This window comes from Antennarius striatus, chromosome 12, assembly GCF_040054535.1.
Source record: "Antennarius striatus isolate MH-2024 chromosome 12, ASM4005453v1, whole genome shotgun sequence".
NCBI lineage: Eukaryota > Metazoa > Chordata > Actinopteri > Lophiiformes > Antennariidae > Antennarius > Antennarius striatus.
The window spans coordinates 7,115,004-7,403,361 of NC_090787.1; the positions used below are offsets into that span (position 1 = coordinate 7,115,004).

The 288,358-nt window shown below is 38.5% G+C and overlaps 9 protein-coding genes across 14 annotated transcripts; 8 read left to right on the forward strand and 1 right to left on the reverse strand.

Moving 5' to 3' along the window:
- The first annotated feature begins 543 nt into the window (after positions 1-543).
- Positions 544-26,848, forward strand: epb41l5 (erythrocyte membrane protein band 4.1 like 5). Of its 3 annotated transcripts, none has more exons than XM_068328505.1 (26): positions 544-717; positions 1,866-2,077; positions 6,316-6,420; positions 7,751-7,793; positions 7,911-7,989; positions 8,426-8,470; positions 9,144-9,196; positions 10,816-10,936; positions 11,087-11,174; positions 11,334-11,422; positions 11,528-11,597; positions 13,034-13,203; positions 13,827-13,933; positions 14,176-14,194; positions 15,083-15,128; positions 15,398-15,516; positions 20,920-21,071; positions 21,348-21,442; positions 21,614-21,751; positions 22,087-22,154; positions 22,756-22,875; positions 23,334-23,406; positions 23,519-23,599; positions 24,088-24,150; positions 24,474-24,613; positions 24,934-26,848. In XM_068328505.1, exons 2-26 carry the CDS (start codon positions 1,898-1,900, stop codon positions 25,001-25,003), a joined length of 2,334 nt encoding a protein of 777 aa, XP_068184606.1. In that variant the 5' UTR covers positions 544-717; positions 1,866-1,897; the 3' UTR covers positions 25,004-26,848. The 3 variants fall into 3 exon arrangements, with proteins under 3 accessions (XP_068184606.1, XP_068184604.1, XP_068184607.1); XM_068328503.1 differs by having other exon boundaries at positions 21,345-21,442; positions 24,934-26,847; XM_068328506.1 differs by lacking the exon at positions 24,474-24,613 and having other exon boundaries at positions 21,345-21,442.
- Positions 26,849-28,085: 1,237 nt separating this feature from the next.
- LOC137604626 (UDP-glucuronosyltransferase-like) lies at positions 28,086-31,214 on the forward strand. Its single transcript, XM_068328507.1, has 5 exons — positions 28,086-28,988; positions 29,264-29,395; positions 29,664-29,751; positions 29,860-30,079; positions 30,240-31,214. Exons 1-5 carry the CDS (start codon positions 28,137-28,139, stop codon positions 30,520-30,522), a joined length of 1,575 nt encoding a protein of 524 aa, XP_068184608.1. The 5' UTR covers positions 28,086-28,136; the 3' UTR covers positions 30,523-31,214.
- A 129-nt stretch (positions 31,215-31,343) lies between these two features.
- rabl3 (RAB, member of RAS oncogene family-like 3) lies at positions 31,344-34,390 on the reverse strand. The gene is made up of 8 exons (XM_068328508.1): positions 34,311-34,390; positions 33,668-33,759; positions 33,355-33,484; positions 33,165-33,279; positions 32,904-33,054; positions 32,517-32,588; positions 32,142-32,180; positions 31,344-31,965 (listed from the first exon to the last, which is right to left on the reverse strand). Exons 1-8 carry the CDS (start codon positions 34,354-34,356, stop codon positions 31,909-31,911), a joined length of 702 nt encoding a protein of 233 aa, XP_068184609.1. The 5' UTR covers positions 34,357-34,390; the 3' UTR covers positions 31,344-31,908.
- A 1,220-nt stretch (positions 34,391-35,610) lies between these two features.
- Positions 35,611-42,902, forward strand: gtf2e1 (general transcription factor IIE, polypeptide 1, alpha). 2 transcript variants are annotated; one of them, XM_068329392.1, is made up of 6 exons: positions 35,611-35,760; positions 35,987-36,310; positions 36,483-36,640; positions 39,605-39,800; positions 40,497-40,735; positions 41,425-42,902. In XM_068329392.1, exons 2-6 carry the CDS (start codon positions 36,021-36,023, stop codon positions 41,874-41,876), a joined length of 1,335 nt encoding a protein of 444 aa, XP_068185493.1. In that variant the 5' UTR covers positions 35,611-35,760; positions 35,987-36,020; the 3' UTR covers positions 41,877-42,902. The 2 variants fall into 2 exon arrangements, with proteins under 2 accessions (XP_068185493.1, XP_068185492.1); XM_068329391.1 differs by having other exon boundaries at positions 36,015-36,310.
- A 19,288-nt stretch (positions 42,903-62,190) lies between these two features.
- Positions 62,191-173,028, forward strand: stxbp5l (syntaxin binding protein 5L). Its single transcript, XM_068329410.1, has 30 exons — positions 62,191-62,358; positions 83,267-83,364; positions 117,437-117,518; positions 123,795-123,895; positions 128,192-128,326; positions 132,490-132,553; positions 134,653-134,736; positions 136,660-136,783; positions 138,504-138,579; positions 138,821-138,975; positions 139,126-139,198; positions 140,173-140,320; positions 140,655-140,722; positions 141,212-141,252; positions 142,382-142,596; positions 142,728-142,903; positions 142,980-143,105; positions 145,961-146,112; positions 148,437-148,505; positions 149,719-149,784; positions 154,866-154,970; positions 158,582-158,635; positions 161,427-161,606; positions 166,234-166,335; positions 167,545-167,784; positions 169,761-170,124; positions 170,892-171,057; positions 171,478-171,589; positions 171,756-171,976; positions 172,481-173,028. The coding sequence occupies exons 1-30, from the start codon at positions 62,191-62,193 to the stop codon at positions 172,520-172,522; spliced, it is 3,807 nt and encodes a 1,268-aa protein (XP_068185511.1). The 3' UTR covers positions 172,523-173,028.
- Positions 173,029-175,963: 2,935 nt separating this feature from the next.
- poglut2 (protein O-glucosyltransferase 2) lies at positions 175,964-189,836 on the forward strand. 2 transcript variants are annotated; one of them, XR_011037745.1, is made up of 11 exons: positions 175,964-176,399; positions 181,184-181,389; positions 181,490-181,695; positions 183,688-183,765; positions 185,218-185,390; positions 186,027-186,264; positions 186,771-186,980; positions 187,106-187,195; positions 187,411-187,515; positions 188,700-188,778; positions 189,723-189,836. XR_011037745.1 is itself a non-coding variant. In XM_068330096.1 (10 exons), exons 1-10 carry the CDS (start codon positions 176,218-176,220, stop codon positions 188,715-188,717), a joined length of 1,506 nt encoding a protein of 501 aa, XP_068186197.1. In that variant the 5' UTR covers positions 175,964-176,217; the 3' UTR covers positions 188,718-188,837. The 2 variants fall into 2 exon arrangements, 1 of the variants encoding a protein (XP_068186197.1); XM_068330096.1 differs by lacking the exon at positions 189,723-189,836 and having other exon boundaries at positions 188,700-188,837.
- Positions 189,374-191,301, forward strand: tex30 (testis expressed 30). The gene is made up of 5 exons (XM_068330098.1): positions 189,374-189,399; positions 189,787-189,959; positions 190,054-190,102; positions 190,298-190,512; positions 191,135-191,301. Exons 2-5 carry the CDS (start codon positions 189,837-189,839, stop codon positions 191,294-191,296), a joined length of 549 nt encoding a protein of 182 aa, XP_068186199.1. The 5' UTR covers positions 189,374-189,399; positions 189,787-189,836; the 3' UTR covers positions 191,297-191,301.
- Positions 191,302-192,185: 884 nt separating this feature from the next.
- Positions 192,186-197,401, forward strand: nepro (nucleolus and neural progenitor protein). Its single transcript, XM_068330097.1, has 9 exons — positions 192,186-192,285; positions 192,444-192,598; positions 192,676-192,764; positions 193,979-194,107; positions 194,443-194,520; positions 194,658-194,953; positions 195,201-195,259; positions 195,376-195,587; positions 195,791-197,401. Exons 1-9 carry the CDS (start codon positions 192,204-192,206, stop codon positions 196,128-196,130), a joined length of 1,440 nt encoding a protein of 479 aa, XP_068186198.1. The 5' UTR covers positions 192,186-192,203; the 3' UTR covers positions 196,131-197,401.
- A 3,019-nt stretch (positions 197,402-200,420) lies between these two features.
- Positions 200,421-213,208, forward strand: ralba (v-ral simian leukemia viral oncogene homolog Ba (ras related)). Of its 2 annotated transcripts, none has more exons than XM_068329384.1 (5): positions 200,421-200,542; positions 209,656-209,851; positions 210,042-210,250; positions 211,328-211,505; positions 211,623-213,208. In XM_068329384.1, the coding sequence occupies exons 2-5, from the start codon at positions 209,738-209,740 to the stop codon at positions 211,743-211,745; spliced, it is 624 nt and encodes a 207-aa protein (XP_068185485.1). In that variant the 5' UTR covers positions 200,421-200,542; positions 209,656-209,737; the 3' UTR covers positions 211,746-213,208. The 2 variants fall into 2 exon arrangements, with proteins under 2 accessions (XP_068185485.1, XP_068185486.1); XM_068329385.1 differs by lacking the exon at positions 200,421-200,542 and adding an exon at positions 200,545-200,665.
- The last annotated feature ends 75,150 nt before the right edge of the window (positions 213,209-288,358 follow it).

The window sequence follows — 288,358 nt, forward strand, 5'->3', positions numbered from 1 at the left end:
CCTCATGTATAAGACAATACCTGAAATTACACTTGAAATCTTTCAGAATACTATCTGACAAGAGCAAAAAACCTCAGTGCTCACTGCTTCTGTCCTTGTTGGTACCATAAATCCCCATGTCTTATTACCAAACACACCACCAGGAGGGGCTGCTGTCAAATAATGGATGACAGCGTTTATTTACAGTTGGATTCAGAAAATGAATGAAGTTAATAAGTGAACAGTGGAAGTGAATACTGGAAATTGCCATAAAAACAATTTATGACAGCTGAGTCATTTGTTTTAATTCATGCATTGAATTTATAACAGCAGACTGGTGCATTAACAAATGACGAAAAAATAAAGTAATAGTTTTTTGTTGTTTTTTTTATAAAAAGTTAACATCGCTACAGTTATGTGTTGGTATTTTTGAATGAAAGGAAATCTACAGAAAACATTCAAATATCCACAGCCGCTCCAAGAAGACGCGCTGTCACTTTAAAAATGCTAATCAAGTTTTTTTGTAGGGATTTATCGTTACGTCACATCCGGAGTAGAGCTTTGCCTCCTACTTTTTGTGTGACCTGGGAGAGAAAATTATCCCGTTAAGGTAGCAAGGTCGAAAAAACGTGGGAACAAGAACAAATTACATACAATGGGACTGTAAGATGTTGCTGTTTTGTTGTCTACGATGCAAACGGACACGTTTTCATCGTGAACTCATACGAGGAGGTTTGTGTAAGTACCCGTTCATCCAGTCCACCGCTTATCCACAAGTGGTTGCGGAGCAAGTGTATCCAGCTTCGGTGCTGGAGGGCGACGTTTGTTTTGTTGCACGAGATACGCTTGTGTGGTCGGAGTTTAAGTTATTAGCGCTGTTGATTGCAAACAACCAAACGCCACAAACAAGTATGTCAAAGCAAGCGGTCACCTGTTGATGCTGCTTACACTAATTTCTTCAGGCCCGAAATGTGAATAAATGTTATACGACCACTTGATTTGCTTTATGTCGATAACACTATTCCAGCTGATGATTTTTGACAATTCTTATATTTCATACTTTTTAATGAGTTTTTGGCATCGCGGTCCTGCAATATAATTTGTGTCTCCCTTTTATGATCAGTAATAACAATATAAGCGAGCAAAAACATGTGTTCACTTTGTCAAACTTGCTAACATGGTGCTATCTTAATCTAAAACAATGTTATCCCCACTGAAGACGTTTCTATCGGTCTATTGGCGTTAGATGCTAAACAAATATATTTGACAAGAGGTTAATGATACAAGACATCTTTTTACTTCGAAGTTGTACGTTTTTTGTATGAATGACATTATACTGAAAGAGTCGCTTCTCGTTTGCAGTTAATTAAGACAAACAAATTTACTACATACCGGTTTAATATTAAATCAAAATAACGCAGGTTTAGGGTATACCACATGTTTTAGATGCTGCAACCTGACATTTGTATTGTTGTGTTTCCATTAAAACTTATATTGAAACTTGTAACATGAACTGTCAGTCTGGTGATTGTATAGGTTGTAGCCAAAATATTAAATTATTATCTTTGACCAAAAGTAAAAACATGTCTGGACATGTCGTTTGGTTCCAGATTATGTCCAGATGGATTGAATTTAACATTGTCACGACACTACTTTGTGGTGGACAATTAGTCGCTTACCACCTTAATTTACAACAATCTAATTAAACCAGTGTGACACAATGACACTTTATAAAACAGGAACACACTCAGTATCTCCTGTTCAGTGTTATCAGCAATTGTCTCAACACAAGAAGCCCTCCTTTATGTGTATATGTATTGAAAACACAGAAGGAAACTCAAATGTGTAATATCTTCCTTTTTTTTCTTTTTTTTTTCCCCCCACAGGTATGGTAGTGTGACCGTCCCTCTCCCTCATCATGCTAAGTTTCCTGCGCAGGACGCTGGGGCGACGCTCCATTCGGAAACATGCAGAGAAAACCCGGTTACGAGAGGCCCAGCGTGCCACGACGCACATCCCCGCCGCTGGGGATGCAAAGTCTATCATCACCTGCCGTGTATCTTTACTGGACGGGACAGACGTCAGTGTTGACTTGCCGGTAAGGAGGCTTTATAAAGAATTTCAGGCCTTGTGTTCTCAGTTGACCACAATAGGTTCACTACCATCCAGAAGCTTATTTATTCAGTTTATTTTTTTCTTTCCAGACATGTAACACCAGTACGACTCCAAATTGTAGTTGTAGGCTTTCATGATCAAGGAGAGGGGAACAATCTTGGCAGAGCTTTTGCACTCTGGGCTTCTTTGTCTCCCCATGTGCTCCAAGGCAGTGCACTTCTCTGATTTCATTAAGAGAGTTAATGCTTCACAAATGAGTTATCCTTTTTGCTAATTGTTGACAAAATGTTTAAATGTGTTAACCATTTCCTATCGTGTTGACCTGCTTAGATTAAAGCTGAAATCTGAAAGCGCAAGAGATACAGTAGTGACAGTTGTGTGCCTGTGTCAGTGGAGCAGTCCTTTTGAGCCTTGTTTGTATGTGTGAGTGGGAGGATGTTGCTGATCACCTGTAAATCCATGATCCTCTCTGGAGAACATACCTAATCACATGACCAAATCACATGACATGTTGACCTCATAGATAAGAGCAGAACTCCTCTGTCCCCTTTCCAGTCCCCACTCTCCGTTACCTTCCGTCTTTTTCTTGGTTTTTTTTATCAGTGATGTCGCTGAATAAATGGAGGTTAAAACCATTAGAAATTCTGTTACAGACTTATAACATACCATGTGACCATGTGTGGCTTTCTTTAGCTAGTGACAGTAACAGGCTCTACCCTGCATTAAAGCATCACATCTCCCAGAAATACAGTGTACTGGTAGTTATTTTTTACAGCTTTTGCTGTCTTTCATAGATCTTTATGTCATCTTTGCTTTTGTTCAGACCACAGATTTATGGAACTTGTGTATTCATTCTGTGTTGACGCTCAGCATTCCAGAGATCTAAGTTTGGTATCAAACTGTCCTGTACAGCTCAACCTTATCTCGTGCTATTCAGTGTTATCTTGAAATCTAGCCATGTGAGTAAATGCATCATGGGGGAAAGATGTTGAGGAGTATTTCCAATAGTTAAAAGTCCAAAACCTTCTATTAAAATAATTTTGTGAGATTCATTGCAGAGGTAAAACCATGAAGCTCAGACAAGGTGAATGACAACAAGAAATCCTTACTAAACTTATTGAGCATCATATGTATATTCAGTTCAGTGTATCTCAAGAGGGGTGTTACATCACTTATTGTTGAGTGTGAGTCCCTCCAAAGCATTAAAATGTAATCTATCACATCAGTTCACTACTGGGTGCATAAAGAGGTTGGACTTGAATTGTCCTTCAGTCTTAGTTGTTAGAATCAGTTCTCTCTTTCTCCCTCTCTCTCACACACACACTTTTCTTAAGGTGTTTTCACTGGTGTTTTGTTTTCGGTACTCCTTCTCGAATTACGTCCACCAAAAAGGTAATATCTTTTTTTGCGTTCATCTGTTATCAATTTATTTATTACATGTTATTTATTACACAGCTGAAATGTTTTGAAGACTGTGTGTGTTCAGCTGGGTTTATAAATGCATTCCAGCAAGCCCTGGACTTCTGATAAGTTCCCCCTTCACTCAGACTGCCAACTGTCTTTGGAAATTCTTAAATGCTTTGTCTCATAGATCCATTTCTTTCATGATCACATTACTGACAGAATGTCATCACAACTGTGGAAGAACAAACGTAAACGTACATCTGGCTTTCAGTGGTTGAATATAGTAAAGAATATATATTTTTTGTAATCCATATTAATAATTCAGCGTTTTATTTAAATGTTATCAAAATGTGCTGTAAATCTGGTTGAGTTTTGTCAGAGTTAATCAGATACAATGTCAAATGTTATGTCAATGATTTTCATTACACAAGTGGATGTGTTGACAAATACTCTACTGCCTGCTAAAACAACACTCAGTGGTTCAGAATATTTATGGAACATGTCTTTTGTCAATAAAGTTTTATTAATGTCATGTGTATATGCATGTTGTAGATTTTAGAATTTAGACTGGATGAATGTTGATTCTTTGTTAAGTTTGGTGTGAAGTGTTCCTGAATACTCAAGTGGCTAGAGAACACGGAAAGCTGAACTTTTTGTGAGGAACATTGAACAAAGATAACCCCTTTCAGAGTGGAGAGAAAAACTGAGAGTGTTTCTTTGTTTCAGCCACACTTATCATTTAGTTCAACAGTCTCAGAGAAAAAGCTAAAGTTGGCAGTCTTTCTTCACTTTTAAGGATCACATGTGGTGTAAAACCCTGTACGAACAACAGAGTTGGAACACTGATATTTGTAAAACACATCTTGGCTTTCAATTAAAGAGACTATACGCTGTCAGATTTTTGGGCAACCCACTAGGTAGATTGTTTTTCCTTTTCAACTAGGCCGCTGTAAATAGACAACCGCAATCTAAAGCTGAAAAAGGCTCACTCACATGTTTACTGGCTTTCCAACTGTGTGTGCCCCTAGTATGCAAAGCCACCCATAGTTGTCTCCTAGGGATACCTCTGTCTGGCGGTATCCATGTCCATGCACAATTTCACACAGCCTTATGATTCACATTCCTCTCTTTTAAATGTTTTTCCCTGTTTTTCCTCCTTTTCTTTCTTTCCCCAACTCCCGACCCCACAGCCACCCACAAGGTCGCCTCCTCCTCTAACTTCCTTTTCTCTTGCCGTAGATTTGTTGGAAATGACACGCAGTCTATCAGACAGCTTTTCCCAAATACCCACCCTTGTTTAACTTTGTTTGTTAAACTCTTGCTGGTTACTGTTTCTGAGGAATTTGTGTTCAAACACAAATATACGTATAACATTCATGCCAAAAACATTATTATGGAATAGTTGGGTGTGTGAAAAAAAATCCATCTGACTGCATACATTTCCCTCTGCCAGTAAAATCACCTAGTCCCATGAACACTTTAGAAGCCGTGAATCATGCTTGTATACTCACAGCAAGACAGACAGACTGCTAACACACACACACACACACACACACACACACACACACACACACACACACACACACACACACACACACACACACACACAATGAGTCCATTGTGCTTTCTCCCGGGGTACTGTAGGGGTGCTGTATCCCTTGTCAACTATGCCAGCTAGCAAGGGACCAACCCCCCTGAGTTACCCAGCCTTTTTGTAAGTTTTTTGTAAGAAGCATCATGACCCTTTCAAAAACTATATTTGACTTCCATCTTGCATTTTGTGATTCTCCAACATGTTTTGACGCTTATGAGAAAATGGAGATGGGTACAAATGTTCTGAAGTTCAAGGGAAAACATGATAGAAATTAATTTGTGCTCTCACTTGAAGTTATGTTTAGGTCTGCTGGTGTAAGAGCAGTAAACATGTTACTGATTCATCAATGAACAAAGTGGAGCAAAAGGTGTCTGCAGCTGACACCTTGCCTTGGCATACATCTTTTTTCTCCGCAGTGAAGGGCTCACAGAGCTAATCACATGATGCAACCAGCCACCCCACTTCCCTCAGCCCCATTCTGCATCTGGGGCACTTCAAATCTTGTTACTATGGCAACCTTTTGGCTGTGCGTCATGGTGGGGTTTGGAAGTTGGGTGCCTATGTGTGAAAGCACATGTGAGAAAAAGATCTCACAGTTTGAGACAGGAAGGCAGGCAGTAACTGGTACAGCTTAAGCACAGATTTCAAACATCTGTCAAAAGCTCTATTCCTGATCCATACATGTGCAGTGAAGCCAGGCAAAATAAACCATCAGAAGAGTTTTTACTGTTTCATTTATAAGGGAGATGTGAGCTTTTGGCCCTGTCAGTGTCTTTAGATCATTTGATAGCATACTTTTAATACTTGATCAACATCTCCTCAAATGCATGACTAATAAGTACAGTTATAGAAAATTAATTTGCAAAACCTTTTGTTGAACAAGGTGTTATCCATTTGCTGGTTGCAGTTTCTTGAATGTAAGTTATTTGGTGTGTTTTTTTGTGAATTTATGCATTCTTTATTCCCAGACACGACAAACAGAGATGTCAGTATACCCTAAACAGCACTTCTTACAGTTTTGATGACTGAATTTTTTTAGAAGGCCTAAATGATAGCAAGAGTGAAGAACCTTTCTCCAAATTAAGAATCCAAAATCTCCAACATGAGAAACACAGGCATGATGTTTATTAGTTTACAACAAGGTGTTTGCTTTGTGCCTCTTGGCAAGAACATTAATCAATCAGAAAGCTTAATCCTTTGTTTGTTTGTGTTTCCTGGATCAGAAAAAAGCCAAAGGAGAGGAGCTGTTTGACCAGATTATGTATCACCTGGACATCGTAGAGAAAGACTACTTTGGACTGCGCTTCATGGACTCGGCCCAAGTGCCGGTAAGACTGGAGAGATATACTCCACTAATCTCACACAGACAATCATCTCTTCTTACTTTTAAGTGCTATAGAGTGGGATGCAACCACTCCAGTATGTGGTGTTGGTCTGATATTGCCTGTTTCAAGGGATTCTGAACATCAGCTTCACTGCTGAAATTAGGAGCATGTGTTAGATTAATACATAACAGTTTATGGGGTTTTGAAAACCAGCCAAGCAATAACTGGTGTTTTTGAGGATTCAAACATGAGGCACCCCGAGAAGTATTGTTCACATTGTGCTCTGTTAAAATGACAAACAGGTCAAGGCCCCAAGTGATGCTGGACTCCCCAGCCTGCTGAGTGTCACTCACACCCTTCAGCTCACTGCAACTTTTCAATAAGTAATGATGATGTGACAGGAGACGGAATGTAAACACTGTTGTGCTTTGACAAAAAAGTAACATGAGTCAGTCCCTATTTTTGATATTGCTTAATGTGTTGATTTTGGTGGGTTTTTTTATGTTTCATGATTTTTTTTTCTTTTCTCAACTGAAAAAATATAACCAAACAAAACTAGGACTACCCTGCCATATAGAAAAACACAACATTGTTCTTGTGTTTGTTGTCACCACTATCTGTAACCAGCTATACGTCCTGTACTGGGGATACTGGTTGTTGTTTTACTTTTCATCTTTTCAGGCCACCTTCTTTGTTACAACCTTAAGATTTCCTTTCTAACCACCATTCACACATTTGAAGGAAGGCTGGAGGAAAGGGACTTCTCCCTTCCAGTGAATGGGCTAAAGGGATTGGTTATGGGACTCTGAGACAAGTCGTTGTGAGTCATTGATCAACGGATGACTCTGTCCCTTCAACCTGATAGTCTGTGAAGGCCATGGGAAGAGTTATAGAGAGAGCTGGTGGGGGGAACGATGGAACTGAAGGGAGAGGCACAGAGGAAAAGGGTGGAAGTAGTTAGGGTGGGGGTTCTAATAAGGAATGTGGGGGAGAGGAGACTAGAGGGAGCTGTGAGTTCCTGTGTTATCTCCCTGTCTTTCTCTCTTACTTACACATGCACACACACACACGCGCGCGCGCACACACACACACACACACACACACACTCTCCTTGACATTTTTCATGCCTCACAGAGCCTGAACTTCCAAGAAGAATTCTAGTGTGTCTGTGTGTGTGTCTGTGTGTGTGCCTGGCCTCCCAGCATTCTGCTTTTCATTAATTTATCTGTATGTTTAACCTATTAACAGTCATTCAGATGATCTTGGCTTTTATTGATCACTTGATGTTGTCGAAGCCTGTTTTTTAATTGTTAAAGCGTTTCTTTTACTCCAGCATTGGCTCGATGTCACAAAAAGCATCAAAAAGCAAGTGAAAAGTAAGCACACAGAGACCCACCCATGGTCCTATTCTTTTTTTTTTTCCAAGAATGCATTCTCACTTCCTACATATCACATTATTTCAAAACATTCTGACACATTTATTGGTGTTTCAGTTGGCCCACCATACTGCCTTCATATGAGAGTCAAGTTCTACTCCTCTGAACCCAACAACCTGCACGAGGAGCTCACCAGGTGAGCTGAGCCACAGACATCAGCATGGCTTCTGGTGTCGTTTATTTCCTTTCATATCTCAAAGGAAAGTCTGGGTTGTGTCTTATCCAGGAACATATATGCAGTATAGTGTGTGTGTGTGTGTGTGTGTGTGTGTGTGTGTGTGTGTGTGTGTGTGTGTGTGTGTGTGTGTGCGCGCGTGCGTGGGTAAGCGAGCAAGCTCAAACGTTAGATGTTTGCTTTTTTTAAAGCTAACATATGTTCAGTTCCCGTGGGGTTACTTAACCTTATTCAGATACATCAGTTTCTACCAAAAGCATTTTAGGAGGAACCTCTTGTAGGGATTAGATAATGTCAGTGGTCCGTGCTGCCTGATTGCCTTGGATTGTTATTTCTATGTTGCATCACATAAAACTGCCAAATTTGATTCCTATTTTAAAACTGCTTTTTGTTCCAGATACCTTTTTGTTTTACAGTTGAAGCAAGACATCCTCAGTGGCAAGTAAGTCTTTACCTCTGCGTTAGTATGTTTGCATTTTATTTTTTTATAACTGAAGAACTACTGTAGGAAAGCAGTCTTAAAAGTTAACATTAAAAACAATCAGCAGTGAACGGTTTTACTGCTGCACGTGCCCTGCGAGAAAATGGTGGTAGAAACCTTTAAAACAGGCAAGCCTGATGTAAATACTAGGAGATGGCCAAACCTCCTGTGAAGAATCTGTCACGTAGCCCTCAATGGCAGTCATCAGTCATCGTTGACCCAATTTACCATTTTAAAACATTCTTTTTCAGCATCTTTTATTATAAAAATGGAGCATCTCTAGCTTGTTATTTAACGTGTTACTTCACACAACTAAGATTCAGGCGCTTGAAGAATGCCCAGTACTTTGTTGGCGCTCTTTATCAGTGCTTCTACCTTTACACATGTCATTTGTTGTGTATGCTACATGGTACAGTAAGAGGCTTATAGGATTACATGGTGAGCAGAATAGAATTATTAACGGTAGTCAGTAAATGCACTGGAAATAACTGGAAGTCTTTACCACATTGAAAAGTTTTTTTTCTTTGCTGCTTATATGAGAACATAAATGAGGAGGAACAAAGAGGCCTTTGTGACGTATGTAAGAAAGTAATCACAGTGTTTAGCTATGGCTAACTCGTATCTGTATTTTCAGACTAGAATGTCCATTTGAGACTGCAGTGGAGTTGGCAGCCTTCTCGCTACAAGGTAAGGAGCCCAAGCAGACACAAACAAATACTGCTGATCTGGATCTTTGTCACCTCCGTTTCTTTGTCCTGTGCTCTGTAGAGGACCTGTGGAGCAAAACTATTTGGGAACCTGATTCACTCTAATACCAAGAAACTTGGAGATTTTCAATCAGCAGTGGCTAATTCCTTTCGTTTAAAGCCATTTTCTGTTGGTGTGCATACTAAATCTGTTTTACTCTCCCACACATCCAACAGACATTGCTCCCAGCCACTACCTTCCTTTGCCCTGGTGAACCCAAAAAATAATGTCCTCACATCTCAGGGGATTTATGAAGCATTTAATCTCATGCCATGTTTGCAATAATAGTCCAAAACAAACAGCGAGTCTATCATTTAGAAATGATTAACATAACATCAAAAATGTAATGTCACACTCTCCCACTCCACTATACACTGTTTTACAAAATGCCAATCCACTTACTTTGGATACAGTTTGGTAGAAGACTTTTTAAATTCAATCCATTTCTCATCCTATGAGTTTCTGCCTCATCTAGTTTTGTTAAAGTCATGACATCTGTGCAACTGTAGGAATATTGAACCTGATTCTTGACTGTATGTGCATAAAGTTCTGAGTATGCCAGTTCCTATGTAAAGGTGCATGGCAAAGAGCCAAAACCTTTTCAGACCATGCATATTTGGAATTCTGGCATTTAGATATGAAAGAATTAAATAATTTTTGCTTTGGTGGGACAGAGATGGAGTCATTAGAGACATTTGTGGAATGAGATTGCGTGCACAAACCCATCGACAGAAACACACACAGTCACTCTGGGGTAAATGCCAGCTCATTAGTGCTCCATCCTCTTCAGAGGCCCCCTAATCCAGCACCCCTTCTCTCTTCTCTCTGTCCTTCAGCGGAGCTTTTTCTTTCATTTTCCCTTTCCTCCCGTTAAGAATTATATTGTTGGTCTCCTGGGAAAGGGATTGGATAAGATTACCTTTTCTCTCCTCCAGATCCCGAGGCTTTGCTTACTGCTGGACTTGCTAAACTAAAGTCTAAGTTTGTTCTCTCTAACAAATCACTATGAATTAATCAGAACCAGGGCGTATCAGTGTCCATCCTGTTTCTATACAGTACCAGAGATTTGATTTGTGCATTTGTCCACCGAGCTGATTTTTATCTGGTGAAGAGTTTTGCAATTTTTTTGTTGCTAGGATCTTCTTTCACTCGCATATTTTATCTTGGTAAAATCTATGACCTCTTGCATGAAGGGTGATTATATAACCCTCAGGCCTTAAGATAATGCTCCACATGGCTGTGTGTGCTGTGACATGGGGAGAGCATTTTTTATTTTGTCTATTGGAATTATTGACGACCACACCATCACTTCTCCTGAAGGTTTTAAAGGTCAACATTTAATGAAACTTTAGTCCTAAAGTGGGATTAAGAATTTTATTAGTCTTTATTTTGACTCTTACCATAAAGTGCCAGTTCATGATACTTCATCAGTGTCATTCAGTCCACATCAGCATCCCCTCAACAAATCCATTTTGTGAACATATTTTGCGTGTGACTAGATTATCATATGTGTTTGTTTTTATTTTTTATTTATTTATTGTTATTATTTATTTTTTCAGCTGAGTTAGGTGACTGTGACCCATTAGACCATACTCTGGAACTGGTGACAGAGTTTCGCTTCATCCCTAACCAGACAGAAGACGTGGAGCTGGCGATATTCAATGCATGGAAAGAGTGCAGGTAAACATAAATATCCCATAAAAGTAAATTGATGTGATCTAGTTTGTAGTCTGTGATGTGACGGCTCGTGCTGGGACAGTTCAAGATGCCATCTCAAAAATAAATATTAAATCATGTTTTGTTTTTCTTCCTTTCCATCATCTCCTTCAGAGGTCAGACACCAGCCCAAGCTGAAATTAACTACCTGAATAAAGCCAAGTGGCTAGAAATGTATGGGGTGGACATGCACATGGTCAAGGTAAAGATACTTGATCGGTCTTGCCAATTTTTATTATAAACCTGGATCCAATATGCCAAAGTTAGGAAGAAGGAAAAAGTTTGTAGTACTGACTCCTTGGATGTGTCTTGTTTTGTCTCTTTTTGTTTTTCAAACTTTCTTTTCCTGTGTGCCCTGCAGGCAAGAGATGGTAATGAATACAGTTTGGGTTTGACACCCACTGGAGTTCTGGTGTTTGAAGGACAGACCAAGATCGGACTCTTCTTCTGGCATGTTAACAGTACTTATTGACAGTAACAGTATTTATTGAAACACCTTTAAATTGTATATAATCTGAATTTTGTTGGTATTCTTTTTTTTTTTAATGATTGTAGGCCCAAGATAACTTGTCTGGATTTCAAGAAGAGTAAACTGACTCTTGTGGTTGTGGAGGATGATGAACAGGTGAGCCCAAATAGTCACTTACACACCATGTAGTGGAATGTTGACAATGCAAAACATGCACCCAATGGTCGATAGATATCCTTCTTTTTGAACACTAGGCCAGGTCTGTGTTTTCACACAGGAACATTGTCAGATTCTTATTGTCAGATTGTTGCTTTCATAATACACAATTGCTGTTCTCCAGGGAATACAGTGCTGGTCATATTTAAAAAAACAACAAAAGACAAAATGAAGAGAAAAGGTAAACAGCAGCATAAAGAACCTGAATGAGAGAAATTTAATATGAAAGGGCTGATGCAGTGAGTGTTTAGACAGTCATGGACACAATGTGCTGTTGCATTTATTTCGGTATTCTGTATGTCACCTTTTGATATTTACAATGTCAGGTAGAAGGTGCAAACCAGTTCTTTGAAATTACTGAAAATAAATTGTCCAAACAAGAAATATCCTTCTGAAAACCCTTGTTTGAAGTGGTGCCTAAGCCCAGAAAGAGGTCTGTTTCAAATCAAAATGAAACAAGACTGGTATTGTACTACCCGGAGGCTACTGTATATGAGAGCCTGTTTATGTCCATCCTGGAGCTCTTTGAGCAAGGTTAATAAAGAAGCCTACCCCCGCTGGTATTTCTGGTATGCGCTGTTCTCCTACACACACAAACACAGTGTTCTCCCCTCCCAACTCTGTCCTAAACAGATAAATGCTGCATGTTTGTCCAGTCACCACAGACAACCCCATTCTGCATCCAAAGACTGGTGGACAGGTGGAATGTCAGTTTAAGCATGAATGGTGTTACTGAGCTTGTATGAGCTTTGTGCATTTGTTGAAGATCCTTTGGGAAGAGGAAAGGACCCAAATGGATCCAAGATTTTCTCTACATTTTCCCATCTTGGTCAGATCTTGTTTTACACAAACCAGGACACACTTTTGTAGAGAATTGAATTTTATTCATTTAAATATCCAGGCTTTTACTATGTGCTTTGAATTTATGGCTTGACATAATTCTGTCCATGGATAGTGAATTGTCTTCTATGTCCGTTTGTGGTGTGCAGAGTTGGTTTTCAGTGAGCTCGTCAAGTATCCTCTTTTTGACGGGATGTGTTTCATAACACTTCTGTTAAGAAAAATATGTAGGCTATGACAAATACCTGATGAGCCATGAAAAGAGGGAAACGTGGAAAAAAAAAGAATTTGACTGGCTTCTTTGGAACTTTCAGTCAGCTATGGTACCCGGCAGACTTTCATATCAGCCTGAACAAGAAATCAGATTAATGAGGCGGCACCTGCACACAGTGTAGTACAGTCATTCATTCTTCACATTCTTGTCTGCTTCCATCAGCAGAATGAACACATGGGCTTTGTTTTAGTGAACATACATTGGTCAGGACTGTATATAGTACATGTCGGCCTGAAAACTTATTGTGACCTTCCCTCCCCAGGGCAAAGAACAAGAGCATACCTTTGTGTTTAAGATGGACCACCCCAAAGCTTGTAAGCACCTCTGGAAGTGTGCTGTAGAGCACCATGCTTTCTTTAGGCTGAGAGGACCAGTGCAGAAGAATTCTACAAGCTCTGGATTCATACGCATGGGCTCACGCTTCAGATTCAGGTAACGGGTGGATGTACTGGTAGAGGAGATGGTTAAGGAAGCTTTTTAACAAGACATTTAAAATTTGAGTGCTGGGAGACAAACGATCACCTGGGTTCTGGGTGCAACGTGAACCTTGTTCATTTGTACTAATTCAACACATTCAGAGCACACTAAAATTTACAAAGTATCCATCAAGGAGCCACAAAGTTAAATAGCACATGTTTGTATCGGAACATCAACAGAGATAATTCTATATTGATTTATAGTATTCTCTGGACAATACGACAAATCTGTTTGTGTAGTTCTCAGATACTTACATTGGTACAAGACTGTCTGTGTGTGTGTGTACACATTACAGGAGCTAGCTAGATGTCTACCGTGTAATGTTCAAACATTAGCCAGTTGTGTAAGCTTTCCAGGCAGTGTTGGTTTAGCACAGAGGTGACAGGGTTTGTTGTTAATAGAAGGCTATCACTGGATGGATCCAGGGTTCACCAGGGTCGTCTCTTAGTCATTAAATAGATGTCTTTTTTTTAAATGTATGCTAGGGTTGCTGAAGCCTATCCCTATGACACGCTTTAGCCTGCTTTCATAACTATCGACCAACAGAATGTCATGCTTACATTTGTTTATGTGACCAGTGGAAAGACAGAGTACCAGACAACCAAAGCCAGTAAAGCAAGGCGGACCGCGTCCTTTGAGAGAAGACCCAGTCGACGTTACTCCAGAAGAACCATGCAGAACAGAGGTGAGGTGACACGCAGTTAAACACCTGCACAGCACATAATGTGAGTATACAGAATTTACACATAAAGATAAGTGCTATTAATAGAAAAATGTACAGATGCAAGCCCACATATACATAATATTTACACACATTATGACATGGCATCATCCTTGCCGTCAGAAACTGAATTATCTTAATGATAATGGGCATGTACTGAAGAATCTGTACACAACTCTTACTGTGTGTTCTCTGTGTTTTTACAGGACCGTTCAATCCCCACGAGTGAGTCCACTGATTCTTACAGAATGTGATTGTTTCACTGAATGATTAAATAACATCATCGTCTCATAGATGTACAAGTTAAATGTTTGGGTAATCACATCCACATCAGTTGATCTGTGTGGAAATGTTATTTTATGACAAATAATGAGAGGGTTTTTAGTGGAAATTCTGTCTAAATTATATTTCACTTAATCACATGTTCAGTTCGTATCATAGGGTCAGCCCTGTGGGGTGTGGTCAGTGCTATTCACATTTCAACGACCGCAGTTGACACCCGTCTAGCTCCTCAACTATGGTTGATGGGGGTGCCAGGCAGTGTCAGAGGGGGGTCGTTGAAATGCGAGTTTCACCGAGTCTTTGTATACTAATTAGGGTCATTAGCCCGAGACACATCACCTAGGTTAATCTGCTGAGACATTCTTTTTGGGAGTTTACAATCAGGTCCACAGGGTAAATGAACTGAGACAAGACCAGCCACCTTCAGGACTGAAGAAGCCTCTTGGATGAGAGGCAAAACGTTTTCAAGAAACTTTCTTAAAGTCCAGCGGATTGATTTAAACAGCTTCGGATCCGTTACAGAGGCAGGCTTTTGCTATAGGAGAATGAATTTAGGCTTAAGACATGATGCCAGTGGTGGTTTAAATCTGTCACGGGACAGCTGATTAAACACAGTCCTGTGACTTTTCATCTGAATGGGTAATTCTACCCTGACAGTGCAAATCCTTTTGAAACAATTAAATATTGGTAACGTGTTGTGATAATTTTAGCAAATTTTTATGTCTGCACTCACCAAAAGGTTAGTTGATGTGTCAGTGAATCTGCAGGGTTCTTTGAGGGGCTTTAACATGTAGTCTTTGAATGAAAATCTCAGTGTTTATATTTTCTCAGGGTTGTTTCCTCGGGCAATGGAGTCAGCTCCAACAAAGAAAATAAGGTGAGCCTCACAACCACTTTGTGTATGTAAACTGTTCATAGAACCAAAATGGATGGCACAGACAACACAACGTTTGAAGCGAGATTAGATTCAATGTATCTAATAAGAATCAGCGCACAGGAATTTTTATGATGTCATACAAGTGGAAATATTAAAAATTAACGTTTAACCATACCATTTTGAATATTAATATTTTGATATGCTGAATTTTTTCCAATCTCATCCTCTCTTCCTGGACCATTTCCACCCGCTCTGTTTTCCCCCTACAGGGTGCTTTCAGTCGAGGTGCCTGGTCAGCTATGCCTGCTGTTAGCCCGGTAGCGGCTTCTGCCTGTGGACCAATAGAAATCGAAGCCCTACCCAGAAGTCCTGGAGGGGAAAAGAGAAGGTTTGTACCTAGATGAAAGGAATGTTATGCCTGGTTCAAAGTCATCTTTGAGTTACTGTTGTTTATTTTTTTTATTTCATTTAAAAAGAAGATTAAAATACACCTTTTTTTAATGTAACACCGTCAGTTCGTTGTGTTCAGAGATAACCAGGAAAAAAAGATCAAATGAGGAAATGTTTGGGGTGAGCTGCTTGATCCCTGTTGAGTACCTAAAGGTGTGGGTACATAGCTAAAAAGGTTTTTCATTCATCCTGTCTCTCGATGATGCCAAGGGGGATGAGGAAGTATTTTGTGTGTACAGTATTTTTTATTTGTGGCTATGTCCATTACATACTTGGCTGTTCATATTTTTCATAATCTCATTCTGTCTGTGAGTATACATCAAACATGAGTCATCTAGGCTAACATGATTTGACCTACCTTTAGGTTCAATGCAGAGTATTTACTTACATTCAGTCAATCCTTTCTGTAGAGCGCTTCTCAATTGCAATGTGAAGTATGTTTCAATTTAAAAGGAAATGTATATACAGTATGGATAAACCTGTAATGTTCCCCTGTGTTCCAGTATTAACATGTACTGAGTGCAAATTGGTCTTGTCTGGAGGCAGACCAGGTAGGTACAATCCAAAGCTGAATGTTCTCTCTCTGGTCTGGCCTTAACCAATCATTCGCTGTGCAGTGGCGGACTCTCTGATCATGGCTTGTAAACGGGTTTTCTTTGCAACGGAATCATCTCCTCTGATTTGTTGTCAAGCTACTTCTGATGAGCATGAACTCCCAACCTATCCATCCGGGAAATGATTTGCTGGTTTTTGGTGTCTGGCTTCTATGAACTTGGCTTTGGATCTGCTCTGTTTGGTGCATAGTAGTGTGTAGACATATTTACTTTCATTTATTTCCATGCATTCTGATAACCAAATGATCCTCTGTAAACCTCCTTTATCCTAGATATTAGGATTTTTTGTGCTATTTAGTTGACATGACAGACATACACTTTATTATAATACAGCTATCAGAAGACAGAATATCCAGTTCCAAAGGCAGAATTATCAAGAATTCAGAAAAAAAATGTTTGGGTTTTTTTTTTTTTAATCAGTCCTGATAGAAAAGGTTCTTGTGCTTGTTATCAGCACCACATTACACATGGATGATCTGACTTCTTGTTTATGTGTAAACCCATGGTAACGGTTCACAATTGACACAGAGGGTATGAGGAGAGCACATTGAGCAGGGCTGCTCTGACACTAATACCTCTGAGTAATTCCTGCTGCTCTTCCCTTTCTCCTCCCACCTACCTTTCCTGAAATACAATACTGTAGTTCTGTTGGTATTTGCATGGAGCTGTATATCCCTCAGCAGCTCTCCTGATAACATGAGCATGAGTTGTCTATCATTCCTCAAATGTTACTAAGCCAAGAGGTGATTCTATGCTGCGTACGATTAAGCTTTTTTTTTTTTTTAAACAATCAAAATTCCCATGGTAAATGTAATCCTATTCTTTCACCCCGTTTAAAGATACTGTGCATCTCTCCCCCTCTCTCTGACCCTTGCCTCTCCTTCCTGGAAGCTTTGGTCCCTATTAAGTAGAATTATCATGAGTGTAGATAACTACAAAAACCATTCCCTTGCCCTTAATTCATCACATTTTATTGGCCATTGCTAACAGGAGAGTATGTGGAAAATGTAAAAGGTCAGTCAGTTCATTTGCTGTCAGTCTGCACAAATATCATACAGTAAGCCACAGTTTTACAGTAGCAAATAGAAAGGGAATGCTCCGTGGTGTCTTCCGATCCCAGCGGAGCGGTCATAGCGAATAAAGCCTTCCATCTCCAGGACGCCCCCCGTTGAATGTGTAAACACAAGATTTGACATAAGCCATCAGACCTCCGTCACTAGAAGTGCAGAGGAATGTCACCAACAATCCGGAGACATGCAGTCCACTTCACTTAACTCAAGTGTTAATGTCACAACACACTGGTGCACAGTGTAGATGGAAGTGGCATGGTTCAATGTCTTGAGACTCCATGGCTCATCACAGCCAGGACTGCCTTACAGTATTCATTTATCCTGTCTTTTTAATGTGAACCAGCTAAGATGTAGCTGAAAGAGTCTCATACTTTTGAGAAGAAATTATATTAAATTATATCTAATGAGTTAAACAGACAAAATCAGAAATGCCTATCTTTCATCTCACCTATACAGTATATTAATAGATCTTATTGAGAATTTTTCTTGGGAGTTGCTGAGATCTGAAGATTATGGCTGCAGAGGTTTGTTAACTTGAAGCCCCCTGCAAAATATATTTGAGAAACCCAACAACAATGTCTGTTTGGAGGAATCTTAGTTTAGTAGTTCATTGACAGTAGTTCATTGCCGCTCAGCAAAAGAGGATCCCATTAATCCATCTATTAATGCACAGCAAGAAGTTGCTAAATTAAACACTTCACAAAAAAGGTTTTTGGATTAACTTGAGTCTTAATTCTTGAAATCCAATATTTTATATTCAGCACTACAAACACATCTGATGTTTAGGCGACAACTTTATGGCCTATTGCTGCAAATCTCTACACCTTGAAAAACAAAAAAGGAGAACAATCTACGTGAATAAATAAAATCACAGTTCAGAGAAGAAAGAAGTATTTGTACTTTTCAGGTTTATTTCCTTCAGTCTCAGATGTTTCTTTGCATCCTTTTCCTTTTTCCAGTGTACCTCTCCGCACACATTTTCTCTGTCCACGTTTACCCTTCTCCACCTTCTGTCTCACGTTTAGTTTACCAAGACTCTCACTCACTTCCCATTTGTTTACCCCCCTCCTCCCCCTCACCTTACCCACATTTACCCTGTTCTCCCCAGGTCTCCTCCTCCCTCCATCCTTCTTCATGTCTTGCCAAAGTTTCCCATCAGGAAATGGACAGACCGGGGCAACTGACAGCGGTCTCCTCTGTATTGACATGAACTGGATGCCACACTAATAAATGGGATTTGCTCGGCAGTGACTCGTCCATACGAAACATCTGATGGTTTTGGTAGTGATTGTGCCACATGGAATGACACATGCTCTTCGAATGCAAAGATTCCTTATTAACTGAAACATTCCGTAACACAAAGCTCCCACATTGTGATATGTTTGATCTGGAAGCACACAGAGAAGCTCTTAAAGTCAAACTCTTGCTTTTCCTTGCTCTGTCTTTCGCTGGGGTGAAACTGACTGCCAGGTTTAAGATGGTATCGATTCGAGTCTTAGGAATGCATCTGCCCTCTTGACCCTGCAAGGAAACAATAAGCCCCATAGTTCCTTTAAGGTTTTATTAAGTCTTGTATTTCTACTATCATACCCTTGAAAATGTTTTTATATTTCAAGAATTTCTGTAATTAAGTTTGAATTCTATCAAATGATTTTATATATTTAATCTGCCCTGCACATGTCATAGATCTGCTGCTGTTTGTTTTTTTAAAATATTGATTTCAATATATTTCTCAACTGTAGACATTTGTCTTGGAGGTTGTTCACCTGGTTTAGCAGTAGCAGGGAAATCGAATGCTTCTGCTCAGACAAAATCAGTTTCCAAAATATCCTAAATCTGTTCCGTGCTTCTTGTTTGTGAAGTCAATGTTAGAAATGCTGGAGGACCCATATTTATTTATTTTTTCATTTGTCCCTGTTTCCAGTGTTATGCTAGTCTGAACATAATCTGGTCTCAAAGGAAATCGATACCGACCGTCTCATTTAAATTCTTGCGAGTAAATCAATTCATCTTGATTCTTTTAAAATGTTCAACGCTTAATCAGAAATGTGTACTGTTGATCTGAATGAAGAGCACTGTAACTATTTTGTTAATGCAACTGCACTGGTGTTTGGATGGTAATGTCTGATTCCCATTATCAAGTTAATGAAGAATGACGTGCAAGAGAAGGTATATTCACCTCGAACTGCACTGTGCAGCTGTTTCACGCACAGCTCAACCAATGAAGATGACTGCTTAGTGAAATGTTTACAACACGACAGACAAGAGGATGTACTGTATATCTGTCTGAATTGTATTTCCACAATCACTTCAACGAATAAAGAGACGATTACTTTTGACACAGATGTTTGTTAGTCAATGGACTTTACGTAGCGGCCTTCACGTAATTTGATTGCTGCTGTTATCACACACTTCTCTTTTTCAGTACACAAAGTAAACAAATCATTTGTGGGTTTTCGTGGGAATAGTAGGCAGTTGTGTTTACCACCTGAACAACAAAAACTTAAGATAAGACAGCTGGGTTTGTTGGAAAGACTATGTGCTGGTTTTGTGTATCTGCTGTATTTTTCTGTCTTGTGCTCATATTTATTGCCCACACAAGGTCTGAATACATTTTCACCTTGTCCTTTATGGATTAACTATCATGTAGGAGTGTTTATAGACATTTGGTGTGTCAGTCCTCGGGCAAAACACAGTTTTCTTTGTCAAGTCTTTGTGTGTCTGTTGTGCTTAAGCTCCCTCTCTCCAGACACTGCAGAGTAATATATACTTCTCCTGTTTCACTGTGTCTTCAGGCTAGAGATATATGGGGTAACTACCAGGCTGCTGAAAGAGCTCCTTCTAAAGTCCGTGTATCAAATGTTCTTGCTTCGGGTCATCTCAAATTCAGAGGATATTACACTACATTACAAAGTTATTGCATTTGAAGACGTAAATGCTTTCTCTCTTGAAGAGACTTTTAGAAAAATGCTTTTCCTTTCAGTGCTTCTCTCTTGTAATCTTGATAACACGCACCACCTGCTTATATACTTCTATGTGTTCCTCGTAGGAAAAAAAACTTGGATGCAGTCGATCAATACTTTCCAAACCCTATGTAGCACCCTTGAACCTATTTGATTTATTTTACTCAGAGGCTTTATCCAATAGTTATTTCACTTATTACTTTTCATAAAGAAGTTATTTTTTCCTTCTGCGAATATTTTTATGTCCCTGACAAATAAGATATGTAGAGCTCCTCTTGTTCGTCCACCCATCTCTCCTTCCATATGTGGCCACGTACATTCATTCCTATCTTAAGGATGTGCACGTGATAAATTTTTTCCTCAAGTTGCTACCTTTGAAATTTTTAAACAAATTGGAACTCTGGAGTGTTCTGCAGTTTGTATCCTCCAATGCAAATTTTATAGTTACACTTTCTTTTAATTACAATGATTCAAGAGAAAAATCTGTTAAATTTTGTCTTAATTTAAAAAAAAAAAAAAAATTTAAGTTAAACTGTGATAAAATGTCATCACAGGTCAGTTTTCAGCCCGAGTCCATTTGATTGGTGCTCCAGGTGTGTTATACTGAATTATTTTGAATATCTTGTGTTAAATTTTTAAACAAAATAATTTCAACCCCTGTCTTAATCTGCCCATCTCCTTTTTTTTTTTCTAGTATGCACGTAGTTGCTGATCTGATGGAGACTTGCATTGACGATGTCCTCAGGGCTCCTGTAGTTTCCACAGTGAAGGCTACAGAGGAGGCCGGACCCAGCAGCGCTTCCACTGCCCCCAGTGTCAGCGGGGACAATCCTCTCAGCCTCAGTGGTGAGGCTACACAAAATCAGTTCGAGAGAGATTAAGTATAATTAATTTAAGAAAGTCTAGGAGTCTTATTATATCTTTTATATGAGATTACTACTACTGAAATATTTCTGTAATCTTTTAGAATCATCTAACTTGCCTTAAGTGGGTCAAAAGCGCCTGAGCTGCTTCAGTGGCCTGTGTTCCAAATAGTTATGTCTGTATTGTGTAATAACAGAAAGCTTAAACACGGTTGAGTATGTGTGTATTTAAGATTAAATATTTTTCCCCCCCCAGAAGCAGCGGCTCGTCTGAAGCAGCTAGCATTGGACAGCACTCCTCTTCTTCCTACACCAAGAAACAACATCAATGTCAACATGGTGTTGAACAATCAGGTCGCTCTTGTGATCATTTGGAAATTTCTGCTTACTCCAAACTTTCCTTTTGTTGCTCTCTAGGTGTAGACATGTTGAACTTGTTCCAGTCAGCAGATGTTTCTTTTTAACTGCAGTTATGTATGTTTTGTGTGTGGGACATTTATGACCCATCCTACTCTGCACATGCAGGAGGATGTGGTGAAGCTCACAGAGAAGTGTGGGCTCAGCAGCGCAGGCAGCAGCAGCCCAGTTGTCACTCCACTGCGCACCCCAGAGGATCTGAAGAGTAACATCCTGAAGGCAGAAGCTGAGGCTGCTGTCCTCAAGGTGAACTGAAAAAAGGAGCAAACTTTGGGGGGGGGAAAAGTCATAACCACTAAAGAGAATTACGAATTTTCTGTATTATAAATGACGGCCCTCCCCTGAAAGGACTTGTCAGGATTTCTGACTGTGAGACCTCCTGAATATCAGTTTAGGTTTGCTTGAACTGTGGCTTTAAGTGTCTGTCTTGCAGCAGAATGAAATCATCTCATGGGACACATCTGTGTCAATATCATATCTGCAATGATATTGTGGATCAAATGTGATAGAGATGCATGGTTATATCAGTTCCCTTATTCTTCTGTTTGTTTATCCTTTCATCCCTCCGTCTCCTTCTGCAGGGACCTTTGGAAGAACACGTCATTGTGGTTGGAGATAAAAACTGTAACCTGCAGGATGCATCTGCAAGGTGCAACCACACACTGTCATTAGTCATTACAAAGTCCTTTACAGAATAATAAAAAGGAAATCCTCCTTAAACTGAACTTATTAAATGCTGAGGATTCCTAAGAAAACATCGATATTGTGTATTTCAAGGCTTCATGATTAATAAGCATTTCAGCATAAACACCCTCCCAATCCAGTCACAGGAGAAAAAGCCATCGTTACTCATTCACTATTGTCTTGGGCCTTTCCCCCCTATCATCCTCAGCTTCCTGAGTCATGCTAGAAGCACACTCTCTCAGGCAGTGCACCTTGTAGCCAGAGCTGATTAACTACCTGATTATTCATAGGTCACGACATTATATCAACTGCAGTTAATCCTTCAAACCAAGGTGTCACTGATTGATGAATTGTCGTCACTGCCTTTCACCAGTCATTGACTTAGAATTTGAGGGAAGAAGGAATGTGTCTGCTTTCTTTTCTAATCTAATCAAATGGGTTTGACTTTACTTTTTAATTTTTATATCACTTTGTTTCATGGTTTTTCGAATAGTTTGTGCAGAACACACACATTACATGTAGAAATAACAAACACCAGACACTAAGCATGTGCTGTCTGTTCCCAGGTTAAAAGTGCGTTCAGGACGAATGGGCAGTAACTCATCCCTGTCCGTTAGTCGTCCTGACGTCCAAGAACCTTGGGATCTACTCAAACCAGCATCACAGGTCTTATCGGCAGGGACCAGGTTGGTCTGTCATGTGACTTGCCTTTAATGTTCTGTGTGTAGTCATTGTTCACACCATGGTACTTCAGGAAAACCAGGGAGAGAAAGAAGGTACCACAGGAGACTTTGTAGACTTTGCTGACATCTGCTGGTATGTTTGAGAAAATTTGTATGAAGGAAGGGTGTGTTAATCAAATGACTCCACGTCTGCCTGGATACTGCTGTATTCCTCATAAGACGTGTTTTAGTAGGATGGCGTATAAACACAAATTAATACAGAGGCTGGACGATTTAAAGTTACATCAGCTGTTGTTGGCTGAACATAACCAAATAATTTTAGTTTGCGCTGTTTCTACAGTAGAAGAAATCTTTAGTAATTGAAACATGTAGTACATATTGTACATGGGGGGGCAGTTTGAGGAATCTGAAATTTTGAATTTTACCCTCTGTTCATGTCTTTGGCGTGATCTGTTCCTCAGTGCTGAGAAGATATCCGAAGATTCAAACACCAAGACTCCTTCTGAGTCCACCAGCGAAGCCAATGCACCAACGGTAATGTGACAATCAATGGTTTATTACTTATTTTTTATTTGTTATGTATAAATAATACATACATGTAAAGCGTTGAATGTTATTTTAAAATAACAAGTATAATGACATGTAGGTGAAAGCAGAGGAAGGTGACCTGCAGACCTCTGCCCCCCTTTCTGACAACCTGATTGACTTCACGGACCCAACTCCCGTTGTAAGTATCAGTCAATCCATACGGAAAACTTCAATGATTTGTGATCATATTTCATACATTTACCATAAATCAGCACAATTACACCTGATTCCACTGTGTTACATTTTAAACCGCAACGCCAAGGAGTGAGTATTCCCCTGCCGGTGTAGTTTTGTACAGTCTGTCATCTCTGCGTCATTACAGTGTCACCCTGATGTCCACCCATATAGAGTGGATTCTTTGCTAACGATAGATACATCTGCTATCATATAGCTACCTATGGTCTGCCAGTCTTAAGGCTAGAATTTAGTTTAATGACAGTAACATTTCTAAACGTTAAGTTCTCACAAAGAGAAGATGTGACAATAACTAAACCAAAAATGAAATTGAATCAGATACATCAGTGATGTAATTATGTGGTTAGCAGGACACTAGACTTGCAGTCATGAATCACTGTGATCTGTGTAGAAAATCCTGCGTCAGTGACAACTTTTGTGATTGTCTTCCAGCTACCCCCAGTGCAGCAGCCCAAAGCTGTCATCACACCCCGCTGGATCATCCCTACGACTGCAGTGAGTGATCAGCCTCTTCTCTTCAGCTGTCTGTCTGTCTGCCTGGATTCTCAGTCAGTCTGACGATTTTTAGGTGTCTCTGATAATCGGGGATGAGATGTTCCTCAAATCTGCACACAAATTCGCTCGGAGTTGTATGTTCATTAAATATTGTGTAATTAAAGACAGTGGGCAACAAAGAGTAGCAGCGCTCCTGACTTCATTACATGCAGAGTTTACAATGATCGTAAAGGCTTTCTTATAGCTGCTAATGACTTTGTGTGATATAAAGGTTCTGCAGAGACTGACACCCCCCCCTTTTCCCTCACCCCCTCCTAATGCAGCCTCCTGGCGTCTTTACTAACGGCCTGCTCGAACTTGACCCCCCTGCTAAGGCCAACGCTCTTCTTCCTGCAGACGGGGCTTCAGTTCTCATCCCAGCTCCCTCCCACCTCGCTCCCACCCGTAACGCCGTGTCCAACAGGTAAGCGCACCTCAAGCCTGTTTTAAAATGCAGGTTTGGTTGCGTGCTGCCCCCTCCAGGAAAATGCCTCCTTTATCTTCAATGCCTATCTGGGCTGATTAGTTGATCCCTGCTTGTGGTTAGAACTTGCTTCCTTTGACACATCCGTAACATTATCCTTCATATTAACACGCAACAGTAGAATATTTTGTTTTTAAATCACTATAATTCCTGACCAACATGCTCATAACTTTTCCGTCAACATGAAAGTGAGCGGTTTCACTTTCCATTCAATGCTGTCGCAGTGGATTTCCATCTTCCATCTCTCCTGCCTTCTGCAGCTCTGTGGATCAGCAGCCGGCCTCAGAGGACGGAGCCAAACCAAAAGGTCTCCTGACCACTGAGCTCTGATGGAGAACCGAGGAGCAGCCATCACAGCGGTAATCTGTCTGGCCGCTGTCCCGCCTCACCTCCTCCTCACCACCACCACCACCAACCAACAAGCTGGGCCAGTCATGCTGAACCCTGAGTGCTGTGAGGGAAGTGCAACCATAGAAGAAGGCATCTTCATGAAACTGATTGGAATAAGTTTTTTAAAAATCTAGTTAATTAAAACCCACATTTAGCCTCGGCGTTAACATTTGAGGATCAATTGATTCCCAAGTCAGCTATCGGTGACGTTCCCGTCAGCCAAACCTTAGAAGCATCGTCTCCTTGGAGATGACAAGAGTGTTATGTTACGCGGCACCGAGGTTGGTTTTACATGGTAGACGCTTCACCAGTGATGGTTAGTTTGGTTTCATGGACTCTTTTATCACTGGATCCTTATAGCTCTGAGCTCATCGCTGCGCTGACAGGTCACAAAGCAGGTAGAGCTGAAGTCCACTGAAGCGAGACCCGGTTAGGATCCTGTGTTGTTGTCGTATCACACTGCAACCTTATGTCCTCCTCTTAATGAAGACTTTGCATGAGTCTTGTCAGCAATCACTGGATGAAAACTTCACTGGAATATCTTTGACACTGGACCTTGGAGGATTTTTTTTTGCAATGGATGATAGAAGAGAAAATTTTAATTATCCTGCTCTTACTTCTTTTTGTCTTTGGGGACTTCTAATTTTTTTTGCAGGACTTTAAAACTTCATGTTTTGTAGCGGCATCATTTTGTAGCAGCATCATGTGATCACAAGCACTAAGGAGAGAATATTCAGCATTCCCACACTCTGACTGTGACTAAATCAAAGATGATGACATCATGTGTTTTATTTGTGTCTAGAATGTGATATGGACTTGTTTTAACTTGTACACACTGCCTCCTCCTGTGGCTTTTTTTTTTTTTTTTTTTTACAATGACGTGAACTTAAACTGCATTAGCGATGAAACTGTGACAAGTTAAAACTAGATGTGACTGAATTATTGTTAATGTTTTAAGTGAACGGCAATCCCTGGAGACTAACGTCATTCCCTGTGTTTTAGGATGAACTCTGTATTCCTTTTAGAAGTGTTGTAGCCATTCCGCCTGATGGAAATGAATGTATTCAAACAGTCCCATTAAGAATGCTGGAGAGTTTTACAACCTGTTAAAGTCACATTTTTGTACATTTGAAATTGAAGCCTGATTCTCCTTTTCTGAGGTGGTAATGAAGTCCATCAGTGTTTCATGTCGGTACCTCACACATCGGACCGTTTCGCTGCGATGCTGGCTTTCATTCCGTGCCTTGAACAAGGGAATCCGACTGTTTCACAGCGGCTTCTTAGTAGCGATGATTATTTAAGATACGATTCGGTGTAATATTTCAAAGATGACATGTTGTCCAAAAGTGGGCTCCTTTCAAATATACATGATTGTCAGTGTCGTGGCATGAAGTAGATTCATATATATTTTTGAACATTATGTTGACAGTATTGTTACTACAGTCTGACAAGCAGGGAACGTATGACTGATCAGATTTACTGTAAAAATGATAGCATCATGAACTTTTAGTTCTTCTGGAATATCTGACGATGACTCAGTAAAAATCTGCTTCAGTAGGATACATGGTTTGTCATTTATTTTTTACTGATGTCCTATTAGTCCTATTTACCCATTACATCAAATGTATATCTGGTCGAGCAACACTTGTTTTTAAAGCAGTTGATGTTTTCACTGTTTGGGGATCAAGGGAACAACGTGCATCGCATTTTGACTCGTGGTGTTGCAGAGAAACTTAACATTTATCATGTTGTGACTGAAAAGGTATTGGGTGCACCAAAAAAAAAAAAAAAGTCCACTTGACATAACTCAGCAAAGGAAGATTCCAATTCCATATAAAGGACTCAAGAACACGGTATGTAAAACGAAGAAATTTGCTTCTACTCTGAATTTCAACTTTTAAACATATAAAACTTACTTGTAAATGTGCTGAGAATAAAAAAAATACTCCATTACATGACAAAAAGGACATAGAATGAAAAGAAAACTGATCAAATATACAAAGATTAGACTTTGTTAATTCCACTTGGAACAGTTCCATAAAGCAAGTTCTGCATTGTCACACTGGAGACACCATTGCTGGTAGATTAAATATTAGGCCAAGCATTGGTTATAATGTAATCAGAGTTGCTGAAGAATAAGAACAACAGTGCTCATTGAGGTTCACCACCTGGGTCATCGTAATCCTACACAGGATGACCAAATGTAATGAATAAATGAGTATTCACTCACAGAGAAGACAAAGTGCAAAGGTAATCAATGCAGTTCCAGAAGGTAATGATAAATGAGAAGTTGGAAGACGTTTACGTATTTCTCACTGAACATCTCTAACCTGTCTCAACTCCCAAAAATAGCTGCAACTGTCTCATCTTGCAGCACAGAGATTAGACATTTATATGTTCTGATTTTCCACTAATAATGTTTCACCACAAAATTCTATAACCTGCATTTGTTCCAAAGGAGTTTGTAAACTGTATAGATAAAATTTAAAAATCTGCACTAGTTGAATTAATTTCAGTCAACATACAGCAACTTTCACAGAATGTAGGCAATTTCATTTTTGCTTATTGTACCTGAGCTATACACAACCCACAGACACAACTAGGGGCCTAAAAAGCATACGTAGGACTGTGGGGAGTTGCTTAGTTCTCTTATTACTCAATGAATCAATGAAAGGATCATGATAATATGCACACTCATATAGAGAAGTTACTGGCATTGAAATTGTTGTGCTGTTATTTTGTATAATATTTTTTAAATTTATTTATCACTTGCAAAAATATTGAACAATATATCAATCAAGATATAATAGAAACGAAACAAAAAGGGAAAAGAAAATCAATGAAGTCTGGTGAGAAAATAATTGATTAGAGGCAAACTGAATAGGAGGACTTCTGGTGTCCCATTGAACTTTTCACCCTGTCTCTCCTTTGGGGTTGTGTTAGAAGATCCCACCCACATGCAAAACTTTAACTACCTCAAAATTTAACCAAACATGCTAGAATAAGAGGCACAGTGTAACAAGAGCTACCACTGGCATCTACAGCAACCCTACTGACAACACAGACAGGGGGCATGAACCGGAGGGGGTGCTTTCCTATTCTGGGGGTGGTAGTGTGGCTGTTTTGCTGTAGCCTGGGGTCCGTTCAGGGTGGAAAGATACTGGTTCTGCCTGCAGATGGGAGCCACTGGCTCAGCATGAAGATACTGGTCGAAGAGCTCAGCCACAGGGGCCATGAAGTGTTGGTGTTGGTGCCTGAAAACAGCCTGTTGATGAACGGCTCCCAAAACCACAAGACGGAGATCTACCAAGTGCCGTTCACTAAAGCTGAACTGGATGAAAATATGAATAGAGTGAAGAAAAGAGTGTTCCTCAAGTCATCATCCATATTTGTGGATGCAACGACATTTTTTATATTTACTTCTCTGCAGGTGAAAGGTTGTGAGAGTTTATTGAACAACCAGCCTGTAATGAGTCGACTGAGGGGAGAGGGCTTTGATGTTGTGCTTACAGACCCCTTCCTTCCCTGTGGTCCAGTTCTGGCTCATATCCTTTCTCTTCCACTTGTTAATTTCTTACGTGGATTGCCATGTGGCCTGGATTTAAAAGCAAATCAGTGTCCGTTTCCTCCGTCCTATGTTCCTGTTTATTACTCTGGCAATACAAACATCATGACTTTCCCACAGAGAGTCAAAAACGTAGTCATGTCTGTTGTGGAGTCCTACATGTGCAGAGAATTCTACTTCCAGTTTGATGATTTGGTCAGTAGGCATTTAGGGGACATTTTAACATATAAGGAACTTCTCAGTCATGGTGCTTTCTGGCTGCTTAGATATGACTTTGTGTTTGAGTGGCCCAATCCAGTCATGCCAAACACAGCTTTCATTGGAGGAATCAACTGTGTGAAGAATGATCCTCTGCCAGCAGTGAGTATTAACAGAATGTCTGCAACAGTAACTATAAGGATATGCTGAAAAATTGGTTTTCTGTAAATTACATACATTTCCAGTACTTTTTTCAGTGTATCAAAATAATTTCTAACTACATTTAAATGCTCACTTTTTATTTTTTTACCATGCTATGTTTTAGCTTTAGACAATGGTCATGTATGATCAATTACATTCTTTACGTGTGAATTGCAGAACTGCATGTTGAAATAAACAGTTATAAATCAATAGTTCTATGTTTTCCCAAATTTCAGGAATTGGAGGAGTTTATAGATGACTCGGGGGAGGATGGCTTCATTGTTTTTACCCTGGGCTCAATGGTGCCCAGCATGCCTGATCAGATGGCGAAACAATTCTTTGATGCCTTTCAACAAATACCTCAAAGGGTAATATGAGATTATCATTATGAGATTAAAATATTTCACTTGTTCAGTCCAATAAAATGTATCACTTTTTGAACAGAACCTGACTATTTTTGATAAAATACAACTGTTTCTACATTCAAAAGGTTGGCGATCATTTATGGGCTATTCTGTGTATGTGCTAAACTCTAGTCAGTAAGAGGAGAACGTCTTGTGTTGCTGGGAATATCCTAAACCTTCACTTCATCAGGTAATCCATTGTACATCAAACACTAAAAGGTGTGTGTTCCAGGTTGTGTGGCGATACACCGGAGTACCACTGGAAGAACCATCAAAGAACATCAGACTTCTGAAATGGTTACCTCAGAACGACCTCCTAGGTATGTTTGTCCAGGTAAATGGATGAGTTGCTATAATTTCATTAACCAGAGAAATAAAATCGATTAAAGTTTAACCGACTCTTGGTTTGTGATTCGTATGTTTCTCAGCTCACCCCAAAGCTAAAGTCTTCATCACACATGGAGGTACCCACGGCATCTATGAGAGCATCTGTAACACTGTACCCATGTTGATGTTTCCACTGTTTGGAGATCAAGGAGACAACGCACAACGCATGGTGTCCCACGGTGTTGCAGAGAAACTCAGTATTCATGATGTGACAACAGAAAAACTTTTGACTTCACTAAATAAAATCATCCACAACAAAAGGCAAGACAGAAATCACCAACATGTCTGCTTAAGCAAATTTAAGTTGTCCCATGAATTTTCTATTCAAACAATAAAAACTGTCATGCATTATTAATCACCAAAATACTGTAGAATGTAAGTATTCTCAAAAAATAACTTTTTTCACAATTTCTGATCCCAGTTACAAAGAGAAGATGGTGGAGCTGTCTCAGAAACACCTGGACCGTCCCGTTGAGCCTTTGGACCTGGCTGTTTTCTGGACCGAGTTTGTCATGAGACACAAAGGAGCAGCACATCTAAGAGTAGCTGCACATGAGCTGAACTGGGTTCAGTACCATTCCCTGGATGTTTTAGGTTTTTTTTTCATCCTTCTCCTAGCCGTTTTGTGGCTGACACTCAAATGCTGTTTGCTTTGCAAACAAAGATGTTTCAGAAATGGGGCCACAAAGAAAAAGAGAGAGTAGTGTCAGTGAGATTCTTCTTTGTTCTAGGTTGTGAGGTGTAGTCCCTCACGTCTTACAGACCCTGTGTGATGACTCAGATATCTTTAACACATGAAGCATGAAAAGGAGAATGGCAGAATGTTTTTTAAACATTGCAAAATTCTTTCAGTCTTTATACTCTTCTCAAGTCAAACCAGATGTACAATTTACGACTCCCAGGTCTTTACCTCTAAATGACCCCTCTTTCAAAAATTTCCCCACTGTGGGACAATAAAGGTTTATCTTATCTTATTCCCACAGGTGAAGGTGAATTGTCCCCCATTAACTCTAAATCGGACTCTATTCAGGGTGTTGTAATAACTATCTTGACCATTTCTCGCAAACTGTCACACAAAGATCTCATGCTTATACAAAATATTTCACTCATAGAGGCCATAAATAAATCTGGACATGCCTTCCTTAAATGATCTAAATTAGAAAATTGAGCTCCAGATGAAAAAATTCAGTTCAAGTCTATTGTAGACCAAAAGTGTGAACTGGTAGCTAAAGTGGTGCCAGTTCACCGCCTGAGTACTGTTGAGGTGCCCTTGAGCAAGACACCGGCCCCACAAGCTGCTCTTGGGGTCCTGTTACATGAATGCCCTTCACTCTACCATCTCTACATTAATTACAGGCCTACAGGCCCACTGTGTGTTTATGTGTGCATTCCAGTCTGTGTGTGTTTAACATATCAAATGAAAAAAGAATTTCCCAATGGTGATTTATAAAAGGAACTTAAAACTTAAATAAGGCCTGAAATTTGACAGAGATAGGAGAGGCTTGTCAAGTAACTAAGATCCACATCAAGTGTTTGAACAAATTTATGCAAAATCAACATCAATCACACAACAGAAATGTTGAAAATGTATTTATGAAAGTGTTATCTCTCTGTTTAACACTGCTCAGTCATTCTGATGCTCTATTCACAGGGAAACAGGAAATTACCTAACAAGATGCTTCAAAGTGTAACTAATTTCACCTTGAAAGGTGATGTTTTAAATCAAAATATGTAAATGTCTTCACAATGGTCCACTTCTTTCACTCCACAATGAAGAATGTGATGCAGGGATTGGAGAATGTTGTATCAGCCACCACTCAGAGGCCAGATGTATTCTCAATGAACATGCATAACATCATCCTCACTTACTGTCCTCATGAAAGTGCTCAATTACTTTTTGCAAAATACCTGTGCTATTATGGGGATATTCATCAGAATTAGTTTGTTTTTGTGACACAGGCTGAAGTGTTAGGATATTGGAGGATGAAAAAATGTTCGAAGACAAAGTATTTAATATGGGTGGTACGGAAAGCCTGTGGTTATGTGGGACTAGCTTAATGGTGCTATGGTCACCCAACAGATGACTGATGTCAGTCATAGTGTAAACTTTTGAAGTTGAACCGTTTTCTGTCTGTGAAGCCCGTCATCTGCAGAGGAAGTAAGAAAATGTGACATTTTAATGGAATGGTTAAATTTAAAATCTTAGCTTTGTTCAGGTATGACTAAATTCTTATTATGAAATTTACCAAAATAATAATGACACTGAGATTTGCAGATGCTATTTGATGACACAAATAATGCTAGAAATTAAAACATTACTCACCTGACTTGGATCTCTTGTGAAATATCTTTTCTCTATTACCTAAAGACACAAGTTGTGATTGGCAAATTGAAGTCATTACCAATGGAACATTGACATTCTTGTCTATGTTAAAGGAATAACATTGCACCACGAGGTCTGACTTCACATCAGTAAATTTAAGATTGTACAAAGCAAGAATACACAATTTAAATTGAATTTATAGTTTCTGTCACAAATATCCCTTCATATCATGTTATTAAATAGTTACTATGTATTATGTTTCAAAAACTAATTGAACAGTAACCAGCCTCACTTCACATTGTTGACGTTTGTACAGTTTATCTGTATATCAGAAAGAGAATGATAAATCACATAACAGAACTTCGTATCACTCACCTTGTCAAAAAATCTGCTAAGCTTCACTGCATTTGATGTGCCTGCGGCGAGGTATCTTGGGTTGGTGCAGTCCTGCCAAAATAAAACTTCCTTTTTTAAAGGGAAAACTTAAAAGTGATAACATATTAAACTCCAACTGTTGATTCATTCTGTTCCCCAAATGCCCTTATTTTAATGCCAGATGTGGCATTTTCCATTCAACCACTGCAGCTGTCTGGTCCTAGTTGAACAATGTTTTATAGAGTTTTTATATGATTTTGGGGTCAATTAAACTGTTAACACAAACTGTTAATAGATCCCCAGATTCATCACTGTAAAGTAGTCAATGTTAGAAAGACAGTTGAATGCAATGAAGTCAGAACAAGTCAGAAGGAACAAGTTACTGACCAGATTGATCTCCTCTGCATTAAAGTCTTCAGACAGGAAAGCTGTCCGAGTGAGAACTTCGTTGCGTTTGTTCTCCGGGATCTGGTCAAACTTTGTACCTATCAGCAGCAAAGGAACTGGGTTCTCAGCAAACTGCTCCCTATCATAGTCACTGAAGAAAAGAGAAAAATATGGCTGATCTCTACAATTTCACGGTACAGTTTATGTGGTACGCTGTGTGCATGTGTTTCATTTTACATGTGTAAAAACACATCTGCTTACCCATTTGAAACAATAACTCCTGTTGGAGAGGAATCCTTATTTAAAGCTTCTAATGACCAGCGGTATAGATTCTGAGAGGACTTCTTATTTGTCAAATCGTGCACCAACATAATTCCTACCACAAAAACAAAACGTGACCTCATTAATAGCAGCTCTAATTATTTTACAGATTAAATAAAATTATCTTTACCATTAACTGAATTGTAGAAGACAGCTCTGGTGCTTTTAACACTACTGGCACTGCCAACCGATCCTCCTACATCCCATAGTTCAATATAGTAAGCTTTCTCCTCTGGGGTTCCTTCCTTATAATCTTGGACCTGCAGATGAAAAGTTATTTTGAATATTTTTTTTTTAAAGCTCACACTCATTTGTATAATGTACAACATTAAATGAATTCTAATGACATTAACATTTCAAATTACAAATTCCATCACTTGAATGTTTCATTTCCTACAGGAGGCTTTTATTTTCTTTTGTTGTGAGGCCTTAATGCTGCTTACCCTCACATCTACTGAGCAACCAACAGTCCATGATGGATTTCCTAAAACCTGATTCTGACAGAGCAGATGGACCAAAGAAGACTTCCCCACCCCTGCAATGAAAAAGAATGGTGGGCAGACAAGGGACAGATCTAAGTGGATTAATATAAACACAAATAAATTGGTCTAATTAAAGTATCTCCCCTACACAAGGGGATGTATTTTATGTTGTCCATCATATTTGCCTTTCAGTCACGTTCAGTGTTGATATAACACTGCTGACAACAACAAAACAATCACGTGGTTCACTTTTACATGAGAAAAACACCCACTGTAAAACACATCAGTGTCACTTCTAAAAAAACATATACTCTGCATGACATTTGTAAATACGTATCCTAAACAGGCTGCTGGTCATTATTGTTTGAATTAACGAATATCTTTTCTTTAAAATGTAAGTTTTAGAACTGATAGTTCCAAAATCAAACAGTCTTCTAGCATGAATTAAGTCGCTGCTTTTCGTTTACAATCATCTGTTCCACTTTTAAACGGAAAAGTGACGCTGAAACGACAAGCATGAATGTACAGAGAGCCGCTGCTACAGCTTCGATCTAGACATAATGTCATTAAGAATTTTATATGTGAAAAACAGCATTTGACTTACCAGAATCTCCTAAAACTAGGACTTTTACTCTGTCCAGAGAAGCCATGTTTTGCTGTCAGTATTTCCGGTATCGTCTGTCAGTTTAGCAGTTTCCGTGACATCACCCGCAGTTCGAGGCGGGACTTCCGGTGAAATCATTGGTTGGTTGGTTGGTTCGTCAAGAAAAACCCTGCAAGCCTTCTCACTTGCCACCAGAGGTCGCTTCAACCTAACAAAACCTACCAGCCATCGAACGCCACCATGGTCTGTTTTCTGTAGGTACAGCTTGTTTGACTGACATTACTGTAAATATCAAGCTGACGTTTAGGTCTATAATTTAGTCAAATTATCATTTATTAACATAGTATTCATATAATTATGTTACAAATGCTAAAAAAAATTATTCCAAAAATATTTATGTTTAAATACATCTTTCATTTGGTTAGAATCATGTGGAGGCCTGATGAAGCCTTGATAACTGGACTGCAGTATTGGAATTTTCTTTGTTGACTTTGAAGTCAATTTTGTTTAGTAGACAGACAGACAGACAGACAGACAGATAGATACAAACTCATTTAGATATCATTATAGTGAAGTGTGGTAGAAATAATAATCATCTGCATATCTACGGGTTTGTGCCATCTTAATTGTAATCACATTATCAACGGTATAGCGTTCCAATAAGCCATCCCAAATGAATGAATCAAGTACAATCAAGCACTCAACGGTTGAAGCGTGTTATCTCTTGCTTGTCTGGAGCTCAAGCTTTTAGTGATTAAAGTTGCCTACATATTGATTTATATGTGAATCCTGCCTCCAAAGTTTCTTCACCCTATACTAGATTTTACAATTTCTCTCCGCAGCTGACTAAAGCAGCTTTCCAAACATGTCGTAAGGGATTTCTATGGAGTGGGGCATGCTTTGGCCCTCTTTAAATTGAAAGATAATTGACTGGTGCTATAGATTTTGGTCAGAGGCATTGCGTTTAAGGTCAATTTTGTTATAGGTGTATGCTGTAAATTCTAAGAAAAGTATAAGGGAAGTAATTCAGATTTTCTTTTGTATGTCTGATGTTTTTTGTTTGTTTTATTTTTTGAGCCAGCTGTAATACAATTTTTATGGCAGTGTCGCCCCGGAAGTAATCAAGAAGTAACGTCATATACGTTTGTCTGATCTGATTGGTTACTAAAAATAAACGTAGACTACAAACGCAATATCATTGGTCTATATCCCAATCAATCAATTGTATTTCGTTCCTATTGGCTATTGTCCACCAGAACGCAACAATACTTTTAGATTTTATTTCCGGTATTTAGTGTAACTCATCGAGCATGCCAGTTAACTGAATGGTTTAAAGATTGACAATGTTGTTATAGAGTTTGTTTGTATTCGTTCGGAGCCTGCGTTGTCTGAAATGACTTAGAGAGCGGTAGCTTTAGCGTACGGGTGGAACAGCGTTTGGGAGCACCGGGTAAGTGTGCTATTAACTTAATTGGCTAACGCTAGCGATTTTATTGTAACTCACTTTGCCCAGTTTACCCCGAGTAACACCAAGAAGCTGTAAGAAAATACCGTTGTATGAGTAAGACGTTACGAGTTTTTAAAAAAAAAAATTATATTAGCAAAACCGTATCCATACCAATAATTAGACTGCAATCAATTTGTTGTAGTAATGCTGAAACTGACGTTTCTTCAAGCTATGACACCACGCAGTTCTCTCTACAGCTGAAGATGATAGAGCCAGAGCTGCTAACCGAGGTTCCTGCAGCACTGAAACGGCTTGCCAAACAGGTGGTGAGGGGATTCTATGGAGTGGAACATGCTCTGGCCCTGGATGTGTTGATCCGAAATCCATGTGTACGTGAGGAGGACATGTTAGAGTTGCTCAAGTTCGACCGCAAACAACTGCGCTCCGTTCTCAATACCCTGAAGGCAGACAAGTTCGTCAAGTGCCGCATGAGAGTGGAGACTGCCCCTGATGGCAAGACAACACGGCACAATTACTACTTCATCAACTACAGGTGGATATAATTTCATTGCATTCCATATGAAACATGTTAGACACAGTAGTACACATAATATTATATCCATAGTAAAGGGTGCTGTTTGATTTGGCCATGTGTGCATGCATCATTAATCCTCCATGCAAGTGTGCAGCATGTTATCAAGCCTTGTTGATGTTTTATTTTTTAGGGTACTGGTCAATGTGGTCAAGTATAAATTGGATCACATGCGACGGCGCATTGAGACGGATGAACGAGACTCTACCAGTCGTGCCTCCTTCAAGTGTCCGCTCTGTCTCCTCACCTTCACTGATCTAGAGGCCAACCAGCTGTTTGACCCCACCAGTGGTAAGCATTGGGAAAATATGCTACTTGTGTACAGTTCTGTGCCCAATTCATGGTGATGCTCTTCTCTGACAGTGACGATATTAGCTTAGTGCAGTTGTATTTTTTATTTTTTTTAGACAGGAGTGGATTGGAGATGAATGAAAGAGCAAGTTAAATTGTGATGAACTTGAAGATATGCAAAAATAATCCTAAAAGTTTTGAAGAATAATAATGTCATTTATATGTATTTACCGTAACCCAGTGGGTTGGCAACGTTTAAGCCATTTGTAACTGGTTTCCATAGAAAAGTAAGGACTGGCAGCTGCAAATGCTTTTTTGACATCTAAAAAGAAGATAACACTATTGTTTTTTACCTTTACACGTTGTGTAAACAATTAGTGTGTTGTGTATGAAATCCATGAAGTGCTACAGAGACAATGAAATTTTGTTTACATAGTGAACACATTTTGAACTCTTCCAACACAGTGTGTTTTTTACTATTATTGTAAATCTCTTTCAAATTAAATAAAAAGCTCAACTTAAATTATTCATGTAACAAACAGAAAATACAGTGAGCCCTCATCTTTGGGCTGTTTGAACGTCTAGTGGAGCCTTGACCTCAATTTAAAAAAATAACGAAAAAAAACTCACTATTTCACTGAACAATGAAAAATAAAGATTTAAAAAATATCAACATAAATATTAATTTTAAAGGGACTTCGGCTCCTACCAGCTTTTGCTAAGTGTGATGCATATTTTGAGTGATGAAAAATAAAAAAACTGAATTTTATTTTAAATTTTCTAGATGACAATAACCTCCCATTATAAAACTACAATAAAAAAATGAACTAACACAAAATGCACTTTGATTGAATATCTACATTTTAGTTTCCCAAGCCACACAGGCAGCTGCAGCATGAGGATGAAAGAGCCTCATGCAGCTTCAGAGCTGACAGGTTGCCAACCCCTGCCATAGCCAGTAGAGCTGATGTTTAGTAGATTAAAGTAGTAGATTAAAGTAGAAGATGACCAGAAATCTTTACTTGATGATTAAGTAGCCATACAGTGCAGTAATTTATTCCCTGCTCTCAAATGACTTCCATTGGGCTTTAATGCCATGGTTTATTCTGAGACCATGTTAATTGTGAGGGTTTTAGTTATAAAGAGTATCCGTTCAGATTTGGGGGCAGAGCAGCCATACCCGCAAGAAGAAAAAAATGAATAGAACACTGATCTAACAGCTGTTTCTGTGTTAGTCTTCATTGGTTTGAAGTATCCACAGATTAGTATTTTTTGCATTTACTCTTTTTTTTTTCTTCCTAGGGTTGCTTCTGTAGTGGTGCAATTCTGTGTTTCCTTTTGTTGCTCTTTTGTATTCTGTTCCAGTACCCCATTTCTCATCAGGAGGCCCTGGTACACTAACAACTGACAGGGGCCTTTTGACCTGGTTAATGTCTGAGTCAGTGTGATACATAATTTAATCTCTTACAGCTTATTTCAAAATAAATGCAGAAAAACAAGCACATGTCTATATTTTGGAGACTAAATGCTACAGAAACCCGATCTGAGGAAAGAAAAAAATTCATGTTATTGATAATCGGTGTAAATTAGATGTTGCAAAAGCTTCCATGTGAGTTGTCCATCTTGTTAATTCCATTATATTTGTTTTTTGTGTCACTTAAGTATGTCAACTAGTATGAAAGCTTGCTGTAAATTTATAAACACTGCATCCTGACAAAGACAAAAAGAAAACCTTGAGGTCATATAATGTGGGAGTCTGATGGATGAGTTGCATGTCTAGTGTCAGCTCAGCTTAACCTCACTGGGATGGGAAATGACACTAATGCTGGTTTTCCAGCTCATTCTGAGCCACAAATGAGAGGTTGAAACCTTCTAATGTATAATTGCCATACTTTGCGGTGTAAATGTACCATATTCCCTTTTAGGACATGCATTTGTTTGACTCATTACTAAATTGGCATAGAGAATGTGAACAATACACCCTGAACCTTTTTGTGGTTGTTTTTGCTGTCTATGTCTTCTATTCATGAGTTGCTACCCTCTTTCTCAGAAGGTTCTGTGTTTTACTCAAAATACATGCGCGTAAACTATAAAGTTAAAAGTTTGACCCACTGAGCTAAATTTGATAATTTTTATGCCTTTTTATATATTCTAAGCAGCACCAATTATTCATTTCCAAATGGTGTAGTTTAAAAAAACAAACAAAAGAAAAACGTGAAAAGAAATCTTCTACTTCATACCAGAATAGTCTATATGTATATTTCCAGACACATTCTTTCCATCCGCCTCTCACTCAAACGGACACAAAGCAGACATACGGTCTGCGTAATGCCGGAACAGTTCACATTTCTGAAGCTGAAATAAACCAGAGTAGCAGATGGCTGACCATGTCTTGGTAGGACTGGTAGGAGACAGTTCACAGAAGGTGCATTGTTCTAGACAACATTTCTTGTGACACAAGTTTAACATAATACCTGATATTAATTAATGCCTGATTATTCATTTGAACATTGAAACTCAGTAATGTGAAACATTGCATGTAAGGAGATTAATTGCTTCAAAGTGCTGGCATCGAATGGGTTAAGTAGCCCTTTTCAATATCAGAATCCCTCTGAATGGAACTTTGCATTGAGGGATAAAAGGACTGGTTACACACGCACAATGTTAATCACCAAAATGAACGTGGTGTAGGAGGCTATGCAAACCCCAGTAAAATACTATTTTTGTGGCTCATCTTTTTAATTTTTTTTACTGTTGGTGATATTGAGTCCTCGTCTCATGTTCATGCAAGCATGACAGAGTCCCACGCATACAGTAACTGTACTGACTGCATTCATTTCTTCAAGTGTTTTTTTTTTTTAAAAGTTAGGTTAAAAAAAGGGAAAAGGCATGTCCTGAGAACGGTTCCATAACTACAGATATGATATCCCTTCATATTTATCTGTGTTTTTGCGTAACCCACAGGTATGTTCCTCTGTACCTACTGTCAGACAGAGGTAGTGGAGGATGAGTCCGTCTGTCCAGATGCCAGGACACTGGTGGCACGCTTCAACGAGCAGATCGAACCCATCTATGCGCTGCTGCGTGAAACTGAAGATGTTAACCTGTCCCATGACCTGCTGGAGCCTGAGCCTGCTGAGATTCCTGCCCTCAAACAGAGGTCAGATTCTGACAGAAATATCCTCTTTATCATTCAGACTGTGTTGCATCACTACAAGATTGGTCAAAATTGAGATGTGATCTGATTGACTTTTTTTTTTTTTTTTTTTAAAAATGTCTGAAATACCAATACTGTGGAACGGTTCCACTGACACTGGACAAGATCTTAGATTAACCTCATAGCTGTTTGTACCACAGTAGAATTCTTATCTATTAAGCCTCTGTAATGATCCAGTGTTTTAGCTTGAATCATTATATACAGTGAGCCCTTGCACATTCACAAAACCTCGCGACTTCACCTCATTGCAGATTTTTGGTAGGTAGTCACGTGATACCGTATACGCATTCCATTGGCTGACGGCGTCCGGAAGTGCGCTACGTTCCGTAAGTCTCGGAACATAATGCACTTCCATGAGACACAAAAGTGATTTAAACACTCGATAAAAGTGTGAGAAAAGGAAATACAGATAGAAGGTGGTTTATTATCATTATGGTAAGGTTCACAAACGTTTAAATTACCGTAAATAATAAGATAATTCATCGCTCCATCGCAGAATTCTTTATTCACGTGTGGTTCTTGGAGCGCATTAACTGCGAGTAGCGAGGGCGTACTGTAATCTCAATGTTTGTTGTTGTACTGATACTTTACCAGCTGTTACCAGCTTTTCTTTTTTTTCCATGACTCTTTTTTTTCTAGTCGTGAACGGAATGCAGCATCTGGTGGAATTGCTGCAAGCGGCCCACACCGTGAGGCCTGGTCGAACACAAGCTCGTCCTACGCGGACCTGTACACCCAGAATGTGGTCATCAGTATGGAGGAGCCTGAAGACCAACACAAGCAGGGCGGTGACGTCAAGACGCCCAAGGAGAGGCCTCTGTGGTTGACACACAGTACCGTGCAGGGTGCTTACAGTGAGCCCGACGTCCTCAAGAACCGTAAGCCAACACCTTCTCATTAAGCGATGACCAATCAATACTTACTTTTCGTATTATACTCAGGCAAAATATGTTTCCATAATTCATTTAGACTCAATATATCCATGTTTCTCACAAATAATTGATAATTGGTCTGAAAGCAATTAGAAATGTTGTTGCTTTTCAGTGGTTTGCTGTTAATCTCTCAACAGCTAACACGACAAATCTTATTGCAAATACAGATTGGGCCATTAGCTATTCAAGTTCTGTAATTACATTAACAGCAACACAAAAGGACTTTGTTGGAGTGGTCCTTCACTGAGCTGTTGTGATGTTGTTTCTCTCCCAAGGCCACGAAATAATCAAGCCTGGTCACACTCGCATTCAACTATAATTGTTTAATTGAAATAATCAGAGGCTTCATTAGTGTATGCCTGGATTAGAAAACCCATTTCTTTGGAAACTGCATGAATTACACCTTATCAACGTTCTGTGTCTGAGGTGCCTCGTGGAGCCTAAAAAAAACATGATGTCCAGAGCTGTCATGGTTTTGTTTAAGACACTGACCACCAATAAGTAACTCCTGATGTGTCCATGACCTGTGAGCCGAGACATGAAAAAATTTGGAAACATATTTTCATTATAAATGTATAGAATGTATAGGAATTACATTTCAGATGTCAATTTTTTCTTTTGTTTGTTTTTCCCAGATGAAGATGTTATTTCTGGAGCTCAGGATGGAGCTACTGGGCTTGGTCAGTCAGATGAAAATGAGGAAGTGATGCGTGCCCTGCTCATCCATGAGAAGAGGGCTGCAGCAGGTGGAGGTGGAGGTGGAGTGAGCGCCGCCACCAGGGGGCTCGCCTCCACCTCTGGTAACGCCAGCGACTCTGACAGCGACACCAGCGAATCAGATGATGACTCTCCCTCAAACCCCCTGACTGCCACAGCTGCTCATCATCGGACCAACGAGGAGATGGATGAAGAGGACGATGACGAGTTTGAAGAGGTCGGGGACGAGCCAATGGTCATGGTTGGTGGCCGGCCTTGCTCATACCGAGAGGTCAGCCAGAAGCCAGAGCTCGTGGAGCAGATGTCTGCACAGGAGAAGGAAGCTTACATCGAAATGGGACAAAATCTGTTCCAAGACATGTACTACTGATCAATCTGTTTCTGTGTTCATACATTTACACACAAATCATACAACAGTTTTACCTGTTGCCGCTGAGCTCCAGGATTTATCCTGTGCTGTCTAAATATTTGCGAACACTTCTCAAGAAGAAAACAAGTATTTAATTCCCACTTGATGCCCTGGCATAAGAACTTTTGACAGTGTTGACTGAGTGACCTCACCTGCAGTATTCTGCCCTGAGTATTTATATTATCTGTCACCAAACTAACTGGGGTCAGCAATTTGAATTTGCCAAGTTTTCTAATTAGAAGGTTTGATTTTCATGTCAGGTGTATGTTCTTGTTTTATGTTGGCCAATCATGTTTTATCTATGTTCTTCACTCATATGGGTCTCTCCTTCATCGGATGGGACAAACATGCTTCAGAGTTAACCAGTACAGCTGTTTATACACAACTTTATGTTCTATGCTCCCTGGCTATTTTCTTTCACTTATGCATATAAACTGCATTGACTTGTATTGGGCTGTGAGCGCTGCCAGTCGGCTATTGAGTTCATAGCTGTTCTGTGGTTTGAACGTAAGCAGTGTGTGATACTGGAGAACTGAAGCTGCTGCTGCTTTTACTGCTCTGTCTTCACTGTTTCCTGAAGACAGACCGGCTTGTTTGGTAAAATACTTGTTTTTAAAAAAAGAATGTCAAGATTTGAATGATCACCTCAAATACAAGGAATGTAGTTTACGATACAGCATTGGTCATTAACTACTTGTAGTAAAACAATATAAATTTGCGTGGATGTACATTATGAATATTTGGGATGAATGCATGTACAAGTATTATTCGCTTTCAGTTTGCGAATTTCAGTATGGAGTAATTAGACTTAAAAAAGTGTACCACAGTATTCCATATGTTGGTTTCATATATGTTAACGGTACAACACAATTACTAAAAGGAAATAAAATACTGTAGCTGGTAAGAGTGAGGCCTATTGATGCAACAAGCTAATGTAAACATCTAACATTAAAATAATAACTTTGCAAAGAGTACATTAGTATGAGTAGAAATGTGAAGGTTCATTTCTTTACCTCTAATATTTATTGCAGCTTCAGTTTGCTTTTATCTTTTAACTATAAAATTTTCAGTTTGAGGTGTCTTGACTGCAAATATATTGGAGGAGGAATTTAAGACGGGGTGATTGTAATAACTACCCACTGGTCCTAAATTTTTATGTAAATTATCATATACATAATTCATTGTAACTACTAGCTGGAATCGCTGACGTGTGTCCAAGTTATTAATGAAACTCGGGTCACAAAGAGGGGAGTATTAGAACGTACCTTTATATTGAGAACAAACCTTATCCTCTAACTCTAGATTTTCTGATAACAACTTATTGCATCGTTTGTCTTAAGCTTGTTAGAAATATACGTATTTTCCCTTTGTTGTCAGCAATGTATTGTCAAAATTTACCTGAAAGAACACGTCTTTACCTTACAGTGTACTTTCCTAACACACACACTGCGTTTCTCACTCATCCAAATGATCACAATCAGGTGATTTAGTCACTTCCATGGCCAGGTGTATGAAATCAAGCACTGAGACATGCAGTCTGCTTTACAAAGAATCAGTCGCTCTCAGGAGCTCAGTGAATCCCAGCATGGAACTGAGAGGATGCCACCTGTGCAACAAATCCACTTGTGACATTTCCGCACGCCTCGACATTCCAGTCAGCTGTATTATAAGAAAGCGGAAGTGTGGGAACGACAGCGACTCAGCCACGAAGTAGTCGGCCATGTAAACCGATGGAGAAGAGGGGTCTGTGGTGTGGGCCGGGATTGGACACCTTAGTTCCAGTAAAAGGAACTCCGAATGCTTCAGCATACCAAGACATTTTGGACAATTCCATGCTCCCAACTTCGTGGGAACAGTTTGGAGCTGGTCCCTTCCTTTTTCAACATAACAGTGAACCAGGTAGGAAAGCAAGTCCATAAAGACATGGATGACCGAGTCTGGTGTGGATGAACTTGACTGGCCTAGAGAGTCCTGATCTCAACCCTATATAACATCTTTGGGATGAATTAGAGCAGAAAGTAAGAGCCAGGCCTTCTCGTCCAACATCAGTGTGTGACCTTAAAAGAAGAATTTCCATAAACACAAACCGTGGACAAACTTTCTAGAAGAGTTAAAGCTGTTGCAGCTTCAACGGGCGGACCGATGTAATATTTAAAACTATGAATTAGGAATGGGATGTCACTTACCGTGCGTTGATATGCGAAACACTTCTGGCAGTATAGTGTATATCTTTGGGTACACAAGTGATACCTTCAAAATACCATGTTTCAGGGCTGACTTGCAATCTGCTTATCTGTGCTCCACAGGAGAAAGTCATTAGTGACGTGTCTGCACTCTGAGGGCTTTTTAGTTCCCTGGTGTTTTATTTATTGCTTCCACTTCAGTTTTATACATTAAGCGGTGTTTCATATGATAATTGTGCACCTGGAAGCTGCTTCAGTGCTCAACCTCAGATAGGCAGCTCCCATCATCCCTGAGGGTGTGCAGCGCCAGAGACTGGTAAGATAAGAACACATGTTTAGGGATGAACATCATACAAATTTCATCATGTACGAGGGCATACTGTATGTTTCTCGTGCTCTCATTGTGAGTTAAATTCTGTAACCCCTTCTGTCTTAAACAAGCAAACATACACATTTTTAATTCCATTTATTTCTGACCTACAGACCTGTTATAAGTCTGGTGGTCTCTCAGCTTTGACAGACATCAGAGGCAGGAGGCTGAGCTCTGCTGCTACTGTCTCCATAATCCACTGGTACACTGTGGAGCAGCAGCTGCGTCTGAGTGATACAGAGTGCACAGCTGACTGGCTGTGTTTGTCATTTTCTTTCAAATAAACTATTATATTATCTATGAACATCACTAACTAAGAGTATATATTGAATGTTATGCATATACTACTGGCTCTGGGAGACCACAAGGGTCTGTGGGTGTAAAGGATTTAAAGTTGAAGTAGTGACATAAACCTGACATTTACAGGAAACAGGCCTTTTATATAAAAGGTTAAATGCTACACCTGTTATGAGGCTCACTGTAGTGAACCATGGTACTTGAATCATTTTAATATGATCCTATAAGGGGGAAAAAAATAGCAAGTTCCCCAACATCATGAAACAATTTTAAAGTCCCATGCCACGTACTTGTTGAACCATCAGCTATAGGTGGAGTTATTGTCTATATTCCATTCATTACATTGCAGTTTTGTTTGTCACTTCAACATGTTTTAAAATTCTTTCCAACAGTTTATTGCCTGGAGCATGAGTGCGGACAGCATTTCTAATGAAAATGTGCTCATTAGATACACAGCTTCCCATTTGCATATGTGGCCTACAGGTTGGGTTCATGTTGTGTCCATGAAATGGCTTTTCCTGAGTCTGAATGTCAGCCCTGCAGACTGATGGATTTCATTACATTAAGTCTGCATCAACCCTGGGTTATTATAATATAAAAGGTTGTGATATATATGAGTCCATCCTATACTGCCTGTGAATTAATTCAAACATTATCCTCTGGCAGGACAGCAACTCATAGGAGATATGCAATAGCTAGATCATGTGCCTCATTCCAAAAAAAAAAAAAAGAATTTAATGTTCAGTAGAAACGGACGTGCAGCATTAAAATTCAAAACTTCAGGTTTATCTTTGTGTCTGCTACAGTATCTCTAGCAATTCTATTCAAAATGACTTTGATGTTACAACACCTGTACATTTCTATCGATGCAGCATTCAATCAAATAACTGTGCAATTCAGAATTAAGAGCCAGCACATCTACTGAGCATTTGATCCGGCATTTACAGTATGGTCTTATACTCTTGCTCTCCGGGCAGGCTTTTCTAATACGCACTCAGATACTACTGCAAATGGGCATGCAGGCAAGCAGTGGTTGGTGAATGTTGTGGAGCATCTAACATCTGTCTCGCCATATTTTATTGGACCATCCCTTAATTCACGTACTTGTAACAGCCCTATGAAGTCATTTGAGTGGTGCTTGTACTTATCCATACTTTTTCAGCCAAAAGACAAAGGAGGTGTTTTGCATTCGTTTCATTTGACAAAGAAAGTCTTGCTCATCAATTATTACCTTACTTTACGCTAGAAGTAGTCCATATTTCTCCACGTCAGACAGCTTAAATCTCTGATCTACCAGTTTTGCTCCATAAGTTGCTCTATGACAACTTATGGTCTCTCCAACCGTTTGACTGCTGCTCTCATCCGTGTAGCCATTCATCTTGTGTATAATTGACAATAATTGATTTGGTTCTTTCCCATATTGCACCGTAACCTCATTGAATCACGTTCATTTTCCCTCGCTCTCCACCCTTCCTGATATTTCATTAAAAACATTTCTCCTGAAAGTGGATTACAGCTGGGTGCTGAATCTGCTCCACATCTGCTGTGTAGCAGTGGCTGATGTGTAGTTAAGTTACTGCTCCAGAGGCGCATGATGAATTAAAAACGGTAGGGGGTTCATTCTATAGAAACACCTGTGGGTTGAAGCTTAAGTTTCATGTGATACTAATTTTTTTCTCTTTAGAAGATGGCATATGGCATTTTTAGTCAGGTATACTCACTCATATGTAACAAACATTAAGGACACTCTGGCAATGTTACATGATACTCCATGTTACAAGACAGCAACGGGGACCTGGATGAAAAAAAAATGCAGAAAAGATGAAACATGTCTAACATTTGCTGAACCAAAAAAAAAAAAAAAGTGGACGATACCGCATTCTTTTATGTGACTGTAGACCATCCTGTTCATCTTGTTGAAAGATGGCACTGGTGATAGGTACACCAAAACCTGTGTAATGGCAACCAAAAGGAAAAAAAAAAAATCCACTGGGCGTATCGGATTCAGATGAAAATGTCAAGCACTGCAGTGGATCTTGGTGATGTCTGACACCTCTAGGGTAACCCTACAAGCCCATAGGTCCCTTTTAAGTTGGAGGATGGACACCTGTAGGGCACAGCCTCAAAGGTCAGGATAAAAACAGGACCTGGCCTCATTAAAACCTTCCCTACCCATCAGAAGAGCTCAATTAAAAACCTCACCTCATGCAGTGCCATTGATCTGCTAAGGCAAACCTGAGTGTGGGGAGATGGGCTGGGTGACGAAAGGTGAACAGATCTCTGCACGGAATCCACAAAGCTGCAATAAATCAAGGGACATTGAAGATCAAGTATGGCACGATCGGGGTTGCTCAAAGATTTTTATGCTTCACATGACATTTTGCATGTTTCTTCTTCCTACATTAAGGTTTGCTGATCATGACAGAAATGCACACGTCATACAAAAAGTGCACCTGACAAAACGTGGATGTGAGCTCACGAGAATAACGTAACAGAGACTGGTTGCAAGGTGTCAGGGGTGACTCTCAAAGGCAGGTTGTAGCGACTGAAGCATCAGCAGGTGATTTCATTAGGATTGATTGTTTCAAGGTGTCTATGTCACTCCTCATCCGGTGAGTCTCAAAGATTAACAACTTACTGATCGATCGTGTTTGTCTGTCGTTCCACGTGTAATTATCTTTCATCAGCGACTTTGAAACCTAAGAGCTCTGAAGTGGATACAATAACTCTGACTCCACTGATTCCTCTATTATGTGTGTTTGCAAAACCATCACAAAGATTTTTTTGTTTGGTTTGGATTTTTTCTTTTAATCACAAACAAATTTCTTTTTAATGCTTTATTCCTGTAAACAAATTTATTTAGACAGTAACATTGCTGTAATTACTGGAAAGCATCGTGGCCATAAAAACAATTACAAAGCACTTTAAAACCATCCAGAATGGTAAAAAATAAAAAAAATAGTAATTCATAATAATGTGCATGACTGTCGACACTCAGCTGTCAGAGGAAGTCTCTGCAACAATAAAAAAGTTATTATTTGCGACAATTTCAATTTTATTCAGAGTATGAGTTTGATCTATTTGCACGTTTTGTTTATGTAATATAATCCACTGGTTATGTGGCACTTTGCTTTCCATTACACATTCAGGCTTTCTTTCAGGATGAATATCTGCAAGATCAAAATACTCAATGTTCTATTACAGTCATTTGATTATAAACAAAATGATTTTGGTTCATCTTTATTTGAACCAAAATTTATTGCAATCCATCCAGGAGTTGCAGATGAAACAATGATATACTGTATGTATTTACACAACAAAAACAACAGCTGCCTCCTTTATGGAAATTAAAATTTGAAAGTTGGAAACTATTTTTGTACAGTTTGCCTCATCCCTATGTACCACAGGAACAAAAAAATCTGCACAACTTTATGAATAAACCCCAGCATATAGGTCATACCTACAGTTCATGGGAATTATTCAACACTGAGTTAATCTCTTGCTGCTGAGTCCCTGCAGCAGCAACATGTACAAACATTTGCTTTTATTTAGAAGCTGTTAACCTTTTGTGGGATCCATTACACATCCATTTGACATCGAATGACCACATTATTTATTCATGAGGTTTGCCACACCATTGTCACCAGCCTTGGACAGAAACAATGTGGGCCTCTTTCTGTATGATATTGTCATCAATCATGTCTGTCCTGTGAAGCTGTGCTACAGCAACAGTTTGTTTTCATCCTAACCAGAGTAGAATGTAAGGATTACTTTTTGTTTCGTCTCTGTAGTGAACATGAGGGATTTTTTTTAGTTTAATTTCCTGCCCTCGCTACTATTTGTCTTAATGTGTCACAGCTCCTGTGTTTCTAGAAAAGCAAACCTTGATTGAATTGATTGACAGGGTTACAACAACGAGTAACCCTTCAGGACCTCTGATCATTTCTTGCTCCGTGGGGACTTGTGACTAGTACCCCTTCCTTTTAAAAAAATTGCTTTCAGCTCTGTTCACAAGCTACCCAGAAGACAAAATTTAAAAAAAAGAAGCTTTTTTTTCTATTACACTGTAGCTGGTAAATACATGTATTAAGCTGCCCTATTCCACTTTCACCATTTCAAACTAATCTTGGTGCTGCCTTGATAATCAGTCTGATTTTGCATTCTGTTTTGAAAATTGTTCCACAGTAAAGCCACTGACCTTTCTGCAGAAATACCTTTTCCTTTGCTGGTTTAATAAAACTCACAAAACCAATTCCCCCATTCTCATTGGTTATTTTTATTCCACTTAAACTCGAGACATCAGTGTTATTCGCAATTACAGAAACTCCCTCTGTCTTTTCCACTACCTCTCATCAGGGAAGAAGACAAACAGAGGAAAAATGACATAAGTCCCTCAACAGGAAGTTCTCCTTTTAACTTCTTGTGTTCCAATGTTGGACCTTTCTCTAGTCCAAATATTCTGCTGTGTACAACTATTGCTAAGTTAGATTGTTGCCACATACTGTATTTATCATCATTATCATCATCAAGACAGAAATGTGCAGAAGATTAATGGGAAGAAGGTTTCATGTTTTATCCTTGCATTATTTTTCCAACACATGCAATACTCTAGGGATAATGCATCCATCTATCATGGGGGCTTTACTCTCTCATTCACTGAGTTAGAACATAAATTGTGTTTGTCCCATTTCCTGAGAGACAGTAAGCTCTGAATGACTGAGCTCGAGTTGGAAGTAAAAATTTTGACAGTTTTTGTAAAAAAAATTTTTTTAAAAAGTGAGCAATTGATTTTGAATAAATCAGCTGACTTTATTAATGAGCAAAGTGATGCACTAACATGCAGGTGTGTTTGTGTGTACGCATGTCAGTCTCAAACAGGCTACAGCTGTTAGTCCTGACAGATTTCAGCTGTGTAATCAAAAAAAAAAGGGGGGGGGGGGGGCGAAGATTGCAAGTGAGTTTTGAGTGTAAAGAAAAAGTTTTTCCACAAGATGAAGGTGATGATTTACATACAGGACAAGACAAATGAATCAGTTGTAAGTAAAGGTCCAGTCAAAACGTGATGATTAATTCATGGATCTGAAGGACCGAATGTCTGCAGTGAGCATAGGACAGGAATTGAGGGAAAAAGGAGGTGATTTATGCTCGTCAGCGAAATTTTTTTTATGTAGATGAGTACGCAACTGCTAATTCTTGATTGTCTTCTCTGCCCAGAAAATGTTGGCATTTCAGTCCATAGCCAGAGGATAAAGTATCTCATTTGTCTTTCACTTTAATATTTCTTTTTCATTGTCTGCTCCAACTCTGGCTCACACTTCCTCCTCCTTCAGCACCCTCCAGGCCCGACGGGAAGAGTCCCACGAGTCTGCGTGTTGATTCCACCCCCTAATTATTAACTGTTGTCCAACAGAAGGACTTGTTTCTACGCCACCACACAACATTCTTGGCGTCGCTTCCTGGCAAAATGAAACTTTCAGGTTCTCTTGGACGTGTAACTAATTTGTCATTCAGTGTGTTTCCATTGATGAATGGCTGCACTGTGTTTTTGTCCGTTCATATAAAGGTCCCATATTATGCTTTTTTTTAATTCATGTCATTCAGCTGCCAGATGTCCAACTACACTATTTGAAATGTTTTACCCCAAAGTGATCGGTTATTCAATCTTTGATTGAAAATGGTTAAAAACACTTCCGTTCTGAAATGCTCGGTGTTAATGGGGTGTGCCTGCGAGCTCTCTGTCACCACCCCCTCCCCCCTCTGAGCTGCCTCTATCATCACCTCCCTCCACCTCGCATTCATGTCCGTTTTTATGTGCGCCCACATTACAGATCGATCGTCACAGTCTGGAACTTTTTTAACTTTCAGTAACTTCGCTGCTACATATTTTGCTCTAATTCTTCTCGTGTTTTCCACTCTTGTTTTTCATTACATAGCGGTTGATTTTTTGGCGCTTCGCGTTGAACTGCATTCTCAGTCTGTTGAACAAAGACTCGTTGCTCATGTAAACACGATGAGACCGGCCGGTCAGATCATTAAAGTTGTGTTTTACAACAACCTTCATGGGCAATGAGAGATCCTGGATAACACGGGAGCTAAGCCAACGTAAACTAATGAAACATGAGATTTTACTGGTAAGAACAAGTTCTTCTCTTGTATTCTCGTGTGTGTGTGTGTGTGTGTGTGTGTGTGTGTGTGTGTGTGTGTGTGTGTGTGTGTGTGTGTGTGTGTGGATACATGCAGCTCTCCAATCTCTTACAAGAGCTAAAGCTGCTTTCATTTACCAAAAAACAGACAATTGTTCCGAATTAGTAATTAATGTGCAACTGGTTATGTGTTCACTGTGATGCTGGGGATAGCCTTGGGTGGACAAACACACACACACACACACACACACACACACACACACACACACACACACACACACACGCACACGCACACGCACACCTGATTGAAGCAGAGCTAACTAGTTAGCCAAATGCTAGCTGACTTCAACAGCTTGTTAGAAACTTTCAGTGTGTAGCTCTGAGCCACGTCGTTACCACACACCGCTACCATAGCCTGATTGAACTCCCCCTCAGGGATGACCACCCATATCCGGGTAGACAATCAAATATGACTCAGGATAGGTCAATTACGCCCCGCTTGTGATGTCACACATGGCGCTTTATGAATCCGATCGTTCATCCATGTTCAGGAAGGGTCGTATCATGAATGTTAACAAGTTATGTCCATTCAAGTTTCTATTATTGTTCAAGCTTTTCCTCCATGAGTTCAGGTTTTATTCCATCAGAAAAAGAACAGCAAAACATCTGTTGCATGGCCTCCCCATGGCAAAACCTAAGTAACTTAAATAAATCCTGCATCAGCTGAGCAGCAGTAAATGTCTGCTTGGCCAACGCTGGCTGTGCTGCAGGTCTAATGGGACTACAGATAGACAGGCTGCACCAGACGGCCATATGGACGAATCTAGCAGACCCTGAGGACACGGTGTTAGTTTATTACTGACAACATGGACAGCTACTCTATTCATCCAGCAGAAATCATTCAACAGGCAAGCAGCTCTACTGGCTTTAAGATGTTTTACGTTCTTATACCTTGATTGCGTGAATTTTCATCGGGCTTCTCCAAATCAATACTGTGTTTTTTTAAACTCTTTCTGAAATGATAAACATTTTTATGAGGTTTGTTTTTAATAGTTTATGGTATGTGAGCATCTGAAAGTAAATTTGCTGTTAGAATGTGAAATGTTTGTACTCCCAATAAAGGAGCAGCTAATTACTGAAACTTTGAAACGCTTGTTCTAACTCATTATAATAAGATTTCCAAACTTTTCCCAATATATCCCACCAAAACTTTTTGAGTGTATTTTATTTTATTTTTTGCTTGAACAACGTCACCAATCTTGTCCAAACAACTGGGTGATGAAAATGTAGAGTTTGATGACAGGATTATTATTATTATCTGTTTTTGGTACATTTATATCTACATAACCACATTAGGTAATAAAAATAAAAACTCCAACCCCTCAAACTCAACCTGCATAGCACGCGCCTGTTGCTCTTTTGCAATATTGAGACGTCTTTATACCAGATTAACCCTTTTCCAGCTTTGGTGTCTTTGTAAAATCTGCTCCAGTCGTGGAGCCCAGAATTAATTTCTTTAGGAAATGTAAAAGAGCTAAAAATGAAATGTCATCCACAAAGGAAGTTTCAGTTGTACCATCATAAGGGTTTAGCATGTCAAAAAGGTCCATGCAACCTTTTTCTCCCCTAAAAATGTGTCACATACTCAAATCATCGTCATGTAAGCCAATGTCTTTGATCTGCTAACTGATTTATTCTATGCTTTTGAGAAATGATTGGCTGTATAGTGAGGTGATGATACTGGATCAAGGTCACAGCTGGTAATTTCCTCCCCACTGATTCAGTTTATGGTGCTGTAGTCAAGGTTGCAACTGTAAAAATCCAATATGCGACCCACAATATGCCATATTGGATGCAATAAATACTTCGACAGCAATGTGAAGATGAAGCTGCACATTCATAACAGCATTCACAAGTTTCTGGCTGTTAGAAACCAGCCTTCTGTCTTGATGCATAAATAAGACAGAGAGGTAAGCATGACACTGTTTCTATTTTACCTAGATGTCCAGGTGAATTACAGGAATGACTGCGTTATTATTTTAATGTTTAAATTGTTTGGGCTTTGACCAAATACAGGCTATACTACAAGCTAGTTTATACTAAATAATAGTAGATAAAGCAGCTGATAGCATTTCAGAATCTATTTTCTATAGATGCTATAGGGTTAAATAATATCAAACACAGGAATATAACATTTTCAGTATTAATTTAGTTATTTCCATATGTACTTTGCAGACAGTGCCTCCCTGCAAGAAAAGACGAACACAGCGGTGGTGCTACTCTGGTAAAGGAACAGGAGGAGGGCAGATCGATGAATCATTGCCTTTTTCTTTCAAGCCATTTGACTGATGTAGCTAGCATTAAGAGTAGATGACTTTTAAAAAATTTTTTTTATCATGGCAATGATTTATGTCTCTGTATTTATACATTTGATCTGGAGTTGTCTTAAATAACTCAAAAACAACATTTCTGCATATAATGGGATTAAATAATGGAATTTGAAAATCTGTCAAATCATATCCACAAACTGTTGATATTTTTTATCATGTATAGTAACAGATACAAAGAACCACTTTGCCAAATAAAGATAACTTGTTTAGACTATTATCACCAAATTAGCTGCTAAAGGGGTCAGTTATCCACAGTGGTCGTCTGGTTTGATTGGTTTGAAAGAAGATTTCTATTTATATTTCCTTTTAGGTTTTTGTCTGAGGCAACGTTCATGCCAATGCAGACTGAAGTCTTGCGTTCCCTTCCAGTTACAATAAGATGTTATTTTTCATTACAACCCTTGAAACTTTTTTTCCCCTTTATTCCATTTGCCATCTTCAATAACTGTGATAATGAAAGTTAAAACAGCAATAGCATTTTCCAGAAAATTAAGACGTTCCCACAAATGAATTGTGATTATTTCACGCAGACTTTGACAGCTTTTAATAAGTCTATTCTATTCTACAGCACTGATGACTTTACAGTTGTGATTTCTTGTTTCGCACTGATGGCTTCAAAGCTGTAACCTTAATAAATGGCACTGATGACCTGCAGTGGATTTTTAAACTTAATCTTTAACCACAGATTGAGACCACTGTCTGACTGACATGATTATCAGAAGGTGGTTGAAGACACAGGGAGGGATTTTTTTCCATGACAACCAAGCGGCTGTACCCTTATTTCCCTTATTTTGAGTATATACGACTCAATTGACCTGTGCCACAGAGTAACACAATATATTTGTCTTCTAAGATCTGTGCAGAAGGGATGTTTTGTTGCTGTACATGTTCTGTATTGATTTATCTAATAAAGAATATATAAATCAATACTGGTAATGCACCGCAGAACAACACAAACACATCAGTCTGTTCTTCTATTTAACCTTCCTTTCCTTTTATTTAATGCTTATAAATTTAATACATGAATATTTATACAGCAAATAACATAAGACATTCATTTTCTGCTTGTGCAGCAAATACTCTGATGCAGGCAGACAAAGTAATAAGAAAATAAGAAAATGTTGGGTTTTTTCCGTATATAGTGAGGAGGAAATGTCATCAGGTCCTGGGGCTCGCTGTGACTCTTACTATCTCTACCACTAAAGGTTTTGGTTTGCCTGGGGATGCGAGTAACTGTTCCACACTGGATTATTGTGCAAAGCATGCAGACCACACTCTGCAACAGCAAACATGTTGTTATCAGATCGGACACAAGAAATAGATCTCAACTCCAAAGAAGGAAAGTGGTCATTATGCGTCTTTGTCTTTTTCATCGATAATGAATCCTGAAAATCAGATGTGCCTTTTTTCAGCTCATTTATATGGAAATGAACACTCCCTGAAGGTTCATTCTCCCTCACAGGGCCCAGACTTCCTCCACCTTGACTCAATTACCAGTGGTCTCACAGACAGGAATGAATTCTTAATTGGAAATCGATTAAAAAAAATAACTTTTTATGGCTTCGTTTTGCTTCTAAACTCTACTCCTGTGAGCTTTTTATCAAATCACCCCGCAGGTATTAATTGGGCCGAAGTGACTGAACAGATTGGTGGGTGGTCTGCGTCAGTGTTAATCAGCTCAGTGGGGGTTTGCGCTGAGAAGCGTCCATGGAGTACATGCAGAGTATTATAAAAGTTAAAGCTGGAGTGTTTCAGAATTAGAATTAATGTGCTTGTTTGCAAAAGATCTTTTTTTTTAAATCAACATTTCATATTTCACAAGATGTTGTTTGTGTTTGTGTATAATACACAAACACAAACAACAAGCTGGTTATCCTCCTCTAATGGGCTCTAGTCATTAGTAGAATCAGTCTCCTGAACCCTGCATGCAGACAGGAGAGCTTCACTGGAATTATCTCAAATTAGTGCATTTTAAAATTATATGTGCAAAATATAATCAAGGGAAAGATTTATTTTCGAACACTAGTAGAATGAAATTTACAAATCTAAAATGAAGCCAAGTCACACCTTCTGTGCAGCACACTTGTCATTTAATAAATGTTATGGTTTTCAACAAAATGACCATAAAAATGTTCAGGAATTGTTATTTCCTTATTACTCCTTTGCTTTTCCTTTCTTTTTCACCACATGTGCAAACAGTGAGGTCTACAACAGATTTGTTTTTGTTTTGTCTTTTCAGGGTTTTAGAATTACTTTGAGATTGTGGATTTGTGTCACCTGTATTTTATCTGCCTTCCCTCTCTGGTGTATTTGGTCCATGTGCTTCGCCATTTCAGTTGTTTGTTTCCTGCCTTTACTTCTTTTGTTTTTACATGTTTCCGCCTGGATTCCCTGTGGCTCCCCAGTTTGTTCTTATTTTGTGAATTTCCCCAAAGGTTTGCTGTTTGATTCTATTTCTTATTGCTCGGGCTTCAGTTTTGTCTTTTAATCTCCAGTTTTTATTCTACTTGCTGTTATGGATTTTGCGTCCTTTTAGAACCATTGGAACCAAAGCAGCTTCGTAGTTTATTTTAATTATGGAGTGGATTTGCTAAAATCCAAGAAAAATTCTGGACTTCTTCTATAGTGGTGACTGGCTACTATCTTGTGATATTTCCCAGTAAAAGGTGTACCATATCCACTTGGTTTTACTTTGTAGCATGAATTATTACAGATCCAGAGAACTACATTTTATATCCTCTGCATCAAAATGGTCGAATGACCTATCTACCGGTGAGAAAACACTCATAAAGATAGTGTGTGGGGTGTGGGTAGGTTCAGCCCGCAAGGAGACCACTTCAAAACACTGCATCAGAAGTGGAAGACATATTGACAATGCATCCACTTAAATGCTTTCTTTATTTCAGAATTATTGTGGCTTTAATATACGTTGTAAGCTATTTCTCATTAAACATGACAATGTCTTAATAACCATAACTGTACTTTTATGTATAGTTCTGTTCTAGATTACTAATTTGTAATTGAAAACATTATGCATTTATGACTATGATAAATTTCTATCCCCAAACTACTAAATGCTGTGTGAATTTGACTTAAGTTTCATCTACACAGTATTAAAATGCTGCATACAAGTTAAGGCATCAATAATTTAAAGTCACAACCTGTGATTCAAATGTCAACCCTCCCCCCCCCATGAAAAATTTAAAACATAGGACACCTGCTATCACTCCCAAAATAATTAATACATCTTTTAATGCATGGATAGGTAAATTATTCATATTTTATTCTGTTTAATGCTGCCATTAACCAGCAAACAACTCATATTTTTTAACTGTAGCAAGAAGTCAGATAAACAATGTTGACTAATACTCAACTGTTCAAAAAGTGACTAGGATTTTTCATCAGCAGTGAATAACTGCGTTGTGTTCTGAGAGTATTTACTGACACAATCTCTCTAAACTAATATCTGCATGTGAATGCTAAATCTGGAGCTAATATACAGGGTAGTTTGCATCGATATTGATTTCCATTTGTAGTTTGCTTGTGAGTAGACATGAGTAGACATTTAGCAGGCCTTGGTTGCATTCAGGTAAAAAAAAGATGTGATGAGAAAATGAGAAGAGAGGCACTGGTCCTGGTATCGGCCAACAAAGATTTAATTTTCTAGTAATCTGCTATTATGGTGATGAAGTTTGATAACAGTCTTCATTGTAACACAAGTGATTTGATGAAGAGAACACTCAGGTCAACACACAACACCTGAAAAAAATCAACTCTCCCTGATTCTCCTTGACTTCCTCTCCTTTGACTGAGCTCTAACCGACTAATGTCTGCTACAGCTGTCCTGTGTCCGTTCTTGCATTTCTAGTGGCTAAATGGGCTGTTAACACTGAGTTGGTGCTTGGAGGAGGACTTCTTAGCCAAGATAACCTTCATGCAGCTTTTCCATGCTTCTATGCCTCAAAATGTTTGCTGTTGCCCCGGTGGCTGAATTGTCATTAGAGGGGAGCTGATAGGTTCTGAGAGGTGGCTTTGTGCTTCAGGACCCAAAGAATGCAAGGCAGCCCTACTCTGTCATTTTGAATCACCCAGCAACCAGGCCTTAATCAATAGCATATTTACCACTCTAGTTCACCTAGGTGTGTGTGTGCGTGTGTGTGTGTGCGTGCGTGCGTGCGTGCATGTGAGACGTATTACTCGTATTGTAAGGCCAATAAATCCTTTTGCAGAGTCACATTGTGGGAACTCACCTTTCTTTTGGGGACAAAATGCAAACTGCCATAAAGTGAATCATCAACTTTAAGGAGATTTATAGTCAGGGAGCTGAACATAAGTCAGTGTAATATCCTCTGTGTTGATGGAAACATGACTGCGTGCGATCACAAATGCCTCCTGTGCTAAAATCATTGAGATGGACTTTCATTTGCTCTTGAGAAATATGGCACCACAGCAAATCATTTCTGAGATGAAGCTCACTGAGCACACAGGACCCACAATTCAATGATAAAGAAGTTGAATGTTGAACTATTGTTCAGTTTTGCCTTTCTTCTTTAAAATACAGTGAGTTATCATCGTCACAACAGCCCTTAAAATCTGCATAAAATGTTTGATTCCATTCATTTAAGCGAGAGAAAACATTAGAGACGTGGAGAGGAGACATTTTCAAATGGAGGATCACAATCAAACAAAGAAAATTGAAATAATTGCACAGCATTTACATCAGTGGTTTGGATTTTTACTCACACAAAAGACTAAATATCTTGTTTTTCATTCAATGAATGCCATAAAGTATATCTGGAACTTAATTAGCTAGCAGCCTAATTACCATGCATCATCCAAAACACAGCTCTCTGTGGGTGCATGTTTGTACTGAACACCATTGGTTTTGAAGCCAACAAAATATCAGGCACTTTTTCTGCATTAATGCCTGTTCACAGAAGGTGGAACAGTAAATATAGCAGACAAACATACACAAACATATACCACCTCTTTGCACATCCTCGACGCATAATATTACATTTTAATGATATCACTACTTCTGATGACACTAGTGAGGTAGAAGCTTTGTCTAGCATCCTTAACAGCTACAACCTACTAGTGTAAGTGAGGATGTAGATAATTCAGGTTCAATTGATCAACACTTATGTGTCCGGAACCTTTAAAGGACAATAACGGTGATTTTTCTATTTCACTTTATTTTATCTGCACTTGGAGCACAGCTTGTTTGGTCCATTTCCAGATGCATCCTTTGTGTCTAACTGCCCAGCAGGGATCTATCCATTAACATTTAAAGCTGAGCTTAGGGGACTTCTTTAGTACAAGTGAATGAAAAAGTACTCCAGTTTTTTCCTGTTTAAGCAGGAATAAAGCCACCCTCCATTACAATTTGCATTTACATTGTCTTTTTCCAATTCATGTGTGTGACATTCAGCTAGTTTCCCTTGGTGCTCGAATTCAAGGTCTTTTTCATTCATTTCCTGTACAATCAAAGTGCTCTTTTAACACTGATGGATCGCACTATTTTTAAAAAAAATTACATCTATTTTGGAAGAATTGGAGGGGGGGCGAGGGGGGGTGAAGTGATAATGAGAAACCCACCGCACAGAAAGATCCAAAACGTTCTTCAAGCCAGTGCAGTTCTTGGGTTGTACTGTGAAGTGTAGAGTCCAGCTCGCACATGGGATAGCATTTGCAAGACAACACAAAACATGTACAGTAATCTAAAAAAAAAACTAAAAAAAACAACAACTTTAAATCAAAGATTGAAAAAAGGACAGGCCAAGCGTGGTCTGCTCTGACTCCCTAACTTTGGATCTTGCTATCCAAAGTTAGGGAGCAGAGACGATGAAAAATCTTTCTCAATTGTTGGTCTTCACCATCCAAATGAGGTAATAATTGTTGTAACTGTCCTGGTTTTTTTTTTTTTTTATATACTTAAAATCTTCATTCAAACATGATTAATTTTTCATAAGCTGCATTTTTTCACAGTATTCGTATCATGTCGGTTTTACAACTTTAACTGATTATGCTTAAATGCTTTTTGGGATCGGCACCTGAAGTGGACAAACTTTTTAGAGCTGCTTTTGCTGGTAAATCCAGGGCCAGTCAATGATTTACTCGTTAATCAATTTAACTTTGCAACAATTAAATTAGGAAATAAGTAGTGAATGACACTTATTCTGAAGCAATTCTCTTTTGACTTGGTTGAAGGGTTATTTAGCTAATTTTCATAATGTAAAATGGACAACAATCAATGGTTGCCTAGAAGGTGGAAAGCAATTTACACTTTTGAAAATGGTTTGTGGTAATGTAAAGTATATTTCCTTGGTAGGGTATGGTCAGAAATGAACAGTACACTTCAATTTTTCAATCCATTAATGCATGGTTAGGAAATACTCAGCGAAAATGTTCTAATTAGCTGAAACCATTGTTATTAGCAAGACATTTTGACAGCCACATTAGGATCAATCTCTCAGTTGCTCATCAACAGTCTCCTAATGAGTGAAAAGACAGAACCAGTGTTTTCTCATACAGTCTCTTACAGTCAAGTTTGTTAATATTCATTTCTTCATTATTTCAGAATTCATAAATGCAAGTCTATATCAAACGCCATGTATATACCTAGGTATTATCTACCTGAAGTTGAATTCAGTGTGTAAAATGTGGGGACCTATGGACCTTTGCCCTCAACAAATCTATAGTTTTCAGCACATTTCTAGCAAGAGTGGACATAAATATGTGCGTAATGAAATGCTGACCGACCTTAAAAATGTTGTAAAAGTTTATGAAATCAAAAGAACAAACTTTAAAAAAAACAAAACTAAAGGAGAGCACAGTAGAGTGCAAAACTCTGCCTAAGTCAATCCCTATTTTACTGAACTTTTAATTGAACTAAATTTAGAAAAATCTAAATTTCAACAAGATTTATGCAAAACTAAAATTGCTGTCCTGGTTTAAAATTAATCGTTTATCTACCTCTTTTTAGATTTACTCATTCATGCATTTTTCTCTTACTTCTGCCATTCTACCTAGACTCATAAAGATCCATTCATTGAATAAATGTTTCAAAGTCCTATTTCACAAGTGAATTGAAAGAAATTCAATGTGCCTCTGCTTCCAGATACATTGCTAAATGGCATAAGCCCTACTCCTTCAGCCAGTTTCATGCCAGTCCATTGAGTACTTAATGCATAATTGACACAGTCACCTTTTGCCTTATCTTGCAATGTACAAAACCATCCTGAATATTTTCAGTTATCTATATCCACACCAGACTTTAATAAGTTCTTCTTCACTGCGCCTAACCCGTCTGCTAAGTTCCATCAAAACTTGAAAGACATTTTATGGGTAATAAATGGAAACAGTGGGGGGGCAGGAGAAAAAATTTCATTTTTGATGAAAGAAAGGAGAAAAATAATCCTGGATCTGCCACATTATCTGGATTCACTTCAAAATTTAATTAGTTTTCCTCTGCCACATACCCAATCCTCAGTTTTAGGAACATCTGTCAAGTGTTTTTTTTCTTTTTAAATCATCCTGTAAACTGACAGACCAGAAAGCTTTAGATTATGACAACTGTACTTCCTTGACGGAGTAAATAATAATAATAATAATAATAAATATGGAACCATAGAAGGCTTCACACAGTATGACATCATTAAATAACCAACTGTAATAATATAAATGGTAAAAAAAAAAATTAAAAACAAGTACAATTTGTTCTTGAAAAGCCATTCAATAAAGGTTTTAGAAGAGATTTCAAGGAAGATACTGAGCTTTTCTTCTGAAATCCCCAGGTAACGCACAAAAGTGTGAAATCCCTCTAAAATTCAATGTATTTTAAAAAGTTTAAGTATGACCTTCTGATGCTTCCAAGACTCCTTATGACTGCGCCTGTGGTGTGAGGATTTCAAGTATGCTTTGGTTGGTACGTCATTTACGTGACATTACATTTACCACAACCATGTGAGAAGAATGCGCTAAAACGTCCTTTTTATGTCATTATTGTGAGACATTTCCCAGACTCATGCTTCCCATGGTGTGGAGCGTCCAGCCAATCAGCGGACAGAGAGCGCGGGGAGGCGAGAAGTGGGCGGGGCCGGTGGGTTATGATTCTCAGCACCGCGGACAGCTCCCGTCTCCTGTCTGCAGGGAACCGACGCGGAAACAGCTCCTGTTCCACAGAGCGACTCCCATCCGCCCGCGGATCAACCTCCAGCTACTTTCAACCCCCTCGGCCACATTTCTTCTCCCCGATGCTTGAGTTCGTTTCTCCGACCTGACTGAGGAGTTAACTGCGTCGCCTCTGCGTCTTCAGTCGACGCCCCCCCCACTCACACCTCTCTCATCCTCTTCCTGGTACTGCCAACCACAGCGCTCTCAAAGTGGTTTTTGGAGGAGTGGATTGCCCCAAGTTCATTTCCAGCTGACCACTTCTGTCTGAAACATCGTTGCTCGGCGTCTCCGATCATGTCGGGGTGTGGGGCTTCCCTTGGATCCCGGGAGTGGATGATACTTTAGGATGCAGAAGGAGGATGAAACAGTTTCAGCATCCGTCGGTGCATCGCTCTGATAGGAGATAGGCGACCTGTCTCTGCAACATTGGCAACGTCCTTAAATCAAAGACTCAAACGCATTTTTTTTTTGTTTTTTTGTTAGTGGAACCCAGCCAGACAGCAAGATGAGGTGCCTCTGTGACTTTTTAAATTGCACATAAGAGGTATTCAAAGAGCCTTTTGCACTGTTACCGCCGCAGGAAGCGACATTTTTGTTTCTTGGGCCGCTTGAACGAGTTGGGATCCTGCATCCGAGAGGAAACCAGAACCAGAGCAAAGGAAGCAGAGCGGTGTTCCCCCTCTTCCGTTTACCCTGAAACCAAAGCACGCTAGAAAAATGAAGAAGTTTCGGAAGGTGCTGGACGGTTTAACCACCTCCTCACCGGGGGGGACTATGGGCTCTCCGTCGTGCGGCAGCGCGGCCGGGACTCCCACCGCGGCGCCAACCCCCAAGGAGATCGACATCCAGGAGACGCTAGTGTCGGAAAACTTTCAGCTTTGTAAGGTGGGTGGAAATTGTTTTACTCAAGCTCTGTGCAGCCACGAAGGACGGAGGTCACACTCAGAATCACAGAGTAACTGGATTTCACACAGGGATGTGCGTCCGCGCTCTTGTGTCGGCATGAATGAATGAATGAATGAATGAATGAATGAAGGAATGAATGGGGGTGGCAAAAGTTGAATTTTAGACGTCGCTCAGCTGCGTTTTGGTGGTGTGATTGTGTAGGAAGTTCAGCTCCTCGTTTCCAATTCCAAGAGTGGAGGTGATGTTAGAGAGAACAACGGGAGGATCACAGCTCAGCTTTCACGGACGCTTCTGGCTCCCATCAGCTTTTTTTTTTTTTTTTTTTTAAATTGTTCCAGGGTTTGACAACAGATTATTGCAGTTATTCCACTATTCATCCATTGTTCATCGACACACAGCCCCAACAGACACGTTTGCATGTGTGTGAGTGTGCGTGTGTGTGTGTGTGTGTGTGTTTTGGGTAGACTCCAGCTCCCAGTATGTGCAGTATTTGCGCCCAGTCATCAGCATGCTGCACAGGCTGCAGTAGCCTACACACATGTGATATAAACAATCCACAGAAAGTCGATGAATAGCAGCCTCTCCGTTGCATCAGCCAGCAGACACTGATGGTGTAGAAAGGATGACATAACTGGTGTCCCTCCCTTGCATAAAAAAAAAAGTGCCCAGCGAGCCAGCAAAGGGACCCTGCAGTACTGTCCTAGCCGATGTGCTTTTCACCAAAGAAGAAGGGACAATGAGGGAGGGATGTGAATGGAGGGTGGTGGAGATATTTATAGCAGCCTCTGCCAACCATTGCAGCCCTTCTCTGGATACATTTTGGGGACAGACTGCGGTGATTACGCTTCATTCTTAAAGAAACTGGGTGAATTTTGTATTAGTCAGTGAATAATTTATTGAGAACTGAAGGAAACCTGGTTCTTTATGGAGCTATATTGTCATTGGACAGAATGGCACTGTTGGGGTGGGTGTTTTTTCACATCTGTACAGAGAGGACTGGGGGAGGAGATGGAGAAGGGTGGTTGATTCACAAGCTGAAAAGGATGGTGCAGAGCACCCCTCGGCAGGAGGGTTAGGAAGGCAGACAGGGAGGAGAAAGTGCTGGAAAAGAACAGCATGACTGCTTGGTTCCATGCAGGAGGCTGCGCTTCCTTCAGCGAGAGGCTAAATGCGTGGTTGTTATTGAGCACCTTGAATCGACCGAACCGCACATGAAAAAGCCTCAAGTGCATGAATATTCCCTCTATTTCCACTATCATCACAAAGAGAGGAAGGAAGATGATGTACTGTAGTTTGACCGGTTATATTAGTATTTACTCTGAGAGGTTGTACGCCATAACGTATTGCATCATTCTATTTTGGACAGTATGTCCATCACATTTGCTAAATGATATGGAGAATCATGAAGTTGCCCTGTAATAATCTGGGACAGTGTAATAATCTGCACATTTTTAAGAAACTGGTCAAAAACTACAAAATATTATCAAGAAGCTTTTTAAGAAGTTGATATGCTGTTAGATGAAAGATTGTGTCAGATGTCCTGTTGTCATCTCAGTAATCAAATGAAGATAAAGATGTGCACACAGGATACCAGTGAGTAATGTCATTGTTATGTGCATTGTTTTTTTCATTTATGTACATACGGAACATGATTTCATACTGATTGAAAGTAAACTTATATAAAAAAGATTCAAAAGCATGCAATCTGAATGCGAATCAAAACACACATTTCCCCTGGTTGGTCAAGAACACACAAATTATTCATTTTCATTTCCATTTCACTGCATCAAACATTATTAAAGAGGATCTTCACTTTCTGACGGAGATAAAAATATGTGAGTCGGTGCAGTAACCGTGGGAGGCCTTGGCATCTTGGCTAGCTTCTCAAAGTTAGTCATGACTTCTGTCCTCCCTGCTCAATGTGGGAAGATGCAATAACTCATTTTTGCCTTACGTAGTCATCGTAGCGCCTGGTGGCAGAGGTGCTGGAACAAGGTTTCGGTGAAATCTCACTCAGGCTGAGGGAGAAAAAGAGAGGACTGGAAGACACCCAGGTGGCCTCATTGAATGCATCACTTCATTTCAGTTCACAGCGAAATGAGTTAATTTTGTGTTGGATAGGAAACACCCAAGATGAGAGGGAGAGAGATTGGATTGAATTCCAATGTGTTGGTTCGTGATTCAATTACTTGAAGTGAATGATGCAGTAAGAAGGTATTTATGATGGTGATAAATCACTTTACTTAGAATCCACATGCTAATCTTCAACCTAAACCTATTATTCTTATAGCATATGTAGATGTGTATTAAGAAAGAAAAGTTATGGCTGTACTCGGTGCACCATGTATCGTTTCATATCTGGTATTATGACGTAACGGAACTAAAGAACCAGGCAGAAGGAAGGCAGGAGAGTAAATGCTAGTTGATGCCATTCTGACAGCTTTATGCATTTACTGTGTTGCATTCCCCACAAAGCTCACCGACAGCTTTCAGGTTTATGGAACTGTTGCAGCACTTCTCCTTCAGGTTTTTTTCCCCCTGGGAACTCAACCAATTCTATAAATATATCTAAAGCTTTTTCTCCGTCATAGCTATCCATGATGTGTTGGGTCTGCTTCCAATAACGATAAAATTATTCCAACAAAAAGATCTTCAAATGTTTATGTCACTCAAATAAACCACATAAGGTGATGTAAGACACACCAAACATGGACAGACCCAAAACTCCAAAATCTCTTTATTAGAAACCAAAACTGTTGACAATAAACTGTCTTCAACTTCCTGTGTAAGCTTGACCCAAAATATCGTATTACCAGCATTTGAACCAGTTTGGGATAAATTTCCCAGTTTGGGATAAATAAAGTATATCTAACCAGACCCAAAATCGGATTTTTTTGATATCACTGCTAATACTCATCTTTGTATTCTGACATCAGTGTGGCTAAATCTGCACCTTATCATCACATTTGCAACATGCATGCTGCATCCCAATTGATAAATTAGTATTACAGACATTAATTTCTTGCACTGATTGCTGTGCCAGCAGTAGTGTGGTGATAATCCATCTTTTTAAGCGGAGAGCAAGAAGCCAGAAACAGGATTTGATTGAAGCATCTTCCCACTTATCTATTGAATTTGCTTACTCCTGTCTCCCAGTAGTCATTGCAGTGATCACCAATATTTGGCTTCATCTACTCTGGCTGGTCATTAATGAATAATGATTAAAAAAGGAGTACATTCAGTGAGAGAAAAGCCAAGTGAATCTTTATATGACCATTGACACTGTTACTATATTGGCAGGTATCATAGAGGAGGGTGGCATACAAAAGTGACCCAAAACTGAATTGATAAGATTAAATTCCATTCAATTTGTGCTTTTCACACAATCCTGAAAAACATAAAACATATCCTAGTCAGATATGAGATTTAGATCAGTTTGACCTGCAGCGTGAATGAAGCCCACAAAATTTATTACGTTATTGATTTAGGACTTCTATCAAGTTATTGGCCAGTAATTATGTTTTCGGTCTATTACATTTTTAAAAATTGGCTAATTTATGACAATATCAGCTGTTATTACCTTATCGGCTTCTTCAAGGTCAAATTGTTAGCTGAGAACAAGAGCAACCCACAAGGGGGCATGGCTATAAAAATGAACAAATTAATAAATGGAAGAAAATGTAGCACAAAAGAACAAACCTTGATTTTTGCTGCAACACATTGTCAGGATCAGGACTTGGTGTAAACAGCTTGGATTCTGTCCATTGCAGCTGTTACAAGCTACTGCTGATGGTGGTGTAATGATGCATGCTTCATTTCTGACTTCACTCATATGCATGCAATGTGTAAATACTGTTGATGACCAGGTGTTTCTCTTCACGCTACATCTAAAATGGATATTTACAGCATAGTTTCCACTTGTGTATCTAGAGAAGAGAAGGAGGTAGATCCTAAAGTATGTATGACCTACTAAACACTGCAGCAGCCATAGACCTTAGTCAGCAAGCAGCCAAATCCATGCCCGGGATCATTTAAGGTTTTTCTGGAGGTAATATTGATTCCTACAGTGAGGACACAAAATAACACATAAATCTCACTATTCAATTATGGCTACTGGCCTTTATTAGCTTTGGTTAAGAGTGATTTCCACTTAGGTTATTAGTTTCTTTCTTTTCAACACAAGGCCCTCCTGTGGTAAAAACGCTTTAGACGAGTAATTGAGAGGTGTATTTCAAACAGCTACTGTTTATGCTGTCCCGTTGTGTTCTCATCAGAGCTTGCCTGGGGATTTGTCATTTATCATTAGCTTGCATGTACTTTGTGTGAAAGAGTAATTTTAAGTTCAGGCCCGTGATTAGAATCAAGAAAGCACTGAACATGGATTTACCTTCATGCCAGTCACTGGCTGTAGTGTCGTACAGGAAAGTCGTTTGTGATCTCACACTAAATCTTACCTCCACCCCTGTCACTGGCTTTCGCACTTGGCAAAATACGTTGCACTGTGCATTAGCACTCTGCATTAGCATATTGGTGTGCATGTGTTTCAATTGGAGGAAAATTAAAACCATGTACATCTCTTCTGGGTGTGGACGGGGACCTCACGTGTTTGGATCAAATACAGGGGGAGTTGACAAAAACTGCTAAAATATAAATCGGGGCCCTTTCTCCAGGTACTAAAAAAAAAAACTATAGCTGCATATTAGATGTTTTTGAATAAAGTGTAATTTACATTCTTACATCACACTGTTACACTTGTAACTATAATAATGGTAATAATGGGTTAGATTTATACAGTATATCCCTTTTCTAGACGCCAAAAGTCGCTTTTACAGTGGACCCATTATTCCTTCACTCCTCAATCATACTTGGTCATGGTAGACTACATGTGTAGCCACAGCTACCCTGGGTCCCACTGAAGGTTATACCTTTAGCACCGTTGAGCTCATTGTTTTGGAACACATGGGTGGTGAGTAGGTTGATTTTCTTCTGCGACAGATAGTAAACTCAACTCAGTGGACATCACCTTCTGAATAACAACCGGCAGACAAACAGGTTGCGACTGACCAAAAGTGCATCAAGTGGCTTAAGAGACATTTGTCCTTGGATATGGTGAAGAGCAAACGTGTTTTCATCAGGTGGGCACACAAACAAGAGTTTAATGTTCTTAAATATGTAAATGGCATAACAAGATCATAAATGATAAAAAAAATAGGCTAACAAGATTGCAATCAAATTAAATCCTAAATCATGTTGGTGTTGCGTTATTTACCCTCTCTCCATAACTGACACTCATAATGAAGGTTTAAAAAAAAGTACTGTGCTATATAGTGGTGTTCATTATAACCGTAACAAAAGGGGGCATTGTGAGCATACAGAGGAATGAAATAATCTGACATGTTGTCAAAAACAATTTTGATTTCGCACCTTGCAAAGAGTGCCAGGGCTTCTGCACTTAATTATATATTGTACATGTCTAAAAATAGAAGCTCTTCACAGTTGGAAAACCTTCAACAGACAAATGTTTGATGCTAATTATTCAGGGTCATTTGCATAGTGGGAAGTCTTTACCTCAGTGGCCCCCCATTTATTTTCCAAGTAGTGTTTCTTTTTTCTTTTCTTTTCTCTAATGTTGAGCACTGAGTGCCACATTTCAATCAACTGAAAATGGAAATTTCCATACTAATTGAATCCTACACTTTAAAACTGATGTAGATTTACAGTGAAACCTGAATAGTATATTTCTTTATTAAATGCACTACATTAGTGCCGTGATGTACAAAACAGTTCGGTCTGGGAGAAATAAGATACAATTGCAGTGGAGAATGCCACTGTTAACATAAATGTACAATAAACTAAATAGCAGATCTATTCAAAGATTAAAAGTAAAAGTATTTACAGTACGTGGGAACTAATAGCTGAAAGAGACACGCTACAAACTGCTCATTCTTTTAGCATGGATGTCTACAAGTGTGTCAATAATTTTACATTTTTGTATATGTGCCAATTTTTTAAATTGCTATTATTTAGCAATCTTTAAGGGTAGCTGCGGCTCGGGAGACTTGTTAGGAGATTAGACGTTCAGAGTTATGCTCTTGAAAATTCTGGAAAAAGCTGAATGAAAAGCAATGCTGGCCAAGCATTAAATTACAATTGGAAATACAGTCTAGCATAAAAAACATGAGGCAATGGTCAAAACGGACTCATAGAATCAAAGGTCAAGTGAGCCTTGACCTATATTCCACAACACAGGAGCAGCAACATTATAAATGAAAACACACCCAACTCCTCTTGAAGAATATCAGACTTAACCACGCAAATCAGACTCCTGATATAGAGGCAATGTTTCCTAAAAATACTGATGAAGAATTCTAACAGCATTGAGAATGGTGTGTAACGGCTAAATGTCACCAACTCTCCTGGAGGTGCTAGCGAGGTGCGATCAGTGGTGGCTGATGACGCATGAGCTCAGAGGCTACAAGACATCAAACACTGTGTAGTCTTATAGATCTCATGTGCAACCTGACTTCCTAAGATTTGAGTGTGGCTTCAGGATCCATCTTCCACATTGTTGTGAAGGTAGCCATGCACCCTAGCTCTGTGTAAATAAATACACGCTACCGTATTGACATATTACCTAGACACATAGACATGTCCTGGCAGATAGCAATGTACAGTATGTAGTATGCAGAGCTGAAAGTAATAATTCAGGAATAGCTTTTTTTTTTTTTTTTTTTAGAATTTTTTTATCCATTTTCATCCACAAAAATTACTTATATTTGATAAGCTTAAAAACAGAGTAATGAGTATTCCTGTATAGGCTCTATGATCTGTGGCTGGATCTCTGCAGCACTGTAATCAGATTAGCCCTTGCAATCAGACACAGAAAATTTGGCGGAAATTTTATAATAACCATGTGAAGCTATTTTTAAGTGAATAAATTGATGTGCTGCTCTAATGGTGGGCTCAGAGCTCTGCAGTTGGAAAATTACATCTGAGTTGAGTTTGGTTTTAATGGGTTTGTCATACATTTAGATCTTTGGACCTTTGGAACATCATGAGTCCAGTTTTTAGTCTACTGAGTTATGTCATAATTATTGTACTTAGTTGCAGCAAAATCATGGCTCAAATGAGATCTTGCAAAGAAATTGATTGTGCCTCAAATAATTGTATTATAATCAGATACTTGCAAGATTACCTGCAATGACAATCAGTGCTGCTGTTCCATTTGATCAGGTGCGCACACCTTACTGATTTGTTTTTAAAACTCATGGTTGACGTTTAAAGTTCCTGAGTGTCTCCTTCCCCTGACAGCATGATATATGGGCTTGTAGAGATGGCATCTCCTCACCAGAGATGCTGCAAGACCTCAGTGGGTGTGATGATTCAGTGGGTTGACTTCCAGCTAGTCTCACATTACCATGTGTCAACTGACTGTCAGAAGCCACAGTGTGGGATCAATTAAGGAGGAGCTGATGTCAAGCTGAAGGAGATAATGGTGGAAAAGCAAGAGAAGAGCATGTTCAGTAAACTGTATACAAGCCAGACAGGAGAGGATGGCATTGTGTTCAGGATGCTCTATCCATCATTTTTTATGTTTGCATCTGCGTCACTCACTTTCTGTAGACGTTGTGTGAAAGAAATGTCATAAACACATTACAGGAATATGAAACAAGAGCAGTTCCTGGCTGTTTGACACAAGTAATAAAACAAAGCATGTGTCCTGATCAAAAGAACAACTTTAGAACTCACTGAAACAGAATCAGAATCATCAGAAGATGCAGTGCAAACATGACCGATTATAATTTATTGCATTTTAGGTTATTTCTTTCTCTGCATGTTTGAGTGTGAGTGGGCTGTTTCAATGCTGAGTCCATTCTTCATGAAGGTGATTGCCTTCCTCACTTCATGCTTTGCAAATAAAAGAGTGAGCTTTTTTTCATTTCACTTGGTTTTGCATTACTGCACTTTCGTGAAGTCTCTTTTCATTTTGTAGTGCTTGGTCAAGCAAATCCGATCTTCTTTGTTATCATGGCTCCTTGTATGAAGAAAGATTCCGATCAAATTTACTTTGACAGGTTATTTTATCTAAGTTCAAGTTACAGTCATGGATCCTATCAATGGCAACCACTCGACGCAACTTTCCAAAAGAAGTCTCTTTTCAAAAGAAAGTTGCGTCCTAAGGCTGTATCTTTGAACATTTTGATTTGTCTTACACATGGCTCCTTGTTTCCATTGCTACACACACACACACACACACACATATATACATACATACATATACAGTACATAAATACTGTATATATACATACTGTATACATATATACATATACATACATATATACAGTGTATATATATATACACACATACTGTATACATATATACATGTACATACATATATACATATACATACACATATATACATATAGTATACATACAGTATATACATATACATACATATACACATATACACACACACATATATATATACATATATATATACATATATATATACAGTATATATATATATATATATATATATATATATATACACACATATACATCACGTCGTTTTAGACAACACAATATTTCCCTAAGCAAAAGGCCAGTCATAAATTGTTGATGCGACCTATTCAAGAGGCATGACAGACTATATGTTTGTCTCTGGCCAATCAGGGCTCACCATCTTTCACAACCTACAACAGGAATGTAAATAAAAGAGCGATGTCGACCGTGTTGCGTTTCAGAAAAAATAGAAAAAATGACCATGACCTTTCCCCAGCTTCAGTCACACGGTGCAGCCAAAATAACATAATTCATGTTTGTTTGGCCATTTTTACAAACGAGGATTTTCTGCTGCTCTAATGTGAAATTCAGACAGGAGGGAAAGAAAGGATCATGTTCACATTTTTGTCTAGATTTTCGAGTAATTTTATTCAAATTGTCCAGTGTCTGTTGTTTTTCTATCCTTTAATGTTTGTGTGGCCATTTGCAGAGAGACATGTCTATCATGCATGCATGTTCACACATGTAATGCTTTTCAATTTCACTACACTGAACAAAAACATTGCAAATACAATATTTAAGTTTATGACAAAGATGACTTAGTGAAAAGAGTAAAGAATGTAACAAAGAATAACAGTCCTTCAAACCTTTAAGCCAATATGAAGTTTTCCCTGCCTTTTTGAGCGCCCAGTGGCTCCTCTTTTTCTAAGTGCTTGACTGCATCTCCTGAGTGTTTTTCTAAAATAAAAGTAGCGTGTATAAAAACCAGTATTTTTATTTTTGACATTTTTTTACGCATGCATTGACTTCTGATATTTGGTGTGAACATTTAACTTGTGCATCTTTCATGATTATTTACACATTTCAGTAAAGTAATAAAAAAAACACAATTGTTGCTTTTTAAAAGTGGAAGATTTTTCATTCATGACAAAAATGTGAATAAAGTAATTTGTAACTACATATTGTGTTGTTCAATATGACATAACAGGATTCTGACCAATCTTTTCTCAAAGATGACAAAGAAATATTTTGGCACATTAGCTCCTGATCATTTTAATATTATGAATATATTTTACGTTATTTTACTCATATTGAAACAGGTTATAATGATAAGTGTCTAACAAACAACCCATTTTTAAAATCAATGGAGTGTGACCAAAGTTTCATCTCAGTGATCATGATGTGGGTGGGGGGATGTCGCGTGTTATATTACAGTGTAATGTAGTGACACATGAGCATTTTTGCTCGGTTATAGTTTTTAGCATGATACTGATGCCGTGACCGACTTTCTGACACGCCTGCTGCTGGGCTCAAGGGTTAAACCACATATACAGTTCATCCACACATAGCTGGTTTCTGGCCCCATGGCTGCATGAAAGCATGACATGAATCCCATGACATACAATAACCTCCACATACACACAACCCAGAAACGTCCCCTTTGCCGTTACATAATACATAGAAATGATGTACAGTATGTGTGGCTGTTCAGCCCACACTTTCATTTGAAGAGACACATGCTTCACACCAATCATATTTGACCCTTAATAGATTTATGTTAAATGCTGCTGGATATATGCTATGCAGCTATCTAAGCAGTATCGTCATGTTCAGTCTGATACGCCTGCAAAAGTTACCGCAAGGCCGTACTTTGAAGCAATATAAATGCATAATGCTCACAGACATAAGCGCATACATACATACTGGAGAAAGATTACAAGTTTACTGCAGCTCCCATAGAAACGAGTTCATGACAGTCAGTGGAGGAGGGTTAGGTTTAGGGTTAGGGGTAGCTTATCCAGGCGCTTTGCTTTCACACGCATCCTACCTTTGTGTGTGTGTGTGTGTGTTTATACATGCATGTGTCATGTAGCATGCCCATGAAGACAGACCTTATTAGATCAGTCTCAGACTCGGTCAGGAAATGGAAATGCCTTGCCCCTTCGGATTTCAGCATGATCAAGATTCACACCCCATAAACTTTGAACCAAACTGAAAAAAAAAAAACATGGAGAAGTTTGGAAATCGTATCCATGAAAAATATTATCAAAATATCTCACATTTTGTCTTCCCACCAGAAACCATTCTTGCATTTCTCATCAAATGCTTTTGTTTAAATTTCAAACAGTCATTCTGTGATGAAACAGGGTGGGAGATTTTCTGTCAGTGGAACAAGTTTGTTTTGCTGGTACTTATTCATTTTCAGGTCATATTCTGCCAAATTGCATCTCACCACTCAGTTCATCTGAGTTTAAAGCGTTAAAGCTGTTTAAACTGCGTCATGTTAATTTATGATAAATAATTTACTGTACGTCAAATGTGATTGTCTCAAATTACAGAAACACTCTGTGTGTGAGAGTATTTATCTTCCACATGCACAAGGTAACACCATGCCAAAACAACTTTCACATATTAAACCTGCTGCACACATAGAAATATCATCATCATCATCAGCGGTGCATTTTAGCACCTTTTAGCTCTGTTTTTGTTGTTCAGATTACATCTTTAATGTTTTCTTCAATCTCACAGTTTTATACATGTTTTTCTCCTGTGGCGGCAATTTTGAGTAAAAGACTAACCTACAGTATAGTACTTTCCCAATCAGTATTAATGTCTGAAAAAGTTAGCTTTAACTTTTTTAAAATAGAGTAGCATATAGCATCTAATGAGTAAGATATGAGATTAGATTTACATTACGTCACTGTGAACAACACTGGTAATAATTTGCCCCTGTGCAACTCTGGCAAAAATGCAAGATTTAAAAAGTGATAGAATAGATGAAATAGAACTGATAAAATATACATCAAAACAAGGGCTAAATGTGTCACTAATGAAAAGAAAAACACATTATAAGATAAAAACAGTAATGTGCTTATACTGCTCCATTTGTTTTAAACTGAAGGTTGTGATTTATCTACTCCCAAAGTGTGTGTGTGTGTGTGTGTGTGTGTGTGTGTGTGTGTGTGTGTGTGTGTGTGTGTGTGTGTGTGTGTATCTGAGTTCAAGTATCTACTAGCCTCAGGGTATTTTCTGTTTCTGAAGTGAGATGTCTGCACTTAAGACTCTGCAATCTCCTCTTTGAGGGAAGGAGTTTGAGGATGGAGCTGGCAGGGTGAGAGGGATTGGCACCCCTTGTGCTGAGCATCTGATACATGTCAAGTATTGTCAATGTCCATTGCAGCAAAGTATGTTATATCAATGTACTGCAACATGTGAAAAGAAAGGTAAATACTTCTTATTAATGAATAGCGCTATGAAGAAGGTAGAATGGTGGAAGTGGACATGTAGGGGCTGTTTATTAGTCTGAAATGGTTTTGTTCAATATTCTGGTCATTATTGCCAGGTTAGACCTGTATTTTCTGTCTGATGGCAGGACGGAAGTCAAACAGGTGATGAGAGTATGATGGATCAAATGATATGATGGGAATGGTGCAGACAATATGACATGTGGACATTAGGTTAAGAAACTTCAATATATGGTATGCAGTCGTAACCAAGATGATATCACTGTCAGCTCATTACACTATCAATAATAACTAACACAGGGGGAAGAGATTTCCTAATGCCTCTAAAAGTGAATTAATCGAGTATTTATTGATGTCGGAGGAGCAAAAAGAGATCAGAGAAATATTGATAATTGCACTTGCATTCATCAAATAATATTTGCATTGCTTTGTCGACTGTTTGTGTAAACACTGAACAATTTATTAAGACACGAGAGTAATAGAAGAACGATAATCAAACGCAGTAATCTGCAACAGGAAGATCTTTCAGCTAATGATGTAACAAATCGCTTCTGAACCCATGCGATATCCTGCACACAGCAGTGAACCTTGCCTATATGTTATAGTTGATTTTTTTGATAAACCATTAACTTTTTGAAATCGGGGCTGTATAGTGGCCCAATGTGGTCATTCATTTTAAAAATATGTTTACATATACAGAAAGCTAAATTTATGTTACCATAAAAAGGTAATTAAATAATGGGTACAATTTGAAAACTATGTATTGAAATTTATATTGCTTACCACAGCTGTTGTACGCCTTTTCAGGTTCCATTACCAGCCCTTTCAGTTCTGCTGTCTGATGTCAGATATATAAGGAATAATAGGATCTTGCTGTGTTGTATAAAACTGAGTTTCAACTCTTGTTCACACACAGGAACCCCTCATCTTGTCCCCCACCCCTCCCCCAGTCATATTCTCTCCTACCCACATTCAGATTTGCCTGTTTTTTTATTTTAGGCTGCTCCGGACTAGATCAAAGGAATTTTTGAGCAACCTCAAAATATCTTACTTCAAACACTGAAGGAGGAAGCCTCGTGTATCTTTGTTTGTCTGATGGGTGCCCCGACTGTGAAAAGTCTCTAAATTTGAACTGATGTATTTGGATGTAATAGTCTGCTTTTTGCTACTCTTTGCTGTCTCTTATTTTGAAATCTTGCCTTAAGGGACAGGAGCTATATGATGTGATATGATGTGTATGCACGAGGAAAACAAACAATATGTTCACATACTAATGTATGGGTCACAAACATTGACAAACACATCCAATGCTTCAGGAAAGAGGTTTTATTGTTGTCATCATTGTGTGTTATTGTGTAGCCATAAATCAAGAAAGATATGAAAAATGTGTACAGACAGGGGATAGAAGACAATGGTTCTCTGTATTCATTCTGTTCACATGAACATGTACATTACTTGCCTCCTCTTATTTACACAACATGACATTATATATCCCCTAACATCAGCAATTTCATTGTTTGAAGCCATCTGTCTATCTCCAGATCTCTACATGTCAATGTAAAAGATGCTAGTATGAGGGCCTATAGAAATTGTTTGAAATGGGCATTCTTTATGTACATGGAAAGAATAATGTACAAACCTCAAAACACCAATTAAATTGTGATAGCATATCTGGCACACAGTCCCGGGACACCATCAACACCCCACAGCTGGCTTAAACCAAAAGGAGTCTCTGTTTGAATCCCCAAAAACTGTTAATATAACCAGAGATTTTTAGTTTTGCAACATTCTTATTTCAACATCACAAAAAGCTTTTAAAAAGCCCCAGGTTTTAGATGTGTGAGGGTATCCAGCCAGGAGTCAATAGTGAAAGTGACACTGAAGGTAGCGCATATATAAACATCAATATTGAGCACATCCACAGTTATATAAAAAGATATGTTTGGAGGGACAAAGTCTCTCTATCCTCGTCAAGTTGAAAATGGTCTCCTTTACTCGTGAAGGAGCAAAATTGTGTCGGTGTGCTCATTGGAGTGGAGTTATCTGAAGAAATGACAACCTCATTAGCTTAAGCCGTCAGTGCTTTATAGCTTCCGATTTTAGAATTTGCCACTATTATCGTAAAAAGTACTGAATTTTTACTGAGATTAAAAGCTATAAGAAATATGTTATTCATCTTTTTTTGTGTTTCATCAGTCCATGTGCTATCCTGATTCGTATCTTGGCTGTCCACGCTACTACTGTCGCTGTACATTATTTATCACTTGTCAGAGCTCTTGCTTCCAACCTCATGTTACAAGTGGCCTCTTATTCTTGCTGTATCTGTCCGATGCTTCCCCAGCGATTTTGCTGTTGTGTCAATAAATGATTCCAAGCACCATCTCGTCTTTACAGTTTGAATGGTGCATTAATCATGCGTTCCAGCTCAAGAATGTTTGCAGTGGTTCCTGCAGTCATCATGTAATATATGTAGCACACAACATGAACATAGCTCTCGATTTAACATCCACTGAATCTGTCTGTGGCATCAAAACACAGAATCTAAATTCTAATTTATTTTTTCAAATGCCTTGAACGCGTGATATTATTTCTCAATGGTTGTTTCTCAGTTTACCACTCTGAGTCGTTTGTTCCTCCAACGTTAGTGGTTCTATTTTAGTCTTTACATGACTTTACTGTTTTCCCTTCTCTCTATCCAACTCTGTTCTGTCGAATTCCCCCGTCAGCAGGATTTTTTATTGAGGTGCCCAAAATCAGACAACTTGTTTTTTTAAAGATTTTTCGCCCACTTGACATTTAAGCTGTGAGTTTGCACCACAATCAGTGTACTAACAAGAGAAAAAAACAAAAGCAGCTTGCTCTCTCTCTCTCTCTCTCTCTCTCTCTCTCTCTCTCTCTCTCTCTCTCTCTCTCTCTCTCTCTCTCTCTCTCTCTCTCTCTCTCAGCCTGCATTAACATTAACCTCTGTGACATTTAATGTATAAACACAATAAGCATGATCTGCAGGATTGTCCTGATATGAAGAGATATGGATGTCTTCAAATCTGATCATCTAACACGTATATGATCTCACATTACAGTTAGTTCTAGAGAAACGAACATCCGACATACGAACGTTCGTAGATACGAACAACCGCGCCACCATGCCAGACCAATGCAGTTCCCCTTTTCTGCGGCTGCTAACGCTGAGCAGTGTAAAATGAACACTCCATAGATTAAGATTACACGTCATGTCAAAATAACTCAGCAAATTTAAGACAAAGTGAACAGGTTGCTCTGAAGTCGGAGTTCATGCGGCGCTTATGAACAACCTCCTGGAACAAATTGTGTTTGTAGGTTGAGGACTACTGTATTCGTTTTTCAGTACAGCCATGACTCACTACACCAGCATTGGGGCTTTTTTCCAAATTACCAAAAAAAAAAAAAAAAAGCCAATAAAAAAATTCAGTTAATATAACCTAATTGGAAAAAATGATAATTAGCGCTGGTTGGAGGGATGCAGCCTGCTACCTGGACATTTTGTTCACCAGTCTCATGCTATTAAGAAAGCAGAGAGGTAGACTGTTCACAAAAGGATTTGTTTGTCTTAGGGCTCATCAAATCTATGTATTTGACATTGCTCATAAGCCGTTTTCATAAACCTTCAGGCATTTCCATTCGAGAAACAAATGCAGGTTATAGAGGAATGATGCACAAGATGTGGTAACAATAAATGTCATAGATTATATGGTTTTAGATAAACATTTTAAAATCACTGAAGCACACAGACCAGAAATATAATAATAAAGCCATAAATTTGACAATCGAATGCCATATTTTACTTTGTCGATCGATGGTTGGAGATATAGTTGTTCATTGCACAATTTTCTGGCAGTGGCAGACATGGTGCTGCGTGCTATTTTTAGAACTAGGGGTCTAGACCAGCTCTGCAGCTGAAGGCTGCGTGGAAGGGAGAGGGTAGTGGGTGGCACGAGGTGGTTTTATTCTTGGGAGTGGGGCTGGGTGAGTGGGATGTCTGTGTGGGGCTATCTGATTGAATACCTAGCTTGCGTGCACAAAGGTTATACATGGGTGGAGAGAAAACAACACACTGGTGGAAGAAGGGAGGGAAGGGGTGGATGGAGAGAAGAGTTGATGTAATGCAGCTTCTGGCAGTCATAACACAGGTCCTTGGCATCAGGTTAATTGTTGCTGCATAGCTGACTTTCTAAAGGTACATCTTGACTGAGTCAGAAACTATTTTTTTCTTTTTTTAATTGTTAATGCAATTTTTTTGTTATTGTATTTTAGAACATAATACTTAGATTAATAACATTGGTGTGTAGGCAGAATCCAGGCATACTGACTCTTGATGCATACACACCCTAACTGAAAAGTGCCTTTATGGCTTTGGCCTTAAAATATAGATGAGCTGCTCTGAGATTCACCAGAGTAAATGTGTTCATCCACAGCTTAACTCTCCTGTTTGTATATATTGGGGGTGGTCCTCTCGTATCCCAGCAACAGTGCACCAGAGCTAGGCTAGGGAACCAAAGGAACCCTGGTGGCATGACCTGAAGGATGAAAGTGATGATTTATGTGTCTGGCCACAATCCTCTTTACAGCTTTTTTTTTTAAATGATGAGTGAAAATTATATGTGAATTATTTTGTGCATGACTGTGCATGTAAGTCACATGGTTTTTCTTATTAGATACCATTTTATTACATCACATTATATATATATATATATATATATATATATATATACACACAGTATATATCTATATATATATAGATATATACAGTATATATATAATTTCTACAGTAGTACCTTGAGATATGAGTATAATCAGTTCTTCAAGCATTGTTCGTAATTTGAATTTTTGTTCGCATGTTGAACAAAAATATGGACAGAGTGACACCTTACTACTGTGTGTGTGTGTGTGTGTGTGTGTGTGTGTGTGTGTGTGTGTGTGTGTGTGTGTATGTGTGTGTGTGTATAAACTATCATACGTAAGGTGACACCATAACCATGAAAACATGTTCCTAGTATTATTTGGGGTTACATTATTATTATTCATGAACAAAAATATTTCACTACTGACAGTTTACATCAGGATGTAGCTCAGTACCATTTGTAGACTTACAATCTGCAATTGCCACAATCCTGCAACAGTAAATTATCATCAGAAACATTCTGGATCCAGATGACGACCTGCTGCATCATAATATCTTGAGCTATAACCTATCTTTGTAAACATGTCATGATAATGTTTCATTACAAACAAAGAAACCAACAAACTAAAACAGTGACAAAGAGAGAACCATATGTTCTGTGATCCCATTCTGTCATTCTGTAAACCTTAGACTGTCAAATAATTAACAGTGAATGAAACTGATTACAAACACGTTAATCATAACAAATCCAGCATTTTCAAATCCATTCTGATTTGATTTTGTAGAAATGTGCTGAATCAAAAAAGTCACATTGCTTCGCTGATTTGACCTCTGAACTAAAACAAAGAGATATTGTTTCTTGCATCATTTGTATTCAAGTCACTCAGTGACCTAAATCTAGCAATGGAACTGTGCTTTGTGTATTAGCCAAATGACAGATCTACTGTATGTTCCACAGGAGGTTAATTTCTATGCCATAGAATTGTACACTCACACACATTGCCCTATATTCTAAATATATTGACAGATTAACATGCCATGCACTATCATCATTGCAAAAATATGCAATACGTAGACACACATTACGTCTCACAACTAGAGAAATGTGAATAAATGTGTCTGGATAAGTCATGCAAACTTGTAGCACATGCCCACACATAGAGAAACAGTAGGATCCAGTTTGCCTCCGTTGTTTCCACTCTTAACTCTGATCACTACTTATTGATTCTGTTTTGTAACCTTTGATTAATCCACCCCAGTGATGTGCGGTGAGGTACATGGCTGGTGAGGCACTGACTTCATCATAATCAGATGAAGATGTTTAAAAACATACTAACCTACAGTGAAGCGTATTCACCATTTAATGAGCAACAGTGAGTGTGTTATTTTTTTAAAATCTCATAGCAGAATTATTTATACATACAAACTGTAACACACAAACTGTTTTTCCTTTTTTTTTCTTTTATGATGGCCGTGCCTCCCCTGCCTCCCCTGACCGCACGTCACTGATCCATACACTTTCATCTGATCATTCTGTATTACTGGTCAAAACACATAGCCCGTCTTTCAAAAGTTCCAGCTACCAAACAAAGGTGTTTGTATTGCTGATGATGTGGGTCAGGCAACAGGGGTTGTGATATTATGAACAAACAAACTACTGGTTACATGGAGTCAGAATATGAGGTTTTCTTTTTGAAGTCATTTGTTATTTATTTTTTTGCCTGTTTTTTCAAGAATTTGCTTTCAAATGAAATGCTGTATCTTCTTGATGGATACTGGTGTTCCCTATGAAACAATGAATTCTATTTTGTGGGGTCAGAAACAATTATTGCTGTTGTTGAATAGATTACAATAGTGTATTGCTACCTGTTGAGTTAATTATAATTTACTTATTACATTGAGCCTGTTATTCTCGTGGCAGACTCTGTTCCCATACTCGGTACTATTTTCTTTTCCTAGTTTCTCGCTGCATTTTGATTTAGAAGAAATATTAGATTCCTCATTGTATTCTTGTAAATTTACAAAGCAATACCAGAAAATGATCACAGTAAATATTTTTTAAAACTGTATTTGATGATGATGATATATGTTGACGATTAAAAAACGATTAATTATTATTATGATTATTATTACTAAAAATTACAACAATACCTATGATGAAATAATATTGCATATAGTAAACCATTACTAACACACTTTGCAGGGCTGGTGTTACGCAATTTCCTAATAATTTGACACTTTGAACAAGGACAAGACAGTTTGTGTCTAAAGATACAGATGCCTCTGTTACTTGAAATAAGTGTCCCACACTGAGAAAAGTAGACAGATTACAGGAAAAATGAAATAAAAGCAGTGATAATCAAAAGTCCCTAAAGGTTGCCTGACAGGTTGCATTATATTTGTGGTACATGCTTGACACAATGACTTTTAAATGGACTCATAAAGATAATTTATTAATTTTCATGCATTGTAGTTTACAACATTTTGGATCATATCAGGTTTTACACTGTCACTTAAGAATATCAGCATAAGCCAATTATAGGCCCAGCAGGGTGAGTCATTCCATTGTCAGCCACTGCTTTCAGTGGTGCTAATTAGACCTCTGTGTAGGTTGTAGGTGAGTGCTACTTTAATATGGATTACTGCACTCTTGCTGTATCTGGCATTGCTCCCTCATCCAGCGATTCACTATTGAAATAACATTTTCAATACTGTATAGATAGCAATAATGTGGCATTTAAGCAATTTGCATAGTATTGTGGCATGTTCAAAGTCATTTCTTTAAAAAAAAAAAAAAGTAAGAAATATGCATTTTAATATAGTGGTTTACAAAAATGGGTACAGAATTTCTCCTTTGGGAAGTAATTGATTTTTACACGACAATCTGATAATTCTAAAGGTGTTATTCTAATATATGGCATAATATAATGGCATAAAAGGGTAATTTCTCATCATATACTATGCCAGAAAATAGTGGTACTATTTTGGTCAGTGAGACAAGTGCATGAAGTAAAGATAATTTTATATTGCAACAAATGATATGAATTTTTAGCCTATCAGAATGTCTTTGGCACTTTGTGGATCGACACTTAGCAGCAGCCAGACGACTTCTCCCACAAAGTCCAGCCACTGGTGGTGGTGGCCGATGGCTCTGCTTAGACTGTTTAAATAGTAATACCATTGAATCCTGGATGGTGTTTGAGATACGGTAGTATGAAAGAACTACAGGTACAAGGAGAATCACCTTAGAAAAATAACAGCAGCAAGATTTCAGGCAAACAATGAAGGCATGTTGCTATTGAACACATGTGACCAGATTTAAGTACAGATTTATCTCAAGTGACAGGAATGACTGGCATGATGGGTGTGAAGAAAATTTTCCTCATGAGGTTTGCCAGAACTTCATTTTTGTACCATTTCTATTCAACTATGGTGATGCACATGTCCTCCACGTCTTACCAGAACAGATAACTGTGAGGCACTTCAGGGAAATTAAACATGACTAATGGCACACAGCTGCATGTACCTCAGAGTGGGAGTGGGCCGTTTTACATAGTCAGTCCTTGGCATATGAATGTTGAGGCCGCTTCATTTCACTTTGATTTCAATGCAGAAGCAGCTCAGACATAACTTACACTTTCTCTTTTCTAATTTCACAGTGGGAACTTGCCATGTTTTATTAATATAAGAATATTGACCTTGGAACGCTTTTTAAGTATTTGAATTTCAAACATCTCTCAGTTCATTCCAATTCTGATGCATTCACCGTGATCTGTATTCATAAATGTTAAAATGATGTTCTAATAGAAATATTAGTGAGGCTGTGTTTTACCAATATACTGTATTCATTTATTTAAAAAAATTTTTTTTCAATTCCAGTCTTTTTTTTTGAAACAACTAGTCATTTTCTGAAACTGTCACAATTTGATTAGGTTAAGGCTCAAAAAGTACTTGTTAAGTACGTCTTAACTTACAAACTGTATGTATGGAACTAACATTAACTTTGAAAGACAACCGCTTTAACATTGGATCAAATGTTAAAAACGTGAGAATGTTTTATGCTTGACCCATCATGACCACCCTGCTACTTTCTCATTCTGATTTGTCTCTTGCTGCACTCAAGCAATAAATTCTTAAGGGATTCAACATCATCCTTGGAACTGAAGGAAACTGTGCTTCCATATGTGACATACTGGAGATGAGAATGGGATGTAGTCCTTGAGCTCAGTCAGAATCTGCACTTTCAAAACATAATTATCCTATCACAAGAAAAAACATGTTTTCGTACCTGTGAAAATGTTTTATTTTTGTTTTTAAAAAATAATTAACTTATTTTTCAGTGATGTCTCTCTAGTACATTATAGGGATCAGAAATTAGAATTAGAGCTGCGATTTTCTCAAATGAATTTCAATTCTTATCTCTAAAATCCTAAAATGTTATTGGTACTTGACTAAAATACTGCTTTTGTGTCTTTCTTTACAGACGGTGCGTCATGGTTTCCCTTACCAGCCCACCGCCTTGGCGTTTGACCCCGTGCAAAAGATCCTGTCCATCGGCTCCAGATCAGGCGGTGTACGGATGTATCCTTCAGCCCTCATCATGGCATGTTCTCCATTCCTCTTTCTGGAGACACACTACAGAACCATACTTATGTAAATGAATAGTGTTATTAAGGTAGTGAAAATACATTGCAAGACCTTTGTGACATTAATTATTGTACATTATGAAAAATAACACTGAAATACAATACACAGCAAACATTAGGTTATTTATCTCTTTTCTTTTAATTAATCCATGGGCTATGTCATTATTACTAAAATGAATTTACTCCTACACGACCAGGTGGCCTTGCTACAGTATACTGTATCTCCAAGAAGTGGCCTCCATCCTTTACCATCCCCCCCTGCCTTTATCCTCTAAATCTCATCCCTCGTTCACCCTTGTCATTTCGTGTCATTTGGTTGTCATGTTGCAAACTCAGAACTGTCCATCCAGTGGTTTATCCCCAGGGTCACCCAGTCACAGGCATGGAAACGGACATGTGAGTGCAACCCAGGTAGGAGATTACACCCTCATAAATACCCAGGGTTCCCAGTGTGCCTTCAGGCAACCAACAGCCAAGGCAGTAAACAATTATTGATACGGCAGCTGCACTGCTGGCCCTGCTGAGGTAATAGATGCACAGGCAGGGCGATTTCTCTGCTCAGAGAAACAGAGATGAGATAGTAATAGAAGGAGATGTGGCATTCTTTGAACATTTAAAGGGGGCAAAGAAATGGGGAAAAGGAGGTGGAATGCTGAGGACGGCAGAGGTGCACAGTGGTGTCACAGGGAATAGCTGATGAAAAGAGAAATGTGACGTGATTGTCTGATTAGCTGAGGCAGATTTAGATGTTTAAAAACCTGTATCTCTCAATCACTCTTAATCCATCTCTCTTCTCTATATTTCCCTAATGAATGCCTGATTTTGAGGCTTGGCTGATATTTCACCTGGATGGAAGTCCTTGACTGACTTAGCTTCTGTATTGTCATTCTGCTCACACCTCTGCTCCCCTGTGACCTGTCAGTGACTCTCTCTCCCTCTCTCTTTCTCCCCCTCCCTCTTTCCCTCTCTCAATTACATGCTCTCAAATACAAATACTTCACTGTTTTGCTGTTTCTCATCCTGCTCTGTCTAGAGAATGCTTTTTTTCTCCCTCCTTTCTTTTATTCGATTCACCCTTCGTCTGTCCTTCACAGCCTGTATGAAGGTTTTATTCTTCTCAAGCCTTTGAACGTCTGCATTTCATCTGCTCTCCTGGTCTCTTTGGGTTTTTTTTTTTCACCTGTTGTTTTTAAAATGCATTTCCCCTGTATGTTCATTTCTTTGAGTGAGAGTCACAGCATGCGTTTCCTAGTTCTAGTACGTCTTAATTGCTAAAATAGTGAGTCCTGTGGTCTGGTTTCATTCTGCATTAACAATGCATTAGTACTGTACACATATCATACTGTATTTTACTCTGTCTCGCAAAGCTGACTGTCTTTTTCTTTTTGGTTTGTCTGCGGCCTGACAGCATAGTTGCTGCCTTCTGCTACAACACACATTGCTGAAAAAAAATAATTCTCTTCTCTTAAGAAGCCCATATTGATCTCCAGTGGCTCAAAGTTAAGCGTTCAAATGGCGCTATTGATCTTGTGTAGGTCTCCGGTTATGTGGGTCTATGTGGGTGGTTTGTTTCACAACTGTGTGGTGAGTAGGCATGTGTGTGTGTGTGCTTGAATATGTGTGTGTGTGTGTGTGTGTGTGTGTGTGTGTGTGTGTGTGTGTGTGTGTGTGTGTGTGTGTGTGTGTGTGTGTGTGTGTGTGTGTGTGTGTGTGTGTGTGTTATGTGTGCTTGTGTATGTTAGAATATATAAATTTGTTGTTTGCTTTTGCTACAAAAAATGTTTCAATTTCACACATGCAACCAAAAAGACAAAGATGTTGTTTTTTCAGATAAGTGTTCATGTACGCACTGTACTGTATCTTGGATATCTGCTCCATCTAAGATACTTGCCATGAAGTGAACTACAAACAACTTCTCAGAGACAGAATCTATCGGATTAGAATCTGTATTGAAGCTAAACATGTTTTCCAAACAGACATAAGGATTATCAACTTTCTTTCATGATAGAATTGATTAGGTTAATCCTCGCTTTAAAGCTTCAAACAAGTGGACTTTGGCACAGTGAGTAGTGCTGTTACCTCAGAGCAAGAAGGTTTTGGGTTCAGTCCCTTTCCGTGTGGAGTTCGCATGCCCTTCCCGTGTGGCATGGGTTCTGTCCGGGTTCTCTGGATTCCTCTCACCTCTGAAAGCATGCAGTTTGGGTGAAATGTTCTATCCAAAACTGTCAGTTGGTATGAGTGCGTTTCTGAGTGGTTGTTTGTTTGCAGCCATGCGATGAGCTGGCGTCTCATCTGGGGTGTACCCCATCTCTTGTCTATCGCCAGCTAGGATAGGCTCCAGCATAAAAAGTGACCCATATGTCGGATAAGCGGCCGAAGACGAGATGATAAATAAATGAAAACTGCTACTTAGGGAATACCAGCAGATTTTACGTCATTCAATCACATTGTTTTTGTATTTGTTTTGTAAATATGTGTATGCGATGTTTAGTCTGTCGCGTGTTTGGTGTCTAAGACTGGCAGAAGCATGATATACTGTATTTCCCAATTTTGCAGACAGCGGTGGTGGCAGCTGATTGATCTTTGAGGATTGGGTAGCAATGGGGAGGTGGAGGGTCCTTTAAACAGCAGCAAATCCTTTTTTCTTCAAGTTTGACAAATCCAGTATGATGCCAAATCATGTTATTGTATTTTGTGGAGCACAAAAGGTACAGTACATAGACATAGTGACTTTTTCTCCAATGTTGATCAAATGTGATTAAATGTCCCATATTTAATATTTAATAGAAACAGCTTTGACAATCACAGTAGGACAGGTGCTGCTATGGTGAAAGATGCATAGTGACAATGTTGTCAGGGTTGGTGCAGTGGGTTGGCAATGAGGCTGTCTGCAGTAGACTCCTCGAACACTCCTTTCTCTGCCTTTCATTCTATTAGAGATAAACTGAAATATAGTTCAATGACAGCAAATATTGCAGGAAAAGCATACAACAGGCATGCTCGTATGTATGTTTGTTCATGCATGTCTTTGTGTCCAAACCTGTGTGTTTGCTCACGGTGTGCGTCCGTGTCTAGCTGTTTCAATACTGTGAGGACACTTGTGCACAAATTTAAACACGCTGATGTGCAGCACGTGTCTTATATTGGTGTTGGCTTGTATTTTTAGGAGCATTTTTAGGCGCAATGGGGCTCAGCGGTAAAGCGGGCGTTCTTAATTTCCCTTCGGGGATCAAACCAGTATATAAAATTAAAATTAAAAATAAAAACAAAATCAAAAATGGATATAGCTTCAGGACAGCATTCAGGGAATAGAATTGAGACCAACATTCACTTCTCATAACATCCAATCAGGTCGGAGAAAGAAAAAAAACGACAAGTGGAAAAACTTGATGAAGCTCGGAAACAGGCTCGGCAACACACACAGGACAATCAACATGTATCATGTGTAACTCTAGCAGTGACACTATAAATCACCACCAGCTTCACTTTTTCACATTCTCATACATTTATCAATATTTTCTGGTTTGTTTTATGTTGCCAAGGTGACTAGAATTTTTACATTTAAGAATGTACACACAAGAGTACTTACATTTAATTTCTTCCTGGAAATAAGAAAATGAATGATCACATATCCAAAACTGAAGGAGACTTTAATTTTTGGGATAAATTCTCTCGTCAGGAGCCTTATGTTTTAACTCAGTGACCAGCAGCAAGAAATAGTGGACAACAGGAAGTCACTGTGCAAACACACAGCTACTCTTACAGTCCCTCACAGATCTTGGTGCGTGCGTGCATGTGTGTGTGCGTGGTGACAGGACAGCCTTCAGTACCAGTCAGACAAACAATACCATACCAGACAGTCATCAATTAAGCATTCAGTGTTGTCACACTGTGCCACTGGTGCTGCTGACTGTGCAAACAGGTTGAAAACATAATGATTTCTTTTTGCTTCGCTTTGACAAACGATGGACAGCGCCACAATCAGATGCTGCCCGGATCAAGAGCAGTGGGTGTTTTGCATGCGCTGCTCTCTAATTATATATCTCACCACTGTTAATAGAAACTCTGCTTCCAAACTCGAGCTCAATAACACAACCTATGCCAAGGATGTGAACGCACACACATTATCCCATCTGGACAGGTACAGTCCCACCCAGCAACTCACTTGGTGTTTATCGAATTAGTTGTAATATGATTTGCAGCCCTCTATTTGTAAACCAGAGTAATGGTAGTTTTTACTGGCGCCAAAGGTTAGACGAGCTGTTTGGGTGGTGGGACAGAAAAGGAATGAAGCACCAAGATTAAGCTGCTGAAGACCAGGCACTGACTGCACTCAATCCTTACTTTACCCTTATAGGGTGAGCGATGGTGAAGTTAATAGTTCTGGCATCCACCCCTACACCGTGCACCGAAGGAGAAAAGTAATATGGATATAGCAGTTCAGGTGCAGTGACTGTAAACCTATATTAAAATACAGCAGTTAATTGTTGATTAATCTTTATATTTATTTTTAACTCAGTCATTTATCGTGTCTGCTGTCATAAAGGGAAAAAGGGGCATTGAAAGCTCCCAAAGACCAACCATGCAGAAATAATTGTGAAACCCACATGAAGTTGACTCTTAATATTTAAATTACTTAACATTTTCTTTCCTTAACTCAAATATGTAATCAAACCAACATGTTTAATTTTCCAAAGTTTATTTCTTTCACGGTTCCTATTTCTTTGGCTACCCAACATAACATGCTTTTACTGATATTCTGTAAAACACAAAGGGGAGATGATTGCTGCTTGTAACTAATGGTGTGGTTCTTTTACCATTTTAATATAATGCAAAGCTTTTTTTTTTTGTGCAAAAATTAGGTCACATGAACATGTGTTGGCGTGTCCTAATTGACCATGGATATTCTTTAATTTTGTTCCACGTTGGTTCATCTTTTTTCCTCACTATGAAATCTCATTTATTTTATTTATCATCCTACTATCATGGATATCATGTTTCCTTAACACGTAGGCACCTATAACCTAAATCCACCGTACTGCTCTTATCTCACGTCTTTTTGTCCATCCCTCAGTAAATTTGTCCTCAACCTCTCTACATTCTCTGTTAATACTGCTCACTGTGGATTGGATGGCTGTCTGATTAGATTTTCCTTTTCTATGATACGGAAAAAGACAAATTTTCCTTTTCCTTTTTTCTCTTGTCACTTAGGATGTTTTTTCTATTTTGCTTTTCTATCTTCCAGTATATTCTGTCAGAACAAAAAACCCTCCCCCTTTAGTTGAATCCATCGCCGTCTTGCGAGTATGTTGATGTGATTTATCCAGTTCACTTCTCCTGGCCACAGCTCATCTTATGAACAACAACAACACACACACACACACACACACACACACACACACACACACACACACACACACACACACACACACACACACACACACACACACACACACACACACACACACACACACACACACACACACACACACACACACAACTGTTATTCACTTTTGAATAGGAGGGAGAAAAAGTTAGATAACATGTTTATGGAGAAAAACAATGACAAGATTCAATATACACATGCATTTCTGAACTCTTATTGTCATATTGCTTCAATTACTGTCAGAACAATCAGGATTGATTGCTTTCATTTGTGATTGTTTCACTTTAATTGCTCTAAATCCATCAGACCAATGTGTGTCCGTGAAGGACCCATCATATTTTCCAACTGTTTACTTTCTCGAGCATCCAGAATTACAAAAGACTTTGTTTTTGTGATGTAATATAAAGCCTTTGATTTACTCTCAAACTGAATAATGCACTGCCCTTGGCTGGTGGATGTTCTCCTTGATGTGTCATTCATTTTTAGTAGTGGTATTAAAAACAGATTTGGAAAAAAATGACTTTTATATCATCTTTAGCCACTGTATGGCAACTGGAGGAGAAGAGACTCATTATCTTTTATTGTGATGCAAAATAGGACACTCAATGTGTTCATATTGTGGAAAATGTCTTCCTGTTAGCATTTATGTTCCATATAACCTTGCACATATAGGACTGCAAACATTTAATTTCATGCTAATCTGTCATCTTGTCATTCCTTCTGATGTGCAGATATTATATTTGGGGTTATATTTGAAGTAAGGTTTTGCATTATGAATTCACTCAAAGCAATTCTTCATCCTTCTCCGTTGTATCCTTCTGGTATTCACTGTTTGCCCTCTTGTCCATCCAATCTGTAAGGAATGGAGAGGGAACTGAGGTATGAAAGGTCAGCTGCCTATTAATAGCAGCACTTACGAAATACCAATGGTAGCCATTTACAGACCATTCATTGCCAAATAATACATTGCTATCACTGTCGATATACTATACAGTATCATAGTCACGTTTTCCATTTATCTCTCAAGTCAGAGAACACTTGCGGATAAGATGCGCTGACTTGTACCAATCATACACAGAGAAGGGAATCACAGAAGAAATGATAATTAACTTCACAGAAATCAGAATCAAAATTGGTATTTTAAATCTCACTTCATCAACCAAGCAAACAAGATGAAACGTAAACACCATCTTCGCATCCACTATGCCATATGAGAGCATTTCCCTCTCAGCTGATTAACAGCAGGTCCATGAACCAGCTGCAGCCTCTAATTGGATTGAGGCACATTGTCAACCTGCAATTACGCACAGCAGATCTATCGGCTAGATTTCTTCGACCAGCTCCAGACTGTTGCAGAATAACCTCACATCTGTCATTTGTCAGCATCATTCCACATAGAACCACAATTAAGACATCCACGTTGATAAATTTATATATCCATGAACAAATGGTGAACAATAAATATATGGTATATATTTTCCCAATAATAATGTGTAACCGAAGAAGATTTCAACAATATTGGGTGTTTATTTGTAATTAACTCTCCTCATATAAACTTCATACACCCCTGAATTCAACATTTTACCCTGACTTCCACATTTTTGTGCCTCTGGCTTCCTGAAAATGTTGCTTTTTGTGTAGTGATTATATCTCATCAGGTTTCAGAGATGTGTATCTCAAAAAGGTATCCAGTGCGCCGTCGTTCCTCGCGGTTAATATGTTCCAGGAACCACACGCGAATAATGAATTCCGCGATAGAATGACAAACTATCTTGTTATCTACAAAAGGTCAGCATCTCATTTTCATCCCCTTTGCCGCCCGAATTGCGTGCTTTTTCTGTCATCTTTCTATCTGTAACGGTTGTGAAGATAGGTGGACGGACAGACGGACGGACGAACACACAAACACTGACAATTACAATACATCACCGGGATGTAATCAGCTGGTAGCATCTGGTAGTTGCTCTCCACAGGTCAGTGCTAAGTACTGCTCTGCATGAATTCAAATGTTTGTGATATGATTAAATGAGCCGAGGCCGTCTGTCATCATAATATATAGGCCCTGTTATAAGTTTGGATCAAATGGTGCAAACTCGTTAGCTTACTCAGGCGTCAACTCATTGACAACAACAAGGCTGTCGGACTGGCTGAATAAGATCTGTGCGGAGTTGGCATGTTTGTCAGTGGCTCTGTGGTGCACTGGCGTTGTGCCCGGAGTGTCTCCCACCTCAAGCCCTATGCCACCTGAGAGAGGCTCTAGCTCTCCGTGACCCGCTAATTCAGATGAAGCGGCAGAAAATGAATGAATCCCACTTAATTCCCTGTGAATATAATACATTTGAGAAATACAATCAGCGAACAATTGATAAATATGTGGAAAGTTTTATTACATCTTTAATTTAATAATATGTGTGTGTGTGTGCAAAATTTTTCTTTTGCTTATTTGTGAATCCTTGCAGATTTAAAAAAAAATAGTATTGCTGCTAAAAGCCCTACCTATGATGTATGGTATGCAACTAAATATTAGTATTGTCATATGTATAATACATACTGTAATTATGCTTTCTGAGTTTTCTGACCAGAAGGCAGCAGTGATCATTTTTCCACCACAGGTACCAAGACAGATCTTAAACAATCATTTTTAGATATGGGTTTTTTTTGTCTCTGATGGCGTTCATGGTGTTTCACTCCGTTGTTGTGACTTTGGTCATGCATGTGACAGCTCCACATGTCGCATGCGTTGTTTCACATAAATGAATGTTGACAGCTAATGTCAGTAGACTTTTAGAACTAACCCTACCCAGTAAGCCCGTAGCATGCTATTTTTATGATGCCCTCAGCTGAGGTTTAAATATCATACAGTTCTGTCTTTGGGGAAAACTCTGTTATTCAATCCAATTTATTTGTATAATTTTAATATTTATGCTGTTTGTCACAATATCATTGTTTAAATTAGTTTTATTTTAGTGGGAATTAATTAAATGTAGCCCTGGTCTGACTGCATGGCCGTCATGGCGTTATCACGAACAGCAAAGAAATGTAATTAGCTGTGCTGCCAGTGCAATGGTACATGTAATCTTTAAATGTTTAATTAGACCAGATTACATGTCTCTTTGAATTATATGATATGGCATTTGGTGGTGTTTCTGTGTTTGCACAGACCTTGTAGATTTGCCACTGTGTCATCATATGTTGACATGTTACATAATGCACAACTCACTTCGTTGGAGTCAGAGTGTAGGAAGGGAATGTGGTAAAGCCAGCCTGCCCTTAACACTAAAATGTGTTAATTTTCATCTAGTATATTCTAGTTTATTTTTGATCCATATGGCCAGCACCTCCCCAAACAGCTGTTTGTTCTACATGGCCCAACTTGAACATTTGAATGCTGCTATGCCAGCTATGCTTCACAATTGTTTTCACTTTGTGCCAGTTTTTTATTAGCATATACTGTATGTGCATTTTATTTGGCTTAAAAAAGACACACAAAGTACCTGATCTTTAATTATTTATTTAAATTCAAGTCAAACAAATGCATGTAATACATCTTCTATAATAAATCTTTTAAAAGATTCCCACCTGGTGTCACCGTTTTGGTGATCATTTTATAGGGAGGTGAAAGGGACGGAGCACACCACTGTGACAGGAGTGGTTGATTTTTGTTAAATGTATATGTTTTTGTCACAAATGGTGAGGTTGCTGAATTTAAACATACTGCTTACAGCAGGTGGTGGAATTGTGTGCCAACTTCTTTTAAAATGTTTTTTCTTTTTGTCACCAAAAACATGGGCGAGTTTGGGTTATGTTCCTTTGATAGGGCAGTTGGTGATTACCAACACTATAAAGGCCTAAAGCGTTTTGAGGATTTTGTCTGAATCAGCTCAAGGTGGAGGATGGGCTGCTGACGTCACATGGTCTTTTTGTTGAACTTTTTGACAGTTTTGCCTGCAATCTTTTGGTTTGCTCATTTCAGTACACCTGGCCCTCATCAAACAAACTCATTTACAAGGAATGCATTTATTTAGTTGATTTAGAGTCTGACTCATTAGGGACGCAGAATCATATGGTGATATCACGTGGAAAACAGTTTGCATAACAATGGCATGGACAAGAGATGGTATTGATAAGTTAAGATGTAATACGAATAACAATGCCTAGAATCATCAGCATCTGCTATACATTGTATTGATTTGTGATACGCCCAAAACATTTTTACATTTTAAGAGGATCAAAATGTTCATATTTTTGTCATGTTGTTTGCACAAAAATTACAAGTTTAATGTGTTATATGACTTTTATATATGTATATATACAGTACTTTCACCCAAGACCTAGTGGACTGAGCTACTGCCGCCCCTGGAAGAGAGCGATGTAAGATTTAATTGACATTACACTGTGATGTTATAAAAAAATAACTGAAGATGATTGTGAGTCAGCATATCTGACTGTAATAGGCATCAAGCCATAAATTGTCATTGGATGTATTGTGTAATTTATAGTGAGCCAAATCAGTGAGCAAGAGCACCTTCTGGGTTTAGTGAATTTTTCTTCTGATGTAATGTGTAATGAAGCAGCCAAAGTTTATTGACTAGAGTCTCTGAAAAGGACATTTCAACCAGGGTATCTGTCAAATGCAATTCCATAAATTTGAATACATCAAAGCACTGTGTGTGTCAATTTCCATATAAAATACATGTCATGAAACAGAACAGAGGCTCACTTCAAACCAACATTGCAAATTCCTGATCAATAGCAAATTTGTGTTTCTCAAATCATTTACAATGGAGGGCACAAAGGATCCAACACCTTGTGCTTTCATAAGTCAAGGCCTGCAGGTTTTGCTGTTGCATATTCATTTTGTGTTCTTCAACTTGATAAATTGCAATCAGAGAATGTGGGACTCTAAGGTGTATAATTTGTTGCTAGTTTACAGACAGCCTGTTCAGTGTTATTTGAGAGGATCTTATATTCCAGTCTGGTTTTGTGACGTTGTCATGGAAACGTTAAGACGTTTCACATGGACAACCTCGATACACTTGACCATCTGTTTCATTTATTGCATAGAAATTACTTATTGGAAACCATACACAGCAGCTATTGGTTTACAGTCACAGTAAATGAACCAATACTCCATTTCTACAATATTGACACCTATCTAAATGTGAATGCTCAGGTACAGGATGTTCAAGTGACCCTTTTTTATGTTTACTTAGTCACAAAGATGACAAATAGGTATCAAAAATAGATATCAAAACAGCAGATGATCCTTCAGTTTATTTTCCAAGGACATACCCTCCAACATACAATGTTGCTTGTCACAGTCTAGTTGAAGAGTATACAAAAGATTAGTCCTTGGTGAGCAGAGAAGCAGTGCTGCGATTGTCATCGCAGTGCAACAAGGTGAAACAGTGCAGCATAGCCCATCACATCTCATTAATTCATCCCGTCTATCATCAACAACAGACTCCAGCCAAAGGGCTTACTAGTGCCAGCTGCCTCCCTTGTTAATTTGATTCCTCACCTCATGGCTGGGGGATCGAGCAGTCATCCACTGAGCTGTCCTGCTTTTTTGTCTAGACATCTGCTTGTAAAGACAAGAGGACTTTTACTGTTTGGGTTTAAAAAAAATTAATAGTCAGGTCAAACCTGTGTGTGTTTCAATGATCTGACCAGCTGGACTACAGGTGTTACAATTGAATAAAGTTTTTCATTACCTTTGTAGAAGGAAAAGGAATGGCAGGAGATAGAGATGAGACGGTCTAAAACCTTGCCATGTACTGGGTGAGATTTTACAATCTTAAAATGCAAATCATGGCATTATAAATAAATGTCATATCCTGAAATCTACCCGTGTGATTTCACAACACACCTTTAAATATAAAACAATTTATTCATATATTTAAAATAATTTAAATATTTTGAATATTAAACCTTGCTCTTCAAAACCTCTGACTTGACAATGCTCTTTTGTTAGTAGCTATGACTAATAGAACATTTGGTTTAACATGGTTGATGAGTGAGATGGTTAGTTAAAAAATGCATTTGATTTGAATGGACAAATGTATGTATATCCTCATTTTACTGAACTGCCCTCCTGTAATTTGTGACGGGATTCTTACATTTTAGTGTGGTTTGTTTGAAATATTGTTTTTGTGATCAACCTACTTCCACATTAGAGGTTGCTTCCCTCTGTGGAATTAACTCTTCCTCCTTGGAGCCAGCGGCAATGTTTTTTTGGCTTTCTGCCATACTGGTTGTTGCTGCGTAACAGAGTGACATTGGTCATATTATTAGCAAGTGAGAATACAGTAGTGTCTTGAGATATGAGTGTAATTTGTTTTATGACTGAGCTCATAAGTCAAACTCTTAACCCAAGGGAAATTTCCCCATTTAAAATTACTAAAATCATCTTAATCCCTTCTAGCCTTGTAAAAAAGCCCCAAATACTATAAATTATCAATTTTATTATCATACCTGGCAGATTTTTCTGATTGCGGGTTATTTTCAGAATCTAACTACCGCAATTAACACGTTACCACTGTATATAAAGTTTGTAAACAAGGATAAAGTATGAAAAGAAATGTAAAAGTTGTGAGAGCACACAAGTTAAGTCTTTACTCCGTGAACGAGAACAGGTTTCAGTCTCAGCTGATGTTGTATCCATCTGCCAACTGGAGGGTGGTGTCTGAAGAATGACTCGCTTGTATATTGAGCAAAAATATGGACAAAGCGATGGTTCATAACTCAAAAAACTTGTATGACGAGTTTCTTGTATGTCAAGGTACTGCTGTCTGTGTCATGCTGTTTTTTTGATTTTCAGTATAATAATTAAATATTCTGAGCCTTCCTCTATCTGCTGTGTTTTTCTGCGCTGGTCAGGTTGTCAGGACTGCTAACTGCTGTGCCGTTCTCGGGCTGAACCGTGGTGAGAAAGCTGTCTGTGACGCTCGCCAGAGCTCATGCTGTTAGAAATACATGACACCTAATGGAAAAGATCTGCCAACGGCTGAGCTTATATGTGTCTGTATGTGACTGCGTACAGAGAGCAACAGCTGCACTACGATTACAAATGGTAGTGTCTTTATTAACAAACTGTACAATTGAATAACAATATAATATCAGATTAATACTGCTATCAGTACTACTACTACTAATAATAATAGTTGTGTTTCTTGGTAACTGCATTAATTAGACAAAAATATGTAGGGAAGGAGAAGAGGAGCGGAGATAAATTCAGGTTATCATGGGATGTCCATCATGCTAGCTAGAGCTCCATGGCAACTCTAGCTAAGGAATAGCTTAGACCACAAAAATAAAGCTTGAAGCCTATTCATACAAGTTAGAGAGGGTGTCTGCCACCTGGACCACGACTGAAGGAAGGTAGGCCACCAGGGGAGCGTGATGACTGGACTTGATTCTGGATTTTACAGCCTGTGCTGAAGATCAAATGTGAGTGAAATATGTTTCTTTTATATTAGTTATGGTTTGTCTGCCAATAAGCAATAAAGACAGTCTGGCAAAAAAAAAATCGACTCTTGTGGCCAGGTTAAATTACTCAGCATTCTAAAACAGTTTTCATATATGTATAGTTTTTATAACATTTTACATTACAGACTTAAACATGCTCTACAACCCTGTACTCCTCTCTTTACCATCTGTGTACTTGAGACTAAAGCATGTGCTGCCTTCTGAATAAGTGATATTCGTGACTTGAAAACAGACCATCTTTTATGGTGCTCATGCTTCAGAGCAGAGTGCAGATTTGCACAAACACTTAGCGATTGCTGCAGTTTCTCCACGCTTCCTTATCTCATGATTGTCCTGATAGGTGGCTATTTCATCTGCTCTTCTGGCCCTCTGGAAGATAAAGATGAAGATGAATGATAAAAAGGGCAGGTCAGGGAGAAACAAATTTCCAACAAAAGATAAAAAGATTTTACGGTGTCAGGCTGTGAAACAGTGAGATGAAGAAACATGAAACTCATAAGAGAGAATAGGGGGGTGGTGGTGGTTGGGATGGACGCAGGTGGACAGCATCGGTGAGAAAATGAACTGTGTTCAAAGTGAGAGTGAATTTTTTTCTCAATGGAAATTTTTGTGCTCTGCTATGTAGTTGACTGAAGACATTGAAGATGATGATTGTGAGCACATAACACAGGAGAACCATGGCGCATGTAAATATTGATCTACTTGTTTCTTCTTAACCTCCTGTTTCCTGAATTAGCTTTTCTGCCAGTCATTTTCCATCACGGCACCGTGTCTCTCCATGAATACCAAATAAAAGTCTGTGGTATCGTCTCCAAAGCATAGTACACCTCTTGTCCATGATCCTCACATAGCTGTTGGAGATGGGAATGTCTGTTGCAGTAAGCTTCTCTCTTCACATGTTGGGGTGACACCCACCTGTGTAAATATGACCTGTTTTCACTCAATTTTGTTCCTCACCCCTCACTCCTTCCCTCGTATTTCTCTCCATCTAAATAGGATATTGGCTCTCTGGCTGTTCTGAACATTTCTGGTTCCTAGGGTGAATGAGTCAATCCTCATTACAACAGCATTCTAATCTCTTCAGCAGTACCGCCTGCAACTTTACAGAGACTGTAACATACTGTATGACACTGTGAAAAGCTCAGAGTTGCTTTTGAGATTTATGTGTAACCGTACATTCAGAGCCTGCCTGTGGGTGAGGAAAAAAAAAATGAAACAAGCGAGGGGTTGGAAGGGGTTGTTGCAGGCTGTTTTGGAAAGGATGCTTGCCTCAAAGAGTGAGCAGGCGATTTGAAGTAGGTGTGCATACGTGTGAACGCGAGGGTGAATGCAAAGATGCCTGCAACGAGAGGAGGAGAGAAGGAGGATGGAAAGAGATAGATTTTTTTGGCTGCATTACAAACTTGGGCTGATTTATCTTCCCACATTGTGACTCACCATTTGTCAATCGTACAGTTTACAAAGCAGCTACTAAAAGACACAGGGAAAGAGATATAAAGAGAAGGGGGGGGGGGGGGGGGGCTAGGAAAGAGAAAGAGAAAAAGCAGTGAGTGAAATGCCCAGATGAAGATTTCAGATGAGAATGTAGAAAGTAGGGCATTAATTTTTTGTCACGCTGTAGCCTGTAAAAAAATATAATTTTAATAAAAAAGCAGTAACTCTGGATTTTGGTTGGGGATTAGATAGCAGTTAGAGGAAATCAAACTGTATACTTGATAGCTGGTTTCAGGTATCCCAATCCCAGCGTGTCTAAATCTGTTGCATCAAGGTGAACATCTTTCAACATCAAATTATATTGTGAGTTTGTACTAATTTCTGATTGGATGGCAGCAGCATAAGACCTTCTTTTCATTGTAGCTCGCTGAAGAATGTGCTCATACAGCTGTCATTGTGTCGATCCAAGAGCTGAGTGTTAGGATTTACACATAGAATAGTGTAACCTTGTCAAACAAAACTGCTTGAAGTGCGTGTGTGTGTATATGTGTGTGGGAGGACTGCAGTGTTTGAGCTGTTGCCTTAAGCAGTCACCATCGTGTGACTAATAACGTGCTGCACATATCTGGCAAAGATTGCACTTGTGTTTGGTATGTTTTATAAGTACACAGAAGGCATCGGAGGTTCATGCTTGTGCATATGTTAATTAATATGCACTCAAAACATCAAGGCCTGTTTGAATGTGAGCAGTCATGGAGAAGCTTATTTCCTCCATTAATCATGTTTTTCTATGACTGAGTAACATTCACACACTTAAACCATTATGAACTTTTCCGGTTCCACTCGGCGTCTCACATCTAACTCTTAAAAGTGTGTGAAAAGCACCACAGTGCACCAAAAGAACCGCATGGCTGCTGCCTCATGATGGCATCTTATAAACAGATCATTTGACTCATTCTGGCAGGGCTGTGTAGCTCATTTGTGCATGCAAAATTATCCTTCTGTCTCAATAAAATTGAGGGCCAAATTAAAAAAAAAAAAGAAGTAAATTTATGCACAGATAAAAGTCGAGAACAGGTTGTCTTGTGTCGCTAGAGGCACACATGGCGACAACAACAAACCATACAGTTACAAATCAATTAAGCCAAATGTGAGTATGTACTGCATTTTGAGCTGAAGAAAAAAAAATACGATGGAAATTAAATTTAAATTGCTTTTTTATACTCTAAGGCATAGCCCAAATGACACTGGACAGGTGTGCAGAGAAATAAAGATGGTGCATACACATAATTGAACAGAGGAAAACAATATCTGACAAGCTCAGTAACTGTCTGAGCTCCCGCATCAGACGACATGCATGACTAATAGCATGAGTGGCACATACAGCTTTCTCACTGCTGTTTGGCCATGGAACAGCGTTGCAGTCAGCGTTCCTGACAACCCGACAAGTACAAAGACACTGCAGATAGGGGAAAGGAGTCCATGATAATTACAAAATCATTTTCCATTTGATTTCTATGTTTTAATCTATTTGAGTTCCACAAAAAGCGATGACGCAAAGAAAAACATTGGCACTGTCTTCACGAAGGAAGCGTTAATTTCAAAGAGGGAGAAGACCTCGGTAATGCAGAAACGGGTTCTTTCAAAAGCTCTTAGTGCTCACTCATTTGTGCCTTTGCAGGCAATGATGATGAATATATTCACATTCTTACCTGGTTTCAGAAAACTTTTTTTTGGTCTTATACAGCATTGTTTGACACCACAGCACAATACTATTCCTCTCTTCTACAAATACTACCTATATTAAAGGTTCCTGACCCATACACAGCATGTAGTGCAATAAACATATATTTAATTCTGTACTTAAGACTGAAACTATTTGAGAACAATTAGCAAATTCAAACCCAATCTCAAATGTTCTCCTTAAATAATTTAATATGAGCTCTGGCTTCACATACATTCAAACAAACACATGAAAACAGATAAGTTACCATGTCCAAACTGAACAGCATGGCTGAATGTCTATATACACAAAAGAGAATAAGCAACACCCTTCACATCTTCTTCAGTACATCCCTCTGCCTTTTTTTTCGTTCCCTGTTTCGCAGGTACTGTCAAACCAGGTTTTGTCTTCCTGCAGAAAACTTTCTTGCATAGTCACCGAGGCATTAGGTAAGGCAAAGAGGCAGGTTTAGGTGGTTATGACTTGTAATGGTGGTGCTGGCTTCTATAAAAAGCCTGGAGGCAGCTGAATCGATATCTCCTGTTGTCAAATTGTGCTTCACCCACAGAAAGCGATACAGCCTCTTGAGTTTCTAGAGGCTGTGTTGTCTAAGCTGTGTATTTCCTGTGTGATTGTATGTGATTCTTAAATGGCCAGTGTGGATGCAGTGGACATTTAATTAAACGCCACTATGACCCCCCAAATCCACTCCCCCTCCCCGAGTTGATCTTATGGAAAGGGGGAGGGACATACGAGGAAATAGAAAATATAGGTTCATGAGTAAAGAAATAAAGGTTTTAATAATTCACTCTTTCATCATTTTTATGTCAACCGTAAACAGAAAATTATACACCAACATACTGTAACCCTGCAGCAGACTTCAGCGGTTCAGGCAGTTCAAGGACATTTACAGGGTGGAACTTTACAGTCACCAGTGGAAGCGGCTGCGGTGGATATACTGCAGCTCTGATTTATTTACTAGGAGGTGAAGGAGCATGTCCATTCATTTATAAAACTAGGAAAATCAATGAATCCTGCATAAAATACCACAGAAATTGTCCTTGTTTGGCTTTTTTGTCCAATGTTTTTATGGCTTTATTGTAAAGATACCTTTTGGATTAATTGCAGTGGTAAGCTAAGTGATAAAGTAGCCAATTCTTTTGACAGTTAAGATTGTCATTTAATTTTAAAAACTGTAAAACATTTAGTGTTTTAAAATTCATTTTTATGTATCAAATGCCTTTTTAACACAAGAACACTGCATCTATTTTTACAGAAAGTTTACTGATTCCTCAGTAAAAGCAGCTCAGTCTTGCTTTTCATAGACCTAGAAAATGCATTTCACTCATAATTCATTGCTAAAATATTTTGAATGTAGATGCACAGGCTTCTTCGAGTGTTGGCAGAGTAAAAATATGGTCTCTAAATTAATGTGTATCATCAAATTGCTATCTATTTTTTGTGATGAGAGCCAAAATAAATTTTCCCCAGGGTTAGCTTTGCTAGGAAAGATGGTTTATTACGGGTTCACATCAGGAGCAGCAAACCATGTCTGACCATCTGCGCTTTTTACAGGAGCTGCTTTTTTAAAAATCTGTCTTGTTTGTCTACTTAGTGGCATTCATAGCGGAAGGGGCAGATATCACAGGTTGTATGTTAACTACTGTCAAAATCCAAGTACAGTTTAAGGAACAAAAAGACTCCACTCATGATGAAAATCGTGACACGCACTGGCTTCATAATATTTAAATTGAGCTGTTATACAAATTCTGCGTGGAAACACATACATTTAATTAAAGGCTTTCCATTCCTTCAGCTGTACTTTATGCATGCAAGAACAGCTGCATATGACCATTAATAAGACATTAGCATTCTAAAACCTCATTGGCTGTTCTATGCTTTGGTTCCATTTGGCATCTTCACACTAGTGCAAATAATGTGCTAATTAGAGGCTGCTGATTATCTTGTCTTTATTTGTGAAACTAGTCACAAATATTATTTTACTTTTCAATTCTACTGACGCTGTTCTCCAATGGATGCAGTATTGTAAACAATAAAAAACAAAAAAATGCTGAAAATGTCAGGTCAGTTAAATGAAAACAGCAAACGGGCATTCAATAACATCGATGGAAGGATTTTGTTCTGTAGATTTATGTGCAAACAATTTAAACCTGGGCTGGACATACAGGGGCTCTGATGTTCTAATGCAGACCATTCACATGTCAGTTATTCTTCTCCTTCCTGAAAACCCTTCTTTTTTAAAATATACATGTCACTTTTTTCCCCATCAACTATAGCACTTTGTATTGTTATTAGCCACAATGTTTAACTGTGTTCCTTTCAAGAAGTGCTGATTTTCACACTTGTCATGTACAGAAATACTTGAAATCTGGTATTTATCTCACTAAATCTATTCGAACGTCAGACTGACACCTGGAGTTTGCTGACCTGTAAGAATCTCTATTACAGACTTGTTTCGCGCTCCTGGACGTCCAATTAAACTACACAAATCATGCGTTGTGAAGGTTAATTACACACTGAGCTCCTCATTTAAATGCAGCCAGCAGAGTACAAAAGACACTGGAAACGCACATGTGTCTGTAATTGCTTATGCACAACAATCCTTTCTGGAAATATGTCCAAAAATTAGGCATTCATTTTGCAATGATAGCATCAACACTACTTCTACTACTACTACTACTGGTACTATTACTACCACAGTACTACTATAATGACAGCAGAGGAATATAAAATACAGGAACATTGAATGTTAATGTATGTGAATTTCCTAATCATTCTTTTGTCAACAAAAATGTTTATCCCACTGAGATCAGTGCTAGATAGGTTAGGCTAGTTTGACTTAATACCCAAATTAATAATTCATCACAAAGAATGTGGTTATAATTAAAATGTTTTCTTATTTATTTTTGAAGACTAGGCATCCGTGCGTTACTTTGTTTTGACACCTAAATAGTTTGAAATAGCCTCTATTGAGCTGCAGCCTCCCAAACTGGATCAACTGCAATACCTGCAAGAAGGAAATTACTGCCTGCTATTTGGTTCCAATCCTGTTTGAGCAGCAGTTCTAAATGAAAAACTACTGAGTGAAATAAGGAGTAGCTTATGCCTCAATGCTCAATTCAAGCAGCGTATGAAAAAATGATTCTATAAATGGTAAATAGAGTACTTCCCAGCACAAAATAGCATCTTGGTAAGAATCAATTACCACGATACTATTGCTCCATCAGTCACAAAATATTACCTGGGAAGCATCGTTCAGATTTGAGGCTAGCGCGCACACCCCCACACCCCCACAGATGTTAATACTTGATGGTTACAATTAATAATACATTTATAGTAGTGATGAGCGAGTACACCACTATCTATCTGTATCTGTTCAACCATCTAAATGATCTGTATCTGTATCTGTACTCAGAATGGGCGGGACTTAAACAAAGTCGGTGTGGTTTGACTGGAAATGGGTGGGGCTTAAATCGGTACATTATTTTAAGTCTGAAATTGATATGGATTGATCACAAGTTGCTATATTTACTGTTTATTTTAAAAGTATTTGCAGTATAGCCTCAAAATTTAGATTCAAATCAATGTTTTTGATCACAAAAGAGAACTATTTACAGACAAGTTTTTTATGAACTCAGAACATGAATATTCTTAAGTGTATGAATGAGTATTTACAAAACAGCCTCAGAATTGAGATTCAATGCTTTTGATCACAATAGTAAAGGAACTATTTACAGGACAAGTTTTTTATGAACTCAGATCATAAAGTGCATTAATGAATACAACGCATGCAATAAGAAATTATGAACTACAAAGTATGCATGAAAAAGAATTGTCATGCTCAACACAACTTTCTAATATATTTTTTTGTCTTTTTAATTTTTTTTCCTTTTTTAATTTTTCTAGCGAGTGAGAGAGTGATAGAGAGAGAGCATGTGTGTGTGTGTGTGTGTGTGTGTGTGTGTGTGTGTGTATACGCGCACTATGAACAGTTAAAATATCTATACAAATTATTAATTTGAACTGAAGTGAGAAAGTGTCAAACAAAGAGTAAGCAGTGGAGTGGAGGCAGTGATCGATGCCACACAAGCATTTTCAGCTGTCAGATCAAATGCTCTGTGCATGTGCAACATCCCAAACAGTTTACAAGCTAGCAACCAGTACCCAAGACCAAGTAAAAGAACACCAACACCTGAAAGGAGCACTGAAAACTTGAGGATGTCCTGACTGGACCTTTGTGAAGGCTCACACAAGATCCAGAAAGGAGAATAACCCAGTTAGGACACAATGGAAAGAGAGCAAGCGTAACGGTATAGTGATCCCATATGTGTCGAGTGTCCCCTGGTTCCTGTGTAATGTAAGCCGGGCAACACCCTCAGACAAAGACTGGTCCACCCAAAAGACCCCACAACACTCAGTCAGAAGAGGAGTCTGGTGTATGTAGTCAAATGCAGCAAGGAATGCTCAAATGTCTACATAGGGGGAACCAAACAACCACTACACAGGCACATGGCTCAACAGAGAAGAGCCAACTCATCAGGACAGGACTCAGAAGTCTTCCTTCATCTCAAGGAAGAGGGACATTCATTTCAGGACATCGATGTTCAGATCTTGGACAGCGAAGACAGATGGTTTGAGAGAGGACTGAAAGAAGCCTTCCACATCAGAGTGGAGAAGCCATCTCTGAATAGAGGGGGTGGTCTTATGTTCAGGTCCTTTTGAAACTCCCAAAAAGAATGTCTCAGCAGATTAACCCAGGTGTTGTGTCTCATCCTAATAACTCATCCTAATTAGTTTACTATGGCTCTCTGAAAATATTAATTTATAGAATTGAAAAAAATATTGTAGTCAGAGGGAATTAATGTGAAAAAAAGAGATAAAAGCCTTTGCTTTTTAATTTTCAGTTCACCAAGAATTTTTAGGAAATAGTAAATTTAAATTAATAAAGGAATAAAAGTGTTTTGGCACATCATGGGAAGTTTTACATGAATTTTTGCATAAGTAAATCATTGTGATTCACACAATACAAAAGACATCATTCCTACTTACTGAGAACTGATAATGAAAGTAGACAAAAGACTAAATCATCTTAAAAATAATGACTTTTACAGCTGACAGTATTTTTAAAGGAAAAGCATTAAAGTTAAAATATATTCACAGAAAAGTAAATGAAATTTAAAAAATCCAGCAGAAGCACAAAACGTGAAGGGACTCAATACAAGATGGTCAGAATGATTCTACAGTATGTTATAAAACATCCAAAAAGGTTGACCCACAAAAATCAATTGAATCATTATTGAGTACAGATTGTGACATTTGTCTCCGTGAGATGGTTGAGGTTGTCGGCAGATAGTAGATGCGGTTTGGCAGTTTAATCACATTGACGTGAGTCAAACAGCTAATTACATACGCCGATATTTAAGTTATGAGAGTATGAGCAAAACAAATGCTTCTTCTCTGCTGTCGTCTTTTCAGAGGAAGAAGAAGTAGTGGCATTTCTTTAAAAGCTGTAATCATAGGCTGGTCTTTGGACTATTCTGACATTTCTCTTTCAGTACGTCATATCTGAACTGATTATATGAACAGTCTGTATTGCTAATGTGAAAACACTTGCAGATTGTCAGATCACTGCTTTTGATGTAATGAGGTATAAATGTATCAGTACCCTAGCAGTCAAAACACCAGTAAGCATAAATGTCAGCTTCACATGGTGACTGCGTGATGATGAGACAAGTTTCTATCTCAACTCGGTACGGTTTCTGACAAGAATCAATCCAGCACAGCCACCCCCTCAGAGGAACCATAATTATATTAGTAACTATGTTATTGTGATTACTCCAAATACCCATCGATAATATTTGGATTTGAAAAATTGGATCAGTTAGTGCACAGATCAGTCGTACCTGATCTTTACATTCCGCTTCAAAGCGGTTATGTATTGTAATTGTTTCAAGTTTCAAGTTTCAAGTTTATTTATTTTTATATAGCCCAGATTCACAAGCAATGTCTCAAAGGGCTTTACAATCTGCACATGGACGATATCCCTCTGACCTTTGTGCACTGCAAGCAGTGCGACCCTCGCATCGGATAAGGAACAACTCCCCCCAGAAACCCTTTTAACAGGGGAAAAAATGGATGGGAGAAACCTCAGGAAGACTGCAGAGGAGGGACCCCTCTTCCAGGAGTGGACAGACGAAGCAATAGATACCGCATGTACAGATTAACAACACAATAATAATAACAGTAACAATAACAGTAACAATAAATGTATAACAAAGGCATGCCGATCCATCCAGTAGAGCGAGTCACCACCAGCCGATGAAGCACACAGAGGTCACCGATTGCTGAGGATCCACCACTCTGAGGACAGACCAAACAGTGCCTAAGTCATTCAGCTCAAAAAAGTTAAAGTCAAGGTTACTCTGGCAAAACCCCAAAACCACAGCAGAACCAAATGAGGCAGAACCAGCACTCCCCTAGTGGATGGTGAAACAGGACCACTGTACAGCTTGTGCTATCGCCAGCCATGGAAGCAGACAGAGGTAGCCGATTGCCGATGATCCACCACACAAAGGCCTGTGAGAGAGAACAGCAGAAGAAGGAAGAGAAACAGAGATAGCAGAGATAGCAGGGGCGAGAGTGGTGCTAGAGGGACCAGAACAGCAGAGAATTAATGGGAGGCAGGGGCCTAACTAAGAAATCCTATGACTCGTCGGCAGGACTAGGCTAAACCTAAACATTGAGACCGCCATCCCCGATATTACTTATATGTTAGGTCGAACAGATATGTTTTGAGTCTAGATTTAAAGACATTTACAGATTCAGACTGTCTAATATTTATAGGGAGGTTATTCCACAAGAAAGGGGCACGATAGGAGAAGGCCCTCTGGCCAGCTGACTTCTTTTTAAATCTAGGAACACACAAGAGACCAGTATTCTGAGAGCGGAGAGCCCTAGTCGGCGTATAAGGTTTAACAAGATCAGACAGATAGGTTGGTGCAAGCCCATTAAGGCTTTTGTATGTTAGTAAGAGTACCTTAAAATCGGATCTAACATGAATCGGGAGCCAGTGTAATGCAGCCAAAACTGGGGTGATATGGTCAAATTTCCTAGTTTTAGTTAATATTCTTGCTGCTGTGTTCTGAACCATCTGAAGGCCCCTAGTTCTAGACCGAGGCAACCCTGATAACAGAACATTACAATAGTCAAGTCTAGAGGACACAAAGGCATGAATCAAAATTTCAGCATCAGCCATGGCTAAAGAGGACCTAATTTTGGAAATATTACGTAGATGAAAGAAGGCGATCTTTGTCACCTCTTTAATATGCTTGTCAAAGGCAAGAGTCGAATCTAACGTTACTCCTAGGTTCTTGACTGTTGAACTATGGGTTATAAGACAGTTATCTACAGATATTGTTAGGTTTTGAAATTGGTTACTATGTCGTGCAGGGCCAATGATTAACATTTCAGTTTTGTCTGGGTTTAGGAGCAGGAAATTACTGGACATCCAACTATTCACAGCAGAAAGACAGGCCTCTAGTTTACTCAATTCAGATCGATCATCTGCTTTTATAGGCATATAAAGTTGTGTGTCATCCGCATAACAGTGGAAACCTATTCCAAAGCTGCGTATAATTTGACCAAGAGGTGCAACATACAGGGAGAATAGTAGAGGACCAAGGACAGACCCCTGAGGTACGCCATATTTGACGTCGGAGAAGGCAGAAGTTTTATTATTGTAGGAGACACATTGTGTCCTATCAGATAGATAAGATTTTAACCAAGCCAGAGCTAACTCACAGACACCAAACTGTCTCTCCAGTCGGTCAAGGAGTATACAGTGATCTATAGTATCAAATGCTGCACTAAGATCCAAAAGAAGGAGAACAGAAGTGGTATCAGAGTCCAGATTTAATAGGAGATCATTCACAACTTTGGTAAGTGCTGTTTCAGTGGAATGGCGGGCCCGAAAAGCTGATTGGAATGGTTCGAAAAGACCGCTTAATGATAAATAATCTAAGAGCTGTTGAGATACCACCCTTTCTAGTATTTTAGATAAGAATGGAAGGTTAGAAACTGGTCTATAATTATTTAAAGACTCTTGGTCGAGATGTGGCTTTTTAAGCAGAGGTTTAACCACGGCCGCTTTAAAGCTAGTGGGAACAACACCAGTTGCAAGAGAAAGATTAACTACATTTAACATAGTAGGGCCCAGCAATGGCCATAATTCTTTAACTAATTTAGCAGGGAGAGGGTCTAAGAGGCATGTAGTAGGTTTGGAGAATGAGACCAACTTTGTTAATTCTACCAGAGAGACATTCTCAAAGTGTGTTAAAGAGAAAAGTTGGGTTTTAACACCCAGAGAAGGAACCACATCAAATTTTGATCCAGGTGAAGCTGAAGAAGTTATTTCATGTCTAATGTTATCAATTTTACGGCAGAAAAAATCTTGGAAATCATCAGCCGCCAATAACAAGCTGCTTGCCGTTGACTGTTTCTGGGTCAATCTGGCTACAGTATTAAACAGAAATCGAGGGTTGTGTTTATTTTTACTTATTAATCTGGAGAAATAGGCAGCTTTAGCGGTGGACAGAGCACGTTTGTAATTTAAGACACATTCGTGCCAAGAGATGTAGCATGATTTAGATTTAGATTTACGCCACCTGCGCTCTAAACTCCTACAGGCTCGTCTGAGAGCGCGTGTCTCCTCGTTAAACCATGGTGTAGACCTGCGCACCCCTATGGTTTTAGTTTTTAGAGGTGCAACTGAGTCCAACAGACTAGAAAGAGCTGAGTTTAGATCACTAGTGTAATTTTCGATTGATCCTGTTGCTACAGTAAAAGGAGTCAATACCTCAGGTAGAAGCTCACTAAGTTTAGATACCGTTGACAAGCCGATATGGCGAGTAGTGACTAAATCAGGAGTAATGCTATTTTGACAAGTAAAGGCTGCTTTAAAAGTAATAAGAAAATGGTCAGATATCACTGACGTAAGAGGAGAGACAGTCACAGCAGTAACATTTATACCACGCGATAGAATCAGATCTAGGGTATTACCATTGGAATGAGTTGCTTCATGAACCCACTGAGTGAAACCTAACATGTCCAGGAGGGTTAGGAAAGCTTTACACAACGGATCACTAGGGTTATTTAAATGAATGTTAAAATCACCTGTCACCATAACCTCATCAGATTGAGTAATTAGATCCGAAATGAATTCACCAAATTCTTCTAAGAATAAAGAATAGGGACCAGGCGGTCTATAGACTACTACAAGATAAAGCCTGCTGTTTACAGCTGTAGGCGATGGTTTTAGAACAAGAGCCTCAAAAGATGTAAAATGAATATCTAGATTTGAAGTCAGGTTCAGAATAGATTTGTAGACTAAAGCAACACCTCCACCCTGTTTATCAGCCCTTGCGGCATGAGCATATGTAAAATCAGGTGGTGAAGCTTCATTTAACGGTAAGAAGACATTTGGTTTTAGCCATGTTTCACATAGAGCAATCATATCCAGGCCATGCTGAAGAATTAAATCGTTCACAAGCAAGGCCTTCGATGACATTGATCTAATATTTAAAAGGCCAAATTGAAATGTGGTAGTGTCACTAACATGATTATTAGACGGTTTAACAGCTGAGGATGTATTAATCTTAATCAGATGCCGCGTCTCAATAAATCTGGGAGGTAAAGACCTATAAACACGATGTGATACAATAACTGGGATGCTTTCAGGTATAGAGTCTTGGATAACCTGATCAGGTGCTTCACTGAAAAGCACCTTGTCAGTGGTGATAAGAGCAGAAGTAAGATTCACATGGGTAATGTCCCGGGCCATTTTATTAAAAATCTGAGGGAAGGAGACAGTCTCAACGTCACTAACTATTGTCAGCGTTTGTGTGTTTGTCCGTTCGTCCGCTTGTTAGTTAGTCCACTTTACCATAGTATGTCTGCTGACTATGTAAGATTATGTCTGCTGACTGTCAGCAGACATACTATGGTAAAGTCCATCATGTCCTTCATTTGAACATGTCGGTGTGGAAACACCAGATAGTGTAACTAGCAAAAATAACTTTAATTTCCGCTGCTGATGGTTGAAAAAAGGAATTGTGAACTTGTCACTGTTAAAAACATTTGTTAACCATTAGAAGGTATTTGTTTTCCCAATTTATGTAAGCAAGGCCTCTCTACCATTATCACCTGCTATGTAAGCAATCAAGGGCCATTTAAGTTTTATGACAACGCAGTGTAACTGTCAGCCGACTCTGCGGGAAGAAACCACGGTAGAATTCAAATGTACGGAACTGTGCGCAGTATGCAACAAACCGCCAGCCGATCACACAAATCTGATGTCTTTTTGTTTCCACTCTGCTGTGAGGTGTTTACACTCACATCTAAATTGCCCAGCTTTTGTCCCCAATGCTTCACTGGCATTATTAAACACGCACAAAATAATCATTATACACCCCCGTCGCAGTCACACTCATGCCTGCAAAAAAGGGAAAGAGAAGCAGTAATGAAGGCAGGATTAAATTAATTCATACGAAAGAGAGCTCGAGAGTGTGGGTGAAGGAGACAGAGAGATGATGAGAGGACGCCACGTCAATTACATTCAGATACCAGGTCTCAGTGAATTCAAATGAAAACCACTGTGGTGTGATTTTCAAAGAATTAAATGTCTTTAATGGAGTTAGAGTGTGAATACTGAAACTTGAAACACAGTATATTAAAATCCCTGGTTGGAGAAATCTAGAGTTTTCTTTGGAGGCTTTTTTTGGGGAGGGGGAGTGGAGGGGGGGGGGCACAGCCATTGTACAGCCTGACAATTGTACAGCCCATGCAAGTACAATTGGGTGTAACAAGCAAGTGGCCTGATGGGATCAATTATCAAGCTCATCCATAAAGCTAGGTCTAAAAAAATGGATCCAGCACGTAGAAAACAATTGCAGTTTAAAGTTCTATCAACTTTGCCTGCAGCCATTAGCTGTGATTGTACCCAGTAGATGGTGAAAAGGTAAATGGGCCATACTTATGTGCCTTTTTAGTCTGACTGACCACTCAACTTTACAATACCTGCCAGGATCACCCATTCACAAAGAGGCGATCCTTCACACAAATCATTTCTTCACAGCCACTGGGAGCAATCAGGGGCTCAGGACCTTGCCCAAGGACGTTTCAACATGTAGACTGCAGGGGCTGGGTATCAAAGCGTCGACCTTCCAATAAGTGATCATTCTACCCCCGAGCTACAGCTACTCCCAGTAATAACTCAAAGGGTTGGACTCAAACACTAAAAGATTTTAAATGTCAGATCTAATGTAAAACCAAAAGAATTACAAATATCCCCCCACAGTTGATTCCTTCACACCTTCACATCGACATGCTCCTTATTTTACCACGCTGTCACAAACACGTCTTCATCCAAAAGCATCAAAATTTATCCACTTGCTGTCATCTTTCTACTCGTGTAGTTATTAAGTTGAATTATGACATTATGATTCACTGACGACAGTGAGACCCATACGTGATTAACAATTGTCTCCCATGATGGTGTGACAGCCATTACGCAATCATCAAATTTATCTCAAACATGATGCTGATTACTGGTGTGAAACCTCAACAAAATCAACACCGTTCCTGAACACAACCGTGGGAGGCCGTGTTGTACTTGAAGAGTTGTTGTATGCAAATCAGCCTTTCTTTGAAAGTAAAATAACGAGGAAGAAAACACAGTAATCAGTCATAACAAAATAATGGACATCTGCTATTGCAATCACGGTAGCTGATAGTTATTATAGCAGCTGCTCTTAACTACTACCAAAACACATGTTAGCACAATTTACAGTCCTGTGTTTTGTTTTCAGGTATTATTTGAAATTACCCAAACCGATCAAGACAGCTGGTGATGACAAAAAACTGTAATGTGATACTGCTCATGAACCAAATAAAGGTGAACAGAACCGAGGGGGTTGCACCTGTGATGTTCAGGTTGTGGAGAAGGTGGAAGCTGATGGTCAATGACTTTCAACACAAAAATTAATACCTGATTTGTTTAGTGTTCACATTTATTTCTATGCATTTGAAAATCATTTTATTTTCAGATTAGTTTTCGTATATCATGTATACTTCATGATAAACTAGTCATAACAAGCATTAGACCACAAACCCTAATACAAACTGAGCCTAATCTTAACTTAGATCTGCTTTACATTTAACTGTAAACTAACTGTAAATGCAGCCATTTCTATAAAGATGCTCACTGTAAAGGGAAGCTGTTTATCATGTGTGTGTGTTAACACACTAATCCAGGTATTTAATGAGGCAGAAAACACTCTGACAGCCAACAAATTACACAAGAAATCCATAAGGTGTTTTAATGTGCGTATACTGTACGTATTCACTCCTCCTCACTTACACTTGAAGTCTCTATTGGGAACATATGCACAGAATCAAATTGAGCTCTGTTAATGTAAGTCTTCTCCCATGAAATAAACGCACTGGGGTCTTTCAACATCATTCCTCCATCAAATACAGCATCCACTTTTTAATTGATGTCATGTAAGCACTGTGGATTGATGCTGTATGTTACATTTCTAAGACTAACAACCAAATAATGTGAGTACAAAACCAAATACATCAATCAGTGTCAAACTTTTGAAAACAAAGGGCCAATCTATGTGAGAGAATAGCCTGGAGTGTGCATACAAAGTTAATGAGTTTCCCCTTGACCCCATAAGTGTATTTACAGTTATTAAAACTATTATAGATCTTTAACTTTGGGTTCAACTGTTTACTGCTAGGCACCAAACCAGAGACGTGGGAGCAAGCAAACATCCTCCAGAAGGCCAAATCTGGATTCAGGTCAAAATCAAGCTTTCTGCTGAGAGGTGATAGATCCCACAACTTCATCACCATACTACCTAAATGTAAAACCAGCAGTCAGTGACATGTTAATGATTCAACATGAAAAATTACAGTAAAATTACAATAAAAATCTAAATTTTTTTCCTGCGATCAGCTTCTAATATGGGGCTCGCAGTACTTGACTGTGCTGAATAGCAGACGGATGAGATTGCACACCTGACGTTGTCAATGATGCCGCCATCTCCTCACAATGTCAACATAGAAAGTTAATCCACAGTTTTGTATGTTTAAATTTTGATTTAGAGAAAAGAGCTCTACTTTAATACCTAAGTCAAAAGTCAATATTCAATTGTTGTGGCTGAGAATAGAGAATGCCACATGTTTCGAAGACTATCTTAGAGGAATGTGTTTTCTTAACTCGCGTGCATTTCATCCAATTCCACTCAATTTTCTGTGACACAGAAATAATGTTCCCGCCCAGCAGTTATTCACAACTGGAGAAAGGAAGCATAGGGTAATGTCGGAAATAATTAACGTCAAAGTTTGAGAACAAAGAAAGGCTGCAGGTAAATAAAAAGCCAGAGTGTACATTACAACCAGACTAGACCAGCCTGAACTGGCCTGCACAAAGCTTTCCCATCAGACATGATTTAGATGAGAGCCTGCTAATGTTGATTTAGTACTGGAAGTGGCTGATTGGCCTTTGCTCATTCAATCCACTTTGTTTACATAAATAATTTAGAAATTGGCAATTTTAGCCCACCATGCAAAGATGTGATTGAAAGATTTTCTCCTACTCCAATCATTTTACTCTCTCCTCTTTACTAGCTGCCATTACAAAATTAAAATATCTGTCATAGTTTGCATCATTTTAAAAACAATTTAGGGTATTTGGTAATATTTCCAAGTTAAGTTTGTTAAGCTACACTAATAAACTAAAGAGATCTCACGATCTCCTAAAAAATGAGTAAAATACTCTCACTCTCCTAGACCCAGATTTGTGCCTCATTTAACATCTACACTACTTCTTCGTTTCAGTATAACACACGCTGGAAGTGATTAACAGCTATGTGCTACATTAATCAGAGCTTTGAGGCAAGTCTTTGAAATAACAAGAGCTGGTTGTTGATTAAATGTTAATGTATGCTGTAACTCATTGTCCTGTTGCTGATGCTATGAAGCACAAAACCACCTCGTACTAAGGAGCAATGATTCGTTGTTGCATTCCAGTAGGACGCAGATAAAGGGAGATGATGCTGAAGAAGTTCCAATCAATTCAAAAAATTGACCTTAAGTGATCTCACTTGAACAGTTCCTTTGTAAAAGTCACCATTGCATCTGAAACTTAAGCAGCTGCATAGATTCTACAACTGCTTTGCTGTGCAGGTATTGTGTGTCAGGATGGTGTATTTCATCTGCATCAGCCATCCACCCCAACTACAGCTTTGCATCCCAAGCAACATGTGTTTTCATTGAAATTCATGACATTTATTTGTTGCTGCTCCCCAATTTTCTCTGCAAATATCCTCCCAACATCTAACGCCACATGCAGGTCGAGCAATTTCTATTAAGCATTTTCTGTTGTTGGCTGGCAGTGGTGCAAGCGTTTGCCTCCCGGAGGGATGCGGGGGACAACACCATACAAGCTTTGTGTTTGGAGTTTTACATGTTCGTAGTGTGATGTGAATTTGAATAGGGTTTGAGTAAAAGCTTGCCTGTCAGTCAACAAATGATTAGAGAGATGATTGTAGATGATAAATTGAGTTTGTTGCCAACCGTTCACTTGAATGACAAATACAAACCTGCCTTTTTCTCTTCATTGAGTACCTTAATACAGAAACACTCATTGCATTTTAATACATTCCCAAAGTTCTCTGGTCAGTTCCACAATAGCGTGACAATATCTGCAAGAACTAATATACAAATATTTTTATATTTTACAAATGTCTTTATTTCATCACACTAGAACTATTTACCATATCTGTGTCGTTTCTATTTTGTGATTCAGGAACAACCACGGCAGCAATAAATGCTTTAATGGGTTTTGACAAGTCATTTATTTTATCAGTATGATAGCATCAAGTGTGTTCTCTTGGGTCAGAACATCAGAATGCTGATTGGCAGCATGACTTGTGTGATTTGAAGAAGACTGCCCTAACACTGAACTGAAAAGAGTTGCATTGTATTTTCTGAATGTAATGTAAAGCCTTCATCATAAATGGACCGAAAAAATGTCACCATAAAAACAGTATTCTTTGCATATTTGTTTATATACTGTATGTAACCCTTTCACCATCGGCTCGTAAAATATTAAACCCTTTATTTAACTATAAATAAAGACTTAAAGACTTAAATCTATTCAAACTTAAATACACTCTTATATGGTGAAAGAGCCGTCTCCGTGTAAATTAACAGTCTAGGAAATAATTATGATTCTCACTAACGGAGGCTAACGGGAGTATGTCTGGAGTTGAACCCTTTATTATAATATAAACTATACACAAAAACACCATAAACAGGAAGCAATAATGTTTTACACAACTTTTGACAGTTTTCAAGTATTTAACCAGTAATGAAAAATATTGTTTAAAGCGCATATTTTAACTATATATTATTAATATAGTTTAACCTCTTATTTATCTTAATTTTAATGTAACCATGACAACTGCATAGTAATCAGGCATTCTAAATGACAGGAAAAACAATAATATAACTGATATTTATCAGGTTATTACATATAGGAACATTTTTTGCAAAGTCTTAAAATCAATTGTGAAACAAGACAAGAGAACATTTTTCAAGGGTCGAATATTGCATTTTGAACAGTGAATTGTCTTCTCTCTGCTGTTGTTGCTGCTGAGATGTTACAAGTCAGTCTAGCAGGACTGTAGATGTTTCTGCGCTGTTGGTTTCAGACTGCACTGACACTCAGAAATGAGATGTTCATTCTGTATATCATCAGTGTGTTTCTGATTTAGATCTGGTGCAACTCCAGCATGAGACGTGTAACTGAATGCAGGTAGCAATGTGATGATGAGTTACAGGATATATTGTTCATTCAGAGGCTTTTCTAATTCTACTGAGTGTTTAAATGTGATTTATCAAACAAATTTGAAATATTTAATACATTTCTATTTATTTATGTGTAAGCCACAGGATTTATTTCCCGATTTACTGTCCATGCTAACAAAGATAAATCTTAAATCATTATTTACACAAAATAATTTTTGATCCCATATATTTGAGGTGCTAAATCAACAGAGCAGCTACTCTACCTTTTTTTCTAATCTCTTCAGATGGTTACTCTAACAGCAGGTTATTAAACTTTCAGTCACTTCTATTAAAAGTGAATACACATTTTGTTCATACCGAGAAATCTCGGTGTCCTGAGCTCTTGGCAAGGTGTGGGAAGTCAGCGATGTCTAGTGAGGTGGACAGAAATCCCTGGAGGGATTAGGAGAGAGGCAGAGGGTGTGGGGGGAGCACTACTACATTTCATATGCGCATGCAATCATATGAGGCAGCATGAAAGCTTCCTATTTCATGAAATGATGAGAAGTTGAAGGTGACAGAGAAGATAAAATCTGTCATGAATGTTGAGGTAAAATAAATGAGAGTGAAAACTTTAGCAGCTGCTGCTGCTTCAACATTAGGATGCTGATAATATAATAGCTACTATGTTGTTTATGGAAAGGCTGATCGTGTGTGATTATGTTGTGAGGGACTTCGTGTGAAACAGCACTGAATTCTAAACCATCTATTGTTGCTTTAGCACCAGATCCAACTGGCTATGTTTTCATGTTGTGTCATTTCCCCCTCCTGCTGATTTCCACCTGCCTGGTGGGATGCTATCATGGATCTGAGTTCCTCTGATAACGATTCCTGCTTTCGAACCAAATTACCATATATTTCCTAAATTCTGTTATTTTTCAGATGCCTCATGAAGACTTCCCAGGTTGTTTTATTTCAGAAATGTAAGAATGTAATCAAAGGGTATATTTGCTGGATAGCTCAACTAAGATAGAGAACAGTCTTATCTTATTTAACAATCTTATCCAAACCTTTGTAGAAAATCAGATTTTGTTTTACTGGTGTGGTACTTGATGATGCTTGATAACAAAAATATTAATTACTTTCTAAAAGTCCAGTGATTTCAGAAATCTAGTCCTTTCAACATGAATTGATTTGCAGGTTTATACAATCCATCCTCTCAATTGCATTGAATTTATCTGAATCCTAGTACTAGTTTTATTTACCCCATTGTAATTTTAGACTTGTGATCAATCTGGATGTTTTCTTCGTTTTTTAAATTTTATTTATGTAACAAACAGGATAAATCCTGGTTGAAGGAGAGTATTTGGTATGTCACTGTGATTTATAGCTTTGTTTATAATCATGAATATATTCAATACAGTAAACAAAAGCTAATGCAGTCATCAAATAATAAAACTCATGCTCTCTTTTTTTAGAATCAATCTGTGTCTGTACCTTTAATTTAAACTGGATAAGATGGACTAACCTATTCAATCAGTACATATCATAAAATAAATGGAATTCAAAGGTGAATCCTTATAGTGACAATTTTAAAAGTGATGTTTTGCTTTAAAGCATTGGAATTCCTGCACCTGCTTTTTTGGAGAGACATCTAAGCATTCACTCTAATGAAGTGCTTGAAGGCTTAGCTCCTCACCTGACCTTGCAAGGAGTTTTGCTTTGAACACGACTGCCCCAAGGGAGGAGGATGGGCACAGTGAGGGTGTCAGCAGCCAGGAAGCATCACAATGTACTTTTTGAAATGCAGTCATCCTTGATAGGGCTACCTGGAATGACATTTCCCCAACTGCTTGCTTATACAAGACCAGTGCATTCGTCAATAATGGCATTTAAGCTATTATTTCAGTGCCTGTGTGACATTTGCATTGAATTTTTTGTTCTTTTATGTCACAACAAAAGCTGAAATTCAAGAACTGTGGTAGGTCTAAGTGTAACTGCTGCCTGGTTGCTGTTTTTCATGCCTTTTCCACAACAATGTTACTGCTTTTGTATTGTGCGGATATTATTATCGTACACTTCCTTGACTTTGCGATGCAGACTGGGACGACCTGGGGTGGACTGCTACTGTCAGCATGAGAGCGGAGCAGCTGTTCTCCAGCTGCAGTTCCTCATCAATGAGGTAAGAAGACTATTATAATACGAAAGGAAAACAGTGTTTTTAAAGCCACGTGTCCCCTTCATAGCTATTCTCATCAAAAATTGGAGCCATATGTCTTTGTCTTCTTCTTGAGATTAATTAAATGAATTGAACTGTGTATTGGAAGAAGAACTTTATAACTGTTAATCCTGTCTTTGGTTTGTTACATGGTTTCACTTTGCATGCATGTTTGTCTCTGTGTGGCTTTGCGGTGCACTGGCGTCGTGCCCAGAGTTTCCCCTGCCTCACACCCTATGCCAGCTGGGATAGGCTCCAGCTCCCTGTGACCCGCTGCAGCGGGACAACCGGTTAGAAAATGAAATGAATGAATGTTAAAGCACTGGTAGCATCATTATATATTAGTTTGTGGGATTAAATTGTTTTATCGAGAAGTATTTTATTAGATTTACTGACAATGATAAATATTAGAAGAAGAAGAAGAAGAAGAAGAAGAAGAAGAAGAAGAAGAAGAAGAAATATTAAGACCAAATGGCCAGTAGTGAATGAGGTGCAAATGCATTTCAGGTGTATCCAGCTCCCTTTTGCTAGTAAACCAATGCATAATGGCAGCAAAAAAAATTGGTAAGGTGTAATTGATTGTGTTTCTCAAGTAGCTTAATTTTTTTTTTTTTTTGGGCTATTGGAATAATTTTGGAATTGGAATATTTGGAATAACCTCATATTCCCTCAAAGAGCGTGCTGCATTTGCACTTGGCACATTGCTATTTAAACATCTGCACTGAGATTCCCTGAAGGACAGGTACATGGTGGGATGACCTCCTCCACCTTCTCTCCTACCTCTATCCCTTAAACAAATCCATTTCACTACATACGAGGAAAGGCATGAATATTTAATTACCACACATCCATGTCAGTGCAGCAGTGGTGTGCAGATTGCAGTCCACAGATTCAGTCCTAAAACATGTCTTTCTGACTAGCGGGATGTTAGAGCCAATGAATGCATGTCTTCATATTGAGTTTTATACACCAGATCCAGATTCACTGCAGAAATCACTAAATAAATCATTCAAACAGGATCTATAGTTAAAATGAAATGGGACAACTCAAATCCTTATTATCTCAGTGGGTAGATGAGTGTGTGTAGCTCTGTTTATGACACTTCTACAAATGTCAATCCAACATCACACTACATGCACTATTATCAAATCCACAAGTAATGCCTTGTGGGTCATTACTTGACAAATGAAAGAACATATTTGAAATTGGTTATCATGCAATTCTAATAGAAGCAATAAAAAAATAAATCCTGGATTCAACTGTCTGTCTGGAGCCACTTCAAAATTGGATGTGTTCTTCTTTGTCTAATACCTAACCCTCCCACCAGGTTTCATGAAAAACCATCCAGTTTTTTAAATTATTTTTTTTTGTAATCCTGTTGCCAGTCAGACACATAAACACAGTGATATGAAAAAAAACAAAAAAACCACAAAAAAAAACACAGTGATGGATCGCTAAACCTACTTAACAGAGGTAAAAACATTTATTTTTTGCCTATCAGGTTTGAAACGACAGCTTTTGCTTTGCCACTTGTCCCTGTTGGAGTGCCAATAACACATGGAAACATAGGGGCACAGATGGATGCTCATACATTTGATGTTTACATGACGTGGTTCCTCAGCATGAAAATGACAACTTCATTGGTGAGAAACTGGTAAAGACAGTTGTGTCGCCTTGTCTCTGTCACCTTTTTTCTGAACTTCATTCTGAATTAGTCTGATGATTATAATTTTACATCATACTTGTACAAAACATTTGGTTATGCAGGGTTGCAGATCACCATCACTAACTATTTTCTTCATTTTCAAGAGAAAACAGATTTTGTTTTTATAAAAGATTTGAATGATACTATTATTACTATATTATATAGTATTATACTATATTATACTATATAGTCAAAGCAACCCTATTATTTTAAATATTATTATCCATTACTTATTATCCATCTATCTAATGTTTCTCAAATTATTTCCTAAAATTATTTTATAATTTAAGAAAGTAGAATTTTTTTCGTGTCATTATATAAAACTGAGAAAAATGGGCGTTTTAAGGCGCAGAACCGAGTCATACAGGTCTGGAACACCAGCTGTCTCATTTCGTCATTCTCCAGTAATCTGAGCACTCTCCCTGCAATCTTTTTTTTTTTTTTACTTTGCCCACTCTGCTTCATTTAGAGCCCACTGGCTCTATCAGCCCACTTTTTTACTCACTGGCCTACTTGTGATGTGTCTGATGCAAATGGGGGTGGACAGCCCTGAAGAGGTGCGGTGTGCGGGTGTTTATGTAGCAGGTATTGACTTTTTATGAGTGCTGGGGTCTAAGTATGTGTGGGAATGCCAGATGTTTCTGTGAGATGACTGATGGGCCAGCCACTTGGAAACTGTACTCAACTAAAGTTCCAGTTGCTCCACAATAAATGCAGCTTTTCCGTTGGTAAACTGAAAACTGTGGCACATTACATGACAAGATTAGTTTGTTATGTTGAATATTTTGTCAATGTCATCTCAGTGATCAATGGAAATAAAATGCAGGCAGCAAAAGTTAAGTTTGTTTCCTGGAACCAACAAACAAGGACTCAGAAGCAGGACTCAAACAACAAAAGGTGTTTATTTCAGAACAAGGATCAGCACACAGAAGGCCATTGACCAATGGTATTGTAAGGGGTGAGAAAAGAATAACAACTCCATCTCTCTCAGGAGAAGCTCCTCTCCGTTCCTCTGCCTCTTTTCCATGAAACTTATTTGCATTCCCCTGCTGCCGCAATGCGGTAGGCATCAGCCCAATTATTGTTACATGACAACACAATCACCTGGACATGTATCTGTCATCTACAGATACATCCACACCTCCTTGTGTGGATTTGGGTCCTCACTAATCCATAGTAACAGAAAAGTCTGCTATATTAGAGCATCTGGGTGAAAGTTAGTTATCATAACCGTTACACTTGTTCATCAAATAGCGTTCAGTGTCTACTGTAAGTCTTCTCAGTGCTTAACAGAGTGAGTAATAGCAGTCCTGTATGTCAATGCCCTCTCTTCGATTCAATGCGTGGGCTGTCATCCACATCGCTAATGGGTGACGTGCAAATTTAGACTCTTGACATTCAGTGAGGTGTAATACCTTATTCCGATGGGATGTACAAACTCATGATGAGCACATTTATCTTCTCTGTATCATTCAGGGGTTACACAGTTCAAAAATCTCGGTAAGAATAATCTCATGCCATGTCATCCTTACGAAGCTCTTTTTCTCTATATACATTTTGTGAGGACAGTGTTTTTATGTTCAGGATTTAGTGGAGGGTTTGAAGAGATTATTTATAGTGTTTGTTTGCCAATCATGAATGCATTACTTTACTCGATGAATAATACATCTGCAGCGGCAGCTGAAGGTTGTTGTCAGATGAGGCTGGACATGGGAGACTGCTCTGACAGGCAAAGATAGCGATTGCTGGATGAGTGTGCAGGATCATCACTAAGACATGTTTGTTAACAAGAAATGTAGTCTTCTGTCAAGTGTTAAATATATACTTTATTAACCAATAAATGACAGGATAATTTAATTGATTAGTTACAAAAATGTTTAGACTACTCTGAGGAAACATCATGAGGAAACACATTAAAAGTATTTATCTTCCCCATAATAAGAGGTTTATGTGAGCGTTCTGCAGTGAGGCCTGCTGCAGAACTCACAAACAGAAATTTGCATTTTGCCCATCCATTGTAATGTGAAGGAAAATGTATTTTATTTGTTAGGCCAAAGCAAAAAAATCTTCAAATATCCTGATGCCATTCTTGAATTCATATTGGGTGGGTGGCTGACAGCTCTCCTTTAAATTCATTCACTCACTTTTCTCATAGTGTCATTTTCACAGACCGAAATCTGAATCTGACCTCTCTGGCTCAATGAAAAAAAAATATTAGGTCATTTCTCTCAATTGTTCAGTGATACAAAAGGAATGGAATGGAGGATAAAGAGAAATAAGATGTTCATGATGGCTACCAAGTAGATGCTGTGCCTCGATTGTGTTTCAGAAAAGCATTGCCGTTTCATACTTATGAATTGAAATGAAACGAAAATCTTCCACCAATTGTACTGTATGTTGACAATTCACATCAATATGAGTATAAATAATATACACGAGCATGCAAAGCAACAAAATTGATCGTCACCGTTGATCGGTGCTTAGAGTTCAGTTTCTTCTGTTCCTCATTTGGGGCCATGACACGGCAGACACTAACTTCATCTGAAGTAGATTTGTATGGTATTTTATAATTACTAATTAATTAATATTCAAAGCCCAGTTATATTTATGACCTGATTAGCTGTTTACCATCACAAAATAAGGAGTAGTTGTGTGGTGTGAGTTCCACAGTCACAGTAAGCAAACAATTTTCAGCAAAAAAATCTAATGGGCTAACCTGTATGGAAAATGTTATTCTGGAATAAATTAAAGTTCAAATAGGGTAATGAAATGAACAAATAACATGAGCACACTGCACTAAATATGTAAAATTACTCTTTTATCATAAATTACACATATATAACACATGCTCAGATTCACTATTTTACTATGACATGGTAACACCAGAAATACAGTTGCATCTAAATCGCAAAACTTTTCCTTCCCTGTGAATATCTAATCAAGTTATAGTCATTTGTTCAAATAATCCAATTTGAGGATTTTGGGGAAAGTGGAAATAAAAAAGGAAAAGAAAAGTAAAACCTAATAGAAAATGAAATAAATTCATCCTTTTTCAGACATTCTAATTTCCTGAAATTACTATGTAATCTTCAGCACACATCCCATCAGTCAGAGCTGACATGGCTAATGAGTGGCATACTGTTTTTTATAGGTTTATAGGAGAGAGGATGGTATCAAACAAAATGGCAATGTTCAAATAATTAGATTGCTTATTACATGTTTCATTTCTGCTGAATTCATCTACCAAGATCAATTATTCATCATTAACAATGCCTCATTGCCCATTTTGCAAACAGGATTTTGTGGAGTAGCTGTTGTTAAGTGTGATGTAAGAATCACAGATAGCAAAGGAAAGTTAATGTCACTCTTAAATTTAGAAACTGTATGTTGGCAGGGTTAATTGATTTATTACAGATAAACAGATTTGGAAAATGACTGTTTATTTTTTGACTTGACTGTAATCACTAAAATACTTGAAACATTACATTAGACTAATGGTCCTAAGCTTATCGTGATTAGAGCTTTTTTTTTTCTCCTGTGCAGAATGAGAGGTGTGAAAAGTAATAATTTAGACATCTGACTCCCTTAAACGTGCTCACAATCCAGTTTTCTGTAGACTAAATGAAATAATGTAATTTCCCTCAGACCATTTTCATCCAGTCCATATCAGAAATATAATTGCAAGAGGATATAAACTTAGAATCTTCTCGACATACTATAAAAATTGAACATTTGTCTGAAAACACTCCAAACTATAGATCCATTAACTGACACACACACATACAGACACACACACACACACACACACACAAACACACGCACACACACACACACACACACACACACACACACACACACACACACACACACACACACACACACACACACACACACACACACACACACACATGTGTCTGCTGGTTTTGTGGGTCTTAATTTTGTCGTGGTTAAATACTGCGCCTGCATAGAACAAGTGAAATACAGAGAAATAATGGTTGTTGTTATGTTTTTTTTATTATCTTATTTGTATGACTATATTGTACATGATAAAGCTCTTTATCAGTGCCGTACTCATCATTAAAAATAGCATCCATGTTAAAGTATTCATTGATAATATTTAATCAACAACTACATTTCTTTTAATTCAATTGTAATTCTCTCAGCTGTGTCTGTGATGTTGCCCATTGTCTCTCTATACTCGAAACACCAATGTTTGTTGCACAGGACTCAGCGCAATACATTCACTATAATGTGTCAAATGGTGTTTGAAAAAATTAAAAAATGCTCATAGTTAATTTAAGGAAAGCTGTTTCACAAAAGACAGGCTACTAGAATTTGTTCGTTGTCATATTCAAATATGGAAGTGTTTCAATGAACCCGTCTTTTTTGGCGGGTCCATTCTCCTGTTAATAGTTTAACTAAATTACAGTTACTGTAACTCGTGCACTTCGTATGAACTTTCAAGCATTTGTTTACAGGAGTTGTATACTATTATCTATCAATAACATTTTAACATTTCCCTTTCTGACCTTTAGGGGGCGCTGGTCACAGCCTGTGCAGATGATACACTACATTTGTGGAATCTCCGTCAGAGGCGGCCGGCTGTCCTGCATTCACTTAAGTTCAACAGAGAAAGGTAAATATAGTTAGTTTTGCTAGAAGAAAACACACACACACACACACACACACACACACACACACACACACACACACACACACACACACACACACACACACACACACACACACACACACACACACACAGAGTAGTACACTGGTGGCATTGAGGTTCTTCTCCCTTGCAGATGTTAGAATCTTAATTCTAAAGCCCTCACCCTCATTAATATTTTAAAGAAGAAGAACAAGATGAAGGCCTGTTTTTAAAAATTATAAGCTGATATGTTTGAAATGTGAGCATTTTCTTTATTACACACTTGCCAGTAAGTGGTTGAGTCTTCTCACCTCCCTTCTCATCCAGGCACATCCTGGCTCCCTCTTTGTCTCCATTGTTTTAATCATACCTGCACAATTTCCGGCTGAATGGTGCCACCATAAAAACATCTGGTCATGCATAAATGCAGCCAACACAGATGCAACCTCTGCAGGAAAAGAGCCACACTGAAAACTGCGTAAATCAAATGAGTCAGTGAGCTGGCAGGACAAACAAGTGATGAGTCCATCCAAGCATGCAGAGATTCAGAGTGTTTTCACATATAGTCCTCTTTAAGGGAAATAAACTCAGTCCTCCTGAAGTGGACCAATAGAAAAGGTCTCTTTTTTTATTTCTGGTCCACTTCTTCACTGATGGATCTCAGTCCTGTCTCTGTTCACAGCAAAAAACACTATGCAGATTATCTACTTCTTATTTTATTATACTGTATGTAGCAAAGAACTTCTGACAAAGTATTTTTGTCTGCAGTGCATTTTTAATGAAATCCCTCACTTCCATTTGTTAAATTGGAGAGAAACCTGTTTTTGTGGTTTCCTGGCAGTAGCTATTTAATGCGTTCTTGCTCCTTTACCCTGACACCACATAAGGGTGCCTGATTTCAAAAGAAAGAGTTGCTTTTTCCTGGAACACAACTTGTAATGGTACATACAGTATGTGCTCAATGATCCAGGCAAAACCTGACCACTGCAGAATTAGGCCTCACAGACGGTGGAAGAAAACCCCTGCTGAGTACATGAAACCGTAACTGTTGAACTGATTTGAATTTTTCACTTGATTGTTGACTGCATTTCTTTCCATGACATATCATTTAATAGATGGCATGATGGCAATCTGAAATCAAAACTTGCATTGTGTAGGATAAAGCAGCATTTTAGAATTTGTAAATAATGGTGAGGCAAAAAAGAGTGCAATGTCTTGAGTAGGCTGTATGCAAAAACCCATTGAAAGCAAGACACACACACACACACACACACACACACACACACACACACACACACACACACACACACACACACACACAAAAGATCATTTGAGAAAAGCATCTGCTGTTAGCAACACGATTAAGTAAGGATGAATCTCAGGCAAAACAAAAGAAAAATCTTGTTTGAGGATAGCTCAGGCTAACTAATGAAAACATGAAGGAGCTACATTTCAAAGATGTTTTTGCAGTAAATCGCATAAAGACAAGACATTACCAAAACAATTGGCTCATTTACCTTCATGCTAATGAAAGTCAGGTATTTCTTTTCTCCACTACTTGGTGAAAATGATAATATAAGAACCAAGAATTGCTTTTAAAATACTGCTTCTGCTGTTAGCTGTGTTTTTGAAAGATTTCTGTAAGACTGTAAGATTACGTCCAATTTATAGCACCCATGTCATATGCAAGGACATGTAATAATGTTGAATTTCCACTCAATATGACTCCAAATCATTTGACCCTCAAAATTTTCTTTGTCATACATATTTCTGATCACAGCGTCAATTGAAGAGTAGGAGACTATTGGCAGATAAGGACTTGAGCTGAGTCACAGATTCAATTTTCTCACAAATGAATGAAAAGTTCCATTGTGAGAGATGAACAAGCTTTCTCCATCAGACTAAATAATCTCACTCAGTAAAAAGCACACATAATGGTTAAATCTTAGCTAGTGACACTCAATGCAGCAGCGCCTTAAAGGATAATAGCTTGGATTAGTTTTTTAAATCCATGTACTGTCTACTGTCTCTGTTAAAAAAAAAAAAGAATCTGGTGTTTCTGAAATGCAGTGAAAGAGTTAAAGTCATTAGCAGTCTGTGGAACAACTACAGATATTTTTCCTCATTAAAATTTCAATGATGATAAACTGATGATTTCTATAATCCTAAAACCCTACAGGCACTTTCAGGCAGTGATGGCCGACTCTTTTTGATTCCATCCTAAACATGGTGCTTGACATGTTTTTTTGGAGACTTTGCCTGGGACCCTTGCACATATAGTATTTATTATGACATTATTAATAATCTGAGTATTAATTATTGTTTTAAAATAAAGGTGCTTTACAGAAACCAGAAAAAGTAAAGGTAATAAAATTAAAAAAAACATAATACAAAGATGACGCTGAAGTGGTATGGTACAGATAGTGTATTTAATGCAGAAATTGAAGTTTATACTTGAGGAGATTTTCACAAATTTCCTTAACTTATAAAATAATTATGATGGAAGACTAGGGACCCAGAGACCAAATGCATCTTCTTTAATTTGAAGTTAAGGCTGTGGACCAGCCTGCAGGGTTTTCTGCAGGGCATAAGGTTAATGTGGGTATGCAGAGGCACAAAAGCTCACATATTTTATACCAGTATCTCCTGAGCTGTTGATGATGGAACTTAGTTGAAAATGCTGCCGTGTATTCCTGGTGTCCTGAATTAACCACCTCTTCTTTAGGAGTGAACACACCATTCTTTAAACTCACATCTTGTCCCTCCGCCAGTTTGGAAATAGGATTGGCCTGAAGCCATATGACCATATTAAACCCAAACCATCCTATATGAGAGTACCTGATTGGCTGGCATGCTTGTACTTGAATGACTGGTTGTGCTGTGTAATCTCTTTTAACATTTTTTAACATATTTTTCCATAGAGCTATGAAAGAATTTCAAGGCACATGCTAGCCAATGTAAGAAGTATCAGGTTTTAGTTTAGCAACTGGTTCACGTGCACACTCAGATACCCCGATATGAAGGTGAGGTGTAATGTATATCAACCATGTCGAAAAGCTTGAGTCTCAGTAGTCTCCTATCTCTCTTGTGGTTCAATGCCGTAAAATGCCCAAGCACCTGCTCTCAGTGGCAGGGGGACTGATTTATGTTTTAAGCCAAGTTAAAAAAAAAAAAGACTGAGTCATCCATCAGTGGCGGGGCAGTGACTTGCCATTTAACTCTAACTCTTAACTGAAGCTCTGATAATTGGCACCATAACACAACTTCAGAATCCAATTGCACTCAAATTGGAGACAGTGGAAATGGTGGAAAGATGGGTTTTCATGATAACCATCCAAAAGCTGCAGCCACCATTCCTAGATTCTTGCCTTTGGGTCTTTCTAGCCTTCTTTTGCACGTTAAAAAGTTTTATTTATGCTAATCACATGTAATGTTTTTACTCACAGGTCTACATCGATACTCCTCATGTGAACACACCAGAAAATATCTGCTTCTTTAAATTCATGAATGATCCAGTTATCTCACAATTAGGAGACTGCCTTAACAGCTATGTAAATTTGATTTGTAATAGTTTTTGTGATCATATCTTTATTCTCTCCACTGGCCATAAGACCTTCAAAATCTTATTGAATTAACTTTCAACTTGTTCCCATCCCAAAGATAACAATCCTGCCACATGAAGATCTTCATGACCTCCCCACCTGGGCAAGTTAAACTATGTGGATGGGTATTGGGCCGTTATTGCAGAAGATCTACCTGCAAATATTCTTCAGAATCTGCTTATGTCTGATGAAATCTATGAATATATGAAAGTCAGTGTCTGTTTCACAATGGCAGAGTTGAACATTAATTGAGTAAAATGGCCTCAATTATTTTGGAGGTCAAAACATCATGCAATACAGGACTAATCTTCTCGTTTGCTGATGATTCTCAATGTAGACACAGTCAGTCCACTGAACTTAAGGGGCTTCATTTCAGATTCTTAGCAGGGCTTTTTGTTCATGCACTTGCCTCAGTACCGACAGATCAGACAGTTTTTTAAATCCATTACGTATGTCATTTACGCTTACAAATGGATATGTTCTCAAATGTCATCCGCATCTTTGTAAGGACTTTCATCTGTTTCACAATTTCATCAATAATGTCAGAGAATACCATATGTTAGAGATAGTGCAGAGAAACTCATATACTGACGGCACAAACCTTCAAACTAGCTGAAGCAAAGTCTTAACGTTCTAATGCTCATTTTCTCCTTTCTCTGTTTTCATCCTTGTTCTCTAGGATCACATTTTGCCACCTTCCCTTTCAAAGTAAATGGTTGTATGTGGGGACGGAGCGTGGAAACACACACATCGTCAACATCGAGTCCTTCATATTATCCGGATATGTCATTATGTGGAACAAGGCCATTGAACTGTGAGTTGCTCATGCTGCAAACACAACTACACAAGCAATGAATGTGAGGATGATGATGCTGTTGGTTTGAACAACAGTATTAAGTATTTGTAGGTTGCAAAATATAATTTCAACATGGAGTTCTTATAACGAAAGCAGGTGGGATTTTCATTCTTCAAATATTACGTGCAACGTTGAGAAATCTTGAGACTGACTTAAAATTTTATGCACATAAAAATTTAACAAAATATATCGAACAAAATTTTGTAGTAAATGTTATGTCTTCTAAGAAATACGTGTTTAGTGAAAAAGTAGTGATTGAGTGATGTTAAGGTGAATATTTTAATAGTGCATCAGAAAATGACTGAAATTGTAATTTTCGGTAATCTTCGGTAATTTTCCTGGTCTCTGTAAGCATTCATGTAATAAAACGCCTCAAGTTTGAGTCGTAACCTTTCTCATGCATGATTTATTTGTTGATTTGTACTTAAGTTTGTTGCACATGTTGACTTTGTAGCTGACATATGCTGCAGATCGACAGCTTCAGTGTCATTAAATATGTGAATTGTTCGCTCATTTGTGCTTCTTGGCTTCACCCACCTACGGCTGTTCTTCTGGTGTTAGCCTGACATGTCCCCTGCTGCACTGTCAGTCATTCTTGTGCCAAGTCATCTTGTTGTCTTGTGACAACCCAAACTAAAGTGTGCAGTTATAACACGGATGTGGATGTGTGGGAGGGCTGTCTGTCTATCATGGAGTCAAGGAGGCTGAGGCAGTGGTTGTGATTTTTTGCTTTGTTGATTCCTCACCAGATTGTCAGTCAACAGTGAGGACTGTCAATTTTTGTGTTGGATGAATGTTCTTATCCTACCAGCCATGGCGATGTGTAATTTTAAGCAGCTTAACCTAATGGAGTAACAAACTGCAATACAGTGTCCATTTAGAATCTGCTTGTTTGGGCTATTTAACTAACAAGGGCATCCTGACTCCTCCTCTTATAATCTGTCAATCGCTAGTTAAGTAAATGCAGCAGTATGTTAATTAATTGTAAGGTGAGTGGTTACAGCAGTCTGTGTTACCATTTAATGTGATACCATCAGAGGGTGTCAGACAGAACACATCAGGCTTGAATGATCTTCAAGAGACGTGACGCTCGCCTTTAGGTGAAGTTACGTGGGTAGGCGTGTTGTTCCTGCGTGTGAACAGAAACATGCCATCTAGCTGGAACCTCCAAGAGGTTAAGTTATGATAGAATATGGACTTGATGATAAATAAGTGCACATAACTGAAATGTATCCTTCACCATTCTGCTGAAGAATGGGGAGTGTTTTCCTTCAGAAAAACAAAATGTTACGTTTCTTATTATAGAGGCATGAAACTCGAAGTTGTGTTATTGTCACCTGTCTGTGGTGACACAAAATGACAACTTGTGCATGTCTGAATTCTCTATTTAGGACCCAATGAGTAAGAAATCTTTTATGGTCTATACTGTAGAGATAACAACTGTGTGGAAAAAAATGATTACACACACACAGAGAAAGAGAATTTATTTCCCTTTTGTCCTACTGTATAAGCCTTTATAATTTCTTCCCCTATTACTGCTCCCTGTTTCTTAAGAGTCCTTTTAACAGCTAGTTCAGTGTTGGTTAAAAAGTGTAAAGTTGTGTTTGATAAACATGTGACCAGGCAGGCAAACCTGCAATGATAATACTATATGGTCTTTTTTTAATGTGCACAGTTTAAAAACATTAGATTATTGATTGATAGAAACCAAGTAGCAACAAAGCTGTTTGAGCAAAAAGAATTTTTCTACTAAGGGATTAATAAAGTAATTTAGAAGCTATGCAGATTATTATTCTGTTTTGTTTTATTTTTATTTTTACCCTCAGCTTTCTCCACCTTTCTGGAGCTGAGTTCATGATGAGTTTGACTTAAAATAATAATATTCTTTTCAACACACCGAGCTTCCAGGGAGGTTCGTAGTTTGGCTGGGGAGCTTTTCCTCTGAACATGAATAGGGATGAGGAGAGACTTTTTGTTTTCCCTGTGGTGGAACATTCAGAGAACAAGGGAGAACTCATCCACTCCTTCCACTGTGTACAAACAACACAATATGAGTCATGTGGTGTGTGTCTTCACACTTGTGTGTCTATTTGTGTTCTGAGAGTGTGTGTGTTTGTGGGACATGGTGAGTCACTCACAGATGAATTAATTTGATACAAATCTAAGTATTCTCTCCCGAACAGAATGTGTTATAGCAACAATTCAAGTGGAGCCAGTCGTAACCAAGCAGGAAGGGCCGGGCTCTCATTGAAATTCAAATGGGTTTGCAACACATTTAGTAAATAATTTCATCTTCAGGAGATTCATTCCAAAACCAGATACAAAAAAGGAAAAGAAAAGGCTGAAATTCAAGTAGTAGCAGGAAAACACGGCAGTGACCCCCCCCCCCCACACACACACACACACACACACATCTAGCACCGTGTCAGCTCTAGTCAATATTGGCATGATTGGCTACTCAACTGTTTAGATCGCAAAATAAGCAATGCTCTCCCAAACACACAAATATGTTATAATAGGAATAAGTCATGTTTCGAAAAAGGAACAAAAGAAACAACCAGAAGCAGGAGGAGACAGTTTATAATCTTTACAAAACCTTTGTGGACATCACAGTTCTGTGGCTTTTTAAGAATATCAACTTTTTGTACTGTAATGAAGTTTTGATTCTAACATGGAGCTAACTCAAATCACTGATTACTTTAGTTACGTATATATATTTTGACTCACATCCATTTGTCGTGTTGTTTTGCAGAAGTCTGCTGTTTACTTTTAAGAAATGTAAAAGTTGTGTGTTATATAATTCAACCTTAGAAAAATTGCTGCAACTAACATCATTTTCGGAACATCCTGTATCTCTTTGTGCCCATTTCAAAGAGTGGCCTTGTGAGCTGAGACGAAAACATTTATCAGAATTCAAAAAGCCAGTCAAATGCTTACCTAAGACCGTGTTTGTTTCTCTGCTGTATGAAAGCTGTATGTTCACCCACAGGAAATATCCTTCAGCATTTGATAGCAAGCTTTCATCCTTAGTTAGTGCTCACCTCTGTCCAAAATTCATTACTGCTGGTTACTTTTCATGTCAAACAACGTAATAACTTCTTTTCCTATTTAGTACCTACAGACAGCCGCAACTGCATTTGTGTCTGTGTGTGTGTGAGTCTGTGTGTAGGTTTGTTGGTGAACAAAAGGTTTTGGGTCAAAAGTGTATATGCATGTAATATCAGAAAGTGTATTTCAGCTTAGCGCCTTATCTGGACTGGATGGCTGGTGCAGCAAGATTAGCTCTTGGCATTCAACCATTATGACACTTCCTTGATTGGACAGGTGTTGTGTATTACGGATGGTTTGTTGATACCTTAGCTAATGACTAATTTAACTGCTCAACAGAATTGTACTGGAGCTTGCTACCGTTTGTGTTGTTATCACCGTCTGGCAGGAGGCATAAGTAAATGGGTCCATGTTGGGTGTGAGTCATACCTTCGCTTTTCAGATCCGATCGCATTTCAGCCACTTTGCTAAAATGCCCTGATTGCCTCTGCCACAGCGAAGCGCACTGGTGCCCAAGTATCCCTTGTTGGGTTGTTTGGCTGTGGGATGCAGCAGGAAATGAGACTACAATGACTTTTACAGCTGCAAATTCTGGTTGGGAGAACATTTTATTATTTAAGCATAGCATCGCTGCTTCTATTTCTCAGATTTATGATGTTGGCCAAAGATGTGACTCTCTGAGGTCAAAATTGCAGAATACTCATTCTTGGTGTTGATTTTGTTTTTTTTAATCTAAATCTAGCCCCCTTCTCTTTTAAGCCTGGATAATAAAAGCGTAATATATCATGGTTGTGACCTAAGAGGATGGGTTAAGTATGACTTTGCATCATATAAAACATTCAAGCAGCTGCTGGGTACAGAGCTAAGCAGCTCTTAATGATGTCTGTGTGCAGCCTAATTTCTTAATGCACCGCAGTGACATTTCAAAGAAACGCACCATGAAAAGTATCCTGCAGCTTGCAAACTAAATCTTTCGACTCATTAGTGCCATGTTCTCTCTGAATGTACAACTAAGGCATGTTTCACTGCACTAATGTTTTTCACCTCTCCCTTAATGTTCTGTCTTGTCACAGATCAACTAAAACTCATCCAGGACCAGTGGTTCATTTGAGTGACAGCCCCAAGGATGAAGGCAAGGTGGGTAAGCAGATAAAATGAACTGGCAACACGTCCTGGTCTTCCTCAAGCACCAAATGTAGTGTCAACACAATATATCCAGAATCCCCACTTGCCTGCCTCTAATTAAATCCCTTCCTTGTTTTTCATACACACAAGCCTTTCTTATATCTTAATTCTTTCTATCTTCTTTCTCCTTCTGCCGTGCATTATTTCTTTTTTCTCACCTCTCACTTCCAGCATTGCTACCTCTCTGGTCCACAAAATAAAACCTCTCTTTACCGTATTCTTTTTGCTGTGACATTATTTTCTCTTCATCCCTTGGCTTTTCACATGTACGCACAAAGGGAAAAAGGAGGTGTTAAACCTTGCAGTCATAGATGGATGAGCCTGTTGGGGTGAAGCTTCAGTCAAATTGGAAGGAGCAGTGACAGGTGGATGTTGCTGTAAAGGACTCAGGTCACTGAGGAGCTTATTGATTTCCCAGTGGTTTTTACTGCTTCTGTGTGAAATCAGACTTGACAAGCTGTGAAGACATAGAAATAAAGGACACGTTTACAGCTGCTGTCACACAGTATTATCACCCACTGTAAGAAAAGATGTTCTATGCATAGTTAAAAAAAAAATAAAAAGAGCATAATTTTCAGGAGATAAAGGAGTTTTACCTTTATGTAAACTGACTACACTGCCAGCTGACTGATTAACTAAATCAATTTTGATCATTTTTGTTGGAGCCACAAAAACTAATAATGATCAAATTGTGACGGTGCCTTCCCTCATGATTTTTAGAAATTAATTTAGAAACTGGGCTGAAGATTTTAAACGTTTCATGAGGTGGAGAAGAGAGATTTTGTTTTTAACAATATTTAGTTCATTACAGTGTCTATTTTTGTTCCCAGAGATTTTTTATTACAAGGCAAACTACTGCCTATAAGCCACTTGCAGATACATTATGGTAGGATAGCCCAGAGTCAGTTTTCTTGCCGTGTATTTAGGTGCACTAACAAGCTCTGTGAGTGAGTCAGTATTCACAATACTGTACCAGCAGACTGAAAATAGCTTGCCTAAACTGAAGGCACCCATTATTAATGTTAGCTTCAATTATGCTAATGAGAATCAAATATTTCAGTGCAACAAGAGCATCATATTTTTAAAAAATCCTCTGCATATCAAATTTGTCTTTATCATGTAAATCATGAGATTTTGTCAACTTATTCACACATGTCAACTTAGATCTGCATCAACATGACAAAAATATGTCAGATAAACTGCAGTCTTGCACACACGCTAAAACATTTGATACCAGGATATGCATGAATCTTACATTTTGTGATTTGTTTTGTTTGTATTTTTCTTTTGACTGATGATATTACGAATAAAAAGCCATGCAGAAATTTGAAAACAGTTTCTAAATGTGCATGTGGCATTCCTTTGCATCTGGAAGACTGGCCTCCACTCCCTCCCTTGTTATTTGACTCGTCATGCCGTGTTTCCTCTCAGCAGGAGAGACGTTTCCTCCTCTCTGTCTTTAACGCTGCCCTTCTCCAAGATAACTTCTCATATCCTCTGATCTTTGCTCAGTGTTGCTGCTCTCCTCGCTTATCCTGTGTGGTCCTGTTTGTGTGTGTGTGTGATTCCACTGTAGTGTTTATTTTTAGGTTTTTATTGTGTTTAAGGCAGCTTGTCTTCAGCTACAGCTTCAATACGATTGCACCACTACTGTAGGAAAGAAGCCATGTGCAGGAGGTTGTGTATGTGTGTGTATATTATAATATATATATGAAAGTGTTGTGTACTTTTATGCATGTGTGCTTTAAAAATCAATAAATCTATTGGCCTTTGTTTGGTTTTGTCACTATGAAGACAGTGTAGATAAAAACAGCCAATTATCAACTGTGATATGAATAAGAAAACATAAAGCTGAGAGAGCACGGGGGATAATTTTTTTATTTTATTTTTTTGGAGTGCCACAGGCAAAACAGCTCCCCTACAATACAGCAGAGTGTATAATTATGTAAATTGCACTGGTACTGTTGGTGTAGGCTGTGTTTATCATCTCATTTCAAGTAAATGAAAATATATTTTCAATGCCTTGTTTTTCCCATTTCCATCCATTACAGCTGCTCATAGGGTTCGAGAGCGGGACAATCGTACAGTGGGACCTGCGGGCCAAGAAGGCCGACTTTAGAATCTACTATGATGAGGTGAACTCCATTTAACACTCCAGCTCAGGATTCAGAATGAACTTTCTGTTCCATTTTTGCCGGGTAAAACATATTGGTCCTTTAACTTTTATAATCTTTATCAAGGTGTTTTTGTTCTGTCATTGGTCTGGTTCTGTTTCGTTATGCCCACTTCCCTTCATTCCACTCACTGCTTTTTAAAGGTGAAGCAGTATTTCTTAGATCTCAATTCCTCCCAGTCTTCCAGTTCTGTTCTCCACTTAAATAATAATAAGGTGTTAATAAGGTGGAATATCTGCTTTTCTCTTTGTCGTCAATCCACATATCTTTATTAATAATTGCCTCACATACTTATTTTTGTCATGTGATCACATTGATCACATTGACATTAAAGATACAGCATATATTTGAACATGTCACCTGAGACGTTTTTGCATTGCATGCACTCACAAAGACACACACACACACACACCCTCAAAAACACACTTGTCTTATTCAATCTGTTTTCCCCCTGTGATCTCAAACTCAATTTCATATATTTCCACGTTGTGGCACTGATCCTCTACATCCGTTGTCTGAACAGTCACATCCTGAATCACATTCATTAATGTGGTTTTGTGTGCATTACCTCCAGCAAGGAAAGACTTCTCCAGCTCACATCTCTTCTGCTGACAACAATACCAGTTTCCTCTCTAAAAGACATGAAGGGTTTGGTTTTTCGTGGTGTGGACCTTTTATTTTCTTCAAAAGCTTTGTGTCAAAAAATGTGTTTACTGGCAAAAATTTCATAAATTGTTCCCCAGCCTGTCAAGTAGTACCTTTTATAAAATCGAGCATCACGCATCTCTTCATCCTCAAATGTGTAAACATTTCAGGTGTTATTCCTTTTATGACAAATCATGATGCTATCACCACCAATTAACCTGTTTACAGGTCTGTATTTTTTCTTTTTTTCGACCTGTTCTAAATGCTTTGAAATGTTCTGCTGACATCAAATTCAAAATGTTCATTTGTCTGTTTTACAAGATTCTAAACATGGCTTTTGCAGTAGTTTCAAGTAAATGCAAAATGGTTCTTTTAAAATGTTATCTGGCTTCCCTGACTTTCTGCAGGATCTGGGTTTTAAAGAATGTTGAGGAAATCAACTGTAATAGCTGATATTTAGACTTTGGCCAAAATACTTCCTTTGTAGACATACGATGTTCAACATACTTTGCCTTAAACAAGTTGTAGCACTATTGAGCAAAATGAATCAAACAAATGATTTTCGTGGAAAAATTTCACCTCACAATTCACTAGATCTGTCCCTGATAACTGGCAAAATTACAGTTGAAGAAAGTTTAGTTTGTAGAGGTTATACAGTTGTAATCAAATGGCATAGAAAAATTAAAGAATATGGTTACTTTATTTCATATTTCATCATTAGTTGAAGTAGGATTTATTGTGTTCACACTGAAGCTGGCAAAGACAGATGTCTGTATGTAACACACATCAGAGAAATTGGATGAGTTAACGGTAGACTGCTAAATAATTTAACTTAAAAATGTTTTAGGGATCAGCAGGTGAGGAGTGAATGATAGACAGTAAAAAGGATGCCTTCATTAATTACATGATTGATTCTGTTTTTTGTTTTTTTTTACCTTTTCTGGATGCATTTGCCTGAGGTGCTTCAGCTGGCATGGCTCTGAGCAGTACACTTTTAAAAGCTTGAAAGCCACCACATTAATAACTTATCAAAGCCCTTTAGATATTTTACATGCAGCAGAAATCTTACTTGGGGTCCCTTTGTCGTGTCCAGCAGCATGAGAGCAGTATAGAGCAGATATGACTCCTGCAGACTTAAAAACGAATGCATGAGAATTCTCAACATACACAGAAGAGGGTTCTTTTAGTTTGAAAGTGTAGCATGGATGTCACATGTTCCTGTGTTTACCATCGGTGCAGGCCATCCATTCAGTCGGCTGGCACCATGAAGGGAAGCAGTTCATGTGTAGTCACTCGGACGGCAGCCTGACAATGTGGAACCTCAGAAACACCTCCAAACCATTCCAGATCACCTTCCCTCATGGTGAGATTGCTCCTATTTTCTTGCACTACGAGTTAGCATTGAGCAGTGCATGCTGGGAAAATTGTATCTTTTGTCTGGCACAGCTATTTAATACAGAAGCATTGACTGTACATTCAGATGAGGATAAACCTTGACATATTAACTAGAGAATAAACAAACCAACAATTAACGATGGCCTGAGTACCTTCATTGAAATTTTCATTTTTTTAAATTTGAGAATTATTATAATCAACACTCCTTTGATTGAAGGCCTTGTACTACACATGGAATTCTATGTACTTTGATCTGTGATCTATCTACTTCAGTATTAGGCTGATGCAGTTTGAGCATTGACATGACATCCCAGTCTTGTCAAAAATATGGTGATGAATAATTCCCATGCTGGAAGCTGAACTCACTTAAACAGGAATATATATGAATGCCGTGTGTATTAAGAGGGAAAAGGCCATAGGTTATAAACACCCTGGATTGTTTGTATTCAGGACATTTTATATTGCACAGGGTGAAAGGAAAAGGAAAGAGGGAACTAGAAATGGAAAACTGAAACACTGTCTACCTCTGTGGAAAATAATTTAACTTTAAGGTTAAATTAAAGAATAAATAAATAAGTAAATGTGTCCTGGCAGGATGGTGTGAGTCAATCAACACACAACCAGACCCAGCTTACCTTGATGCTTTGCTCACTAGATGCTGCTGTCACGGACTGTCTTGTTTGTTGTGCTCAGATGTCAGAAGCTGTGAGTTATAGACTAAATAAATGATATCCATCCACCTGAGTCCTAAGCTGCTGTAGAAGCTCCCCACTGTCAAAATAGTAGGATTGTGTTCCTGCACACAGCAAGACCATTGATGAGGGCAATAGTCCAGCCTACAAGGCATCTATTTACGTTTCAAAACTAATTTTGCAATTAAAATTGTGGGGCATATTTGTTTTGATGATACCTTATGACATGAATCAAGATTATATATGTTGTGAAAACAATACATCTTAAACATTCATATTAATTCCAGACTATATGATATGTATTGTCAGTATATGTTCATGTTTAATATATTTAATTTGTTTTATATCCATTCTTGGTAGCTAATTCATAACTACTCTATTAGATGTTAATTATTCCAATCAATATGTAACCAATAAGATGATCCTTGTGTTGTAGCAGCCTCCACATAACATTATGCATCCCTGGTTTCCAATATCTAAATCCTGTGATCTGTCCACCCATCAAACCTTCAAGAATTCTTGCCTAGGTGCTTCTTTCAAAAGTTAGTCAGCAACCATCGACACATCGACTATTCGCTTTGAGCGTCAAATATGTTCAAGTCAGCAAGATTATCAAATAAATTCTCTGTACTTGTTCATTTGTTATGCTCGGCTGTAGCTCTACTGTTTAATATGAGGGTAATACTTAAAATCGCTGCATTCCGTTATGAAAGGAAAAATCATTTCTTTTATACCTTATTTATTCAGAAATGCCTTTACTCATGCACCCTGCCCGTAATGTGAAACCTAAAATGCCTTCCAGCTGTCATTACTAAAACATATAAACATATTTCAAATAAAGATCGCTACAGTGTGCACATATGACTGGATTAATTAAATTGTTACTCACACAGGAACAACATTGTAATGTCTCACAGAATGCAATTTGCTTGATGAGATTGTTAAAATAAGTATCTTCTCATCATGAAATGAACTTCTGCTTCTCCTCAAATTCAGGAAAGATACAGAAAGATGGGAGAAAGGAATCGTGTAAACCTATACTCAAAGTAGAGTACAAGACCTGCAGGAATAGGTGAGTGGTTTTTATCCAACGGTTCTTTTTTTATTTTTTATTTTGCATTGATTAGGTTTATTTTGCATATTGTTAATGAACCACAAATACATTTTGAGTGGCATACAGTACATGCTTTTAACTATCTCGACTGACCAATTCATTCATTCATTCATTCATTCATTATACCGCTGGTCCGTTTTAACTAATAGCACTAACACAGACCAAGTCATCCTGAAGCCTTGTTCCCCTTCCACTACAGTGAGCCCTTTATCATCTTTTCTGGGGGCCTTTCATATGATAAGGCTGGACGGCGGCACACGTTAACCATCATGCACGGCAAGGCCATCACTGTGCTAGAAATGGACTATCCCATTGTGGAGTTTATGGCTCTCTGCGAGACTCCGTACAACAACGGTGAGTGCATACACAGATTGTGAACTAACATATATCACATTTTTGTGGACAACAGAATATTGCCTTAAAAACAGGTTGAGTCACATATATTGTGTGTAATGGAAACATGGTAAAACATTACTGTCTTCAGTTTGGCTTTGTGTTTTACAGAGGTCCAGGAGCCTTATGCAGTGGTGGTGCTTTTGGAGAAGGACTTAATTGTGGTGGATCTGACGCAGAGCAAGTATGTCCTTTACATACATGTGATAAGTTCATAAGATGGATAGGAATATGAGAAAATCAAGTGTCAGTTACAAAATTAAACACTTAAGTAACTACCCAGTACCACTGGAACATACATCTCTGGGAGAAATAGAGAGTGGATGCTATCTGTGAGCTGCTTTGCTCTCAGGATGAAAATTTAACCGTTCCAGTCAAATGACCCTGTTATCAATTAATTGGAGAGAATGAACGTGAAGGTAAAAAGTCCCGACTTGGTTTTGATGGATTGACACCAACTTCTGGGAATACATATGAACAACAAAACAATGCAAATAAGCCCTACAGTGTGAAAGTTTTGAGATTTGTGACCTAGGTAATTAGGAGACCAAATTAAAGCTGTTAGATAAAAATATCACTGATAAGCTTAATGTGTTTTTTAGCTTGTCTAAATGGTCTGTTAACATTGTCAGCTGAATATGGAGTTGCGTTAGTTGTGTTTAAATTGAACATTTTAAACAGAATGTCCATTTGAATGCTAATGCAGAGCTTGTCATTGTCAATTTGACTGCTTGAGGGATAATTAGAATTTTGGAAGATAATTTGTCCATTTGGTGCAGTACCACACATGTGAAGCCACATTTTCATACCAGTACATTGCAATATCACTTTATCACTTTATCACTTTACTGAAAGTCTGATTATACATATGCAAAAATATCAATCAATCAATCAATCAACTTTTATTTATATAGTGCTGAATCATACCAGAAGACATTTCAAAGCGCTTTACTGATATGATATTAAAAATATGAATAGATAAATAATACTTACTGTATATCAATCTAAATAACATACAACCTTACTAGACAGTATCCAGCATTACTCACAATCGTAGGTGATCAAATATGTCCTTGGTGTGTTGTTGTTTTTTCCTGATGACCTTAACTTCAAATTCTGATAATTTTACAATAGTTATCACGTGCATGTATTGTTCAGCTTCCCTGTCTTTGAGAACCCTTACCCCATGGACATCCATGAGTCTCCAGTTACCTGCACAGCCTACTTTGCAGAGTGCCCACCCGACATCATCCCTATCCTCTACTCTATAGGAGCTAAACACAAGAAGACTGGCTACAGCCTAAAGGTAGGATCAGGAAACAATGTAGGAGGAATATACTCTTCTAGTGATGCCTTTTTTACAAGTTTCATTCCTAATCTGTAATTCACTCTAATTTCCTGGGAAATAAGAGTTATAAAGTTGCTTCTATAATGGTAGGGTAGAGGAAAAACATTACCATCTGTTAATTAATACGTATGAGGTTTTAAAGCAAAATAACTGCTTTGTATTGAAAAGAAATCAATCTTCCTCACTAACATGCGTGTCATTTCAGTCATGCATTCTCACATTCAAAGAACAGCATCAAATCCTCAGAAAAAAAACTAAAACAAAACGAAACTAATAGTATTTGTCATGTCAGGAGTGGCCAATCAGTGGAGGAACTTGGACGTTAGGCTCCCACACATACCCAGAGATAATCATCACAGGGTAAGTCAAGAATATTGATGTTAATGTATGTAACAGTCACATGGCAGCAATGAGCCCAAGCTGTCATGAGAAGAATGTGCTGGGACTGCTGTCAAATCTTCAGGATGCATGTTCTCACTCAGACAGCAGATGACTTATATTTTGTCATTATACTCTGTTTGCCAGCCCGGCAGAGCGCTACCCGCGGCTATACCGCGCTGCAAGAAGTTGATATAGATTTTAAACTGTTTTAAAACACACCAGGTGATATCTGCGTCCAGCAACACGCACAGATGTCAGCAGCCGTCTAAAAATGTATGACCAATATAGAGATATCTCCTCCATAGTTTCACTATAAATTTTCTCAACAGTTTTTTACTTTGCCAGAAATCTTTACTTGCAGTCAGCTAATAATTTGTATGTTATCTATCCTATATTTTATTTTGCAATCATTTATTTGAGTAATTGGATCTGCACTGGTAAGCAAAACAATTATTTTTCTCTGTTTAGACATGCTGATGGGTCAATTAAGTTTTGGGATGCATCTGCAAGTAAGTCCATTCTCTAACTTGTTCCTGGTTTGTTGAATTTGCTATTTATGAAATGCGGCATGCTTGATAGAAATGTTTTTTGTGTGAATTCTATGAGTAACTCAATGCAAATTTATGTTCCACTGCATACTTTTTCCGTCAGTGACAGAACCCCCCCCCCCCCCCCCAAAATAAAAAATTTAAAAAAATCCAGCACATACAGTAAATGTGTAGTTGTGTGTAAATATTTGAAAGACCCTGAATTTACAGCTTTGGTCAATGCCTGAGTACTGTTTATTTATCTGCAATGCATCACATCAGCACAACAGACCGTCTGAGTTCAAACTAACAATGCCACCCTGAAGTATCTCCATCTCCACACTATTAGTCCTGAAAATATATTCGATCTCTTTTTTTTTTTGTTCAATAAATATGGTTTATTTATACACAGAAAAACATAATAAATTATTTTTTTCTGCTTGTAAAAGGTTATCATCTTGCACCATTTAGTCCCCATGTGGCATTTAACACAACCTGTAAACTTACATCACCAAAAGGGTTTGTCTCAGTTATTCTCTCAGTTTTGCCCGTTATTTCTCATGTTTTTCATCATCACATTAAATTTCAAAGGGGCCTAAGCAAAGAGGATGTGATGGGAAATCTCATTGAGGCACTATGATTGATGATTTTGAGTTCTACAAAGAGTATTATTGATTTTACTTGACCTGATATTTAAAATTACTGAATTGAGTCCAGCCGTTTCTGTGTGTATCAACAGTGCAGTGCATTTCTCTAGGCACTTTAGCTGTTTTAGACATGAATTCTTAAATGATGAAATTGCTCTCTACATGGTAGAGAATAGCAAGATAAAAATGCCTCTGAAGATGGTAGATTATTTTAAGTGCCTGCACTATTTGTGGTCCCAGTCTAGTAAAAGTTGTCAACCTGTAAAACAATCCATGGTCATCAAACAGCACAACCATCCCATAGGTCACTCCATGCTTTTCTGTCATTCAATGTGTTTCCATTCCTACGATGGATTGTACACCTCCCTGAATCCACGTGTTTTACATTTACATTTACAGTATGTTTAGTAATTAATATAATTAATACAATATTTTTTTACCAAGGTAACCATGTCATTGACCAGTCACATTACAGATGCTGTACAAGCTCAAAACCTCCAAAGTGTTCGAGAAGCCAAAGCTAGGTGATGGCCGTGCAGCTGAGTTGGTGGAGGAAGATCCTTTTGCTGTCCAGATGGTCAGCTGGTGCCCCCAGAGTCGCATCTTCTGTGTGGTTGGCATCTCTGCTCACATCATCCTGTATCGCTTCAGTAAATATGATGCCAACATTCAGATTGTGGTGAGTGAGAGGAAAATCTAAAAATAAAGGAGAAGAAGCACCTGGATGACTCGGTGCATTAGTGGCATCCGATGTTTTCCTTACTGTCTGTCTAATGCCTCTCCATACATTTGCTTGTGTTTCCTCCGCAGTCACTAGAGGTGCGACTACAGTGTGAGTCAGAAGATGTCATCTCTCCATCCGAGAATGAAAACAATCCGTGCTTCTCAGAGCTCAGTTCCCACTCACCCCAGATCCCCCACCAGCACCAACAACCTCCAGTTAGCCCTGGTGGAGGGACACCCGAGGGCAGCACCCCCTGCCTTAAGTAAGATGCTCTTTTCTTTCACTAAGCAGTGCATGTACAGTATAGTACTCTAAATTCAACTTCAAACTTGTTTCAGAGTGAAAGACCGAACATTTCGCGTCCCTCCTGGTTACCAAGCAGAGTTGGTCATCCAGCTGCTGTGGTCAGATGGGGAACCTCCACAACAGATCACCAGCCTGGACTTCAACTCTGCTTATGGCCTGTAAGTCTCCACATATATGCCACGTGATAAAGTCTATCAGTCCATCTCTGTGGTGAGTCATTGGCCAAACATTTAAATGCAAAAGTAGTTTTAATTGACTCGAAATGCGTTTTTTACTGCCTGCTACCAGGTCCGATGTGTCCTAAAACTTTTGGGGTGATAGCACCGAGTACATGGAGTGAAGGTTGGCGTGATAACCAGTAAATATCAGTTGTCAGCAGCTGTAGCAACCATAGAAATGGAAGTTAGAAATAGCAGTGTGTCATGTAATTGTGTGTAAATGTGTTGGGTTTTTTTTGTCCATTTCGGGGGAATGGAACAGTTTTGTTTGTTGGTGATATATAATGACATTGGGGAAAAAACGAGGATTTAAAACATTTAAAATCTTGTAATGTAATAACAGTCAATTTTATAAGCAAAAATTTGGCCAACATTGGGCTTTCATTAGTTTCACGATAATATACTGGACAGAGGCACTTCAGGCTAACTTCTTTTCCTCGTCCTCTTTCTTTCATGTTACATTAAAATATCAAGTAAAAGGAATACTTTTCTGATGTCCAGAGTAATGGTTAATATTCTTTTCATATCACAGTTTAGAATTTGCCAAAAACATTTTTGCATTGATGTTGAACAAAAACTGAAGGACTTCCTCAGCCTTCAGGTGCTTCAGGAGCATTTGTGTGTTTGCTATGAATAAATGTGTTTGCAGAAACCAGAAAAATCAAATCTCTCTTTCAAAATCTCTTCAGGGGTCGAGGCAAGGCCATCATTCCTTTTTTGCTCCCAAGTTACTCAATAAAACTTCAGAATTTGGTTTATTTTATCATTCTTTTTCTCCCTCCCTGCCTGAAAACACACATTGGCATTTAAACGAAAGAATTACATTTCTTCATACTTTATCATACTGTGTACAATACTTCCTATTATTGTTATTGGCTATGGGGAATATAACATTTGCACATCTTTGAAATAAATGACACCACAACAAAAAAATGAACTCAATGAATGTCAACACAGCTTACAGTGTATACTTCTACCACGCCTGACAGTCACCTGTAAATTTGAGTAAACCCTAATTCCAATGGTAATGAAACCAAATAAATTAAATAAAAACTGTTAATTACTTAAAATAATTGATTAAAAAATGCTGGAAAAAGCCTTTAACATCTCATAAAAGTGAAAGTTAAAGAGCCAAACATTATGCACCACTTTCTCTGGCTCCCTCTGACATTGAATAGTTTCTCCCTGGAGCCATGCTCCACCCTTTCACTGAATCTCAAGATGATCCACAAAGGAGTTCATGTATAACGGACAAAAATTATAGAAGGTAGTAGAAAAGAATCGCTAAATCCGCCACTTTATCCGGCTTCAATCCGCCTTAGTTCATGTGTAATCCTGTTCAACACAACAGACAAACAAACAGACACACACAAGCAGGCTTCCAGGTGGAGGTAATAAATCACTGTAACATTACCATCTTTACACATTATATAAGTCACCACAAAGAAACAAGGCTGTCTCCTCTGGTCGACTGAATGGTGCATTAATTGATCTCAATGACAGCCTAGGCTTCAAGCAGTTTTCACTGCGACTGCATGTAAATTAATGAATGTAGTAATGCTATTTGCATGTGACTGATTGGATTCCTTTGGGACAATGTTGAGAAAGGGAGTTAAAAACTACGAGCAAAGGATTCTTCTACAGCAGCTCCATATTTCTGCAGCTTTTCAATCCTTTGATCAGTGATGATTTGGTCGTGTCATTTTGTTGACATTGTAAAGCTTGAGCTCTGGGTTGTTTGCGAATGACTGGATAAGACAGGGTTTAGAGAGTTTTTCAAATTAGGGAGAAAACTGTAAATTTGTTGCAGTCACAACATACCATACCATGCAACAGCTATGGAAACGGAGCTAGACGTCGGTGGATATCGTAAAGAAAAGTCTGAATGACATCCATCCTTCCATCCATCCATTCATCCCTCCATCCATCCATCCATTTTCTTGTAGATGATCACAATTGTCTTGTCTACAGACACTTATCGACCTTAAGGGTTACAGGTTTCTGGAACCTATCCCAGCCAGCTGCAGGTGAGAGGCGGGGTACACCTTGGTAAGGGGCCAGCTCACTGCAGAGCCACATAAAAGGCTCACATCTATGGACAATTTGATATATACCAATTCGCCTAAGTTTCATTGTTTTGGAGGTGAGAGGAAGCTGGAGAACCCAGATAGAACCCACTCAGTCACAGGGGGAACATCCGAACACTGCAGAGAGAGCTGTCAATATTTTGTAACTCTGTTTGCTCAGATCAAATGGGAGATTATTCAAAAACAAAGACGCGAATATAGATTTTTACATGGAGCCACCACTCATATGTTTTGGGGGTTTTTTGGCATTTGTGGAAGGACAAACTGTTTAAGTTGTTCTAAACACTGTCTTGTTTGTCACAAAAATTTGACTAAAAATCTTAGTTACAGCCTTAAAAAGCACAAAGGAGCTAATAGTTGTGATACATTTCTATGGTGTTACCTGTTGTGTAAAGAAAGGCACTGTTATCTCACATCCATGGCTCATATCTCATTCAGCATTTGATAGTGTCACATGTAACACCTTTCTGAGAGCTAAAGAAATTTGCCAATATTGCAGTGCGTAAATTAAAACATATGCTTGTCTTTGTGTGTGTGTGTGTGTGTGTGTGTGTGTGTGTGTGTGTGTGTGTGTGTGTGTGTGTGTGTGTGTGTGTGTGTGTGTGTGTGTGTGTGTGTGTGTGTGTGTGTGTGTGTGTGTGTGTGTGTGTGTGTGTGTGCGTGCGTGTGTGTGTGTACGCACGTCCGTACTGTATTTGTTTTGTCCAGTTTGGCTTTTGGGAACTGTAACGGCCTGGCAGTGGTGGACTACTTGCAGAAAACCATCCTGTTATGTCTGTCGACGCTGGATGTGTACGGAGCTGCTGACCCCTACCAGCGCCTCACCCGTTCTCCCCGCAGGAATAGACAGTCCACCTCAGGTACACACACTCCCCCCCTGAGATGCTCCTACACACATGCACGCACACAACTACCACTCACTGTGCAGAATCACAATAATGTCACCATGACATGAGACTATCATCTGTTTTTTCTCTTCTTGTTTTCTCCTGTCCTCTACATCTTCTTTCTTTTCTACTGTCATTTCTTCTATTCTCTCAAAGATTAGACTGTTTTCTGAAGGAAAAGAACTTTCTCTCGTGACATGTGTCATCAGTGATGCGTATAGTGTAATATATTTTGGATAATTGATCAATACCAAGTCTTTAACCTGATTGATATTTAATCAAGTTGATGGCTTGTTCTACTTGACTTTTTTTTTCAGTCCATGTGAGCATGATTTTTTTTATTTTTTTTTTACCTTTTCAACTATTGCTATTGCTACTATTTTCAGCAGTGGAAGAATAATTTGATCACAGTAATATAATTTATTAATATTTCATTCTGGTACAGAACAGCACTTTGTGAAGTAGTTAAAATTCAACTCCATTACATGCAACATTCAACTTTGTGCCAATAATAAACAATACAAATGAATTACATAACAGATTACATTTTTATGACACTTTCAGTGTATGTATCTAAATCAAACTTTTACTTCATAACTGAAAGATTGGATGCAGATCTTTCAGCAATATTTGTTTTTTAATTTTTTCCCCATTTATTTTACATTAACAAAAGTGAAAACCTTTACAAAGGCTTAAGCCAAACATTCTAAAAGTTGTATAATTCATCCAAATTCAATAGCAAATATGTTTATCAGCATTCAAAAATCAGTCTAATCTTACGTTTTCACTGTCTTTACTTTTTCTCACACAAATAATCACAACATAAACACCCGTCCATCTCGTATGCTCCTCACAGATCTGCACTATGAAATGAAGTGCATGTTCACAGACTGCGAGTCACTCCGAGTGGGCATTATCATGCATGCTGTTGGATCTCTCTGTTCTTTTTTTTTTTTCTTAGTCCTGCCTGGTTGTAAATCTGTAGTCAAGAGCCACAGAGGTCTCATGTTTTGTCCTGACCCTTGCCTCCCTTTTTTTCTCCCACTAGTCTTGACTGGTGCCCGTCTTTACTGTAAAGATACTGTACTTACCCCTACAGCTTTTATTTCATCCCCTCCCCACACCCCTAGATTTTTTAGCTTAATAACTCCAGTGGTTTAATATTTTAGATGTCTATCAGCAATTCAATGTACTTTCTTATTATATAATTCCCACAGGCATAATGGAAAATGCTGCACCTGTATTCAGGTCTGGATACAAGCAAGGACGTGCTTTAGAACCGACTCTATTCATTTACCGTTGCATAAGTGCTTTTATTGACTACGGCAGCACTTATTGCTCCCAACTTCCTCTTTTGTAAAAGTCTTTCTGTGTTTTCTTTAAAATCAATTTTGAGACGGAACGAGAAAAAAGAAGACAAAAAAGCAGTGCCCTTTTTGCACCGCATGTGGTGGTGTGATCTGAAAGACAGTATGAAATGTGAAATGTGATGTGAAAACACATCCATCAGGCCTCTTCTATTTTTTCATCATTCCAAAAGTTAACAGCATATTTTCCTGTGCAACCCAAAACATTTGTAGCTGTTGTGTCACCACACATATGTGTATGTATACACTTATTGTATTTCTACCATTAAAAGAGAATAGTTATCACTTTGTAACTTTAGTTATTATGTCATGCATTGTTCATACGACCAGAACATTTTGGAGAGCAGGTGTATGACGTAACATTTCAGAAAAAAAATGAAATACAAAATTATTTTATTTGATTATTTAATGGAAAAAATGTTTTTTTATGCTGCTTTATGAGTAATGATATCTTTCTTGCTAACGCAGCAGTATATTTCTTGTACAAATGAGCAGTCACATCCAGTGTTTCTGGGGTTTGCAGTAGCAGCGATTATATATTTTCTGTTCTTCCCTGACACTAACTCGACTGCTGCTTGCACTCACTTTCTTTTCCTCTCTAAGCCTGTGTGTTCTTTTCTCTCCCCCGCACCTCTTTTTTCCTTCCCTCCCTTTCCCCTTTTCTAATTTTTTTATTCACTAATTTCTCCTGCCTTATTCTATGTTCACATTCTTTCCCCCCTTACAACATTTTTCCATTTACCCGCTTTCCTCTTTTCTCACAATACGTATATACTTCAATGTCACCTCCTGTCCTGTCCTTTCATCCTCTTGCATTTTTCACTCTTTACTCCCTCCATCTTTTCCATTACTTGTTCCTTCCCTCCCCTCTCCTCCAAACTTATGGTGACTCTGTGGCTGCTGGTGTGGGCATGTGGGCCTGCCTGACAGAGTTTTGCATGCGTGGCCTGTCTAACTTTTATTCAGATTCAAAGAAAAGGATCCGTACATCCTATCAGAGTAAGTCGAACCTTCCTTAAGGCTGGGGGACTTTTGTGTATTGGGGAATTGGGAGGTGGAACTGGGGTTTCATTCTACTTGGACATCAGGGTTGGTAGGGATGGTTAACATGTGGACTAGCAGAGGAACACGTCGAAGAAATAATTGAAATTAAAATGTTTGCTTCTTACCTGCTCTTTGTCATTTTAAAAGAGAACTCCCATATGCAAATCATGTCCAAAAAATACGCATTTGAATCAGTCAGTTTTTATAAATATTAATTGATCCATGTGATGTATGTTTTAAGTGGCTTATAGTTAATGGCAAGAATAGTCTTTCATCACCCCTTGTTTGTGAAAATTAAATGTTTACTGTTTGCTGATGAATACAAAACAAATTCTTTATTCTAGAGCAAAGATATAGTCATCATTTTTTTCAATGCCTTCAACCAATTGCAAAGTCAGCAGGGTGAATTGGCGCTTTGAAATTTAGCAGGACAATTTGAAAAATGTATTTTTAGAGGATGCAGAAGACAGGGTTAGATGGAGGCAACAGATTCGTTGTGGTGACCCCTGAAGGGAAAAGCCGAAAGGAAAAAAAACAAAACTTTTTTTTAAAACTTTGATGGCTTAACGATGCATTCAAGACACTCTTCTTGAACATTAATTCAAATACAGAAAGACTGAAATGATCAACAAAAATGTCAGAATTTGTTGTGGGGTTTTTTTCTTAAAGAATGAATACATAGAAATCCTATTCTGGCCTGTGCTTGTTGCATGTGATCAGATCCTGACCAGATCCTAATCGGTTTTGTGTTTGTTTTGTCTTATATTTTGCTTAATGTGATTTGCACTACATAAAGTACTGCAGATACCAATGGCCATATTGAAAATGAGAAGAAAATCTAATCTCAATATGGAATAGTGTAAACTATTTGTGTATTCTATTGTAGTGCAGGTCACATCAGATTTCAGCCACTCTGCTCCTGGAAGATGAAATCAGTCTGAACAAAAATTCACAGGGTAAAGACAACAGCAAATATTAAATCAACCTCAGGGTTAACTATGCATCTTTGGGAAAATTGAAAATTGTTTATTGTTTCTTTCCTGGAGCTCTGCTTGGCTAACATTGTCTGTTTGATTCTGTTAAGTCTGTACTAAAAGAGTAGTTCAACTGTTCTGACGGCGTGTGTGTATAACTCTTTCTTTCACTTGGTTGCCACGGTTTTCGTCAGGCCTTACTGAACTCTCTGACAACCAGCAGTCCATCGACATGGAGAGAAGCAAGTCACCCACCTCAGGTAACACACACACACACACACATGCACTGCCGAGTCCACCTTTTAGGGATTGATGCTGGGGAGCATAGCTGTGCAGCCTGCGGACAGCTCAACCATCAGCAAAGGTGTTTCACATGGATAATTGAGGCTGTTTGAAGTTTTTTTACTTAATTGTGTGAAGATTTTTTTATGTCAACCTTTTATTTGCTCTACCTCTTTCATTATGCCTCTTTCTTCTGTTGTTAGTCCAGAGCTGCATTTTGTCTTGGACTTGTAGTGTTGTTAGGTTTAGCCCATGCCTTGACAGATAAAGTAGACTGTTTATGTTTGTACGATTCATATTATTTAATAAAACACAATTGAATATGCATCGCATGTCACTGCGCATCAGTGATGAACTTTCAACCTTTATTTGTATAGTGCTTAATCACATCAGGTGCATCAGTTGAATATGTAAATAAATAGCTGTATAGAGAGATATAAAGCTTATAATGTAAATGTTCTTAATGTTTGCAGATGATGCTACGTTAATTATATAGGTGCTTCCAAGATCTCAATATGGAAGTACATTATGATTGTAGAAATGACTCTAGAATGTTGACTGCAAGAGATAATCTCTAGTGTTGCAGAAAGTTTTACATTTAATGTAGTCTGTTGGTACAGAAAACAGAAGATGAAAATAGAGTTGATTTGTGGTTGCAAAGACATATGCAGTGTTGCATTATGGGGAAGAGGGAGAAGTGAACATTTCCCAGAACTGAAAGCGCCTTATCTCAGCAAATTCAGAACCAAAAGGTCAAATGAGGAGTGTGTGTAAGTGTGTAAATGTGTGCCTAAGACACTGCTTGATGACATGCTTTTTGGTCATGGCTCCATGTGCCTGCCAAGGCTTTAAGGCACTAATTTCAAATTAGTTTGATATAATAGGTTGATAAAGATGGACAAAAGATACAATAGAAAGTCCACTGTCTGGTGGTCTTCTTATGTAAAACTTGTGTGATATATGCAGAAGGACATGTTATGTACGTACATTTATTTCCAATGCAAACTTACGTGCTTTTAAGATGTTTTTGAAATAATTGCATCTGAAATGTGAGAGGTGGTGGGCTGGTGTGGCTTTGCTGTGTGGATCTGGCCTTGCTTAGATCCACAGCTCAGCCGTCATACGTTTGAATTTAAGGGTGCATCTTTAGAGACAGGGTGAGGAGCTCAGTCACCAGGGAGGAGTTTAGAGTAGAGCCGCTGCTCCTCCAAACTGAGCTGAACCAGCTTGGACGTCTGTTTTGGATGCGTCCAGGACGCCTCCCTGGGGGGGTGTTCCCAGGAGGAGACCTTGCGGAAGACTGGTTCACCCCGGTAGAGCTGGGTTGGGGGTCAGGGGAGAGGCAAGTATGGGCATACCTGTTCAGACTGCTGCCCCCACAACCTGGCCCCAGAGAATTGGATGGATGGATGGATGGATGGATGGATGGATGGATGGATGGGTCTGTAATGAAGTTATGCAAGTTTTGGAAATTTAAATGTGGGAATTTGAGGATGTCTTGATGAAATAATATTGTTTCTTTTTGGACGAAGCAGAGGAGTATATGAATGATGGAACATGACAATGGAACTATTAAATTGTTTGAAATATTACACAAAGCTTTAGGGATTTTTGTTGTTTGCCAGCTATTCCTGTAAAATAATGTGATGAGGTTTAAACCACAAAAGACCATTCCATTTCCCACTTTTCAGCTGATGTGTTAGAGCTGTACCCTGTCCTTACAGGTTGTGAGCCCACTTGGCACCAAGTTGCTCTGTTAGACTACGCTCAAATGGATCTCTTGGGCCCATGCCTGTGAAATGAATTCTAGTTCTTCATCTCAGAGACTATCCATGAGAAATCCTGTCATAGTTAAAGGAACACACGATGTGTCCTCCCAGTAACCTGATAATTACAGCAGGGGATGTTGTGTCAACTCTTCCTTAGTGTGAGGTATCTCTGGAGTCTGGAAAGAGAATGTCAGACTATTACCTTATCTGTTGAGGATGCCCCCTGGACTCCTCCCTGTGGAGATGCTGTGGACAGAGGAGAGCTGGGGGCAGACCAGAGCACACTGGAGAGATATAAATACTATCCCTTGTGAAATGGGTATCCAGATAAACAACTGGTAAAATGGACCTGAATGGAGGAAGAGACTGGATGGTGTGATTTAATATTGACGCATCAAGCCAGATATGCATGAACAAGTTCGTCTTCCAAAGCATTCAGCAGCTTTATGATGGAGGATTGCACTTGAAGCAGTGGTGTGACAATTTTAATGGTAAACATGCGGCCAAGAAAAATATTATACAATTTCTTTCCTTCCTTCATTTCACATCTTCTTCCTTTTTCAACGTGTCTTCTCCTAATTCAAAAGTTGTTTGAGTTTTATTCAATGGTAAGTGAATATCTGACAGGTTTTTCTTGCAGTGATTATAGGTTTACAGGTATTAGTCAGCGGCCTACGTGCCCAGATCTGGACTGCAATGGGCAGAAAAAAAAACTATGTTAAGTTTTCTGTCATAAATGGGATATTGAACAGGTAACGGACAGAATCAGACATAGACCCCCAGGAGAGCTGCATGGGTCCCAGAATTACCAGTTAGGGTTAGGATTAGGGTTGCACAAGATGCACAGAGATCTGGATTGTTCGATACTGACAATCCCCACAGAGAGGATAAGAAAGTCTGGGATCCAAGCCTTACTCTTGGCCGAACAGCAACTTAACATTTCCTTGCTGTACTCTGCATCTATCTTTCCAATGTCTGATATGTTGGATCGTGGTAATAATAAAGACCTGAACGTGGTATGAAGGGTTTATCAAAATGATCATAATACTTACTCAGGCCATCCTCATTTCATCAGCCTTTCTTTCATGATTCAAAATCAAATGTCTTTCTTTTTGCACTGCAATGTCAGATAGCTGATCAAAAGCAGATTACTGGTATCTGATGTTCAAACCTCAGTGATAGAGGAAGTTATCTGACTGATTCTCTGGCAATTTCAATTGAGGACCCCTATACAAAACAAACAGAACCTGATTGACTCGATGATGTTACCAAACACCTGTCAATGTTGCAAGTGATTCTTAGGCTTCAAGATTCCTTCCATGGCATCCTATTTTTACAAGGGTCTTCTTGTAGAAATTGGTTCTCATTTTTGGGCTTGTCTTTATTTAAATCTTTCCATTTTGTGTGTTCAATCATTTGCAGAAACTCAGTCTTGTCTTTACTCTCCTTATGTGAAAAGGAAGCCAGAACAAGATGTCCCTGGCTGTTACGGTGGAGTTTTTTGGTTTGATGATGTGAATTATAGGCCATGGTCATTATATATCATTATGTTGCCACTTTGCTATTTGTAGAGATGAGAGAAAGTAAAGATTATGGGGATTTGGTCGAAAAACATATTTGGTCATGAGGCTAATTCACTTTAACATTTACTCTGAATAGTGAAGTAGGCGGATCAGGATGATATATTGAGTGGACTGAAGCTACAACTACGATAGAAATGTTAACAATGGGTAATTACAGTATGACCTCAGTAAAAGAAATTGCCAGCTTAATGAAATCTTCACCATTAAAGCAAGAATGAAATTATGTTCAAACTGGTTTTGGCTGGAGACAAATGAGGAGGTACAGCGGCTCTCTCCTTATTAGGTGAAAAGTTCATGGTTCATTTCCTTGTGGTGAATATCAACTCCCAGCTTTCTCTATGGCCTTGGAGGCTGTCTTGTTGTGATGGCACACCAGGTGTGCTGTGTCTGTTGAAGGCCATATCCAGAGCATGGACAGCTTAGTAAGGAAGCCAGCCATCATTCTGATTCACCTTGCGCGTCAATAATTGGTGTCTGTCTCACCTCGCTACACCTCTTCCCTTCTCTTTTTAATGATCTTTTTCTTTTCTTCCTTTTGACGTTAAGCCAGTAATTGGTTCTTCTCCTTTATAAAAGCTACATTCCTTTTCAATCTCCCCATTCACTTTGTATTTCTGCTCAAAGGTCTGTTGTTTGGGTATTGGGTTTTTGTGTGACTTTTTTTTTTACAGAGCATCAGGCCATTTGTTACCATAGATACATTTGCTGACCAGACCAAGTCATGAAATGGACAGGGTTTTTCAGTGATCTCCCTGACCCTGCAGAATATATTTAGCAGTTAGCTCTCGTCGGGAGAAAGGGAGGAGGTGATGGCTAGAGCTTTGTTGTGTACTGCACTGATGCCTTCTTCTCACTTTCATGCAACTCAATGTGGTTTGATAGAATTTAAAGTAGGCTTGCCAGTACACCCTGTTGCATTTAGATAGCAATGATACACAAGCACACCACCCTGTGAGTTTTTGAGTAAGGTTAGTAGAGGATTGGTGGTAACAAGTGGTCGCTGCCCAGAAAATGTGTGATACGGCATCCACTACCTTCCACACCTCACAGAACCCCAAAACCAGTGATTCCTTTGCATTCCATTGATAGCGTACTGAGTTTGAATCGACTTTGTGTCTATTAAGTGTCTATGTGTTTATGTGTGTATTAAAAAATTGTCAGAAAACTTGTCATGTGAGCAAACAGTGGGGTCCCATTGAAACGTAATCATATGGATCTGCTGTATTACAGGATTCAAGGACACTTTTAATAAAAGCTATACAATGTTCAGCTGCACGCGTGCTTTGAAAATTTTACCAGTCAGTCACGTTCTGGTATCAGAAGCTTATCATCAAGGGTTAGGTATTCTTTGAGTTACTCTTAAGGTGATGTTTCAGTTGCAAATTGTTATAGAGCACGAGATATTTGATGGAGTTAATTTGGTATGGTGTCGTTAGTCACTAGATGTGGTAGTAGTGGTAGTAGTAGTAGTAGTAGTAGTAGTAGTAGTAGTAGTAGTAGTAGTAGTAGTGTTTGTTGTAGTAATCTCCTTTTTAAAAGTTGTATCCTAAGGTTGAAAGAAGAGTAACTCCCAACTATCTTCCCTTTTTACCTGTTTTCCCTCCTTTTACCTGCAAATCTCTCTCTCCTCCAGTTCACTCATTGTTTTTGTTTCTCCTCCGTTGCACTGAAATGTCTATGTCTGTTCTGTTGGATCTCTTATTCCAGTTCATTACCCAACCTCCCTTCACAATGACCCACGCGTCCTGCCAGAGCCTGTGGCCAGTCTGAGAGCCAGCCACTGCAGTCCAGTCTTTTACTTACTGGACAATGGTAAGAGGAGGGATGTCTCAAGGATCTCAGCCTCTCCATGGACCTCAGCTTATGTTGATAACATTATAGCAAAGATGAGACAATGCGATACCTGCGTTGTTTTTGGATAGGTGTTTGGTTCGATGTTGCACCTTGCATGCAAGATCTGCTTCCACACTGTGAGCAACAATTCAAACAGTTTAAACAGACACATTCACACATCACAGAGCTATAAAAAAGAGGTGATGAACTCACATAACTATCTTGAAAAGCATTGTTGTGGTACTTCAGTCATACAGTATGTATTTTTTTTCCTTGTTGGGAGAAGAATGAATCTCCATGGTAGGTGCAGAATGGAAGACCACATTTAAAGGTTTCATAGATCATTTGTTGCCAAGTCTCACTGACAAATTGATAATTGAAAAAGAAAAAAAAAGATGGGCCAAATTGGGTGAAAGCAAGGAAATAACAGAAATAGGAAATATTTGACCATTAGAAATAACTACTGTTAAGTAAAGTTCATATTTGATTTGAACTTAATTTATATGTGAGAGAATCCTTCCAATTTTTCATTATCAAAATGGTCTCACTTATGCATGCACAATGCAATGACCAACCGACCACGTTGCTTGCAGTGTCAACAAGCTGACAGGGACTGTGTTTCTAGGGGTAGACTGTTTGTCATTGCTTTGTCAATGTGTTCCATGCTTTTGTGCTGGTGCTGCATTGTGTTTTCTGCCTCAGCTGCAGGGGGACATTGTGATGTTTGTTGTATGTGCCAGATCTGGGTTTGATCTCTGATCCTCCATCACTCGGCAGCGCTGCAAAGCAGGCAGGCTTGGGAAGAGGAAGGAACTGTGTTCCAGCTGGGTACTTCTCCTCCTCACTTGTCAAAGCCTCTAGTGCTTCATTTCTCGTGACCTTAATCATTGTGTCTCAGATGGAACAACACATCTTTGTGACCGAAGACATGCTATTTTACCGCGGCATTTAGAACTGTCTGTGTGTGTGTCTGTGTGTCTGTCTGACTCTGTATAAACGCACAGTCTGAAGTTTTCATCTCAGCTGACATTCATCACTGTCTTGCCTCTTGACTGACTGCATGGTGCCCACTGTGTGGCCAACTGCTAATGCTGATAGGTCTTATACCAGCTTGCTTTACATGTTTATCAGTGTGTGGCCGAATCAAATAAAATGTTAGCCACATTTGTGGCTTCAGCACTCTATTGCTATTTTCATATTAAGGTTCCTGTGCAAATCTTGGGTAAAATCTAAATAGCTTCTCTTTTTTCTTTTTTTTTTACCATGCTAGCAATGTATGTTTTTAAGAATACAGTGGTATTGTTTGTCTGTTTGTTTGATGGTCCACCACTTTTCTCCAGACTGAAAGAAAATTTTAAATTTGGTACAGACACTAAAATTCCATTTTGGTTAGATTGTGCTAACTTATTCCCTGAATTAAATTTTATTTTTATTATTTTATGACCAAAGTGTGCAGGCAAACAAGTAAAATAAATAAATAAATAAATAAATGACAATATATATGTATCAGCATGTTATCATGGTAACTTGTGATGAGCATCTTAGCACCAGGCTCCACGTAACAGAGCTAGCATGGATATAGGTATTTTCATAATTTCATCTGATGTCTCAACACACTTGTAAAATATTTAACATTTATACCTAACGCAATTCAAGTCATTGCAACAGAGAGAAAAATCAGAGTAAATCTCCACCTTCTACCACCTCAGCCAATTTTTTTTCAGAAAAGATAAAAAGCTATGACTATAATTTTCCCGTAATTTAGCAAAGCTCATAATCAGCACATTGAGTAACACATGGAATAATGACATCACTAATTGGGCTACAAAGACTGCTGCTAAAAGAGCATTTTAATATTGTTGTGTTAATACGTTAAGATAGAATCAAAAAGCAGCAATGGAAACTACTGTTGCTGTAAATGACAAATGAATTGTGGTGCATGAAACATTACTTATTAATATGATGTGTTAAAGTGGTCATATTTAGACACAAAATAGTGATGTGGTTCAATCTTCATGGGTTAAATGAAGCTAAATTGTAAACACTAAAAAACAAAACACGACAATGAACGGTAATAAACATAAAGTTTGATTGGATATTGTTCAAATTCACATTAAAAAACCCTTCTGGGGCTAGGATGAAGTTCACCTTTTTACCTTGATTAAAACTCATTTTATGAAGTGTGTATGGAGCCTTTGAGCCATTCAACAGAGGAGCATGTAACTGATTTGATATGGGCTCATTTTCTTTGTCCTTAACCCAGTATTTCATATGATGGCAGAATGATATGGTCATAATAGATGATTACCAAACACACACACACACACACACACACACACACACACACACACACACACACACACACACACACACACACACACACACACACACACACACACACACACACACACACACACACACACACAAACAGGAGCCATGTATTATCTAATTTACAACATTAATTTGAAAGGCTTTAATTGTTGGAAAAAATGAAAACAAATTCTTTGATTGATAAATTTGATTAGAACACTGTAACATCCAATTTCTTGCACAGCACAGGACATGTTTTTCTTCAACATGACAGTGCATACTGAGTTACCTTTGTGGTCACAGTAGACAAACAGTTTCGCCAATTCCAGGAGTACATCCCTTGTCCTCTGCTGTCTTTTGTCATAACCTATGACAGAAAGATTGAAATATAAATCAGCATTTATTTCTAAGGAAACCAAATTGATTCCTCCGATGAATCTTCCAACATAATCAGTGTCATATAAACAATGGGAATTCATGGTCACGGTGTTCTTCTCGTGGTCATGAAATTTACTGGGTATCATTTAAACACCACCTTGTGTCCTCCACGTGTCAATTAATCATTCAACACAAAGAAACAATGAAATATTGCCTTCTTTCTGAGGGGGAAACTGGCACATGACATCTCAAGTTTGACCTTTGCAGTTCTCTACTTACTGCAAAATACTTGCAAAATGTTTTTCAAGTTATTTTGTTGCTACTGGTGTCTGAATGTGATATTGGTATTCACAGCCAAAAGTGGCACCCTGTTAACATGTGCTTCCACGTCAGACATTCCAGTTCAAAAAATTACATCCTATTGGAATTTTTGTCAAAGCAGATACTTCTTGCAAAATTGATACATTTAAATATATATATATATATATATATATATATATATATATATATATATATATATATATATATATATATATATATATATATATATATATATATATATATATATATATATATTTATATATATATATTTATATATGGACTGCTAACATTGTTGCAACAATTGCAAAAAAACCCCAAAAAAACAACTGGGAACACTGGCCTGAAACACATTAGCATAAAATCTGAATCATGTCTGTCATGGTGTGCCACTGCACCAGTATGCATGTTCTGATTCTTTGTTCATCTCAGTGATTTGTTTTGAAGTCTTTTTTGCACTTTGTTTTTCATTGTTTTACCTAAATTATTACCCTCTTTATTTATTTACTTATTTATTTTACTTTCTTTTTTTTTCTTATTTGAAGGGATTAACTGCTGCTTTGTTTCCTATTCTTTTGTTTCAGTAAAGGGGCCTGGCAGAAAGTTAAGTCTGCCAACAGATCTTAAGACTGATCTTGGTACGGTAGGCGAAAGCCAGCAGTTTTCACTTGATTCCCTTTGAGTCATTTACTTTCTGCTTTTGTCATTCTTTTATCGGCTTTTGTGTTGCTTTAGAAGTTTTTATTCTCACTCGGACTTTCTTCTTTCAGTTTCTTGTCACTCCGTACTCCTGTTCAACCAGCCCATGAGACTGTCCAGCTGATGTGTTTGTCCATTTTGCCCCTTTGTGTTTTGATTTGATTTCCTCTACATTTTGCAAGTGTTTATAAAGGTGATTTGTAACCCATGCCCATATTTGAATTTGAGGTTTCCTATCACTTTATCATGATTGGACCATCTTCTGATTTTACGCAACTTTTCCTCCATTGAAGGTCCTGTTCTACAGTGATTGGATCATCACTACCTCTCTCATTCTAACTCGGTCATTTCTCTCTTAAACAGTCGTTTCTATATTTTGACTGGGTCATCTGTATTTCAGATACTGAGCATTCTCTCCATGCTTACATCTTCAACTGTTATACATTTGCATCACAATCACAGGTTTCACTTTGCTCTGCCTCTGCAGTGTCAAACCATGCTGTCCTCTTTAAAAACTCTTTCTTGAACAACAACAAAAAATGCTCCAGTGTCTATTATATCTGTGACTTTCTTTACCTGACAGGTGTATAAAAAATCTATCAACCCAAATACTTTGAAAACCTTAAGAGGTGGTTGTCTCGTCACACATAAGTCCCAAAGTGCCAGTTAGATTTATATTTTTACAAGAAGCCAAAAAGAAAAAAAAGAAGAAGAAAATAACTTGTTAATACATCTTTTACCTTGTTCGTAGCACCAAGTTGAGCCTCTTAACAGCTGTGGGTTATAACAGCAAATAATTTGTTGGAACCGTCTGTTACAGATCTGTAACTGTCTGTTGGTGTATTTGTGTGTGTTTATGTGCACTCTGATTGGTTAAGTGCAGCTGGGGGAGGTTGTTTGTGTGTGACCTTGTGAGGGTACAGTACCATTTGTCCCACTCTGCACAAGTTTCCTGCAGGACATTTTGAGGCAAGTCATTGATTTTCTTCATTTCAATTTCATATTTGCTTTCCATGGCTCTAGTAGATATCAGTTGGCTCAGTATCACCTGTGGTTTTTCAGAACCTGCCTCAGTCCATCCTACTGTGAAACTGGACTAGAGTCGCTCGTGGACTGGGTGACACCCCAGAGTTTTTCATCTTCACTTTAAAATTGAATATTTTACGGGAAACCTCTCTGAACAGGGATTGATTAGATTTTTTAGATGTCTTATCAGAACAGTGACAAAAGAACACTGGTCAGTACATTCCTCCCCCTATAAACCCGAGAAGAATCAAAAGGATTATCATGTTCACAAACCTGTAAATAGGAATGTTTCAAGAGAGGAAAGGTAACAACTAGCTTTTCCTTCGCTTTGGCTGTATTACTACAGGATAGTTGTTAATTACCTCCCTGTAGCGCTGGCACTAAAATAGTACTGTATTATTTACTTCTCTCTGAAAACTTGACATGAGACAAGCAGTCAGATTTAGATCCACTCAGTTATGCTTTGCTTTGCTTTTTTCCTGTTAAGGTTTAGTTCACACAAACAAGCAAGGAAAGAAGGGACAAAGCATCCAAAAATGTCCCCAAGGGGAGGTCATGAAAGGCAACAATTCTTAAAATGTCACCACCATCTGATGCTGATTGTGTAACCCCATCAACCTGGAGCACTCGTTTGCAGTGCAATTTAAAGAAAATATTATATTCATGTGTTCCTTTTCTATTCTTTCACTTGTGGGTTTTTGACATTCATGGTGATGCCATTGAGTTTCTGACATCAGAAATAAATATATGATTTCAATCACAAGCAAGGTTTTTAAAATGAAAAAAAAAGTGGAGATGAAATGAGCTTGTTTTGTTTTTGTTTTTTTTTCCATTTGATATTTAAGTCATATTTCCGAGCACAGATTGGATGAAACTGCCCTCACAATTTGTCTCTGCGTTTCATCTTTTTTCTGTTGTTCTGGCATCTCTTTCTCTTCCTAACATACTTCAAACCTCTCTCCAGCACTTTGTCACTCACTCCTGCCTTCCTTTTTTCCCCTTGCTTCCATTTTTCTTAATGAAAAATACATTTTTAACATCAGCTTACTCCTTTTATACTGTTATAATATCCATCTTCATGGGTCACTTTTAACTGAGCTTCACCATACATCTACAAAATCTCCAAATATGGTGAGAGAAGCCAAAGCATTTCTTTTAATCAGACAGTATTGACAGTGCGCCTTATAGTATTTTCCACACTATAATACGCACTGGATTATATGGCGCACCTTCAATGAATGGCATATTCTAAAACTTTTTCACATATAAGACGCACTGGGTTATAAGGCGCATCTGATTATAAGGCGCACCTTCAATTAATGGCCTATTTTAAAACAGTTTTCACCAGAATAGGGTGCACCACATACTAGGTGCATAGAATCGACAGTACTGTAGTGGCTGTGGTTGTGTTACACACACCTCAGAGCTGAGAACTCATCTGAGAATTCATCTTCAATGAATGGGCTATTTTAAAACTTTTTTCATATTTAAGGTGTAATGTCGGTTTTTAGGTGCACGTTATAGTGCAGCATATACTGCAATTAAAATAATCTCTCCTTATTTGAAGATTCTATATTTGACTATTTTAATGCTCATTATGACATTTACTGACATATGAAGATGGATATTGCAGTGTACCAGAATATGTTTGAAAGTTTCATTTCCTTCTTTGTGTTGTTTGCTAATGCTTTGCCGTTGTTACAGATCATGTCAATGGACATTGTACTAGCCCTACCTCCCAGCCATGCTCGGCGGGGAAGCCTCGTGTCCCGATGGGTCCCGAGGGGTCACGGCTTGCCCGCAGAGGCCCTACCCGACCGCCCTTCCGCAAGGCCCAGTCTGCTGCTTGCATGGAGATCTCTTTGCCTGTGTCCCACACTGAAGGTGTGTGCTTGTCTTCCCAACTCCCTACCCTTAACCTCTTTAACACCCTCCCTTCACTAAAGCGCATGCCATCCTCACACCCTGGGGTAAGTAAATCAAGGCCTAATACATAATAACACAAGGTAAGCAAATGCTAATGCAAGATTGCGGCATAAAGATAGCTTGAAGAATTCATTGTATAAAATTCAAGACTGACTGTTTTCTAAGCCCCACCCCCCACCCCCTGTGAAATGTCTTCAACCAACCAAGTCCAGTTCATTTTTTTTTCTTGATATACTTTTACCAGTATGACTGAGAAACTACACAGACATGAGCTAAATCTGTAAGCATGTCTTCCTGTCTTATAACCAGTATGTCGGCATGAGACAGAACTGTCAACCAGTTTCTGAAACTAGCATTTCTACTAGTGATTGACAAGTCTGCGAACTTTGTCGTAACCAGAGTTTGTGTTGTGCAAACAGGAATATTGGCCTACAAATTATGTAAATGCAAGATATGGGGCTTAGGGAGCAGTCAAAGTTTAGTATACTTCTAAATGTATATGTTTACTGCAAAAATCAACTTATTTTTAGAAGATACAGTTGCATGAATGGACATGAATGACAAAAATGCTTTTGGGTACAGAACAGCAAGTTGCATTAGCATCACCTTACAACTATAGGAGTACAGACTGTGCTTCTCTTGAATGCAAGAAATTGCACTTGCATTGTGTCCCTTAAGTTAAGACTGTTGCTTGTGCACAAGGGTTGGTAAAACATTACTGTAGGGCATTTGTGTTTTAACACACTGATAATTATTCCCTCTAGTTCTTTTTTTTAATTTTTTTTATTGCTTTGTCTGCATTGACATTTGGTGCAGTAAATCTCAGTTTTATTAGTAAATCAAGTTTTCTGATTTGTACATCATATTTTCTCTTCTAACAATCAGATTGTAGGAATTTTTAAAACTAAATAATGTAGCAAACATAGCCTTTATGCAGTGTGACCAGAGCCAAACTTTCTATTATCCACAGACCCTTGACCTGAGAGAAACATTTCGTTAATTTGCTTTATGTCATGTTTTGATTGAGCTTTTTCAAATAGTCCTTGTAAGTATTCACACATAAAAGAGGTAAATAAGAATCACTCAAGCACAATCTTCACTTTTAATGGAGACATCTGCATTTTATTTCCCTCCTTTATAATTCACACCCTGACATTAACCCACACAATCAAAAAAGGATTTACCCAGCAGTGTGTATGTATGTGTGTGCACGTGTTTGTGCTCATTGTTCGGATAGGTGACCATTTGTGAGTGTGTCAATACGGAAAGTTTCTGTGTCTGTATCTGTGATGCCAACGCGTCAGACATTTCAGTGTTTTTATAATTACTATACTAATGTATTATCACCTGGTAAACTGCTTTAGTCCTTAATCATTTGATATTATAGCATCCATGATGATTTGATGAAAGGATTTTGGATTTTTAGACTTGGCTGTTCCAAAACAGACTGCTGTCAAGAGAGGACACAAAAGGCACTCCCAGTGTAATTTTGTTACATTTATGGACAAAAATGGTCTCCATTAGCATTGAACATGAATGTGCAATTGCACAGTATGTATGGACTATTACACTGCCAGTCATTTCCCATCCATAATAAATTATATGTGCCGCTTAGAGTGACAGAGAACAAACAACATTCTCCAGCTCTAACAACAATGGGAAAACCACTTATAACGTCAACAGGCCTCCTGATGGTCTTTCATGTTATTTGTCTGTCTTGCTCTCAGAACTAGCTTTTTTCTTGAAGTATAGGGGTTAATATCTTTAGCTTGTATTTTAAGTCAGAGTGATATTACAGGAAACAAAAGCATCCATCAAATTGAAACCAGAATAATCTCCCGTTAGAAACTCAACATGTCACTGATGCCATTTAGTTTAGTTTGTCCTCCACACAAATAACATTTCTGATGCAGACTATTGGTCAGATGTTTGTTGATTGGGTCATTTTTCCGTAATCTCTGTGCTCCTGCTGTACAATAGAGAAGTTTTCAGGTTTCTTTTTGACTTTTTTGATGTGCTTTATGATCAAAACAGTGAAACATGGTTCTCGGTTTGCTCCTAAGAGAATTTGAAATCCATTTCCAAAACACCTAGTGGAATCACAGGTGTTACATGGAACGATCAGAAGGATAGAATCTTTCAATCCCACCTCATGCTGAAGAATTTCAAATTAAAGATAATAAATGATTATTCCAAACCTCAGACATCCGCGGTACACTGGCGTCGTGCCCGGAGTGTCCCCCGCCTCACGCCCTGAGACTGCCGGGATAGACACCGGCTCCCCCGCGACCTGCGTTAGCGGATTAAGCGGGTTGAAAGATGAATGAATGAATGAAACCTCAGACATTCAATACTAAATGCATTTCATTTGATAAATCTGCACATATCATTATTCCACCCTGCACACTTGATGGACATGATATGATATATAATTTAATAGAAGTCTCATTGTCAGTGTTTTTAAAACCGTACTGTGTAGAATAAAGGCTATTGTAGGCTCTGTCTACAGCCAGCAGGACTTCAGAGCAATATAACAACATTAAAGTTGTAACTGCATGCTCCTGTTACCGGTGAACAGATCTGCACAAATGAATGTTTTTATGAGTCGGATCCTTCTGTTTTGTGGTTCACTTTTCTCTTCATGGGGTCACATCTATCACTTTAGTACCTCAATGGAAACTAAGTTACACACATCATGGTTAATTGTCAATACCAAATGAGACATATAACTCCGTATGCGTGTGATGAGGAATACATTCCCTGAGAAACAGAATATTTTTGGGCAGGAGTCACTTTATCGCTATGGGTTTGTTTTCTTGGTAGCCATCTCTCTGCTTATCACTTTTGGCACCGCTGGTTATGAATTGCACTGGATTACCACAGTGGAAAGCCAGCAGGACCAGTGGAATAATTAAAGGTCAACAAGCAGTGTGGGAAATGGGCCTGATGTTAATGAGGCCTGCTTGCCAGGTGAGGAGATGGAGGGGGGAAATAGCAGGGGAAGACTGACTCGATGCACAGTAAACATACCCGTACCTTCCATCTCAGCTCAGCAACACACTTCAATTGTACATTACAAACATAATTGACATTGCCTTTGCAGATGTGGTCAGAAAATTGGCAGTCATTTGTGTGAGCACAAGTGATTTAAAAGGACAGATTCAAACCAAACCGTGTTACAGATTCCCATGATAGTAGATGTTTAACAAGTAAACGAAGCTATGCTAGATGTTATTTATTTATTTTCTACAGGATAGCAAAGAGATGTGAGATTCACAGTATTTACCTGGTCACATAATGGTTTTCAAAAGTCGCTCAAATTCTACACCCCCACACACACACCTACATCCATATCTGACCGCAAGGTAAGAGCGAAATGGCAAAGCAGTGGGCCAGTAGTCTTATAAAATATGCCTCGATTGGATCTCATCAATAATAAACTTGTCTCAGTTTTAAAATGCACAAATTTGAACTTAAATATTTTCTCGTTTCCAATTAAACACACTGTTAAATATTTGAAAATTTGTTATGTGATTATTGGCATTATATTTAAACTGTGCACAAAGCATTGTGCTCACTTGCCGGTAATACAAATAAAAAAAGGTAGTCTTCAGGTGTGTGTGTGTGTGTATGTGTGTTATCTTACACTATGTATGGTTGTGTATGTGCATGATCCACTGTATAAATCTGGCATTTTGTACGTCTCGTCACTTCAGATTGTCTGCATTCCCTTATCACTTTCCCAACATTGGCTTCTGGATCTCCCTGAGGTTCTCTCAGGGGTCCCCGTACCCTGTCAGGGTACCAATGTGTCTGACTTTCATTAGCCAGCACCCCACAGGTTCAGTCACACAGCGTAAACACACTTCAGTGACACACAACATAAACCAAGCTGCTGCCAGACTCACAGCAAGACTTGCAGCCAAAGGCTATTTTGTGTTTGTCGCTGCCAGTGGTGAGGCACAGCTACAGTATGTTGTCATGATACCAGAATTTTGGCCAAAAAAATTGAAACATAAAAACAAAAAAACAGACAACTAACAATGGCTTGGTTTGTGCAGCAGTGTTTATATCAGTTCTGTTTTGAATTGATTCTCCTTGTACCTCTTTTGTAGAAGATGCGTGACCTTGGATTCACTCCAATGGTTTTTTCCACTTGCAGCCTTATAAAATGAAAAAAAAAATTGTGCAAAAGTGCTGTACAGTAGCTTTTTACTGACTATAATAGACTGCATGTAGGTTGCTGTATCAGAGTTATTCGTCACATTTGTAGAAGCTTGCTGCTCTCGTCAACAACATTTAGTTGATGGTTTTGAAAATGTTTAGAGGTTGTGTCATTTTCACTCTCTTATTCTGACTCGGTATGAACTTGAAGCAATCTTTTCCCACTCAGTTGCATCTTTCTCTCTCTCCCTTTCCTGTCATTCTTTGGTGGTACTGCTGTTTATCTGTCTATCCGTTGTTGTCTTTTGTTGGTATTTTTCTTTTTTGTTTGTTTTTGACTGGGCGTCTGCACATGTGTGTCCGTTCTTTTGGGGGATTTTGGGATTTGTACTATGGACTTCATGTTGTGGGGTACGAGTAGGTTATGCATCCAGGAGGGCAATGCTCCAGCAGTTACATGGAGTCACTATGTACTCCCATGATGAACACCACACCAGCGCCCCCTACTGCTGGAGCGAAAGAGGTAAGGGGGGCTTCGGCCACAAATCCATCCAGTGATGTGTTGCTGATTATCTTGCGTCCGTCCATTCGTCAGTATGTCAGTTCGTCCTGTGGCCCTGTTTCGTCTAAGACATGCCTAGAAGAGCCTGGTCTTGTCCCAACAAGTAGGAGTGAAGTGATACCATTTCTTTATATTGTACATATCTATGGGCAGCATGCATTCTAAAGCAAAGCATACTGTGTATGCCCCATCCCCTAAAAATAATAAATTAATTTTTTTGGGGAGATTTTGGCACTGCTTCACCTCTTTACCTGAAATTGCACTAAGTGAACATCTGTCAAAATGTGACTCCTTTTAGGTTGATGTGTATGCTGGGCCTCACACCCATCTGTAGTTGTTGTTACGTAAAGTCTGCACTCTATGTAGCCTTAGGCAGGGAATGCAGTGCTGCACATTGCCTGGCTCTGAATTATTCAGAAATGCAGCAATACAGAAATACTTTCATGATGGAGGCTTTAAGTACACAATGGAGGACCTGAATGGGATGCACTCAGAGTTAAAGGGGTTTTGAATTTGGTGCAACTGTCAGTGGGTGTGTGTTTATGTGTAAATGCGTGTGTGCATGTATGTGTACAGCTCATCCTGGTGTGTCTGCTGAAGGGCGTTCTCAGTGAACAGACAGTGTGTGTGTGTGTGTGTGTGTGTGTGTGTGTGTGTGTGTGTGTGTGTGTGTGTTTGTGTGTGTGTGTGAGTGTGTGTGTGTGTGTGTGTGTGTGTGTGTGTGTGTGTGTGTGTGTGTGTGTGTGTGTGTGTGTGTGTGTGTGTGTTTGTTTGGTGTACAGGTATGGTGTGAAAACACATTTCCGTCTAGTTGTCTCTTTGTGAAGATCACTTTGCGTCTCAGCGCAGCACATTGTTTCAGTAACTTTTTTTTATTTGTTCCAGTTTTAATCTGCAGACAAAACATATGTGGCATTCATGATATTCCTTCTGCTGTTGTCACTACTCTGCTTCTTTGCTGTGTATTTTCTTTCCCTTAAACGGATTCCTCTCTTACGTCACCGTTTTTTCTTCTCTACATTGCTGTTCTTTTACATGACTCCTGAAACTCTGCCTTCTGTTTCCTGTTTTTTTTTCTGTTGTTTTCTGTTCTCTTGCCACTATTTCATATCTCTCTCCTCTTGCATCGTTTCTGCTTCGTGCCGTTCTGTTTTCTGGGTGCTGCAATAGAGAGTCGGGAAAACTCCTTCAGTCGCTCACGCAGCTCCAGCGTGTCCAGCATCGATCGTGACACCAAAGAGGCCATCACCACGCTGCATTTTGGAGAGTCGTATGGTCGAAAGGGTGATGCCGTGCCCACCCCGTGTCTGTGGGTTGGCACCAGCTTAGGTGTTGTCCTGCTCATCCCCATGTCCATTCCCACTGACCAGGAGGAGAGGATGGAGGAGCCTGTAACCATTGGCCCCAGTGGTAAGATCCAACACGAGAGGCCTCCATTAAAAGTCCTTCTAACCAGAGCTGTATGCACATTTTCCTGCATCAACAGGGATCAATACCAACATTTCCTCTCTGCTGATGTTTGTTATAGCTTCCAAAATGAAAAAGGAGGCCTGTAATAGGCTCAGAGACTACTACAATACATACACTATGAATGAGATCCAATTTTTAGCCACATTTGAATTCATTTGTGTTTTTTTAATATATATTTTATAGAAATTTCTACTATTGTCATTTTGATTCCTGAGTCCGACACGTCTTTGTTGATTTGTATACACAAGTTAAATGCAGTACCACAATGCGAACAAGTGTTAATTATAGTTAATTATAATCAACTCATTCAACAACACTAAAACAAACAGAAGCGTTACATAGAAGCACTTCAAGTATTATATGGTATGAACTAACTTGACAATTATCAACTGAGCTATTGTCTAAAGACTTCTTAAGTTGCATTTTAAGCTACATTTCCTCTTTACGTCATGAGTGCCCTGTGTTGAAGAATTTATTTCGTGGGATCCTGAACACAGAGCCTGACCAATGTTTCACAGCAGTTTGTGGTGCTGCCACACATTTTCTCCACAGGGAGGGAGGGCAGCCTAAAGGGCAGTTGCTTTCTCCTAAGGAACATCAGAGAACATTTCTCCATGTTGCGAGCCGGGTGACCCAAGAGGTCACTTCATCATGTTTTATCTTTTCAAACATGCAGCATTCCCCCAGGCTCACCTGCTTATACACAAAGCCTGTACAGACAGATAAACAATGGGGATAGCATTCAAGAGTGATGTAGGAAAACATGGCCTCTATTTTCTCAATGGTTCTCAATGGTTGCACTATTTTAGATCATTTAGGTATTTTTTTTTTCATTATATCCAACCAATCATTATTTGCCATTGTTTACACCGCATGTACAGATTTTAGATGTAATTTGATGGGGGTAATTGAAGGCGGTTCCAGAGTGTGCTGCTGCTAAATGATCCACTTTGCTCAAAAGCTTGTTGCTAACTTCTATCGATCATACAGCACTTGACAGGTAGTGTAATGTTACTTTTCTGAGCCTCTTAGTTGAAAAAAGGCTGCCCGCTGACAATGAAAAAGGTTTGCCTTTTTGTGTTATGATTTCAATCTTTGTATCACTGTGATATAAACAAGCAATTTCCCAAATTGTGATGCAGAGTGTAGAAATTTGGGCATCACTCATAATGTAGGAACATTAGCTTTCATCATGGTTGCACTAAACATCCACTTTCAGATGAGGAAATGCCAAGTTGATGCAACAGGAGGCTTTTAAAATAAGAGCAGGTCATTTCAGAATTGAAAGCTCGGCTCTCCTCTGGTATTACTCACACGTAAGGGCTTCTAAAGCCTAATTTGTTTCAGTGACAGAGTAATTTGTTGTCACGAAGAATGCATTGATCTCGCATTTGACTTCCTTCTATAGCAAGAACAAGGATAGAGTTTGAAATGCGATTGTGTTTGCACTCTGACTAAAACAAAACAGCCATTCAAATATGCATTAGCTGAAGCCCTGCTGTGTGAGGAGGTGGATCTCCGGCTCAGAGGAAAAATATCAATAAAAAATCAAGGCCCTTTCAAACAGCAGTTGTTCTCTTGAGACTGAATATGCGAGATACAAGCTTATTACTGGATGGCACAGATTCATTGTCGTGGAAATATTAATGAACAGAAGTATTGATGAAATAAAAGTATTGTGTGGTCCATATTGGATAGTTCCTTTCTGAGTAAGCATTGTATTTGAACAGAATTTCAGTTAACTACATAAATTACTTAATTCAAAAATGTAACTGACAGCTTTTACAAGGCTTCAATGTGCAAATATGTGAACGTTTGTCATCGTTGCACCTCATTAAATTGCAACAAACAGCACAAGGTGTTAACATTTTAATTTAAGATTTCTTGCCTTCCCTGTTCTGTCTGTTGGTTCCCAGGTGCAGTTGTGATCCTGAAAGGCTCAGTATTGCATTTTGGCTTCCTGGACTGCATGGGAGCGCTTATTCAGAGCCCCTATGAAGTTTGGAGGGACCCCAATGCCCCCGAGGATCCCGACAGACCACGGAGGCGCAAGTTGGTCCACTTTTCACCATCATCCTCTCAGGACGTCTCCGGCGATGGACACCTAACGGTGGTGTGCTCCGAGAGGCAGGCCAAAGTATTTCTGATGCCCTCACAGTCTTGCCTCTTTGTCCACAACATCACCGAGTCATCTTTCGTACTGAGAGCCGATGTGGTATCTATGTGTAACAGTGTGTGCCTAGCCTGCTTCTGTGCTAATGGACACGTCCTGACCCTCAGGTATAGCCTCAAGCATCTATCACCCCAAAATATGACAAACTGCAAGTTTGATTTCTGTTTGTCTTTACATTCTTATCTCCCAGTTAGATTGTTATGTTAATTTTCTGCACATATTTTCAACCTAAGTGCTAATATTTCACCAGGCATTAATATTATATTCTTTCTACTGATAATCTGAATTATTAAACTTGGTCTGCGCAATCAATTGTGTAACCGGCATCACGACTGTGGCCTTGAGAGTTAATGTGATGTAGCTGAGTGACATTTTATATTCAGAGTGATACTTTAGATGAAGTACTTCATATCCACGGGGTAAAATGGGAATAGCGTAATTCAATTATTGTTAATTAATTTGAGTATTCAGTGACAAAACAGTCTTGGATTTTCTCAAATAAATGTCCGTTTGCAGGCAGAAATCTCTTAAGTTCAATTTAAATCTATGTGCCTCCTTGGTTAGATATCATTTGGTGCTGCATATGTCCTGATATATTAATAGATGGCTTCTCTAAGTAAACACTTTTATCCAATCAGGAAATAGGTGTGTTATATATGTGAGACCAGTTTTATGTAAGTTAACGACTGACACATTTAGAGTAATTTATCAATAAAAATTAAAAAAAATACTACAAAGTAAAGAAATCACAATTATTATATTTTGCATAATGGATTGCTCAAATCAGTTTTCAGTCTAATGTATGATGTATTTTTCAGGCTACAGATGTTCTCGCACATCTAACTTGTCTGTGTCTCATTCTCTCTGCTCACAGTTTGCCCAGTCTAAGACCAATGATAGATATAAATTACCTGCCTCTGACAGACATGCGTATTGCAAGAACATTTTGCTTCACCAATGGGGGGCAGGCCCTATATCTTAGCTCTCCAACAGAAATCCAGAGGATTACATACAGCCAGGAAATGTGTGACAACCTGCAGGTCAGTGCCTTGCATATGTGCATGTGCGTTGAAGAGCATTCTATGTCTCTGTATGTTTCACACCGTTATTGTGCATTCACTTATTATAAAAGGTGTCACTGGAACTTGTAACATGATGTTACAATAGTGCCCCCTACAGGCAACAGTGGTTGCTGACTCAGTGGGTCTCTCAGTCACAGTGCAATAGTTGTCAGTATATATTTATTATACAGACATAAAAAAATAGTCCTTGTTCATCAAAAATAATAAATGGAATATAAAGAGAATAAAACCTTTTTTGTACCCACCCTAAGCCACTATTAAAAATATGTGATCAACAAATATTAGCATTATCTCTTTATCGTCTTATACAAAATTGGAAATGATGATCATGTAAAAACTGCAGTGACTGTAACTTTTTAAAAATTTTATTGATTACAGGAGATGTTGGGAGAGCTGTTTACACCAATAGAAACACCTGAAGCCCAGAACAGGGGTTTCCTGAAGGGCTTCTTTGGAGGAAATGCCAATACATTTGACAGAGAAGAGCTTTGTATGTGTTTTTTTTTAATCTTTTCATCTGTTTTATTTAAAAGGTGTCTTAGTTCTAGGTTTTACTGATTTATAGAGGGTTCTATTAAACCAAAGATGTGTCATTAATGTTAAAACTTTTCTATCTCCTGTCCTTTTGGTTTCTCATTTTATTGTATTGTTGATAGTTGGTGAGGCGGCAGCTGGGAAGGCATCTCGAAGTCTGGCCCAGCACATCCCTGGGCAGGGTGGGATGGAGGGCATGAAGGTGGCAGCGAGCGGAGCGGTGGGTGAGGTGGCCAAGGTCCGTATTGCTCTGGATGAGAGAGGCCAAAGACTCGGAGAGCTGGAGGAACGAACTGCCTTAATGATGACGAGTGCAGAAACCTTCTCCAAACATGCTCATGAGGTGAAAACCAGACATACACATATATACACAGTATATATGTTTATACTATTAGCCAATCGTTCGTCTAATGTAGGTTGTTTATTTAGGAATAATATTGTAATCTTGGATAAGGGGTGGCATGATGGTGTAATGGGTAGCACTTTTGCCTCACGGCAATAAGGCTCCAGGTATAATTTCTTTCTGTGTGGAGTTTGTATGTTCTCCTGTACGCGAGGGTTCTCTCTAGGTTCTCCAGCTTCCTCCCACCTACAAATAGGTGAATTGGTCACACTAAATTGTCCGTAGGGTGAGCGTGAGTGGTTGTTTGCCTGTAGTCTGCCCTCGTGATGAGCTGGCATCTTATCAAGGTGTACCCTGCCTTTCGCCCATAGCATGCTAGGATATGTCGCAGTAGACCCTTAACCCACAAGGTGGCTAAGCAGCTGTAAGTGAGATAACTGTCTTGTCTAGGTTTAATGTGCTGCCTATGTGAACTGACAGTTTTTTGGCTGCTTCTCTTCACAGCTAATGCTGAAGTGCAAAGACAAGAAGTGGTACCAGTTCTAATAGCAGGACGGAGAGTGGAGGCTGCCCTTGGACTCCTGAGAAATTTATTCCTCGGTGGGGATTTTCACTCTAAAAGTGAGAATGATTAAAGAAGAGACTTGAGAGTGATTTTGTCTGTATGGGTTCCGAACGGGGTCTTTGACGACTCTGTGCCATTGTTGGATGGCAAGGATGGGCTGCTTCCTTTAGATGTAGTAATAAGAGACGGTGACAATATTTTAAGGAAAGAAAATGGAGCTGGTAATATTTGATGAATTTTGTGTGTGTGTGTGTGTGTGTGTGTGTGTGTGTGTGTGTGGTTAGGTTTTCGGGACCTCACTGTGTAGATACTCAAAAGTTAAATCAACAAGAAATGCATGATACAAAAATGGATGACCATTAAAATATCCAACTGCCATATTAAAAAGCAGCATGCTACTTTAACAGGAGATACAAAAATGAAGGTTTTATTTATTGATGTAAGCCAACAAGAGACTATAAAATACTTTATATTTTTTGAAATATTGATGAAAAATATATATAAAAAGGGAAATATATACCTGCATTGCTATTAAGCCAAAACTTGTGTTCCTTCCCCCTTTTATTTACTTATGTACTTTTGTTTCATTTAGTTTTTCCTTCATAAATGCTTAAATATTACCTACCATAATATAGATACACATATTTAGCTGTCTCTACACACACTTAATAATGCTAAAACTATATCTTACCAAATGCTGCACAGTGCATACACAAATCAGTAGTACTTACACTTAGCTCTGTGCACACCTTAATGTCACTTTTTGGCTGCTGCTACTTACAAAACATTAAATGATAACACTCCCAACTGGTTGTATGAAAACACGGAGCAGATTTGGAGTGAGGCATATGTAAAGGCTGAAAGAATTATATGTGCGTTCTGGACAGTGTGTATATCTATAGTATGAAACCATATACTATTCATGTGCCATAAAAAAACAAGGTGAGTGTATCCACTCACTGTAATCTAACAAAGAGCTAATATGTGGTAGTATTCATTTGTGTCCTGTTTGATCAGAACAGATGAGACATTATACATGGAGATGGACATCCAGGGCATCAAAATTAAATATGTCCATTTAATTTACAAAAACAAAAATATGTATGTGGGTGATTTTATTTTTTGGTTTAATCTGGTTCGCATTGAGTCTTTAGCTGCCTTTGTCAGATGTATGAGTTCAGTGAGCTGTTAGGTTTCATGTGTGCATTTGTATGTGAGAGAGAAAAAGCTTTAATAACTGGGCTCTTTCTCTACCAAAGCAATCAAAATGAATGACACCCTCTCCGCTCTCACCACCTCGGTCTTTTGAAAGTTTTTATTCATGTCTCTTCAGCTAAATAGTCCGCTCTTTATGATCACAAATAATACTCTAAAGGATTGTCACCTTCTTTGTGAGTACAAAGAGGAAACACACACCCAATAGAGACGTTCAGGAGAAGTAACAGTATTTTTTCCAGTGATGTTCAGATGTGAGTCAGTGAAGAAACTGTACACGTGTAAAACATTTGCAACAATTTCAGCTGAAGGCAAATCTGTTTTTTTGTTTGATATTGTTCTTGATAACTATGATATCCTTGTTGCTGTCCTATATATGATGGTGATGGCCTCTCATCTGAAGATTCTTGTGTGTTAACAACAAATGTTTCATGATACATGGTTGTGTATCATATTGTGATTGTGTTGTACATGTCAATGGGTAGCCACATGACATAGGCAGGAAGCATTAACTGAGGAGGACATTTTGTACTTGTGTATTTTGTCTGTACTTTAAATTGATCTGAATAACGAACAGGGATTACTGATATCCATCTTGTACACATTGGGCCTTTATGCACATGAGCAGTAACGTATATGAAGCCTTGCGCCTTGATCATGTTGACATCACTCCCAAAAAATATGCACAACTCTGAACCTGAAAAATGTCAACCACACGTGGACTGATCTCCCTGCTTCCTGTCAGGCTTCTAAGTTAAATCTTAGTTGTAAAGATCCTCCAAACCGTTTTTGCACCAATCTTAAGTTGCATGAAATCCTAAAGCAGTGCCTCACTGGATTTCAGGAACTACACATAATTTAATTCATTGAGGTGTCTTAAAATGTAAAAAAAAAAAAAATCCATTTCTCTCCTATCTCTCTACTGTCAGTGAGATTCGTGTTCAGTGCAGTTCTTTCAATGGCAAAGAAAACACTTTAAAAAAAAAAGACATTTTAAAAAAGTCCAACTTCTGCTGACAGGGTGTTTTGTTAGTATGTTTTTGGTTTGTACGTTTTTGGTTTTTATATTAACTGTACAGATTAATCTTGGGAGCTGGAGAAATAAAAAAAATAAATAAAAAATAAAGACATTTTTGGGATATTTTTCTCTGTATATGTTGTACCTGTTACTGCTGGTACTGTATCTGGTATTCTGGCTCTGTCTCAATCACTGGAACTCTGTAGTATGTCACACTGTAGTATCCTGAAAAACATCTCTCTGGTTTTCTCAATGATGGCAGCAAAGTTTGTCTTATTTAAATGGATTCTAACACTTTTTGTTCTTATTGATATTATACTAGTGTAATAGAAATTACTTGACAAAAAAGAACTGAAAATATGTTGATGCAAAAGCAAACTGAAATAAACATTGATTGATGTAGCCATTTGTATGCTCTGTTTCATTTCCCCATAACTATAGTCAGCTGTTTTGGCTGTGTGCAGTTAATCAATAATTATTAACTAGAAAGCATGGAAGAAATTGAAACACTTTCTCATCGAGTAATCTAGATGTGAAACTTAATAATTTTAGTAGCTAATAACAAATTAGAATTGTTTGACCTTTTCAGCATTATTTGCATGTTTCATCACCAGGAGATGCATAGAGCAATGAACGATTTAGCTGACCTGAAACATGTCATATTAAACATATACCTGTAGACCTGACAATGTAGCCGCAAGACATGTTTACCTGACATGTTGCTTTTTGTTCACCAAGATGTTCAAGTGCTAAACTAAGTAAGTAGGTACATTTATTCCATTACAGTACAGAGTTGTAACCGATAGTCGAGATTTTATAAATTTCAGTTCTTTTGCAGTTCAGATTACAGTACATTTTTAGTGAACCACATCTGACTAGTGTGTATAATTTTCCATACAATTCTTTTATTATTTTTGAAGGAACATTTTGCCGTCTACTCACGATAATTGTTTTAGTCTATAACAACAGAATAAATACAGATAAACACACTGACCAGCCCACTTCCACCCTGTCCGGATAAATCCTGCAGGAACGTAACTTCCTGGTTTCTGTGCCGCTAGACTCAGAGCAATCCAGGCGTCGTTTCATGTGTTAGCCAATCAAATCTATACCAAATGTACTGGGGACCAATCACATCGCTGTACAGCGCGGGCATATCCCGCCCCTGCTCATTCAGTAGATAGTTTACTCAACTGTATGGGGATTTTGGAGCTAGCTACGGGTAATCCTTGTATCAGTGTAGCTGTAATATTTAAACTATGGTGTATTACAAACATGTTTAAGACGTTAACAATTTCATTTCTAACTAGTGTCGTTATGAACGGAAATAAAACGAACCAACGTTCTACATAATTTCTCATTCTGTTGTTGGTTCTTTTTCCACATTAAAAATGGCAAGTTAGGATAGTGAGCATCTGTTAGGAGAGCAGACACCGGGCAGCTATGTGTCTTCGACTGCTGTGCTGTTTGGCGCTCCCTTGTCTGGCTCTGTTCAGACATGAAGTTCGGGCAGACTCCGGACCCAGTGCTGCAAAAACTTTAGTATGGGGACCTGGACTGGAGGCAGACATTGTTCTACCAGCCCGATTTTTCTACATACAGGCGGTGGACGGCTCTGGGAAGAAGTAAGTGAGATACGCAATTTTCGGAATCACATCACAACCTGTAAAGAAAAAAAAAACCTTTACAGTATTGCCATGGTGCTTTCAAATACCCCAGGTAGCATAGTGTTTCATACTGTTACACTTGTGAAAGGACATCAATATGAATATGCTCAAATGAAAGAACTAACATATATATATATATATATATATATATATATATATATATATATATATATATATATATATATATATATATATATATATTATATATATATGTGTGTGTGTGTGTGTGTGTGTGTGTGTGTGTGTATGAAGGCACATGTGATTGTAGATGAGGTCAGAACTGGGATGAAATAGGGTTAGGGACTGCACAAGGGTTATTAAAAAAGATAAAGGGAGGGATGCCTGGAGAGTGGATGAGAATGATAGAGAGAGAGAGAGAGAATGTACAAGATGATGAAGGAGAGACTGAGTTGTATGTGGGAGAGGGTGAAAGAAAAGTGAATGTGAAGAGTATGAAGACGAGAGTGTTTTATAGATGTTTGAGGATGAATGAAGTGAGGAGGCCGGCTGCAGAGAAAGTATGTGAACGAGTGATGAATGGAATGAATGCAAAGGATGTGTGGAAAAATCTGAGAGTGAAGTGGAACTCGAATGAATGTGAACGTTTTGACTACATGCTAAGACACAATAGAATTTCCAATAACCTGGTGATCAGCAAATTTGATGAGAGTGTGAGAAAGGAGTGTGATGTGTGTGAAATAGAAGTTGAAACATGTATGCATGAGTTTTATGAATGCAATGAATTACAACAATATTTCAAGAACATTAAAGCTTTAATCAATAGATGTTGGGAAGGGGCAATTGCGGACAGGAATGCATGGAAAAGGTTGTGGCTGTTTGGAGTGAATGGGAGGAAGAAAGGAGTGAATGTCAATTTACTTAATTATGTCCTCAGCCATGCCAGGTTCGCTGTCAGAGTCAGGAGGAACCTGGCCCATTACGAGAAGAAAAAGGAGGAGGTCTGGCAGATATTCCAGACTCTGACGAAGCGGGATGTACACTTGGTGAAAATACATTTAAATAAAGACGATTTTGAGGTTAATTTTGTTGAGGGGAGCACATTTATTAAATATGAAAATGAAGAAATTATCGTTTTGGATTTTGGGTATATATGTTACAAAGTCAGAGTCTTTTGGAACATTTTGAGTTATATTTGGGGGGTTTTTGTGAAAAATGAATGCTTATTGGAAAATTGTATATAAAATGTTTAAGTTACATGTCTTTATGTTTTAAATCACAAATGTAAATATTGTGCACTGTTAAATTCTGTTTTTTGATAATTAAAGAGAAAAAAAAGTAAACTGAATAAATGCAGGAGGTTGTTGGTTCGAATCCCGGTCGGGACAAACACTACCCAGTCAACTTACACAAATGCAAGAGGGTAGTGGTCTGGAATGCAGGAGGGCGTGGTCTGGAATGCAGGAGAGTGTGGTTTCAAACCCCAGACATGGCAGACACTATCCAGTGAGGGTCCTACCTTAGTCATGAGCGAACACAATAAAGACAGAGTCATACCGGCTCAGACATTACCCGGGTTAACAAAGTCCGCGTCAGTTGATAGGGAACCAGGGCAATCGGATGAGAAATGGGTTACTGTAACAAGACACACATGGACAAGGGCGGAGAATACGGAGTTCCTGGAATGCTACTACATGAGTAATCCCAGAGAGAGGGGATATATGGGGCGGATGTGGGACCAATGGATGCTTTGAAACCCAAAATCAAGGCTAACAAAGCAACAGCTGTTAGCCCAGTGTTCCAACATCCATAACTGAAAACTGCTATCACAACTAGAGATCGATGAAATACTACAACCATGCTACGGCAAGGGGGAGCCAGGACGCCAGGTCAGCGGGGGGATTTCACCCCCCCCCCACAATCCGAGATTGGGTACCAAGCCCCAAGAGACATAGACAGCCTCAAAGAGCTGCTGACCTGAGAAGGAAGATTGTGACCCAAATGGAAACCTGCCAAACAGACTAACGGCTCTGGCTACCCGACTTTAGAGATACACCAAGGAGATAGAAGCCAGGAGAATAAACAAGACCTTCTCCTTTCAACCAGCAAAGATGTATTCTCAGTGGCAGGGAAATGGCAGCCGGTCAGACGCACCAAGAGCTAAGGTGGAGAAATACTGGAAGGGCATAGGGGAAAGAGAAGCATCACACAACACTGATGCCCAGTGGCTAGTGGACCTGAGGACTGACCACAGCTGCCTCCCGGAACAAGAACCAGTAACCATCTCAATGGCAGACATCCAAGAAAGAGTGTCAAAGATGAAGAGTTGGTCAGCACCGGGCCCTGATATGATCCATACATCCTGGCTAAAGAAGCTGACAGCACTCTATGAGCATCTAGCAGCACAGATGAACCAGCTGCTAAGGGACGGGACACACCAAGAATGGTTGACTGAAGGCAGGACAGTCCTGATCACGAAAGACCCACAGAAGGGATCTACCCCATCTAACTACCGGCCAATAAGCTGTCTCTGTACAACATGGAAGCTCCTGTCAGGCATCATGGCGGCTAAGGTGAGTAGGCACATGGATCAATATATGAGTGGGGCACAGAAAGGAGTTGGTAGTAACACCAGGGGAGCCAAGCACCAGCTACTGGTGGACAGAGCAGTACACAGAGACTGTAAGAATAGTCAGACCAACTTGTGCACCGCCTGGATAGACTACCAGAAAGCCTACAATTCAATGCCACACACGTGGATACTGGAATGTCTGGAACTGTATAAGATCAACAGGACACGAAGAGCCTTCATCAAGAACTCTATGGGAATGTAGAAGACAACCCTGGAGACTAACTCCAAGCCAATTGCCCAAGTTAACATCAAGTGCGGCATATACCAAGGGGATGCACTATCACCACTGCTGTTCTGCATAGGCCTGAACCCCCTCAGTCACATCATCACAAAGAGTGGCTATGGATACCGATTCCAAAGCGGGACAATAATCATCCATCTCCTCTACATGGATGACATCAAGCTGTATGCCAGGAATGAGCTAGAAATTGACCCACTAATCCACACCACCAGGAACTACAGCGACGACATAGGGATGTCATTCGGATTAGACAAATATGGCCGGATGGTATCAAGAAGAGGAAAGATGATCAGAACTGAAGGGGTTTACCTACCAGGGGGTAGGATAGGAGAAATACAGGACAGCTACAAATACCTTGGACTCCCACAGGCTAATGGCAATCATGGGGAGGCCGCAAGGAAGTAATCCACAGCCAAATACCTCCAGAGAGTAAGGCAAGTCCTGAGAAGTTAGCTGAATGGCAAGAACAAGGTCTGAGCCATCAACATGTATACACTGCCAATCATCAGATACCCTGCTGGGATTATAAACTGGCCAAAGGAGGAGATAGAAGCCGCAGATATTAAGACTAGAAAGCTCCTCACCATGCATGGAGGGTTTCACCCCAAGTCCAGCATCCTGAGGCTGTACACTAAGCGGAAAGAGGGAGGCCGAGGACTAGTGAGCATCAGGGCCACTGTCCAGGATGAAACATCGAAAATCCAAGAGTACATCAGGAAGATGGCCCCAACAGATGAACTGCTCAGTGAATGCCTTAGACAGCAGAAACCTGAGGAGGAAGAGGAGGAGGAGACAACATGGAGGGACAAGCCCCTACACGGCAAGTACCACTGACAGATAGAGGAAATGGCTGATATCAAGAAGACCTACCAATAGCTGAATAAAGCTGGACTGACAGACAGCACAGAGGTACTTATCATGGCAGCACAAGAACAGGCCCTAAGCACAAGAGCAATAGAGGCCAATATCTACCACAGTAGATCAAGGTGCAGGCTATGTAAAGAAGCCCCAGTGAAAGTCCAGCATGTGGTAGCAGGGTGTAAGATGCTCGCCAGCTCAGCATACATGGAAAGGCACCACCAAGTAGCTGTGATAGTAAACAGGAACATCTGTACCCAGTATGGACTAGAAGTACCCAAATCCCAATGGGACATACCACCAAAGGTGGTTGTGAACGACAAGACTAAGGTCCTGTGGGATTTCAGCTTCCAGACTGACAAACAGCTGCTAGCTAACAAACGGGACATAGTGGTGGTGGACAAAGAGCAGGAGAGAGCAGTGGTGATAGATGTGGCGATTCCAGCTGACGCCTACATCAGGAAGAAGGAACACGAAAAGACTGAGAAGTATCAAGGGTTGAAAGAACAGCTGGAACATATGTGGAAAATCAAGGTTATTGTGGTCCCCATGGTAGTAGGAGCACTTGGGGCAGTGACCCCCAAACTGGAAGAGTGGCTCCAGCAGATTCCTGGAACAACATCTGAAGCCTCAGTCCAGAAGAGCGCAGTCCTAGGAACAGCTAAGATACTGCGCAGAACCCTCAGACTCCCAGGCCTCTGGTAGAGGACCCGAGCTTGAGGATGACACACAGATACCACCCCACAAGGATGAGAGGGATATATATACTGTATAAATGCGCATGCGCCCAGGGGAGTAGGACAACCTCACACATCCCATGGGACCTTTAAGGCATCGTATTGTACGTACAGTTACGTGTGGGTGTCACTGTCACTTATCGATTGTCTGCTGCTGAGGACATACCGACACCACAAATCCATGGAGCTGTGTCAAGAACCACAGACACCTTGTATTTAAATAGAAACTCGAGTAATCACGTAATATTTTCACAAAAATGTATACCCTCTAAAATGAATTAATTCACAATATTTTCCATGTTCTCTCTCATCACAGTTTCACAACATCACCTGGTGAGAAGATCTATGATGTAAAGATTGTGTCAGCAGTGGAGCAGTTCACCAGGATTTGGGTCCAGGTCCTGGATCGTCAGGACGGTTCCTTCCTTGTTCGCTATAGAATGTATGCCACCTATACGGACATTCACATACATGTTCTCCTCAAGAACAAGCATGTTGCCAAATCACCATTCATTCTCAAAGGTAGAACATGATCACAGTTTCTGCAGAGTATAATATACTGTATATGGAGATATGTGCTTTTCAACCTCTATTCAATTATTTTTGTGTTTTTCCTCATCAGGCCCAGTCTACCATGAGGGTTGTGACTGTCCCCAGCCTAGTGGTTCTTTATGGGAAGAGCATATGCACTGTCCTCAGTCCTTCCCCCAGATAGACAGGGACTTGGCACAGTATGCCAACGTGGACCCAGATCGTAATGCAAGAGAGATCCCGCAGCGCTTTGGACAAAGGCAAAGCCTCTGCCACTACACCATTAAAGACAACAAGGTATTTCTTACACATGATTCTGAAAAAGGAAGAAATCATTAAATGTCAATAAAAAAGCAATTAATTGCAACAGTAAAACAATATACATATACAGTATATGGAATATTAAACTTCATTATTCATCGTAACTAAAGATTGGCAACAATGGTAAAAAAGTAAATACAGAGCCTGGAGCTATGGACACACCTATAAATACGGTCAATTCACCAGGGGTTACTTGGTGCAATTTTCTCAGATTACCAGTATACATCAACACATGTTCTTTTAATAGTGATACATTTTAAATTACCATTACAGATCACTGTAATCAGAATCAGAAAAGGTTTTATTGGCAAGTACAGTAAAAATTACTATTGAGGAACTTGACGCGGTGTCGGTGCATTGAAAGGTGGAAGAGAATAATAGTGAATGAGGAATAGGAATAGAAAAACTATTTACAATTCACATTACGGTGTATTGAGATATACTGTATAAGGATGGTGTTCGCAGGCAAAGAAAAGAAGTCCAAACAGTAAATTGTCTTTGCAGAGAGGTGAGGGGCAGATGGTTACCCGGTGGGGGGGGGGGGCATTGTTCATGAGGCTGACTGCAGTGGGGAAGAAGCTGTTTTTATGGCGTGAGGTCCTGGTCTGGATGGACCGTAGCCTCTTGCCAGAGGGGAGGGTCTGGAAGAGGTTGTGGCCGGGATGAGAGGGGTCAGCGACAATCCTGGCTGCACAACTGCGGGTCCTTGTGTCGAACAGTTCCTGGAGATGTGGGAGGCTGCAGCCGATCACCTTCTCCGCAGAACGGATGACACTCTGCAGCTTGGCCTTGTCCCTGGCCGTGGCTGCAGGGAACCAAACTGACATGGAGGATGTGAGAATGGACTGAATGGTGGCAGTGTAGAAGTTGACCAGCATCTTCACAGGGAGGTGAAACTTCTTCAGCTGCCGCAAGAAATACATCCTCTGCTGAGCCTTCTTGGTGAGGGAGCTGATGTTCTGCTCCTATTTGAGCTCTCGGCTGATGGTGGTTCCCAGGAAGCGGAAGGACTTCACAGGGGTCACTGGAGTGTCACAGATGATGACGGGGGGGAGGGCAGGAGGGTCTTTCCTGAAGTCCACTATCATCTCCACTGTTTTGAGAGCTTTGAGCTCCAGGTTGATCCTGATGCACCATAATACCAGCCGGTCCAACTCACTTCTGTAGGCCGACTCATTCCCATCAGAGATGAGGCCGATGAAGGTGGTGTCATCAGCAAACTTCAGGAGTTTGACAGACTGGTGACCAGATGTGCAGCAGTTAGTGTACAGGGAGAAGAGCAGAGGGGAAAGAACGCAACCTTGAGGGGATCCAGTGCTGATAGTCCGGGTGTGGGAGACATGCTTCCCCAGCCTCACAAACTGCCGTCTGTCTGTCAGGAAGTCTGTGATCCACCTGCACATGGAGTCGGGCACGTTCAGCTGGGAGAGCTTGTCAAGGAGCAGAGCTGGGACAATTGTATTGAAAGCAGAGCTGAAGTCCTCAAACAGAATCCTGGCGTAGGATCCTGGGGAGTCCAGGTGCTGGAGGACAAAGTGTGGCGCCATGTTTACAGCATCATCTACAGATCTGTTGGCTCTGTAGGCAAACTGTAGAGGGTCCAGGAGGTTGCCAGGGATGTCCTTAATGGTTTTAGAATTACCTGGGAACTTCCAGCATCTTGTCAAGACCTACTGTATACTCCTATTGTAATTTATACTGTCTGTTTTGTGGCATGTTGAGTGTCCTTATAAAGTGTGTTTTGTGTAAGAAGTCCTGTGAATTTTAGTAGGTTGTAAATCAACAAGATTCAGCAACTTTATTATTTACTGTATTTAACTGTTAAGTAATTTTTAGAATGTTCTTGAAGTTTATGCTGGATTTTTGAAACACCAGTCTGACTTTAATATTTTTTTTTCCATCTCATTGTGTTGTATAAACATACAGTTTTGAAATTCTGAGCCCTGCTGTGTTTTTCATTGTCTTTAGGTCTTTGTTCAAACATTTGGAGAGCATGTAGGTTTCAGAATCTTTATGGATTCCATCCTGCTTTCACTCACCAAAAAGGTACGCTCTTCTTAAACTGCCTGTGTAATACTGAGACAATTCAGTGTAATTCTTATTGAATTTTTTTTTTTAATTATCAATTGTTTTAACCTGTGATGGGAAATTAAGAATCCACTCCACACACAGGTTAGTGGGTACATGCATATACTGTATATAGTGTGTGCAGGCCACACCCACACACACAAGGGGCCTGTAGGCGTTTCTTGTAGTTGCCTGTAGTTCGTTCATTAGTTTGTCCACCAAATGTCTTTGCAACCATTGCAGATAGAAAGATGAAACAAAAAGCACATTACTCGGGTGGCAAAGGGGATGAAAGTGAGATGACGACCTTGACCCTGAGAAAACTAAGTCAAAGTCAAATTTTAACTTTTGTACACTCAGGAACTGGATAAGATAGAAAGATGAGGGAGAAGGCCAGTGTAAGACCATAGATCAATGCTAGTGCTTTGATCTATGGTCTATGGTCTGAGATATTTTCGATCCTGAGATATTTTTGCACATATCTCAGGAACTGGATAAGCTTGAAAGATAAAACAAAAGCCGTTGTATTCAGGGAGGCCAGGGGATGTAAATTAGATCACAACATTGACCTTGAAAAACAGACATTTCAAAGCTCTTTAACAGACAGAAAAACCCAACTGAAGCCTCCAGAGCAAACATAAGCAACAGTAGCGGGGAAAAACTCCCTCGATGAGGAACAAACTCTGGGCAGGACCCAGACTCTTTTGGGCCGCCATCCACCTTGACCGGTTGGGTGGAAAAGATATACAAGGAAGATAAGAACATGGAAAGAGAAAGAGAGACAGAGAGTGGCAGATAGGCCAGATAGTCAGTATCAGTATGGTTAAAGTTAGATGATTGGGGTGGTTGTCTTCAATACATGTTTCCAATTGGTAAATTCAAGGCGCAATTACAGCTATTTGGATAACTGTATGGTGGCACGGAGGAAGAAAGGAAGCAGAACCCCAGCCAATGGATAGATGAGGGGTGGTACTGGTGGGCTTGGAGGAGAAGGTCCACAGCACATGGATAGATGAGAGGTGATACTGGGGGACTTGGAGGTGTAGGTCCACAGCAGATGGTCCACAGCAGATGGGCGGATGAGAGGTCGAACAGTATGGTGGCGTGGAGGAAAAAAGGAAGCCGGACCCCAGCCAATGATTAGGTTAGGGTTGATACTGGTGGGATGGGAAAAGCAGATGGTCCACAGCAGATGGTCCACAGCGGATGGGTGGGTGAGGGGTGAAACTGAGAAAACCTAAAAGGACAGAGAGCACAGAGACTCCAGGGAAGAAGTTGAGTTAGTACCTGACCTATGAAAGTAGATCAGGGTACAATTTTGAATTCAGGGGTGTCGTGGGATGTTGCAGTCTCTGACTTCCTACTTTTATATGATGTTGCTTTCTTATTTTAAACAAGCCTACTAATTTCCCTCTCTTTGATGTTGTCCAGGTGCGACTTCCAGATATGGAATTCTTTGTGAACCTGGGTGATTGGCCATTGGAGAAGAGGAAACCCACTGAGAGCATTCATCCCATCTTTTCGTGGTGTGGCTCGAACAATACCAGAGATATTGTCATGCCCACCTATGACCTGACTGAGTCTGTTCTTGAGACCATGGGAAGGTATGGTTCACCAATCTTGGTTTGTACTTATAGATCTGTATATATTTGGTACTTTATAAATGAGTCATGGATGTGTGGTTCCATTGTGCAGCCTATCAGTCAATCATTTCTTCATCATCACAACAACATTCTGAAAAGTTGTTAGCTTATTTTGGAATAGAGGAGATGTTGCATGCATTCAGTTAAAGTATTTTGCGCCATTATAAAGATTTGGAATAAGTTTTCCTCCCTAAAAGGAGATGACAGTTGGAATAAGTAACTTTGAATGCCTGGAGTAATGTGTGAAACATTCACAATACACACTGAGCAGTGCAGCAGAAATAAACCTGTCAGAATGCTCATTATTTTTTTAACACTGCTGCATGATGTTTGTTTTATTAGTTTGTAAAAAAAACCAAAAAGATTGTCCACCAAGTAGATTTTTGCATCTAGTTAAATCTGTGACAAAGATTTAACTAGACGTTGAACCAGATGACACTTGCAGGCACCGAAGCAATGTGAAGTCAATGTTTCATGTGGGAAAAATATATTCATATACTGAACACGACCGTGAGAATTTAACTACTGTTTTAACGTATGTTATGATTCTGTCATTACTGATGCATAACTTGAACATATATTGTATCCAACGAACAGAGTCAGCCTGGACATGATGTCAGTGCAGGCCAACACGGGGCCGCCGTGGCCAGAGAAGAACGCCACAGCCTTCTGGAGGGGCCGGGACAGTCGCCACGAACGTTTGGAGCTGGTCAAACTTTCAAGGGCTCATCCCAACATGATAGATGCTGCCTTCACTAACTTCTTCTTCTTCAAGCATGATGAGAGTCTCTACGGGCCGCTGGTCAAACATATTTCTTTCTTCGACTTCTTCAAAGTGAGAGTGGAGCTAGTTTCAGATTTAAACATTAAATGACTACTTACACATTTCTGAACTTTGTTATGCAAACTTGCAGAGGTGGCATTTTTTGATGTTAATAATACCATGAGAGGAGACCTTTGCACTTTCGGACTCACTAAGAAGTGAAGCTTAATTGCAGTAGTTGTATCTTTTAGCTAATTGTTTTACAAGCTTTGGAATGCAATTTGAGCCAACATGCTCAGACAAGTTAAGTGTACCCAAATATCTTAGGTTAGAGAGCAGAAAAATACTAGTGTCTGGTGGTTTAAGTAAAGGTCAGATAGTTTTCTCAAGAGATGATTCATTTAATCACCGCCAGACCCCAAATCGAAGCCAGGTAACAGAAATGACTATCTGTTGATGTGCAAGTTGATGCATTATCTTTGGAACTTAGAACTTAGTCCTCAGCTACTCTCATTTTTGCTTTTAGCATATTTTTATTCAACTTATAATTTTTCTTTCTCCTCCATGTCCAACACCAGTACAAATACCAAATAAACATCGATGGGACTGTTGCAGCATATCGATTGCCGTACCTGTTGGCAGGAGACAGTGTGGTCTTAAAGCAGGATTCTAGCTACTATGAACATTTCTACAATGAGCTTCGGCCGTGGGAGCACTACATCCCAATCAGAGCAGACCTCAGAGATTTGTTGGATAAGATCCAATGGGCCCGTAACCACGATGAAGAGGTGATGATTGTTGACATGACGGAAACGTTTGTGTTTTCATTTGTAGTACTGTTTAAGAAATAATATCAATTTCTTGTGAGTTACATTACTTCTTCTTTTTTTGGTCATATTTCTTTCTCTTTCAGGTAAAAAAAATTGCACTGGCAGGTCAGCAATTTGCCCGAAGTCATCTTATGGGAGACAGAATATTTTGCTACTATTACAAACTTTTCCAGGTAACTTTTCTGCAATTATAAATAATTTATAAAGTGATGTGTTTAACAACCTGAGATGCAACAAAAGGTTCTAGTACAACTGTGAGAAATCGGTCTCTCTAGTATTAGACAGTTTATTTTATAGCCTTTGTGTGATTCTGGTCGAAATATTTTCAAATCACGCTGGGATGTATTCATATCGGGCATTATCTGTACCATCAATCATTTTCTTGTAGGAGTATGCCAAACTCCAGGTCACAGAGCCCAAGATTCGTGAAGGCATGGAGCTTGTAGAGCAGCGAAGTGATGACCTGTTCCCCTGTTTCTGCCACAGGTCCAGAGTAAGTTTCAAGAAGTTGTGTTTCCCTCTGCAGGTTTCGTGGTCTGTTTGTCCAAAAAAACTCATATTACTTTACACCACACCCTAACTTGGTGACTGTTCCAATGGACTTAACACAGTGCTTTTCAATTATTTTCTGTTGCGCGCCCTCTAGCAACAAGAAAACAATTTGTGCTCCCCCCACCACTCTCCGCCGCAACAATAAATTATATCAATTGTCTATAAAATTGTTAAGTACACCTCTGCATAACATTGTAACCTTATTAACATTAAAGAAAACAAAAATGAAAAAAAAAACATGTAGTTCAATTTATAACAAGAATAATTTTATTGAAATTATTTTTTAGTCTATAACAAATAAGTTTTAAGTTAATCAATTTGCCTGAAATTTAAAAAAAAAAAATTGTGGGGTGCGCCCCCTGACTTAACGTAACAACAGTCATTCGAGTAGAGATATTGAAACTTGCAATATAGCAACCACAGTATCTTCTAGGTGTTTTAAATAAATTGGCGGGTTAAGTGTCTAAATGCTATTAATGATTCTGGAAAAACATATTGATATTATATATTGATAATACAATATATTGATTTTAATATACAGTAGAGAGCTTGAAGCCTTAAGACGCAACACACTGCTGATGGCGCCATCTGGTGGATATGCATCTGATTAAATAAAAGTGAAGTGAAAACTACAATCACACTGATTTGCTGAAGCTCTGCTAATCCACACATCTGAGCACAGTTCCACTGTCTGATTATACCTCAAGTCTAATGTCATTGTGTCTACCGAATACTTCACCCTTTTATAATAATGTTACACATTATTCGGTTCTTACAAATACAACAAAGCATCTAGAGTGAGGAAAATGTTCAGGGGTATTTTATGCGGTCACAGTCTAGAACAGAGGTTGTAACATGCGACCTAAATGAAAACACAAAAACGGTTGATTTACAGTCAGTAGTTGAATATTTTTAGCGTTTTTCACAGAACTACAAGGTCAATATTCCAGTTTCAGCAACTAAATTTAAAACTCAAACCAATGCAACCAAAAAATGAAGATATTATTCAATTTTACAAACCATATTTTCGGAGTTCCTATCGATACATTTATTTTAATATTGCAAAACAAGGTCATGCTTTTCCTCTTGACACCACTTCTTTTGATTGCTGTCTTTTTTTTTCAGACAAAAGATGAACTGTGATTGACCTGTTGTCCAGACAAAGAAAACAAGCCTTCAAATAAGATGCATTGCCAAAAAACTGGTCAGTGTTTGAATGAACTGTATGACTATGATATATTATCTCATTTTTAATAAATATTTGTCTTATTTATATTTGAGGTGTTGTTGTGTTTCCTTCCTGTGTATTACGTACACTTTCTCTCAAAACCAACTAAAAAGCACATGAAATATATACTTATAAATATCTGTTTTAAGTCCTGTTGAACAAGGAGTTGCAGAGATTTAGCATGATATGAAGTGTATTCAAAAACAATCAAAGAGTCACAGAAAATGTTTCAGTGCTGTAGTTCTAAAATACAGTACTGAATTAAGAGGAGAAAATATTCTATACCGTTTAATGAAAAGTTAAAGTTGATCGCAAAGAAATTAATCCACAAAGAGAATAATAACCAGCTGCAGGCATCTTAGTAAAATTGCTAATTTTACTGCAGAGTACTTAGTGAAATAAAATGCACAACTTATGTAGTGGATGATTTGTGCACAGCGGTATCAGTCCAGTACTTCTACGCTCCAGTATATAGGCATTTTAAGAGTAGATACTAAATGTAGTGACCACTCCCGAACACTAGATGGCAGTCACCCGCAGTGAAGTTCCACACGGGGATTTCTAGCAAATCATCTCACAATGGAAAAGTTTAACCAGGTAATTATCTAGCAGGAATAACTGGAGATAAAAGACGTTCAAACGAAGTAATGATTAAAATATGTTACAGAGATGGTTCCATCCATAGAGCTCTGCATGTAATGCGGGACAGCGTGAGGATGTCACCTTTAAGTTCTCTCCTGAAACTAACAGGGCTGTAGCAGATTGCTAGTTTAGCTTTGTACACAAGCTGTACTGTTGTTTGATTGTCAATTTCTTTGTAATAAAAGGAGAAGTATGTTTTAATAAAAGCTGGACAGTCTTCATCGAATCAGATGTTTATACCTTGTGAGTGCGTTGACTCCCTGCTCGTTGATTTTCAGGAAACAGTCAGGATACCATTTGGGGCAAAATTTCTGGACGCTGCCTTATGTTATCCTTCCTTAGTGCAAGACGCTCATACAGCCGTCATCCTCACACACGGTGCAGGTGGAGACATGAACTTCAAACATCTCGTTTCTCTTTCACACTCCTTGGCTTCGAACGGCTTCCTCTGTCTGCGATTCACATGCAAGTCTTTACAGTTGCCTTACAGAGTTAAGGCGTACCGTGTTATGTGGGTAAGTGTTTTCATTCACTCAGATGGTGTCCATACAGTAAGATTGGATTACAGTATTGCATTAGTAGGGTACTGAACATGCTTGTGTCTCCCAGGACTACTTGAAATCACTGGAGTTTACTATAAAGCGCATATTTGTTGGAGGTAAGCAGCAATAATGGGCTTAATTTACATCACACAAAAGTCGAAACATAGATACTGTAATCAGTGTAATTTTCAGCTTTGTTTAGATCTCTTGAGAATGACAATTATTATGTTTTACTTTACAAAGAATGCATGGCTACGTTATATAATACAAAGTATGATCTGCGGTCTGAAAACGCTGTGTCCTGTTTTTAGGCAGGTCAATGGGATCTCGTGCTGCTACAGCTTTAGCCAGACAGCTGAGTGATGAATCAGAGGATGCTGTGCAGGGCATCATCTGCCTCTCTTTCCCCCTGCACCCCCCAGCTCAGACAAATGCCCAACGACAACGGACTGAAGATCTCAGGGGGCTACCTGAACACATGCCTGTGCTCTTTGTGTCAGGCACGGAGGACTGCATGTGTGACAGAGTGAGGATGATTCAAGATTTTGTTTTGACATTGCCCAAACTTTTACTTATTGTTCAAGTTTTAGTAACACATAGTACTTTTAGTAAATGGACTAATTACTACAATCCCCCAACTTGTGCAATACAGGATTTTTTTAATATATCTTGTAGCGGTTTGTAATATTTGTGGTTATGATTTTTGACATCTTGTTTCAAAGCGGTGATTATGATTGTACTGTATTGTAATTGTCAGTGTTCGTGTGTTTGTCTGTTCATCCGTTAGTCCACCAAATATCTTTGCACCTTTGTACCGTTGCAGATAGATGAAACAAAAAGCACATTACTCAGGTGGCAAAGGGCATGAAAATGAGATTATGACCTTGACCTTGAGAAAACTAGGTCAAGGTCAAATTTCACCTTTTGTACTCTCAGGAACCAAATAAGATAGAAAGACGAGGAAGAACGCCATTTTGAGTAAGACCATAGGTCAAAGCTAGTGCTTTGATCTATGGTCTTATTTACACTGACCTTCTCCATATGCACTAGTCTATGCACTAGTCAGGTACTACTTTCAGAGTACCCTGACCTACCCTGACGGGATGTTGCAATCTCTGACTTGCTTGTTACTTTCTGTTTTTCTTTAGGTTCTTTTTGATGGCATGGTAAAAGAAATGAAAGCACAGGTAGAGGTTTTTTGGCTAAGAGGAGGTAGCCATGGACTGACTGTGAAGGGGAGGACAGATGATTCTGTGCTGGATGAAGTGAATGCACAAGTCATCACCTGGATTAATAAACAGGGATTTTAGATGAATGGGGTTTTTTTTTTAAATTTTAAATAAAGGATATATATTTTTCCTATTGAGTCGTGTTTTTTTTAATCAGAAATCCTGAATGATAAAATCCAGATGTTGTCCAGTGCTACCAAAAACACATTGATGTCTTGAAAATAATTACTATAGTTTGTAGGATTAACATTCACTTTTATTTCTAGTCACCTCATCTAAAATTTGGTCACAAAACGGACAGAAAATAAGCTTGGGAGAGAATAGGGCTTATGCCACATGAGAGAACTAACATCTAAATGTAACTCAATGTAATGGAAAATAATTTTAACTACTCCTTAATGATAAATAACTCTTAATCTATTACTCAAGTTACAAACATTGCAGTTGCACAGAAAAAAAATATGCTTGTTGCTCTGTTATAAAATCCTTTGGTCAGGTTATGAAACCCGCAGAACTCCATCAATCAAGGATCAAACTAGGTGAGTTAGAACATTAATGTTGTTCAAAGTACTTTTGTCAAAGTTAAAATGGGCTTGATTACTGAATTGTGGGAAATGTAGTTTTGGTCAAAGCACACTTTTGACGTGTATTTTTAGACACTCTTATCCTCTCGCAGGCCACATACAATGATGAAGTGGGCCACATTTGGCCCTCGGGCCTTGAGTTTGACACATGTGATTTATCAAATACAAGTATTAATTTTTCAAATTATTTTAAAACTAGCCAATTCATTCATGTAAATTATAAACAGAAATTAAATACGGTATTTTTATTCTACTTCCTGTTCTTTCTCTCATTGGGTGAAGACATTCCCACACTGTACCTTTAAGGATTGCGTGACGTCTTCATGTCCTCGAATCTCATTGGCTCACCCCCTCATCAACCGGTTTTTTTTTCTTGTCCCTTTTCGTTGGCGTTGGTAGCAAGCATGGCAGAGCCCTGGAACAGAGTAAATATTGCTTTCCCCAGCGCCGTTTCTAGTGTTCGTGTACCCTTCAGCTCAACCACAGGTACAGCCTGCGTGGCTTTTATGTTCTTTCGTGGTGTCTTGCGCTAAAATCCGCTGTTAAACATTGATAAAGTGCAGTTCGCTATTCACGTGAGATGGTAACGACTGCCATTGCTAGTGAATGCATAGTGATGTTGGAATGTTGCTTTTATGTTTCAGATGCGACAGTGAAAGCACTGATGGTGATAAGTCACAATGTGCTAAAGTTAATTCGGAGTCACATTCTTCAAACGGAAATACGTGTTCTGTACGAACTGCTATACATCCTGAAAAACAGTTTGAGAGGGAACAAGACTTACAAAGGACTAAAACTGGTGAGAGAAACATAATGAAGTACTGTACATTATATTTTTGTCATTTCATTTCACATGGTTTGCTGTGTCCCTGTCAGGTTGAGCAATGCATCAACAGGCTGAAGCTCATGAAGCTTGATGTTGCTGTCCAGGACCTGACAGAGCTGTGTCCTAACAAAATCCAAAGGTAGGCAGGAGGAATATTTCTTTTCACAGTACATATGCAGGTCCTGAAAAAAAAACAAAAACTAGAAAAGCATATCACCTTCAAACCACGGCTGTGTGCTTTATGATTCATGTTGCATGTGAATTCAGAAATCCAACATGGTTTGTCGTACTGATCTTCTACATGAGGTTTGGATATTTCCGTTTTAATAGATCACAAAAAGACATAAAGCAACAACAAGCCAAATAAATATAAGGAAAAGACTGTTATTACACAGTGTAAAAAAAAGCCTTATTCCAGTTTCCAAAGTATTTAGGAGAAAACCAGTTGCTTTATTTGAACACTGAAGTAAAGCTATACAAGGGTCATCACGCTTCCGAGTCCTCAGTGAAATCGTGTTATTATTCCACTTCACATTCTTTAAATACATACAGTAGATCACAGAAATATTTTAAATGGAGAAATTATTTTTTACATCCCGCGAAGCGGTGATGTATTGTGATTGTCAGTGTTTGTGTGTTCGTCCGTCCATCCACCAAATATTTTAAACACTGTTGCAGATATTTGCAGAAAGAAGAAAGAAAAAGTACATTACTCGAGCGGCAAAGGGGATGAAAATGATATGATGACCTTGACCTTGAGAAAACTAGATCAAGGTCAAACATCAACTTTGGTACACTCATGAACTGGATAAGATAGAAAGACGAAACAAAAGGCGTTATATTCAGGGAGGCAAGGGCATGAAAATTAGATCACAACCTTGACCCGGAAAACTACGGCAAGGTCAAATTTTCACTTTTAAATTGCGCCCTTGCACATAAACACTGACGACTTCACCTCCACAGATTTTTGGAAGGCAGTCACGTGATACCGTACGTGCATTTTATTGACTGATGGCATCTGGACGTGCGATACGTTCTGTGAGTCTTGGACTTCCATGAGTCATAAAATTTTTTGTGGGTACAATTGATAAGAGTGTGGGAAAAGGTAATACAGATAGAAGGTGCTTTAATATCAATATGGTGAGGGTTCATATAAGTTTAGATTACCGTAAATATTAGGATGGATTCCGCGATAGAGCGACAAATTATCTGTCTATTGTGTGTGGTTTCTGGAACACATTAACCGCGAGGAACGAACGCCCAAAAATGTTGAATTCAGGGGTGTCGCGGGACTTTACAGTCTCTGACTGCCTTGCTAACTGTGTTGAGTTGATTATATCTGTCTGTGCTTAGAGTCCTGAGCATCAGGTCTGGTAAGGGGGATGTTCCCAGCCAACCCTTCCTGGAGTGGTTGTGTCTCAAGGTTCTTGGAGGTGCCCAGCTATTGAGCTGCACACTGGATCGCTGCAGCACAGCTTTCGTGTATCCTTTTCAGTTGTGGTGCAGTCCAACACATATGATAAGTAATCTGCCCTCAGCTTCCTTTGACACGATGAACGCAATAAATATCTAAATAAATTTATTGTGTGTAATGAAGCATTACATTTGAAATCTTTTGTGAATATTTGAATTTCCAGAGAACACCTGAATTTGTTTGTTGTTGTTTTGTTTTCTTCCTGTGATGCATTGCAAATACAAACTCATCAAGGATTATTAAAATTGACTTTCAAAGCTGTAGCCGGTGCTCTGTTTTGTTGACAGGCTTGTCTGAGTTGCTGTCCCCACATGTTTGTTTACCTTAAAGATATTTGCCTCAGATTCTCAAAGCAGCAGATGAAGTGGGGGGAGTTTGTTATCCTGAATCTTGTGATAACCAGCATGCTCAGTCGTCTCTGGTGAGTGCTCAACCACCACACATCATTACATCTGAGGAACAGAATTAGATGCAAAATTAAAATTTACATCAGAAAAACTTCGGTTTTTATTGTTTAGCTTCCTCGATCTAAATGTACCTGCATTTTGGCTGCTTCAGGGTGATTTTTCGTGGCATTCTGGCCAGCCTGTCCACTCTGTATCCACACCTCCTGGACCTCCACAGAGAAGTTGCCAGCGCTAAGCCCATGGCCTTTCTTACAGACTCCTCCCTGCCAACAGATATTACTCAGTTCTTGGGTTATACGGATGCATTTATTTTGTCCAAACTGTCAGCACACATTTCTTGTTGCAAGGAGAAGGACAAGAAGCAGAGAGATAAAGTGCCTTTTAAAGTCAAGAACCAAGGGGGGACAGGAAAAGTCAAAGAAGACTTGGGCGTTGCCATTGAAAGAGGTATTGCTTTTTTTTTTTTAAATTTCAATGTAGACACGTGTCCACACAGTGCACTACAGTTCAGTTTGTTTCACTCGATGTACCTTATGTTGTATGGTGGTTGGGCTTTTCAGATACTTAACAAACTTAAGTTAACAAAATAAGATCTCTTGTAAAGGAAAAAGCTTAATTTTCTCTCTACGCCACAAAGAACAAATCGTATTACAACAACTTTGGCATCACTGTTATGTTTTCTTTTTCTGCACAGGTAGAGTTCTTGATACTGACCTAAAGCCTTTTCTCCGAGCTGTCAGAAACTGGACAAAGGTGTGTAAGCCACACAGAGGATTTTTTTTTATCCTTTATTACTGAACACATATTGAGTTGCTGAGTGTTGTCCACTAATCAGGTTATCTAATAATTACATCCTTTTGGTACCAAAGGGTAAGGACCTCCTGCAGGAAACACACGGAAACAAGAAAGAAGCATTCAAGAAACAAGTGCAACAGGCTGCAACTGTCACTGACATGATGACACATCTCAAAGAAATGATCGATTGGTTCAAATCTCAGAAGAAGAAAAAGGAGAAATCTCTCCTAGCATCTGTGTTTTTAAAGTGTCAAAGGTTGAAAGGCTTGGAGGCAGCAGGTTATAAGTAAGAGACCACAGAACAAATACTCAGTGGGTTTTTGTTACCAACAGCTGTGCATTCCATTACACTTAAGTCTGTAATGTTTCATTTTGTTGACTCTGTTGCACTGTACCAAAATATTCACCATTGGAAAATAATACATTGTAGTTCATGATAACACAGTTGCTGCTTATACTCATTGTTCCATAATTTCCCCTCATCTCAAGGGTCCAGAGGAAATTGGCTAGCTTAAGACAAGAAGTTCTCTGCACGTTATCACCCCAAGCTTCCGCATCAAGAACTTGTCAGTCTGCTGCCATGATGTGGAAAAAAGCTCACCAGAAAAATTGTCTTCAGTCTCTTACAAGTCGGTTGAGGTCTTCGTCACTGAGAGCTGGTATCAAAAAGAAGCTGAGGAAGAGACAATGGAATAGGACTGACTTCACAGCGTCTACATCAACAGGAAATGAGCAAAGACACAGGACTGGCCACACAACAGCATCTCAGGCCAATGATAGTGACAGCCATGATGAAATAGATGATATATTTGCTTCTGTAGATTTGTGACAAGGAGAAAAGAATAAAAAATAATTTGCTTGTAGCACAGACAAATAAAGGAAACCTTTCTTAATGCAAAGTTGGATAAAAATTGTATATTTTAAACTTATATTTGAATGTTTTATGACTTATACAAGTAGTATGGAGCAGCAGTGAATTTCAGAGTGTACTGCTATATTGGACACAGTGTTGAGTTTTACTGGCCATCTCTGGATTTTGCTTTAGTGTCTTATACCTTTGTACATACTGTGTAATGCAGGGGTCTCCAACTTTTTTTTGTAAGGGCCACATGATTTCCCTTCTCTGAGTAGGTGCCGGGGTCAGTTTGTAACAGAAAAACTGATGATCGAAGGGACGCCTTCGATTGTCACAGTTTTTCTCGGCCAACTCAAACTGATAAGACGGCTGAGCTTCATCAATGTCGGCAACAAAGGGGTTCTAGAGAAGATTAATTTATTTTGCATTAGCCTGTAGTTCATGGAATCGCACAACAAACTCCACCTTCAGCATTTCCAGTGCTTCCACACACCTTTCAGCTGGGAACAGGACTGTTGGGTTTTCTGCAGAGATATTTTGGGTAGCAGGGAGATGGATGAAGTTGTGCTTTTTCATTTGTTCCAAAACCAGCGCTAGTTTCACCTCAAATTCTTTTATGTGGGAATACATGTCGTAAATGTGTTGCCGTGGCCTCTCAGCTTTAAGTTAGAGCTGTTAAGCAATTTCTGTCACATCTGTTGAAAATGCAAGGTGCCGTTTCCATTCTGGATTGATTAGCTTTGGGGCCGTTCAGTTGGGGTGGTTCAGCATTTTTTCTGGTCCTTTTCAGGGGGCCGGGCCAAATGTGGAGTCGGGCTGGATTTGGGGACCATTGATGTAATGTTTGGCACAGTGTTTCTCTCACTACACAAGAATGAAACTCATGTGCTGATGATGTAATGTGAAGCGTGAGGCTGAACACTGGTAAAGAATAGACTGGTAACTCCCTTGTGTTGCATAAAAAAACTAAAGTCCAATTTACTAGGAGAATTAACACATGGGCATAAATGAGCCTGCTAACAATTTTTTAGGATTGCCATCAACTGGGTAAAATTTTCAGCTCAAAAAAAGTTGTACTGTTAAAAGTGATCAAATGACACACTAAATATTTTTACTGTTTTTGCATGCAACTGAGTAAATTGACCATGTTTTTATAATACAATACCTGTTCAGAGGCTGCAGAGAAATCATGTTTGTTCCTTTTGTCACAGCCATCATTTTGTACAGCTGGTTTTCTGCTTCACAGGCTCTTGTCACATATTTTGTCAATAAAAGTATTGATCTTTCCAAATTCTCACATTTGCCATTTTTCTACACTTAGATGCTTATTATATGGGTACTAATGGCACTTACTTGAAATGTCTGTGCCTGATCTGAATAGTTAAAACTTTTACTGTATAAAAGTTTAAAATGGGGAAGGAATTTCTCCATGTTGAAATTAGATGAATTTTCATCGTCCTTGGACACTGAAGCCATATTTAATGATACTAAATCAGGGATATGGTTTATGGTCTTGGACACCTCTAAAGGGTTTGACTCCCACATAGCAAAATGTCTTTATTGTAGTATGTAAGTGCACATCTTGGACCGCAACCTTAAGGTGGCACCGCAGTACCACCATACCAAGTTTTTATGCCCATCAAAGTAGAATCAATTTAATTGAACATGAAATGCTGTACATAAAATTATTTCAAGCAGTAAAAGCCTTCAATATTCCATTCCCCTTTTTTAATGGGCTTTTAAAAGCATGTGACAGACCTTGAGGACTTTGTTAAGGCTCTGAGGAGGTTTCTGACTCCCTCTACTGGAGAGTCAGTATTATATACAGTATTAATTGATACTGTATATAGCTTTCTTTAAATGTGATATTCTTGTTTCTTGTGCTTTTTAGGTTTAATCCAAATCAGTTTGCCTAGATCAACATTTTTGTAGTCACCTTCAGTGATGAGGAAGAGGAGAATCGTTGTAAAGGCACAGAAATAATCAGATCTAGTTTTTCTCTGCATGAATTAGACTGGCAAATCCCACCTGACGAAATTTCTGTATCTGAAGTGGCAGAGATCGTAGGGGAAAACTTCTCAGACACTCAGTAAACATTTGTTCTGTAATATTTTTCATCAAATAATGAAAATTTAACATTGGTTACACAGCAAGCTTCATTCTAATTTATGTATTTTTTAGGTATACTGTATATCATAAGAGACTGCATATTTGCTCCTTCTGATTTGAGCAGGGAGAGTGTATTTCTAGAACACCTATCTGCATTATCTCGCAAATTCGATTCACAACTCATTCTGATTGGGTTCAATCCTACAATTTGTATTTTTGTTGGGAGGGGTGGTTCTCCAGGGATTTTAAGAATGCATGCTTGGCAGGCATAACGTAACCCAAAACAGGAGAGAAAATCTTAAGGTCTGCACTCCCACTATGCTGTTCTGCCAATTTATTTCCCAACCACCTTAATATTAGCATAGGAGTGGAGTATATTTCAGGTCTATGCATTTGTTTGGTATGGCATGTAGGGATTCTCAGCATTTACACTCGGAAGTGTATTAAATCAATTAACTCCACAGAGACAAAAAGGCTAAGTAGAGCCACAAAGGCCTGTAGACTCTCAAGCTGTCGTCACATCATCAGTTATTCAGCTCGGTCAATAGTGCAATGAAGAGCATAAAATAGTGTTGGGGCCATTAATAATGTAGGAAAATAGAAAGAATAACACTGAAATCCTCATTAAGGGCAGAAAAGGACACTGTATATGAACAGTGAGGCCACCTCACCTCAGTCATAAGGTTTTGGTCTCCCCAGTGCAGTTTTGTTACGTATTATAATTAAGTCAAGAAATGGGTCGCATAGTTTCTTTCCTTGTCTGGAAAATGGTGTTCAGATTTCCTCATGAACAAAAGTCTTAAACAGGCCAATGAAGGAAGGTTTGTTTGTATTCAAACAGAGAAGACATTATTTAATTAAGGAGTTTATCTCAGTCCATTTCTGTGTACAAGACTGTATGTGTGGGAAACCCTGCAGAGGCTGAAGTGCCCTTGATCAGCACCACTTTGTTAGGTAATCTCCCCTCTGTAAATGATCAAGGGAGGAAATGAATTAAAGAATAATGTGAGTGCATATTATATTTTTTCATGTTGTCATAAGGTAAAACAAAATCAGCTGGGAGAGCACAGTGATAGCACAACTCTGTAAAAGTACCCATTTGTGCCATTCCATTCAGTTCCCAATAATAGATTTATTCTTATTTGGGGATGCAGAGGAAACAGTATAACTGCACTGTCTCAGATGTTTCCTCTTTTTTCATTTTACAGCCTCTTCTGTTATACAAAATGCTCTTAATTTGTGATAAGTAGTAGTGATAATTTAGTATAGTGATAATTAAGTATATGTCCTGTTAATACTACATGTGTCTGCTAGTGTACTGTATGTCTTGTGTTATGTCCTTGGTGTCAGTGTTTCTTTTTTTTATCCTGTATTTATTCATTATATAATGCCTGAGCAGTGGATATGTGTATTTTCCTCCAGGATTAATAAAGTATCTATCTATCTATTTATCTATCTATCTATCTATCTATCTATCTATCTATCTATCTATCTATCTATCTATCTATCTATCTATCTATCTATCTATCTATCTATCTATCTATCTATCCATCCATCCATCCATCCATCCATCCATCCATCCATCCATCCATCCATCCATCCATCCATCCATCTAATTTTATTTTAACGTGAATTATATACTTCATATATCAGAATAACAATGTCTTTGGTTATGTAATATTAATGGCTGAAAAACTAGATGTATCTTCTTTGATGTCTTTTCAGTCTTAATTTTAAACCGAAAAGAATCCGAGTTGAATATGTTATGTCAATAAAATGATATCTACGTAAATGGAAAAAAGAGTACATTTGATAAAAATAGATCATCCAGACATTAATATTTGGAACATGTTGATTGAAGTTAAACAGCGGTTTTGCATTTAATTATGACAGGTCCGATTATCTTAATATGACTCTAAAAGTTGACCATCAGATGTTGGTTACATTCTGCATATAGAACTTATATATACATTCTATATTACGTTCTACATTCTATTTACATTCTATTTACTTTTTTCCTTTTTAAGTCACTCAACTGAATTCACCGGCTCAGAAATTTCAAACGGGAACATCTTCTTCAAAGTAATCAATGACAGGTCGGAAGGAATGAGACGTGTTGATGACGTAACATCCTGTCATCTTAATTCTACATCCGGAAGGTGGGGCTTTTGTTGTAGGAGCGGTTTATATTTAGAGAACGAATGCCTCGAAGTGCTACATTAATGCAGTCACTAAGATAACACCAGCCGAGGCCAGAAATACACATCCTGCTTTGGGTAAGGCTTTAAAAAATTTCATATTGAGTGGATAAAGAGGTGGTTTGATAAAATGGCCTTCAAGAAGTAACAAAGTACCGCACCTGTTATGGACGGACGGGCGACCAATGGACCCAAAATGAGGCGAGATGAATAAATAATAATACAAACGAGAGCAAATAAACTCAGAATTCGTTCTTGGATATTTGCCTTTCTTGTTGTTTCAATGTTAAGTTTTTCTATATGCTGTGATTTTGTCGTTGACATAGTGGCAACTTTTAACGTCACCGTTTGAGTTATTTTAGAGCTAGCTACGCGTTCGATCTTTTACGTCATGTGAGCAGAATCTGCGTTATTTGTAGACGCTCCCTGTTTCTTTAATCGATTTGCTTTAAAATGTTTGTGCCCAATTAAGTGAGGAGGTTTTGCTTTTGACTTTTGGTAAAGACGAAAGACACCTTACTGAAGTTCACCTTTATTAGCGTTGTGTTGATTGTCAGCTGCTGTCAAACATCAGCGTTAGCTTACACACTATATTTCTATTAACTCAACAGCTCACAAAAGTGCCTCACATGTCTGACAGAGGTTAACATAAAAAAAATTAGAAGGGTTTTTTAGCGAAGTAAAATATTTCCCTTATTAGCTTGTTATTACGAAAACTTGTTGTAATATAGTTTTTTATCCCGCTGAGAATGACGCTGAGTGGATTGTTCAGAAAACTTTTTCCCCACAAGACATGACACACCCAAGATGGCTCAGGGTTGCCTAAGCTCACGATTGGTACAACCCCAACTGTCAGCAAATAAAGTGTAGTTTGTTTAACAGTGTTTTTCCACATCTCAGTTTTGTCATGTATGAGTAAACTTTGTGGGGTGTAATCTGATTATTTACTGATCTCATCCGTAGACCTTGCTTTGTGGCTTGTTTTGTCAGCTAAGATAGTCAGCTGTCAATTGTGCCAACATGCAAGCCTGCTCTATTCACAGAGGTGACCCGCATGTACTGGCTGTTGAATATTGTACTTGGCACTTGTGTTTACTGATGCTCCCGTTTGCTGACGGGTGTAACTTTTTCAGTTCCCAACAGTCTTTTTTGGTTTCTTCTTTAATTGACACTTGGGAGGTGACATCTTTTCAATCTTGGTGATAATATTAAGTCTTGTTTTGGTGTTTGAGAAAATTGATAAATTCATACTTAAAATGAATCTATTTCAAGGGTAGATGAGGCCTGGTTTAAAGTGAGTAAATAATTTAAACTGTGATGAGACCAGCAATATTGTTTGGTCAAGAGACAGTGTCACTGAGGAAAAGACAGGAGACAGAGCTGGAGGTAGCAGAGATGAAGATGCTGAGGTTCTCTCTGGGAGTGATCAGGATGGATAGGATCAGGAATGAGTACATCGGAGGGACAGCACATGTTAGAGGTTTTGGAGATAAAGTCAGAGAGGCCAGACTGAGATGGTTTGGACAGGTCCAGAGTAGAGATAGTGAATATATTGGTAGAAGGATGCCAGTGAGTCTGAGAGGACTGTAATTTAATCAGTACTGTATGTCATGCATACATGGTACATTTGACAATAAAGTTTACTACCACTATGACTATGAGTTTTGAACTGCCAGGCAGAAGGCCTAGAGGAAGACCAAAGAGGAGGTTTATGGATGTGGTGAAAGAGGACATGAAGGTAGTTGGTGTGAGAGAAGAGGATGGAGAAGACAGCGTTTGACCATCGATCAAAGCTAGTGCATAGGTAGATCAAAGCACTAACTTTGATCTATGGCCTTACACTGGCCTTCTCCCTTGTCTTTCTATCCTATTCAGTTCCTGAGTGTGCAAAAGTTGAAATTTGACCGTGACCTACTTTTCTCAAGGTCATCATCTCATTTTCATCCCCTTTGACGCCCGAGTAATGTGCTTTTTGTTTCATCTTTCTATCTGCAATTGTTGTGAAGATATTTGGTGGATGAACAGAAGGATGAACACATGGACACTGACAATTTCAATACATCACCGCTTTGAAGCAGGATGTAATCAGCTGTACAAACAAATAATGATGAAATAAAACTTTAGCTCATCAAAAGAACAAACTTATTCAAACCAGTGTTCTCTATTTTATAGTTTTCTGAGTGTAAATAGAAGTTCTTTATTAATTTTTTATTTTTTATTTACATTTTATATACTCAATTAATCCCTGAAGGGAAATTAGTGGCATACTCTGTGTGTACAGGCCCTGCACACACAAACACGCACAAGGGACCTGTACGTATGCAGGGGGAGGTAGAGTGGTGGGCAGCTCCTTCTTGGTGTGCCAAAATGAGCAACTTATAAGGGGGACGGTGCCTTCCAAGTTCATTCATCTTCAAAACCCACTTTATCCGCTCTCACGGGTCGCGGGGAGCTGGATTCTATCCCAGTCGACTGGCGGCATGAGGCAGGGTACACACCAGGCAAAGCCACATGTAGATGGACAAACACACATACACACACGCCAATTTGGGACTGTCCAGTTAACCTGAAGTTCAGCAAAGTACACCTATGGTGCATTTCCCAATTGAGTTTTTCATGGTTTTTAATGTATGAGTTCAGGCCAATTCAGTGAATGTTGTTTAATATTACAATGAACACCTCTGCAGTGGTGTGCAGTCCACTCTGTTGTAAACATCTCATGAGCACAATGCTGATTGCATTACAATCAGTGTGTTCAGGGAGAGCATTTTAAAAATTGTTTAGCAGTCTTAGGCACTACCAGTGTCCACATTCTCCAATATTTTTTTATTTCAGTTAATCGTATATTGCCTGTTTGTTTGTTTTTTTAATAGACTTTTTCGGAAAGTGCCACAGACAGTCACCTTATGAAGTTAAAACTAACCAGTGACTTTCAAACAAGTATTGGTTCTACACCTTGACACCTGAGCAATGCTAGTTACATTGTAGCCATTAAAAGAAAACAACAGAGTTGGAATGGGATTTATTTTGACTGAGATTAATTTCTCTGCTTGGCTTTAGAATTGTTGTAAATGACATCAGTGATGGGGAAAGGACTTATTGGTATGGCTGAGCTGGCCCTGGATTTATTTCTTCGTTGAGATCGTTTGGATGTTTATCTCTAAGTCCACTCATGTTCCTCAGTTTAATGTTTTTACTAAGCCCTCTGCTTCCTTCCTATTACTCTCTGTGACACTGATAAGTATTTTCTGCAAGACCTAATTCCCTCACTTTGTGCCTAACTTGGCTGCCTGCTATCAAAGAGCCCATCTACTGCTCCTAGCTTTTTCTAAATTTATTTTTTGAATAGGTCCCTGAACAACCTGGCTTCATGGCATGTAAAAGCATCTTAGTCAGAAAACTATCTTCTAATGATATCAGCAGTTTAAGTGAAAGGAAATGGCTGAACAGTTGGTGCAAGCCTATTTCTCTTTGACATGGGAAGTGAACGAGAAATTGTGGTATGCATGTGCATTTCTAGTTCCCATAATTCCCATAAATTACTTTCTGTCAAAAAGTGATAGTGAGGATTTTCCTCTCATGTTGCATTAATGTCAGTAAAACCATGCTTGTGGAAGAAAAAACATTTGTTCATTTGGTCTATGAATAATAATCTGTGAGCTGTCATTGAGTTGGACCGACATTGTCATGGTTCATCTAGGTCTTGGAGATAGTTACGGTCATTTGTATGTCTGAGGATCATCTTCTGAAATACAGTATGTGTGATGAGAAAAACCTGATAAAAAGTAGAAAAATTAACAGCTATGGGAGAATTTTTCCACACTTAACAGATTTTACTTTTGTTTCAGACTTTAATTTACCCTGTTGAGTTTCTCCACACCAAAGCAAAGAGGTATAAAAATTATAAGGCTGTTGCTCTTAAACATGTTTGAGATCAATTCAGTAGAATTACTCTTCACTATATTTTTGTTAAACAGTAATTACAACTCAGGAAAAGGGGTGTAATGAAAACAAGTTCAATTTGTTCAGTGTAATTTAAGCATACATATAATGTTAACTGCTTATTACAGATTATTTTATCCCCAGATTCTTTTCAAGGTTAGTGAACAAATACAATGAATCCAATTGTTGTGTACCAGAGACCGTTTATGGAAAGTAGTCAGGTACCTGCTTTTTTAGTTTATTATAGTGGTTTCATGTACTTTATCTGCGATGTTACATACACATATAAATGCATGATCAGTTGCGGTATTACTTGGCATGTCTGTTACTTCTTTGGCAGTGTAAAAATAGGCTAAAAGGTATTTAGTATGAGCCATGAATACGTAGCATATGACATAAGAGTGTAGATGTTTTGTTCATGGAGAGACTTAGACCAGCCGATTAACCTTACTTTTATATAAAGCAATAGGCTCCAATACAGAAGTGTTCCATGGCAGAAAGTGGTTGACAGTCGTAGCTTTTCAAAGGAATTCCCAAGTCTTTGAGGGAGTTTAACAGGCATCATGAATCCATGACCATTTTTGCCATGAACACACTGGTGTGATGAGAAGGAGAAGGAATAGGAGGAACATGGCATGGTTTAGATGGTGTCTAACTGAACATACTGTGTTTCTTCACTGAAAAATTAAGAAATATACACTAAGGAAGATTTAATGGTATTTGAGAGTTGTGGTCAGTATATTGTTGAATGCATGATCTTGAATCATTCTAATGAAATGCTTGAGCTAAAGGAAGCTTGCAAATATGAGGCTAAGGAGGATATGGTTCATTATAGGTTAAATCCAAAAACATATTCTCCAATTCAGTTTAACAGTGTTTGTCTAAGTGATAAACTTGACAAGATCTGCACCACACTGCTTGATGACATTTTCCACATTAAGAAACATAGAAGATGAGCCCTTTAATATTTAGAAAAAAAACATTACCCTGCTTAGTCTCAACGAAGCAGGAAGGATTGTACCTCTGAGAGGATTTAGTTTGCTGCTGCTCTGTTTCGTCAAAGGCTCCTCTGTGCTCTCCCTTGGCCAAGGGGTTGTTAGTATGCATTGTAGGATGTTCTTTGGACATTTTATCTAGCTGCTGTGTACCTTTTTAGTAGTGTTGCTTATTTCTTTACAAGCACTGGAGGTGACTGTAACTGTTTATTACTGTTAAGGCTCACATTGTTTGCATGTCACAAAAGAGTAAATTTTTCACTTCCCTCATGATTGAATTTACTTCTGTACATAATATTGGTTGCTCAACAATGTGTTGTAATTATGACTTGTTGAATAGGAAAATTTGCATGTCACAAAAGAGTAAATTTTTCACTTCCCTCATGATTGAATTTACTTCTGTACATAATATTGGTTGCTCACCAATGTGTTGTAATTATAACTTCTTGAATAGGAAAATCCACCATCTTTCATTCCACCTGAAGAACCCTTTCTGTCTTGTAGTGGTAGAAATTGATTGAGAAGTGGCAAGATTTTGAATTTCCAGCCAGTGTGTTATTGAAATAGTTGTGTGTTGCTGGCAACATATGTAGAGAGGGAGGATCTGTTTAGATGTAACAAGAGTCACAGATGCAAGAAGCAAAATAGGTTTGCAAGGGAGATGAATTTCACAATAATCTAGATGAATTTCATCATTTTTTTCATCCTTTCAGTGACATCACACCATCTGTTGGGTATTTACATGGTGTGAGTGAAACAGCTTAACCATTCCTACTCTCGAACCAAATGAAATTTTATGTAGATGTAGATGAGCTGCTCTGGTGATGAAAGAAACAACCAGACTGAGCTAATCTTTTTTCATGCTTGGAATTAGGTGTCATATCAGCTGTAAGGGAAAAACCCCTTGCTTTCTCCATCAGATGGGAATGGAAAATCATTTTTGATTGATGGAGTTGATGGAGTGATTCATTGGGTTCAAATGTGACTCAGACACTCGTGATTTGACTTTGCTCATAGTGAAATCCTATCTTTGTGAATGTTGCTGAATTTGTGCACTGTGATAACCCTTGTTTGCATCACACAGGCTCTGTTTGTCGTGATCTTTTCATTAGTATCTGTGAATCTCAGCAAACCTTTAACCATTCTTTCTAGAATCGTAAGATGAGCTGGAATAGTGCACTGGCCTGTCCTTCAAAGGGAAGCTTAACAAATTCCTGTGGTCAATAGAGTGCTGATGTCATCCATATTGGATTAGTTGTACAATCTGAGTGGACTGTAAAATGACACTCCTCAACGAATATCCACCCCCTAAAAAGGACAAGCAGATTTCTGTACATATATGGGTCAGTTGTTAATATTAATTCCCCTTTTGCCAGTGTCCTCCATTATAGCCCTGCTTGCAATTTAATAGTGAACTGCAGTTGGTGGGTTGTATGGTTTAGCCCCTCCCTAAGGCCCAAAGTTCCCTTCAGAAAATTTCCACTAAGCACTGTCTTGTATCACAGAAAGACAAGAAGATCTGTATACCATCTTTCAGTTTATTAACTGTTGTTTATATATGGCTCTGGGATAAGTATCTGCATGAACAAAGAACTGGGTTACAAGTGAATAATTTAAAAACTGACCTCAGCTGAGCTAGGCAGTTTTACAAGATGTGTGTATATGGATATTGTGCTGGTAGCTCTTTCACTGGCCTGGTTAATGATAACAAAGGCAGGAAGAGCACAAATCAAGTTCCACTTCCTGTTCAGGGGTAGAGAAACCACGATGCTACTTCCTCTGCATCCATAGCTTGACGCTATGGCTGGCATACTGATGTGGACATCAACTTGATGCAAACCACATGTTCCCTCTTTGCTTTCGGACAAGATCAGAATATGTAGACTTTTATGTGAAAGTTGCTTGCCTACTTTCACATCAGAAGTCTGTCATGCTGAATCTTGCAGATATTTTATATGTTTTCATCTGGCTGTCACATGTTTTCTGTATTTATAAATGACACCATAATATAAAAACAAAAAAAAATTGACACATCATCACATTTTGTTCCATCAGTAATTCTGTGTGGGTTAACTGTTTGTGCACACTGAGCTCACCGAATAATCTTGAAGTAGAGCATACTTACTGCTGGGGAGGGGTAGAATTTGATATGTTATGAATCAGTTCAGTGCTCCCTATTAGTGTGACACAGCAAGAAGAGGGGAGAGGTCTTGCTCTCTTTAGATGGAAATAAAATGATAGCAGACACGGTATGTTATTATGTGACGGTGACACAATTGCAGTACTGGCAGATTTTTCAGATATCAAGTCTTTCTATTATAACTCTTGCTCAAGTGCGTCTTACTTCAGATTGACATTAGCTTGTGTTAAGTAGTGATGGGCTTGGACTTGGAATAAATGATGCTGGTCACATATAGTGTCAGTGGCCTAAGGTGAACTTTTGGCCCATTTTCATTCAACTTCAGCTATTGACTCACAATTAAAGGGCAGGCTGTGTAAACAGTCGTTGAAAAGGCCATGATGGCTGTTTTGATGGTATTTTAAATGCAATTTACCTTCACAGGAACACTGTGTAATTACACAAATGTCATCAAACACTTGACACATATAACACATATAAAACCCTTACAGAAATAACCTTCTTCAGGCAAATCTCTTAATACGAAACTGATATTAAGATTAAAGATTAAGATTAAATTAAAGATTAAACACACTTTATTGTCCACACAAACGGGGAAATTATCTTTACACTCCTTGTTGTACATGCATAGGCATATACATATATACATGTGGACTTATGAACCATCCTTAAAAATGACAGTAAATATGTAGTCGTGTGCTTCTGCCGCATCCAGCCAGTCACACAAAACAAGGGTGAATGCAGCGCAGTATAGATGACATGAGCACAAAATGATGATCTAACACTATTCACAGCTCAGTATTTGATGACAGCTTTTGACAGCTTGATTTGACAGCTTTGATGACTACAAATATGTACAGTTAGGCTCCTGATGTTCTAGACTGAGGCTGCAATGGCCCTCAGGACCTGAAGGACGGACCCAAAGGTTAAGCATCGCACTTGCAGCTGCTGTGTTTGCGGTCGACTTAAACTCAAACCGGTCTTAGGAGGTTTTCTGTAATGATACCCATTCAGTGGCTTTTTGTGTTGGTTTAACTCGTTGTTGAGGGGACCAAATTGTCTTTGCTTGACTCTGACGTCCATAACATTTGTTGGTAAAGGAGTCGTTCTCCACTTTCATAATCAGCCATCCCCCCTGCAGTGATCATGGAGCTACCAAGTGTACTTAGTCTAGTCACCATTCAGAGGTCAATTGTATTCTAATTATCAAAATCTTTTTCTTCTTGTAGAAAATAGAGAGCAGAGCCTGTACCTAAAAAGAATGCCCAGGCCACATTTAGCCATATAATAGAATCCTCATATTAGTCAGATCAACTTGACAAACTAGGCATGCTCATATTGATATTTTTGCCAATACCCAATCTTTGTTTATTAATATTAACGGTTGCCACAGTAATTATTGGTGATTCATCATATATAACAATTCAAGACCATTTATTGTCTTTCAAATGTAGCTAACATTTGTCACGTTTATGAATAGTTTATTCATGTACTTTGAGAAGAAGCGGAAGAATTGTAATTTGTATGAGTATTACAGATTTTAGACCTGTTTGAACAGATATAATTTTTTTAGTCTTGCTAAATCTGTACATGTATCACACTCATCATACAATGATCTCCTGCAAGTTAAGACACGACAGGCAGGCATTCACAGCATTGTCAGCTTGCAGTCTGGGGGTATTTGTGTCAAAAGAGACAAAGATATTTAAGTCAAATAAAAACAGCACGGAGCCCATCTAGGGCAGATTCTTTAGACCGAGGTTAAAATATGACATCCTATTTTAATCCACTCTGAAATGCTAACACGCAGTGGAGAATTATAACTTCATTGCATTTGATCAGCTGAAATGACTTTTGGATGACAAACTTTATAAAGTTCTTGGATTCATGAGTGGGCAATTTGGCACTTTAATGTGGAAGGGTGGGGGATAGAATTGAAGATTTGTTGGATCGAGGCCTAGTGCCTTGGCACAGCAAGTTACTGTCGCAGTGAAAGCTGCTAAGTAACAAGTGCCATCTGTCCCCCCACACTTGTCTACACACTTGTGTTCTCTCTTTATGGAGGTTATTTACTGTAGGTAGTACTGATGTGCTCCCACTTCTGTCATTCACAGGTTGTGTCAGAGAGTGCCTGAGCACTGATCCGTTTATGAGTGGATGTGAGTGTATGAAAGAGACATAAAGAAAAATCCAATAATGGCAACCAGTAAAGGTAAAAACCAGAGCTCTCTGGCACTGCACAAGGTGATAATGGTGGGCAGTGGAGGCGTGGGGAAGTCAGCTCTCACCCTACAGTTCATGTATGATGAGGTAAGCAAACACACACCTGTAATCTGCTCAACCGTTGGTTGGTGCACATTTTTGCTCCTTTAGTTAACTGAATTTATATATATTTTTAAAAAAGCACCCGTAATAAGAGGCGTCCCTGGATTTAATGGAAGTTTAATTTGCAATAAAAGAAGCCAAACAAAACAATCAGATTCATCTGTTTCATAATTAGTTTGTGGAGGACTATGAGCCCACCAAGGCAGACAGCTACAGGAAGAAGGTGGTCCTGGATGGGGAGGAAGTCCAGATAGACATTCTGGATACAGCCGGTCAGGAGGACTACGCTGCCATCAGGGACAACTATTTTCGCAGCGGGGAGGGCTTCCTGCTGGTCTTCTCCATCACAGAGCACGAGTCCTTCAGCGCTACTGTGGAGTTCAGGTAAGTGTTGTGCTTACGCCCATCTTGTTTGTGAGATCACAAACAAGGTTTTCTTTGCTGCTGTCTACTCTGGTAGAACTGTCATATGAGCATCTGCTGTTCTTTTGTTCTACTAAATCAGAATCTGGGTAAGAACGTTTCGGAAGTCTGCCTTTAGTAAAATACCCTAAGCTTGAATGTTTTTTGAATACTATGCTACATTATTAGCATTTGCTTGTTGGAACAGGAACGTTTTTAATGAGTGGTGAAAAAAACCCTATTGAAACAAAAATACAGATTTTAGTTAGTAGTATTAATCCATTACATAACCCTGCAAAGTTATGGTTAATTAGATTTAAAGCAGGGATTTAAAATAATTATATATATAATATAGGACATTTAAGGTATTTTCCTGCTCACACAACATCTTTTTCACTCAAAATGTACATTAATACAAATGAAGGAGTAAAGTTTGAGTCCTACCTCCAGGATAAATGAGGTTGTTTTTTTTCACCACCAGTTGAGAAAAAAAATAAAATAGCCTTTCTTTGATCTTCAGAATCTGCAGCATTTACTATTGACACACTGTAACCTACACTGTACGTGTCCTGCCAAATTGACAATTTACTGCCAACCTTTTCCTCTGCTGCACTCGCAGTTTCACACTTTTATTGCTCACTCCCTCTCACCCACTCAACCACACACACACACACACACACACACACACACACACACACACACACACACACACACACACACACACACACACACACACACACACACACACACACACGTTACTTACTGCCCTTTTCGGAAGCTACTGATACAGTGTTAACAATTGGTAACTTATCGCCTTTTAGCTGTTCTTTTTCAGTGTTGCTCATCTGTCTTTCACTCATCTTTTTTGTGAATGTGACTCATGTTAGACAACAGAGAATATCTGAAAGTAAATAATGAATCAGCAACTGAAAAGTACATTTGGTATCACTTTCTTAAAAGCGTAGCTTGTTGTAATAATGTCAGTTATTGGGACATTTCAATTTAGTCTTGTTCTGCGTTATCTTCTATTTGGAATGAAGACATTCATTGTACTTGCAGGGAGCAGATCTTGCGGGTGAAGGCAGAAGAGGACAAGATCCCTCTCTTACTCGTAGGAAACAAGTCGGACCTGGAGGAGCGCAGGAAGGTTTCTGTGGATGAGGCCAGATTGAAGGCCGAGGAGTGGGGCGTCCAGTACGTGGAGACTTCTGCCAAAACCAGAGCCAATGTCGACAAGGTGTGCCCACAAAATACTCATACTCATAACTAAAAACCAACATCTTGTCAAATTCAGGGCTTTCTGATAAATATTAGATTTATGACTTCTCATGGATTGCTTGTTTTACTCCTCCAGGTGTTCTTTGACCTGATGCGAGAAGTACGAGGAAAGAAAATGTCTGAAAACAAAGATAAAAATGGAAAAGGAAAAAACAAGAAGAACAAGAAGAGCTTCAGAGAAAGATGCTGTTTACTCTGAACTCTTCATGGACCTGACCAAACTACAATCCAGCTATTAAGTTGGAGAAAAAAAGCAGAACATCATTGCCATTGTCTTCAAATTAAATTTGATCTTTTAAATAACTGTGTGTAGTTCAATGTTTAGAACCTCAACAGCTTAGGTTTTTGTCCATTTTCCGTTAATGAAATTCAAGTTAGCGATTCTTTGGAAGACGACCACTGTTATGACTATGACTGCAGTGTTTGATGGTTCATAATGACCTAATGACCAAACTGCCACTGACACTAACTGCACTGCTCAAGAGATGCTCCACTAACTCATTGATTCTACTGCCTTTAACGTTTGTTCCTTTCATTTTTACACCAGAAATGTTGAATCATAGCCAAATAAAATGTGCTCTTAAATCCTTTAAATGCTCTTAATCGTAAACCTCACTGGTAGTTAGTTTGTTAGTTAGAATTCTTCATCCTATTTTCGTTTTCAAACTGGAACTCTAATTCTGTCGTCTTTCATAAATGTAATTTAGGATGTCACCGCACATCCTGTGTGTTGAAAAGGATTCTCTCAATCATTGATTTCTACAGACTCTGACTTAAGTTTTATTTTGTCATTTTTGAGTCTTATATGACTTACTGACCACGTAACAATCAGCAGACTTTTTGTCAAACAGGGTTATTTGATTCCATTTTTATCAGGCCATGCATAACAAATCAGTCAAAAGATGTTTTGCTTTTTTTCTACTGTTGCAAAATACAATCTTTTGATAGTTAATGAAAAAACATAAAATCCCACATTTATGCTTACTAAGATCTCACTGAGCTTCTGTAGATACTTTAGTGTTAGATACTTTGAGGCTGTGCTTAATAGAATTTTGTTTTCTTGGTAAACTAACAGTAAGGGAAGTTTTTCTTCCTGGCTGTCTGCCTTATGTCTCTGTAATCTGGCCATTCCTATCCTGACCACACTGCAGATTACTTCCTGTTTTACACAACTGATTGAGTGTGCAGTCTGTTCTATGAAGCAGGTGTTGACAATCCAGGAAGCCATCAAGTTTCTGGTCCATGATGGCATTGTAATCAATGATGTCTCACTCTTAAAAAGCCTGATGCTCTTTTTTAATTTCTTGGACTTAATATCATGCACTACATTTCAGTTACTGAAGGAGTGGACTTCAAGCTGAATGATGTCACAGCAGAGATTTTTAAACAGTTTGTGCCAACAGAATTACAAAAACAGTCCTAACTGTTGTGGGTGTATAGAATGTCTGTTATTTACAGTATGTATGTTAAATAACTGTGTCAGTGTGAGTGAAGCTTTAAAGGGGGTGCCAACTTCTTTACTGTTCAATCAAGTGCTTCAATGAAAAAGGTTTCTACCACTACATCAACCTTTGTTTGTGACATGTCCTCCCTTTTTTTTATTTTTGTTCTACCGCTGTATGATTTTGTCACTGCAGAGTGTTGCCGAATAAATATTTTTTTCTTTGTAAAAACTGATCCTTATTTCGTTTTGCAATGCAATAATATACACTCATTGGCCTTTTTATTATGAAAACCTGTCCAACTGCTCATTAACACAAATTTCTAATCAGCCAATCCCATAGCATTTAAGCATGTAGACATGGTCAAGACGATCTGCATCAGTATCAGTGACTTTGAATGTGGGATGGCTGCCGGTGCCAGACGAGCTGGTCTGAGTATTTCAGAAAGTGCTGATCTACTGGGGTTTTCACGCCTACCATCTCTAGGATTTACAGAGAATGGTTCGGAAAGGAAACTATCCAGTGAGTGGCAGTTCTGTTGGCAACAATGCCTTGTTGATGTCAGAGGTCAGATTGAAATGGCTAGACTGGTTTGAGTTGATAGAAAGGCAACAGCAACCCAAATAACCACTCGTTACAACCGAGGTATATAGAAGAGCACTTCTGAACCCACAACATGTCAACCCTTGAGGCAGATGATCTACAGCAGCAGAATACCACACCAAGTGCTACTGCTGTCCGCTAAGAACTGGAAACTACAATTCACACATGCTCACTAGAATCAGTCAATAGAAGATTGGAAAAACGTTGCCCGGTCTTGATTTCTGCTGTGACATTCTGATGTCAGAATTTGGTGTCACAACATGAAAGCATGGATCCATCCTGACTTGTATCAACGGTTCAGGCTGGTGGTATAATAGTGTGGGGGATCCTTTCTTGGCACACTTTGGGCCCCTTTCTACCAACTGAACATCGTGGCAGCACCACAACCTACATTTTTATTGTTCCTGACAATGTCCATCCCTTTATGAACACAGTGTACCGTTCTTCTGATGGCTACTTCCAGCAGGATAACACTCGAATCATCTCAGACTGGTTCCTTGAACATGATGATGAGTTCACTGTATGCAAATGGCCTCCACAGTCACCAGATCTCAATCCAAAAGAACACCTTTGGGACGTAGTTTAACGGGAGAGTCGCATCATGGATCTGCAGTGACTGCGTGATGCCATCATGTTAATGACCAAACTCTCTAAGGAATATTTCTAGTTGAGTCTATGCAACGAAGGATTAAGGCAGTTCTGAGGGCAAAAGGAGATCCAACCCGGTACTAGCATGGAGTATCTGATGAAGTGGCCAGTGAGTACATATTTCATGGAATCAAATTTAAAACTGATTTGATTGAAATTTGCTACCCTCTGCTGGCCGGTACAGGTAATTAATCTCTGTCCATTGACCTTATGGACACAATACAGTTTGGCACTATAGCCACAACAGTGACATATTAGGCTTGTGTTTATCCTGTCCCTTTTGGGACATTCTGTGCTCCAGTTTATCCATATAACATATAATGCCAAAAGTATGTTTTTTCTTGAATTTGACAACTGTATACCAACACTCTTTAGTATTAATAATATAGCCTGGTTTTACATGGCAAGATGAATGTAAAATTACCTTTTCAGATAGTCGTTTCGCAATGTGAAAACAGCACTGACATCTTCAGCAGTAAAACATTCATTAGTCACTTTGTTAATATTTCTATTGAGAATGATTGCAGGAAGTTTCTTTAGTAGATGGTATGTAAATATGAGGAAATAGCACTAACTCTTGTTATGGTTTCACATCCTTTTATAATTTAGCATAAGAACACCATTTGCCAAGAAGTCTCAAATGTAACTTAACGTACTGTTCTCTTCCTGTAGTATTTCCACAGGGACCTATTTGTTCCTCTCTTCCTCAGGAGTTTACACTGACTTTATTTGGCTTTATTCTAAATTTGTCTTTACTGCTGTAGGGAATGATGAGCTGCTGCGATATTTCTATTGAACAGAATAATCTGGCAATGAAAAGTTAATCTTTTCCAGCAATATTGCAGCTTTAAGTCCCCGTTCTTGTCAACACTCTCATCTGCCTGATGTCTCCAAATCAATCCTCCATTTGTTAGCTCTGCAGCAGCTACTGGCTGTGCATCTTAACAGCATCAGAGATAAGCCTGTTACTTATCTGGCCTTTGGTGAGAATTGTTTATTTACAAGTATCGATCAGACAGGCCAATGCCAGGTGAATTCTTAATTTTGGCACTCACCTTTAAAATTAAAAGCTCGGGGGGAGGGGTTGCTGTGAGGATTTAACCCTAATGGCAGCCACTGTTCCACATTTATTGCATGCCTCACAAAAACACTAATCCCTCCCCACATTTTATCGCAGGTGTAGCCTTCCAGGGTTTCTAAACCCATGGAAGCATTTCCAGACAGAGGCTAAATGTGTCACAGCTCTGATAAGCACATTTACCTGCGTGACACTCACCTCTCTGGATTTCCACTCTTCCCCTGCACTCCTAAGTACGCAGATTAGGTGGTCTGCTAAACCCTCAGGAAAGCCGTTATTTAGAAAAATATGAAAGGGCAAAGTGAGCCAGGCTAATGACCGATGCAGTGTCACCAGCTCACTCTCGGGTCTTTTATCATTCCGTGGCGAGGGCCCCCGTCCTCTGAGTAACCCTCATTATATCAGAGCTAATGTTGGAGATGAGGATGATTAAGTGATAAACCACCATTCACTATGCAGAAAGAGAAACATACTCGGTGGAATTGTGCTCGACCTGAAAGATAAATGCAACGGATGGAGAATAACTCCTATTTTAGCGACTGTGCCACATTCTACTGTCTCGATGGTGTGCCTCAGATAGTCATGTTCTCCCTTTGACCACTGGATGGCAGTCTTGCTATTTTGTATACCCAGTCTGCAGCTCTTCACATCATCAGTGATCTCACCATCACTTTCCTAGACTAGGCTTTATTCAGAGGTGGCTATCGACCATCTAGAAGACAGAAGGAAAGCTTATCAGCCACTATTAAATGGCACAATTCTGCCAAATCAGTTTTAAAATTATGTGTGCTAATTAATATGAGTTCATTCTTTGCAAAAACAAAAGCTTTTATACTTTAAGGACTTCAGGCAAATAACACAAGCTGTAGGTAAATTCAGGTAAAGGTGATTATGTATATACAAACATAAAAAATGAAATTAACTACAAAGGTTTGAAATAACTGTAGGGTACATTTCTGCTTAGGCACAAACAGGGAACCAGGGCAAAATGAACTGAAAACGATTGTTTATCTTACAGCTAAGTTGAGCAAAATGACAGACTTTGTGTCCCGATGATGGCAGTAAATACAGACACGTTCATAAAAATGAAAAATATACAAACCCACAGGCAGACGTCTCCATCAGACACCTCTGTGGGGTCACTTACCAACAACTCTGCAGCGTAAAGTCATATCCGTCACAACCTCATGACTTGAGCAGAGCTGTTAAGGATGGCTCTTCTTTTATTATGAAGGATGAACAGGAGCTAGAATCTCACTGTGCTGATTCTGACTGAATCCCACACAAATACCAGACTGGCACTCAATCCTCATACTAGTGGCTGATTCTGAATGTCTCAGGGGCAAAGCGATCCACCAGATGTAACTGCTGGGGCAGCAGGGCGCAGAGGTTATACTGTATTCATGGAGAAGCAGTTCTAAACCATAGTTAAGGTTTAACTATGGTTCAGCACCTACATAAATGTACAAGTACATCTTGTACTGCTTCACCATTACATGAATACCGACACTGTGGCTTGGAAAGTATTACAGTATACGACGCACAAGGTTTGTTCCCTCGTGTGTCTTACATATAAAGCAAAACAACAAAATAGATCCAAAATGTGAAAAGTAAAGACAACTGTGACACAGGTTTATGTAAACTTCAGATTCGGCCATATTGCCATTCTTGGCAGAAAGTCAGTCATTGTGGTACTAAGCAGCGTGTTCCCTCTGTCTTCTCTGACAGGAGAAGAAAGCAAAATTTTTTGGACTGTCATGAAACAACAACCCACAACCCACAGCCTACCTGTGCTGTGTGGCTGTAATAGCCAAACTATCAACAACCTCACGCTGTAGCACAGATGTCTGTGAGAGGGAGAAAGTGGCCTATTTGAAGCATCTCTTATTTTCCCTGCCTTTTCAAACCAGTGATGTGCTCCCTCAGCAAAACGCCAGTGTGTCAGAGCATGTACTGTACAAGTGATCCATTACACCATCACGATGGTATGGAAGAGCCTGTCTGTGAGCTTGTCTCTCCCTGTACGATACGATGCAGCCACTTCTTATTAATTCCTTCATGAATAATAAAAACCCCATAAAATTTTAGTTTAAAATGATGCAGATGTGTGTGATGCTTCATGTAATTATTATTATCAGGGAGGCATTTCTAATTTATGTTTCAGATGCCTTCCTTATTTTTGGAATTACATTTCTGAAATGATTATCATTCTAGCCTGTCCTGTCTCCGTGGTGAAATATTACACTGAAATACCAAAATACTTCATCACAATCTGCATCGAGAGATCCAGCATCCTCCAGAGTACTGGTTCTCAAACTAGGTCAACGCCCACTAAAGGTCACCAAATAAATCTGAGAGGTTTTGACATGACTTATGGAGCACATAAGACAAAACTGTTTATTCTAATTTATTAGGATGTGGTCAATGAAAGGTCCCAAATCAGCAAACCCGATGAGGGCTGACCTAACTGTTAAACAAACGCTGCCAGCTTAACATTTTTGATGGTTAAGAATCTACATATGCCCCACATGTGATCAAATTATGATCAATGTCTGTAAATGTGGACAATAATGAGAACCTGATAAGAAACTATGAAACAGTGATGTCAAGATAATAAAGAGCCAGCTTCCACACAAACAAGCAAGAGTTTTCATTGATGTGTGATCTGAAATCAGAACTGCACAAGAAAAAAGACCGACCATACACAAATGATCCCCATCCTCATGTTATCTGTTATCATGGTCACATGGGAGACGCAAGCTCATTAGCAGGATCTAATGTAACTCCTAATTGTGGCTTAAAATTAATAAAAGATCCCAACAGTAAAAATATGACATTAAAAGCAACACAGAGAATTAAGGTTATGTTACTTTATTATGCGAGTGCCCACAGCTGCAGGTGACACATGGAGTTAAGCCTATCTCACATCTCCACCTGTCCTGATAAGACCTGCTTTTGGATGAACAACAACAATTTGACAGCTGAAACATTCAGCAAAGTCAGGTCCACTCAGCTCATCAGAAACAATTTCTAATAATAAATGGAGCATTGTTAAAGGTGCGATAATTACCGTTTGTCATATACGAACTAATAGTGGCTTCCTGTGCAAACAGAGCTATGATGTGCTTTTCAGGGTGATGACAGGGGTGATTGTTGAAAGAAGAATGAAAGTAATCACCTGAATAACTTATACATGTGGATGTCTGTTTAGCTCGCTGTGAATCTGTTTCAGTGATATAATGCAGTAATTTGTTTATGGTATTCATGAAGTCTTATACGGATTCCTAAGACTGTCTTAAAGTTCTTTGCTGCAGTGCTAAATTTAATGCTGGATGGGTTTGCAGCATTGAAAAGGTCCCTCGCCTTTTCAAAAGTTGAATGGGACCCAGATCCTTCCTCAGTCTTCAAGTCATGGTCTGAGAGGTCGACGCCCTTTCTACATTTAAGAGTAGGCTTAAAACTGTTACCTAAATTGTGTAATGAAGGATGTTTTAAATTAGTCGTTAGCGTTGCTGCTACCAGCTCTGACTTATGGGGACTTCCCATGATGCACTGGGCTTCTTTCCTCTCTGTCCTTTAAACATTAATGTCCCATTAAAGCATGTTACGAACATGACCTCTTCCCTGGAGACCTCCATCAGGTAGACAGTGTATGTGTATGTGTGGTTGATGCACACATGATTTTATTATTATTGCTAAAATCATCATTATTAATCAGATTTTTTTACAGTTCTAGTGAATGGGCAGGCAAGGCAAGAACACTGAATGGTTTGGTGTATGTGCAGCCCACAAATGAAAAAAATTTGAAGCAGTAGTCTTTTAGTAGAACGCTAGTTCACATTGTAAACAAAAGAGAGATGCTTTTTGCTCAATCTCAGTATATATATAAAAAATCTTTAAGTCAGAGAGCCACCTACCTAGAGTCAAAGTGTGCTCTGCCTGAGAAAAGGCAGTTTTTCTTCTCTCCCATAGAATTGTACAAGATGATAAGCATGCAAGCATGCTGTCAAGCATGCTCTTCATGGGAGAGGCCATTATTACTGTATTGTGAGCCAGTGCTATATAAAACAATTGAATCAACTTGACATTTTTACTTCGGGTAAAAGGATCTCCTGACATTTCACATTATCACATGTTAGCGCTGTAGTTGGTCAAATAATTTTCCCTTCATCAGTATTTAATGTTTAAGGTATGCTTAGAGAATAAAATGTGGCCTGGTTTGGAATTTTTACTATGTATTTTCGAACCATTTTATTCCTTCTTGCCATTATAAAAACAGTATAAGTGAGAGTGCTACATATTTTTTTAACAAACCACAAATCCCTTGCATTTAAATGAGCAGTTTTACACCTTGTGTGTTACATCTTGGGTGTCGTTTCTCTCAACATCTGGAGCTGTGCTGCTTCAAACAAACTGCTGCATAAACAAAATAGGGTTTCAGCCAACCCTGCCTTTAAGTTGCACTTACTGTATATACAACTTTGTTCTTTAATTGTATGTTGCAGACGACACAACGAAAAATTATTTTGAAGTTGAACTTCTTTTTTTTTTTTAATTTTCAATGCTGTCTTTGAGTTGAAAGTGATCATCTGTGAGTCTTCACACCCACAGTCGCAAGTTATAGTGATCACCATACCAATTAAAAATGTAAATCCATGAAGCCATTAAAAGCCTTCGAACACAGGATTCTGAACAGGTGTGAAGTTGTTTAATTGTTTTAGTAAATGTTGTTTTAATCCTTCCTTTCCCTTTATTTAACACTAACACGGCATAAAAATGTAATGAATGCTCCACATGAATAATGTATTTGCAAGCAGATGTAAGAGAGGACAAACACTGCACATTAATATATTCTATCCTGTCCTATGAAAGTATATTTATATGTTTACAATTCTCTTTTTACTGTTATGTAATAAAAATCTCCAGAAGTATTGGAGACACAAAGAGGTTCTATTAAAGACCTTTAAGATGATTAAACCTGTACTGAAAGGAAAGATGCAGCTCTAACAGCTCTGGTTAGGTGTGGGTCACCCTGGCTTCACACAGTGAAGGGTTTCGAATAGATGTAAGACGCTTCTGCGCCTCACATTTATAGAGAATGATGGATGAGAAAGCACTTTTTATTTTATTTTATTTTTTTACAGAGCAGAATGGCACAGGAAGTGGTTGTCCATCTGCTGATAATCATCAAGAGAGCTCTTATTCACATTTTGCACAGACTTTCATTTGGCTGCAACAACACTCAAGTTATGTAAGATTTCCAAAGTGGATTTTATTGCCGTTATTGTTATCGGATTATTCATTAAACTCTATTTGTGAGACTGCTAAGATAGGAGATTTGATGTAGAGGAGCCCTATCACATACCTACTGTGTATGTAATTGGCTATTTCACAGTAGCGTGACAGAAAATGTTTTCACAATTACTTGCGGCTCGTTAGTGAGACCGTCAAAGAAACTGAAAAAAGGTTAGTGAAAGGTTAAAATAAGCTGTTGTTTTACTTTGAGTTTGATGATGTTGCCCACTATGAAACACACAGGGTCAAAGGACTGGTTCATGAAATGTTTGGTCTGGTTGGTGGAGCATAGCCTTTCAATGCAGTTAATGAGGCCTTAATTTTGCTTGCGTTATTGGTTATTAACGTGCCTCACTTAAAAAAAAAAAAAAAAAAAAAAAGTTTTACTGAGCTGAGAAAATGCTCCTCATTACAATCCTTTATATTCACTAGTACTGAAGTCCTCAGACACACTGGGCTAGGTCACAGTTATTTTCTTTTTAATCAGTTTGGGTAATTTCCAGGTAGTCCGGGTCTTAGATCTTGATAGTTGAGTGGATTTGAGTGGACTCACAATGGGACTGTTTGAACTGTGAATTACTGTAAAAGTAATTTTTAACTCTGACTGCTGTTAATTAGCAATGTCTGTTCAGGCCAACCAGGTCCCATTATCCTCATTTATTTGATTCACATTTGGAAGCAGTTGGTCTTTTTTGTATTACTTTCCTTGAATTATTTCATGACTGCTCGATATACCCAGTTTTCCATACATTATGTTGCATCACTTACAAAAAGTCTTACAATCAGTCTGTAGCTCAATGGTAGAGCGCATGCTTCGCTTGTATGCTGCCTTGGGTTCAATCGTCAGCATCTGCCCCCCTATGGGGGCACAAGCCAGTGTCGATTGTATGCTGGTCCCAAGCCCAGACAAATGCAGAGGGTTGCACCAGGAAGGGCATCCATCGTAAAATATAAAACTTTGTCAAACAAATATGAAGGTCTATCTAAAATGGCAAAAAGATGACACGCTGTGGTGACCCCTAACAGGTCAAGCGGAGTGGAAGTTTTACTGTCATTGCTATCATTTGAAATCTCAGATTAATTTTAGCCTCAACCAGATCCTTTTCTATGCGTGTTGAAGAGCAATCAAAGTGAGAGGGAGAGGAGGAAAAAGCTCTCCAACTCCTCCACACAATCTCAGTTCAGCATTTAAGGCCATGAACCAGCCAGATTAAACTGAAGGAGTCACTGATCACACCATCAGATGAATCCTGGCACTGTGCTCTCACCACCCCAAGAGCACATAACTCATGTCAAAGGTCGTGGGGTAGTCTTGAAAGGAAGGACTCATTAGAGATGATATAAAATAGAGAACAGCGGCATACAGACAGTTACTGTTGGAATATCTGCATGAGGTGCGCGGGCAATAATTGCATCAGAATCTTAAATTCTGTGAGGGCCATTAAAGATTAATGAATTCAGTTCAGGCACATGTAGCTGTAGGGACGCATTGTTACGAACCTCAACACAGCGGGCCTCCTCAAGCCGTAGGCGTATAGCTGCAGCATCTGTTTGACAGGTATGATGAGTAATGCAGCAAAATAGATGCTCAAAGTCCTGCACCAACTTCAAAAACATGTGCAAGTCAAAGTTGAGATGTAGTTCACTGCAGTTATGCTGCTCTCTGAGTTGTTGTGTGAAATTATAACGTAAAAAGCTATCATCGGGTTGGGTTCATGTTGCAATTCATCACGTTGCACTTCACCACTTCTGACATTGTGTCCTCTGACGGACTTGAAGGAAACACTTTACTGTGTTCATCTGAAGTGTTATATGAATTTTACCCGAGGTAGAATGCCTTACTGCCAACTTTGTCTATAGTGTTAAGATTTAATATGTTGTGGTTCACTAAAATATCTAACAATTACTATTATATACTACTATTTTATATTTTCCATGGAAGTCCATTATTTCGTGTGATCACCTGTTCTTATAATATCCAAAAGATATTCAGAGCCAGTGTGAATAAAACAAAGAAATATTTCCTTGTTTGTGAAGATTTGCAACTATTACTTCATATTTTCATGAGATTGTGGTTGTTCTTAAACAACGTGGACGAAAACTCCCATGATGCCCCACTACGTTCGACTTTCCGTTATCGAGCGATCATTGTAGCAGAGGCTATATCCAGATGTGTGTCTCATTTTCTTGGTGTATGATACCCACAAAGTTGTTCATATTTTATTTCGGTTTTCAGTGTGCATCATTGCATGTTTAAAGAGATTACTTCATTCTGAGGGTATGTGGCTACCTATTTTTTTCTTTGGGAGGTGTTGACCCGACCACTCTCTGTGGGATTAGCTAAAGTTTAGCTCCACAGAAACACTTTCGATCTCTACGATAATCAGCATTGCTTTTCATTTTCCCATCTGCTTTGCTGCTGGATGGTCTTTTGTACACCTATGTGGCAATCTCCCTAAGGAATTAGTGGACTGAAAGCAGCATAGCATTAACATATAATGTACCGAGGCTAGAAAATTACATGACAATTATGCAACAGTGGGTCTTGTAATAAGTACGATGAAAGAACCTTATTCATATAAAATTCCCCCTTTTGCTGGGTGAGGTGCTATCCATCCAGGTCTCACAGGACTCTGATCAAAGAATGGCCAAGACCCTGCTCCAGTTTGTATTGTAATGTCCAAAGTGATTTATCTTTTCTGTTGTACGGTGCATCGGCTGCAGAATGTTGTGGTGTACAAACACTACAAGTAAAGAGGTTAAGCCAGAGATGCAACAGTGATAGCATAGTGGATCTGCCAATCAAATACAGCCACAGACCACAGCATAAAGCCTCACATGCGATCTTTACCTGTCATTCCCCTGTGTGGTATTTATTTACATATCACAATTTTAGTCTGTTTGTGAAAACACTCAGCTTTGTATATGTTTTGTAAATGCATAATGAACTGTACATGAATTGCAAGTATTTAATTGAAACATCTTCAAATATAAAATATCAAATGCAGGCCATAAGGAACAATATTCACTTGATAGGGATTGTTAAATTTGATTCAGAATTAATTAAAAATCTGGGTAAAATCTGAGTAAAATCTGAGGTTGTTATCAAATATGTCCTCAATAGTTTTGATATGTCCTAAAATACACCCACCGTCCCTGAGTAAAAACACTTTCTCAAGCAGTACTATATAGCTTTGAAAAACTGAGAATTGCATTAACTGTCTCTACAGATAAAAACACACTCAACGATTCATCCCCACGTCTTGATACAGAACTGAAGGGCTCGTGTAAAGCAATCTGATTGGTGCTTGTATTTTCTGTTATTTTTATAATTGTTTACTGAACCAGTAGTTTTGTGGTGGACTGTAACAGTTCCATTTGAAGATTACTATAAAACCTTTCACAAACAACTTTATATCGGTTTTGGAAAATGCCACCCAATTAACCATTTGTCACAAATGATAAGTGTTGAAAATAAACAATTTCTTGAATTTTATTTATTGAATGCCTCAATTTAAATAAATGTTTCTACTAGATGATAAAAGCAAGTAACAGAAGTTTTCTACTTAAGGTACGCTAACAGATGTTGCAAAGTTACCTTCACAGATCAGAGTGTGTGAAAGATGGTCTTAGCAGCATGAGGATCAAAGAGTTTAATTAAGTTGATTTATGGCAGGGAGGAGATCTTCTCTATCCCTTGTACTATCTTTACTCTGTGTGTGTTGTAAGACCTTAGACGTGACTTTCTCTTTGTCACAGTACGGCTGTGTTTTCTTGACTTTTAGTCTAGCTAGTGGCATGGCTTTAGGGATAGTGATGTCAGTCTGGCAGTCCATCTGTTTGACTGCTGTACTGCAGCGCAACATATTGCTTCAGAGTGAAATATCCCAGCAACTATTGAATAAAATGCTTTGATATTCTCCAGACATTCACGTCGCCTAAAGCTTGAGTCCTCGGGACTTTGATGTCTGTCTTTCCATCTCACACCAACAAAACTGAAAAACATTTTATTTCATCTCCCTCTTTGAACAGGATGTTAACTGAGCATGCTAGGATGGTTATCGGATATGTGTCAATTGAAAACTGTACAATAATTTCATTTTCATTAAATAGATTTCTTAGTTATATGTAATATGCTACGACCCTAATATCTATCCATTCATTCATTTTCTTTTAAATGAGATGACAACAATCATCTTGTCTACAGCCCCTTATTTGCCTTGTGGGTCACGGCTCTGCTGGAGCCTATCCCAGCCAGCCACTGGCTGTGGCCCAGTTAAACTTTCTAAACAACGTTTGCTAAACTTAAATATCCTGAGTTTTGGATATTTTTTAACATTGTGAATTTCGTTGCCTTTTGGTTAGGTTAAGGAGTAGAAATTATTTCAGCCCACACAAGCTGTGTCAAATTATAAGGCCACTTTGGCATTTGCTCATTTTCAAAAGAGTATCGAGTAAACTGTGCTACCTTTAGCTTGGCTGTAATATATCATTACCCCTACATCTTCCTGAAGACGAGACACTCTCAATTGTCCCATCTTCAGTCGCATATCCGTCTTGCCGGTCACGGGTTATGTTGGAACCTATCCCAGCTGTCTACAGGCGAGGGGCGGGGTACAACCCGGATGTGTCGCCAGTGCATTGCAGAGCCATATATATAAAAATTTGTGAGCACATAAAATAGTGCTAAAAATCTGACTCACAGAATGAAAGTTAAAAAAAAGCACCTATCCCCAAATGCCAAAATGTCCCTTTTAAGAATGTGTTGCCTCTGGGAAAAATTGGTATTTTGCTGGAATTGTGCTGCATTATGAGTTACAGAGGACATTTTTAGATGTTCTTACAACCAAACCAACAACTAAAAATGTGTAAGACCCCTAGGGGAAAACTATACATGAGTTGGAAGAAAGCTACAAGTAATTACATGATAATGTATTTCACTGATGAAAGGAATATTACTAGAAACCACATTCTATCACTAACACTGACAAAGTATTCTTTGTTGAGGGAGAATGTGCAATTTTTCTGTTTCCCTTTATATTCTGTGACAGATTTTTGATAAGTGTCAGGAAGAAAGGCATTGTCACCTCAAGAGAGGTGACTGAAGAATTTTCATTTCACAAAATAAAGAAATAAAATACACAGTATAAGAAATTGACAACTCACAATTTATTGTGAGGATCAGTATTATTTGCTGCAAAAGAGGGCTGGGCTTCACATTTCAGCATGCATCCTAGTTAAATGCTAAACATTTGAACTGATTTAACAGATTGTTTCTCTTTGTCTGGCTGCATTCCTATTTAAACACCTTGTAGACCTACTTGCAGTTCTGCCAGCTTCTGGATTTATAAAATTCACACAAGTTTTGTTTTCGAATGGTCCCAATGGCATTAGCTGGCAGTGTAGATAGTTAAACATTCATGCAGAGCAAAGTCTGTATTCCAACACAAGCCTAAAACCATTATTTTTAGTTAACAAAGTAAAAGCATAGAAAAAATGGCAAGTGACTGTTTTATTGTTGAATGCTACATGAGTGATTGCTGGTAAAGATGCATTGATGTCTTGGTTGAATTTTATTTCAGTACGAAACTCTACAATTTAACCGGTAGTATCCAGATTGCATTAGATTATTAACAACTCGGGGTACAAACAATGGAGAAGGTGAAAAATGTAGATTAAAGTGTTTTATAGCTTGAAAGTCAAGTTCCAGCTGGAGATAATGCTGGCACATTGGCTCCTAGAACTACATTCAGTTACAGGCATAAGCAATTGAATCAGTTAAACTTGTGGAGATGTTGCTGTTGGAGATAGCACGATTTTCACTAGTGTTCTTGAGTAGCAAACTTGAAACTTGCAGTACATAGCGCACAGGCCTATTCTTGTTAAAATTATTATGTTCTGTAGCTCAGAACCAGTGACGTGCAGTCAGGGGAGGCATGCCTCACCTGCCATCATGAAAGAAAGAAAAAAAGTAAATGGTTATATTTATCCAGTGATGCGTATTATAAAGTTATTTTCTATTTAACATCACCAATTTCAGGTTATTTTCACTCAAAATCATTGAAAATTCATATTTACCGCTGAAATATGAAGCAGAGACCTGTGGTGAGGCAACAGCCAGCCGAGCCTCACCATGGATTGCGCAATGACTCGACTAGCTGTACTGGCATGCAATACAGTGAGACTGTAATACTATCTCTCTATATGTTGCTATTAAAATGTTCAAACATGTTTGCTCTATGAAGAAAATTTCCATTATTTAGATAATATATATAATGTATGGTGGGTTTTCTCGTCAACAACTGCATGTGCGTAACGTCTTTCTTGAGTTGAGCGGTCCTGAAACCGCTGGTAAAAAGCATTAGGTGAGACCCGCATTTCTCCGGCCTCATGGTAGGGGGCGCTGGTGATCCTGGAGGTTTGGTAAACTACAGTCATTCATTTGTTTTCCGTTCGCCTTGCCTTACTACAAAAATGGAGGATTACATATCTAAACTCAATTTTTTTCCGCTGCTTTTGTTCAGAAGGAGCGGCACATGGACTTCATTTATAAGTAAACGTAACATATAAACAAACATGTAGGTAACAACATAACTACTTTTTTTTAATCAAATGCGCTTATTTGTGTGTTACAGTTTCTAATATTTGTAAGTGTGTAATGTTTATCATTTCTGCAATTTCTTGTATTGTACTAACATTTTAAATAATGTTTGATTTTCTTTTGCTCTATGTTCCATTGCTACAGAAAGCAACATACAGTTTTAGGAATGAGGCAGGAGAATTTTAGCTTCTTGAACTACATAAATTTAAATTAACAATGACAATGAAATCATTACAAATCACTTCATATTTAATTTAACAATCGTAGCAGGTCAGCACGACCTTGGAACAGTGGAAAGTCTGTCTAGTTGTTTTATACAGACGGCTATTTCAGTGGTTTCACTGAATTACACAATGGGTCCCTTGAGTCAAATTGGCGTTTTAGAGCTCATCTTCATTTTTTAGAGTCTTAATGTAGGTACAGACAAAGGTAAATCAGCCTTGTTAAAGTGAGACTGTAGAAGGTGGTCAAAGTCACAGCACCTCTTCTGATCTAAGCCATTACTCTTACTGCCGCACAATCTAAATGCCTTTCATGTGGAATTACTTTGTTTATCCCCCTGACTTCAACAAGTTAACAGCCTAATGAGCCCGATGATGTAAGAAAGAGGAAATAGACAAGGAAATGTCTCATATTGACTGCTGTGAATACATACCCATTTTCATCCTATTAATTATTTTAGAAGTTGTGCTTAAGTTTAGTGTAAGGAGTAGAAATTGACCCATGGTGGATCATCAGAGAACAGTATAATGGGTGAGTGGATGACTGTTTATCTGTTTGGGCAGTGGATGTCGAGGAAAATTAAAAGTACAACTACATGCGGTGGCGAACAGCATACTGTGCTGTGCCAACAATACTCAATCAATGCACAAACAATGTAATGCAAACAAATCGCACTGTTCACTGTCTCCCACACTGCATACAAGTCCATAAATGATGGTTTCATACAGATTGTTTACTCCTGCAGTATGTTTCGGAAGCAAACAATTAATTCTATGTATTTCTTTTTGCTGTCTCTTTTGAAATATGCTTCTACATAATTTATGTTTAACTTATATATTTATAACTTTAGCTTTTTCTGAGTAGTATTATTAGATTCACTTTCCTGTATTGCTTTTAGTACAGTACAGTACAGCACAGTACACCACTCCAGCAGCGAATTTGCTTTCCAAAAAATTTTGGGTTTATTCTGTAAATTCATTATCATCATGCTTAATGCAAGGTAGCTAAATTCAGATGTGGTTTCATTTAACTCCTAGTGGTTAAATGATTAAATGAACTTTTGTCTTTCTTCTGTTTCCTGTTGTCACTATCTCTCTAACTCATACTCATACTGACTCTCACTGACTGCAAAATGATGAGAGGAAGAGGAAAATCGGAGGATGGGAACAAAAAGGACACTCTAGACCAGATGGTCTCTTCTATGAAAGAGTTAAAGAGCAACTCAAAGAGTGACTTTGATAAGTAAAGGAGTGTCTTTGAAAATTTGAGGTCAGCATGCAGTTGAATGGAGGAGAGGAGATTGGGTGTTAGCCTGTGCTGCAGTGTAGTGGGGCCAAGGTGTTGTGATGTATACATAGACATTGGGATAATGATGTGTCTTACTATGTAAGAAGGGTGTACCTGGGCATCCTGTTATCTTTAACTTTTTTCTATTTTATAGTCTTTCTTCCATAGTTTAGTATATGTCCTGTTAGTGCGGTATATGTCTGTTAGTGTAGTGTATGTCTTGTGTTATGTCCTGTCCTGTGTGGTCAGTGTTTCTTTTTTCTCCTGGTGTTTAGACAGTATTTATTATGTATGTCTTGAGCAGTGGATATGTAGCAATTTCCTCCGAGATTTCTAAAGTATATACATATATATCTAACTATCTAACTACTTTTTAGCATAACAATCAGGAAGTGGACACATATAGGTTGCCATCAGTAAATTTGCCAGCGGTGGAGAACTGTTTGTCAGGTGACTTCATCTAGCAATGTTATGATTGTCTGTGCATGAACTTAATGAATAGTTTAATTTGAAAATCCAAAGAAGACTCCATTCTTTACATTTTTAGAATCATACACAAGTTCCACATTATTGAAACCATGTACTTATTGTTGCATATATCCCTCCCTTGTAATCAAAATGGATCCATAATAGATACTACAGCATTGTTCTTACCTTGCCTGGTGTCCTGATTACCTGGGGTAGGACTCGCTGGAACAAAACTATGAATTTGGACCTCAGGTGAACTACTATTGGATCCAAACCACACCAATGATATATAATGTGATATATAATTACCAGTTTTTGCACTGTATGAAAAGTACCAGAAATGTGGGTCACTACAGAGTAGAACAAATTCCAACACCTGAAACCCAGATATAATTATTTTTTCAACATATGGACATTTGAGCATCAGAGAGAATGCTATGGAGCTCATGAACCATGCCAAAGATAACAAATAATAATAACAAATAATAATAATAATAATAATAATAATAATAATAATAATAATAATAATGACAAAACCGTGGATGCGCTGTGTCTTAACATTTGAGACAACATATTAGAAAATTAAAAGTAATGCTTTACACCCAACATGGATTTGCTGCACCACTATTTAATTAATGCAACTTGAACCCAAAGTGCATTTGGGGTTTGGGATTTGGGATTCTGTTTTTCTGCATCCCAAACCATTAAATATGCATCTCCACAGCTGAATAAAACTTTTCTCCACAAACACAGACCTGACTCAGTATGTGGACCTAACAGCTAAGTCTAAGTATAAGTTGCCTGCAGTATAGAGGTGATATAGAGTCATCTCCAAGGATGGTAAGCACAAAATAAGGGACTCCTTATGTTGCTTGTTTTTTTCCTTGGCAGCACTTGCGTGTCTCCCAAAGCGCTGAACAGAAGGAGGAAGACGAGGGAGAAAGTCTTTAACTTTGAAGGGGTTCTTTTTTTTTCCATTTTGTTATGATGGATTGTGCAGCCTGAGTGCCATGATGTGTGTCTCTGGGTGTGCTGTATTGTGACCAGTGGGGTCATTCATTGATTCCCAGCCATCTCTACTAAACCACTAATAAGACACTTGGCATTTTCCCTGGTCCTATATTACTCCCTTTGTGAGCTTCTCTACCTTTTTCAGTTATTGGAAAGGCTGGAGAAATGTGTCTGTGTGCGTGTGTGTGTTTCTATATCTGTGTTTACATTTTGTGTGTGTTTCTATGTCTTCATTCCTGTATCCATTTATGGCGGTGCGTGACAGCATTATGTCTGTATGTCAAGTGTGTGCTCACAGACAGCTTTGTGTATGTGTACACATGGGTAAAGAAAGAAAAATAACTCACAGAAACCTGGCTGGATTTTTGCATCACATCTGGTCGCCATGTTTCTGCTGTGGGGGTAAGAGACGTCCATGGTGAGAACAGGGCTCAGATGAAAATGTCACCTTGGTAGCCATTTAAGGATGGCAAGCTCCAAAATTCGATTCCCTTGGAAAGCCCAGAGTGACTTGGATGAGAATCACCAGCAAGTACAATTGGATGTCTAAGGATTAGGATTAGATGCGATGTTGATCAGCTCAAACAGATGGAGCATTTATTGAAGCGAGAAGTTAGTGAAACCAAGTCAAATTGATATGGAAAACCAACGGCACTATTTAAGCTAGTCATCCACAGCCGTTGGAAGGCTGCTTGCTGCAATTTGGAGCAACTGTGAAATCAAAAATGTGAATAAATTATGTAGGTTGTTTAATATATTCTTGCTAAATTGCACTCAGCAATAGTCACAGTTTTGGACATTTGTCACGCAGCCCATTTAGCATAACAGTTTGTTCACTGTGTCTTACACCATTTCATTTTGGCCTTAGAGAAGTTGACTGCTGCAATTATCTGTTATCACCGCATAACAAAAGGAAAGATGTCAGTAAGTTGTCAACAGCTACAATCCGACTGAACATACATTAAGTCGAAGCGGAGAGCAGAGAGACTCACTCTGCCAGTCACATGAGCATGAAAAAGATATACAATTGCCCCGAGATGGGTGTCTCAAGGCCAGCGCCCTCCAGGATAATAAATTTGTCCTACCAAAAATGATGACAAATAAAGGCCTTTAAATGTCTTTATTTTCTGCACACACCACATCAGACAGAATTGATGTCTCTCTGTTTGGTGCCACAAATTACCCCTGGAGAGAAAAACAGCTCCGTGCCGACAGTTGAGTGTGGGGGATCCAGTCCCTCTGGAAAAGTTATATTCAGAGTGATAGATTTGTGTGGAATGCAGCGAACCTGACTGCAACCTCCACCCAGAGGTTTTGGCATCTTCCCTATTGGTGCAATGCAGACACCTTCGGTGAGCGTTCTTACACAGCTGTCTTTGTCCTTTTTCCGTTACAGAGGTCTTGCTTCCAACTCAATTACAGATGGGTTTTACACTCCAGTGACGTGTCTTCTTGGTGCCCACACTCAACTCACAATATACAATAATTATAGAGGCAGTATATTTAACTAACATATTGAGGATTTTCTATTTATGTATACAGTATATATGGTATATCAGATTGCACCTGATGCTCGGTGCCCTTAAGCTGCCTGCATGGGATGTCTTTCACTGTCCGCAAATCTCACTGGTCCTCATGTGTGTCCTGCTGATTGGTTTAGTGCTGCTCCATGCTCCATCCTTGGATTCATTAACTGATAGCAGCAGAGATGGAGACATCACCAAGACATGAGTGTGGCAAGAGCAGCCAGATTGGAGGGAGTTTGTCTCAGGGGAATGCTCTGCATCGAGCTACCTTACTTTGCACATCTTGCAAGTGACATGTCTTTCCTTTACTCCTGTACTGAATAAAACCATAATGATTATAAGAAGACAGATATCTATACTAATCTAACAGCAGTAGGGGTTAATATGGTTGCTGATCAATATCACTGATATGGTTAAATAGCTCAGGCTTGAATCTCTGGATTTTTGACTTGCTCATAATTTACACCTGCTGGAGGCAAAATTCCTGCAAATGTTGATAAAGTGCCATCATTATTCAAGCAGTTGGCACTGTGATACATTAATAACCATTTAATCTTCACTTATAGTGAGGTGTGCTCTAAATATGTGCATGTTTTACTTTCCTTTGGGTCATTAATAGGCCAGATACAGTTGTGTTGGAGACCTACTGCTGGCATTTCAACTGTGATTTTTAAAGCATGTGTATAAACCCACATTCTTAACACTGAGAACCCAACAGCATAAACACAAGCAAAACATTTTTCAACTCCTATCTTTCGCTAACAGTAATTCAATTTGCCGCATGAAGGTATTTCATTGTCACAGAAAAAAATATTGATTCCAGATTCCTTATGGAATTCTGAATCTAGATATTTTCCACTTACTTTTTAAATCCAGCCCCAGTGAAGGGATTCCTCCTCTGAATTGGGATGTTTCAGGAGAGAATATATAGACAAGTAATTCTGACACATGTCTCTTAGAATCCTTTAAACCTGTCAGAGAATGTAATGCAATGCCGAACTTCAGAAAACTGCAAGAATTCTGGAGGCTTTTTGGTCCCTGAAGTTTAATAGCTGACTATAGCAAAAAGGTAAAAAATGACAATGCTTTAGGAACATGTTAAATTTGATCTTTATTTGTTCTTTGTTCCTATATTTATCTCAGATTTACTGATAACATATAGTCTACACTATTCCCAGTCACACTGTATTTTACGCCTTTGATCATTTGTATGATTTTTCTGGTAATTGGTGTGACTCAGTTGGTCTCCTGGGATCATTACAGAGGATTACAGACCATTACCTTTTCCGACTGTAATACGTGGTATCATTCAGAATTTAATGCATTTAAATCAAGCTTTTCTTCCATGACAGACTGCTTTAAAACACAACTGAGTAGATGCATTTCCGATTTCTGAAGCTCCTTTAGTTTAATAGTTGCATCCCGTACTGTTACATGAGGCACTGATACTAGTTTGTGAGACGGTACTGGGGAGGCTTTACTATTTATCTCAATCCATGCTTGCACTTTGAAAGGGGAGAGTTCAGTTCAATTTAGCTTTTTATGAGTCCATGAGGGACTCCTGTGTTCCTCAACTTTATGCATATTTTGTTGACCGGAATAAGAGAAGAAATTGCAAAAAATATCTTTGAATGATATGAAACTTTTTTTGAATCCCACTATTAAGTCTTAATCTTTAATGAACAGAAAACCTTTAATCCTACTGTAATTATGCACATTGTATGATTTAATATATTATGCTTTTACAAGGGCAACCATAAGTATTTGCAGGAAGACTGGTGCTCAATGTCTTAGGAATTACATTCATCTTTCAAATAACTTGAAGCAAAATGAGGCTGTTAAAGCAATGATCATGATAACATCTCATAATGGCAGCCATAAAAAGCCTGCACCAAATGAAAGGTCATTGTTAATAGCTCCAAGCAATATTTTGTGTCACTCAAAGTGCCGTGCCTCAATGGTAAATCTCTCTAATAAGAACAGCTTGTGTGGAAACTGCTGTGCTCTTTGATGGAGCTCTCAAATAATCAGACCAGCAAGGCCAGATTGAGCTGGCAGATCTCGTTTTCTGGGGTGGCTGAAAGTCAGCCATATCTGGGGTTGGCTATAGTTCTGTCCATGTAATGACATCATAGATGGTTCATATTTTTTTGATTCATTTAAATGATCAGATAACTTACACGAAGGAGTTATTAAACTTAATTTATAACAATGTTTTACACTTCAGCAGACACCATCTTGAACACCAATGTACTGTGTGTGATAGCAGCCAAAGGAACTACTCTATCACCGACAGCAGATGAGATGAGATGGTGCTGGATGCAGTCATGACCCAGGATCAGTCACATACATTTGCAAATTTTAGTGTCCATTATCAAAAGACCTTTAATTGTCAGTGTACTAATTACAATTAACCGTAACCAATACTGGGGTTTTTTAAATCACCTACAAAGAAATTCCCCTGTGCTCCACATTAAATCATCCATTAAATCCCATACGGTACTGCAGTTAATGACGTACCTTTCATACATGATATAATATGATAGTGTTGGACATGTTTTTGTTATGACCTCAGCTTGCTAGCAAACTCGTCAGGATCTTATACTGTTTTTATGATTATTGGAAACGATGTCTATGCTAGTTAATCATAGAAAGAAGGAAAAACAGCAGGCTAGAGCAGTTAGCAGTGCTAGTGTGCAGTCAAATGGGGAGAGCCAGCTTGATAATGGTCGACATTAGGAGCAGCTTCAACACATGGGGATATAAAGCCCTGTTGCATATTTTATTTTAAAAATTGTGGTTACCTACCAGACACTAAAATTAAATATGAAACATGTCATTTAGTAGAAGAGTGGAGTGCAACGATCACTTCATACATTATGGCTAAGTTTAACACCGCTTAGCCTACTTAGCAAAAATCAGATTTTATAATCATTCTGATGTGTTTGTGTCGAGTCAGTTGCCATCTTATGACAGGTATTGCACATCAAACACACTGTGAGATCAAAAGCTTCAAACTAGATCAGCCAAGGCATCATAATGGCGTTTTGTTGCGTATGTTCACAGTACATACCGGTGTTCTATAAAGTCAGGCCAACATCACAGCTGATTTATTTCACTATCTCTCTAGTCAGCAGTCATCTTTTGTATTCTTCAAATAATGGACTTCCTCTTGCTATTTAAATCCCCCTGGGTAGGTCGCACGCATGTCACACCCGCCACACAACTCAAGGGCACTCCATTCAGACAGTGCATGCTTCAGCATTGTTACGTACTGCTGAGGCATCGCAGAGGTGGAATAAACTGACATTCTGTTAACCCTTTTATTGCGTTCAAACATCAGGGCAACATAAAGGTGGATAGAGAACATACAAACTCAGAAAGGAATAAAACCCAGAAATTTCTTACTGCGAATCAACAGCGCTATCTATTGTGCCACCATGCCGCCCTAAATCCAATCCATCATGTGAACTGTTGTGAGTTCAGGTCTCTGTGTGGTAAGATTAGTAGTGTCTGCTCTTTTCGCTAACTATTCCGGTGCTTAGTTGTTCTTCAATTAAATTTTATTGGCCATTCATGCTGTGTCTGCAATTTTGAAAATGCCAGTTTCTTTTCCATGTAGCTTACTTTTGGAGATATAATTCCCTGAAACAGCAAAGCAAGGCAGTTTCCTGATATTTTTGCATTATGTTGTGATAGCACGGTCCATTTATCTTTCAAACACACAGGTGGAAAAGCAAAAATGAAGAAACAAATATGTAGGTTGAATTTATCACTGTTTGGTCATGTTTTTCTAAACTGAATGATTTTATTTTAATTGATTATCTCCTCATAACCACATATGAAAGTAAAAAAATTATATTTTTATACTATTAGACCTATATGATACAAACATTAGATGATCAGTCATTATCTTGACAAATTAAACCAGAGCAAATAGATAGCAATACCAATTATTTTGTTTTACCTGTATCACTGTGGCTTCACAAAGACGTTTCTCCTGTTTACCAGGGTGCCAAAGGATCTGTGGTTGTCAGTGAAAGTTACATGTCAGGCACATGACAGCCCAAAAATGATGATAATGGATTCCAGTGACTTTCTGGGAATAGTTTTTTAATCAACCACAGAGTACACACACTACCTCAGAAGAATTCAGATCTGTTTTCATAATCATCGCTGTTGCATATAATGGCTATGGGTGACAGATTAAATGGGAGGTAGCGAGTCCTTGGGTCTGGCAGGATTGCTTCTTGAAAAGAGCCAATTTCTGTTCCAGGCTGTGCGCAAGCATCTGGCCACTGACATTCATTACTGACAGCGTGCCATTAGAAGGCCAATTTTTCCCACTTTGGGAAACTTTCAAGTGTATTCTGCAATACAGTCCTTGGATGCAGACAATAGGAGCGGTGACATTATTATTTAACTTACAAAGTATACTGAGGAGTAATGCTCGTGGTTTAAAGTAGCAGCTAAGAATACATTGACTTTATGCGAAAAGTTATTAGAAAGACATGTTCGACTTAATATTTTTCTTTGACTCCGGAACTGAAGGTGCGTCCGCATCCACTATTTGTGAAATAACTGTTATGAACAAGCGCAATCAACGAACACAAACACTAAACACACATATATACAGTATGTAACATATACGTGTAATGAGTACAAACTAGAGTGGAAAAGTAATTTCCCCTAAAGAGGAGGTAATAAAGGGATCATTAACTGTTAGATCACTCAGAACATCTTACCTTCATTCACTTCATGACCTTTAGAGTTTCTCACCAGCCAACTAACTAACCAAGCAAACAAACAGCTTAGTTAAGATAATCATTGGTGGAACGTTGTATCTGGGTCAAAAGGTATCAAATTGATTACAATGTTTGTCAGACTAACAAGTCAGTGACTTGAGACCCTGTTGTTGTTTCAAAAGCAATAATATCAGTTACTAGAATACTGTAGTCATTTTATGAAATGATTTTGCTCTGTAATGGAAACAACAAATAATTTTCAAGTGTCAAATAGCACTGTATTGTCCTATAATATTTAAAAAGTCATTACTTTTACACACTTCAGTAGATGGTGCTGTGGAGACCATCCATCCATCCATCCATCCATCCATCCATCCATCCATCCATCCATCCATCCATCCATCCATCCATCCATCCAATCCTTTCATTAACCCATCCTCGTAAAGACAAGATGAACATAATTGTCTCATCTTCAGCTGCTTTCCCACTCTGCTGGTCACTGGTGTTACTGGAGTATATGGCAGCGGACTATAAGGCTGAGGCAGGGTATGCAGTGTAAGTTATGCATCAGCAAAACACACCCTTGATCATAATTCTCTAAATAAATGGACTGTATTATTTTTTCATATTATTAAAAGTAACTTTTGTTGTCCATGATGTGGGATGTTGCCACACATTGATTAATGATTGCCTTTACTACCTGTGTTGACACACTTTTGTAATATGGGACACCAGGCTGGCGTTAAAAGGGCCTTGAAAATTCTCCCATCATACTATAATTAGCACCTTGAGGTTAAAGTAAACGTATTCCTCAACTGTGCACACACTGGATCAAAAGTGATCTGTATGTGGAATAAATTTAAGTCACATGGTAATTAGAACATTCAACAGTGGCGTTAAGGGCCTTTGAAAATGCTTTGGCATCTAGTGGAACGGTGTCCTCTGATGATCTCTTACCTGGATGTTGATCTCTCTGCAGTGACATAGCCGCTGATAAGAGGGCACTGATGTGTACTACACTGTAGGATTTTTAAAAAATATTATAGCAACATCCCAGAAGCAAACAGCTGGGGATTTAGAAACAGCTCCACCAGGTCTCTGTGGAGGTCATTACTATCGGGATGAGCGTGGTGTCCTTACACTGTAAAGAGCATCCGTTGATAGTGGAGCAAAGAAGAGCAAGGACAGATGTGTGAGTGGTGAGGATGCGTCTTGAGAGTATGCCAGGGAGGGAGACGACCATAATTGGAGACACACATAAAAGCGCGGAGAGCATTGGTGACATGAAAAGAGTTACAAGGTTGACTGATGGAGCAATTAAAAAGGCTTTCTGAGATAGCAATACTAGCTTGCTCTCCAACTGCGGAGCAGTGAAAACTCATCTGCTAACATGAGCAGATAACATGAACAAGAATCATGTCCCCATATCAGCAAGTGGTAGTTTTTCATCACAATCAAGACATGATAGGTGTTTTTAGCCCTTTTATTTTGGATAGGTCAGAACATGCTGTAAACTGTAGTAATCAAATTCAAGTATTAATCTTTTCTTATGAACTTTTTGAGAGGAACCTTTTGAGACCTGGAAAGAGCCATTTGAGCACAACTAAAAAGTGCATACTTTTGGCAGAGCTATCAAAGCCGCATTGTTGAATGCTCTTTTGTCTATTTACTTTGTAGGAACAACAAAGCTAAATATTCTATAATGTTTTCCAATTAGAATGTGACCATCTAATTGGGTACTTCGACTGAAATGCAGTCTGGTGATCAAACAGTACAGTTGGAGAGGGTTTCTTCAAAGGACAGACATTAATAGGATCCAGTCTGTCCAAGTAACAGATCAGATCAGCTCAGAAACAAAACACAGGCATGGAGGGTGACCAGATCATCCAGTTCTGAAAGATTAATATGGCTGCAAATCGCATGGTGAACAAACAATACAGAATTTATATCGAACTATATCACATACTTTGGAGGACTCTGTGGTTCAACAGTTGTAGCATTGCTCACCTTTTTTCTGTGATTTGCTTGTTATTTTCCACAGAGAGTAAAATTGACCTTGTAAAGTCTATTCTTACTATGCCTGAACACACAGCTACTAAAAATGAATCTGATATGAAACATCATTGACCTTATTCTCAAACTTAACGGAGGAATAGGGTTTCATTTTCTCCTGTTATTTGCATGTTGAATATGTAATGCAAAATACGCTTTGAAAGTATCACTAAGAGCACTGAAGGATATCAGTGCTGCTTCATCTTTGTCACGTTTCAGTTTATTATTCCAGATATAATCCTATACCACTTTTATTAATTTGCATGTGATGATTGGTTTGCAGCGATGAATCCGGTAGGTAATTGCCAGTAACCAACTCCGCTGAGAGGCATGCACCTAAATAAATTGACAGCAAAGTCATTTTATGCTACTGAAGGTGAGTTTTCCATTTCATAGCATGAGAAGAGTTAACGCCACAATCCTATCTGTGTGAGTCAGACACAGATTTCCCGTCGAGGCCTTAATTGCATCTCTTGATAATCCCGTCACTTGTCGGGGATTCCACTACGGATGGACCTTTTCAGAGGGATAATCATCAGGCTGATTGGGCGAAACAGTGCACACCTGTCTCCCTTCCACTTCAGCAGCAGGTTGATAAACATTCCTCATCTTACAGGAGTCTTCATGTCAGTGTGGATCCAGTTATCTATATTACTGAGAAGAGATAAAACTTCTTAACGCATCAAAAGCTGAATTATGTGATTCCAGAGGTAATAATTCAAGGAATTTGTCCCACGGTGAAATTTCATATGTGCCAAAATGTTTTCACAGTGAAAGGTCGCTATGAGATAGTAAGATAGGTTATGAGATTTTACCTTTTTAAAGAATCAATTCAATCAATTTTTCAGTTTATTGTGGAATTCAACACCTTTCAACTTAATTGAGTTGCACCTGGTTAGTGAGACTGGATCGATGCAAGGATGTTCCTCTGCTAAAGTCCTCTGTTGGTCACTGTCATGATTCATTTTTCAAAGCAGCATAGTAAAAACTTGAGTTTACTTTTCAAGACCTGTTTGTGTGGAGTTTTGGTTCAGTCTGGTTTGTTTTCAAACTACATAAAGAGTAAATAGGACATTTTCTTGTGTTGTTTGGGTTTATGAAGACAAACGTTGCTTTGGCTGGACCTTAAGAATGAAGCTGAGAAACAAATATGAATGAAATATAAAGACTGAATGCAAAAACAACACTTATACTATACACAACTCTTTCACAAGTCTTTTTCCTAGATAATATGGAGCCTCGTGTGCCAGATATTATCTTATCTGCTTACCTTTTACTAGTAAATTACAACTAAATTACAACCATAAAAAAAAAGCCATAATGATAATTGGATTTTTAAACACAAAGCAATGCTAGTTTTATTCATGTAATTTCAATGTGTGACATTTTTTAAATGACAAAATAGAACATAAAAATGAAAATAAGAAGGTGGAAAACATAAGCCCTTGGCTGTAAAGGCCATAGCTGTTGAAAAGCTCATGATATGTGATAATAAAGTTGGCATGATGCCTGATTACATTATAGTACTAATTACTTGTTATTACGTTATCATTAACTGTAATTACCCCCTGGGATGAAGTTGGGCATCTTACTAAAAAGATGCTTAATTAGTTAATAGTTTGTAAACACTAACCAAATGCTAAAATGGCACTCATTTAACACACTGTAAAAAAACATTGTTAAAATTGTTGGAGCTTACAGTTTATAAAGCGGAAACTTCAAACAAAAATCCAATTTCAGGGGAAAAAAACAATCTTAATAGTTCATAAAATGCTGCATTTCCTTCAGTACATTTGGATCTCCACCTCTTCAATATTTAGGTGCACACAGGAAATGAAAGCTAATTGGTGTGTTTTGTTGTAGAGGCACATTTCTGACACGATGACTGTTTCGCCGAATATAGTGTGCAGCATGTGTAGTACAGACAGTTTGACACATTGCTTCAGATGAGAAAAGGGAGACCAATCGACACAATTGAGTTCAGTATTTAATTACTCAAATTTATTGAGTATTACTGGATATGGATTCATTATTATTATTCATTAGTATTTTTTAAGTGTTTATTTGCTGATACTTCATTGATCTTTTTTGTTAATAATACAGGAATACAGAATCTAATTCACTATTCTATAAAATATCTAAGATCTGATCATTTAGTTATTAGGGTTCACTGGGGAGGTATGTAAAGGTAGATCAGTTATTAATCAGATGAGTCATATCAAATTCATTTATCGAAATAATTACTACTTTACGTTCTCAAGAAAATACTAATGACCTATAGTTAGTTCCTCATTACTTACATCCCATAAAGCGGTGTGTGTTGTAATTGTCAGAGTTTGTGTGTTTGTCCGTCCACCAAATATCTTCACAACAGCTGCAGATAGAAAGATGAAACACAAACCACATTACTCGGGTGGCAAAGGGGATAGAAGTGAGATGATGACCTTGACTTTGAGAAAACTAGGTCAAGGTCAAATTTCAACTTTTGTACACTCAGGAACTGGATAAAATAGAAAGACGAGGGAGAAGGTCAGTATGAGTAAGACCATAGGTCAAAGCACTAGCTTTGATCTATGGTCTGAGATATTTTCTATCCTGAGATGTTTTTGCACATATTTCAAGAACTGGATAAGATAGAAAGTTGAAACAAAAGCCATTCTATTCAGGGAGGCCAGGGGGTGAAATTCAGATCACAACCTTGACCTTGAAAAACTAGATCAAGGTCACATTTTCACTTTTATACTTTTTAGGTGCACATCTCTGAAACCTCCTGAAAAATAGAATGCACCAGTTACGTGTTGGATCATGGGTCTTTTATTAAATGACCCTGACCAATGAAAGCAGGTCAGGGTAAAATTTGAATTCAGAGATGTTGCAGTCTCTGCCTTAATTGTCTTTTGTTCCATAGTACTGTATTGACACAAAGTGTTTTCCAAGGATCCACATCCGAGGACACATGAAGAATAATACAGAATAATATATTACAAATGTATATAAAGCAATCATTTTGATATTTACAGATGTTGAATATGAATATAGATTGATTTTTACTATTTAGATGAAAACCTAATATCAATGTATCCAAATGCAGATGCAATTGCTAGACATATTCGTTTTAGAGGGAAATTTAGATGTTTTTAAAAAGCAGTTTAAGCTGCAATCCCTCCTCTGACTGCTTAGATGCAACTCATTTGCATTGTCTAATGGGCTTTGAAGCAAACACAATCCTGCCTGGATTGTTTACTGGCAAAGTTTTGCTGAGATGTTCTTATTCCACAATAAAAAACACATCAATTTTGCTTGGGTCTTCAGTATTTCTCTGTTATGATGATTTCTCCTGAACCTAAGAAGTGCTTTAAGTCGTCTTAAAGTAACCATAACCATTAAAGCTTGCTTTAGTGGCCAGGAATGGAGGCTAAAATTAGCCTAATTACTGATGCAGCACATTCAGAATGAACACTTTCCCAGGACAACTAACACTGTGAAGATAAATGAAACAAGTGCAAATGTTACGTTGATTTAAAAAAAACTGCAGATGTATCAATGAGAAAATCTATCGGCCAGCAGTTAATGCTGTATGTGATTATAATTCATATAAAGTAGGGCTACTTTTAGACATGCAAGCAGAGACCACATACATAAAAAACATTAGTGTGTTGAATATATTCCTATCTTCACATCACCTGAATAACATTAAATTATTAATGAGGAATGGGGAGCAACACTTGTGTGGAAAGGGTGAGGGGTGATTTGTAGAAGCACTCTTATTATTTCAGGAAGCTGTTGTACTTTGTACCAGCTGGGTGAAATCCCTCCCACTTCGGTTCCTGCAGTTGAGCTAAATATTTGCTTTTCTTTCCTCTCAAAAAGCATTCATTTTGAAGGGAATTTTTCTCCTGTGAATGTGTTACACTAAAAATCCTCCCTCATTTTGAACTTTCCTGAGCTGTTCTCCACAGGAAACAACATCCTCTGTCATTTGAAAAAGAACCATTAATAAAGGTAGAGGCTCCCAGCCTAGATCTGCACATACTCAGCCATTGAAAGGATGCAAACCAAATGGGGTTTCAGAATGACAGAAAATGAAAATGCCAGGATTAGGGAGAAACACTATGTACTATACAGTGGGGAAGAAAAGTATCTAGTCAGCCACCAATCGTGCAGGTTCTCCCACTTAAAAAGATGAGAGAGGCCTGTAATTGTCATCATAGGTACACCTCAACTATGAGAGACAGAATGAGAAAAAAAAATCCAGAAAATCACATTGTCTGATTTTTAAATAATTTATTTGGAAATTATGGTGATTATGTTATTTTCTGGATCATGTGATTTTAAATACTTTTCTTCCCCACTGTACAGCACATAGTGTTTCTCCCTAACTATTTTTAGGATATGGAAAACAAATGGGTCTTGTATTGGCTGTACAACAGAAAATTGCCCAAGCGTTAAAAAAAAACAAAAAAACAAACTGATTCGTTTCAGATCAACACCTGTCCTTTTACTGACGTGGTAAAATAATGTAAGCACAAGTGATTCCGTTCAACTTGACACAAGTCTAATAATGACAGCAACAATAAAACATTTGAACTTATTAATAAATTAAAACTCAGATTTATGCTTTAACTTTTTACATTGTGTATCCAAATACATTCTATATCTGCATGAGTGCATATACACTATATTGCCAAATATATTTGTTCAGCTATTCAAATCACAGGTGTACAAAATCAAGAACGTAGACATGCAGACTACTTCTGCATATAATCTTGAGAGAACAGCTCGCTCCCAGGAGCTCAGTGAATTCCACTGTAGTACAGTGATAGTCAATACAGTCAATAAGTCCAGCCATAAAATTTCCTCACTACTAAATATTCCACAATCAACTATCGTAAAACAAAGAGGAAGAAAATGTAAATGACAGTAACTCAATCTCACAGTGGTAGGCCACTTCAAATTGTTAAGGCGGACAAACAGGAGTCAAGTCAGGTGCAAAAGGGTTTATTTCAAGGGTGGTGGTTCACTGTGAGGAACCAGAGTCCTCCAGGTACAGATTGATGGAACAGGGTTGAGGCAGAAACCAGAGCAAATGGTTGGGAACTGGAAGCAGGGATGAGAACAGGATTATGTAAAGGTCAAAACACTTGGTAACGTGAGGCTAAAGTCTCAAGAACTGAATGGTAACAATCTGGCAGTGTATGTGAGGCAGGGCTGACGTCAAATAGGTTGCCAAATTGCTGGAAGAGGCTCTGCTTCGTCACCAGCATACCTGAACTTACTCGCACCACAGTCAGATGATGTAACACAAATGACAGACTGGCATCAGTGGCGTCCGCAAATTTCTGCAGAGTCAATAGCTACAGATCTCCATACTTCTATCATCTTCAGATCAGATCAAAAGCAGTGTGTAGAGAGCTTCATAGAAATGGGTTTTCATGGCTGAACAGCTGCATCGAAGCTGTACATCACCAAGCACAATGCAAAAATGCAAAGCGTCGGATACAGTGATGTAAAGCACAATGCCACTGGATCCAGAATAACAAAGATGTTTTCTCTGGAATGATGATTCAGGCTTCTCATTTTGGCAATCTGATGGATTTGACGGTTGCCAGGAGAACAGAACTTGTCTGACTGCATTCTTCCAAAAAGGAAGTTTATCAGAGAAGAGATTATGATGTTAGGGTGTTTGCAAGAGTTGGTCCTGGCTCCATAGTTCCAGTAAAAGAAACTCTTAATGCTCCAGCAAACCAAGCCCTTTTGGACAACTTCATCCTCCAAACTTTGTGGGAACAGTTTGGAAGTGCCCCTTTCTGTTTCAACCTGACTTTGCACCAGTGCACAAAGCAAAGTCCATAAAGACATGGATGAGCAAGTTTGGTTTTGAAGACCTTGACTCGCCTGCACAGAGTCTTGATTTGAAACCCGCAGAACAACCTTAGGATGTATTAGAGACTTCACAAATGCCCTTCTGGTAGAAAGATCAAAAATTCCCATAAACACACTCCTAAAACCTTATGGATAGAGTTGAAGCTGTTATAGCAGCAAAAGGTGGACAAACAACATATTGAATAGGATGTCACTCAAGTTCATGTATTTCTGAACTTTTAGTGATATAGTGTATACAACATGACAAATACAATATGAGGCACTAAAAATCTATCATTACTGTACCAAAGATCTTGTCTTCAATAAAAAAAAAAAAAAACCCTGCTGAATGTCAAACTTACGTATACCTCCATGGCCCCTCACTAGTCATGTTTGCCAACATGACTAGTGAGGGGTCATTGGACAAGTGACTCCCACCAACATTAACAAAGCACCTCATGGAGCAGCAAAACTACAGATTTTACCTCAGGTGGACTCTCAGCAGTCCACCTACATCCAAGGGATGAAGGACACTCGTTTAAGAATAACAGAGTACACTCTGTGGGAAGAGAAGACCGATGGTTTGAGGGAAGAGTGAAAGAAGCCATTTATCTCTGATCAGACGTGGGGGTCTACACAACAATCACACTCAATGCAGTCTCTGCAATTTCTCTTGATAAAGTTTTCCAGTCTTTCACCCTGAGACAAATCCAACCGACAGTAATGTAAGAGACTCACATAAATGCACCACTAGACAAACAAAACACTTGTGCTTTCAACAACCGAACTGTAAAGACACACAGAACCTTTGACTCAGCTGTCCAGTCAGATCATTGTGATTATTACAAATGACCTTCAAGTCTTGGTCTTTACATAATAAACATACAACACCAGCCCAATATTTGCCATGACCTTGAAGCTTCTTTTTAATGACTCTTTCAAAGATTGTGGGTCAGAGTTTGCAGATGAGTGAATATAGGCAATGTTTTTAAACTGAGGCTATACTGTATATATTTAAACATTTATCAGGTAAATACTTAGTTTACATCATAATTGTGTGTTTTATTCTGTCGGAGGACCTGCTGTTTGGAGTAAAGAGATCAATATATCTCTGGTGTCCGAAATTCATTAGTCATTAACTTAACCCCAGGCACTTGAAAACCACTATTGATTTCTATCAAGTGAAAATTGGGCCCGATTTGACTTGTTGATTAATACACATGTTATGTTCACTCCATAAATAACAAGAGGTGTAAACTGCATATTTGAAACCCCCAATACAACAGCAACACAGAAAATGGGACAGATTTGATGTAATTTCAAAGGCAAGATTACTTAATTTACATTGTTCTTATGCTTCTCAAAGCATTTGCCTAATACGTTTTTTGGCATGTAGTGAAGCTTTAATTAATTCTTATGTCAAATACAGCATCCTAAGTTGTCTTACATTATATCTTCACCCATAACATTTCATGTTAAGGACTGATGCAAGCCAGAGGCTACTCTAGACGTGTTGTACATTTTAGTACTGAGAAGCCTGTATAAGCGCCAACATGTTATCAAAGCTAAATGTTCAATGAATGAAGACAGAGCAGCATGTCTCAGAGGCTCTACGCCAGTTCCTTTAGTCTTCTTCACTCAATATGAAAATCTGTGTTGTAACATCATCTTGGTCACATCTTGTTAGCATAAATAAGTAAAGAAAAGGCTGTTAATATGATGAAATAGCCAGCTAAAAACAGACTAAAACAGGACGACCAGCGATGTAATAATGGTGGCATATGATATGAATGTCATTTTCTTTTTTTTTTTGTAATCTCCAGTGGCAATCATGTGTATTTTTAGGCACTTGTGGTCTTCATTCCTGCCTTACATCTTCTCAACCAGGTTGTCAGTCTTCATAAATTAATCGACAGCATGTCTCCTGAGAAGCCACTCATGCTGCTTGATTGACACAATAAGATAAATAGTCAAAGCTATGTGGCTTGATATTTTTATGTTAATGGTTATTCTCATGCACAACTTGAGACGTGGATGTGAAGCAAAACCAAGCTCCGAATACAGATGGAGACATAAACCTGCAGAGATATAATATTAATTTAATGGGCATTAATGATTGAAACAAACAAGCAAAAAAAAAGCCTTTTGTCTTAATCGTCATACAATGTGCTGTGTTTTGTTTTTCTGAAGCAATGTTTTATCATCCGTCAGGGTTTATTGATATCAAATCCTCTGAAGCCATTGTTGGCAAAAAAAAATCAAGCATTTCTTTGAATATAATTAGTCCTAAAATATGTCACAGTTGTCTCTGCTGATGTCTTCTTCATGTATTTCAAGCCAAATGCCTGGTGCAGTCATCATATAACAAAAGAATCAAACTGCATGAAAACATAGCAGGGTTGCAATGTACATCTACAGCTTGAAGTTGTACAGCTGAACTCCAACACGTGATGATACAAAGAAATCCCGTGGATCTTGTTAACCAAAAATTGTTTAATGAAAATAGCAAAATATTATCTTTGCATGTAATTATGCTTATATTGTTAAAAATCAGAAAATGCGGCACCACACACACGCACGCACGCACACACACACACACACACACACACACACACACACACCCAACCACTTTATCCACTGTTCCATTGTGAGAGGGAGTGGCCTCTCCAGGGAAGGACAAAGTGAGAAGAGTGGATCTTATTTTTCTTTCTATTTCCTGCATGAGTGGATCTGAGTGCAGGCTTTGGTCTGCTTTTGTCTCTTCACTCCGCTGTTTTTCTGATCTGTTCCCTGTCTTACGCTTGACATTTCTTCTCCATATAGGTCAGACACCATAGGAGGCAGGCGGAGTAAAGACAAAACAGAGCAGGGCAACAATGAGAAACATTACTATTAAGACATCCTGTGATATTACATGCAGCCAAGAAAAAGATGGTAAATGCCTCTACTCAGCAATCTTTGCTTCACTTTGTTCCCTCTCCATGATACGTCCCTGTGTTGGTTAATTAGGAAATGAAGGATCACGCATTTGTCTGTTGAAGAAACAAGAATACAGAAAGAGAGACTTCTTGATTACCAGTACATAGACGTATGTTTAAATAGAATAGAATAGGAAGTGAACTGTGGACTGCATCAGTAGTGATTAGCACCATGTTCTGTAAGAGTTGGTAAGTGAAGAGAAATATCTGTTTTGGAACTAATGGGGCAGGCTTCATGAATTTTTAGTGTCAGCGAGAAAAGAAATTACAATAGACAGGGTGGAAAAGTGTGGATCAGATCATTTCAACACCCTCTCAATCATCCAGCTGTGAAGTCAAACACTGGTGCCTCGAGATAGAGTCATTTGTAAGATAAATAAAGCTAGATGCAACGGTCTGCCCTCCTGAACCAGACTGAGGAAGAGTAGCTGGGCATCTCTCTCTGTCATCTGTCAGAGGGCCGAAGCTCAGCCTAGAAACTATCAGGAAGATGATGTGTCTCTGGAGACAAACACGCCTGGGGAAAGAGGCAGCTCTTAATCATCTGAGACCCAGTTCTCTGGCATTTCTCTCATTGTTACGGGACACTAGCTCATGTACACATACCACATCTCACCATAAATGCTATTAGCATACTTGCAAATCCCTACAAAATGCAATTTTGTGCTCTCATTTATTTTGGACTTCGATACAATGGCATATTTAAACTGAGAGTGTTAGTTATTTCCTTTCAAGGCTCTGCAGTAGCTGTTATAGGCAGCATAATAGCTCTTCGAGCAAGGCAAAGGCCTATGCGGCTAATTAGAGACATGGACTCAAACATGGCTCATCTCTTCAAATAGAGTCTGGCATGCTCGGATGGAGAGTGACAGAGGGAATCCATCTCCAGTCCACCCCCCCTCCTTCAGGTTTGTATGGAAGCAGCAGCGAGTCACTCTGGGCTATCTCGACCAGCCTGCACAGAGCAGCCTGGAGGATGATCATTTGTTACCAGTCAGTCAAGGGGTTTCAGATCAAGGAGACAGGAGGTGAGGTGGTATGACCTCAGGCAAATCTGACAGACACCAACTGCGAGAGAAATTAGTTGTGATGTGTAATCAATAAGGGAAATGTGTTTGAACCGGCTACACACAACACGCTGAGATTTTGAACCTGTTAGTGCGCCTTATCTTTAATCCAATTAAGATCCCATATTTGCTTTCCTACAGTCACGTGTGCTTATCAAACACTATTTCTTGTGTGTCATTCCTTGTAAGATACACTCTTGGAGCAGTTATCTTTTTAGTATTTGAGACAATGCAAATTAAGTTGTACACCTTAAGAAGCAAGAGGCAGAATCCTCTTAGAATGTGGGCTTTTAAATAATAAACTGCCTTAGGAGGAAAATGAAAGGAATCACTAATAAACATGTTATCGATTTTCATTATCACGATGTATGGATTTTCCTTCTATTGGTATGTGAAAAAGTACATCATTTATGATATGACTGTAAGTATCATATAAGAATGCCTTTCCTTTAAAGAAATATAGATAATAAATTCAGGTTCATACAAATCAGTCATCTGTCTGCTTTAAAGGTGCTGAATAATATAGGTGAACTGAACTGAATAAAATTGCCATAACGTCAATTAGCTCTCTACAGTACAGATCTACTCCAGACTCGTGTGATAATAATGAGTAGTGTTCACACCCACATGCATATCCCATATGACACATACTCCCACTGACACATTCAAGCTGTTTTCTCAACATTTGCTTGCATTTATTCTGAAAACAATATAGTATTTAGAAAAATCTTAAATGAGCTAGACAATCGCATGAGCTCCTCAGTTTCAAGTCTTGTTTAAAATTGTATGGCCTATAGGGGGCAGTAAGCTACCAAAAAACAGTGCTGTCGGAAAAACAAGGATAAGTATAGGGCAACCAGTCTCCCCCTCTCTTACTCTTTCTCTCACACTAAGGAAAATGATAAGCATGGAGGGGGAAAAAAATCTGCATTCTTTGTCAGTTTAGGGACTCGGTTAATAACGCCTGAGATGAAGCCTTGCTCAAATGCTAACCTGTTAGGTAAACAATCAATGAGTGAATTTAGGAAGGGAACAGTCTGCCCTTATTTCATCTTGTTTGGGAAAACAAGGGAATGCAATAAAACTCCAGACAGAAGGTGGAACGGCAATTAATATTCCTGTGCTGAGAAGTGGACTTGATTTTAGACATAAGGACCTGCTGCTCTCATCCTGCCTGCTTTGCACAAGCCAGATAATTACCTATTTAGATTTCCCTCTAACAGCCATTCTGCTACGAGTGAAGAAGAGTCTCTGTGTGTGAATGATAGTGAGAGAAAGAGGCAAGGGCAGTAATAAACTCCCGAGAAATGAAAATACCATTGTTCAACCTGTGTAGAAAAGTCATTATTTTATGTATGTGACTATGTGTTTAGGAAATTCAATGTTAAGCTTGCAAGCGCTTTAGAGGACGTTTGCTCTGCCTGTGAAAGATGGCTAACAGGTTTACTTTGATGGGTGGGGAGTGAGCCAGACCTATGGGAAGTTGATGTCCTTTGGCTGCTTCATCTAAATCAGTGGTAAAGGAGGGGACATTTGTTTTCAGTAGAGAGTGCTATTTATCAACACTGATTGATATCCTGCATCGCCAGACCGCCTTAGGCTGCACTCATCCATCCGGTGCCAATCACCAAGCTCTGCCAGAAAAATTCATATTGCCTTAAGCCCTGGAATCTGGCTGCTGTAATATTCCAGGCAAGCTCCTGGGACTTCAGTTGTATACTATGGTTACGTATGTTTCATTTATGGAGGTATTGTATATTAGCATACATTTAAGCATATAGCATATCCAACAATATATTTGCTAAAGGAGGTAGCATGACATGACTTGTCAGAACAACATATCAAGGTGACTACATCCAGATGTGACCACTGATTCACAGGCAATGATTGCCTGTCATGCTGTGTCGACCATGTATAGTTTCACTGTTAAGAAATAAAGAAAACAACTGTTTTTGCACTTTTGAGATTTTATCTGCATGCGTCCTTCTCACTTTTGTGGTTTACTCATATGGCCATTTGTATTCCTTTCTTTCTACTCTAGGGTCAAGGTACTCTGTATACATTGCGCATGTAATGGCAAATTCTGTGACATTCACGATGTATACTCTAGCCTAGAGTTTAAGATGAATAACCTGGCGTGGAACACAGTGAAAATGTCAAGGTTTTATAATAATGGTATTCAGCTGCAAACAGTTTACAAAGAATTAAGAAAAACATCGTATACTGTACTTTTGCTTGGATTTGCTGGGGTTTGTCTTTCTTTAAGTCTTTTATATTTATATTTTTGGAATAGAAATATTCTCAACAAATTTCTGTTCAGTGAGTGTACATAAGTAGAAAAAAGCCTCAATTCCCAGTTCCAGTCTAGATCTTCAAAATAGTCATCGATAGGTGTCACCATTTTTCCTTCATGTGCAGCAGTGCATCCATCAGTTGGAAAGGCAAGATAAAAATGCTCAGATGTAAGCCTGCTGTTGGTTTTGATCAGGAGTTGTGAGACCAAAAATATAGACAATGTTGTACAAACACAGTTGGATGCAGAGTTAACTTGGAACAAAAGCAAGTTTGCTTGTTACATTGATTAGAGCTTAGGATAAAAAGGGATTACATCTCCAGAGGACTCCTGAATTGATTTTGGCCTTCATTGTGTGTGCTGTTATGAACTTTTGATTCTCTTGATATGTGGCTCATTATTTTTTTGTTGCTGTTTTTGCGTTTAGAAAAAAAAAAGGGTTACAGTATGCTCATGACTCCTTATGTTGTTGTTTTTTTTTTTACATGTTATCACACAAAACGTTATTGCTGTTGTTGTTGCTCTTCTTCCTCTTCTTGATATCATAAATTCTTGTGGGCCACAATAATCGTGTATTGCAGTCATATATATTTTATTGTGTGGAAATTCACAAGGCTGTGGCAGTTGAAGTGAAACCCATTTCTGCTGAGCATCATACAAATGGTGTGTGTAGCCCAGAGTATATCACTGGTCATCTGATTATGGTTGTTTTGCTCAAGAAAACCGAGCAACACTCTTTCAACAGGAAAGTACTGACATAGATGTGCCATGGGCTCACCAACATCTCTTGCTTTTGCCAATCCTGACCTGATTTCATTCGTCAGAGCAACAACGAGCCACTATAGTTCCGATAGAATTCACCAGTTCTGCAGTATCACCTTTCGCCTATTTAAAATCAGGTCCTTTCAAAACTTCCCAAAAGAACTACTCAGCATATTGACTCAGGGGAAGTGGCTCATGCTAATGACCAACACATGAGGGCTAGGTGAAACTTACATTTCAATCACCCACCTCTGTCTCCCCGTTGCCCTCCCAATGACCACCCTTGAGTAGCCAAACGGGTCTTGACAATGGTCGTTAGACAATGAATAGCACTCACCACAACTCACAGGGTTAAGACGCTGAGACAAGAACGACCACCAGAACAGAAGAAGCCTCTCGGAGCACAGGTGTAACGTCTTCAAGAAACTCCTGAAGTCAAGTGAATTAATTCATACTTTGGATAGCTATGACCTGGATGAACAAGAACCTTCACAGATGTCTCAAATTGTTTGAGGATGAAAAAGCCCAGTGTAGCCCGTTTTAATTGGAAGTGAAGAAAATTGCATCGGCACAGGAATCCACCATCAACGAAAAGACTGAAACATTATGAAGATCATTTCTTATTGCAGACACTTCAGAAGACTATTCTGTAAAATTCCATTCAAACATGACACTTGGGAGTGTGATTCAATTTTTTACTCTATTCGGTAGAGATGGAGCCTCTACCCCTCAATCTACTGTTTATTCTCTTCATCCAATTCTGCTTTAGAGCAGCAATTAAACTGTTATTTACTTGTTAAACCTGAATTTTAATTAGTCCTATTTTACTCAGGCACAGATTAAAAGGTTTTATATACAGCACAATAAATTGACTATAATCCCATATTGATTAAACGGTGAATCAGGGCATCATCATAGCTGAAATGTCGCATTTGCTTTAGCCGAGATGATTTCTCGTCTTTTTTTTATTTCTCAGAAAGAGGATACACACAGCATTAATCCCTTGATAGACTGACTCAGGCATTATCCAAGCAAAAAAAGCAAACAATGAATAGGTAATTCTCTTTGCACTGCCTGTATCCAAACACAAAGCCAAAAAAGGCAATTCATGCACAGTGCTTGTATACCCATTACTGCCAGAGCATGTTATTTCTTGGCCAAGACGGACATTTTCAATAGCTTGTTTATTCACTGTAAATATCTTTTGTCCTCATTATCTACACTATTATTTTCAGATTTTCTGCAACATGTTCAGGCAGTTGAACGTAGGCATCCTTAATCCATCTTCACTGTCACGATTTAGATAAGAATAAATTAAACTCACATTACATTAATGAACCGTTGTTTTTCCCCTCTATCTTCTATTGAATTGATAGCAAAACAACAAACTTATTGAATATCTCTTTGGCCATTTTGCTATTTTTCTGTCATTACAATAACAAAGTCATATTTGGTTACACGTTGATGGAAATCAAATAAATATTTATGAGTTGGATACAATCTTCACCTGTCTGTCATTTCCTGTGAAATGAGGGACAGGTGAGGTCAGGTGAGGTTGGTAGGATCGTACAACTGAAGGCCATTGGTTCATCCCAGGGTGCATCTTCATGTACTTCTGTTGTTTTTCTTTGTGGTTTTGGGTTTTAGTCATTAAACATAACAGAAAGGAACATCTGTGTGAACTGAGCTGAGTTAGTATCATTACCTTTGTGAGTGATCAGCCAGCTGACATGTCATCTGTGATTGATGGACCTGTGTATATAAACAGAACATAGCTGGTGTGGTGCTCAGCGTTGAGAGGTTATCACTGCTGCCATAGAGGAAATGTCTTTTTTCAGATGTTTGTTTGTTATTATTAAAAAATGTTATGAATGGATTTTGATTAATTTTTTGCAGTGGGAGGGTGTGATGACATAAACCATTTTTCACAATTCGTTTGTGATCTAGATCATCATCAAGGATATTTTGCAATTGCGTTAGGGATAGGATAGGACGTAATCTGTGTTATTTCCAAACAAATGTTATATTTTTTTCTAGTGCTGTCAGGAGATTAAAAAAATAATGTAATTAATTACAGGATTTGTAATTAATTAATCTAATTAATTTCGTTTTAATCTCATACCTGCTAAAGACCCCCAAATAAAAAAAAAGAATTCTAGGACATTAAAATTGTAGTGCATGACTAATCAATACCGCGGTGCACTGGCGTCATGCCTGGAGTGTCCCCCGCCTCACGCCCTATGCCGCAGAGATAGGCTCCACCTCCACGTGACCTGCTGCGGCGGATATAGCGGTGGTAATCTGAAGATAACTGACTGACTGACTGACTGACTAATCAATAGAATGCACCATAAGAGAAGATTTGAAATCCACATTTTTATTGGTTAAGTGTGCTTTATAAATGAAATTCAAAAGAAAAAAGGCCAAGCACATCAGCAAACCAATGCAATACGAATACAGTTAAATAAAATAAATAAAATAAAAATAAGGCTCAAATAGGCACATAAGCAGACTCTCAATCAAAATGAATACTAAAGCTGACCCAATACAGCAATTCAAAATGAATAGTATAACATGCCTCTAAATAAGGCAACTAAATAGCAAGATGCCAACAGGCTTTTCCTTTAAAAGGGTAAGCTAACATTCAACTCTGTGTCCTTGTTATGTTTTGTATTTAAATGATATGTTAGGCTGGAGCTGCTTCGGTGATATGAAAATTATTTTACAAAACATATAAATAATAATAATAATAATAATAATAATAAATAATAATAATAATAATAATAATAAAGGATTAGATTTATATAGCGCTTTTCTGGATACTCAAAGACGCTTTACATCGGATCGATTATTCATTCACTCCTCATTCATACTTGATGATGGGAAACTACGTGTGTAGCCACAGCTGCCCTGGGGCAGACTGATGGAGGCGTCTACAGTGCAGAATCACTGCATTTTTGTTGATAGTCCCGTCTTTGTTCTTTTTATAAATAGACTTGCGGTCCAAAGGTCCAAGTGGGCTTGCATAGCTCTCCTGTGTCTCGTCCATCTCTGTTGTCAGTCACCCTGCTTTTGACTAGTGGCGCAGGTAGGAAGTGATGTACCACTGCAGCCTACGGGTCACTCAATGGGCCAAATTTAAAATGCTTGTGCATTAACTTGCCGGTCACGATTAATCGCGTTAATTTTATAGCGCGTTAATTTGATAGCGCGTTAATTTGAAGCGTAATTAATTAAAGTGTTAGAGTAACAGCCCTATTTTTTTTTCCCATTAGTACAATTTTAACTGAAACTATGGTGGCCATCTGCTTTTGGAAACGAGTCAGTGTTTTTTGGAAATGAATCAGCCTATCAAAATAAATGTACTATACACATTTTTGAACCATTTTGAAAGGTTTTGTATTCAGAAAGTATGAAGTAAGCTTGGGCTGAGTGCCATATAGCATAGATAGCATTTTGGATGAAGGATGCTGCCAAGCAAAAGCCAAAACTATAACCTCAAATCACTAAATTTAAGTTGCTCTTTTCTTTATCTTTGTCAGCAGCAAGTGGCACAAACAAAGATTAGATATGGTATGGAGGTATTATCTCAGTGATTTTTTTTTTTTGTTTCTCCAGAGTAACATACGAGGTCATATGAGCTTGTGCGCACAAATACAAACATTCCTCTCCTTGCATGACTCTTTGTCAAATATGACATATGGAAACACTGTGTAAGTGTGCTGCACAACTGGAAAAGACTATTGATACCTGGATTTATCAAACCAAGTCCTGTTGCCTACCTTTAGTATTTCTGAGCAATAGAGGCCAATTGAAATGTCTACATTATGGGTTGTCTTGTGTGCAGAAGATCCTTACTTGGCAAATCACTCTATTAAAACATTGATGCCGTTTATAAAGACTTACCGGTGTGAGACATGGTTCTCAGCTCTAGGATGAAGACAAAGTACAGGAACAGGCTGTGTGTGGAAAACAATAAAAGAATGAAACTGTCTCCAGTGCAACCCACATCGCAGCTTTATGTGAGGCCATTCAAGCACATCCCTCTCATTAATCTGTTGTGAGGTTAGGCATTATGTGTTCAACTTTAATTTGCCCAGTTTACATCCTGCAGCAAAGTGCTCTTCTGCCAACTTCTTCTGCAACTGCAGTACGTGTATATATGTGCGTGTGTGTATGTGTATGTGTGTGTGTGTGTACAGCGGGTAAATAGTGGCTTGAAAATAGTTTAAAATCCAAACGAAAAAACTGAATTATATAAAATTGAAAATTGATTATATAATGTAACTTTTATACTATATTGTCCATGAATACTATCAGCAGATCTTAGTTTTGCACATATGCAAAGAACCAGTGTGTTACTCACGTTGTCCATAACCTTCTGGAAGTTGTTTCCCAGTAGTGTAGTTACCAATTAAAATTCAAGTCACTTGCTTCCTGTTAACGCGTTCCAATGAATCTTCCTGTAATTAAAAGACATCTGCAATAATTTTATTAAAAGCTTGTACGCTACTTAGTAACACACCTGTATCACATTATATGTTGTGGATTACTCAAACCGAATGAAACTAACAAGCAACATCTGCCCATTTTTAAAAAAAATGCACTAATTGCTCCATTCAGCCCCATGTTATGTTAGTTTGTCACACTATTCTTCAAAGTCAATGGGACAGTAAAGGTCAAATGGAGTGTCATTTCAGGTAATGGCACAACACCTACGCTTCTCCTCCAATGTCCTTGGTGGAACATCTGTGTACTTTGAATTAGTGTGGCCTGACTACATATAACAACAGCATAATTAAAATAAAATTTATAAGCAAATGTTGATTCATTCATTCAGATATGTCAAAGGACTTTCAAGGTCTATCACCCAGCTTTGTCATTATATTCTCATTAGGAATTCCATTCGACTGTCCTATGCGCCTCAGTCCAACACTGATAATTTATTTGAGGAGAAAACTAAATTATACTTCCAGACAAGAGTTTAAATTTCTTTGAATAGATTGCACTGAAAGATGACTTTCTTTTATTACAAAGTAGATTAATTCAGACAATGTGCTTTCCGTGAAATACCTTCGCTCACAGATCCTTGCAGTGTCGGCTTAAATTAGACTTTATACATGACTTTGATGTCCTGATTTCTTTTATTATTTTTCATACCATGCAATGTACCTTTCATGAACTCTTGTTCTGAATGTATAAAACTGTTTTATTACTTGTTCACTGGGAGAATAATTGCTCATGCATATTTTATTTGTTTACCTATTTTGTCAGGCTATATTAAAAGTAAGCACATTATGCATTAGACAGCTTGAAGATGGATAGTTTGGTGCTTTAAAACGTACAAGTGTTGTAATTCCACATATGCTTGTCTCGTAATACTCATTATATGTCTAAAAGTTTCAAGATTATCTGATGGGAAGCCAAAAAACACTATATGATAATAGTAATTTAAGGAAAACCAAGCTGACTTGTGAAAAATAAAATGTGTATTTTAAGCAGTTCTATTAGTTCTACTCTAATTTATAGGAAAAGACTATTCAACGTAAAATTTCATTTGTCTTATATTGTTAGATTTAATATCCAATCTTTTCAATTTTGATTCATTGTAATTGACACATGTATCAAATCAATTTATTTTTTTGTTGCTGCAACTGCAAAGTGACTTAATTCTGATCAAGTACAATAATGAATGAACATTTTTATTCAACTGCCCCTGTAAGGATCAATAATGGATTTCAGTTGAAAATTGGATTGAAATTGGTTAATGCTCATGTAGGGGGAATGCCATTGACTGATGGGGTAACTTCTGGTGGCAGGTTGCAAGAATACTGATGGGCCAGAAAGAAAAGAGGCAGGATCACTTGTGTCGCTGTGCAGTTTTCTTATTATTCTGTGATTCTGAGCAGACACTGCATATGCTGTCAGCCAGAAACGGAAATACTGAAGAACTAAATCAATAGATCCAAATCTAACCTTGGCTTGTCTTCTTCAGGTTCTCAATTGAAAACTGTGACAATTGTTCATGACAATATAACGCCAATGCCTGCTCAGTTAAAAAAAAAAAAAAAAAATAGAAAACCATCGACCAATTATGGATATTAGTACGGTAATCTATTGCAAATTAAGTTGTCATAAATTATTAGTTTTAATTCAATTATTATTATTTACTCTCTCTCTCTCTCTCTCTCTCTCTCTCTCTCTCTCTCTCTCTTGGATTTTGTGTCAACGTGATTATTTTGTAATTTGACTTTTATGAATAAACATGATGTAAAAAATAAAAAAAATCTCTCACTTTCTTTCTCTCTCTCCCCTAACCCAAACTCTTTCTGTATCCCCACATTTATATTTGAATAAGCCCACTTGAAAACCTCTCACTGTCACACTTCCGGCGTCTACCCGGAAGTTCTGGCCGCTAGCCAAGTTAGCTCCAGTCTTCACATTTGTCCATGTCTCTCAGAGACATTTTGGCTTCATCAAACATAGCGGTTTATATCCTTTGATTGTGACGGACCTCACATTGTTGTGTGGGGAACCCCAATGCTTTATTCACCAGGCCCGAACTCACAAAGCTGGCGTCTACCCGAGGCCGGACAGTAATGCTGAATGCTGAAGCGGCCTTCGTGTTCGCGTTCATCCGTCCCACACACATAGAGCCGTTACAGCTTCGTTGGACACAGCGTTTTGTTTTCTAATATTTCTTCGCCATCACACGAAAACAAACAAAAGTCTGATATTGTTTCATTGTGGAATTTCCACGAGTTCCTGCTAGTAGAAAGTTACTAAAATATTAGATCCGTTAAAGACAAATCCTTTCCAAAGAGAAGGAAAGCTGACTTGTTTGAATAGCTAGAAGTGCTTATCAATTTCTGGAGAATTCTATCAATTTCAGGGAGAACATGGCTCCTCCCAAAGCCGCATGGGGTGGGAACAATATTGACACTACCTCACATCACTGACGAAGAAGATCATGACAGCAGGCATAATGCAGCAGGGGTGGATGTGTACCGATTGAGAGCAGAGACAGCTCATGATAGCTTATCAAAGGCTGGGGTTCCTACCATCAAACCACATGGGAATGAGCTACTTCCACTGGAAATTCTCCCCAGAGCAGTTGTCTGTACACCTTCTAATCTCATTGGGTGGGATGGGAATGAGAAATCTTCTCCCTTTAATCTTCCTTCCCCTCTGAATGAAGTGCTTGTACAAGGGATGCCTTTCCATCATCACTGTCATTCTAGAGAATATGAAACATAACAATGCAGCCATTATGTATATACTGTATATAGTTATACATATATATATATAATATATAATATATAATAAATTAATCCATTTAGTATTCATTTAAATCAATAAATATTAACCTGTAATTAATATGTAGAAAAATAAAACATAATTTAGCATGTTCTTGTACCACAGCCTTGAAATTATATTTTATATATATATAAAATATAATTTCAAGGCTGTGGTACAAGAACATGCTAAATTATGTTTTATTTTTCTACATATTAATGACAGGTTAATATTTATTGATTTAAATGAAAACTAAATGGATTAATTTATTGCCCATACATTACATCCCATGCATGACTTGATTCCTAATGGGTCATGAAATACTGCATAAATAATACTTCCTTTTTCATGTATTAAGCCATGTACAAATCTACACTGTGATATACATTGGTATACTCATGGCATGGTTTTGCCAAAATACACTCCGCACCTCTAACAGGAACTGAATGCTACTATACTGTCTACCTGTAAATCTAGGTACACAAGAAGTGAATCTAGTCCTCGACATACAAACAAAATTGTTGTTTTTCATGTGTTGAATTTTTTGTAAGTTGTTATATATGGAATTTCAATCTATAATCTCCATTTGAAATAGCAACAATTTAGTAGTTATCCATGGTGTTGTAAAGTTTGGACTTTGAAACCCCTAAAGGTGATGACAGAAAGCACGATTAGGTAAAGATCAGTGAGTTCCCAGCGATGATGCAGGGAGCCATTCTGCTGATAATGTCAATATTCTTTTTATTTTCATCAAACTAATTCTGGCCATGTCTTATGAATAACACCTTTTAAGATACATGTATATTATATTCATCTAAGGACATAACATTTTAGATACCGTATTTGTGAATAAGTTTACTATGGCCATATTTTAATAATTTTAATAACACTTTTAATGTAACTGTACACTGTTACTGTACACTGTCTCATAAAATACCATATTGCCTCGTCATATATGTATGTATATAAAATATACCTCAGTGTGCCTGCACCAACTATCAAGATGTGTCTTATACATGGCAAGAAAATCTAGGAAAGGATTTAAGGGATTAAGAGGTAATCCAAAAACACCTAAGGAAAAAATGCGCCTGATTTATTGAGGCAGTTTATCTGGTATATCAGTATAAAACTCCAAGGTCACACAGGAGTTTTGTGGTGCGCTAGTGTTTTTTTTGTTGTTTTTTTTACTCCACAACATTTCAATGATAATTTACCAATGAGGGGTGCATTGTGTATCATGTAGGACATTTGCCTCAATTACCTTAACACTGATTATTTAAGGATTGAATATTACCATCTCACCATCTCCAGGAAATAGAAGATGAATGTTTGCTAAACATTTAGGCAAAGATAATACAGGTAAGATCAAATGTCCATGGGGTGTGATCACAGGTGGTATGGGAGAGGATAATGCTGCCTCACTTTGATTACATTGGTGGTAGTTTGTGCCACACCAGAGGGCAATGGAGTAGGGTTAATGGAGATGTCTGACATTTGAAAGTACTGCTGGCTCCGGCACAGGAAGAAATGGAGCACATGTTTAGATTTACAGCCCACATACGTATGTATTAGACATCATTATCCTCATGAAGACATTTATGCTTTATGAGAGATAAATTACAAAATTGTGTTCTGCCTTTCAATTGTTAAGTCTTTTCTTATAAATATGCCTGCAACCTATAAGCATCTTCAAAATGTTGTTAAATAGGAATGCAAACCATCAAATGATGGCAAAATACATTGCATTTTTACACAATACAATCCTGTCTGCAATAATCAACAATGACCTGTATTAGTTTTAGCTTTGCCCTCAGCACTAATGCAAAATGTTGTACAAAAGACTGATGATAATACGACACAGAACATCCAGAAGCATCACTGACTGTAGCAAATGGAATTTCTGGCTCTGTCCCAGTTATCACACTTAGGGCCTGAGGATGTTTTTTCATGATTCCCTACATGTGTTATGGATTTTTGGTAATTAACAATAGTCCTGACTGGTCCATTAAGAATGAAGGTACAAAGTGTAGAGGATTTTAGTAATATGCAGTGTTAATGAGGTCAACTTATTCTTCACAAAAAAACATGGTGACTCATCACTCGAAATGTTTTTTTCATTACAACAACAGTTGTACAATCATGTGCGAACAACCGAACATGTTTCTACTCTTTTTTAAAAAGTCTAATTTGATTCCATGCACAACTCAGTTAATGAAACTTTTACTAAATTTGGCATACAAGAACACAAAGCAGTTGTACCTGAGCCAACGCTATACTTAGAAAGGGATTCATTTTACAAAGAAAGAGAAATCAACAGTCGACTATAATCATTCACTAAACTCACAGTAATGACCTCATTTTATGCCTCAAAAGAAGCGGCGCTGTCATACCAAATGAATCACAAAGCCCATAAATTTACACTGCTCATATAATGATCCCCTGTAGGCTCTATGGATGCTCTATGATGTTGAGGCTACCTTTTGTTTAAGTATGGTACCTAATCTTCGAGTTTTTGAATTCATCACAAATTTGAGTTGATTCTTTTTCTTCAGTCTTTTGTTGTGAAGTGATGGGCGGTATTTTTTTTGTCAGCCACTTTTAAATGACATGATTCCTGTTTGTTGTGGTCTGAATGTCGATGAATTTAGGGTCAGACACTCTGATGGTGTACAAAGAAGTAACAAATGTCAGTGTAACTCTTCCTGGTGATTTTTGACATTATGCTCCCTGTGCTTTCTCTGCTGTCCTTTACATCTGTCATATTTTTTATAGTGTTGTAGCCACATGAGGAAACAGTCTTCCAAATGGACAGAAACACCAGAAAATGTTACAACTATTGATATACATTCAGTTTTGATTAGTTGAATTTATGTCATTCTCCGAGCTACCAGAGCAGTTTCACCCACCATTTGGTCACAACTGTCAGACATCATTGTGTCTACTCAACACATTCTTCTCTTTCATCTTGCGCTAATGGCATCTAATCATTTTCAGAGGCAGCTGAAGTATAAATCACAAGTCATCACATCTTCTGCAAACTTTCACCCTTGCTTCAAGGTTGAAAAATTTAGTAATTTTATCATGAAGATTTATTTTTTTGACATTGCATTGTTTTAAGTCGGTTGGTTGGGCAATTGCAATGCATGGAGATGGGCTAATTAGAAAGAAGATTTATGTCTCTGCTGTACATGGGCTCCGCTAATTAATTGGCCAGACAAACATGAAGATATGTTTCACTGTTCCAACTTCAGTTCTACGTTTCTGCAGGGGAATGCCATCTTGGAGTGCACTGTCAGCAGAAAAAGACAGGTATGAACATCAGTTACAAGTTTGGTCTAAGCACATGGCAACAAAGGATAAGATTGCATGTTTGAGCTCAAACACCACAACCTCGATAATATGGGTATCAGACAGGCTTAAATGAGTTTGTACTTAATGCAGAGGCTACACATGCACATAGCATTGTGAAATCACAGCAAGAATACTGGCTAAGAATCAAGAGAACTTCCATCTAATCTTAAACATGTGTGCATTGCAAAATTTTACATTTTGTAACTAAAACATAGTTACATATCCCTCACAACAGGATGCTATTAAAATTATTGAGTCAGATGCCCCATGTGATCTCATGGGAAATAGGATGTAAATGAAATTGAGACTGATGCGGACACCTTGCTGCGGTTATCCGCTGCAATGACCGACAACAGCAGATGGCTTAACGGGTCTGGTTGTGAAAATGGTTGTTTGAAGTAGTCATCAAGGACCGCTATTCTTCAGTGAAAACAAGAGGTGAGATTTCTGTCAGCGGGAGTGTCCCGTCTAACATTAGCCTGAAGGGCCAGGATGTTTACCATTGCATGACTACACCATTAGGTGATCAAGATATCTGTCTCAATGGTTGTTGTGATCCTGCTCCGATAAGACCAATATAATCATCCTGATTTGACTTCATAATTATCTTAAAGTTTGACATTAAACTCAGCAGTGATAAGAAGGTTGAGGGGCCAAATGTCCACCGAGGCCAGGCAGCAGATTATATTTCTTCACCCTATTAAGAGTTTTGATTATTGAGAGCACAGAATTAAAACTAAATCAGCCAGAAACTCATGTAGTCTGAGACATTTTATCGACGCACCATTGGTGTAAAGCTTATTGTTACACGTTATTGCCAGTTTAACTCACATCTAGTGCCTCGCTATTATTACATGTCGTTTATTCCTGGTCATATTGTTTTTAGGCTGATATGTTATGCATTGTGTTAAACACTAACCTGCCAAACACAGGCAGGTTAGTGTTTTTATTATTTTATTCCAGTACAGAAATTATTCAGGCATGCTTTGCGGTGCTCTGTGTTATTGAATTTACAAGAATGAAAGTTATCCATCCTGATTTCCTGTGCTTGAGGCTTCGGGGCCAGGGCCAGATATATCAGGCCCTAGCTTTAGTGTCTTATTGAAGAAGAAAACTCACAGATAGTGTCATCACATTTATTAAACAATAAATAAAAACCACTGCTATGTACCTGATACATTATTTAATGTTTGCAGCTGTGTATGCTTGAATCTTTCGGTAGAATTCATTGAATTTAAAGACGCAAAAAAGTTGTTTTTAGTTGTGTTTATGATTCTTTTATTCCAACTATTGCAACCCATCATGCACAAGTCTTTTTCTCACATATTCTTGTTTTCCCCATACAATCTGTGCCTGTATTTTGTTTCAAAGACACATAATTCTGTAAGTTAATGATAGCACCTGGTCAACGCAGATTGGTCTGTATGCCAACTAATCCAAAATATCAAAAGAGGATTTTGACCGATTACAAATCCACTTGTCGTAACATCAGTGAGGCTCTCCTGTATGGCAGCAGGTACAGCTGAAGAGGAATAATGAAGCCAGCTGTCTGGCTCATCAGTTTCTCGGAAGTACTGTATGTGTGAAATTTACTGCCAGCTTGCTAAGGTGCAGCGAGGTGTCACATTTGCACCGATTGGATCCCACATTTGCACCGACTGGATCCCAATCAGCTAACATAGTTCTCATCATATCTGTGTCTTTTTGATGATGTGCTGATGGATTGTCTGTCACTGCTCTCTTTTCCACAACAGAGGGTGGAGGTTCTGCATCTGACTCATCACATTCATCATCACATTCAACATCCTGATTTATAGTACGTTAATGAAATTCCACAGTGTGTGATGCACCTTGAAAGAAGTAATAACATCAATATATTTGGCCAGTTGTCTTATTTTGACCAGAGTGCCGTATATTTAGACATGATCAGTCCATCATTATCTTGTCTCAGTGAACAATTGGTTTGTATACGGCACAACACTAAAATTTGGGGATTTTTAGGCAACCGTGCAAAGGAGAAATTTTTATTTCGTGAAATTAACCATTCATAATTTCTTTTCCCATACTCTCTATTAGTGTTTATATAAGTGTAATATTCCCAGTGGTGGTCTTCAAGTGGAAATGGATCCAGTTCTTTAGATAACATCGTTTTGCTATATTTTCACCATAAGTGACAGCCTCCATTTCTTCTTCATATTCACTGCAGAAGAAAGACAAAGAAATCTTAATCATTCTAATTATGTGCAATTAGACAATGAGACAATTAGACTTCAGGGAACTGAAATATTCATGCAGCACTTAACATTGCCTTTCTATCCAACAGGATATAATTCACTTCAAAGTGGTTCTGGAATCTGGACAAAGAGTGAACAGCAAAACATTTTTTTCAAGACTCTTACTTTATCATAATAGCAAGTAAAGGTTTTCACATGTTCTGTGATAATTAAATTACAAAGAAATAACATGCAGCTCCCTGATATCAGAAAACACAATGCATCAGTGGGAAATTTGTCCTCTCAGCAAAGAGCAACTTCACTATTCACATATCAATGGTGGAGTGGACATCTGACATTTTCTGGCTCAGTAAACTCCTCTACAAGTGATGCACTTTTCTTCTAACACAGGCAGAAAATGGAGGGATCTGTTAATGGTGCTGTCCTCATGTTGTAATGCCATCTGTTCTGTGGTGTGTTGTTAAGGGGTTTGCCATCAATTTGACTGTGAAAATTAAATCTTCCTGCTCTCTTTTGTCTTTCCATCCCTAATCTCAAATGGGCATCACTTCTGCATCTATATTTACACATTTCACCATCTTGTTAACTCCTATTCCTGTACATGCTGTCATTTGAAGTTGTGAAAATCAACACAAGAGAAATTATTTTACTTGCACTATGATTGACTTGAGGAAGAAGCTGCATTAGATCATATCTCCATTTATTTCTCGTCCCTTTGCTAGCAGTTTAGAAAGCTTAGGTACATTTGTTTGATAAGTCAGTTTACTGATGAGTACTTCATGTTTGCAACAGAGTTCAAGGAAGGCACCACATTTGTTTTGCATTTCAATATGATCTACCAAATGCTTATTCTAATACCTGAAGGAACCAGAGGTCAATTTTCTCTGTTTCTGTAATGAAACAAAACCCCCCAGATAATAAATTCTCTACACACATTCCAGTAAACATAATTTATCACCAGGATAGCAAAAGAAATTATGTTTGTGTGAGGTATGAGATAAACAATGGCATTGATATCACATGAATACTGCACAGATCAATTGGTCAGCCAACCTCATCCTGGGAAGACTTACTGGGAGGCTTCCATGTCGGAAAAAACAAAAACATCTGCACAACTAATTATTTTCACTTTAAATAGACTCCAGCCAAAAACTTTTTTCTTTGCTTCCGGCTGCTGTGCCTCAAATATATCCCTGCAGATGAGAATTCTCTCTCATGAGGAGACAAGTGATTAAAGCAAGCATTGGAGCAGATAGATGGAGTTTGCAGCAAAGAAAACTAGACAAAGGCAGGTTCATTTGACCAAAACTCCCACTTCAGAAGTGACCATAATTTTCCTGAAAGTTCTTTATGCCACAATATGAAACAAAAATAGATACACATTTGATGCCTCCTGCAAAATACTGCTGATAATCAGACGTGCAAAACTCTCAAAGCAACAGGCAGCGGCTGACGCATACAGTATAGGTCAGTAAAAATAGGTTGGTGTTTTTTATTAACCTGTCTTTTTATTCCCTTGCCAGTAGAGCCTTCCGGTAAAATCCCTGTGCCAACCCTCAATATCTTCACCTTTTATTACCTTCACCTTATTTTTCATGTAAGTGATAACACAACACAAGACGAAGCCAACAAGAGTTTAATTAAAAGCAGTGATTTTTTTTTTTTTTTCCCTTCTGGATTATGTGTGGGATGTGAAAGGAGTAGGGGGACTAAATGAGGCAAGCCTCTGCTCATAAGCATTAATTGTACAGTCTCACTCCCCTGACAAGAAGAGGAATATTGCGAGTGGGAGCAATGGACTGTGTCATTTTAATGCCCAATTTTAGCTTGAGCTCAGACCTCCCACCAACCAAATCAATTGCTTTTTTACCTTGCGGGCTTTTGTTGATGAGCTATGTCAGATAGATGAAACTATAAGATTTAATCAGGAGCACATTGTTCATATTTGACAACTAAAGATATTTATAAGTCTAAAATCTGTAAGGCAAAAGCCTAAGGGAGATGTGGCAAATCCACTTTATGTATACCCTCAAAACCAATTCTAAAATAATGCTGTACTGACATTTTCTGTTTGATTGCGTGTTGTGCAGCAGATGATGTTTGTCAAAATTGCCCTCAAACCAAAACCAGCAAAAGACTGAGTGATTTCTCTTGACATTTGGTCCTCCCTTGCGTTGCTGACTACTCCTTGTCATCCAGAAAACCCCAGATTTGCTCATATTTGCAAGATTGAATGAGGAAAAAAGAGGTCCCTTTCAGTTTTGCAATCATGAGTTCCAAGGTGAACAATCTTAAAAGTCAATCTCAGACTGACGATATTACCTGTAAATATTTTCATGTATGGTAATACGTACATAGTGAGAATTTTTAGTATTTGCTGAGGCTCCTCAAAAAATGAACATAAAATCCCCTCTGATATCAAAATGAAGGGTGAACACAAAATCCCCTCGGTGGAGCTGCAGAGGTGGGACTGCATCCCGCTACAACGACCTTGATTCACGTACTTGGGAATTTTCTTTGGTTGAGGCTAAGAGGATTGTGGAGATAAATCAGGACACACACAAGAACACACACAAGAACTATAGATAACTTCAGCATCTTGAAAAGAGGATGGACAATAATAGGTGATTATATGACACATTTTAAAAGCATTGTTAACATTGAGCTCCGCAGTGCACTGGCTTCTTGCTCGGAGTTTCCCCTGCCTCTCATCCGCAAGGATAGGCTCCAGCAATCCCTGTGACCCTTAATAAGCAAAACAAGTGGTTGAAGATGAATGATTGAATGAATGTTAGCACCAATTTGGACTTCCAATTGACTTTTGTTAATTTCACGTAACAGATTTTTAATAACACACGCTAATACATTTACATCAAGATAATGATTATTGACACAAAGCAAAATACAAAATGTTATACACATAATCAAATCATTTGTTTTGTTTTTTACAATATGTAATTAGAAATAGTTTTTATAGCACACTATTTCGTGTGTGTGTGTGTGTGTGTGTGTGTGTGTGTGTGTGTGTGTGTGTGTGTGTGCCTCAATTGGTCAGGTACATGAGCAACCAGCAAGTGCCATATGACAAACAAGAGCCTTTTAAGGGACCAGGAGATGAATCCAAAGGTTTCGGTCACAACATAAGTAGTTCCAGTCTCTTTCCCTTACCACAGCAATGGATATCATGGTAATAGATTCTTCCTAATTGCAGGTTGTTTTCAAAGTGGGCTTCTTTTTGCTGCATACGAAAATTCTAAATGAACGTGCCACTGCACCTACTCTGCACTGCACATTTCACTGAGCTCTCTGCTCTGGGCTTGAGGAACAAAAATAGGGCTTTTAGTGAAGTTTTATTCAATTAAATCTATGTGAACACAAATATAATCCCACAACACATGCAGCTGATAAACAATTCAGCAAATTACTTCCCTTGCAACCCGTTAGTGTATCTTTCTGAAGGGCAGGGTAGCATTACGAACTAATTTTACAGATTTGCTCAGGTTCGGACTCTGACCTCTGTATTCAGCCTTTGGGTGTATTTTGTTTCTGTGACTTCTGACTTCACTTGTGTTCATACTGTAGAATGTACCCAATCAACTGCTTCAACTACTAAGAACCATTTGAGCAGAGGCGCTCAATAGACGTGAGCCAATCATTCATCGCGCTACTTGATTGACAATAAGGGCAGCCAATCAGATGACATCTGATGTTTTCTTGAATTTAGAAAAGACGAGATGTCTTTTGTTACGGCGTCAGCTCTGGCTCTATTGTTTTCTGTTTTAACTGTCTCTCTCCCTGCCAAGGCTTTCTGTGGTGCTTGGTTGCTTGAATGTGATTGGTGCATCACTGGACTCCTTGCCACGCCCTCGCTGCTGAGGTCTGCTGAGGTGATTGGTGTGGTTACTTGGACTCCTGATCATTTCTCCTCTGCTGCAGCCAGCCGGATTGAAGTGTCAGCTCTCTCCCTTGCCAATACCGGGCATCCCGCCTGCTTAAGACCGCTGCACCCTGGCAGTTTTGGGGCAGCTTGTCAATGTGAGGCAGATTAGACTCTGGGATAGATTTGGTTTACTGGACAAGATATTTTTGGTTCAGGAACAAGTTCTGGTGCTATTGATGATTCAGGACAAGGTTCTGGTGCTTTCTCTGGCCTGAAATTGAAGGTGTGGGGCCTGGGCACTGACATGTGGCCTGGAGGTAACACTGGCACCTGAACAAGAAGAGCTGGGGATATAGCACAGGGTGGCAGCACTCTATTGGAATAAAGAATATTAAGTGTAGCTTGAGGTGAGGTCATGCAAATTATTGTTGTATCAAATTTGATAATGGACAAGACCCCGTGGAAAAATGCACGTATAAATGTGATATGTTCTCCAGAAAATGTGACAACCCATGGAGCACTTATAGTAGCTGTTTATTTAGGTTTAGGGTAACCTAACCTAGCATACAAACTTTACTGTAGACATCTCCTACTTTGTGTGATCGGTTGTGACTGAAAGCTCTTGAGCTTGTTCCTAAAGGAAGGAGAAGGGAACTAGAGATGCTTGACTTGGTTTTGACACATCTGTTTAGGCTTTATTCTGACAGTGGTATTGTGAGAGACTGTTTTGTGTTCGATGTCAAAACAAAAAAAAAAATGTTCTGTCATTTTTAAGGTCTTTACAGAAAATCAGATGTAGCAACTGATTGATATTAAAGACAAACAGACCAAGGCTCAACCGTGAGTTCATGATAGAAATAAATGATTGGGAGAAAAAAAAACTGTTGGTGATGATGATGAAGATTATCTCCTAGGCGCTATCCTTATGTGTTCACCAAATCTTTTTTTGTCACTGGGTGTGTGTCATGGAAAAAAAATCAGATCCTAGAGATAGAGCCTGAAGGGAATAATTGTTAACAAAGTACTTGATTCCATCTCTTTGCCCGGATACTCTCTTTTAAGCTCCTTTTTCCCTTATATGGCCAATTCTGGCAACTCACTAAAGAATACTACTTCATAATACCCATTTTATGCTGGACTAATCAACACCTCTTGACAGGTTGTTGTTGTTTTGTCAGGACAGAAATCTGGAATTGAGATCCAGGAATAGAAAACAGAGAGGAAAGCATAAATAATGTCCTGGTAGTAATAAAGAAGCTATAAAATGGAATGGAGTAGAAGCAGGACAAAGGTCTACTTTCAGGTTCAACATGTTAAGCTTTCTCCTGCCTCTGTGAGATGCTTCTCACATAAAAGCATTTTGATGATTATATAAGTCAAGATTCCATGAAGAAATGTATGTTTTCTTTGTGTGTGTTGTAGGAGCTTCCAGACGACATGTATATCATGCAAATCCCAATATTTGTGTTATGAGAAGACCATCTGGCCTAGAGTCTGTAACCACATATACATTGCGAGCCAAGTTGTTAAATTATTTTTCATCTATATGTGACATGTAAAGCCTGCCAACATCATGACGTGAAGTGCATTGCACCCCACTGTGTGCTTAAATTCTACTCCTTGTGCTGATAAAAGGAATGGAAGAGTGCACATTTTAATAACGACACTTTTAATCCGTGATGAAAACACTGAAGCAATACCTGCTGCCCTTTGTTGGAAATCCAAGGCGACACTGCTGGCTAGTGTCGTACCCAGCAGATCATATAGATGACTGATCATTGTGGCGTGCTTTAACATTGAAGCAATGGGGCCTCTTCTGCCAAGAGCAGGCAATAATATTTGTCAGACTTACTGATTGATTCCCCATTTTAATGCCACAGCTTCACGCCTTAATCTCAAGGTAACATTACGTGGCAAAGTGAAACCATGGTAAAGAGCCAAGGCTGATATATTTGTACTTCATCTCAAGGCAAATCCCCATTTGTGTCATTACTTTACTTCATGTAATGGTTTTTACTGACGAGCTGCACAAAGTCCTTCCAGTAAAGTGAGGTAACGTGATTTTTTTTTTTTTGCATTAATGACATTTCAATGAAAATACCTGGAACTTTGACATCATAAACCTGCATTGTCTTACTTTAACTCAATGGGTCTCAAAACAAACGTGTAAAAAGCTCATTAAATGTCAGTAAATAAATTATAAATAAACATTATCGCAACTGTATCCCTCTTACAGCTAAATGTTCTATTTTCCTTATTCTACCTCTCACTAAAATATTTAAAAGGACCTGGTGTATGACATCATCATAGTACCATTAGATCAAGATTTTAGATGGAGCTCACGGTACTTCAAGGCTGACAATACTGACTAATATTGATTTTGAGATTGAGCATCTCCCATTATGAAGGGTTCATTCAGCATATACTTCAGACTAATGGAGAATACACTTACTGAAAGACTCTATGGGTTCTATTCATAACACTTTACAAAGGAAGCTGAGATCATATCAACAAAATACAAGACAAGCACAGAACTCCAAGAGAGCAAAACACCAACAGCAACATGTGCAGCCTTGAATGTGTTCATTTGAATATTTTCTTTCCTTTATCATCAATATTTTTCATTCTATAGAAAATTGCCATAATATTTTATATTAAAAGCTATATTGTAGTTGAGTTGCAATTTGAGTTTCACAGAAGGCCCCATACCTTGTGCACAAAATAACAGTGAGTGAGCATGAAATTTACACAATGCTGTGTATATCTACCCCCAGCTGTTAAGTTTTTGTTAAGATCCCTTTGTCAAGCAGGCATAGATGTTTTTAATAGCATCATTCAATCAATACATTGACGGAGTGATGTTTTTCCACACCTGCTGTCTCATCCATCCCCAATCAATGCTAACAGCCAACTTCAACCCCGAGAAAAAAAAGTTTCCACGAAAGGTCTCCACATTCTGCTATGTTTACTCAAATTAATTCTCACTGCTGTGGATATACTCTAAATATATATTCTCAGCAAAAAGTGAAAGGATTGAAAATAACAAACAATTATGAAGTTCTCGTACAGAAGCACAAGTCTCAAGGTGAGGATACAGAATTTCTTTTTATATTGGTGTGCATGGCTTCCACATCTTTTATAGATTGAGGCAGACTTTTGTGCTGAAGACCACTGCTGACCTTCCACCTAATAAATGATTCTGCTGCAGAAGAATTATTCAGCCTCATTTATAACATGCAGCCCCCTTACCAAAATGAATGTGTATCATCTCTATGAATCTGTGTACAGTATGTGTGTAGTTTCCTTGGTCTGAATACTTACCTGTTATGAACTGTGCAGATGTGTATTCCATCTACACAGTTCCTAACTGTTGTTTTCCTGATTATTAATTAATGGTATATTCTATAAGGGTGAATTCACATTTGTTCTTGTGGGTTCATATCATACGTTTCATCATTCTCCATTTTTCCTTTTTCCATTTTCTGTCCATGGGACTCTCGCCTACCTTTTGAATTTAGTTTGCTTTGTTTCTGATTTGGATTTTCTGGTTTGTGCCTCCTTTTGTTTCTTCTCATCTGCCTGTTTCTTTTTTTTTGGACAAAGTTCTTTTGTTGTTGTTTATGGTCACAGTTTGCCTGCAGGTCTTTTGAATTTAATTAAAGCATTGTACTGCAGTTTCCCCGCTTCTGTTTGGGGTATGCATTTGCTGAATCATATAGTAACTGTTTTTTTTACTATAAACTAGGAAGAAAAAATATTTTAGGGAACAAAACTGACAAATATCTTTATTGGTAAAGCCCAAGAAAACCAAACAACTGGCAGTGTGAATGCATCCTAACTCAGTAACCCAAGCCTTTTGTTGGTATTCCCATTGATGAAAAAATGTAAATGGTGACTGCAACAAAGTAAATTAGTGCAATATTTTCAACTGATCATTGAGATTCAGCATTGTTAACTCATTTGATACCAGCCGTTTAAAGAGACCCCAGACTACAAGCGGTTTTAGAACATGTTGACCAATCTTCCAAGACCCACATAATATTGTGTCCTATGACTAAGCACCAAGGTTACCAAAAGAAAGAGTAGACTCTCGTTTTTCATCAGTATAACACTGGCTGGTTTAATCAAAAACACCAGTTCTGACTAAAAAATGGAGAAAACTGGATTAGCAGAACAGGGACTTCGATGCTAATATATTATGTTTTTGTGACACCTTAAACATATAAACAGTGGTTTGATACTATAAAACAGCAAAAACAACACTAGGAAAGGGTATTTGATGGTGAAAATATTTCATTCACAAGAATATAACTGTGTTCAACATCTACATTTAACAAAAACGTATGTGATTTCTTAAAGTAAAAGATGTGATTTGAACTTCCATCTGTTCATCCTCTTCATCATCTCCTTTGTCTTTGTCTCAAGACATGTGACACTCTTTCTGCCCAAACTACCACAAAACATTCACCTTCCGTGACTAACCCAAATTTGTCTGACTCCCGACACAGACATTAATGGCTGTGAACAGTTGGAATCCATAAATGATTTAAGGTGCACTTTTTGGACATAATAGAATGCCTTCTGGGGTTTTACTGGCATCAAACCATATTTTTGACATAAAAAGTCAGATATAGAAGTGGAAGGTTTAATAAATGCTTATGAGCAGAGTATGGGGTGAACTGGTGATGTTATGGGAGACAGTTCAGAGTTTGACAAACAGACTGCTGACATCATCATAAAAAACCTCAGACAGGTGACAACAATAATGCTATGACAATGTCAGAAGGTAGACTTCAAGGCAACTTGAGTTATGATCTAGCAGTGCGTGTGTGCAGACAGATTTAGGGACCATTTGACTAGTCCCTGGTATTTTTAATATGCAACTGAACTAAAGTCTCAAAACTACCTTCTCAATACTGAATCAAATGAAAGAGAAAGAAAAACAAAGGAACAGTGTTGATGTATTGGTGGTTTAGTGAGTTAAACCGTAGAAGAACACAGGAATAAATCTCACTTGATGTGACTGTGCCTCCAGTCTCAAATATAACTGTTTGTTTGGTCCCCAAGGTCAGGTCCTCTTGCCTGGAGCCACTTGCTGTATTTAATCTTCAAGCCTTTGGCTGAACTAACACATGGGTAACCCCAGTCTGCATTGGGGCATCAAGTCCCCATTCCATTCAGAAAGATTTTGCTAGCCCAGGAGGCATCTCACAAGTCAGATGTGGGTCTTTTATTGCTCACTACCATTCACATCACCCACTGACACTCTACAAAGAAGTTCATAAAAATAGTTATGAAGAAAATATAAAGTAGAAAATCTGAATAGTAAATGCCAATTAATAAATGGGTAGCAAATGGTTGCTGAGTAACATAAAATGTTTAGACATTTATTTTGTCAAGAAAGAAGAGAAGACAATACTAGTGTTGTAAAACAGTGGGAAAATCAGCAAAGAAGATAGCTGACAACAAATAGAAAAAAGAACTACTAATTTTTATCTGTTTCCTGGATGATGTGTGTAATTTTGTTTGTTTAATCTGTTGGTGAATTGTTGGTTTGACCTTAGTATGGCGATAAAAGACTGATGGAACTCTTAAAAACTGATCCCCCCTAAAATTTATCTCAGGATAGCTGAGGTTTAAAGACTCCATTTTATCAGAAAAGAAAATGATAAAAGGTTTCCCGTCCAAAATGATCTGAATCTATTCTCAATCTTCAAATTGGGTCACTTGTTTTGCATTTGGTATTGTCTAAAAGTAATGCAAATGAGAGCATTATCTGGACGTGTTCCTTCTACACACATCTGACCAGACACTGTCTGCTGCGCTGCATTCCTCATCAGATAAAGATGAAAGAATTCTGTTTTGAAATAAAAGGACAACAAAATATATCTATGTATATCTATGTATATTAACGGATGTATTTGAAAAGTTTTCTGCCTGACTAAAAGTTGACCAAAAAAAAAAAAGGATATTGCTGGCTATAATTAAAAGTTAAAGTTAAAAGATCAAATACAACTAAAATTATAGACAAATTAATACCAAAGAAGTTTTCCTCACATAATCTTTTCTTTTTGAAATTAGAAGAGGTCTTTTCTTTGCTAAATTAAACTGTAAAGCTTCCAGATGGATTCATTTCATCTTTGAAACTGCTGGTTGTGGTTGTCTGACCTTGGCCCCAGCTGGGAGCATTCCCTGGGGTTATTGCCATCCTTCATTACTTTTGTCACTGTATCGTATGTTAATAGAAGAATACAAATATGATGCCCGACAATATTTTCTGTAGCTGTCCTCCCAAGTGTTACTCTGAGTTGATGACCCTTATCCGGGTGTGGGCATGTAGCTTTTTGTGTGAGGGAGACTGGTGGAGCAAGAGACAAACTCAGGAAGAGGAGGTTTGTAATAGAATTAGGATTGATTGGATTCAGTGACATGCACAATCCTGATCACCTCATTTAAAATACTCCTGAGTAATTTGCAAGGTTTGCAATTGGGCAGGTGGATAAGCAGAATTGTCTCAACGTGCTAAATGTCAGACATATACTTAGAAGCACTGCTGTGAAGTGTCAGCGCTACCCACTGTGCTGCCGTGTGGCCCATCATAAATTTAATACTACAAAAATTAAAAATGAATTATTTATTTTTGCCAAACTACATTATTCACAAATGTACTTTTGTACATTTGTAAAGAAATTGATTGCATTACACTTCATCAGGAAAACTGTCTTTGCACTGACAAAAAGTTAATAATAATTTAAATTTGCTATTCGGTTTTGTTTATGAAAACTGTAGCGTAACTATGTCCTGAATATTTAACCTTAAAACACCTATACTTGTTTAAAATGCAGAACATCTGCCTCTGCATACAAATGTTCAATGATTTAGTATTTGCCTCTGCCTCCCACCTCTTCCAGCATGTCCCCAATGACTTGCAATGGCTCTCTTTTAATTCACCTATGCACCAGTGATGGTGATTATGCTGGTGATTATAATTTGTATTATTTGCTGGATTATGTTCACATAAACTGTGCAGTTAAAATGACTAATGTCTAAAAAGATAATTTGAAGGAGAAAATGCTGGCCCGATTATTAGTCGTTGAAAACCTTCTTCTACCCTCATATTCCAAGTGAGTAAGACTTGACTTTGGAGCTCTGTGTCAGAAACATTGCATTGATGAGGAACAAAGCAGACTTGAACTGAGAGCACACATTTGTTGACACGCTTTCCCTGAAACAGCCAATGTCCAAAGAGCAAAGCTCAAAAATGGCATCAAACAGCACAGTGTAGCTGTTATGTTTGAAAATGTTAGACATTTTTTTCAGAAAATTAATCAGTGATTCTTATATTTTAAGATTTTAATTTTACCAATATAATTTACTGCTTTAAACTCTCCACAAATGCTGCTTTTCCAGCAACTGTGGGGGCTGAATGCACCATAGCTTCAGGGTAGATTCTGCTTTAAGGTAGACAGTTTATCAAGATGAGTGACAAGTGCTGGAGTGGGAAGAGGCGAGAAAGGCTGAACAAATGATTCCATTCTCGCCTCAAGGTAAGACTTTGCACAATTTTTCTTTAGAATTATGAGAGAGAGGCCATGCTAAGGTTGTGAATGGGGCTGTAAAAATCAATTTATTTGGTCAATTGAAAAAAATATCTTGAATTATGAATCTTAATGGTCCTTCTTTGATCAATAATCATTAAGACATTCCAAAATTTTAAGCTATTAATTTAAAAAAAAGAAATCATTATTTTATTGATTTTTGACTACAGTGTTTAAAAGCCTCCCATTTAATGGGTAAAGACCCACCAGTTACCACATTTTGACCTGTATAATTTTCATCAGAACACAAAACAATGACTCCTTGCGCAGGAAGTGTGGAGTCGAAACATAGTATTAGAGGAGGGAGGGGTCAAAAGTCAACACATTGAACTCTATGCAAATTGAGGTGAAATTTGCCTCAGAGCTCCATGCTGATTAGGCAAGAATCTGAAAAAAAAAAAAAAGGTAGTTGGCAAGTCTCTACCAATGGTGGAAAAAAGGTCTTGGAAAAAAATGACCATTATTTTAGTTTCTGTGAGGAGAAGATCATTATTTCAGATTCTCAGAGTCCTCATTTGTACAGCACCTTCCCTTCAAGATAGCAGGTTCACAAAGAAGTGCACCTCGGTACAAAGTCACATAAATTTCGAGAGAAGCAGTGGGTTGATTGTTTACAAAATGCTTGCTAATGAGCGATTTGTATGACATTTACAAGCTTTGACATCACATTCTAACAAGGTAAAGTGGTAGAGGTGGTGTTAAGCCATCTTCACTTCATGTGGGTCCTTATGTCAAGACTTGTGCTCCTTAACCCAAACAAATTAGCAGCAAATGATTTCAGTTCATAAGCAAACCTTTCAGCACCATACCTTTAGACCCCCCCCCCAAACCCCCGCCCCCCAAAAAACCCATTATATATACAGTATATGTACAGTACAAACATCACAGAGTCTTCTCTCTCTTCTTATGAACACACACCCTGTAGGTGAAAAGCACCGATGGCGGTCGTTGTTAACCCGGGCCTCGACCAATCCCGTATAGAAGTCATAGATTTGATTTGAATGTTTGATTTGAGTATATTTAGTAGTATTGCAATATCTTCTTAACATCATTTTTATTTTGATGACATACTGTAAATGTCACCTTTTGGGTCATGTTAACACGTTTTACCTTTTGCAAAGTTAGATCAACAAGATTAAAAAACTTTGTAAATACAAACCAAGAATCATTGTTAGTGACTCTATATCAAGGTGCTAACAATTTAGCACCCTTGATATACTGTATCACCCTAACCCTAACCTCATGGGAACTCAGTAAAGTGCTTCCTAGGATGAATTTTACCAAAAAACTGCTAAAGATTCTAAATGTGTCCACTACATATGTAAATTCACATACGTTGTCTCACCTTTGAAAATTCACTTTGTTTTCATGCGAAATCCAAATGACAGCCAATATGTCTGAAATATTTCATTGCTGAAATTGTGTGTCTTCTTAGAGCTTTACCATAAAAATATCCACCTTCCTCTGGAAATACTAGACAACAGCTGTCACACCAACCAGAGAGGCTGATATAGTCATTATTATTTAAATTCAGCAAATTGTCTGACCTTAGGATGCTTCCATTGTATCAAAAAACATTCATCCATCTATCCATCCATTTTCAACCCCGGGTCACATGGGCAACAGTCTCAGCAGGGATTGGCTACACTTTCCTCTCCCCAGACACCTCTCCCAGCTCTTAGGGGGGAATGGCGAGGCGTTTCCAGCGGCTCTACTCCGAGCTCCTCCCTGGTGACTGAGCTCCTCACCCTATCTCTAAGGGTGCCTCCAGCCACTAAGAAGAAAACTCATTTCAGCCACTTGTATCTAGGATCTTCTCCTTTCGATCATGACCCAAAGCTCACGACTGTAGGTTAGAGTAGGAATGTAGTTTGACTGGTATATTGAGAGCTTCGTCGTACGACATGTTTATTTAATTTCTAATTAATAATAATGTCTAATATCCCAAATGCATGCTCTCTTTGTATAAAAATTTAATCTTGCAGTGTACGAGGGAGTCCTTCAAATTTGCCCCATCTTTTGTGGGGACAGAGGTAGGTAATACTGATGGAACTAAGGATGAGACAATAATATCCTCCAGCATGTGTAGCACACGTTTCTGTCTGCTACCACATGTTCAGTCAGTTTAACTGGGAAGCAGGCAATGGAAAGAAAGATGTTGCCTGCTCTTGCTCTGTCTTATTAGCTTCTGGTTTGGCTTTGCATTGCTGCTCCTGTCTTCTCTCTCTGCTGGGTTGTTGATTTTTGTATCACATGAGGCAAGTCATCTCAACTGAAAGAAAAACACTCTGGAGACATGTCTGCTAAAATGGTTGTTTAAATGCATGATCTCGGTTTCAGGTGTAATCCCTAATTTTGGACATATGTCTGCTATTTGTAGGGCAGTGCCAAACTGCTATGTCTATAGCCATCTTGTGTGCTTAGCAGCCTACTCAGGTCCATTGAGCAAACTCAGGTCCATTGAGCAAACAAAAACAAATGTTAAAAATACATGCTGTCCTTTTTGGGGGGAAAAGGCTTTGTTGTCCGAATACAACCCTGTTACAGTTTGGATTTTCCCTACAGGCTGATAATTGGTGACCCTTGTTCTACAGAATTCTTTTTTTTTTTATTGCAATCATCTGTGGATAGCACTGTGCAAATTCTTGATCATTCCATATCCAGCAGTCCATGCAGTCTTTTAGAAGAGTACACCTCATATGACTCACCTAACTACTGGCACATCCAAGCTATTATCCAAACTGAAATGTAGAGATATAACAGGATGGATTTCCAAGGTACCTTCTCCTCTAATTGGCGAGACACGGTCTCAGCTGTGCCTGACAATAGAAGGCTGAGAGCAGAAGCTTTGTCAGTTGGGAGCAATGAACTGAAAACAAGGGAAACTTGGGAATAGCCTTGCAGTACGATGGAGATAAGGCACACTGTGATCACCCAGTATTTGCTTTAACTGTTCCACTGTTCCTAACATTTTAAAAGCCTAACCGTAACTCATTTTGTAGGATATAATGTTTGGTTAAATACTTTTCAATCAGATTTGATTTGTCAGCACAGCCATGCAGGAACTTAAAATCTACTGTCTCTATGGTGAACTCAGCAGGAAAGTATGTACATCGATACCCCTGTTGCTGAAGCTACAAATACATGAACCGAGGCACCATATCCATCTCCAGAAGGTTTTATTTCATGCATGATTCAGAAAACCCCTGTGGTGCTTAAGCACAGCGGTTCTACCTGAAGCATATGGAGTACAACCTATTTTGGGAGTTGACTTTTTTGCTGATGATAACAATTGCTTGGCCGAGCTGGTGTTCAGGTTCAAAGGCCACTACATCTGTCTCTGTCTGGATTTGTCTTGAATGGATTAGGTCGGTCTCCAGTCGGCAAACAAAGTACATATTAAAAAAGCAAATAGAATACATACAACATCCACTATAATACCAAAACTCTGGTGAATCTATTTAGTAGAGTTTGTGATTCCTAATGGAGTACGTAAAGTTAGTACAGTCATATGCAAGTGATGGTTTAAATAACACCATCAGGCATTTAGCTTCATGACTTTGAAGGGAACTCTCTGTCCTTTTTCAATTGTTGAAGATAGGATGAACTCTCAAAGCCCCTTTAAATTGCTTCTGTTCCTAAACTGACCATCTATTGATTTCATGTAAATGCAGACAATTGGTCTGATCCATGCTTAGTTCATGCACTTTCATTTCATTTTTTAAGTGATTGTTCCATGTTAAATGTTGACACCTCTAACTATAGAGTTAGAAGTGAAAAGGAAATGATGCCATGTAGAGATATAAACTTTATATGGTTCTACAGTATTCCATAACTAAAAGTAATTATAGACTCCTCTTCTCACTCACACTTCAGTGTACTACAATGTTGGTATTTAATTGCTTGGTTTTGTACCATCCCAGAAACAGAAAAATGATCAACAGCCTGCATGTATGACAAAATAAATCAATCTTCAGTTGCAAATGAACATGGATTACATGCCGTTATTATGAATGTTTAATGCTCATCATGGTGGAAAAGCTCAGAAAACACTATAAACCCACTTGTTATTATTTTGTCACATGAACTATGGCCACAAAAATATTATCTTCCTTCACACACAAACTCAGTTCGAAACTAGAGAATTTCTGTATCCATTCACACTGTTTTAATCAATACAGGTTGTGTTGTGTACTGACCTGCAAAATTCACATCCTCACCTCATGCTGATTCCAGTTCATTGATAAAGTCTGTGTTGTGACAGCTGAAATTAAGCAGGGAACAAATATGATTAATTTGTTTCCTGTGTTATTGATTTTACTTCAGCAAACATATACTCATTGAATGACTTATAATTTCAGGCCTATATTCATCTAGTCGGCATCCAATAGAAAGTCAAACACTGAAATTAGTGAGTGGCTTTTCGGATTCAAACAAATAAAAGCCAACAGATGAAATTTGAATACAAGCCTGGAAGTGTAAAATAGACTGTCACTCTGTGCCTTTCAGCAGAGAGATAACACAGTTATGTCAGTGTTTACTCATGCTGTGTCTATTTACATTTGCTACAAACTATAATGAATCCATCGGTGCTCTGCACCTCTGCCATCACAGGACAGTAAGCTGTTGCGATTCCAATCTGGTTGTTTTCTATCAATTGATCTAGCGTGCTGTACTTTGTAAAGCCTTCCCTGTGAGAATGATAAATTTAAGTGATATATGTGTGCCTCACCTGTACGGCTTAGGAGTCTCTGGGGTGAATAACTCTGTGTGTGTGTGTGTGTGTGTGTGTGTGTGTGTGTGTGTGTGTGTGTGTGTGTGTGTGTGTGTGTGTGTGTGTGTGTGTGTGTGTGTGTGTGTGTGTGTGTGTATGTGTGTGTGTGCGTGTGTGCTGAACCTATCTTCTTTCCTGGGGGGAGTTGGAGCACTGGGCTCAGTGGGGCCTCTAAGAAGACATTATTGCCCACCCGCCTTTCCCCATGGGCTGCAGCTGCCTGTATCTTTGGTGGTGGGGCTTGAATGTCATTTATTATTCCTACCATCTTATTGCATTTCCCTCTGCAGGTGTTGTTCTTTCCTTATGTTGGCTACTGGCTAATTTAAATGCAAAACTAAAATTGGTATCATTGGCTTTCCTCAGTGTTGCATGCACTAATAGAGTATACATCGCATAGCAGTATTTTTACAATATTCAGTATCGGTGTTGTGTTTTGTGCATATTGCTAAACTTTACCAATAAAGCTAGTCACGCACCTAACCTCATTTGCATATATGTGGAATGTGATGTCTGGATTAGGTAATTGTCATGTTATGCTGTAATTGAAGGTCCCATATTTAACTCTTTTTAATTAATTTAACACAGCTGCCAGATGTCCAACTAGACTGTATTTGGAATGTATTGCCCCAAAGTGATCCCAAAGTGATCAGTTCAGGTGATTGAACTGAGACACATTGTGGAGGATTTGCGGAGAAAAACACAGTGATTGCAAATGGGAAAGAAATCAGTGAAGGAGACAACGGATGAGTATGGACAGGAAATAATGAAAGCTGTGTCTTCTATCATCATCATAGACAATGAAAGATGGCTAGCTAAAAAGATGGAGGAGCTAAACTAGCAGGATGCAGTCTGACGAGCTTCAGTGAAACATACGACCCCAGACACAGTAAATATGTTTCCTATGAGGGCGTCCACACAGGGATGTTGCTGGGAGCGCTAAGACAAAACGTGGAGGTCTTGTCTTGTTCTTCTGAACTAAAAAGTAATTTCCCTACTGGGGATTAATAAAGGATTGATTTTTTTAAATTCTCCTTATTCTGACATTCTCTGTTATGTTGTTTTTCTGGAGCAGAACTATAATGTTGTTGTGCTCCATTTTTTGGACTCTTGGGGCATATTTTGGCTCTGAAATTAATACCCTTTGTTTTCCTGATTCTTTGAGTTGGTAGGATTAGGGAGGGCCACTATGTATATATACAGACCTGAAAAAAAAATGTTTTCATAATAGGACCCCTTTAAAAATAATCTTTTTTTTCTAATAATATAGTTTTATTTAAACTTTGTCCACTTTGAAAGCTGATGTGCAGGATCTTTGACTCTCCAAGATCCTTATAGTATTAGCTCTAAAATAGCAGACAATGCTGTATGATGCTGTGAAATCTGACATTTTTATTTAAAAACTCAATATGGAATAACACTGCTTCAGAGATGCCATCAACCCTAAGCCAAGTAATCTTTAAGTCAGCAGCACTGATTGATCCCTCCAAATGCCACAATTACAGTAAATGGTAGTAATTTTATAAAACAACCAATTTCCCTGTCTGGTCTACAATCACTCAATACATTTGACCATAAACATCTCCATCACAGGAGTCTGTTAAGCATAAAGAGCACATTGTAAGCTATTAATCCTTTTGCAGACTCTTTGTCATTTGAAAAGAAAAAAAGGGGTTATTGATGTCCACACGTAGACAGCAGGGATTTCTGCCCTTAAAGAGGATTTAAATCAGAGCCTTGTCATTGAATACCATTGATTTGCTGTCATCATAATCTCACCTCAGCAGACAGCTGAGCTTCTATTACAACACATTTGGATTTGGTTGTTTACACAGAGATTAGATTTCTAAGTACACAGATGACAAAGTTGGGGCTAAAACATTACGGAAAGTACCACAGGCACAATACCTGAAGTTGTGTTGTATTGCAATGAACTACTATAAATTGGCCCGTGATATTTATCTACTACTGCAGCAAACCCATTAGAAGTCTGGGATGCAGAAAATGCTTGTTATTCTGTGGATAGAGCCTGCCTGTTTTATATATTTGCACCTTTTCATGCAAAAAGATTCATTCAAGTCCAAATGACCAAATGAAGTGTTAGTTTTTAATAACCCTCTCTGCATTCATTTTAGACATGGCAATTTACCTTTTGACAAACACGATTTCTGGAATGTGATTTATTTCTCATAACATAATAGTCTACAAGCTGAATGATATAGAAGTTTAGAAGACAACTTATTATTAATTATTACAATGCCAATGGCGTTTTTGCATGCTGAATGGAATGTCAATGTTTTTTCTTTGAATTCATTCAATTTGGAGTAGTTAAAAGTTATATGACTATTAATGTTTTTTTAATTGGAACACTATGGACTTTCTGAGCTGCTAGGGCTGATGGAGACAACCATGAAAATAGATTGTCACCACACAAAGTAACAAAAGACTTACTGTATTTTTTTTTCAATGACAATATATATGTATATATTAATATTATATATTAACATATTAGTAACATATTATTATTAACATATTAGTAATATGAAGAAGAACCACAACAAAGAATACAGCAAAAATTAATATAACCAAGGATTTCTCTTTATCTGTCCATGAACTGAAATGTGACCCCAGGATTTAAAAAGTGATGCTGATTTTCTATATCCATATTGCACATGTCCACATCCTGTCACAAAATTGTACCAATTCTGATGCAAAGTTTTAATGTGAACAATTTTCGGACAAGCTTTTATGTATTTGTGTTGTCATTTATCTCTTCCCCTTTTGTAAAAAGGGGGATGAGGTGAAAATGAAAAGTTAGCATGTAACATATCTCCTCTGAAGACAGACAGCTTTGAAAATGGATACTGTGGTGAAGCATGGCTATGCTTTGTGATATGGAACCCTTAGAACTGCCCCCCCCCCCCACACACACACCAAACAATTGTACACACAACACACACCCACATACACAAAACTTCAACTCCATGAGAGCAGATTTTTCCCCTGTGGATGAAATTCCCACAGTGCCGCTGCAATATTCTGTCCCAGTTTAAAAACCATTTACATGTCTTCTCTGTATTCAACTACAACACACACACACACACACACACACACACACACACACACACACACACACACACACACACACACACCCCACAGTGTCACATCATATCTTAGTCAACATCATAGGACACAAGATTATCTCCAATCGTCTCGACCTTTCTTTGATTCAGGTCAAGTCCAAGAGGGTGTGCAGGGGCAGGGGGTGCTTATAGATACAAAATGGTGTCAAAGTATGCGGGTATGCATTCTGAATGCATGGAGACAGTACGCCTGCTCCATTACCCCTTCTGTCACATTGTGTTTCAAATATCAAACTGATTGTGAAGCTCGTTTGGCTATGAGACATGTAAGATTATGCACTCTGCAAGGATGGGCAAACAGAGCAGACAGATGTGATAGGCACAGTTATGAAAGGTCTTGGGTCATGTCAAAACATTGCCTCGTCTGGTTATAAACTCCTCCAAACTGGTGTTAGTTGCCACTCTTATCCAGAGAAAGATGCATAGTTTTTAAACACTCACTGTTCCCTGTTCCCTGCTTTGACTATATCAATACTGAGTTCTGCCTTACAATAAGAAGCAGCAGAATATTTGTGGCTGAAGTCCGCATCCTTCAAAGTCCCATAAAACGTGAGGTTTTTGTGTTCTGAGTCCTTAATTTCTCGTACAGTTAAAAAGAATCCTAATATCATCTTTGACCCAATTAGCATTTTCCCAGGAGGACAGACATGGGAAAATTCATTGGGAAGCCATTATTACTTGGTGAAGGAGGTGAACATGCATGGTAAAATGAAATAAATCATCATTAAAATATTAACAAAAATGATGTGAATATAACCCCCCCCCCCAAAAAAAAAAAAAAAAGTACAGCAAAGTCTTTCCCCTATTCCTTTGTTAGCCGGGAGTATACAATCTTATTGATACTATAAAGAAGATGACAAATCCTTCAATGCTCACTTTAAGAACATCTTTTCATGAAAAAATAAAATAAATTGAAATTTTTGAAAAATCAGATAACTGACATGAAACAAGGACTTAGACAATACTTTTTTTTTTATTTAAAGGTTGGTATGGGAAGAATTTATGGTTTGATAGATATGCTCTAGAAATGATGACCATCCTTTCAATGGACAATAAACACAATAATACAAGTGAATGAATTGAATAGTTTACGAGCTCCAAACTTATTATGGACAGACAAATAAATCACTTATTTTCTTCAACTTTCATATCAAGGGATTAAAAACAAAAATTTCAAAAATAAGTCTGAACGTTGTTTGAACCTTTAGTTTTCCAAGTAAAAATAAATTCTTATCTTAAACCACCATTGTCTCATATCAAATCATAACCCTTAATGATATATTTCTCCCCTCTCTACTTGCAATTTTAACCTTAAATAAAAGAATGCACATTGGCATTTGTTCACAATGTTAATCTCTGCTGAAATATCATCTTGAGCAACAACTGCACCACAAAAGAGATGGACTTCATGATTGATTGAGTTCAAGTATGTGATTGGCTCTACAGTGTATTCTGTAAATCAAATCACTATTAAATCAAATCACACTATGTAACAAGAAAAGCCTGCTCTTGTTCTGCAGTTCGCTCTAGTGTTTTATTTGAGTCTTGGTTGTATTTTCCACGTTATTTGAGGGAAGTCACCAACAATTCGCTGAACTTGAGTATGTGCTATGCGCTATGATTCAGGATTGCTTAGATTGTAAGACTGAGCACGGCTGTTGTCAGGCAGCCTCAACAAAACTCCAAGAGATTGAATAGCAGGAGGAAGACATGATGTGACAACCAGACCTGGAGGAGGACGTGAAACACACAAATGTCTCCTTAACTTTGATCTGGAGTCAATGCTTTGGTTTGCCAGCTAGTTTGCTGTGTCACTAGGAAAAAGATGAGCTGAAAAGATGTCATTAGTCTGCATTCTGCCCTTGCATAAATTATTTTGACAGCAAATTCTTCAAAAGTTGCTGAAGTGATTCCCGGATAAAGCTTGTCTTCTCCGCACTTGAAAGAACAGGTTCAGTTTCAAAAGGAGACAATACCTCCTCGAAAGTTATCTCTGCTGAGAGGGATGTCATAGTTCTTTCTGCTGTGGGATGAAAGGGAAGCAGCGGGGTTTCGATCCAGTCCCTGCATGCAACCAAGAGTTAACCAGGCGAATCCTCCAAAACTCACGTCACCAAAGAGATTAATTGGCGTGGGTCTCTTCAGAGTTTTGCTGATTGGCTCTTACAAACAGAGAAGCCTTATCTCATTGGCTCAGGCACTGCTTTGGGTGGCATGAAAGCTTAAGACCTTTCAGCAGCCTCAAAGTCCAGCTGAATATCTGACAGACCTTCCATGTGTCTCCATTGTGTCTTGAACATCCTGGTATGGTTCATTATGTATTCTTGTCTTTGAGGGTAAAGTACCGATGAAATTAATTTTGTGTCATTTTCAAAGTGGAAGCAAGTATTTCTTCTTACATAATGCAACACATGCAGCTGCTGAAGTTTTTAACAATATTTTCAATGGTAATTTCTCTTTTTTAATTTCTACGTCACCTGAAACATTTCACATCTTGTCAATTAATTTATGAGACAGTTATGACCCTCGGTGTCTGTCTGTAATGGCAAACAGTATTTGACCTTGTCAACACAACTATACTCATTTAAAAGGAGTTTAGATTTGCAGCACATACAGTATTACCATAAATAGTGAGAGGTCATTGTCAGTAAATTGTAACCATCCATCCATCTATCCATCCATCCATCCATCCATCCATCCATTCACCCCGTGACCCGGCACCACTTATCTGGTGCCGGGTGGCGGGGGCAGCAATCTGAGCAGGAATGCTTATACTTCCCTTTCTCCAGACACCTCTTTCAGATCTTCTGGGTGGACCCCAAGGCGTTTTGGGGCCAGCTGAGAGATGTAGTCCCTTCAGCGTGTCCTACGTCTCCCCCGAGGTCTCCTCCCAGTAGCACATGTCCAGAACACCTCCCCAGGGAGGCATCCAGGAGGCATCTGAAACAGATGCCTGAGCCACTTCAGCTGGCTCCGCTCAATGTGGAGGTGAAGCGGCTCTACTCTGATTTCATCGCTGGTGACTGAGCTCCTCATCCTATCTCCAAGGGTGCGCCCAGCCACTCTACGGAGGAAACTCATTTCAACTACAAAAATACTATACTTGTAATTGGGATCTTGTTCTTCGTTGTGACAATGATGTCATAATACCAAATGTCAAGAGCTTGCAGTCAAATGGATGTAAGTTCCATAGAAAAATCCAAAGAAATTATTAAAATGATGACCAATCAGCTCTACGTAAAGAAAACTGAAATGTGCGGGAATTATTTCTTTGTTAAAAAGTTACAAATTAGCATTCATTTACCACTGACCAAAGCTTCAGGGGTAGGACATGTTCAAAAATTGACCAGGGGTATAGGAACATGCTCTGCCCCACATGTCATGTTTAATTTTCAGAGCAGAGTCAGCTTTTGAGTTTTTTTACACAACTTTGACAACATACTAAGCACTTGAATGGTATTTCGGAACTTGATTTGTTTTTAGTTTTCTGGTTCCATGGTTTAAAGTTGAGTACATTTGCTCATCCTGTAAGTGACATTTTTGGGATGAAGCTCAATAAACTGCTCAATATTTTTTTTCAAAAGAAACTCTATGTACACATCTCTTGTGTACCGGAGATATTTTTTTTCTGTTATTTTGTGAATTTTTTACTTTTTTTTTTTACATAAATGATTTACAAGTAACAGGTATAACATAACAAACATATGTTGTTGTTCATTTCATTTAATTCACCCACATAAGGATTCCGAGTATTTCATGTTTATTTTATCATTTACATCCTTCTCATTCACTCCTGGACAGAATTTAATAACGTAACAGTTGAATAGTAAATGCATGTTTTTATGTCAATATTAAAACAATAAAATTGAATGAATACCAGATAATTTCCAACATTACTAAGTAACATTATAAATGCCAGGTTAAAACTATGTAATCCTAGCTCTGAATAATAGGAAACACATCATCTGGTGATTTTTTAAATTTCAATCTGTTCCTGTGATGAAAATATTATTCATAATTATCATAATAAATGTGATCATATCTCTAAATGCCACCTTGACACCTTAAAACAGAATGTGATTGATTGACTACTAATTTTAATTGAGGATATGGCACCTCTAATAAAAGCATCTGCCCTAATTTCTTAATAATTAGGTGTCTTCACCTTCCCTAGAGATTTATTGCTGTGTGTGTCATGGACATTTATTCTTCCCGAGGAGCGGATGTCGAGCAGTTTTTACAAAATTTTAAATATTTAAAAATATTCTAGATCTGCCTTACTTAATTTGAGTGTTACACTACATATTTCATCCAAATTTTGCTATATGATGTTTAGTGGTCTCATGAAAGGGATTTGTATTTGATGAAGGTCTAGCAATAAACATAAAACATAAATAAATGTGATTTTGCACAAAGGACAGAATCAAGTAATTACTTTGTAACTTCTAATTGAGATGTTTAACAGTCACATATGTGTGGGTTAGACGTCCACATACATTTAACCTGCTGCTAAATGTAGGTGTCCACATAAAGTACATTTAGCCACAGTCTACAGATAGAATAAGCTTGTCAATGGATTCCAAGAAAAGTTCACAT

What these genes read in the sequence shown, in the direction of transcription:
- nepro (XM_068330097.1), top strand. Translation starts at nt 192,204, where the DNA reads ATGGCAGAGCCCTGGAACAGAGTAAATATTGCTTTCCCCAGCGCCGTT. An exon ending in CTTACAAAGGACTAAAACTG is followed by an intron (nt 192,599 to 192,675) that starts GTGAGAGAAACA and finishes TGTCCCTGTCAG; the next exon opens with GTTGAGCAATGCATCAACAG. An exon ending in CTGTCAGAAACTGGACAAAG is followed by an intron (nt 195,260 to 195,375) that starts GTGTGTAAGCCA and finishes TTGGTACCAAAG; the next exon opens with GGTAAGGACCTCCTGCAGGA.
- epb41l5 (XM_068328503.1), top strand. Translation starts at nt 1,898, where the DNA reads ATGCTAAGTTTCCTGCGCAGGACGCTGGGGCGACGCTCCATTCGGAAA. An exon ending in GGCTCACGCTTCAGATTCAG is followed by an intron (nt 13,204 to 13,826) that starts GTAACGGGTGGA and finishes TTATGTGACCAG; the next exon opens with TGGAAAGACAGAGTACCAGA. An exon ending in ACATGGTGTTGAACAATCAG is followed by an intron (nt 21,443 to 21,613) that starts GTCGCTCTTGTG and finishes CTGCACATGCAG; the next exon opens with GAGGATGTGGTGAAGCTCAC.
- ralba (XM_068329384.1), top strand. Translation starts at nt 209,738, where the DNA reads ATGGCAACCAGTAAAGGTAAAAACCAGAGCTCTCTGGCACTGCACAAG. An exon ending in AGCGCTACTGTGGAGTTCAG is followed by an intron (nt 210,251 to 211,327) that starts GTAAGTGTTGTG and finishes TTGTACTTGCAG; the next exon opens with GGAGCAGATCTTGCGGGTGA. An exon ending in CCAGAGCCAATGTCGACAAG is followed by an intron (nt 211,506 to 211,622) that starts GTGTGCCCACAA and finishes TTACTCCTCCAG; the next exon opens with GTGTTCTTTGACCTGATGCG.
- gtf2e1 (XM_068329392.1), top strand. Translation starts at nt 36,021, where the DNA reads ATGATAGAGCCAGAGCTGCTAACCGAGGTTCCTGCAGCACTGAAACGG. An exon ending in ATTCCTGCCCTCAAACAGAG is followed by an intron (nt 39,801 to 40,496) that starts GTCAGATTCTGA and finishes TTTTTTTTCTAG; the next exon opens with TCGTGAACGGAATGCAGCAT. An exon ending in GCCCGACGTCCTCAAGAACC is followed by an intron (nt 40,736 to 41,424) that starts GTAAGCCAACAC and finishes TGTTTTTCCCAG; the next exon opens with ATGAAGATGTTATTTCTGGA.
- poglut2 (XM_068330096.1), top strand. Translation starts at nt 176,218, where the DNA reads ATGTGTCTTCGACTGCTGTGCTGTTTGGCGCTCCCTTGTCTGGCTCTG. An exon ending in GTTCTTGAGACCATGGGAAG is followed by an intron (nt 185,391 to 186,026) that starts GTATGGTTCACC and finishes TCCAACGAACAG; the next exon opens with AGTCAGCCTGGACATGATGT. An exon ending in CCCGTAACCACGATGAAGAG is followed by an intron (nt 186,981 to 187,105) that starts GTGATGATTGTT and finishes TTTCTCTTTCAG; the next exon opens with GTAAAAAAAATTGCACTGGC.
- stxbp5l (XM_068329410.1), top strand. Translation starts at nt 62,191, where the DNA reads ATGAAGAAGTTTCGGAAGGTGCTGGACGGTTTAACCACCTCCTCACCG. An exon ending in CTTAAGTTCAACAGAGAAAG is followed by an intron (nt 123,896 to 128,191) that starts GTAAATATAGTT and finishes CTTGTTCTCTAG; the next exon opens with GATCACATTTTGCCACCTTC. An exon ending in GCCTGTGTCCCACACTGAAG is followed by an intron (nt 161,607 to 166,233) that starts GTGTGTGCTTGT and finishes GGGTACGAGTAG; the next exon opens with GTTATGCATCCAGGAGGGCA.
- tex30 (XM_068330098.1), top strand. Translation starts at nt 189,837, where the DNA reads ATGAACTTCAAACATCTCGTTTCTCTTTCACACTCCTTGGCTTCGAAC. An exon ending in AGGCGTACCGTGTTATGTGG is followed by an intron (nt 189,960 to 190,053) that starts GTAAGTGTTTTC and finishes TGTGTCTCCCAG; the next exon opens with GACTACTTGAAATCACTGGA. An exon ending in AGGACTGCATGTGTGACAGA is followed by an intron (nt 190,513 to 191,134) that starts GTGAGGATGATT and finishes GTTTTTCTTTAG; the next exon opens with GTTCTTTTTGATGGCATGGT.
- rabl3 (XM_068328508.1), bottom strand. Translation starts at nt 34,356, where the DNA reads ATGGCTTCTCTGGACAGAGTAAAAGTCCTAGTTTTAGGAGATTCTG. An exon ending in CCTAGTTTTAGGAGATTCTG is followed by an intron (nt 33,760 to 34,310) that starts GTAAGTCAAATG and finishes TTTTCATTGCAG; the next exon opens with GGGTGGGGAAGTCTTCTTTG. An exon ending in GTTGCTCAGTAGATGTGAGG is followed by an intron (nt 33,485 to 33,667) that starts GTAAGCAGCATT and finishes TTTCATCTGCAG; the next exon opens with GTCCAAGATTATAAGGAAGG.
- LOC137604626 (XM_068328507.1), top strand. Translation starts at nt 28,137, where the DNA reads ATGAACCGGAGGGGGTGCTTTCCTATTCTGGGGGTGGTAGTGTGGCTG. An exon ending in TTCAACAAATACCTCAAAGG is followed by an intron (nt 29,396 to 29,663) that starts GTAATATGAGAT and finishes TGTGTGTTCCAG; the next exon opens with GTTGTGTGGCGATACACCGG. An exon ending in ACCTCAGAACGACCTCCTAG is followed by an intron (nt 29,752 to 29,859) that starts GTATGTTTGTCC and finishes TATGTTTCTCAG; the next exon opens with CTCACCCCAAAGCTAAAGTC.